The 276911-nt window shown below is 47.2% G+C and overlaps 23 protein-coding genes, 2 long non-coding RNA genes, 1 other non-coding gene and 3 pseudogenes across 36 annotated transcripts; 14 read left to right on the top strand and 15 right to left on the bottom strand.

The window, feature by feature from the left end:
• Positions 1 to 20695: 20695 nt before the first annotated feature.
• Positions 20696 to 23530, bottom strand: LOC117853826 (uncharacterized). Its single transcript, XM_034736112.2, has 3 exons — positions 22526 to 23530; positions 21618 to 21894; positions 20696 to 21071 (listed from the first exon to the last, which is right to left on the bottom strand). The coding sequence occupies exons 1-3, from the start codon at positions 22952 to 22954 to the stop codon at positions 21031 to 21033; spliced, it is 747 nt and encodes a 248-aa protein (XP_034592003.1). The 5' UTR covers positions 22955 to 23530; the 3' UTR covers positions 20696 to 21030.
• Positions 23531 to 29316: 5786 nt separating this feature from the next.
• LOC117852641 (uncharacterized) lies at positions 29317 to 32887 on the top strand. The gene is made up of 3 exons (XR_004639893.2): positions 29317 to 29811; positions 29898 to 31574; positions 31675 to 32887. It is a non-coding gene; the product is annotated as an uncharacterized lncRNA (long non-coding RNA).
• Positions 32888 to 63738: 30851 nt separating this feature from the next.
• On the top strand, positions 63739 to 69313 carry LOC117852841 (peroxisomal acyl-coenzyme A oxidase 1). The gene is made up of 14 exons (XM_034735122.2): positions 63739 to 64106; positions 64887 to 64995; positions 65109 to 65170; positions 65398 to 65607; positions 65755 to 65842; positions 65930 to 66092; positions 66190 to 66388; positions 66988 to 67185; positions 67645 to 67776; positions 67977 to 68097; positions 68232 to 68342; positions 68449 to 68518; positions 68628 to 68811; positions 68903 to 69313. Exons 1-14 carry the CDS (start codon positions 63954 to 63956, stop codon positions 69110 to 69112), a joined length of 2010 nt encoding a protein of 669 aa, XP_034591013.1. The 5' UTR covers positions 63739 to 63953; the 3' UTR covers positions 69113 to 69313.
• A 27479-nt stretch (positions 69314 to 96792) lies between these two features.
• On the bottom strand, positions 96793 to 98286 carry LOC117851419 (uncharacterized). The gene is made up of 2 exons (XM_034733238.2): positions 97792 to 98286; positions 96793 to 97132 (listed from the first exon to the last, which is right to left on the bottom strand). Exons 1-2 carry the CDS (start codon positions 98284 to 98286, stop codon positions 96794 to 96796), a joined length of 834 nt encoding a protein of 277 aa, XP_034589129.2. The 3' UTR covers position 96793.
• Positions 98287 to 99397: 1111 nt separating this feature from the next.
• Positions 99398 to 101338, bottom strand: LOC117853349 (uncharacterized). Its single transcript, XM_072293393.1, has 3 exons — positions 100836 to 101338; positions 100051 to 100435; positions 99398 to 99441 (listed from the first exon to the last, which is right to left on the bottom strand). Exons 1-3 carry the CDS (start codon positions 101304 to 101306, stop codon positions 99398 to 99400), a joined length of 900 nt encoding a protein of 299 aa, XP_072149494.1. The 5' UTR covers positions 101307 to 101338.
• Positions 101339 to 102645: 1307 nt separating this feature from the next.
• On the bottom strand, positions 102646 to 105367 carry LOC117852091 (uncharacterized; annotated as a pseudogene).
• Positions 105368 to 113343: 7976 nt separating this feature from the next.
• LOC117852547 (starch synthase 1, chloroplastic/amyloplastic) lies at positions 113344 to 120484 on the top strand. Its single transcript, XM_034734670.2, has 15 exons — positions 113344 to 113681; positions 114821 to 115176; positions 115714 to 115791; positions 115874 to 115998; positions 116593 to 116674; positions 116762 to 116935; positions 117041 to 117122; positions 117477 to 117568; positions 117675 to 117737; positions 117812 to 117901; positions 118407 to 118531; positions 118628 to 118736; positions 118816 to 118868; positions 119008 to 119047; positions 119821 to 120484. Exons 1-15 carry the CDS (start codon positions 113381 to 113383, stop codon positions 119977 to 119979), a joined length of 1929 nt encoding a protein of 642 aa, XP_034590561.1. The 5' UTR covers positions 113344 to 113380; the 3' UTR covers positions 119980 to 120484.
• Positions 120485 to 120625: 141 nt separating this feature from the next.
• Positions 120626 to 123184, top strand: LOC117852548 (uncharacterized). Its single transcript, XM_034734671.2, has 2 exons — positions 120626 to 121755; positions 121836 to 123184. The coding sequence occupies exons 1-2, from the start codon at positions 121344 to 121346 to the stop codon at positions 122960 to 122962; spliced, it is 1539 nt and encodes a 512-aa protein (XP_034590562.1). The 5' UTR covers positions 120626 to 121343; the 3' UTR covers positions 122963 to 123184.
• Positions 123185 to 128669: 5485 nt separating this feature from the next.
• LOC117853350 (ethylene-responsive transcription factor CRF6) lies at positions 128670 to 129973 on the bottom strand. The gene has a single exon (XM_034735736.2). It carries the CDS (start codon positions 129582 to 129584, stop codon positions 128670 to 128672), a length of 915 nt encoding a protein of 304 aa, XP_034591627.1. The 5' UTR covers positions 129585 to 129973.
• Positions 129974 to 133419: 3446 nt separating this feature from the next.
• On the top strand, positions 133420 to 138105 carry LOC117852876 (uncharacterized). Of its 3 annotated transcripts, XR_004639964.2 has the most exons (7): positions 133420 to 133808; positions 134632 to 134681; positions 135406 to 135564; positions 136688 to 136804; positions 137144 to 137233; positions 137378 to 137477; positions 137651 to 137892. XR_004639964.2 is itself a non-coding variant. In XM_034735163.2 (5 exons), the coding sequence occupies exons 1-5, from the start codon at positions 133568 to 133570 to the stop codon at positions 137783 to 137785; spliced, it is 702 nt and encodes a 233-aa protein (XP_034591054.1). In that variant the 5' UTR covers positions 133431 to 133567; the 3' UTR covers positions 137786 to 138105. The 3 variants fall into 3 exon arrangements, 1 of the variants encoding a protein (XP_034591054.1); XR_004639963.2 differs by lacking the exon at positions 137378 to 137477 and having other exon boundaries at positions 137651 to 137789; XM_034735163.2 differs by lacking the exons at positions 137144 to 137233; positions 137378 to 137477 and having other exon boundaries at positions 133431 to 133808; positions 137651 to 138105.
• Positions 138106 to 138500: 395 nt separating this feature from the next.
• On the top strand, positions 138501 to 140829 carry LOC117852875 (GDSL esterase/lipase At4g01130). Its single transcript, XM_034735162.2, has 5 exons — positions 138501 to 139078; positions 139162 to 139374; positions 139761 to 139912; positions 140016 to 140286; positions 140407 to 140829. The coding sequence occupies exons 1-5, from the start codon at positions 138835 to 138837 to the stop codon at positions 140652 to 140654; spliced, it is 1128 nt and encodes a 375-aa protein (XP_034591053.1). The 5' UTR covers positions 138501 to 138834; the 3' UTR covers positions 140655 to 140829.
• A 588-nt stretch (positions 140830 to 141417) lies between these two features.
• On the bottom strand, positions 141418 to 142120 carry LOC117852877 (histone H3.2). Its single transcript, XM_034735164.2, has one exon. The coding sequence runs from the start codon at positions 141999 to 142001 to the stop codon at positions 141591 to 141593; it is 411 nt and encodes a 136-aa protein (XP_034591055.1). The 5' UTR covers positions 142002 to 142120; the 3' UTR covers positions 141418 to 141590.
• A 3545-nt stretch (positions 142121 to 145665) lies between these two features.
• LOC117852238 (villin-5) lies at positions 145666 to 155151 on the top strand. Its single transcript, XM_034734244.2, has 23 exons — positions 145666 to 145881; positions 146869 to 146985; positions 147586 to 147685; positions 148735 to 148803; positions 148895 to 149137; positions 149221 to 149398; positions 149471 to 149603; positions 149699 to 149861; positions 150203 to 150353; positions 150453 to 150553; positions 150898 to 151053; positions 151368 to 151436; positions 151520 to 151588; positions 151681 to 151815; positions 151907 to 152035; positions 152554 to 152701; positions 152822 to 152832; positions 152913 to 153053; positions 153149 to 153274; positions 153406 to 153471; positions 153888 to 154203; positions 154294 to 154502; positions 154578 to 155151. The coding sequence occupies exons 2-23, from the start codon at positions 146930 to 146932 to the stop codon at positions 154689 to 154691; spliced, it is 2883 nt and encodes a 960-aa protein (XP_034590135.1). The 5' UTR covers positions 145666 to 145881; positions 146869 to 146929; the 3' UTR covers positions 154692 to 155151.
• Positions 155152 to 156019: 868 nt separating this feature from the next.
• On the top strand, positions 156020 to 156819 carry LOC117852239 (histone H3.2). The gene has a single exon (XM_034734245.2). The coding sequence runs from the start codon at positions 156244 to 156246 to the stop codon at positions 156652 to 156654; it is 411 nt and encodes a 136-aa protein (XP_034590136.1). The 5' UTR covers positions 156020 to 156243; the 3' UTR covers positions 156655 to 156819.
• An 11822-nt stretch (positions 156820 to 168641) lies between these two features.
• LOC117851791 (uncharacterized) lies at positions 168642 to 171713 on the top strand. The gene is made up of 2 exons (XR_004639647.2): positions 168642 to 169719; positions 171050 to 171713. It is a non-coding gene; the product is annotated as an uncharacterized lncRNA (long non-coding RNA).
• Positions 171714 to 176008: 4295 nt separating this feature from the next.
• LOC117852051 (ABC transporter C family member 10) lies at positions 176009 to 185690 on the top strand. 7 transcript variants are annotated; one of them, XM_034733981.2, is made up of 14 exons: positions 176009 to 176355; positions 177219 to 177291; positions 177413 to 179454; positions 179793 to 180113; positions 180193 to 180279; positions 180560 to 181156; positions 181247 to 181411; positions 181551 to 181845; positions 182389 to 182603; positions 182704 to 183009; positions 183330 to 183393; positions 184584 to 184823; positions 185191 to 185301; positions 185417 to 185690. In XM_034733981.2, the coding sequence occupies exons 2-13, from the start codon at positions 177276 to 177278 to the stop codon at positions 185298 to 185300; spliced, it is 4458 nt and encodes a 1485-aa protein (XP_034589872.1). In that variant the 5' UTR covers positions 176009 to 176355; positions 177219 to 177275; the 3' UTR covers position 185301; positions 185417 to 185690. The 7 variants fall into 7 exon arrangements, with proteins under 7 accessions (XP_034589872.1, XP_034589866.1, XP_034589867.1 ...); XM_034733975.2 differs by having other exon boundaries at positions 176010 to 176738; positions 185394 to 185690; XM_034733976.2 differs by having other exon boundaries at positions 176010 to 176738; positions 177222 to 177291; positions 185394 to 185690.
• Positions 185691 to 185866: 176 nt separating this feature from the next.
• Positions 185867 to 187842, bottom strand: LOC117852061 (uncharacterized). The gene has a single exon (XM_034733993.2). The coding sequence runs from the start codon at positions 187033 to 187035 to the stop codon at positions 186070 to 186072; it is 966 nt and encodes a 321-aa protein (XP_034589884.1). The 5' UTR covers positions 187036 to 187842; the 3' UTR covers positions 185867 to 186069.
• A 215-nt stretch (positions 187843 to 188057) lies between these two features.
• LOC117852064 (uncharacterized) lies at positions 188058 to 190233 on the bottom strand. Of its 2 annotated transcripts, XR_004639729.2 has the most exons (4): positions 189987 to 190233; positions 188745 to 188877; positions 188478 to 188632; positions 188058 to 188302 (listed from the first exon to the last, which is right to left on the bottom strand). XR_004639729.2 is itself a non-coding variant. In XM_034733996.2 (3 exons), exons 1-3 carry the CDS (start codon positions 190163 to 190165, stop codon positions 188576 to 188578), a joined length of 369 nt encoding a protein of 122 aa, XP_034589887.1. In that variant the 5' UTR covers positions 190166 to 190233; the 3' UTR covers positions 188058 to 188575. The 2 variants fall into 2 exon arrangements, 1 of the variants encoding a protein (XP_034589887.1); XM_034733996.2 differs by having other exon boundaries at positions 188058 to 188632.
• A 140-nt stretch (positions 190234 to 190373) lies between these two features.
• On the top strand, positions 190374 to 193856 carry LOC117852062 (uncharacterized). Its single transcript, XM_034733994.2, has 9 exons — positions 190374 to 190584; positions 190679 to 190744; positions 190832 to 190937; positions 191933 to 191975; positions 192104 to 192176; positions 192395 to 192482; positions 193126 to 193182; positions 193278 to 193356; positions 193461 to 193856. The coding sequence occupies exons 1-9, from the start codon at positions 190511 to 190513 to the stop codon at positions 193472 to 193474; spliced, it is 600 nt and encodes a 199-aa protein (XP_034589885.1). The 5' UTR covers positions 190374 to 190510; the 3' UTR covers positions 193475 to 193856.
• Positions 193857 to 194006: 150 nt separating this feature from the next.
• On the top strand, positions 194007 to 195272 carry LOC117853351 (BTB/POZ and MATH domain-containing protein 1). Its single transcript, XM_034735738.2, has one exon. The coding sequence runs from the start codon at positions 194079 to 194081 to the stop codon at positions 195228 to 195230; it is 1152 nt and encodes a 383-aa protein (XP_034591629.1). The 5' UTR covers positions 194007 to 194078; the 3' UTR covers positions 195231 to 195272.
• A 7735-nt stretch (positions 195273 to 203007) lies between these two features.
• On the top strand, positions 203008 to 206927 carry LOC117852052 (disease resistance protein Pik-2-like; annotated as a pseudogene).
• Positions 206928 to 207502: 575 nt separating this feature from the next.
• LOC117854329 (small nucleolar RNA U3) lies at positions 207503 to 207719 on the bottom strand. The gene has a single exon (XR_004640258.1). It is a non-coding gene; the product is annotated as a small nucleolar RNA U3 (small nucleolar RNA).
• Positions 207720 to 213700: 5981 nt separating this feature from the next.
• On the bottom strand, positions 213701 to 215495 carry LOC117853352 (BTB/POZ and MATH domain-containing protein 2-like). Its single transcript, XM_034735739.1, has 3 exons — positions 215031 to 215495; positions 214712 to 214726; positions 213701 to 213799 (listed from the first exon to the last, which is right to left on the bottom strand). Exons 1-3 carry the CDS (start codon positions 215493 to 215495, stop codon positions 213701 to 213703), a joined length of 579 nt encoding a protein of 192 aa, XP_034591630.1.
• Positions 215496 to 217630: 2135 nt separating this feature from the next.
• Positions 217631 to 223714, bottom strand: LOC117852056 (protein-tyrosine sulfotransferase). The gene is made up of 12 exons (XM_034733987.2): positions 223232 to 223714; positions 222851 to 223025; positions 222695 to 222766; positions 221989 to 222277; positions 221483 to 221623; positions 220312 to 220416; positions 219896 to 220043; positions 219306 to 219358; positions 219154 to 219222; positions 218952 to 219071; positions 218489 to 218620; positions 217631 to 218069 (listed from the first exon to the last, which is right to left on the bottom strand). Exons 1-12 carry the CDS (start codon positions 223296 to 223298, stop codon positions 217929 to 217931), a joined length of 1512 nt encoding a protein of 503 aa, XP_034589878.1. The 5' UTR covers positions 223299 to 223714; the 3' UTR covers positions 217631 to 217928.
• Positions 223715 to 225633: 1919 nt separating this feature from the next.
• LOC117852060 (uncharacterized) lies at positions 225634 to 228881 on the bottom strand. The gene is made up of 3 exons (XM_034733992.2): positions 227970 to 228881; positions 226797 to 226922; positions 225634 to 226574 (listed from the first exon to the last, which is right to left on the bottom strand). Exons 1-3 carry the CDS (start codon positions 228284 to 228286, stop codon positions 225935 to 225937), a joined length of 1083 nt encoding a protein of 360 aa, XP_034589883.1. The 5' UTR covers positions 228287 to 228881; the 3' UTR covers positions 225634 to 225934.
• A 2078-nt stretch (positions 228882 to 230959) lies between these two features.
• LOC117852057 (DNA-damage-repair/toleration protein 111) lies at positions 230960 to 234022 on the bottom strand. The gene is made up of 2 exons (XM_034733988.2): positions 233019 to 234022; positions 230960 to 231480 (listed from the first exon to the last, which is right to left on the bottom strand). The coding sequence occupies exons 1-2, from the start codon at positions 233883 to 233885 to the stop codon at positions 231181 to 231183; spliced, it is 1167 nt and encodes a 388-aa protein (XP_034589879.1). The 5' UTR covers positions 233886 to 234022; the 3' UTR covers positions 230960 to 231180.
• A 1216-nt stretch (positions 234023 to 235238) lies between these two features.
• LOC117852053 (long chain acyl-CoA synthetase 4) lies at positions 235239 to 243244 on the bottom strand. Of its 2 annotated transcripts, XM_034733983.2 has the most exons (19): positions 242990 to 243199; positions 242657 to 242720; positions 242126 to 242215; positions 241303 to 241359; positions 241166 to 241214; positions 241004 to 241080; positions 240096 to 240135; positions 239921 to 240015; positions 238760 to 238927; positions 238557 to 238667; positions 238397 to 238484; positions 237701 to 237767; positions 237389 to 237464; positions 237161 to 237278; positions 236806 to 237051; positions 236557 to 236696; positions 235840 to 236022; positions 235618 to 235737; positions 235239 to 235480 (listed from the first exon to the last, which is right to left on the bottom strand). In XM_034733983.2, exons 1-19 carry the CDS (start codon positions 243112 to 243114, stop codon positions 235445 to 235447), a joined length of 1950 nt encoding a protein of 649 aa, XP_034589874.1. In that variant the 5' UTR covers positions 243115 to 243199; the 3' UTR covers positions 235239 to 235444. The 2 variants fall into 2 exon arrangements, with proteins under 2 accessions (XP_034589874.1, XP_072149162.1); XM_072293061.1 differs by lacking the exon at positions 242657 to 242720 and having other exon boundaries at positions 242990 to 243244.
• Positions 243245 to 257282: 14038 nt separating this feature from the next.
• On the top strand, positions 257283 to 265614 carry LOC140222540 (uncharacterized; annotated as a pseudogene).
• Positions 265615 to 270526: 4912 nt separating this feature from the next.
• On the bottom strand, positions 270527 to 272151 carry LOC117852063 (protein VERNALIZATION 3). Its single transcript, XM_034733995.2, has 4 exons — positions 271818 to 272151; positions 271575 to 271636; positions 271375 to 271415; positions 270527 to 271084 (listed from the first exon to the last, which is right to left on the bottom strand). Exons 1-4 carry the CDS (start codon positions 272019 to 272021, stop codon positions 270855 to 270857), a joined length of 537 nt encoding a protein of 178 aa, XP_034589886.1. The 5' UTR covers positions 272022 to 272151; the 3' UTR covers positions 270527 to 270854.
• Positions 272152 to 276911: the final 4760 nt, after the last annotated feature.

Genomic DNA, 276911 nt, shown 5'->3' on the forward strand with positions numbered 1-276911 from the left:
AAAGCATTTTTCTCATTTAAAAACAATCAGGTCCTAAGCGTTCTAACAGTAATTATCATCCAAACAGAGCAAAACATATTTAGAGATAATTATTGGACAATCAAAGAATATTCATAGCAATCAAGGGATGGCTATCCAACCGTGTTTCCGCAGTAAAACAATATGCAATTTTATAAAACAGTCCAATAGGTTGTGTTTGAAAAACTAGGATAAATATGCATCAAAGGATGAGATTAGACTTGCCGTCCTCGAAGTCGGCTGGGAGTTCTTGCTCGCGATGCTGGTCTTCGGGCTCCGGCTCATGGTACTGGTCATCAAGCTCCTCTTCGGGCACTCTGCGATCTACGGCACACACAATCGGGCACACAATAAATAAAAGAAAAATAAAGTTTTACCTATTGAGCTCAAAGAGAGGAAGCAAACTAAAATAGAAAGGAAGGAGTATTTTCATGGAATTGATAGATGACTCGGCGGGAACATAATAGAGGATGACGTGGTCGAATTTGGGGTTTATTGGAGGAGGTTTGGCGCATGAAATGACAAGGCAAAGGTGTTTTTAGGGGCTAAACAGGGGATCAGGGACTTTTTTGCGAGAAACTTGAGAGTCGGGGGGGGGGGGGGGTGTTCCGGCGTAAAAGGGAATGAGAGGTGGGAGGGCCTTTGTGGAAAAAGGGAAAAATGCAGGGTTTAAATTGAAAAGGGGCAAATCCCCTTCTTCCTCCTCAGAACAGAGACAGAGAGGAAGAGGGAGGGGGGTGATGGCCGACGGCGGGCGGGGGCTCGCCAGCAGTAGGGTAGGGAGAGGAGAGTGAGGGTGCTCTATTTGGCCCCTCACCTTGGGCGGCGGCGGGCGGCGCACGGGAGCCGACTTGGGCGACGGCATTCTAGTGCGAGGAGAATGGCGGCGGGCGATGGCGAGGCTCGGGGGCATCAGCCCCTTTTATAGGCTAGGGGAAAGGAGGGGCGACGGCCAGCGGTGGTGGGGAACGTCGTGGAGGCAAGCGGTGTGCAGGGCAGCGATCGGTGGATGGCGCGCGGTGGGGGGGGCGGGCAGGTACGGCACCAGCATGTGTTGTGCTGCGCGCTTGGTGTGGCAGGAGGTTGGGCTCGACGTTGTGCAGCGTGGGAGTGGAGGCCGGGGCATGTGGTTGTGAGCGTTGGTGCACTGGCGTGCAATGCAAGTGCGTGAGGGGGAAGGGCATGCGGGTACGGCGGTAGGGCACACGGCGTGGGGGTGCAGGGCGAGCGCGTGAGTGGGAAGGACCTGCGGGTGCAGCGGCAGGGCACGTGGCGTGGGGGTGCAGGGCGAGCGCGCAAGGGGGAGGCCCGGGGTGACGTGCGTGGCAGGACGCCGATGGAGGCAGGCGTGCGCGGGGGGGAGGCAAGGCGTGTGACCGGTAAAAGGAGGACAGAAAAGAAAGGAGGGAGGGTGGAAGAAGGAAGAGAGAGAGAGAGAGAGAGAGAGAGAGAGAGAGAGAGAGCGAATGGGAAGAAAAGGAAAAGAAGAAGAAAAAGGAGATGAAGTAGAAATGAAAGGATTGAGGTAAAAGGATAGAATTAAATTGGAGGAGAAGTTAACGAGATAGTGGAAATTGCGAGAGCGGTCGTGGCACGAGTACGGCGGTCTTCCAACCGGCATGTGGCGTGACTTGCAGAGAGGAAAAGAGAAAGAATGGACGGCGGAGATTGCAGAAGCGGTCGGCCAGCAACGTGGAGCGATGCGCGGGTGAAAAGAAGGAAAAAGGACAGTGGTCGGCCTTGGGCGCCGGGATGGCGGAATTACTAGGAAGACAGGATTTGGGAGCTCAAACGGTGAAAAGATTTTTAAAAATAATTTTTAACAAGTGATTTAACTTGGTGAATTTTTCCGGGATGTTACAAACCTACCCCACTTAAATTGAATCTCATCCTTGAGATTCGGCTGAGTTCTGAAGAGATGGGGAAACTCTTTCTTAGAGTACCTTCTCGTTCCCATGGATTACATCATCTATTTCTTTAGACTTAAGTACTACTTGGTCCGCTGGAAACTCTACCCCACTTAATTTGATGCTTGCTCGGGAACAACCTAGTAACACCGAATGTCAGCTCCAGGTGTTCGGGTTAACAGGGGTAACTTTAGTAGTACTGTAGGTATATTATTCCTTTCTACAAAACTTGATGATATGAATGAATGTGATGCTCCAGAATCAAAAGGTATTGTTGCCAAGACTAAGCTGACTAGAACTCACCAAGTACTACGTCTTGAGCTTCTCGAGCCTCTTGCACGCTGGTGTGGTTAACGCGTGCTCATCCAAATGACTGCTGGGGCAGCTTCATCTGCTGGTTGTTATTGTTGCTTGGGTTGCTGTTGCTGCGGACTGGGACATGGTTGGCTCCTGACAAAGCCAGCCTTGGTCCATTCACAGAGTTGGAAAGGTTCAGGCTACTGGCTTGTTGGTATATGAACAGTTGGTGACGAAATGCCCTGTCTCACGGCAGCTGAAACATGCCCTGTATTGCCAATGACTTGGCTCACATTACTCTGCGGAGCCTTGATGTTATTCTAGCTCCTGAAAGGGGTGTTGGGATGGTGAGAACTAGAGGCTTGAGTCTAAGTCCTATATTGCATGGGGACTTGGGGCTTATGTCCTATAAAGCTAAAACTTCTCAGCTTCTGGACTCGGTCTTGTTGATGAGCCTTGTTCTCCATGAACTTGCACCTTGTTATCCTTTCTTTCCTCTACCTTGGCTCTCTCAGTCGGAATGTCCTTGTTCATCAAGGTGTTGAAGTCTGGGAAGGTGTTGGGTTTCAGTAGGGTCTTAATTCTGCATTTAGGCCCTTCATGAACATATCTTGCTTCCTTTCATCCTTATCCACCTCTTCCAAGCCATCACAGGCTAATTCCATGAACTGATAGGTGTACTCCTCCACAGACTTGCTGCCTTGGCATGGTTCACGGAACTCATCCGCCTTGTGCTTCATGGTGGCCGCTGGAATGTGATAGCAGTGGAACTCTATCACAAACTCCTCCCAGGTGATAGTGGATGCATCCTGGGTGGCTGTGCAGTAGTTCTCCCACCAAGCTAGAGCAATCCCAGTGAGCTGATGGGCAGCCAAGAGAACCTTATCCCTACCCTCACAACCAAACGGCTCTAGCTTCCTTTGGATAACCCACAGCCAGTCATCTATGTCCAAAGGGTTAATGGACTCACCAAAGGCGGGTGGCTTGATCTGGAGGAAGTCTATCAGCTTCTCATTCATGCTTTGCTCGCGGGGTCTCTAGCGGGTGATGGCATTGGCCAAGGCTTTCAACAGAAGGGTCTAGTTATTCATCACTTGCACCAGATCAATAACAGGCGGAGGCGGTGGCAGCTGTGCCCCCACTTGGCTTTCTGCTCTACCTTCAGACTGGCTCACCTCCTACTCCTCTTGGTGCACTGCAGGGGGTGGTCCTTGCCTTTCTGGCTATCTTTCTGCACTGGGGTAACATGGGCCTGGCTTGGGGAGGTCCTAGAGGCAAGCTTGGGAGGCATCTGTAAATTGAGCAGGATTTCATGAGACTTGGATTTGGGTTTAAAGTGATGTTTAAGTTAATTAATTCGTATTTTTGAAAAGACAGAATCCACCTCCTGCTGACAAGCACAGAGACTAACAGCACAACAAGCACAAACGATTTTATTTGCCAGGGGGGTTACAACACTTGGGATAGGGCCAAAACACGTACTACACGACCGATACAATGACACAATTGGGGTACAAATCTAACTTCTGGCTAGGGTGACTTCACTTCTTGGGAGTACAACTCTTAGCAGGGTACTCTACTCGCGGGGCGAGTCTTCATCCTGAACGGAGTGGTCTCCTGGCGGGATAAGGAGTGCTAGCACTTCATCCTTCAGCGTCCTTTCCACGGGAGGGGGCTTCGCTGCTTCTCCATCAGCGATTTTAGAGCCTCTCTTGGAAGGCCCTAACGGCGATGGTGCCAGTGGAGCAATGGGGTTCTTTCTCTTGCTGAGCCCTTGGGTAACGGGAATCCCATCCAGGATTGGAGCCTCCTCATCCTCCAGAGCAAGCATCCTTCTCCTAGCACGTCCCACAAGATGGGCCTCCTTCAACTCCTAGGAGTGATGATCCTGAGCTTGCTTAAGGGCCTCAATGGCGGCAGCCTCACTATTTTGGACGGCCGCAGCTCGTGCCTCGGATGCTGCCAACTTCACCTGGAGTCTCTTCACCATAGCTTTTGCATCCTCAGCTCTATGAATCTACTACTTCAGCTTGGCAACCTGCTCGTCGTAGAGCTCGTTCAGGATGAGAAGATAGGCAACCATGTGGAGCACGATGGGGTCATCCTCGCGCTGTCTACGTCCTTCCAAAGTCCTCATCTGGGCAAGCCAAACCGGGCGGTTCTTCTTGACCAGCGGGTAGAACCTCATCGGTGTGCGGCTAATGTGCCAAACAAAGATCTGGCATATGTAGCGAAGGGCCTTCCGGCCTGCCACTTGGTATGTGTCCTTATGCTGGAAGTCGGTGGCAGTCACAATCCATGGTAGGATCTCGGGGTAGCGACTGCTCGTTCCAACGTAGATGATCATCTCACACCGAAGGGTCCCGCGGTCCTCATACTCCCTGCTGGTGTACTCCGAACGCTCATAAATGTCGAGGCGGTCCATGCAGGCAAATAACAACCTGGAAAATCTAGGCTCCTCCAGGCAATGGCTATTGATCCATCCTTCTTCGACCATCTGCAAAGGGTCTGGGTGTAAAATATTTTTGCAATAGACCAGGGGAAGTAAGAAATTTTGTAAATCACATATTTTGGTCAAAAAGGCTTTTTTGATCCTAAGGGTCACGTCTTATAGCCAACCTAGCTCTGATACCATCTGAAGCGTCCCTACATAAGCAGAGACTAAATATAATACAAATATCAATCCCATAAGGCTGATAATACATTTATTCAACAAATTGTTCATAAACCGTACAGCTCCCAAGGGAGTGGGCGCGAAAGCCACACCAAAATGATAAATAAATAAACAATGGTAATGAGCCAAGCTACAGTCTAGATGAACTCTGGGCTGCACAAGGTACTAAGTGACAGCGGAAGCATCCTGCAAAGGCCAACACCACAGGCAGCGTTGGTGCGGAAGCGACCTCCTACTCAAAATACTCGACGACGAAGTTCGAGTCTTCCTCTGAAGCAACAAAACAAGGGTGAGTACAAAAATACTCAACAAGTCCAACCCCATCCACGAAGAGGGATACAATCAAGAATATGCACAGGATATATCAAGGATAAGGCTAAGGTTTATTTGCAATAAAGCTAGATTTTCAACACATGCAAGGGTTCATTTTCAAAAGAGTTTTTGCAAAATATTTCTTTAGTAACCGAATAATTAAGTGGGTTGATCCTACACAAAGGATTCAAGTTTTAATGCTACCGGACTTCCCGACTGTCGGACAGTTCCAAAATCCAACACACACCATGAAAATCATCCATCTCTCAAACACTAGTTATGTGCCAAACTATAACTTGTCTAATACCGTGGATACGGCTATTCGAATAGGTTTTAACTATATAGAGGTGTACACTTTACCCACAAGTAGGGTACCACAGCACGATCACCTTAGTGTCGGTGCAGATCTTATCAAAGCCATTACCCACCTTAGCTAAGACCGACTAGACAACACGGAACCAACCAAGGGGTTAATGACCTACCAACGAGGTCTTAATCGGGACCTAAGTCACAAAGATGTTACTCCTCGATGGTCTCCCGTTGCTCACAAGCTCTCCTGATGGCTAACAGACTAGATAGTGGGATTTATGCTAAGCCGTTGCCGCATACAGCGGTTGAGTGGTTGCACGATAAATTGGGTTAGGCAAGATGACACATCAACTCGGTCCTTAACCATGACAAGATGGATATCTCCCAACCCGCTTAACCACAAAGGTATGAGCCCAACTTGGCATTTCACACAAGAAACACCCATCCATCTCATCTAAGTATTTTCTTTCCTTTTATTTCCCGAAAACCCATTTTTCTCGTTTAAAAACACTCACACCTTTATTCTTTGATAAAAACACATTGTAGTCATGATTGAAGTGTAATAAATTGAGTTGGAAGGTCCTAAGTGTTCTAGCAGTAATTATCATCCAAACAGAGCAAATCATATTTAGAGATAATTATAGGATAATCAAGGAATATTCGTAGCAATCAAGGGGTGGCTATCCAACTGTGTTTTAGTAGTAACATAATATGCAATTTTATAAAACAGGCCAATAGGTTGTGTTTGAAAAATTGGGATAAATTTGCATCAAAGGATGAGATTGGACTTGCCGTCCTCGAAGTCGGCCGGGAGTTCTTGCTCCCAGTGCTGGTCTTCGGGCTTCGGCTCGAGGTACTGGTTGTCAAGCTCATCTTTGGGCACTCTGTGATCTACGGCACATACAATCGGGCACATAATAAATAAAAGAAAATTAAAATTTTACCCGTTGAGATCGAAGAGAGGAAGTGAACTAAAAATAGAAAGGAAGGAGTATTTTCTTGGAATTGATAGATGACTCAGCGGGAATATAATAGAGGATGATGTGGTCAAATTTGGGGTTTATTGGAGGAGGTTTGGCCCATGAAATGACGAGGCAAAGGTGTTTTTAGGGGCTAAACAGGGGACCAGGCACTTATTTGCGAGAAACTTGAGAGTGGGGGGTTTCTAGCATAAAAGGGAATGAGAGGTAGGAGGGCCTTTGTGGAAAAAGGGAAAAGTGGAGGGTTGAAATCAAAAGGTGGAAAATCCCCTTCTTCCTCCTCAGAACAGATACAGAGAGGAAGAGGAAGGGGGGTGGCGAGTGGGAGCTTGCCGGTGGCGGAGCAAGGCAGTGGGGGGAGGGAGAGGAGAGTGAAGGGGCTCCATTTTGCCTCTCACCTTGGGCGGCAGTGGGCGGCGCACGGGAGGCAGCTCGGGCGGTGGTGTTCTGGAACTTGGAGACTGGCGGCGGGTGATGGCGAGGGAGGCAGTGGGAGTGATGGCGAGGCTCAGGGGCGTCGGCCCCTTTTATAGGCCGGGGGAAAGGAGGGGGTGATGGCCAGTGGTGGTGGGAGATGCCGGGGAGGTGAGCAACGCGCGATGGGGGGTGCCGGGCAGGCGCGGCGAGCAGGGCGCAGCGTCGGCATGTGGTGTGTTGCGCGCTTGGGGTGGCAGGGGGCTGGGCGCGGCGCTGTGCGGCGCGGGAGTGGAGGCCGGGGCGTGTGGTGGCGAGCCCAGGCGTACTGGCACGCGATGCGAGCGCGTGAGGGCGCGGGGCGAGCACGCGAGAGGGGCCTGGGGTGACGTGCAGGGTGCCGTGGAGGCAGGCGTGTGTGGGGGGAGGAGGGAAAAGAAAGGAGGGAGGGAGAAAGAAGGAAGAGAGAGAGAGAGAGAGAGAATGGGAAGAAAAGGAAAAGAAGAAGAAAAGGGAGATGAGGTAGAAAGGAAAGGATTGGGGTAAAAAGATAGAATTAAATTGGAGGAGAAGTTATAATAAGATAGCGGAAATTGCAGGAGCGGTCGCGACACGATTACGACGGTCTTCCGACCGCCACATGGCATGACTCGTAGAGAGGAAAAGAGAAAGAATGGATGGCGGAGATTGCCAAAGCGGTCGGCCGGCAACGTGGCGTGACACGCGGGTGAAAGGAAGGAAAAAGGATGGTGGTCGGCTTTGGACGCTAGGACGGCGGAATTGCCGGGAAGACGAGATTTGGGAGCTCAAATGGTGAAAAGATTTTTAAAAATGATTTTTAGCGAGTGACTTAACTTGGTGAATTTTTTCAGGATGTTACACCCTCGCTCCCTCTCTCTCTTTGGTGCGGGGCTCAAGTGCTGTCCGGCCGGGGCTCCGAGGCTCAGGCGGACAGCGGTGGGGGCTCCAACGCTAGGGCGGATAGTGGTGGGGTGCAGCCAGGGTTTCGGCGCTCTAGCCGACGGCGGCTGGGTGCGGCCGGGGCTCTGGTTGGCGGATTTATTTTTTATTTTTTAGTACCCCTTTAGTATCGGGTATTTGTCCCAGTACTAAAGGTCCCCTCTTTAGTACGGAAATAGCAATACTAGTTGCACAACCGATACTAAAAGGAGGTTTGGATCCGGTACTCAAGGCACATTCCCTAGCAGTGGACGTCATCCACCTCCGCGCCGGTAGTGTCAGTGTTTTATACCCGACAACCTACCGAGGGTATCTCAAGGTAGTAGATTGGTTGGTGGGGGATCGCCGGACCTAGAACTCGAAGGTAAATGCAAGGATACAAGATATGGATTTATACAGGTTCGAGCCGCCAGAGTAGCATAATACCCTACATCCTGTTTTGGGTGTTGTATATTATGTCCTACGCTTGGGTGTTGTTTAGCCTGATTGTTGGCTATTGATGATGGTTCTGAGCTCCTGATCTAGGTACCCCTACCCTCCTTTATATACTCAGGGAGGCGGGATTACTAGTCGATTACAAGATAGGAGTCCTAGTACGATTACATGCTATGAGTCCTAGTAGGAGTTCGTCTTCTTCCTTTCTTGCGGGTACTGGAGATCTATCCCCGATAGATAGCAAAAGTAGCACGAGTTGTGCAGCAATGGGGTTGTTCGTTGTTCCCTGATGGGGTCCACGTGCGCGGCTGCGGCAGAGCCCCATGCACAGTGAGTCAGTGACATGTGCCTCCGCATCGAGGAGGATGGGAGCGGGGTCTCCCACAACTCTCCCTGCACCCGTGCCCTGTGAACGTGGGGTGGTGCACCGCCTTGAGCGCCGCGGCGCCGGCGCCGTGTAGGGCAAGTACCTCGCCATTCTCAAACAACGACGTGCCGCCAGGCCATTGCGGCCGCCGCGCTGTCCGGTGTACATACAAGGCCTGGCCGGCACCCAGGGCGGGGCGATGTCATCCACTGATCCACTCATATGGCAGGCCACTGGAACGCCGCAATGTTAAATCTGCACGCACATGTGCTGACCTGCGTTTTTTTCTTTTTTTCTTTTCAATTTTTTTCTATACCTAGTAAATATTATATATACGTATAAGTTATGCGTATAAATTTTTTAACAACATTCTCTCAAAAATTATAACAAATGTTACGCATATAAGTTATGCATATCATGAAAGTTGCATTACGAAATTTATCACCTAAATTGTTGTGAGGAAAAAGTTATACATTCAAATTGTGCATATAGGTTACAACTTTCTAAAAAATAAAAATTGAAGATTGTACACATAAGTTATGCATGCTATTGAGTTGTGCTATAAAATTATCTCATAAAAAATTATATTATGGAGTTATGCATCGAAATTATGAATTTTTTTTAAAAGAAAGTCGCAGGAAGAGAGTGGGCTGTCGGGAATCGATGGGCAGCAGGTCTCCTGGCGCGCGCGCGCTAATTAGGATGGCCCCTGGGACACCGCATCTCCGTCATCGAACAACCGAAGCACAACGGTGCATTGGGTGGTCGAGGAGGTTCCCCCGAGATCGTAGCCGCTCGTCCTTCCAAATCCAGTTTCGGTGAACTTGCCATTCCTTCTCCTTGAAAATAGTTGTCCTCACCATACCGGAATACCGGATCACTAGGTGAGAACTCTGCAGTTGCTGGTTCTCGGTTTTTCCGATCCGATCAGGTTCTAATATCTATGATTCGAGGACTCCTTTGTTTAGTTTTTTTTTTTTTTGTTGAAGATCGTCTTCCACCATTGACGCAACAGATAGGCTCTATTGCAAAAGACAAGGAGCAGAAGCGGAGAAAAAGTAAAGTGGCTATGAGTTTCAACAAAGAATGTTGGGAGCGAGAATGTTGGCAGCTTGAGGGCCAGAGCCAGATGGATGCATTGGAGCGTATGCTGCTTGAAGAAGGAATGCGGACTTCTTGTCGTGTCGAGCATAAGCTCACCTGTCTTGGGTAACTAATACATGTGGTTTCATCCAATTTTTCCCATGTGTGGTATTTCTTTTCTTTCACGAACTTCGACTTCGTAAGGAATTTATGTATGCGTTGGCACATTTGGGATCAGAGTCTTGCTAGCTTACAGCGTATCACCTTGGCTCACGATGTTCTGGATGTTTTATTATTGCAAAATGAGACAATTAGTTTCTTCTTTTCTGAAAAAAGATGGTAGTGAATGCAAAATGCTGCCTGACAGCACGCATGCGGCTAAGGAACAAGAGCTCCGTACATTGTTTGCCCATTCTAGTCTAATATCTCTTTGGATCGCAGACATGATTTACCTCATGTGTAGTATTTGCCTCTAGGGCCTACTGATTACTGACCCAGGTAAAGCCAGTTTCTTCAGAAATGATGGATATCGGAATGTACAAGTGCAACTACTCTGATCTGAACTGACGAATCAGCAGCCTCCACACATGAGAAATACCGGATCACGATGTGAGAACTCTGCAGTTTCTGGTTCGCGAATTTTCCGATCCGATCAGGTTCTAAGAGCATCTCAAAAAATGCTCAAAATATATTCCTAAAACTCGATTTTAGGAACTAATAGAAAAAACCTTGTTCCAACCGGTGCTCAATTTTTTAGCGCGTCCAATCCTAACGTCAACCTGAGCCTCACTCCCAATCCTCGGAACGCGTGAAAAAAAAAGATAACACGAGAGAGAGAAAAGTATCGTTCCTTTTCTTGAGTGAGAAAAAAAAATGCCATCCATTTTTCCCCGAACTACATGGGCAACGCCCATAGGAAAAGTACAATCATTTTTTTTCACCCACAGATTTGTCCGTAAGGCAGAACTTAAAGATGTTTGGCAGCACTCCACCTCAGAAAAAACAGCTCCACTTCACCAACTCTACAAAATTTCCTACCAAACACGTCCAGCTCCACAAACTCCAACTCCAGAAAAAACATGGAGCTAGGGGTCATATCCACGTTTTTCCTAGCGTACCTCGGGGCTGCTTCAAAAACATCAGTTTCAGACTTCCTCGTGGGGTTATGGGTACCCACCTTTAGCACTCGTTACACAACCTATCGGTTCATTTCTAATTTTTCCTTTCCGCTCATTGTCTCTGTTTCCTCCCTCTGGCCACACCCTCACCCATTGGCGACGCACACCACCCTCAGCCGCCTCAGCCACCCTCGCCGCCCTCAGCCGTGGTCTCGCTCATCGGACCTCGCCGCCCCCAACCACTAGGGCCGCCGGGGCCATGCGCCTCCCCCACCTGCTGGAGTCGTGCTGCCCCCGCCGCTGGAGCACGACGCCATTGTGGCACCTGCTGGACAGCGCGTTGGTGTTGCCTGCGAGGCAGCCTCGCCCCCTGGCTGGCCAACCCAAGGAGAGGGAGAGGGAGCCCCTCGCGCGCCATGGCCACCCGCGGGTCCAAGCTGGGCGGCGGCGGCCAATGCTCCGAGAGGGGGCGAAGGTCCGCGCGGGGGCGGGGGCGCTCCGGGCAGCAGCGGGGTCGAAGTTGCGGGTGCGAGCGGCAAAGCCCGAGCGACACCGGCGGAGCTCCATGGTCGTCGATTAGAGTGGTGACCGGCCAGTGGGAAGAGCGACATCGTTGATTCACCGGCACCATCCTCCCATGGTGCACGGAGGAGCTCAACCATGGGGATTGGGCGCTCGATCCCACCTCCCCCGTGGTGGATCCTGCAGTAGATCAGGTCAGCGAGTGCTCCCTCACCCCTACCCTCCTCCACTCCGACGAGGCCCGGCTCCTCCCTCGTAGCAGCACCGGTCAGCGGCACCCCTCGCGCGCCATGGCCGCCCGCGGGTCCAGGCTGCACTGCTGCCAGTGACCTGGTGTAATACCTGCCATTTTTAGTCATCAAAGTAACTCTAAAGAAATAGAAGCAAATCATGAAGAAAAGGAGAAGAAATTGGCTAAAAATCAAATTCGGGTCAAATTTGACCGAAATTTGAATTTTGAATTTGAAATTCAGGAAAATTCAGCAAAAATGTGGAATGGAAGTGTGAAGGTGATTAGAACTTGAAGATCAAGCTTTAGGACAAGATCTGGTCCCAAATGCTTCAAGGAAATTTAAAGAAAGAAATTGAAAACCGAAGTCACTGTTCACCGTCCGACAATAGGAAGTTCAGAAAAACAGCAGCAGAGTCCATTTTGGAAATTAAATTCCGACTAACTTTCCAAATAGGTGGACCAAGAAAACTACATAATGATGAAGTGTGTACTTTGGACAATTAGATTCAGGTGTTGTTGATCGAGAATAGTAGAGGGAGCCATTTCAAATGGAGGCCTAAAGTTAGCATCTTGTCACGGTAAACTTCACCACTGAATTTAACTAAGTCTGAAACAGCAATATATGGCCAAGTTTGGAGCCGATTTCAGAGAGATGTGGAGTAAAAAGGTGTACATGTTTATGGGCAAAATGGAACCCTTGGATGTTGTAGAACGCAAATGGAGAGAAGTTGGTCTGGAAGAAAAGGATTTGGATCACTAAATTTATTTACGAAGTAGGGTAAATGACCCTGTCAGGTGACTGACGAACTGAATGTCGAGTTTCAGAGAAATTCAGACAAATGAAAGAAAGGATTCAAAATTTGACTATACTAGGATGATTATCTCAGGTCAGAGCAAAAATAAAACTTGGAGAGTCCAAGTTTATCTACAACATTGCTTAAAGGACCGTGGAGCCGTCGGATTGCAAATCGACCGTGAAAAGGCTTTGAAGTTTCTGATGAAAGAAGAAAGGGAGGACGGGTGACAGGGTCGAGCTTGACGTGTCGCCGCCGACGCTCTCGGTCGCCCGCCAGCGCGGCAGCTACGCCACCTCCTTGCCACGCGAGTCCCTAGCTAGACCACGGTGTCGCCCATGCGCGCGGTAAAACGTTCATATATCTACCGCTCCCGCGCCGCCCCTTTTACCGCCGCTCTTTTTCACCGCCGCCGCTCCTTCTGTCCAAGCCGCCGCCGCCGGGTAAAATTCTCCCACCACACCACAGCTTCCGTCGATTCCTCTCGCCCACTCCTCCACAGACACCCCAGCTACACCCCAGTCGAGTCGTTGTCCACATCCTTGCCGGAATACCCTACGCCGCCGTTGTTTCTGTTCGCCGTCGCCGCACCTCCTGCTCACGGTGAGCACCTCTTTGCGCTTGCTCTCTTTCTTCTTGGGTAGTCGTAGGCGGGTCCTTGGGATGCTAGGAAGCCGTAGAGGGAGTCGTCGGGGTAAGCTAAGCCGTTGTCGCGCTTCGCCACGACCGGCCGTAGGCGCCGCCGCCCGCCGCCGTGGAGGGAGTAGCTCCGGCCATCTCCCGGGGAGTTGTCGCCGCGCCTAGGTGTGCTATGGCATGGGGATGCTTCCCCGGCCTAGCCCCGTCGCTGGTGGGGCGCCGGCCGGCGAGCCGCGCCGCCCCCTGTTGCACTCGGGATTTTGGCGGGAGGAAGAAGAAGACGCTGGAGCCGGGCCCACGCGTCAGTGGGGAGAAGGGGAGAAGAGGAGGCAGGCCGGTCGGGCGCGGGCGTCAGTTGGGCCAGCGTTCCGGAGGCCCAAGAAGCTGGGGCGGTCATGTGATGACCGGTCCCTAATCTTCCTAGTCAATCGTATCCTAGCCCTTGATCACAGTCATCTGTCTTGTTTTCCCGCGCCTGAGTGCTCAGCCTTCCGCCCGGTCCCGACCCCTGAGACCCAACCCCTCCCCGCTTCGCTTCGATCCCGACCCCGGCAACCCGGTTCACCGTCAGATCCTTATAAGTCCTTCCCAAATGCCGTCTATCCGACCAGTGGACCCTTGAGATCTTTTCCCCAGATCTTCCACGACCAGCGCACTCGAGTTGCATGCCCGCTTCAGAGTCTCCCCACCGCGTGGCTCATCTTCTCCGACGCCCGCCGCTCAGTTTTGTCTCTGGCTCGCGACCGAGTGGATTCTCGCGCCCCCTTCCCCAATGGCGGCGGAAGCCCCTCTGCAACCTTTCTGCAGCGCCTTGCCTCCCGCGCCCATCATCACACCGCCAGATCCCGGCCGCAGAGCCCGATGTCGCCCGTCTTTTCCGTCACTTCGATCTCAGTCACGCCGCCTGGTCTCCGCTACACAACGATTCCTCCATCGCCAACCCCGACCACGGCAGCGACAGCTCCTTTCCCCGCCCTGTCAGAAGCCGCCCGACAATCTGTTGCTCCGCGCTCGCCCGCACGTCCGCGGCTGCCTGTCTTCTCACCTGTGCGCCCTTGATTCTAGCGCCGTTAAACCGGTCGCTTCTATCAAATCTTCCGCATGACGACGCCCGCCTCCGCCAAATCTCAACCACCGGCATACCCGTTCCTGCGCCGCCCTGACGGTAGAACCCAATGACCGCTGGCGTCATCCCCGAGTCCTGCACCACCGCCCTCGTCGCTCAATCGCCGCCCCGGCAGAGCACTCCATTGCTTCTCCCTGGCCTTCGCGCCGCTCCCCTTCTCTCTCTCCCGCGTCACTTCCCTTTCCCGTTCCAGCAGCTATAAAAAGGAATGCACAAGCCCGCCGGAGTTTCCCTCCGCCATTGTTGCCTTCAGCCATTCTCTCGCCCCCTGCTCAAGCTCCTAGCACCACCCCCTAAAGCTCTTGAGGAACTCTCCCCTCAGCTTCCCTCAGTTTTCCCCCAAGTCACCCAGCCGCTTGCTCCTCCGTGCTGCGTAAAAGCTTACTTGTGATCCGCAAGAAGCATCGCCGCCGCCGGAGCACTACCAGTCTTAGCCGTTGTTCAAAACTTTAGCCCCTCCGTCCAATTCTGCCTCTTCCCGACCCAAAGCTTTCCTTTCAGGAAGAAGGTAAGCTGCCGACCCCAGTCCGCTTCGCTCGACCCCTCTTATCCGCCCGACCCCGGTTCCGTCTCGCCCGACCCTATCTGTTCCGTCGACCCTTATTCGCCTCGCCCGAGGGCTCGGCTGTGATCTTTTTCTTCAACCCGAGGATGTATGTGTAAAACTTCGGAACCCTTCAGCGCTTGCGTCGGAGGATCCCTAGTATGCCACATCCTCTAGTTCAAGGATCAGATCATAAGTTTCTCTCCGACCCCTACCTCTTGACCTTCACCAGCTCTCTTAAACCTCCCCACCCTCCTGCTCCTTGCCGCAAGTTTCTGGGCTCAGGCGAGCAAGTGTTGCTGCTGAAATAACCGTCTATGCTAACTCTTGCATTGCATTCGTGTAGAGCTGCACCTTGCCGACGGCTTCTACGAGCTGCACCCGGCGCCAGAAGACGAAGCTGTAGCTGAGCTCTTGCCCGCTGAAGCCGAAGTCGCCCCCGAAGTCGAGCAGTTTCCTTCCTCTTTGCTCGAAGGCAAGCCCCGGTTGCATGAAAACCCAGCGTGTTTTACCAGACTTGCGCATGCCTTCTGTAACATGCTTGTGCATTTACGTATAGGAGTTGTTTGAAACCCTAGATGCATGACTTAGTTATCCCCCTGATCTGAGCACTAGCTGTTGGACCGAGTAGTTGCCTTGCTTAACTAGGAGACGGTAAAAGCCGAGTGATTTCCTGTCACTCGCGAGTTGTAGGAGTTGCATGTCTACCTTTCTGTTACAACTATAAGGACGATGGACGGGGCAGGGTTTTGGTAACTCTTTGGTGGACGGATGGTCGCCCCGTCTGTCTATGAAAAACTTGCTAAGGCCCGACAGTGGTGGTGTTCGTGATCAAGTGTTTGAAAGTACTAGCCTCATACTTAGTATGGGATGAGGAAGCCTAGTACCGGATTGAACCTAGACGTGAGCGGTCGCCCCATTGTTCTTGGAACGGAGTTTCCCCTACTAGACGTCGCACGTGGTGGCATGCGTGGCCACAGAACGGCAAAGGCCGGGTCTGTGGAACCCTGCACCAAAGGAAATGGGCCCGACACGGGTTAGGGGATTGATGGGGAAGGCCGACACAGGAAGCGACCTCCGGGTGCGTGGATGTCGTGAGGTTAGGTTCGCCATGCATGGTTAAAGAACTCGAATCGATTCGTCTACCTCTCACAGTTTTGAGATTGCTTGATCGCTATGTCACCCTGAGTAAAAGAGAAATCTGATGATGACATGTTTTGTTGATATACATACCTTGTTTGGCTCTATGTTTGCTTAGAATAGGTTGCAAAACCTAGACTGGTTAAAGAACTTAAAAATTGAGCTAAAACTTGAAAATAGGGTTTTACTTAGTGCTTTTGGCAAGCAAACCCCTCAGCCAGAAAGCCCCGCATGTCTAGAAGTGTTGAGTGGTTTTACTCCTATCGGTTAAGTCTTGTTGAGCTTAGTAGCTCAGCCTTGTTGTGGCTCCTATTTTTCAGGTGAAGCTGCTGCTCCCGACCCCTCTCTTGCTGGCGCTTGGCCGCCCCAGCTCCCGCGGGGCTAGACGGTCGAGTGGGATCCCTCCTTGGACGGTGAGGAGAGGGATCAGTGATGTCCCGGCTGGCCTCCCCAGGACATCCGACCCCGACGATTGCTTCCGCTAGTGTTTATCTTCTGTTGTTTTCCGAAATCTTGTAAAACTCTGATGTTTCTTTTTCGCAACTAAATCCAGTAGTAAATTTGTTAACTTGGTGGACTTGTTGTACTCTCTGGAACCGCTCACCTTCGTGTGGGTCTGCTAAGTCGGTCCTGTTCAAAGTGGTTAAATCGGAGGAAAATCCGACGGCACTTCGTGTTTACTCGACTTAGGCATGAGCGTCGCATATCAGGCGGCTAAATCATGTTTAACACAGTAGATCCGAAGTGGATCCGCCACAGGTCGGCCGTTGGAGAAAGAGGCCGGAGGCCCAGAGATCGAGCAGGCCGGCGTTGCGGGAGAAAGAGAAAAAGAAAGATGGGCTGTCGGGCCGTCGCCGGTTGGAAAAAAGAAAAAGAAAAGAAGAATCGGCCCAGAGAGCCCGTTAGAGGAGGGGTAGGCCGGCGGGTAGGATGAATAGGAGTAAGGGTGGGTCCGCGCCACGGCCCCAGCGCAAGAGAGAGGGGGTAGAGTAGGGTCGCGTGAGAAAAGTTGCCGGGGGTGTTTTTCGGGAAAAATTAGATTTCCTTTATAGAATAATTAGTTTAAATCCGAATCTCACCATTTAAATCACAGAAATTTCTAGGAGTGTCCAAAATTAGTGAAACCAATTTTGTTAGGCTTGTTTTATTTTCCTTTATGCATTAAAATTTTTATACCCTAGAAAAATAATAAAAATTTGAGTATTTATTTAATGCCTTTCTTTTAAGGTATTTAAATAAATACTTAATCTTTATTAAATGCATAAAATATGGAATAACATTTTCATAATTACAAATTATTATTAATTCATAGGAAATTAGGTTTTAAAGCTAGAAAATAATTATAACATTTTCTAAAAATAAAAGAAAAGGCCTTAAGTAAGGATAATTAAGGAAATAAAAATTGTGGGCTAATCTTTTCGGGTTTTTGTGTGTTGGCGTGCAACTTTATCATGATAAATTGTATAGTCCTTGTTGGCTTGCAACTTTATCATGAAGGAAAGTTGTATAGTCTTTTATTCAAAAAGTTGCATTCCTAACTCTGCATGTGTTGTGTTATAGACACCGAAGCACCAGAAGGAGATTTCTTGGAATATTTAGAAGGATCTCCGGAATTTGAGGAAGTCTTTGAATTGGTCCCCTGCGAGGCAAATCCTTCGGACAGTGCTAACTTTTTTAGCGAACAAGGCAAGCCCCGGTGCATTATCCCTATTATTTTAGAGTCAATATTTCATGTGTCCAATTATTGGTTATTTGCTATATGTATGCACTAAGTCTAGGAGTTGTTTGAAACCCATTCTTATGCATTATCATACCTTGTTTTAAGGACATCTTTGCCACTTGTTCAAACCTTTAGTAGATAACCCAAATCTAGAATTGCTTAGTTGCTTTAATGCTTGGTTTACCAACCTTAAGGTGAAAATTTTGAGTCATGCATGTTAACTATGGAAAGATGACTTGGAAATTAAGAAGCAGACAGAAGCTAAGGATATAGTTCTGTCTGCTAGATTAATCTGGTTAAGGCCCGATTTGTTATCTTAACCTTTGATCAAGTGAAAACAATTGATCACTTACTGGGTATGGGACCAGTAAAGCCTAGTAGGTTAGTAAACTCTCTGATCGGGAATACTTCGTACCCGCGCTTGACGTGCTGGAGATTGGCAGGGACGTAGCCTGAAACTCACATGGTGATCGGGCCAGACGTGGGGTCCCATGTGGGGGTGCATCCCTGGGTCCGGGTAGTCTTATTCCCAATCATTGGTTTTGCTAATCGAAAAGTCGTTACGTACGACCTGGACAGTCGTATATAGCTGGTGATCAGGGTACTCTCCTGCAGGATGTAATATGATCCGGATCGCCGCAATTCTCGGTTATGAATGCACTTGATCACTGTTGAGCATTGTAGCATAAATTCATGAATGTCATATCTTTCTGATAATGTTTGGTGTATGACTTAATACCTTGTTGTTCGCAATTAATCTTTTATCATCACCTAGAATAGTTAGGTAACGACTTAACCCAAATAAAAGATAAAACTAAGGTCTCACTTGTAGTAAGCTTTTTGGCAAAAATGTATCAGCCAAGTACACCGAAAAAGCTATCATGTACTTCCAAGAAAAACTATTATATTGGTTAGTCGGGTAAGACTTGCTGAGTACCCCGTACTCAGGGTTATCCCTTGTGGCTATTTTCAGAAGCACCGCAGGAGTCCACCGAAGAAGAAGCCCCGAAATCCTAGGGTATTGTTACGAGTCTCACAATACCCTTAGAAGAAGTGTTATAATGCTCATCTCCACCAAACCGTTTATGTTTAAATCCTAGAACTCTGTCTAACACTGCACTATTAAATTTGCTTCAAACTACGTCTTGTATTAACTCGTACCTCAGATATGTATGTAAAAATATAATATTTGTTGATGCTATCCCATCGCGGATACAATCCTGATGTATGGCTATGAGACACGACGTGGATCCTTCGAGGAGTCCTAGGGACACTCGACGGACGATCGGACTTATACTGTTTTAAGTACGTTTCGGATAATTGCTGCGTCGGCAGCAATTAGGCGCATTTAAACCAGTTTAAGTTGGACGGTTCCGCCACACCTGGACACACCGCAGGGGCTCCTGGCTGCACCGCCGTTGCGCCCCATGCCACGTCGCTGCTGGCGGGGATGACGCGCTGCCCATGGTGCAGAACGGAAAAGAGAGGAGAAAGGAAGAGGCGAAGAGAAAAGAGATGACAATGACATGTGAGCTATTCACAAAGGGTAAAATATACTTTTACAACAAGTCCTTATACTTTTGGAGCTCAAGCACTGCAATCAGCCAAACACGTACGTCAGCTCTATGCTTTCATAGAGTTGATGGAGTGGAGCTGCAAAAAGATGGAGTTGTGAAGTGGAGCTGTTTTTTCTAGAGTAGAGTGTTGCCAAATACTTCCTTAATTTTTTTGATCTAGTTTTTTGGGAGGTTGGGTGATGAGTTTTTTTCTTCCCAATAATTTTTGGCAAGGTCCAAAACCAGTTGTTTTGAACTTTTGAGGCACTCCTAATATCTATGATTTCAGGACTTTTTTTTTGAAGATCGTCTTCCACCACTGACGCAACAGATAGTCTATTGCCAAAGAGAAGTAGCAGAAGCGGAGATAAAGTGTGCGGGCAGGGGCATGCCCCCAGTGGAATTTACACTATGGTAATTTAAATTCGAGCAATTTTTAAAAAAATGATATTACTGTTGGCCCCTCCAGAAATTTAAAAATCGAATTCCTGGCACGATTAACACACAGCTCAGGTTTCATGGTTGCCACGATTAACCAAGTATTGCACAGCAGAGGGACACACGTGGAATCATTAAACGGGATTGATTGTTTTCAATCAGTTCCAGAACAGACTTATCAGTTTTGGAATTAAAAAAATGCTCAGCTTTTAACTTTGTGTTCGAGGGCCCCGGGGAGAGTCGTGTAGAGGAGAGTCAGTCGTGCAGACATAACTGGTGGCCATCTCCTCCAGCGGGCCTTAATGACCTGGCGTCAGCCCAACAGATAATGGGCTCTCCGAGACACCAATCCAACACACACGAATCCATTCGAATTTCAAACCGCGCCAAGTATCCGCCCGTCGTGGTGGACACGGAAGAAGTACGGAACAGGCCCGGATACGACTACGACAAGGCCGGCTAGAGAACGAGAGAGAGAAGTCACTGACCCTTTCGGGGCATCCGTTTTGGACAAGGTCATGAACGAGGCCGTAACAGGCCAAAACACAAACATGCGCGGCGGTGGCCCAGCCCAGTCTATTTGAATTCGAACCATGCGCGGCGGCCCCGCCGCGACAGTCTTGACAGTGAACCAGGAAAACACAGCGTACGCACCGCTGCAACCACGCCCGCAGCGTCGAGTGCCGCATCGACCTCAAGGTCAGCATCGCCGAGGCGATGTGCCAGGTCTGCGTCTGCGAGGATAGCTACTTCACCAGGCCACACGCGCTCTCCCCGAACCCGTCGTGGATCGACGCTTGCAACGAACTGCAGGGCAAACGAACAGTCTCTCTGATGTATTGTGTCATACGAAGTGGTGATCGCAGAGATGATCCCCTTCCATCTGGCATGACAACGCTTTCAGTTTTTGCATGGGGAAGTGATCCTGTAACGCTACATGATACGTTGATGAAGCTCTACACAGTGAGCTTCAAGCCTTCAATCACATAAATGATATAACCATGATGTTCAGTTTACGACTGAAAGACAAGTTCAGTACAAAATGGGCAGTATATCCGATGCACTCACCAAGCAAAACAATACAACCGTGATTTGCAAAACAAACAGCAATGTGCCAATGTGTATTCGTGTTATCAAGCAACAGAGTTGAAGATGGTGACTACAATCAATGTTACTGCGCAGCAAAGCTGTTCAAGCATTCTTTCCACACAATGCTTTGACAAGTTTGTAAACGTTTGTGGTCAGCGGACCGCATCTACCCTACTAGTAGTGCCAAAAACAGGAGCTGCTGAGTTCTCTGAAGCTATCCTAACGAAAGGACAGCTGATTCGCTTATCATGGTATCCGAACAGCGACTGTGTTGATCATGAAGAGATGAACTGTGGTGTTGTTGTCAGAAGTCTTGCTCCTTGTCAGAAGTCTTGCCCTGGTATAGTGGTATTCCTCTATGGTGCATCAACATCTGGGTGCTGCAACTCCAAATGTTCTGAATTCGCAGGGGAACAAACAGTGATGCAGTTAGGCACTAGGCAGCATGCATTGGTGTTGCAACAGTTCGAAATAAAACATTCAGTAACAAGATCAGCATTTTGGCTGACAAGTGAAACAAAGTACTGAAATTTCTGACAGTTAATTAAATTATTGGCACAACCAGCTATTTTTCTCAACTGATGTAATATGTTGATCAAATCATTTCTGTATGAATTTTCTCAAACACAAGCCGAACCCAAATACCTAAGAAGATGATACTACATCTAATGCAGCAACTACACATAAACAAAACTACAAAAGGTCTCTGAACATCTGAGTGAACCTACAGAAGACAAACAACTACATAGTGTTGTCATCAGACCAACACTATGATCTGTCACAGCAAATTTCGAAGTACAGAACTGCATTGAGCATATGAGCAACGGTACATAGTATTCGAGCTAGTGTATCCACTCACCAGTACAACCAACTGAACACCTCCCGTGAGAATAGATACAGTAAAGTGATAAACAGAGTACTGGAGAAACTGAAAAGGTCTCACCTGGCGCATCAGTGACGAAGACAACGATGTCCATGGGCTCTTCACTGATAGGCAAATCTATCACCAGAGGTGTCAACCGCCCGTGGAAGCCAGCCCTCACACACAGCGTGATGTTGTTGAAGTTCGCACCCAGAATGACTCCCAAGGCGCCCACCAAGTCCACCACGGACCGGCCATTGAGCCGGAACGTCCTCCAGGGCAGGTTGAAGATCCCAAAATTGTTCGCCCGGACATACCGAATAATGCGCCGCAACACCACCGGATGCTCAACACCGTTCTGTTGCAATGGAACACTTGTGTTTAGGAAACAAAAACAAGCAAACAATACTGGTAAGTGGTAACTGAATGAAGAAATCTGAATTCATGTAGCAATGTTCAGACCTAGATATCCAGTTATCATCTGGCAAGAAATGACCAAAGACCGACACCTACGACGAACAGCTCAAATTATCTGCCATCCGAAAGGATTCCAATGGTGATGCAGCAGGCTCCAGATGATCACAGGAACTAACTAGCTAGCAGCTTCAACAAAAGAGTAAAAACTGACACGAACAGATGCAAACGATTTCATGACGGAGAAGTTTCAGTAGTTCTCGCAAATTGACTACAAAATCAAGGAATATGTAGATTCCCCCCAAATCAACGCGAGGAGTTCCAACAGAGCGAAACAACTAGTATTATTAGCACAAAATGTACCAAGAATTGCAACAACGTTGAGAGCCCAAATCCAATATTACAGGCATAATTCAGAACTAACGGCATCATTGACTCAATAACACGGAGAAGAATCAAATCAAGGTTCAGTAATTCCTGCAGACGGACTCACAAACGCGCAGAGCCTATAGATTTTAAGAACCCTGCTCAGCCCGTGGAGTTCGAATGAAGAAGAGGGGACGGGGCGAGCTCACCGGAATTTCTTCGGGAAGGTTTGGCGGCAGCGGTCTCGGGGGGATGGCCTCTACAATCCAAGGCGGCAATCCGACGTGGGGGTGGACGGGGTGACGTAGTTCGACGCCACCGTTCCCGTCGCTCGCCGGGAAGACCCGCCACATGATGTCCACCTGTATCGGTGTGTCGTAAACGCGCTGGAAGACGCCGAAGTGCTGGTCCTCCAGCGAGGGATGGGGCAGGACAGCGAGGTACCGGCCGTAGGCGGCGCTGTGGAGGAGGACGTAGGAGACCCCGACGTGCTCGAGGCGGTGCACCGCCCACGCCGTGTTCAGCGAGGCGCGGTGCGGGCTCAGGGAGACGCTCCACCCGTCCTCGTCGGCGTGGAGGTACGTGCCGTGCACGCGGCTCAGCAGCCGCACGTGAGCCCGGTCGGGGAAGAGCTCCATCGCCGCGCCGCGCAGCTGGTGCTGGTGCTGCCGGGGCGGAGGCGGACGGTGGCGTGGGAGCGGCGCTGCTGCGAGGGGGACGGTGGCGAGGGGGGGAGGAGGGAGCAGAGGCAGGTGTTCGTTGCGAGGCGGTTACGTTTGGGCGCCGAGCCCGAGGCAGGGAAATTTCAAGGGCGACGGGGGCGCTCAGCTGGAATTGCAAGCGCAGCCACGCAGGTCGGTTCCGCCGGCTGTGGGCCAGCGCACCAGCCGCGGTCATGTGGGCCAGTGCCCGAGGGCCCAGGTACGATGCCGCCGCCGGGGAGGGCGTCGATCCCGCGAACGCCGCAGGGACCATGCGGGCGTCGCAGGAAGCCTCTGGTTCAGTCCTTGTGAACATTCCGTCGAACAAGTGGTGTTCAGCTGTCCTGCATCGTAGAGAACTAGTTAATTGATGAGGATCATGAATCCGCAGATCATCTGCATGAAAGAAACAATCGAATTTGGACGCAAATTGGACAGAATGAATCGGCTGAAAGAGATAGCGGGGGAGGAGTGAGCTAGCCGATTCTACAGTTCAAATAACTTGCTGCCTGCCTGCCCTGCAACCGAATGTCCGTATGAATGTATGCCAGCGCTGCAGGCTGCGGCGAGTAACAACTGACAAGTGGGGCCATGAATGGTTTTTTTTTTTGTGACATGGGGCCATGAATGGTTAAGGGCGATTTTTTAGCCCATTTAAAAAGTAATCACCTAAAATTGTTATAAAATTGAATTGGAAATTGGGATTCCTACAGAACTAAAAGGAGTTCCGGAGCGGCTCGCTGACCGGCAGTGGAGGTGGAAGAGGCGGTGTGGAGCGAAGAGTCGGAGACGGCAAAGGCACGGTACAGAACCAGGTGGTAGGAGATCCCCTAACCGGCTTCTGGATTGGATCGAGAGGGCAGCCTAGGCATGCTTAGAAAGAGTTGCTTGCTGTAGAGGAAGGTGTGGTGTTGTGGCGGCAAGGTACATATTGTTGAGCTGAACGACGCCAACCCACGGGTTCAGGTTGGCATGCGTCTAGGGAACTAGAGTTGCAGAGTCGATATAGATGATAGGCATGCGTCTAGGGAGCTAGAGTTGCAGAGTCGATATAGATGATGAACTCAACAGGTACGTCTGCTCAAACATTGTGTCGTGGAGCATGTCATGAGGAAGGTGCTTGAAGAACGAGACATGGAGTTGGTAAGAGCAGTATATGCCTAAGCTCAAGGGATGGACTCTAGGACCGCGCACAGCTAGTAGCGCAACATGCTCTAGGCGGACATGACGAGCAGGCTGCAGTCCAGAGGGGGAGGGGGAACGAGCAGTGCTAGTGATTAGGATCGACGGCGCTTGCCTTTTGAGTTCGGCACTAACAAATAATCTTAGTGGCCAACGGTGCAGTTTTCGTGGTGTCGGAATCAACTGAGTTTTTTTTTACTATATATTGGCAAACAGATGTGTGATGAATTTTTTTCTCACTAGCCACCCGTACAGTTGTGCATCTGCGTCACACCTTCATTTAGCTCTCCTCTCTTCTCTTTCTTCTAGGACGAGCTCGAGCTCTCCCTCGTCCATGGAGCCGAACTGACCAATTCTTGCACTGGGAAAGACCGTCGGCGGCATCCTTGAGGGGAATGGGATGGCCTCGACCATCACGTGAACCAACAACCAACGTGCTCTGGTTGTTGTGGTCATCGACGGTGACGTCGGTGTTCCAGAAGCAGTATGTGCCATTAGCTACTAGGAAAAACCCCCTCTAGATACGTTGTAGTAGTAACGTAGTCTAAAAGCGTCTCTACGTCGACACATAAAGATGTGTTTTGACACGATTTTGAAAACGTTTCGGACTGTTACGATATTAGACATGCTTATAGTGTTAGGTCCTGTTTGTTTCCACCCTCCTAAAAATTTAGCTCCTAAAAAGTGACTAAAATGTGACTAAAGAGCCAAACACTCCTCCTAAAAAGTGACTAAAAAGTTTTAGGAGGCTCAAAACTTTTAGTCCCCTCACCCCCTCCTAAAACCTCTTAAAACCAGTGCTAGACTCCCACTACCCCTTCTTTATTGCCTCTACCCCCGCACCCTCCTCCTGACCGCACCCTTCCCGACCCCACCGCCGCTCCCTCCCTCCTCCACGCTGGCACCCGCGGCCTCTCACTGGCGGCCGTGCCATCCCCCGCTAGATCCGCCGTCCCCGCTCCCTTGCGCCACCACACGGGCCAGCCGGGCGCTCCCCCGCCGGATCCCCGCCACCACCGGATCCGGGCGAGGGAGGACCAGGAGGGGGGTGGCGGTGCCGGGGAAGAAGAGGAGGGGAGGGTCGCAGTAGCCGGGATTGGAGGGGAGGGGGCAGCACTAGCAAGAGGAGGGGAGGGGGCGGCGGCCGGGGAAGAAGAGGAGGGGAGGGGCGCGGCGGCCTTGATTGGAGGGTAGAGGGCGGCGCTGGGGAAGAAGAGGAGGGGAGGGGGCGGTGGATGGGGAAAGGAGAGAGGGGAGGGGTGCCGGCAGGAGGAGAGGAGGGGGCAGCACCGGAGGAAGGAGGGCGCCGGCCGCCGCCGCCGAGGGCAGCGAGAGGGTTCGGGCGGGTGCATGTGTGCAGGGAAGCAGGAGGAGGGGAGGGGAGCAAGGGCATGGGGAGGGCAGTATAGTCATTTTGCCACAACATTTATTGCTTTTAGTCAGTTTTAGGAGGTGGAACCAAACATGCTTTAGACCATGGACTAAAAACTGACTAAAACTTTTTAGGAGCTACCAACAACAAATGATAGCTTTACGGTGTACTGGCTGACTCACATTTTGCAGAAACAACTTACTATAACTAAAATCTTAGTTTTATCTTTAATTTCCGAATGAGTTTGTTACCTGATCAGTCTAGATGATGAAAAATATTTTAGCAACCAGATGGAACTAAGTCATACAACATATTTATTCCAAAGCAACGGTTCCCTTCTCTTTATTACACTACGATGTTTTAGGAGGTGGAACCAAACATGCTTTAGACCATCGACTAAAAACTGACTAAAACTTTTTAGGAGCTAAAATTTTAGGAGGTGGGAAAAAACATGGCCTTATTAGTCGTATAAAGATATTTTTTAACACGCTATTAAAGTCGTCTCAAAATAACATGGAGTTAGACACGCTTTAAAGCATTATTATCCCCTAGACACGTTATAAAGCGTATCAAACAATTGTATATAGCTGGGTAAAGATGTTTTCTAACTTTGATTAGAAAAACGTATCGAATTGATACAAAGCTTAACATGCTTTCAACCGTGAATAGCATGTAGACAAGTCATAAAGCGTATCAAATAACCATCAATAGGCACGTAAAGATAAATTTTGATGCGAAATAGAAAATGACACACTTATTCGAAACAAGAGAACCTAATACTCTTAATCATCGAAGGATGAAGAAACAATATATTTGAATTGGTAAAAAAATTATAACAACCATATAACCTAATATTTATAACGTTGGCAAGATAAAACACTCTATTTTAATTGGTATTGCAGCTAAAAAACATATGGCAAGATAAAACACTCTATTTTAATTGGTATTGCAGCTAAAAAATATATTAAAATTAGTTTGTACAACAAAATTTAAAAAAAGAAAAAAAATGGTGCCTCCAAGGAATCGAACCATGGCCTTGCAATTTTAGAGACCTACAGCCATACCATTCAACTAGCAAAGTAAGTTTATCAGGAACTCTAATAAAATTATACTTGACTGTACATGACCCTCCCAATATCCATCCGGACACCCACAGGTTGGTTAGGCAAGTCTTTTAAGTCCAAGATCTAAAAGTGGAAGTATGGCACACTGTGGTGAGAGTTATCCCACATGATAATTTTGACATGGGTGTTGAATTGTTTTGCAGATAGCTTTGAAATAAATAATATTGGAATTTGCTAAGTTTATTAGTAACATTTAATTGAGTTTATCCTGTAGAATAAATTTGTGTTTGGGATTAATTCACAAATTGAAGGACTGGAACGGGCGACCAGAGGGGGTGAATGAGAGCCTTTAAAAATTCTCTCCAAGAATAAAGCCTATGTCCCGATTGCCGCCCTAAAACACACCTCGCATCTAATCGTCAAGATGACATAAGTCAACCTGTGACAAGCTCACGCTAGGAAAGATTAGAAAAGTCTTAAAGCGTAGCAGAAGCAAAGCACAACGTGACTCGAAAAAGCTTGCACACGAGATTAAAGCAAAACTAGCACTAACCACTAACTTAACTACACATACAAGGATAAACTATTAATTCACAGAGCTAAGTATGATTTGCAAGTGAGGGATCGATTAATTAACAAAGCTAAGTATGATTTGCAAGTGAGAGATCTGATTAATATGCTAAAGCAAGTATCAGTGATTAACGAACTAATTGTATGGATTAAACAGACTGACAAAAAACTCACAGTGCTATCTGGTTCCTGCTCACTTGCTGGCCTGGACTTCCAGATCACGTGCTGGCCTGGCGTACCACGTGTGGGCCGTGCACGGTCTGGTGCTTGTGCTGGCCTTCACGCACGGCCGTATGATCTGCTGGGCTCGCTCGGCAGTGCTTAGCCCACTCGCTGTTGCTGGCCCCATTGCCCGTGCGCCTGCCTGGCCTGCTCGGCCTACCACGCGTGCTCGGCCAGCTGGGAGCTGAGCCGCGCGTGCTCGGCCTGCCAGGCCTGCTGCGCTCGCTCGGTTGGCCCGTGCGCCTCGCCCGTCGCCTGAAGCTTCTCCCCTGCGCACGAACAGAAACAGTGAAAGGAAGAACACGAAGAACAAGAACAAAACTTCAACTCTAAAATCCCTCCTCAAAACTCAATGAATCGAGACCAAACTTGAGACATATAAGCAATGCACCAAGAGCTAATAGGTCCATGAAGAAGACCTTAAAATGTTCAAATATTTATCACGGATTTTGAAGAAAATCGAGATCCTACCAAGAACATGAGTTTTTTGGGAAAACTTCAAATCTAAGTCAAATTTGTGAGGGATTTGAAGAGGATCACATGAAACATGCGCACAAGGGTTCTAGCAATAATTTCCCCTACAAACCTCACGGGATTTGAGCTCAAAGTCGAAGAACGAAAATTCCGACAAACATGTGTATCGTTTTTAATATTTATTTTTATTTCGGATACTTTCTGATACGTATCCAACGCATATCCATGCCGTATCACACTTACCATTGAGCTACTTGTGGTTTTGTTTCTCTTTCTTATACTTAACTCTTTTATACACAGTTTTTTTTCAAGGTCCAACTTCTCCTAACCGTTCATCTACAAAACGACAATCCAGATTGATCTCAACTAGCATAAAAAAGGATCCTAGCCAATAGCAATCTGAAACCCTAACTCCTCTCCCTTCCCCTCCACCTCTCTCTTCCTTCGTAGCTCAGATCCGCACAGCCCCTATTGCCTCACCCAGCCGCCACCCCTCAACCCAGTCACGCTCGCCCACTCATAGATGTCGCTGCCTAGGCTCACCGTGGAGCATGACCTGGCCACCGCACCCTCTCCCTCCGCGCACCACCGTAGCCAGGAGAACGCCACCGTGAAGGTCCGGTGTCCGCAAGCGGCAAGAGCGGCGATTGCCGACAAGGGAGTGATAGGCGGGGCCACGACAGTGCTTCCTCATGGCCTCCCCCAAACCAACAGCGCCTTCCTCTCCGGAGAACCGCCGCCACCCTCCTCACCTCAACTTGTAGCAACGACGGGCGCGGTCGGATCCATGGGTTCCTCCACCATTCCGCCACGGCAGCCTGGGCGTGGTGGCCTTCTCCATCGAGGTACCATTCCATTTCGGCGCCGGCGGCCACCGCCAGATCCACGGGTGCTAGATCAAGTGTGTTCAAATTTTACTAAACTACGCATGAGTTATGAGCTTTTGAGTGAAATATGAACCAATTTGAACTTACACAAGTATAGGAATTAAAAAATATCTAAAAATTTCTATGTGTAGAGGAGTATAAGATGTACATCTACATAAAGTTTCATTCAAAAATTCAATTCCTTTGGAGATTTACAAGAAAGTGAGGAGGATGTTGAAGTGTGACTATTAATGAGTTGATAAGAAAGTGAAGAGGATGTTGAAGTGTGATTATTAATGAGTTGATAGATCATTGCAAAATTGAACTACACCATCATAAATGAAAATGCATCCACGGGATAGAGCACATTTTTTTGAGATTATGGAAAAAAGAATCAACGCATTTGGATTACAGATGTGAAATTTCTACAAGTTTAAAATTGAAAATATGAATCAAAATAAAAAAAGATCCTAGACCAAGAACAACTTTCCTAACGCCAACAGGTAAGGTCTACCTAGCATTAGATCGACGACAGATAGAGCCAGCTTTATGTGTAATATATGTAGCCGCATCCATCCGCCGCTCTCTGCCTCTCTCCCATTCCTTAAAAAAATATCCTAGCCGCCGCTCTCTTCTTCCTCTCTCCCCTGTCGTCGGCCGCCGCCCATCCCTCAGCTGGCCGCGCCCCAACCCTAGCCGCCGTCGCCGCACTCCTCTTCCTCTCTCCGCTGGCGTCATGCGGTTCGGCAGCCGGCGCCCAGCTCCTCATCCTCCATCGCGCACCGCGCCGCCCCAGCTCCTCGTCCTGCCCCCATCGTCTCTCTCTCTCTCTCCGGGTCCCCTACCGCCACCCCCCTCCTCTCCAACGGCTGGGCGCTGCCCCTGGATCCCGCAACTCCCTCGTCGTGGAATGGGCGCAGCTTCGCCAGCTAGCGCATCCTGGGCATGACGCAGGCGGGCGGACCAAAAGCGGCGTTGCATCTTCTTCCCTATGCTCCAACTCCCCTTCGACCAATCTCACGGCAGTTTGAGGCCACAACAACGGTGAGGCTTAAGCACCCCATTCCGATCTCATGACTATTGAAACATTATCTATTGTTGGAACTCCATCACGCCGCCACTAATTTCAGGTCAGACGCCGACAATTCTAGGAGATTGGACGTTGGGGACGGCAAGATCTGAGCCGCGATGGCCGGATCCGGGCTCTCTCCCTTCTCTCCTCCCCCTGTCGTTTGCGCTTATTCAAACATCAGCGCTGAGAGCTCCTCTCCAACATCTGTGCCTAATGTTCAGAGTTTGATGCCTAGGATCTTCATGTGAAGTAGATATATGTCCAGTTGCGCAAGCACATAAAGAATCCACTAATATAATTTGATAATTATGCTAGAGAATGAAAGATGAATCGGTTTGTCCTGGTTACTCTTTATTTTTAGGTTTTCTCCTTACCTTGTCTCCTTAATATGACAACATGTAATTACTCTTGCCCATCTTAAGTGAGAAAGCAGAGCACCTGTTCCTAGAAGACGATAATATGTCTGTGACTATCCCTAGGTGGTTCAAAATTGACACTGCCATAAAGAGTGCCATAAAGAGTGCAAAGTAAACTCGGTACCTATATGTGTAGCAGGATAACACTGTATCTTCAATTTGATTTAAGATGTCCTTGTCATTCTGATATCTCCAATTTGGTACTTTTTATCATTTAAATGATTGCCCTTCAGTTCCTTTGCCTTCCAGATTTGAAAGGACATTGCTTAATGACCCCTTCCCAAGCGTACATTTAATTATATGCATATTTCTTATGACTCCATTGCTATTTCTATTAGATTGTGAGTATATAGGGAGCAAATATTTGTAACTAGCATGACATAATATAATTTCACCTCTTCTTTTTCTTGTGCTGAATATTACTGGTTTTTAGTTATAAGTTGTCAATTTTTTTAGAAAACTTATTGTGCATAGACAGACTTGATATAGATGCCATCACAAGTAATACTGCTTACAGACATAGATGTCTTTGATTTTGAGCGAATTGGTGAGCCAAAAGTTCAGTGTCTAAAAACATGTGCATTTAAGATGAGGTAGATTAATTTCTTCATGTCGAACCAACATATTATTTTGCCTACAATCAAGAAAGACTGAAAGAGAATCTGTTTGATTAAATGCCTCAATGCTCGACAACTATTTACTTGTACCTGCTTGTGTCTATTTAATATGCATGTGACATTGCTTGTCGGATCCAATATTGCATAGAATGAAATGCCACATGCTGCTTTTTTCATGCATTTAAATATCCATTAGATCCCTTCTAGAGTATTGCTTATTAAGTCAACTTACTGCTCGAGTAACTTGCATAGCAGGTCTTTTTACATTATTCTGACTAAATATTTGGTGCCAGAACATTTTGTCTACTCGTCTTATGCTAGGTATCTTTTTCTTTCAATCTTTGATTACCAATTACTTGTCACATAGCTTGAGCTTTCCCTGAGCTAAACTATATGCATTTGGTGAAATATCCTTGTTGCTTAGATTCTGACAGAACTCATGTGCGATTGATTGTTTGTGACCTACTTCTTTCACTGATACAATGACCGTGAGAAGGAAATTTATTGTTACTCTATAGCTTTGCATTGCTATGACTAGATGTGTTGTGATCTGAATCCTGAAGTGAGCATACCTGATGTGGTGGTTGGAACTGGATGGTTGCTAACTGATTACTTTTGGGAAAATTTGGGTTCCAGGAATAGCCATCATGATCAAGGGAGTGAGCGTCCGCAACAAATCATAAGATCATTCATCCTCTCCAGGTACTTAGTCAAGTTCTCGCATCTGCTCCTTTAAATCAGATATTTTTATTTTGATATGCTTGTGTCAAGCTCTGAACTCAGGTCATTCATCTGCATGCAGGCTGGAGGTTGTTGCATCCAATCTGAATGACAGAATTGTGAGGTGCAGTGGAGTACAAGTCCCAGCTGTACCTTGAGCTGACTTGCTACCACTACCAGTTCCGTTAGTATTTGCCCTTAGACTATCTGGACCATACATTCTTGAGCTTTAAGTTATGCTAGCTTCATTTAGTAATCACCTTTTATGATCACAATAGAGATGAATCACTACCACATGATTTATTAATTCTGTTGCCTTAGAATAGTGATGATTTGCTTTATTCTCTCAAAAACAGTGATTTCCCTTTAAGTTTGACCATTTTCCCATTCCTCTTGTGACCTCTGTTTTGCAAGACATAATTAGTTGGTTTAGAAATTATCTCCTGGAAATTGCAATAATTACTTTCTTAAAGTTAGTGTTAGTATGATTCAGCCAGTTCAATATTGGAGAGAGATTTGCTGGAGGAGTATATTTACCAAACATATTGTATAACTATGTCATAGAGTATTTTAGTTAGAATAGTGTTATCATTTTGTATCAGCTCACAATCATGAAGCTGGTAGTAGTTAGTGCTAGTCGTGCGCTATGACCTCAAGGAGATCGCCTTCCCGTCGTCGCTGCCCGATCCTCCACACATCAAGAAGAGGCCTAAGCTCACATGGCACGACCACTGGTGCATCCTCAAGGAGGTCACTCGGCTGTACGGTGTGTCCTGGGTCAGGGACATCAGCCCCGACCTCAGGCCAAACGACTACAAGAAGGCAGCAGAAAACGATGAGGAGCCATCCAATGGCAAGCCCAGCTCTGACAATGGCAAGAAAGGGAAGAGCAGCGAGCCCAGTGTGCTGGAGGACCTTGCGGTGGTGGTAAGGGGTGGTGTAGAGACTCTGAAGCCTACGCTAAGGCGGATTTACATGACCCGCGCCGCGACGTACACGGACGCCATGAAGAATTTTGTGGAAACGTATCAGGAGGGACTCAAGGACCAGCTGCAGGAGAAGGCTGCTGATGGGGAGGCTGGTCGTCAGCAACCGCAGCAGGGTGATGAGGCGATGCTGAAACCGCCGCCGCCGCCATCTTCATCATGATATCATCATCGGCTTTATTTCAGCAGATGATCAATGCCATCACAAGTTTTTGCTTGCAGCACATCCTTGAATTTGTTGTGCAATCCACCGGTCATGATACATGCTGAAATAACTATTTATCACTTGAGCAAGGATCTCAAAAATCAGATGACTTGTATTCATGCAATCTGATTCTACAAACCTAGGTGATGCGAACTAGCACACACTTGTGAGTGAGCTCTGGCTTTGCTGTTGCTACCAATATGTGACGCCGATTGCCACTGTTCATTTCTGTTTGCTGATTGAAATGCGTATGGTTGTGAAGTTTGTCTTTTACTTTGCTCCCTTACGTCTGACGGGTATTTGATATTAAGCGTGTCTACTATAAAACGTGTCTATGTATCCGTACACGCGTAATAAAAATGTATTTACGATATTATTTCTACATTTGTTAACATGCAATTTGGTGTTACTATGAAACGTGTCATCCGCCATGTCACGTTCCACGTCATCCGTCACGTCATGTGCCATGTCACCTGTCACATTCTACTAAATCATCTCTATACTAATTACTGTGCAATAAGTCGTCGTTATAAAAAGCGTCTATATTAGTAGGCATGTTACATACGTATCTATAAATTGTATCTATATTTATTACCACGAAATGAAGCGTTACTATACTACGTAACTACACCACTAGAGACATTTTATATATATGTCTGCAAAATTGTATCAATATTTTTAGAAATGCATCTAATGTGTTTATAAAATGTCTCTTTCTTTCATAGCAACGCTTAAAGGATTCGTCTCTACAAGGTCTGACACGGTACATACGAAGACGCGTCTAACATGCTTTATGAAAGTGTGCCTACAATGACATATAGACGAAATAAAGCGTGTCTAATTCTAAAACTGGCGTAGCTACAGGGGGGTTTTCTAGTAGTGGCGCGGAGCAGGCGGTTGGAGAAGTGGTACAGTGTAGGAGGACGCATGCCTCCATCTCCGCCTGCTGCGTTTACGGCCGTCTGCATGACGGCGTCCAGGTCCAGCTCGTCATAGTTGCGCTGGACCGTGCGTACCTCCACGCAGGCGCTGCAAGTGCGCGCCCCTGGTGACGGCGCGCTCTGCGGAGGAGGACGTAGGTGGTCTCGTCGTGCTAGACCCGGTGGCACATGCGACGCCGCGCGTTCAGCGACGAGGGCGCACGTGGCCAGGCGTAGGGAGACCCCGACCCAGTCCTCGCGTGATCGCATCGGCTCCGCGGCCGCACGTGCACCTCGTTGGCGGTGGTTGCGAGGAACCTCCAAGTTATACCCATTTAATGAGGTTATCATCCTTTGATCAACTTAACTAAATAAGCATAACTCCGGTCATCCTTGAGATGTGTCATGAGCATTGCCTAGGATTTATACATACCTCACAAGCACAACAAATAACCATCATCCATATAGCAATCCATACATAGTTCATCACATTACATAAAGAGGTTCAAGTTCACATACATAACAAGTTCATAAAATTTGCAGTGGAAAGTTCTATCATTGCTCTCATATGATACAACACAAAATAAGAAGTTCACACTATATGTCGATAGTGCCCTTCCTAAACCTTGGCCATCTACTTCCTTCCCGCACCTCCATCCACGGGTAAGAAATAACTAAAGGTGGCCTCCGGTTGCAGTTCACATGCAACAACTTAATGGTGGCACCGTAAGTAGCAGGTCTTATCCAAATATAGGTATATACTTGCCCGACCCTCAAGGAAAATGCATTTCATTAAGTAGCAAGGAATGGTATTGGTAATTAAATTTGCATAAAAAGTATCTACATTTGATCAAGTTATAATAAGCAAAAGACATGGCATTCTATGATCACTAAGTCAAGCATCAAGTAATTGCAATAAGTAAATGTGATCATGATTATGAGCTCAATCTTCAATGAACTCCATTCGGTAACTCTACTATGACAGCGGGGTATCAAGAGCTTGCTCAATGACCAAGAGCGCGGCTATTACAATAGATTATAACCCTGCAGGGGTGTACAACTTTTCCCACACAAGACGCATGACCAACGACCACACCCTCGGGCGAGGATAAGTGTTAATTCATGCCCCCGACCGTTCACATACCACTCCCGACTATGAACGAACGGTCAGAAGTGTATAGGTGCACCGAACACGGCCTATCACACCTCATCCCAACCGCGCTGAATCCGATCAAGGCAAGGTGCGACTTATGCTACTTGGCTTGCCATTTCCATATTAAGCATGTGGTTTGTATGAAATAGTGCTCAAGAACTCGGCAACAAAGTCATAGTCCTTAATTAACTCAAACAAGTCTAAGTCAAGTGAGCTCCAATCTCAACATGACCATACTATTCTTGCTCAAGTCCGTTTCATGATTCAAAGTTGCTCAATTTGAATCCATTCATAACTAACCACGTATTATTTAACAAGAATCCTATAACTCACGAGTGGTGGTGACCTTGTGAAGTGTCCCCACATAAGTAGAGACTAAATGTGATACAAATATCAGTCCCAGGAGGCTGATGACACATTTATTCAACAGATGGTTCAAAACCCGTACAACTCCCGAAGGAGCGGGTGGGCAAGCCACACCCAAAGGAGAACTAAACCAACAACGATACAGATCCAAGTTGTAGTCTAGTCGGACCCCAGGCTGCAATTGAAACTAAGCGACAGCGGAAGCATTCTGAAAAGGCCAACACCATAGGCAGCGTTGGGTGCGGAAGTGACCTCCTACTCGAAGTCCTCGGCGATGAAGTCCAGGTCTTCCTCTGAAGCAACAAAACAAGGGTGAGTACAAAAGTACTCAACAAGTCCAACCCCAACCATGGAGGGGGAAAATAATCAAGAATATGCACAGGATATAACAAGGATATGGATAAGGTTTATTTGCATTAAAGCTAGATTTTCAACACATGAAAGGGTTCATTTTCAAAGAGTTTTTACAAACATTTCTTTTTGCATCCGAATCATTAAGTGGGGTTGATCCTACACAAAGGATCCAAGTCTTAATGCTACCGAACTCCCCGTCCGCAGTAGCTCATGGCACAACTGTCGGACACTTCCGAAATTTAACACACGCCATGAAAATCATCCAACTCCAAGTACTAGTTATATGACCAAGCCGTAACTCGTCCAATGCCATGGACACGGCTACCCGGATAGGTTTTAACTCTGCAGAGGTTGTACACTTTTCCCACAAGTAGGGTACCGCAACACGGTCACCTTAGTGTCGGTGCAGATCCTATCAAAGCCATTATCCACCTTAGCTGAGACTGACTAGTCAACACGGAAGCAACCAAGGGGTTAACGACCCACCAACGAGGTCTTAACAGGGACCTAAGTCACAAAGACCTTACTCCTTCTCCATGGTCTCCCGTTGCTCACCAACTTACCTGATGACTAACAAACTAGCTAGTGGGATTTATGCTAAGCCGTTGCCGTATACAACGGTCGAGTAGTTGCACGATGGTTGGGTTAGGTAAGATGACACATCAACTCGATCCTTAACCATGACAAGATGGATATCCCCCAACCTTGCTAAACCACCAAGGTACGAGCCCAACTTATTGGCATTTCACACAAGAAACACCCATCCATCTCATCTAAGCATTTCTTTCCTTTATTTCCGAAAACCTGTTTTCTCTTTTAAAAACACTCACACATTTATTCTTTAACAACACACATTATAACCATGATTGAATTGAGTAACAAGGTCCTAAACATTCTAGCAGTAATTATCATCCAAACAGAGCAAGTCATGTTTAGAGATAATTATAGGACAATCAAGGAATAATCATAACAATCAAGGGGTGGCTATCCAACCATATTTTAGCAGTAAAACAATATGCAATTTATAAAACAGGCTAATAGGTTTCATTTGAAAAATTAGGATAAATATGCATCAAAGGGTGAGATTGGACTTGCCGTCCTCAAAGCCTTCCGGGAGTTTCTGCTCGCGGTGCTGGTCTTCAGGCTCGAGCTCGCGGTCAAACTTCTCCTCGTGCTCCTCCTCGGGTACTCCGCGATCTATGGCACACACAATCGAGCACACAATAAATAAAAGAAAATTAAAGTTTTACCCGTTGAGCTTCGAACAGGGAATGCGAACGGAAAATAGGAGGAATGAGTATTTTTATGAAATTTGGAGATGCCTCGGTGGAAGTATATTGGAGGATGTCGTGGTCGAATTTGGGATTAATTGGAGGAAGTTTGGCACATGAAATGACGAGTTAACAGAGTGTTAGGGGCTTAAAACAAGGTTTAGGACTAAACTGCGAGAACCAAGGACCTATTCGTGAATACTTCTAGAAGGTGGAAGGGCATATCCGCAAGATGTCTTTGAGAGAGGTGGGAGGGCTGATTTGTGAATATGGAAAAGGAGGGGGTTAGATCGAAATTAGAGGGCTTTCTTCTTCCTTGAACCGTGATAGGGAGATGGGAGAGGAGGGGGAAAACGGTGGGGGGCCGGGCGGCCTAGCTCGCCAGCGGCGAGGCCAGGCGGCGGGGGAGATGGAGGAGGGTGTGGAGGATCCATTTTGGCCCTCACCTTTGGTAGATGGTGATGGGAGAGGGGATGCCAGTAGTGGACAGGGAGGCGGCGGCGGTGCTCCTGGCGGTGGTGCGCAGGGGCGGTGGAGCAGGGAGCGGCGAGCCGGGAGGCGAGGGTGAGGTGGTGGCGAGGGACGGCCGGGCCTTGGCCCTTTTGTAGGCGGCGGGAGGGGCTTGACGACCGGCAAGCCTTCAATGGTGGCCGGGAATCTTGGCCGGTGGTGTGCCGGAGCGGAGCTCCGCGTGGAGGACGTGGCGGGGCCGGCTCGGTCGGTGAGGAGCACAGGGCGACGACCAGCGTGGGGAGGCGCGCAGGGGAAGGGAGCGGCGTGTGGCGGTCGGCGCGTGGTGTGAGGCGAGCGGGTGCTCGCGGGGCCGAGATGGCGTGCAGCAGGGGGCGGCCAGGCGAGCGGCGTGGGGCTGGGCAGGCCATCGGGCGCGGGGTAAGCGGCCAGGTGCGGGTGGGCCAGGCGAGTGGCGCCAGGCACCAAAGGAAGCGCGCGCCAGGAAGGGAGGGAAGAGAGAAGGAGAAATGAGGAAGGAGGAAGAAGGAACAAGGAAGAAAGAGAAGGAAGAAAATGAAGAAAAAGAAAAGAGGAAAAAGGAGAAGGGGAAAAGGAAAAAGGGGAGAGAGGGGGAGTCGGCAAAAAACGCAGAAAATGGTCGGGCACGCGCGACAGATTTTGACGGGCACGCGGCAAAAACTTGCGGAGGGAGAAAAAGATGACTGTGGCGTTGGGTGCCGAGACAGCAAGGTTGCCGGGAAGGAAAAGATTTTCGGGAGCTCAACGGTCGAAAGATTTTGAAAACAAATCTTTAGCAGGTGATTTGAGTTAGTAGATTTTACGGATATTACACCTTGCCACCTCTTGACTTCTACCGGAGCTAAGCATGGATAAGCAATTAATTTCGTGACACCTATACAAGCATACTTGCCTAGAAGGAGTTGTTCTAGATCAAGGATGGATAATGCATCTGTTGGCGCTAAAAACCGGTCAACCGAATCCCAGCGACCGACACACGACCCGGGAGAATCTGCTTAGCTCCTGTTCGGGTGAATGCCCTGGTGCGGTTCGCGCGGCGTGCCAGCCAATCTGACCTGTTGATTGGCAAGGAAAAACACGTGTCAGGTTCAGAAACTACGATCGGCTAAGTTTCCGATCGAGAGAGTTTATCGGCGAATCGGCCGAATTACTGTGATAATGAAATCGGCTATAAGACAGCCCGATCCCTATAGCCTTGTAGACAGAAAATTGCTAAAATAATCGGTACAAAGCTTGTGATAACAACACTAGGAACAGATTTAATCGGCAACAGATGAATCTAACGATAGAAAATAAAGAAAAACCGATACTACCGATTCCTAGCTGGATAACTGGTGATAAAAGCTAGAAAAACAGGTAAAAACCTATGAATCTAGCAAATATCGATAACTGATGAATAAATCTAAACGAAACAACAGCGATGCGCCGGAAGTTAAAGCTTAGATATTACTCGATAAACGGAACTTACAGAATCGGCCGGAGATCAAGATGATGCAGCCCTGCCAATCCGCACGAACTCGTAAGAAGAAAAAGTAATAGCGAAATCGCCTGCTCGAAAGTAAGTACGAAGAAAAAGTAGCTTGTTGTATTGATTGGTTGATAATTACAGATTTACAAAGATAGCTATTTATAGCCCCGTACAGATATCTTCCTAACCGACTAGAATTCTATCTCTAATTCAAACAGAAAATGAATATCTACAAGCACAATTCGTGCCAGATTAGTTACCCTACGCTTCGTGGGCTGACCTCCACCTTATCCTTCCATCCCTTTCCAAGCCCATACAGGCCCAATTAGTCCATCCCCCTAATCGGCCGATTCCTCATCGGCAAAAGTTTACCGATTGGGAATCTGGTGCATTCATCCAGAAGCAAGACAAAAGTCACCAGCCGATTCCGCACTATAGCACCATTTGGCCGATTCCCAACTGTATTTCTCCGATTTCTTTTCTTCTTGGCGCCGATTCTACTGGTGACGAAATCTGGCGTCAACAGCATCAAGTAGGAGCTAAGCAACTTATACATAAATATTAGCACATGCGCATACAAGATACATATACATCATTGATCCAAAATAGGGTTAAAAAAAATGCTTAGGTGCCTGCCTTGGGGTTCAAAGGGAGAGTCGTCGGTGACGGGCCCCGGCTCGAGCGCACCCTCCTCTTGCTCCGGCATTTCGGTCTCTACATGAATGCAATGATACTTGATAAATAAATATGTCATGGATGATTACAAATGATATGAGAATGACATGTTTAATCATGATTTAACATTGCTATGATATCATATAAATATCATATAATTGTTTAGTTATATCATGTATAAGTAGGTGTTACTAGTGCAAAAGTATAGTTGCTAGAATGTGAGGGGCGGACCGTCCTCAGTATAGAATATTTGAGTGGCAGACCGTCCGCAGTACAAAATTCAGCCGATTCAAGTTTTGTGCAAAGGCTCTGGTGGGTCAGTTTTTGAAGGGCAGACCGTCCGCCGTACAAAAGTACAGAGGGACATGTTTTTGCATAGTTTCTGGTGGTTTTATGGTGGATGGCAGACCATTTGCTAGAGTCGATTGGACCATCCGTGCCTCCGCCGTGGCACACCGGCGAGCTCGCCGGCGGCGGCTCCGTTCACGGTTTTGGATGGGGTTTGTTTCTGTGGGTTCCTGGGGTGTGTAGAGTTTGTTCCAAGTGGTGGATTTGACATGCATCAAGGTTTAGAAGCTCTAGGCCAACAATGGTTCTTTGCTATAAAGGAAATCAAGAACTCAAATCCTAGAGCAATGGAGGTGGATTGAGTATGGAGATGGCTCACCGATGATGAGCACGATTTCGGTGAGGGACCGTAGGTTGGCATAGGGTGGCATTGGGGAAGCTTGAGCTCATCCTTGACTTAAAGCTAGAAGGAGGTCTTGGGGATGGGGGAAGAAGAGCTTGCGGAAGCTTCAAGCTCCGAGCCCAAGGGAGAAGATGAAGTCGAGGTGGTGCTGCTTGCCGGCATCGAACTCCGGCGGTCCTCCGGCAAAGCTCCGGTGAGGTGGATGGGCTTCAATGCTGGGGAAACCTTGGGGGCTCCTCTATGGCTTGGGGTGGAAGAGAGAGAGTTGTTTTGGGGGAATGAGAGGGAGGAAGAGGGCTGCAAGGAGCTCCAATCGGGCTTGGGACGCGGGCTGACGTGTGGGGTCCACGGGAGCGACGTGGCGTAAAAGTTCTGCGCACGTGACACACACCACGGTGTGCTGGCAGACCGTCCATGGTTGACGTGGCAAAGGAGTTGACTGAGTCGTGCTTGACCGAGGTCAACATGATGATGTGTATTGCGGACCGTCCGCCCGTGGTCCCCCACAGGCGGACTGTCCGCAGTAAAAAAGCATCAAGTTTTATTTATTTGCAACTTAATTTAATGCTTAATGATGCTCATGATGACATGCTTAACTTAAATGAGATTAAGGCCATTACAGTGGTGGTGCAGTGGCGGACGGCCTGCGGCAGTGCGAGGTGAGGTCGTACTGCAACAGGTGTCTAGGAAGAACATGGATACGTGGATAGGCAATGTCGTCGTTCGACTCGCTACACGCGAGACACGCATCGTGATTGAATCAGCGGTCAAACTCTCAAAAGTTGCTGGCACTTAATAGCAGAGGACTTCTATCAGCTATGTGAGGGATTCTATGAAGGAACCATTTGCACTAAGAGTATCAACGCCTCATTTATCACCCTCATTCCAAAAAAAGATTGCCCTTTGTTTGTTGGGGATTTCAGATCAATTTCCCTGCTCAACTCCACTATTAAGCTTCTGACAAAGCTCCTAGAAGATAGGCTACAAAAGTTAATTCTAAGACTAATTCATAGAAACCAATATGGTTTTATAAAATCCAGATCAATTCAAGACTGCCTAGCATGGGCATTTGAGTTCTTCCATATCTGTAAGTACTCTAGGAGCGAATTGGTGGTCATTAAGCTGGATTTTGAGAAGACCTTTGACAGAATTGAGCACAGAGCAATCTTGGATATTCTCAGACAAAGGCTTCGGAGCAAAATGGATTAGCTGGATAGCCAACATTCTTAACTCTGGCACGTCATCTGTGTTACTAAATGGGGTCCCTGGGAAGGTCTTTCACTGCAGGAGGGGGGTAAGGCAGGGTGATCCGCTGTTGCGCCTCCTTTTTGTGCTAGCAGCTGATCTCCTTCAGATAATCTTGAATGATGCCACGAGGCAAGGGCATTTAAACTTACTTATCCCTGAAAGAGCTAGGACAAACTTCCCAATTGTGCAGTATGTGGATGATACTTTACTTGTCATGGAGGCAAACCCTGCACAACTTGATCACCTTAAACTCCTCCTAAACCAGTTTGTGGAGTCCACAGGCCTCAAGGTGAATTATGCCAAATCAGCAATGGTCCCCCTTAATATTTCAGAGGACAAAATAAAAGAGCTATCTTTCCTGTTCCAATGTCAGGTTGGATCCCTACCTTTTACTTACTTGGGTTTGCCTCTTGGCACGACAAAACCACAAATTGCTGAATTCATGCCTCTGATTAAGAAAGTGGAAATGAAGATGAGAGGTATCTTCAACCTTTTATCTCAGGGGGGAAACTTGAGCTAGTTAATTCTATCCTCTCTGCCTCATCAATTTTCCATATGGCAACTCTACAATTACACAAAGGTGTCATCGCACAATTGGACAAATACAGGAAACATTGCCTATGAAGAGGGCAAGACCTAAACTCCAAAAAATCATCAAAAGCGGCTTGGCCAATGGTGTGTCTACCCAAACAGCAAGGAGACTTAGGAGTGATCAACTTGAACACACAGAATGAAGCACTTCTCCTCAAATTTCTGCATAAATTCTTCAACAAAGCAGACATTCCATGGGTTAACCTAGTTTGGGACAATTACTATGCCAATGAAAAATTGCCAGGACAACAGAATAAAGGCTCCTTTTGGTGGAGGGATATAGTTGAATTGCTGGATAAATTCAAGGGCTTAGCCTCCGCAGTGGTTGGTGATGACTCCTCTATGCTGTTATGGACAGACAATTGGAATGCTCATCTACTTTCTCAAGATTTCCCACATTTGTTTTCCATGCTTGTTGGGGGGAAATATTAATGACCTCTCGAAGCCCATGGAAACAACAATCATAAAGGCCCAGGCCCACCTAAGGTAACAAAGACTGCCGTCGGCCCAACATGGGAGGCGAGAGCCACGCTCCGCCTCGCTCGACCCCGTGTCCCGGGGTCGGGCGCCCCCCGACCCCTTGAAGACCAAGCTCCACCTCGCCCGACCCGCGGGCCTGGGGTTGGGAGCGCCCGACCCCCCACCGCAAGTTTCCACCTCGCCTGACTCAGGGCACAGGGGGTCGGGCTCACCTGGGCCCCCCAGACAAGTACCTGCCTCGGGCGCGGATCTCATGGGTCCCCTTGTCGATCTCGCCATAAATGCGCCACAGTTCTATCAGGAAGGATATCCGCGTCCCCGACGCAACCCGCCACAAGTACCAATGCGCGGCTGCACAGTACAAGCTACAGTGGCTGCGACCTCCTCCGATTTGCTACAGGGCACTCATGGCCTGCGCCGCCCGAAGCAAGCCTCGCCCTGCGTGTCCGGCGGTAGGGACGCGACGTTCGCCTTCTGCGGACCGTCAGCAAGATGGCGGGATTCGTCGCCTCCCCCAACGGACATAGGTACCACGACAAAATACCATCATCGCGCCTGGCGGCGAGAGCCACCGAGGAGACCATCGACGGGACGCGACGACGGCTGCCCTCCTCCAGCAAATGCGCCGGCAGGGGCCAAAAGCCGGCGAGGACGCCGGTGGTCTGGGGACTTGGTCCCACCCCTTATGTTGTATTTTACCTAGCTACGTTTATCTTTTTTACTTCTCCACACACCCCGTCTTGCCTGTAACCTCGGTGGCGTCCTTGCGCTATAAAAGGAGAACCAGGGGCCTGAGACAGGGGGGACTCGACACACAACTCAAAGCACAACAGACGCTCCCAAGCCAATAGGACACACTCATACCCACCTAGAGCATCAATATTCATCCAAGAGACCTGGGATCCGCTCCCTCTCTCGCATTTCTGTAACCCCTACTACAGAACCCCGCGTGGCCAACACGAGCAGCTCCCGATACTGGACATAGGGTATTCCTTTACCCGAACCAGTCTAAACCCCGTGTCTCCCACGCCACCATCCGAATCCTTACGCGCATAAAATAAATTTACTAGTCTTAGTCTTGATCCGCTAATCTTGACAATGACAGTAGGCGCGCCAGGTAGGGGACCTTTGCGCGTACAACACCGGTTTCAGATGGCCAGCCACGATGCCAGCTTCACTCCGGGCTCCCTGATCCGCTTTGGGAGTCTGGACTTCCTCACCACCGGGGAAGGGATCGAGTTGATCCCTCTCCTCGTCTTGCCCGCTCCTCCCACCATCTTCGGCTCCACCGCCGGGATAGCGGCGAGCGGCCGGGCGTGCGCCGAAAGGCCTCCCTCGGAGGAGCGACTCTTCGAGCTGCGCAATGCCACGACGACCTACGATCGTCTCTTGGCGCGGTCCATGACCGTGTCGCCCGCGAGCAACGAGCTAGTGGGCGTGGCGAGGACAACTTCCGACGCCGGCTCCAACGACGGGAGCCACCACCCCTCGCGTGAGTGCTTCATGGTCGACATGCACTCCGAGGGGTCCAATGATGACGGCACCGAAGGCAGGCAGAGGACTCCCCCACCGCGCGCCGCGGCCATGACCGGAGCCCTCGCCGGGGTCCCGGTGCGACCCCGACAGCCGGAGGCGCGCGCGACGCCCCGCCAGGAGGTCGAGCGCCCCCGCAACGAAGGCGGGGCACACAACGGGCGCGCGACGTCCAGTAGTGCATCTGCACGAACGAAGAGCGCTGTCACCTCTTCGCTCGCGCTAGCCAGAACATCGCCGCTGCGGCGGCCCTACTCCGACGGCTCCCCAAGCCGGCGACACTCGAGGAGCGTCAGGCGCGCCAAGAGGTGCGCAACCTGCTCGAGTGCGCCGCCATCTAGCAGGCGGAAAGCTCCGCCGTCCCGGCGACGCGGACAAAATGCCAGCAGAGCAGCGCCCACCGTACCCCTGGAGAGGCGGGGGGAGTCTGTTCATCAACCTCCTCCTAGGGAGAACCAGGCCGCGCCCGCTCGACGGACACCGCCACCCGCAGGAGGCGGGGCTCAGTCCGTTCACCGGCGTGTCGGCCCCATTCGCGACACCCGCGACACCCTGGACGCGCGGACAGGGAGGAGGGGGCTGATCGTGGCTACCACATCCACCACGGCGGCCGCTACAACAACGGAGAAGACCGCAGCCCGAGCCCCGACCTGGCGGGGCCCCAGGCCTTCTCCGCGCGCATCCTGAACACGCCGTTTCCGCCGCGCTTCAGGCAACCAGCAAATGTGGCCAAATACTCGGGAGGGGGGGGGGGGGGGGGACGAACCCCGGGCTATGGCTCAGCGACTACCGGCTTGCATGCTAGGCCGGTGGGGCGGACGATGACCTGTTCATCATCCGCAACCTACCACTCTTTCTGGCCGACTCAGCGTGAGGCTGGCTCGAACATATCCCTTCGTGTCGGATCCGCAGCTGGAACGACCTGAAGGACATATTCGTGGGAAACTTTCAGGGCACGTACATGCGCCCTGGCAATTCCTGGGACCTCCGGAGCTGCCGCCAGGGGTCAGACGAGTCCCTTCGGGACTACATCCGGCGCTTCTCCCGGAAGCGCACCGAGCTCTCCAACGTCGCGGATGCCGACGTCATAGGGGCTTTTCTAGCAGGAACCTCCTACCGGCCCATCGTCCAGGAGCTGGGGCGTCGAGGTCTGCAGACCACGAAGGAGCTCCTCGACATCGCCACCTGCTTCGCCTCAAGCGAAGAGGCTGTCGGAGCGATATTCGACCGCTCCAAGGGAAAAGCGAAGCGGGAGGAGGACGCCGACGAGGGAACCTCCAACCGTCACCAAAAGAAGAAGAACAAGCAGCGGTGCGAGCCACCCCTCGTGGCCGCTGTTGAGCGCAAACGGGGACAGTCGCCTTCGGAGGGCACCCCTGGCTTCTTCGACATGCTCCTCGAGGGACCGTGCTCGAACCACGAGTTCCCCGTGAAGCACGCCTACAAAGACTGCAACCTCATGAAGAGGTACTTTGTAGGCAACCCGGTGAAGGGCGACCGAAGATGGAAGCTCGACGAGGAGAAGAAGGACGACAAAGAGAAGGAAGACGGCTTCCCCAAGGTGGATGGCTGCTTCATGATCTTCGGCGGCCTAGCAGCTTACGACTCCAAGCGCCGTCAGAAGCTGGAGCGCCGCGAGGTCTATGCGGCTGAGCCTGCCACACCAGCCTTCCTCGACAGGTCGGGATCCTCCATCACCTTCAACTGGTTCGACCACCCGGGGCGCGTCCTGCAGCCAGGACGCTACCCCCTCGTCGTCGACCCCATCATCGGCACGACGCGCCTCACCAAGGTGCTCATGGACGGAGGTAGCGGCCTCAACATCCTCTACGCCGAGACCCTCAACGCCATAGGGATCGATTGCTCCCACCTCCACCCCGGCAAGAAACCATTCCACGGCGTCGTACCGGGGAAACAGGCAATGCCTCTCGGGCAGATCGACTTGCCCGTCACTTTCGGGACCCCTTCCAACTACAGGAAGGAAGTTCTCACCTTCGAGGTGGTAGGTTTCCATGGAACCTACCACGCCATCTTGGGGCGGCCGTGCAACACCAAGTTCATGGCCATCCCCAACTACACCTACCTCAAGCTCAAGCTGCCGGGGCCCAACGGGGTCATCATCGTCGGCACGTCTTTCCAGAAGGTGTACGAGTGTGACGTAGAATGCTGCGAGTACGCCGCGGCCATTACCTCTACGGCAGATTTGGCGGTCCAGCTCACGGAGGGTGCTGAGGACCAGCCCGACTCCAAGCAGTCGGCCATCTCCTTCGAGGCCACCGGAGGCGTCAAGGAGGTCCTCCTCGACCCCATAGCTCCGATGGCCGGACCGTGCGGATTGGCACTACCCTATCTCCCAAATAAGAAAGCGCGCTCATCGACTTCCTCCGCGCGAACAGCGACGTTTTCGTGTGGAAACCCTCGGACATGCCCGACATTCCGAGGGAAGTCGCCGAGCACTCCCTGAACATCAAGGCCGGCTCCAAGCCAGTAAAGCAAGGTCTGCGCCGCTTCGACAAGGAGAGGCGCAAGGCCATCGGCGAGGAGCTCCAGAAGCTTTTGGCGGCCGGATTCATCAAGGAAGTGCACCACCCGGAGTGGCTAGCCAACCCCATTCTTGTACAAAAAAAGAATGGGAAATGAAGGATGTGTGTTGACTACACTGGTCTCAACAAAGCGTGGCCAAAGGATCCGTTTCCTTTGCCGCGCATAGATCAGATAGTCGACTCAACCGCCGGGTGCGAAACCCTTAGCTTCCTTGACGCGTATTCCGGCTACCATCAGATCACGATGAAAGAGTCCGACCAGCTTGCTACCTCTTTCATCACCCCTTTTGGCCCCTATTGCTACGTTAAGATGCCATTCGGCCTCAAAAATGCGGGGGCTACGTTCCAGCGATGCATGCTTAAGTGCTTCGGGGACCTCATCGGGTGAAGCGTTGAGGCTTACATCGACGACATCGTAGTCAAATCCAAAAAGGGCGACTAGCTCATCCCCGACCTCAAACTAGCCTTCGAAAGGCTAAGGGACAAGCACATTAAGCTCAATCCCGAAAAGTGCGTTTTCGGGGTTCCAAGGGGCATGCTGCTAGGTTTTATCGTCTCCATACGCGGCATCAAAGCCAACCCGGAGAAGATAGCGTCCATCAGCGACATGGGGCCAATCCGAAATATAAAAGGAGTCCAGCGCGTCACGGGATGTTTGGCGGCCTTGAGCCGCTTCATCTCACGCCTCGGCGAACGGGGGCTCCCTCTCTACCGACTCCTGAAGAAGACTGACCGTTTCGAGTGGACCGCCGAGGCCCAGGAGGCAATTGACCGGCTCAAGGATCTCCTGACGAAGGCCCCGATCCTAGTCCCGCCGACCGACAGCAAGCCCCTCCTGCTTTACATCGCAGCGACCACCCAGGTGGTTAGCGCGACTCTGGTGGTGGAGCGAGAAGAGGAGGGACACGCCCTCAAGGTGCAGCACCCGGTGTACTTCGTTAGCGAAGTCTTGTCCGAGTCCAAGGTGCGCTACCCACAGATCCAGAAGCTCATCTACGTCATCCTCATCACGAAGAGGAAGCTGCGCCACTACTTCACCTCCCACCCGGTAACGGTTGTTTCATCGTTCCCTCTCGGCGAAGTGATCCGAAACCAGGACGCCACGGGAAGGATCGCGAAGTGGGCGCTTGAACTCATGGACCAGGGCATCACCTATGCCTCCCGCACTGCCATCAAGTCCTAGGTACTCGCCGATTTTGTAGCAGAGTGGACGGAGATCCAGACACCATCCGCGCCGGAGAAGCAGGAGTACTGGACGATGTACTTCGACGGATCGTTGATGAGGGCCCGCGCCGGAGCGGGCCTAGTATTCGTCTCTCCTCTAGGAGTGCGCATGAGGTACATGATCTGCCTCCACTTTCCTGCGTCTAATAATGTTGCCGAGTACGAGGCCCTCCTCAACGGACTTCGCATCGCCATCGAGCTAGGCATCCGGCGGCTGGACGTCCGTGGTGACTCTCAGCTAGTCATTGAACAAGTCATGAAGGAGTAGAGCTGCCACGACCCCAAGATGGCAGCCTACTGCAACAAAGTTTGCAAGCTTGAAGACAAGTTCACCGGACTAGAGCTCAACCACGTTGCTAGGTGTTTCAACGAGGCAGCCGACGAGCTGGCAAAGGCAGCGTCCGGCCGCAAGCCCGTACCCGACGGTGTCTTTGTCAGCGACCAGTTCAAGCCCTCAATCCATTCCCAAGAACCGGGGAAGTTCAGCAACGCGCCACCTGCCCTAGACTCGGGCCCCGACCCGGGAGAGGTCGGCAACGCGCCACCTGGCAGGGTCGGCGATGCTTCGCCTGCCTTAGACTCGGAGGCTGACCCCTCCGACCCCGTGGTCATGGAGATCGATGCAGACTCAGCGATGGGGCTTGACCCCCCGCCCGACTGGAGAGCCCCGTACCTCGACTATCTAGTCCACGACACGCTCCCGGCGAACAAAACGGAGGCGCGCAGGATCGCGCGCCGCGCAAAATCCTTCGTCATCATCGACCAGGAGTTCCACAAAAGAAGCCACACCAGCATCCTCCAGCGCTGCATCCCGATCGAGCAGGGAAAGGCACTGATTCAGGGATTTAGGACATTCACGTCGGAGCCTGCGGCCATCACGTCGCGCCAAGAACCCTCGTTGGAAACGCTTTCCGGCAGAGTTTCTACTGGCCGACAGCGGTCGCCGATTCCACCCACGAGGTCCGCACCTGCAAAGGATGCCAATTCTTCGCGCGCCAGACCCATCTGCCCGCGTAGGCGCTCCAGACCATCCCCATCACGTGGCCATTCACGGTCTGGAGGCTGGACCTCGTCGCGCCCTTCAAGAAAGCGCCTGGGGGCTTCACCTACCTGCTTGTCACTGTCAACAAGTTCTCCAAGTGGATCGAGGCACGACCAGTCGCCCAAATCAAATCCAAACAGGCGGTACAGTTCTTCACCGACATCATCCATCGCTTCGGGATCCCCAACTCCATCATCGCGGACAAATGCAGTTCACCGGGAAGAAATTTCTCCAGTTCTGCGACGACCACCACATCCGAGTGGACTGGTCGGCCGTGGCACATCCCCGCACGAATGGGCAGGTTGAACGAGCCAACGGCATGATACTCCAGGGTCTCAAGCCATGAATCTTTGACCGCCTCAAAAAGTTCGGCGACCGGTGGGTCACGGAGCTCCCCGCAGTCCTTTGGAGTCTAAGGACAACCCCTAGTCGGGCGACTGGCTTCACCCTATTCTTCATAGTCTACGGGTCTGAGGCAATCCTGCCCACCGACCTGGAGTATGGGTCGCCGGGGGTCAAGGCGTATGATGAACAAGGAAACCAGGCATCGCTCAAAGACGCACAAGATCAGCTCGATGAAGCACGCGATGTGGCCCTGCTGCACTCGGCCAAGTACCAGCAGGCCTTACGACGCTACCACAGCCATAAGGTGCAAGGCCGAGCCTTCAACATCGGCGACTTGGTGCTCCGCCTCGTCCAGGACAACAGGGGTCGGCACAAGCTGACCCCTCCGTGGGAAGGACCCTTCATCGTCGCGCAGGTGCTGCGGCTAGGCACGTACAAGCTGGCGACCCCCGACGGACAGATCTTCAACAACGCCTGGAACATAGAACAGCTAAGACGCTTCTACCCCTAGCTTTCGTTTCCAAGTTCTATACATAGACACTTCTGTAAATTAAAAATCTTACGGAAAAAAGAATTTTGACTTGGTTTCATTCAAGTTTTGCTTCGAACTCAGGGATATCCGACCCTGGCTCTGCCTCAGGACCGCATATCCCTCGGGGGCTATCAGGGGTTCCGATCCAAGCCACTTGACACCCTCTCAAAACGCTTTCTCCTTCCGAGCTGACCCTCTTTCTGAACTTTCAGGCATGAAAAGGAGAGAGTGCACGGACAGTGTTTAAGCAAGACTGATCGGACTGCGAAAAAACCTACGCCCCAGTGGCTACAGCACCTTTGCCCATCAATGCTTACTGACACACACGACAACGTGCTCTAAACTTTCCAAGTCCAAAAAACAAGAAAGAGGATCAAAAACTTTTTCACGACAATTTATAGAAAAGGCCACTATGGCCATCACAAAACAAGTCCGACACTAATGTATTTACATCTGGGGCGCCAGCCCGATACAGCTAACTCGTCCGGGGATCTTCGGGTGGAACAGCTTCGTCCTCCAGAAGCTTCGCCAAGGCCTCCGTCGGGTTGAGCACCGACGCATCGATCTCGTCCAGTTCGGCCTCGGAGTAGCCGGCGGCGTACCCCCCACTCATCCCGGCGAAGTTGATGCCGGAGTAATGGGAGCCGAAGACCCCAAAGGCTCGCCTCACGCCAGTGCGGAGTGCTTCCGGGGCGATCTCGCGGGTCCAGCGGTACGTCCCGAGGACATGAGTCACCAGCGAGCTCATCCCCTCCCCCTGGACCACGCTGAGGCCATCGCAGATGACGCGGACCGCATCCCCCAAGGTGTCATGCTCAGCGCGCTCCGCGTCAAGCACCTCCCTCAGCCGGGCAAGTTTGTCTGCAAGGATCATCCAGAAAGACCCGCCAAATCAAAAACCACCGCAACACCACAAAGACAAAGAAACGAAAAGAGTCTTACCCTCGGATTGGGCCTTGAGCTGGCGCTCCTGATCAAGCCCCTGAGCCACGGAGGCCTGAAGCTCCCGCGCTTGCACTTGGTGCTTACTGACCTCTACCCCAAGGTCAGCCGCCACCTTCTCGGCCTCCTCCTTCCGGGCCGTCTCAGCGTCCCGGATGCGCTCGACGATCTTCTGAAGGGCTTCATGCTCTCCCTTCAGCGTCATGGTGGGCCTTTTCAGCCACGGCCTGGAACTCCTCGTAGTCGCAGCGAGCCCTCTCGGCGATGACCTGGAGCTTGGCATCCGCCCACCGTGCTTCCTCCCACGCCGACTGCTCGCGCCTCCGCAGATCGTCGATGACCTGCTGGGCAGCGGCAACCTGCGCGGTCAACTCCCTGGTCCGCTGCCTCTCCAAGTTGAAGCGCTCCCAGAGCCCCCGCTCGAGCCGGAGGAAATCGGATTTTCCCTGGCTACACTCTTGGAGGGCCTGCAATACGATACACCGTCAGGGACAGACTAATGGGAAGAAAGTAACCAACGAAGAAAACATCATACCCGGCCACCGGGGACAATGACGCAGTCCAGCTCCCCCAATGCCAAAGCTAGGGCAGCGCAGACATTAGCGAGTTCGCCTTGCAGCGCCTGCCACTTGCCCCACTCCACGGCGTCATCCAGCGTGAAGAGGGGCCTCTGCGGGTCGTCGCAAGACGTCCATCGCAAGATGGACCCGTTCCATGCCTTGGGAACGGGATTAGCTGAGACAAGGGTAGAGGCCACTTCGGCCGCCCCCGACGCTGCCGTCCCGGACGCTGCCGTCGGGGTAGCCAACGCAGCCCCGGAAGGCGTCGGCCTCACCGACAGTCCCGGCGCATGCGCCCCCGCCCCCGTCAAGGCCGTTGTGGCCGCCGCCGATGCCAACGCGCGTCGCGACCCGTCCGTCGGTGCCACCGCCTCCGTCGCGGGTGCCGGAGCAAGTGCTCCCGTGGCCGCCACGCCCTTCGTTGCAGCCACCAAGGCAGGCGTCCCCGCCCTTGTTGTGGCCTCCCGAGCATGCACCTCCGCCTCCACCGGCGCTGCCCCCTCTGCCGCGGCTCCCCGGGCGAAAGTCTCCATCTCCGTCCCTGCCGCCTCCTTCGTCGCAGCGGCCGGGACGGGTGTCCCCGCCTCCTCCACTGCCACCGCCCCCATCGAGGGGGTGGACTCCCTCTCCTCCGTTGCCACCGCCATCCCTGTCACGGCCGCTAAGGCAACCGCCTCCGTCTCAGCCACCGCCGTCAGAGCCACACGCTCCCCCTCCGCCTCGTCGTCATCGAGGTCGATCACCTCCCCGGCCTGAGGGGCCCCAGGAGCAATGCCCTGCACAGTGGGGTCGGCCGAAGAGGTAGAGGGCGGAGCGGGGGTCAGACCTTGCCTCGTGCCCAGCGACGGTGCCACTCCACCGGTTGCCACAGCAGGAACCACCTCCACGGTAGGACCCGCGATCTCACCGGTGACACCGCCGCTCGCCGCTGGTGGGGTCGCGGTTCGCCCCGCAGAGGTGGACGTTACCCGTAGCGCCTTCTTCGGTGCCAGCGACGGGACGAGGCCTCGAGGGGCGGCACTGCGAAACAACAAACGACATCAGTGAAAACAAACCCAATGCCCGGAAAGAAACGAGACTCGCGAGGAAATTCCACTCACACTCCCCCAGCGCAAGGACGGCGCTTACGCTTCGCCTCCGAGCCGGACGCCGACCCCGGGGCATCCAGCAACGGCCGCTTGCCGTCGCTCCTCGGCTCCTGGGCCGTAGGTGGAGGGACGGGGGTCGGCTTCGTCGACGCGTGGGGGGCGCTCCGCGCCGACCCCTGGGGCGCGGCCCCAGAGCTTTGCGGGACCAGGTCCCGGGCAGGCGGCCTGCCTGCTTCGCCCCCCATGGCCATTTGGGAGCGCGGCTCCCGGATAACAAGCGCGCCCGACCGGGGGACATGATAAACTCCTCCTCGTCGTCGTCATCCTCCTACTCTTCCTCCTCATCGTCGTCGTCGTCATTTGACACAACCTGTCCTCGCCGCCGCCGCTAGAACTCCTTGGCGGCCTTCTTCTTCCTATTCGCCGTCTCCTTGTCCTTGCGCCGCTTCTGCTTCTCGGCAAGGAGACGGTTCTGCCACCGCCACTCAGCGTCCTCCGGCACCAGCGGACGCAAGTCGACAACACGGGTCATGTTGCCCTGCAGACACAAAAGGCCCCGCGTCGGAACAGCAGACCAAGAAACGCAGGGAAAAGAAATAGGTGCACGAAATCCTTACCAGATCGACAGAATTCTCGTCCGGGCGCATTGGAGGGTGGCCAGGCACCGGTAATCGGCGTCCTTGTCCTCCAGCACCTCCCGGACCCGCTGCCGGATCTCGGAGGCAGCGAGCGCACCCGTCGCGAGGACAGTACCCTCAGTCGGCGCACCGGGAACCATCTCGGCGAGCGAGCGGACCCGGAGCATCAGCGGCGCCACCCTCCGGGTGTGGTACACCCTGATGACTCCGGCTCTGGTGAGTCCCCTCCCCTTCAGGTGCTCGATGGCCTGCAGCAAGCCGGTGATCCGCTTCTTCTCCTTCACCGGGCCGTACGACCACACCTCCGGTGCCACTCCAATGATGCGGCCGGTGAACTCCGGCAGGGGGGAGTTGGAGTAGTTCTTCACGTAGAACCACTGCTGGTGCCACCCCTTGTGGGATGCTGCGGTCTTCATCGCCATATACTCCTTGGCGTGAGTATGACGGAGGTGGATTCTGGCGTACCCTATCAGCACCAGGGTCGACCGCTGCTGGTTTCCTCTCTTCTCGGCCTTCAGGTACAGGCTGACGTGAAGAAGTACTTCCACAGCGAGAAGTTGGGCTCAATGCCCAGGAACCCCTCGCACAGCAGGGTGAACACCGCGATGTGCTGGATCCTGTTGGGGTTGAGGTGCTGCAGCTCAAGCCCGTAGTAGTGCAAGAGCCCGCGGAAGAAGAGGCTCGGTGGAGTCGCGAACCCCCTCTCGTGGAAGTGGGCGAAGGACACGACATAGCCGGCGGGCGGACTCGGCACCTCCTCCATCTCGGGGAACCGCCATTCCTCCCTCTCCATCCTCCCACACAGGAGGCCCTTTCTCGTGAGGCCGTCGGTGTGCGAGGTGCCGAAGTTGGAATGCGCCCAGGATCCCATCGCCGGAGAAAGAAGAGCTTGACGGGGGACGGGGAGAAAGGGCGCAGGAAAGTTAAGGGCGCGTGAGGAGGTGAAAAAGCTTGGAGGCAGATAGCGGGCGGAACCGGCGAGGCGAAATCCTCGTTTTATAGGGAAGGCGCATGGGAAGCAGAACGGACGCCCCCATCGCAATAAATGCGGCGTCAAGTACGCCCCGTCACGCTCGCCCTTTTTCGAAAACCGTGCACACGACCTGCAGCGGAAACATCCCCTCTTTCCTCGATTCGCGGGTCGGCGCCCTCCACCACTTCATCTCCCGGAGGACACGCGCACGACATCCTCCACGTCCGGCCCAAGGCACAGCACCCTCCACGTCCGGCCCAAGGCACAACCTCCTCCACGTCCAGCCCAAGGCGCGACCTCCTTCACGTTCGGCCCAAGGCCCACCAAAAGGTAAAAAAGGGATACAGGGCTGAAAATGCCCCTACGGCCCATTACGATCCAGGGGTTCGAAGGCTGGCCCGCCATGGGTTCGACAACCGCCCTAGGATACCACCGAGCGAGGGGTGAGAGGAGACGGGTCCGCTAGCGGCCATCACCCGGGCATCTCAACCTCACATTCGAGTCCGGACCGGCATCAGAGTTCATGGTTTTTCCCCGAGGAAAGGCAATGAGCCCCCGGATCCGACCGAACGGATTCGGGAACTGTATGAACTGGCCGACCGGATCCTGGGGTACGCCACCAGCTTGGCCCAAGCCGGACCCCCCCCCAAATGGGGACTGGGACCCCACTCGAATCAACCCGTTAGTAGCTCAATGAGCACCACGGTTCGTCCAGCGAGGATAGCGTGGCACGGCTCGCCCCCTCTGTCTCAGCGAACGGACGCTTGAGGGGTAACGAACAAAAGTCGACCTAGCCTCCCGACCGGTCCCATGCAACGCGTGGGGGCTCGGGGGCCAGCCTCGCAACCAAAGACCACGCGGGTGGTCTCGACTTAAGGCTCTCAAACAGAAGAACATGACAGGAAATCCTCCCGCGCTGAGTCGCTCACAGGATGCTTCGCCTGATCAACCCCCTCGGCCAAGTCGTGCAAACAACACCTCCTGTCCCTGATCGACTGCGAGGATCCCCTACGGACGACGACAACAGCCTCTGGAGGAGCATCCCCGCTCCACCACAGGCTCGGGGGCTACTGTTGGAGGGAAATATTAACAACCTCTCGAAGCCCATGGTGTTGGGATACGAGGTAGGCTACGCTAGCGTAAATCAAAATTTCTACCGCGTAAAACTAGGAAGAACTGCCGTATAAGGATCACGGGATTACCACTCGACGCACTACTGGTGCGGAAGATGTAGATATGCGTCGATGCAGTGAAGACGATCACGTAGTCGTACGTAGTCGATCAACGTAGTCGTACGTAGTCGATCACGTCCAGCAGCTCCTAAGCAGCTCGTCCACGTGCAGCAAGATCGCCTCCGGTACCGCGGCTCGTCGTCGGCTCGTCGTGGCTCGTCGGCGGCTCGTCCAAGTGCTGCAGGCGCAACACCTCCAAGGTATCCACACGTGCAGGGAGGAAGCGTCGCAAGCCGGACTGCTAGATCCGCGAGTTGCAACAGGCGAGGGCGTGGGAGGCGCGGCAGGTGTGTTTCGCCCAAAAGGTGTGAACCCTAGGGCGCCCCCACCCCTCTATTTATAGAGGTTCCTGACGGGCCTCTGGATCCGAGGCCCATTAGTACTTCTAAACCTAATCCAACTCGGATCAGATCCGAATTGGGCTTCCAGCCCCTTAAGTGTGTGACCCTATGGGTTCGGATACGCATAGACATGGCCCGAGTACTCCTACTCGGCCCAATAGTCGGTAGCGGCCTCTAGCAAGATATGCCAACTCCTATACGCACATGAAGATCATATCAGACGAACCATCACAACATAATATACATGCTATTCCCTTTGCCTCACGATATTTGGTCTAGCTTCAAGCCGACCGCTCTTTCTCGATCCTGTGATTCGGAATCCCTTTGTAGGTTAACTCTTAACCGTACGTAGCATGGCCATGCATTTTCGGATCCGATGACTCGAGGGGCCCAGAGATATCACTCTCAATCAGAGAGGGGCAAATCCCATCTTGATTGACCATGTCTCATAACATGCTTCTTGACAAACCCGAAAGCTACCTTTATAACTACCTTGTTACGGCGTAGCGTTTGATAGCCCCTAAGTAGGTCGATCCACATCTAGAATACATGCGACAATCTCAAGTCTAAGGACAAAGCGTATATGTTGTTTAAAGAGAGAACTACTTCTCATGCTGGGTCAGTCCTAGCACATGTCTCCACATGTGTCCACATTATTAGTTCAACATCTCCATGTCCATGACTTGTGAAACATAGTCATCAACTAATACATGTGCTAGTCTAATATTCATGTGTGTCCTCACATGAACTCCGACTAGGGACAACTTTAGAATAACCATACAAGTAAAGAGTTTCACATACAATTCACATAATTGCAAATCAATTCAAGTAGCCTTTAATGGATATTCAATGAACACAATATACAAATCATGGATACAAATGGAATATCATCATCTCTATGATTGCCTCTAGGGCATACCTCCAACACATGGAAACAACAATCATAAAGGCCCAGGCCCACCTAAGGTAACAAAGACTGCCGTCGGCCCAACATGGGAGGCGAGAGCCACGCTCCGCCTCGCCCGACCCCGTGTCCCGGGGTCGGGCGCCCCCCGACCCCTTGAAGACCAAGCTCCGCCTCGCCCAACCCGCGGGCCTGGGGTCGGGTGTGCCCGACCTCCCACCGCAAGTTTCCGCCTCGCCCGACTCAGGGCACAGGGGGTCGGGCTCACCCGAGCCCCCTAGACAAGTATCCGCCTTGGGCGCGGATCTCGTGGGTCCCGCTGTCGATCTCGCCATAAATGCACCACAGTTCTGTCAGGAAGGATATCTGAGTCCCCGACACAACCCGCCACAAGTACCAATGCGCGGCCGCACAGTACAAGCTACAGTGGCTGCGACCTCCTCCGATTCGCTACAGGGCACTCATGGCCTGCGCCGCCTAGACCAAGCCTCGCCTGTTCTCGTGCCCCGCGCATCCAGTAGTAGGGACACGACGTCCGCCTTCCGCGGACCGTCAGCAAGATGGCGGGATTCATCGCCTCCCCCAACGGACACAGGTGCCACGACGAAACACCATCATCGCGCCTGGCGACGACAGCCGCCGAGGAGACCATCAACGGGACGCGACGGCAGCCGCCCTCCTCCGGCAGACGCGCCGGCAGGGGCCGAAGGCCGGCGAGGACGCCGGTGGTCTGGGGACTTGGTCCCACCCCTTATGTTGTATTTTACCTAGCTACGTTTATCTTTTTTACTTCTCCACACACCCTGTCTCGCCTGTAACCTCGGTGGCCTCCTTGCGCTATAAAAGGAGAACTAGGGGCCTGAGACGGGGGGACTCGACACACAACTCAGAGCACAACAGACGCTCCCAAGCTAACAGGACACGCTCATACCCACCTAGAGCATCAGTATTCATCCAAGAGACCTGGGATCCGCTCCCTCTCTCGCATTCCTATAACCCCTACTACAGAACCTCGCGTGGGCAACACGAGCAGCTCCCGATACTGGACGTAGGGTATTCCTTTGCCCGAACCAGTCTAAACCCCGTGTCTCCCATGCCACCATCCGAAGCCTTACGCGCATAAAAGAAATTTACTAGTCTTAGTCTTGATCCGCTAATCTTGACAACGACAATACTCAAAACAAGCTGATCACGTTTAAAGAGGTCAAGGATAGTACAACTCTCTTACAAATCTTTTATTTACCGCTATCTGAAGAGGCACATCAGCAACTCCTGGTCATGCAGAATATTGTTAATAGCACAGGGATTCAGGATGACGGAGACTCCTGGACATACATATGGGGGTCTCCCCTTTTCTCGGTCTCAAAGTCATATAAAGCTCTCACAGGTTCCAGACATATACATCCAATTTACAAATGGCTTTGGGCATCCAAATGTCTAAAGAAACATAAGGTTTTCTTCTGGCTTTTACTCATAGACACGTTGAGCACCAAGGATGTCTTTGGCAGAAAGACTATGATCCTGGATTCATATACCTGTGAGCACTGTATTTTACAGAAGAGAGAGATAATGGCCCACCTCTTCTTAAGATGCAATTTTGCTAAAGCATGCTGAGCCTCCATTGGAATCGTCGTCAGCACGGCCGACAGCCACTAAGTATCCTAAAATTCCATCAGGAGAAGGCTCACCGTCCCTTTCTTTATGGAAATCATCATACTCATGACTCGGGCTATTTGGGCAATAAGAAATGATTGGATCTTTGATCCCTCGGTGAGCTCATGCTGCAGATTCTTCAGAGAGGAATTCAAGACGGCTGCCCTTCTTCGAGCGAAGGAAACCAACAAAAATTCTATGCTTCAATGGCCTCAAGTTGTGTAACTTTTAATTCCAGCTAACTCGGCTGGACAACGTCTATCTTTTTCTTTTCCGTGCTTCTTCTTTTTTGACTTTGTAACCTGTTTGTCACTTCTTTCTAATAAATCATAGTAGGGACTCCACCCCTCCTGTTTACCTTAAAAAAAAAGGAACCGTGTCACCCGGTCGTCGACTTTGGAGGTCGGCCGCCTGAGTGATGGCGTTGGGGTCTTGGGGAGGACCTCATCCTTGGTGATCATGATATTCCCCGTGAACCCCCGCACGCGGAACGGGGTACCGTCCTCGATCGACGCTCGTGGAGGCGGCATCCTCACGACGGACTGAGGGGGAATCAGAGCGCCAGCGAGAAGGCCGACATGCCGTGAAACGTGACGCGGCGCGCGGAAGCCGGCGTCGGTGGCCGCGCGCTGCATGAACCCGTGAGGAAGAAGTCGGAGACGAGCTCGGGTGGCGGCACGGGGAAGGGAGGCCACAGGTACCCCACGCACGAAGGTCTCCCGGAGCAGCGTCATGGGGCGGAGGAACGCCGGGAAGAGCGAGCGCGCGAGGGGAGCGCTTGGTGGCATGCAACTCTGGGTGCGCGGGGAAGCGGGAGCGTTACGATGCCAACGATGTGTGCCGTGACGTTGAGGACACCGTCATGGCCACGTGGCGATGAATCGGCGGCGTCGGAGGTGGATATGCAAATGTATCACAGAGAGATGCAGATGCGGAATAGATTTAAATGTCCAATCAAGCATCGTCGCTACGGCAGGGGACTCCCTGTCACCCATGCTTTTTATCCTGGATCCTCTACAGCTTATCCTTGACAGGGCAACACAACAGGGCCTCCTCACTCCAATTGGTGCTAACCCTATCCGCATGCGAACGAGCCTCTACGCGGATGATGCGGCGTTGCTCATCCAGCCAACCATCCAAGATGTCACCAATGTGCAACAGATTCTCGCAGCTTTCGGGACAGCCACGGGTTTGAACACGAATATGCAGAAATCCGAACTATATATGATCCAGACACAGGAAGTGGACACAGCAACAATGGCAGCAATCTTCCAAGGAACTGTTGGGCAATTGCCGGCAAAATATTTGGGTATGCCGCTACACATTGGACGGATAAGAAGGGCTGATGAACAAGCCTTGGTTGATAAGATTGGTGCCCGACTGCCTGGATGGAAAGGTTGACTCCTGAATCGCGCGGGTAGATTGACACTAGTAAACTCGGTTCTCACCTCAATACCGGTGTATCACATGACCTCCTTTCCCCTTTCCAAATGGGCAATGGGTGATCAAGAGGATTGACCGCATTCGGAGGAATTTCTTGTGGAAAGGGAGTGAGTATCCAAGACGGGGGAACTGTCCGGTCAACTGGATCAGAGCGTGCCGGGCCAAACACTTGGGCGGCTTGGGAATCAGGGACTTGGCGCGTTTCAACAGGGCGCTCTGACTGTGCTGGCCGTGGCTAAAATGGACTGAACCTACCAAACCTTGGCTACCATGTCCATCAAGCTCACTGAGGCTGAACATGCCCTTTTCAAGTTATGCACTGCTATCACGGTGGGCAATGGAGAGAAAACAAGCTTCTAGAAAGACCGTTGGCTGAATGGCATGGCATCGCAAGACATTGCACCTGAATGCTTCAGGCTTGCTTGACGTAAGAACCAAACCGTGGCAACTGCATTACCTACTCGGAGATGGATGAGAGGGCTGCGCAGAATTTCTTCAAAAGAAGGGCTACGACAGTTCGTCGAGCTATGGACGCAGCTGTCGCAAGTGCAGCTTACGCAGGAGGTTGACACAATAGTCTAGCGCTTCAATACTGACGACCGGTACACCGTGCAATCGGCTTACAACGTTCAGTTCATAGGGCTACCACTGATGAGCGCTGGGGCAGCATATGGAAAGCAAAGGTGGAAAACAAATGCCGGTTCTTCGTATGGCTCCTCCTGCAGTTCAAGTTGCCCATTGCAAATCGTATCATCAAGCGGGGTGGGTAGGCAAATCCAATATGCCCCCTCCGCCGCACAATAGCTGAGCCGCATCTCCACATGATTGCAAACTGCACATATGTGAAGGCAGTATGGTAGAGGATAGCTCAATGGTTCGGTTTCCAGTTACCAACACAAAACGCAGGCAACATGCGCAGGTGGTGGCGCTCCATAATCCAAGCTGATGCAGCAAACAAAGAAAAACACCTCCAGGTGGTCATCTATACAGTGTGGCACATATGGAAAGAGAGATGCCGGCAGGTTTTTTCACAACAAAGCTGTCAACTTTGATCAGCTGGCTGGGACAATCAGGCAGGACATCGTAGCATACAGGGAAGCCAACAGGCTGGTGGAGTAGTTCATCTAAACTCAGACGCCTCAGGGTGAGGCTGTTGTAATTTGTTTGTACATCTTATGCACCATAACTGACAACCTCATCCGTCTTCCAGGAATGTAAATACACCTGCTTCTCTTCTATAATGAAAAGGTAGAGCACCTACCATATTTGCTCAAAAAAGAATAGATTTAACTACGTGAGAGCTCAGGATTGCCTGATGCCTCTTTTTCATTCAAGGGTTTCTCTGAATTTGGGATGGTGTGAATCGCTGAAGAGAAGGTTAATACAGACTTGAGTTCTTGTCGCAGTGGCAGACTGGCAGTTTCTTATCAGCTTATTGTTTGTTGCCACGATTAACCAAGTGCTGTAGTTCCACAGAGCAAAACGACACGGATCCCAAATTTCGTATGATATACTAGCTAGTTTATTGTTTTTGGATCAGTGAAAAATGACGTCGAAACTTTGGAACTAGCTAGCTAGTAGTATCATACAAAATCAGTACTAGCAGAATGAACTTTTACTCGCTGCTCAAATTTGCTGTGGACAGCGCAAATCTTGCTCAAATGTTCACAGGACGGTCCGGCCCGTCAACCTGGGCCCTTAAGGCCTTAATTGGCGCCAGCGGTTTGTAGAGTGGGCTGAGCCGAAAAGGTTGAGGAGAATATTTTTTTGTTGGTCAGGCGAGTTGGGTTGGGCCTCCGGGCTCCAGGCACCGACCGGGCCGCGCATCCGTATGCCTGCGCGCGCGCACGTGCTGCCTGCCGTCCTCGGTCGGCGTACCGACCATGGAATGAAAACGTGCCAAAATACCGTTCGATTGCGACATGTCACAACTCACAAATCAATATGTACAGGTCTTTACAGGATTACAGTTGAACTGGCGGTCTTTCAAAAAAAAGAAAACAGTTGAACTGGCAAAAAAAAACTTTGAGGATGTGTCACGTCGAATATTCGAAGATTAATTAGAAGGACTAAATATGAGTTAATTATAAAACTAATTATACAGATGGAGGTTAAACAGCGAGATGAATCTATTAAACCTAATTAATTCATCATTAACAAATGTTTATTGTAGCAGCACATTGTCAAATCATGAACTAATTAGGCTTAATAGATTCGTCTCGCCGTTTAGCCTCCATCTATGCCATGAGTTTTGTAAATAGTCTATGTTTAATATCTAATTAGTATGTAAATATTCGATGTGATAGGGATTAAAGTTTAGCTCGGAATCAAAATTTTAGCATCTTCAAGAAATGTAATAAATAAATTTGCACTCATTCGTCCTTTGACGGTTGTATTACCAGGGATTTTATTTATTATGTGGAAAGGGTTGCAAGATCGATGGTAGTGAATTCAACATTATTCTGCCTGCCGGCCTGCCCCAAGTTCCAATCCATCATTTGGCGCTTAGGTTCCTTTTGGTTCATTCGATACTAATTAGAATATTAAATATAGACTACTTACAAAACCCACTACACATATAGAGGCTAAACGGCGAGACGAATCTATTAAGCCTAATTAGTCCATGATTTGATAATGTGCTGCTACAGTAAACATTTGCTAATGATTGATTAATTAGGCTTAATAGATTCGTTTCGCCGTTTAGCCTCCATTTATGCAATTGGTTTTATAATTAACTCATATTTAATCTTCCTAATTAACCTTTGAATATTTGATATGATACGGACTAAACTTTAGCTCGAGGAACCAAATGTCAAGTTAGTATCTGTTTCGGATCGTAGCCACGTTTTCTTTTTCTATTTCAAACATTTTGTTAATCAAGTTTGGTAATCTGAAGTGCCTGTTTAATTCTAGCCAGATCCTTTCGCGCTATGGCGACTGGGTAAGTGAGCTAAAAAAATATTCAACTCGATAACTCATTTCAAAGATCGAAGCGAATTGAGCCAATTATGTGAACGAGCTGAACTGGCTCGTGAGCCTCAAACTTTTATACCAGCACCATCCGAAACCTGTACCTTTGAGTTTGAGCTATGGCACGCTACCCAACTACTTGAAAAAGGCTTGACAACAAGCTGTCGGACGGAGAGAAGATGTGGACGGAGAGCATAGGGCGTGCATATCATGAAGCGAATGCAAAACGCACATGCTCGATGCATGTAAAAATAGTGCTCCACCGAATTGCAGATAAGTGGTATTACGTGCACCGATATGATTGGTAGAACATAATATATTTAAAACACATAGCAAAAATAAATTTATTGTTAAACTACTTTTAGCTAGGTATAAGTCTATTTGTACCATAAAATTTAAATGTCCAAATTTGTCCCTAAAACTTTAGGCAACTTTAAAAATGTCACTTATTTGTTGACTGTAGCCTGTAGCCTTAGGTGTAGCATATCAACGTGTGTCGGTGTTTTATACCCAGCAATCTACCAAGGGGTATCCCGATGTAGTAGATTGGTTGGTGGGGATCACCGGACCTGAAACTCGAAGGTAAAAGCGATGACACAAGACACGGATTTATACAGGTTTAGGTCGCTAGAGTATTACTCTACGTTGGGTGTTGTATATTGCACCCTGCGCTTGGATGTTGTTTAGTGTTAAGGATTTGGTTCTCTGTTGTGGTTGTATGAGATCTTTGTCTACCGATCTAGGGATTCCTGCCCTTCTTTATACTCTAATGGGGTGGGATTACTAGTCGGTTATAAGGTAGTAGTCCTGATAAGATTACATGGTATGAGTCGAATAGAGAAATTCTAGTAGGAGTCCGTGTTCTTTCTTCCTTCCATGTGGTTATTGGATCTATCCCGACACTTAGCTAATTATTTACCGCAATAAAAAAAGTAAAATCATTTAACCGGTTTTCTCTCTTTCTTTTTAACATTTAAAATTTGGTAAAAAAAACAACCTGACTACTTCTACAATGTTTGGTACCGTGCTATGCGTGTAACTATATTGTTACAGTGATGATTGTACATATACGGGTCAAATACACACCGGTAAAGTTGAGAAGTCAAATACGCACGTGGGTAAGAAGTGGGAAAAATTTTTGGGAAAAAGAGGAACAGAGCGGGAGGCAGGGAAGCAAAAAAATCCTATGGGCCAACTACCAGATCTGTGACAGACAAGACGCACACGGCACAATTGAATGAACTAAATAAATTAAATAAAAATAAATAAAATGGTGTGAAACCAACCCAACAGAAGATGCAGCTGCAGTAGCCTTCCTCTTCCTACTCCAATTCCTATTCCTCTTCCACATTGCAATTCTCGCACGCCTATCTTTATATCCGTCACCCGGATTCCCGAACCAAATCAAAGCAAAGCAAAAGCGACGAGGACGGAGTTGTAGTTGTAGTCGCCGAGTTGCTCCTCCTCCCTCCCTCCACGCACCGCGGCGAAGTCAGAGATGGCCATGGACGCGGCGGCGGAGGCGGACCACCTCGCCGCCGAGAGGGCCGCGGCGCGCTTCGACGTCGAGGAGATGAAGGTCGCGTGGGCCGGGTCGCGGCACGCCGTCGATGTCGCCGACCGCATGGCCCGCCTCGTCGCGTCCGACCCTGTAAGCGGCTGCTTCCTCGATCTTCTTCTTCTTCCCCGATCCCCAATTCCAACTCCTTCGCATAGATCAGAATCGGACGCGCCTCCCCTCACCTTTGCCGTAGCTTGCTTGCTGCATCTGCTTAGCTCTTCACTTGGTCCCGACAGAGATTTCCAACCCCCAACTTTTTAGCTTCATTCACGAGTTGACTTCCATAGAATCCAACCTTTTCCGTTACCCCGAATCAATTCCAGCTCTCCCTTGCTTCCTAAAGCAACATGAGCATCTGATTTCCTATTCTCTCTGTGCCAACGGGGAAAACAAACACACAAACGGATTTCGCATGCCACGGTTTACTAGCGCTCAATTCAGCTTTGGACGCTTCACCTCACCCGCTTTTCCTTATTTTATTAGGATTTATGAATATTCTTAGCTCCACTGCTGACTACCAATGTTTCAGTGTTTCGTATGTTTGCCTTGGTCACCTCACGATGCCGACTCGGACCATAAACTTATTGTCTTCAACAATAACGTGTTGGCTTATTCTAAGCATACATGATTGCTTTCTGGTTTGAAACTGGATATTAGGCTCCATGTGTTTTGGTCAAAAAGGCAACAGTAAGATAGTAACAGTCATGCTATAGGCTAAAAGAGAACCAAACAAACACCCAGCCTTTGGTTCTCTAATTTCTGTGCTCAAGACAAATATTGCATCAAGATATATGTTTCTTCAGATTACAATTATTAAATTCCCTTCCGGACAAGTTTTCACTTACATTTGCACCTGCTTAATACATATAGGTCTTCCGCAAGGATAACAGGACCATGATCTCCAGGAAGGACTTGTTCAAGGACACGCTAAGAAAAGCTGCCCATGCGTGGAAGCGTATTGTGGAGCTACGTCTTACAGGTCCCAAATCAACCCATGGATTCCAATACCAACCAAAGATCTATCGAACCATTGTTCTACATACAACAGTCCTAACTGATGTTCTACTGCCTTCTTTTGTTGTGGATTGACAGAGGAGGAAGCAGGTCTACTGAGGCAATATGTCGATCAGCCTGGTTATGTTGATCTGCACTGGGTACGTCTATCAATTCTTTATTATATCAAAATACGTTCTGATGTTCTAGTGTTTTCTGGAGTAAGTGCTACTCTATCCTCAGCATATTGTTCTTGGTTTCTGTAAAAATCAGGGCCTTTCCTTTAATAAGAAACAAAAATAACATTCATGCTATCGGATAACAGATAATTGCTTTGTGCAAGATTTATCTATATTGTTTAACTTACAAAAACGATGCCATCTTGCAGGGCATGTTTGTTCCTGCTATAAAAGGGCAAGGAACTGAGGAGCAGCAGAAGAAGTGGTTACCACTGGCTTACAAGTTCCAAATAATTGGGTGCTATGCTCAGACTGAACTTGGTCACGGCTCAAACGTTCAGGGCCTTGAAACAACTGCTACATTTGATCCAAAGACCGATGAATTTGTCATCCACAGTCCAACTCTGACCTCCAGCAAAGTAAGTTTTTTTTAATAATCTGCTGCCATATTGATTTATTTAAAAGATTTATCATTTTAATTTTCCTTTTTTAAATGTTATTTTAGCTATTTATATCTTCTTAAGACCTTGTTCCACAATTCGTTACATGTTTCTCCATGTTGGCAGTGGTGGCCTGGTGGCTTGGGGAAAGCTTCCACTCATGCCGTGGTGTACGCTCGGTTGATAACTGAAGGAAAGGACTACGGCATACATGGTAGAGTGTTTTGCTTTTTGCTTTTTGGTTACCATTAAACGCTCTCTTTCTTTGGGACTTATGCTGTTATGCATGTCCGTGTTCCAGGTTTCATTGTTCAACTGCGAAGCTTAGAGGATCACTCACCGCTTCCTGGTGTTACCCTTGGTGATATTGGTGGAAAATTTGGTAGTGGTGCATATAACAGTATGGACAACGGTGTCCTTCGATTTCACCATGTGCGCATCCCAAGGGATCAAATGTTGATGAGGTTTATTCATTGGGTTATTATATTTCCATCTGGCACTATATTGATTCTTGTTTTTCCTGCCCTAACCCTCTTCAAACTTATTACCTTTTCTTTCTAGGCTTTCACAAGTTACAAGGGAGGGGAAATATGTCCATTCAGATGTGCCAAAGCAGCTGCTTTATGGGACAATGGTTTTTGTTCGTCAATCAATTGTTGCAGATGCTTCTAAGGCTTTGTCCCGTGCTGTTTGCATTGCTGTACGATACAGCGCCGTTCGAAAGCAGTTTGGCTCTCAAGATGGTGGCCCTGAGACTCAAGTATGTTAATACTGAGCCTTTTGTATTGTTATTTATTCATTTTTATTTTTAATATCTGAAGAAACACTAAAATAACGTGCTACTCTGCTCAACTAGAGATTAAACTTACAGTATGGAAAATGAATAATAAATGAGACATCTATGCACCAGGCAGGCATCAAAGACAATTAGATGCCAAGATCTGGCTGGTTGTAATAATTTGCTGACTGTTGACACTTGACACCATGTGGTTATAGTTCTGCTCATATTCACCTAAAATACCACTTACAATGTCGTAAGAATAAGCAGCTCAGTTGATGCTGGTTGATTTTCACTTTTATTTCGCAAGTTCACGGATAAACTATCCATAGGCCCTCTTAAGGTTTCCAAAGTTGTGTCGAGTCTGTAGCTGGATATTACGTGCTGCTGATTCTTCATGGAATAACATTTCTTTGAAGCGTTCATGATACATTTATTGTCATTTACATATTTGTGAATGGCTGTATGACTACCATTTGTGAATCAACTTCCCAGTGTTACTACCTATGCTTTAACCATTGATACTTTCTGCATCTTTGGCTACTGACGACAGGTGACTCATGTATTCAAACTGGTTACAGGTTCTTAATTACAGGACTCAACAAAGCAGACTCTTTCCATTGCTGGCTTCAGCATATGCATTTAGATTCGTTGGTGATTGGCTCAAGTGGCTGTACACGGATGTCACTCAGAAACTGGAAGCTAAAGACTACTCAACACTGCAAGAAGCTCATGCCTGTACTGCTGGTTTGAAGGCTGTGACAACATCTGCAACAGCTGTACGTATAGTTAATTAATTTCAGTGATGCTTTTAGCTGTCCATTTTTTAATAGTTTACTGGTTGCACTGGATGGGGTATATTCATTTACCCTCTTTGGCATTAGTGTACGTTTAGTTTGAAGCGGAGCGGAGTTGACTTAATAATGATTATTCCAAAGTAGTATAAAGCAGGTTGTAAAAGTCTTTGCACTACCAAATGAGCAAATGTTGCCTTCGTCACTTCATCATTATTATGTTTTTGTAGTTCATAAGCTGGGACCACGTGTTACCCAGAATGTCACTTGATATGAATTATCCGTCAATTTACCTGTTTTCCTGAAGCTCCACTCTATTTCTCAACATACTAAATTCTGGTCTGAAGTTTGAACCATATGCAAGTTTAATGGTCTAGTCAGTATGTATAACAAAGGACTTCAGACAATTCATTGTTGTTGTGGTAACTCCTCTCTGTTATGCAGGATGCAATTGAAGAATGCAGAAAGCTCTGTGGTGGACATGGTTACTTGAACAGCAGTGGGCTTCCTGAATTGTTTGCCGTCTATGTTCCTGCTTGCACTTATGAAGGAGACAATGTTGTTCTGCTTTTGCAGGTTTGTATAGTTCATAATCAACAATCATACTTTTGGCTACTGTTATTGGTTGAGTATGTGTGGCATGACATTGTATTCCATGGAAGTTGTTTTTTCCTTTTCCTTTTCCTTTTCCTTTTCCTTTTCCTCTACTCCAATACTCCATTTTGGTCAATGTTATAGTAATAGGCAGCCTTTGATGGTATTTTTTTTCCCTGCAGGTTGCAAGGATTCTAATGAAGACTGTATCTCAATTGACCTCTGGAAAACAACCTGTTGGTACAATGGCTTACATGGGCAAAGTACAATATCTCATGCAATGCAAATGCGCTGTCAACACAGGTACTCATTTAGGCTGGTGCATTACATTATCTCACAGTCAATTACATTTGATATTTGTTCCAGGCCTCCTGAGGATAGTGCCTGCATTGATTATGGTAAATTGGTAATAGCTCATGTTTGATGATTCTCAACAGCTGAAGATTGGCTTAACCCTGCTGCCATACAAGAGGCATTTGAAGCTAGAGCTCTCAGGATGGCGGTAAACTGCGCCCAGAACATAGGCCAAGCAACAAGCCAAGAAGAAGGTAGTATTTACATCAGCCAATATCACATTCTTCTTTTTCACTGAATTGTACTTGCTAAGTTCCCTTTATGAATCAACTGTACTAATGATGATGGTGTGCCTTGCAGGTTTCTATGAGCGGTCCCCAGATTTGCTTGAGGCTGCCGCGGCTCACATCCAGTTGATCATTGTAACCAAGTGAGTATTAATTCTTCAACCTTGATTATGAAGTGTGCGCCATTCCTTCCATGGACTATTAAAAGAAGTGATGATTCATTGTTTACTCTTCTTTCTTGTGTGGTGCTAGGTTCATCGAGAAGGTACAGCAGGACATTCCTGGACATGGAGTGAAGGAACAGCTCCAGAACCTCTGCAATGTTTATGCCCTTTACATTCTTCACAAGCACCTGGGCGACTTCCTGGCAACTGGGTGCATCACACCCAAGCAGGGAGCGCTGGCAAACGAGCAGCTGGGCAAGCTTTACGCACAGGTATGCTGGTCTCTGTTTCCTCTGCTAGCAGCGTTATGATGATGATGAAGTGTAACTGTGTGAACTGCTGCTGGATGGTGATCTGCAACAGGTGCGCCCGAATGCCGTTGCGCTGGTGGATGCGTTCAACTACACGGATCACTACCTGGGATCGGTGCTGGGGCGGTACGACGGGAATGTGTACCCGGCACTGTACGAGGAGGCGTGGAAGGACCCTCTGAACGAGACGGTGGTGCCGGACGGGTACCACGAGTACCTCCGCCCCTTGCTCAAGCAGCAGCTCAGGCTCTCCAGGCTCTGATCTGATCAGCCACCTCCAGGAATCCACCTTCTGAATGGATGAATGAATGGGTGAAATAAGCTATTCTATTCTTGTCAAAGCCGAGAAAGAGGCATATATATATAAATATACACGTATTCATTAAGTACGGATCGTATCAGAGGTACATTTAATTAATAAAGAGCGGCGGGAGGTAGAGCATATCTACTCCTTTGCTATGTATTTTATGCGGTGCAAGTAGTAGAATGGATAGTACAAGTATTCAATTAATGGTGAGTTGAAGTTCCATTTATTTGCTAATAAAAGTATATCAGGAAACGGTGACTTGTTGAAGTTACTACTTTGGCCCGTTCTTTCGGAAACTGCAGACAGTAGGCGCAGTAGGATTTATGACATTTTGCGTTGTTGCTCAAGCCTTTCTACTGCAAGGAGGCTGCTGATTCGTCAGTTCAGATCAGAGTAGCTGCACTTGTACATTCCGATATCCATCATTTCTGAAGAAACTAGCTTTACCTGGGTCAGTTACCAGTAGGCCCTGGAGGCACTTCCTTTCTAAATTGGACCCTTGATTGATCACCGTAGATCCGAGCTAGCTTAGTAGCCACCCCCTACTTAACGAATCCTCGTAGCATGGAAGGATCTTGTGACAACTAATTAAATAGGTGCTTCAGATCATCAAACTTGCTTAACATGTGAAGAGAATTGTGAGGTAAATCATGTCTGCGATCCAAAGAGATATTAGACTAGAATGGCCAAACAATGTACGTGAGTTCTTGTTCCTTGGCCGCATGCGCGCTGTGAGGCCGCATTTTGCATTCACTACCATCTTTTTTTTAGAAAAGAAGAAAATAACTGTCTCAATAAAACATCCAGAACACTGGTGCCGAGCCAAGGTCATACCTGTAAGCTAGGAAGACTCTGATCCTAAATGGGCCAACGCATACATAAATTCCTTACAAAGTCGAAGTTCGTGAAAGAAAACAGTGGTCCTCAAACTTATCACGTGTGTCGTCTCGATCCCTGAACTTGCAAAATGCAGATTTAACCTTCTAAACTTAGCTTCGGGTGTCATTCAAGTCCCTAAACTCACAAATTACATATCTAGCCTAGCTCCTAAACTTAGCTTCGGGTGTCATCTCAATCCCAAAACTTGAAAACATGAACTGCAGGCCATGGACTTAGCTTCGGCAGAGGCATGTATGACAGGATCGGGTGAAAGCATGAAGCTATGAACCGAAGAATCGATTTCGGCAACTTAGATTTTTTTCACCATGCTTTTCAGATCTAAGGCAAAACTCATGTTCTCATCCTGTTGATTGGCTACACAACGATCAACAGGTTAAGCTGCCAAGTGTGAACATTTCTGTATGGACAGAAGGAGATAAGATGGGCTAAGTTTGTTTGGTCATTCATGGCAAGAACTTGTACGTGCGTATCATACATTTGGATTCATCCTAGCAATCAGTATACACACAATTACACGAGCACCTTTCACTGGCCATATATACAAGTTAAATATGTATCAATATATTCTGAAAATGCATAATTACGAGTTTGGGATTGAGATGATACCCGAAATTAAGTTTAGGAGGCTAAATCTGCAATTTGCGAGTTTAGGGACTGGAATGCCACAGAAGCTAAGTTTAGAGGGTTAAATCTGCATTTTGCAACTTCGAGGATCGGGATGACATATTGTGATAAGTTTGAGAACCGCCGATGGACTTTACTCAAACAAATACTACACAAAATGGAATGAGAAAAATTGGATGAAACCACATGTATTAGTTACCCAAGACAGGTAAGCTTATGCTCGACACGACATGTAGTCTGCTTCGTCAAGCAGCATACGCTCAAATGCATCCATCTGGCCCTCAAGCTGCCAACATTCTTTGTTGAAACTTATAGCCACTTTACGAAGTCATTTGGTACTTGCGAGCACGGCGTCCATGAACCAGAGCTCACAATCAGTTCCTGTCAATCTGGTAAGCTCCATTTCCTTCAGGTGAGCTGGGAGATCTTGTTCAACATCCAATGGTCTGGGTGACCGGCGACCGCATTCCACACCTAATTCTTGATCTCTAGATCATCGTGCTGCAGTACAGATGTATTTTTTAGATTAAGGATAAAATCCAGCCTCTTCTACATCCACAGGGTGGATATATACCACCAAAAGTTACAAAGAGTTCTTAAACTCTAGTCATCAACAATGAGGAGCTTAAAAACACAAGGGAAAAAACTCTAAGACAAAGAAAATAATTAGAAGACTAAGCTTCATTCTTCTTCTTCGTCCATACTCCGACCTTGCGTTGTCTTTATACATCGCCAATCCATCACATCTTTCGTTTGCTTAGAAACTTGATGCCGGACTTGAAATACTTATCTCGTATAACAGACTTCATCTTAGGTAATGAATGTATGGCCAAAGGACTTCCAAGGCGACACCGCCAAGAAGGACACGACGTCGAAAACGCCGTTGCCGCCCATCCGGCAAGCCAGAGTAATAAAGTTTTCACCTAGAAGATCACTGATCTTGCAGAGAGCATCACAACACCGTCGCCGCCCATCCGGCGAGCCGGAGTAAGTTTTCACCTAGAAGACCACTGACCTTATAGAAAGCATCACAACAAACGCCTCCACGGAAGGAAACGACGCCCAACGACGCTGTCGTTGCTGACACCAACACAACAATCAGGTAAAGCTTTCGCCCGTAGCTCCTACACGACCACATCATCACCCCAACCGGGCAACTCCGCGTAGTGGAGCCAACACCACCATGAGCCATTGAAGACGCAAAGGCTGCCGACCACAAGCCAACTGAGCGCCGGCCTCAGGAAAGGACCCGACCGCCAAGGCGGAGACCCGTCGCAAAACTACGAGCCCAAGCACGAGGGCCAACATAGGCCGAAGAACCGCTCGGAGAAGGGCAAGGAAGTGCTGCTGCCGCAGGCTGAAGCCGACCAGCAACCATGGCACCCAAATTCGGCCAACACTACCATCCCCACCGCCGGTAGACTGCCGCCACCCTCCATAACGCCAAAGATCACATGCGGATAGATCCGCTCGCGAGGACGCTAGAGACGGCCGAGGTGGAGCCGGATCCACCGCGTCATCCCGGATAGTTTTTCGAGAGATTTGCACCCTTCCAACCAGGACTAATACTTAGTTTTCTACTAGTGGTCGGGCACCAAGCCGAGGACGCGGAGGAGCACGTCGTCGTCGAGGTCGCTGATCAGGTCGAAGCCGTCGCCGGATGGGGTTAGCATTGCTCGTTTCGCGTCGCGCGCGTCCTCCGCCTGGGAATCCATGAGCTGGCTTCTACGACGAACGGCCTTTGGCAGGCGGCTAGGGTTCGTGACTTCTCTCGTTGACTCGTTCTCTGGCCGGCTTTCTCGTAGTCGTATCCGGGCCTGCTCCGTACATCCTGTCTTCCGTGTCCACCACGGCCCACGGGCGGACACTTGGCGCCATTTGAAATTCGAATAGATTGGACGTGCCGTGTGTGTGTTGGATTAGTGTCCGCCTGCCCTTGATTTGAAATTCGTTGACTCCTACTCGCGCTCCTCGCATTTGATTTGGGCGGAGCATGATTTTTGGTACCTATTGATTCCATACATGTTACTTAGACTATCTCAACCCGGTGACTAGGATGGTTTCTATGACATTAAATAATATGTCATGTAAGCAAAATGATAATGTGGTAATAGAATTAAAGATGAGAGAGAAGGAAACCAGATCTCACCCAAGAAACAGCTCTACATAAGAACCAAGAGAGAAGAAGAGGGGGATTGGAAGAGAAGAGAGAAAAGAGGTGGTTGGAGAAGGAATTTATTTTGAAGAAACATGCATTAGGGTCATAATTTCTATACCTAGTGTATACATGACATGGTAGGTATGAAAACTACATGGTGGTGTTTGGTTGGGATTGGCCTTAGAACACCAAATCATCATGTATGTTTCATTTCTCCGTAGATTCTCTATAAGAATTGCTCGATCTGATTATTGCATTCTTGCCATAGTCTGAAACTCTGAATTTACTGAAGCTGTACTACTTGATTCACGGCACATTTTGTGCCAAGATTACAGCTCTGTCTCTCTGAAGTCTGAAGTCCTAATTCTGCAGCATCACCGTTGGAATTCTTTCTCATCGATCTGTATTCCTATTCGTTCATTCAGTTACCATTGCAACAGAAAAAATCTAGGAGGATACGGTATAATCGGCCTGTTCCGCCGGCGTGGCGAACCCAGCGTTGAGCCGCTGCAGGCGATCCGGTACGTGCGCATGAACGATCACGGCCACTTCAACCAGCACGGCTGGGCCACGTTCCAGTTGTACGGCAGGTCCTTGTACCTCCTGATTAGCGGGGTGGTGTACCATCTGGACGAACCCGTCTTCAACGGCGACGAAGGGAACTTCGGCATCACGCTGTGCGTTCGGGCCGGCATCTATGGTCGGCGGACGCCTCTGGTCATCGACCTGCCTCGTTCCGAGGAGCCCATGGACATCTTTGTCCTCACCACCGGGTCACCGGGTGACAACTTTGCAGTTTTTCTCAGTAATCTGTTCAGCACCTGTTACCTGTTTCTCTATTCATGAAAGGTGTTCAGTTGACCATGCTAGTGAGATCAGACATCAGAGTTGGTACGCCGGTCGTATACTAACGACAGTTCTGTGGTTCTGAATTTCCTGAGAGAAAAAATACGGGCGCCCCAATTTTTTGAGCAGGTCAAAAGGTCACCCGCTCCTGCAAAAGGAGCGTGCTACTGTAGTTTCCGACCTAGCATTTGCAGGCGCGGGTGCAGGAGCGGGTTACGGGGCGAGCCACCCTTGCAAATGATGCATATTTTCACGGGCCGGTGATGGAGTGACCTACCACTAAAAATGATCATTTTCAGGGTGGGTCACCCACCACCTATCCTTGAAATGGGAACCGTTTGTAGATGCGGGTGATAACATCACCCATGTCACACCCTGAAATTTTTAGATTTCAGAATGTGATCAAAAGAATAATTAAACAATAATTTTCTCATAACTTTAATTTTTTCCAACATTTATTTTCTTTACATGAAATTTAGTATAGGAAAATAATTGATTGTTTTTTGAATTAAATAAAATGTTTCTGTGTGTGTTGCATTCATGCCGATGCAATTTGGTACTTCATGAGTACAAAAATTTCAAAAATGCATTTAGACGACCAGGTTTTCCTGAGAATTTTCCAGATTTTTCTGACAATTATTCTCATTTTTCCAAAGCTAACTCTATTTATTAGAAGGCTCTAGATTCTTTTTCACAAGCTCTAAGTATTTTATTTGGATTCTTCGTGTCCCAATCTATCTCTAAGAAGTTTCCTAAAATTTTTGGAATTTTCAGGGTATTTCCGTGATTTAATTGATTTATCTAGATTTTTCTAGATTTATCTTTACATGGGCAATGTTTCTGAAAATAAAAAAGGAAAACTTCTCCATCCTATTGGGCCGAGCCCTGGGCCGATCCTACTCCGGCCCAGCCGCAAGCCCGCTCGGCGCACCTGGGCATAGCAGCTGCCGCAAGCTGCTAGCGTCCGAGGCCGAGCGCATCGCGGCGCCGCCACCCTCGGCGTGCGCACCACGCGAGGGCTCGTCCCGCAGCCCTATAAAGGGTGATGCTCCTCCCCTGCATGCTCTACTGCTGCTCCCGTCGCCCACCGCCCTTCCTCACATGAGCAGCACCATCGCCGCCCGAGTCGGAGTAGAGCCGAGCGCCGCCGGAGCTCGCTCGGTGTATTCGCCACCTCCTTCGCCTACCGGACGAAGTCGGTGACTCCAGGAGCTTTGGGACGTTGCCCTGTGCACCCGCCGCCGTTCACCATCCTCATGTCGTCACTGAAGAAGCTCGTCCACTTGAAGACCGGAGCCGCCGCCATTCCCCATCCGCCTCCGGTCAAATTCCGGTCGAAGCACCGCATCCCGCCCATCGGTGAGCACCCCTACAAGCTCCCCTCTACCTCCTCTACCCCTGCGCCACCTCGCTTGAGTCCCTAGCTGACGGAGCACCAGCAAGCCGAGGTTCCAGAGCTCCATTCGCCATGGCCTCAAGCTTTTGCGATTTGGCCCCTGGAAGATCATGTAATCTTTAATAGTCTTCCTGTGTCTTGACCAATCCTTAGAAAACCCCCTACCTCTTTGGGATCCTTGCAACCAAGTCCAACCTGAGCACCTTAACAATCAAACCTTGCCCTTTTCAGCCTTTTGCAAGCACTATTTCTAGTGTCTTGTAAAACATCTCAGCTAGCCCTCCAGATCTTTGCTTAATCACGATTCGACCCCTCCAACTTGTTTAGCTCATAGATTCCACATTTTAGCTCCGTTTATCCTTGTTCTTATTTTGTTAGATTCATATCAACTTAAACGACGTGATTAGAAGAAATTTTAATCATGTTCCCAATTTTGTAATTTATTTAAAACATTAATATGATTAATTGCTTATGCACTTGTTTTCTAATTAAAAGCTATTTAGATCTTCACCTCGCTTTCATAATTAAATGTTAATTTGATTAATACCTATTGAACTAGTTTTTATTAATAAAATCTAATTAAGTGCTAAACCATGAAACTCAATTTGATTAATGATTATTTAATTTGTTTATAAATAAAAGCTACATAGGTTATATCTTGAGTTTTCATAATTAAATATTAATTTGACTAATATGAATATAAATGTATTTTAATTATATTTGGTTAGTTCAACCCGAATCATAAAGCTATGCGCTTAGATGTTCCCATATATGCTATTTTTCCAAATTAAATGTTCAAAATGGTATAAACAATATATGAACATTTGTAACTAAAATCTGACTAAGCTTTACTTCGTATTTTCAAGATATAAATATAATATGAGTTAGTTATAACATAAGATATTTCTCTGAAATATCATCCACATTGATTTCTACATTTAAAATGTAAGAAGCACATAGTTCTTTTCTTTTATGAACTCAAATCTTTCGATAGTGTATCTTCTCAACCAAAGCTTCATTTTAGTCGGTCTTACTGTGTTAATCTTCTAATCGTAAGCTATAGTTTAGCAAAGTTGTGTTGCATGTTTCATTTTTTTGAAAATAAATATGGTATTAATTTCGATTAATACTTAAACTTAGTTTTTTCTAATTAAAAGCTAATTAGGTTTATACATTAGTTTTCTTTAAGCAAGTGTTAATATGATTAATATCAATGTGAATGAGTTTCATAATTATAACTTATTTTAGTTCAATGTGACATATAAAGTTATCGATTAGATGTTATTACATATAGTTTATTTTCCAAAGTTAAATGTTTAAATGGCATAATTTGTACATGAATATTTATAAATAAAAGTTGACTAGGTTTTACATCATCTTTTCATATACAAATATAATTTGAATTAACTCTAACTTAGGGTATTTTCTAAAAGTATCCTTTACATGTGTTTTCTAATTAAAAATAATTGTAGCATATAGCTCTTGTCCTTCCCTTTACAACCAAAGTTTCCTCGATATATGTGTGTTTTCAATGATACCATTGTTGTTAGTGTTTCATGTGCTTTTGTGATCCTATAATCGAGTCTTATCCTTTCGTATGCTCTTTTAAAACTTTTCTCTTTGATTGGTGTATTGTTATTAGTTGTGTTTGTTTGCTTTGTATGTTTGTGCCAGTGATTGCTTCGAGTAGAGTGCTGTTTGAAAGCTTTAAAGATTAAGAGTTTCAAGAGAGCAAGAGCTGAAGAGTAGCAAGAGTAACTTTTCATTGGAGAAAGACAAGTGTCCCTAACCATCCTTCTATCTATGCTTATTGTACAAGAATACCATGTATTAATTGGAGCATGGAGCGACCACCCAGGAAAATAGTGCAACCACAAGGATCATATGGCTGTGGTCTTGGCTAATTAATTAGAGACTCTAGTTTGGGGTAATCTTATCGAAAGGGAAAGAGGGGAGGTGTTGATGGGGTATAACCCGGCCCTTAGTCTGATCTACTCTATGGTAGCTTCGCAGTCTTGAGAGAGGTTTATGCTCTGGTTCGACTTGAAACCGTAGCGGGTTACCACTTATTAGGGAATCTTTGTAAAGGCCTCGTAGCATCCCTATGCAGTCACACCTCGTTAGTGTGATGAGTGCCTGATCAACACAACATGGTTGGGTCTAAAGTTCTTTTGAACTTTTACGCAACTTGTGGTAAAAGTGTACAACCTCTGCAGCAGAGTGTAAAACTGATATATCATCTGTGCTCATGGTCAAGAACGGCCTGAACCCTCACATGATTAATAAACTTGAAGATGGACCTAAATCATTATTATGGGTTATTTCCTGTGGTCTTGCTGAGTACCGACCATAAGTGTACTCACCCTTGCTTACTACTGCTCAGAAGAGGAAGGTGTGTGAAGTTTTCTGAAGATGATGCTGAGTTCTACGTGTACGCAACCTCCAGTCAATTGCCTGTGAAGTTTGGAGCCTTCGTTTCTGGATTAAGCTATATATCTCTGATAGCCTATATGTATGAAACTAAATCCTGGCATACATATAGGTAGCACTTGGTTTCGTTTTAAAACCTGGTGTGACAACCCGCTCCCGAAAATGATTTCTAAGGGTGGGTGATGGTATGGCCCGCCCTTAGAAATGGTTCTGTGCAAATAAATTTATAATTTTTTTTATATGATCTCGGATGAAGATAAACTTTATATCAAAATTGTAGAGCTTGACGAGACCTAAAATTTTATAGTTGATAACTTTTTATTTGAGATTGTTTAATACTCCAAAAATTCATTATAATTTCTCTGTTATATGTATGAGTATATGTGAATGTATGAGTATATGTGAACGTGTGAGTATATGTGTGCCTATATGTGAATGTATGAGTATATGTGCATATATGAGTAAATAAATTGTAGATGAATTTGTAAATTTTTCATATGACCTTTGATGAAGACAAACTTTATATTAAAATTGTAGAGGTCGACGAGACCTAAAACTCTGTAGTTGACGCGCGCACACAACAAGGATGTACCCCCTAAAAAGACATCTTTCGTGTATGATTGATGTAGTGTGATCATGAGATATTTAACCATGAGGAAACATCAAATTCGCGGTATGGTTGTTGATGTGCTTGTACAAATCAAGGAACAGGTTATCACAAGGTTTGCCTATTATGAACAGTGTCCTCCTTGATTTCAAAAGAAAAGGACAAACTACACTTTTAAAAGTATCTACTGTCTACTTAGACATTGTGTTCAGCATAATGCTCAACTCATTTCTCAAAAGAAACAGTGTGTTGTCGAAGTTTTCTCAAAGGGTTATCATCATACAATGAAATAGAAAAGCAAAGTTCAGAACACAATGTAACATTTAATGTACAACAGCCAGGTGCAGAGTAAATAGCAACATCTAGTTATCAACCAACAGAGATGAAGAGGGCAATTGCAACCACTTTTACTATGCAAAATCATCCAAGCATTATTTTCACATAATGCTTCCAGCAATCTTAAGTTCTGAAACTAAAAGGCCAATGCAAAAACATTGTCGTCAGCAGAACACATCAACCCTACTTGTTGAAATATACAATACATACTTGGAAGCTTCTAGAATATTGTTGAGGTTACAAGACACTAACTTTGCCATGCATGAGAATAAAATCATGGTATAGTAGGAAGAGTGTAGAAGTTTGATATTTAGGTAGCCATGCTTCATGGTGAAGTGTGGAACATTCTAGAATAGAAATATTTGTATGATAGGATAAGGATGAGGAAAACTCTAGAATTGTGGAAGAGTGTAGAATATGGACACATGACAACAATACATGAGCCAAGTAGGAGGTCATTTGGAGATGGCATAGGTAGCCACCATGATAAGTGACATGCCTTAGAATGGCATGAGTAGAGTGTGTAGAGTAGCCACCACATAAGAGTAAGAGTCCTCGTGTTATATCAAGTTGAGTTGTGAATAAAGGGTTGAGTTCCCAAAGAGAGTTGGTCTCCTATGTTGGTGTCAGTGCAAAGGTCTTCTCGAAGTAGTGTAGGTATAGAGTCCACAGAAGAAGTGGTATCGCAGTGCTTTGGTGCCACTTCTAAAAAGTCGGTGTCAAGGTCAGGGCGTCGATTTCTCAACACTACTAGGGACTTGCTGAGTTTTCTAAAGCTATCACAACAAAAAGAAGTACAACTGATTCTAGACTCATTGTATCCGAAGCAGCAACACTTTTGATTCTGAAGAGATGCATTGTGATGTTATTGTTAGAAGTCTTGCTCCGGTATTCCTCTAGTGCACCAACATCTGGGTACACTTACGCCTGGGCAGCTTTATTCGCAAGGGAACAAGGAAAATCAGTGAAATAGTTAGGCATCATGTATAGATGATTCAATTATATTGTTGAGTCATTTCCGAAGAAGACATCAAGTTACAAGATCAACATTTTGGTTGACAAGTGAAAAAAAATCAAATTCTAGAGTCTAGGCAACGAATCAAATTAGCTACACAATTTTTTGAATGGATAAAGTAATAAAAAGAATCCAATTATTTCCATATCCTAACTATTTTAGAACCAATTAGAAGCAGTAGAAAAAATTTATTTGTATCAATCTACTTTTGCTTATCTGTAGCTTGTTTCAGATTAGCTAGTAATTAAATAGAGTCTACAATTTTCTCAAACACATTTAGCAACCAAAAACTATATATGTGCAGAAGAGAGTGACTTTCCTACATGCAGCAACTGCATATACCAAGCCCAAAAAAACTGACAAATCCTAATTGTGATATGTCAAAAAATCACAAGCTATGATGAATCGCTCCAATTGTCCCTAAATCTATCATCATACAAAACGTCAACGGTGATGTTGCAGAACCCCATGATCAAGAATTGCTCCCACAAATTAAACAAGACCAACAATTTGAAAACTCAATAACACTGCCTAGAGAATTCTACTTCTGAGCAGAAAATTACTCCAATCATGTACATCAAATTAATAGGCAAAATCTAGTAAACTATCAGCTTCAGTAACAAAGGAGGAAAATTTGACATGAACAGATGCAACAACTACATGATGGAGAACTAATCATCATGCTAGTTTCAGTAGGTCGGTTGCAGAGTGACAGTTGTACACCACCAAGTGGGGCCGAGTCTTCCCAACTGGCACGTGCGAGCACGCGCTTGGCAAGGAAGTCATCGTCGTGCTCGTGCGGCCATCGCCCCATTCGTTTGTTGGTTTGAATTCTGAATCTGCATACTCTTGTAATGGCTCTATGTGGAACAATGGGGAATTCTTTCTAACTGTCAGATTCAGTCTCTCAAATCGTTACTACAAACTCTTACTATAAGGAGGTTGCTGATTCTTTGCAACGATGGTAGTGTCTAGAGCGCAAAATGGAAGCCTGAATTCGAATACATAAGCAAAAACGTTCCCCCCTAAAAATTGTCAAACAAATTGGTGTCTAATGGTGTGATCATGAGATATGTTCAAAATCAGTTTGCTGTTGTTCTGCATGACTGTAGTTGTGCTTGTACTATCTACTAGACCTTTTTCAGCATAATGTTCAACTCATTTCCAGACACTCCACTGAGAAAAGGTGAGTTGGTGAAATTCTGTGCAGAGCATCCTTACCCAAATAATATAGCAATGATTTTCAGTTCATGACGAAAAGCTAAGCACTAAAAACTTTGATCGTAACTATTTGATGTATAGAGAGCCCGGTGCTGTGTAGACAGCTATACCAATTTATCACCCAATAGAAATGGAGATGGTAAGTACAATCGCTGTTGATTTTCACATAAAGCTTTTAGTATTTTTCAGGTTTTGAAACTTAAAATGGCCATTCAAAACGTTTCTAGTCAGCAGAATACATTAGCCCTAACAGTATAAAAAAAGGAGGACATGCTGAGATTTCTGAAGCTATCAACAAAAAGAAGTACAGCCGATTCTCATGTCATTGTATCTGAAGGAGTGGTACTTTTGATTTCAGAATAGATGAAGATGAACTGTGATGTTGTTGTCAGAAGTCTGCTCTTGTATTTCTTACTGTGCATCAACAATTCAACATCTGGGTACACTAGCTCCTCAGCAGCATCGCGCCACCGTTGGATGCAGAGCTTTGTTGGAAGTTGAAAGACGAGCTAGCTGGGAACGTTGTTTCCAATGTGTATTGTTTTTTTCCTAGTACTGGAATATTAATGTATTGTTGTGTTTGCATCGGGTACCTGCAACCGCAAGGCGAAAAATCCTGTGAACTGTCATCCCTTCTCCAGTACTGGGTTAGTTAGTTCAACAGCATATATCTGCAACTCCAGTGGCTTCAGTTTTCTGCTTTGTGCTTAATTTTAGCCATTTATCAGTTTGCTACCCGCTTTTGCAGATACTTAAGTAGTTGATAAAAATGAAGCGGCTTGATCATGACAACGACTATTGCAGATTCGAACCTTCCATTGATACTGAGAAATGAGAGTGCACTCTGAATTGCAGGTTCATCTTTGGGAAGAGCTTGGGATTTCTTGCAATGGAAGGGCATGCACTAGCACTACCTGAATGTACTGGCCTTATGTTGATCAGAGATTTGCTAAGTTTCTATGAAGTGCACTTGGAAGATTCATACGGTAAGCTGAATGTTGCCAATTAATGTAGCATTCCGATTTTCTTTAGATCCATTCAGATTTGCTGAACCTGAGCGCGGGTCGCCATGGTAGCTGCCCAGCTGGTCTAGGATATAATGTAGAATGTTTTGATACTTTGCTTTCCTCTAGCTCGAAGAATTTCCATGGACCTAAACCTGATCTCGTCCAAGGACTGTCGCTGTGCTCTGAATCTCATTGGAACAAACAGACTGATCAAAATTGAACTAGTACTTCAATATGTGTGCTACAAGCATTCTTATTACAGTCACTCCTCAAGTATTAAGGGGGCATCTATTAAAGTAAGAATGAGAGGCCATGTCAGCCCAACTGAAGGCAATCAAGCAATATACAGTCTCATCCAAAGCATCTGTATGTATGCAGCTAAGGGTGTACAAGAGGATCAGAGTCTATGGTATTCTATGGAATAGCAGGCTCATCAAAAGCAAGGTGTATATCTGCATATAGAGCCCGGATGAGGAAGGATCTGAATGAAAGTAGAATCACAGTTGGCAAGCAGACTAAATCGCAAGTCGTGCAGATGAACATATAAATGTCTGAAATCTGAATGCAAGCACTTGCTGTCCGATGGATCTACCAACGCGTTGCTCTTGTTGGTGTAGTGCAAATGGTCATCTGTACATGCCACTGCAGATAAAAGTGAACAGATTCGCAGCTGGCCCTCGTTAACGCAGCGGGGCTGGGCACGTCCGCCTGCGCTTTGAACACTTCCATCATCTCCACCACGCACTCCTCGTCACCCACCCGGCCGGGACCGGGAGACACCCTGCGGCTGTGCCGCCGGACCGCCGCGGCCGTCGCTCCGGGCCTCCCGGCAGCCTTGTCGAAGAGCGCCTCCCACCCGTGCTATCAAGCTCCGTTGCCGTCGTCGCACTGCTCGAGCGTCCCGCGCCACGCGCACGCGCCGGTGGCGCGCCACGCGGCGCGGCATGGCCCGGTTAAGCTGGCAGGGACTCTCTGGCGACGCCGCAGCACGCCCTACCGCTCGGGATGGTGCTGGAACGTGTAGGTCCGGTCGCTGGGAACGTAGAACGGGAACCGGCGCTCCCGGGCGATGCCGTGAGCTGCGCGGCGACGACGAACGCCGGACTCGGGGGTGGACGGTATTTCATTTACCGTCCACCTCTTGGCCTTTCTTGGCCGTTGGATCAGCCACGTGCGGCCGAGATTGGTGTGAATAGTTGCGGCCAGCGACAAGTTTGGACGGTCATTCGCATGCTGGGGGGCTGCGGACCTGCGGTTGACCTGGAGTCCTGGACGACGCCCTGCAGCGGAGCTTCATCCGGTGAGCCATGGCGCCGCCTTGGAACAGGAACGCACCGCCGCTGGCTGCATCCTCTTTGGCAATGCCGGATCCTTCGCGTCTGTGCGAATCGTCGGCTCGTCGCCATGATCGCGTGTACAGAAGACGCGGTTCGGTTCGGCTCGTCGCCATGAGCACGCGCACAGTGACCACGCGAGCAGCGCCACCGAGCACGGCGGCCAGCGGCCGTCGAACGAACCGCGGGGTGGCGACGGCGTCGAGTTGGAACACGCGGCGCACCATCTCGCCGGGCCCCTCAATGGATTCCTATGTTTGCCGACGCCCGTACGGTAAGCAAGATGCATAGATGGAGACGTCAGCAGCCATATCCAAGGACGACAGCGGGGAAGAGACTGCTTCAGGAGGAGAAAGAGGCGGGAGCTGCGCTCGAAAGGCCATCTCAAAGTTGAAGTCGTCCTGGTAACCCGCGCGCGGCGGCGAGGTGCGGCGGGAGAACGGAGAACAGGGAGAGCGCGGCGGTGCCGAAGCGGGAGCCCTCGGCGGCGAGGCGAACTGTGCGGTCGCCGGCTGCCGAGTTTCGTTGGAAACACCGGCTCCTACGCAGTTCATCGCCATTATCATGCGCACGTTGTCTTGAACGCCTCCATCGCGCACGTTGTCTTGAGCGTCCCCCGCGCACGCACACGCCTGCGCCGGTGGCGCGCCACGCCGGGCGGCATGGCCCCGTTAAGCGGATAGGACTCCCCGGCGACGCCACCGGCACGCCGTACCGGACCGGCGAGTGCGGGAACGGCGTGTAGGTCCGGTCGTCGGGCACGCGGAGAGGGAACCGGCGCTCCCGGGCGCCTCCGTGAGCCGAGTGCCGGACTTGGGGGTGGACGGTAAATGAAATACCGTCCACCCCCTTGGCCTCTCGTGGCCGTCAGATCAGACTCGTGCGGCCGAGTTTCAGGCAGCGACAAAGTTTGGACGGTCCTCGCGTGCTGGCCACCGTTGACCTGGGCGACGCGCTGCGCGGAGCTTCATCCAGCGAGCCCTTGCGCCGCCCAGCCAGGAATGCACCGCCGCCCGGCTGCAGAGCGTCGTTGGCAATGCTGCGCGTCCACGCGGTTGGTCTCCATGATAGCGCAGCTTGACGGCGCCGGTTCGCCGCCATGAGCACGCGCACATTGCCCGCCACGAGCAGCGCCACCGAGCACGGGCTGCCAATTGTGGCGCGGTTGGCGCCGGAGCTTGCCCCTGGCCGTCGAACGAACCGCGCGGCCCCGACGGTGTCGAGCCGGAACACGCAGGGCCGAGTCATCCAGCTTGCATGTGCGAGCGCGCGCTTGGCAACGAATGCATCTCCGTGCTCGTGCAGCTCTCGGCCCGTTCGTTGCTTTGAATTCTGAAGGAGGTTGCTGATCGGCGAAATCAAGTTCAGACTTAAGAGTAGTTCAGTAAGCAACAAATCTGTCATTTCTGAAGAATCGTTTCAGAATTATCAAAATTAGAGTAGTTCATTAAAGAGCACGTCCATCATTTCTGAAGAAATTACTTTCGACCTTGTTCAGTTATTGGTTCGGCTGTGAATTGTGAGGATGCTGAAAGCCTGAAACTAAGGAGGCATCCAATCCAAGTCATTCAGAACAAGGACTCACCCTAAGGCTGCAACGCTTCTAGAATGCCTTCCCAAATCACAGCGAATCCGGCGAAATTTGGTCATTTGGGGTTGCTACTCTGACGAAGTGTACAAGTTTTTATCGTTCTGCCAGAATTGCAGAGCGAAAGGGAGTAAGGAACAAGCTTTCCATTACGCTTTTTTGAACAAACCCAAAACCCTTGCAGTCCCTCATGTATTTTCGTTTGTTTAGAGCTAAATTTCTACTTTATCACCAAGTTTATACTAGCTCCGCGCCAATGTTCTACTGGTTCATACTTAGTGTCTTATTACCTTATCAGTGCTCCCTCTGTTTTTATTTTTATACGTGCATCATATTGGCTCCTGATACACCAATACAGCAATGCCATTAGCTACCAATTTGCTTGACTGTAGTTGTGCCTGGACACGTATGTACCGTCTACTAGACCTTTTTCAGCATAATGTTATACTCGTTTTCAGACAGTATGCCGAGAAAAGGTGAGTTGTGAAATCCTGTGCAGAGCGTCATCACCCAAATGATATAGCAGTGACTTTCAGTTCATGACTAAAATCTAAGCTCAGAAAACTGACTGTAACCACTTGATGTATCAGGAGCCAGGTGCATAGTAAGAGTTGTTGAGGGACCCAAGAGATGAAAATGGCAAGTTGGTAACTACAACCACTGTTGATTTTTCACATAATGCTATCAGTAATCAGTAATTTTCAGGTTTTGAAACTTAAAAGGACCAAAACACTTTCTTTCTTTTTTTTTTTGCGAAAGGACCAAAACACTTTCAGTCAGCAGAATGCATCAACATTCAACCTTGATAGTACCAAAAACAGAAGGACCTGCTGAGATTTCTGAAGCTATCAACAAAAGAAGTACAGTTGATTCTCATCTCATTGTATCCGAAGGAGCCGATACATTTGATTTCTGAAGAGATGGACTGTGATGTCCTTCTCAGAAGTCTTGCGCTCGTATTCCTCTACAGTGCACCAACATTTGGGTACACTAAGGCCTCAGCAGCTGAATTTGCAAGGGAACAAGTGAAACATTAGGCTCTAGGCAGCATGTATTGGTGATGCAATTGTGGAGGCCACTCAAAACAAGACATTAAAAAAACATTCCTGGACAGTGATTCAAAGCAGTGGTACAATTTTCTGAACCGATGAGTTAACAGATGAATCCAGTTACTTCTATATTCTGACTATTTTTAGAATCTATGGAAACACTGATATGCAAGAAAAAATTGTAAATACAACCAAAACATGAAACTATTTCTATCATTCTACCTCTGCTTATCTATAGCTCTTGTTTTAGATCAGTCCAAACCAGCCAAAGTACAGGTGCCGCGACTCAACAACTATATAAATTGAAAACTATAATTTGAGTGAAGCGAAACATGTGGCAACCCAAAAACCCATGCAGAGGATACTGGATGTAGCAAGTAGCCAACAATATATATTCAAAGCTACATAAAATCTCTGAACATTTGAGCCAAATTACAAAGTGGACAAGTTACAGTTTCTACTGCCATCAGTACATACCACTATGAACTTCTGAACATCTGACATGCAGCAAAAATCCAACAAGTTCACTGAAAATTCCCAACTACAAAACTATTCCCTGTTCTGAGCATATGAGTTAACACTACATGTACTCAATTTAGTATACGTGCTCTTTTCATGGGAAGAGCAACAGATAACAAGTGCTGCACAGAGTACTGAAAGAATACAGCAAAGTTCTCACCTGCTGACTCGGTGGCGAGGACGACGATGTCCATGGTCTGCTCGTTGGCAGGCAGGTCGGTGACCAGAGGGGTCCGCCGCCCCTGGGAGCCGGCCCACACGCACAGCGTGATGCTGTGGGGGTTCTCTTCAGCCAGTTCGTTCGCTAAATCTCCCCTCAGGTGGGACACGGACCGGCCATCGAACCAGAACATTCTCCAGACAAGGTTGTTGACGTGCCCCTGATCGTCTGCCCGCACGTACTGTATTATCCGCCGAAACACCGGTTGATGCACGACGCGCCGCCGGCGGACCGGACCACCGATGGCTACCGGTAGAGGCTGTTGCAATGGAGCAGGCAACTCTGAATACAAGTTTCGATGATGGGAACAAAATGTTCATACTTAGAGACTTGGAATTCGAACGATAACAAGAACTCAGCAGCTCCCCAAAGCGAACGAAATGCAGAGGAACCCACTGCTCCCTGGGAACGCAGCCTACACAGTACTAGAACATCTGAACGAAAGAAGCAGTAATGTTGGTCCAATTCCAAAATGTCCCAAGAATTTCAGCAAGATTCGGTAACCAACAGCCTCGTTAACATGGAGAAGAACCCAATCATCAAGTTTGAAGTAGTTCTGGACAAGGAAAATCGCAGACTCGATTGATTCCATGAACCCTGCTCCGCCCAGATTATCGATTCGTGGAGTTCAATGCAGAAGGGAACGGATGGCTCACCGGAATCACAGGTGGAAGTTCCGGCGGGTCCTCTCGCGGGGGAATGGCCTCGACCACCCAACTCATCATCGTTCTCTGGTTGTTGAAGTTGCGCCACCCGCCGAACGTGCAGTGGCGCATGAGGACGTCGCCGGACCCGTCCTCCGCCCAGACGACCTCAAACAGGACGTCTTCCTGCCCCGGGGCGTCGTAGACGCGCTGGACGGCGCGGCAGGCGCGGCGGGCGCTGTCCTGGCCCTCTTGCGCGTCGTCGTCGCGCACGAGGGCGAGGTAGCGGCCGTAGGCGGCGCCGTGGAGGAGGACGTAGCTGGTGCCGCCGCGCGCGAGGCGGTGCACCGCCCACGCCTGGTTCAGCGACGCCCGGCGCAGGCGCAGGGTGACCCCGACCCCGTCCTCCTCGGCGTGGAGGTACGTGCCGTGCGCGCGGCTCCGCAGCCGCACGTGCGCCTCGTCCGGGAAGAGCTCCATCGCCGGCGCTGGTTATTCTGCTGCAGGCGGCGGCGACGGTGGACGGCGGCGAGGGCGTGGGCGCTGTGGCGTGGGGAAGGGGAGGGGGAGGAGTTCGTTGGGGCGGTTACGTTTGGGCACGGAGGCGAGGCGAGCGCGGGGCGGGGAATTTCAAGGCGACGGGAAATTGGGAAGCCGCAAGCGCAGGTCGGGTTGCTGAACATGCCACCTGTCCACTGGCAGGTGGGGCCAGTCAAGGGCCTCGCGATAGGAGTCAGCCAGCCTCACTGGCCTGTGGGGTCACAGAAACTCTAGACGATCTGTGTCATTCTCCCGGTTCTGCAGGCACGCAAGATCATTATCGCTCTGCCGAACTGCAGAGCAAAAGGGAGCGACATTTGATCGATAAGAACACAAGCCATTAGATTTGAGTTGGGACTGTTCCACTGTTCCCCATTAGAATAGATGACTTGCCCAAAAATAAACTCACATTTCAAATGATGAATTCAGACCATATTCAGCATAAACTATTTGTTTTAAATGACAAATGAGCCAAATAGCTCTGGTGAAACAGGAGCTACGCGTGGCAAGTTGCTCCCACTATGATGCCATGGATGCTTGAGCAGTTAAGCTTGTACGGGTATTTGTTTGGAGAGAGAAAATGCACAGATTTTCTCTAGCTACGTGGGAAAAGAAACACAGGAGTGCTGGTGTACTAAGTACACAAAACAAAGATAAGGAAACACATATTTTTATTCATATTTAGCAAAAATATAAATATAGGTTCCCTCTTACATATGTGCGTCCCATTACCTGGAGTTGAGCATATCTGAAAGCTCCTGGTTAATTACCTCCGCAAGTCTGCGGAGCACCTCCGATTCTGCTGGTGCGATCGTCGTCTTCGGTCTTCGCTTCACGTTCTTTAGCCTGTGGTGTTGGTGTAGATGCAGGCATCCGCATCATCCACGGTCTCGTCGGTGTTCATGAGCCGGGTAGCGCAGCCGGAACATCAGCTTCGCCGCCCGTACCATCCGGCCTAGTCGGTCGCGAACGGCGGTGGTGTAGTCGTAGTAGTAGGGTTGAGGATGCATGGTCGGTGTAGCTGGGCCCGAGTCAGACGTCGTGGCAGCTTGGTCGTCGAAGTAGTCTTCAAGTCAAGATGGACGGTCTCTGTGAACTGGAAGAGAATCGTGTGGGCACAAGCTGGGCACTTGGACGATGCTCCACTCGTGAAGGTCTTCAAATCAAGATACTGGAGTGCTTGCTTGTCTACCAGCAGCTTGTACGTGCACACAAGTACACATTCAACTGAGATAGACGCACGTCCAGAACTGAGCCGGCCCAATCATCACGTGCAGTTTCGTCCCCGGCCGCCGTCGACTCGTCTTGGGCAGTTGGGCTTCGAATAGACGTCGATGCCTCCGCGGACCTCCGTTGCCTCCTTGCGAGCTGCATCTTCTTCATGGGTTTGCCGTTGACGTCATTATCGTCGGGAGTGCCATCTTGCTGTGTCCCGGGCATCGCCTCCGGCAGCCTGGTGACGTCGCCGTCGGCAGCCCCAGGGTGTCATCGTGGTGTCGGCGCCGTTCTCGCGTCCCGGCAGCCCCGTGTTGTCATCGCCGTCGTCGGCAGCGCCGTCTTGTCATCACCATCAGCAGCCTTGTGGCGTCGTCATTGTGTTGGCGCTGTTCTCGTCGTCCCGGCAGCCCTCGTGGTGTCGTCGGCAGCAGTAGCGCCATCCTGTCACCCCCGGCATCGCGGCGGCATCTTGTCGTCCCTGGCGCAGCGTCGTCGCCGTACGTCTTGATGCATGGGAGCTTCATGGGGCCGCCGCCATCGCCTTGACGTGTGGCAGCCTCGTGGTACCGCCGCCGTCATCTTGGTGCATGGCAGCCCCGTGGCGCCGCCGTCGTCGTTTGGCGCGGCTTCATGCTCCTCCACCACTTCAGGCCTGGCGGGGACACGAACGGGCAGCAGCCTGCACCGTCGACGATGTACAGGGCCTCCATGACTCCCTTCGCGCTTGCTTGAGGTGCTCGCCGGCCTCCAGTCGACTCCAGTGCGGTCGTCGGACTTGACGGCGACGGTGGAGAGAGCTTGCCGGTTCCGGTCGTGGGCGTCGCTCGGCTGGTGCAGGCCTTGGTCTTGTGGGCGCTGCATGGATCAGAGCTCCAGCTCGTGGTTACTTCCTCCGGCGGCGCCTCCTCCATGCTCCACGTACGGAGCAACGGACGACGACTGGGGCAGAACGACCGTCCATGCATTCGATCTGTGAAAGAGAGATAGGGAGAGTAGAAAGTCAACCTACACCCGCGAAGATGAACAGAGGGGCCATGGACTCCTTGCTTGCGCTTGCCGGCCTCGACTTCAGTCTGGCGCGGTCGCCGGCCCTGGCAGCATTCGTCCCTATGATCCGATACTAATGTGAGCATTAGTACCGAATCTAATAGCTAGTTCCCCAATAGTGCCCTTTAGCATCAAAGTACGTAGACTAAATTCTTAACGATATATTAGTTCTAATTGTGTAGATCCATTGATTTAATATAATAATCTTTACTAATGATACAGATTATGCACATGAAGGAAGAACTCCTCAAGAACAACTCGGTGGATTTCTTTTGAACTAGGTAGTAAATCTAGCGGGAGAGTTCCTTAATGATGGATCAAATCTGCAACACCGTCCAGACTCGAGTTCAGAATAGTTGATCCAAATGTTGAATTTCAAGCGTTGATGCAATGTAATATTATTCATAAATGTGTATGCACAAGATTTCTATATATGTATAATATTATCTCAAATGTAATATTATAAATCAAATATAACTTTATATAAATTAGCGTATTAGAACTAAGTATACGGAAATAAATATGAAATACTAATATAGAATAAAAAATAGAAAAGAAAAAATAAACTGGTACTAAACCCGGTTATACCGAAATAGCAATATAGGTTACACAACCAAACTAAAAGAGGGTTTGGACACGATACCGAAGACGCATTCTAGGTTGCCGCCGGTCTGGTGCGGATGCCGGACGGGTCGAATGGCAGACGCACTCCTCGGCTCCTTCCTCCGGCGGCCCTCCCTGGGGAAACAAGCTCTAGCTAGCTCTTCAGTTCCTTCCTCTGGCGGCGCCTTGCATTGATGGATGGGCGTCAATGGAAGCTTGACGGCCGGGCGGCCGGGGCGTCTCTATGACTGCTCCCTGATTCCCTCTTCTGGCGGCTCTTCCTCCGGGAAAAAGATCAGCCCCTGGGTCAGAGGTGCGAGGGCCTTTATATAGGCCGGAGCTAGGGTACTGGGCTGCGTGAGGTTATCAGCTAGCGCCGCCTCCGACTCTTGATTTGCGCGGGAATATCTCCAGGTCGTTTTTGCTCGCCGGACAAGATGCGTGACCTCTATCCAGAGTTTGAACCTGATAATTATCCGCGAGCCGCATCGGTGACTAGATCATATATAGTCTCCCTGTGACGTGGACCTAATCAGGTAGAGTCCCATCGTACAGAGGCAGGAGACATACGACCAGGATCTTGTTCGTCTAGAACCTTCTCGGCCGTTCCGGCTACCTCGTAGATACGTTTATCCGTTGGCAAAACCTGTGGAGACATACCTGCATGCACTAGTTGCCAGGCTCGAGATCACGTACTAGGCCCATGCAACTATTTAGCTTCTTTTCTTTTTGGATTGAGTATTCCCTTGCCTGGCCGCTTCTTAATTACGCGCATGTCATGGAGCATGCGCCTCTTGATTTATTCACATATATACTGAGACGCCATCATCTACACTGGCTGTCTCATGGACTTGTGCTGCTTGTTGTTGAATCATGTTCAGTTCCATTTGCCTAAAACTAGAATGAACCTGCACTCATACTTTCAATTACTATAGCTAGCTCATGATCATGCAAGTGCATGAAACACCCATGCCACTTGCTAGCTTCTATTTCTTTGTTTCTTCAATAGCACGAACGCATTGCCTATATGAGCTCGTGCAAATATTCCAGGTACAGTTTATTTGAAAGACTTTGTACAAAATCTCATCAAACAGTATTCTCAGCAGAGGTGGGGCGTTTAGAAACAAGCGTGTGTGCGGGCGTTGTCGGATTATTAGCAGAGTTCAGGTACCCTGACAGCCGAGAACAGTTTACATAGTGCAAAGTACAACTAACACAGGTGAACACTTTACTTCTCTCAGCGTGATATTCCTTTCATTCGCTGGATATATGAAAAGGGATTCACTTGAGGAAGCTCTGCGCAGAGCTCAGAACTCAAATGGTGAAACCATTGAATTTTAGATCACGGCTAAAAGCTAAGGTTGGAAACGTTGATTAATATTTGATATATATATCAGGACCAACTTCTTTAACAAATGGGAGTTTTATTCCATCATGCAAATGAAAAAACCTTGCCTCCACATCCAGGGAGCAAGACACAGAGTAAACTAACAACATTTATTCTTGTTATCACCTGACAAAGACGAAGATGGTAGTTACAACCAATGAAACAGAGCAAAATCGTTCAAGCATTATTTCCACATAATGCTTTCACCCATTTCTAAGTTCTGAAACTGAAAGGCCAACTCAAACCGCTTCACAAGTCATCAGAACACATCAAACCAAAACACAAGAGAAGTTCCTGAGCTTTCTGAAAGCTTTCAGAACACAATAAGTGCAGCCAATTCTCATCCCATTGTATCCGAAGCAGCGGCACATGATTTCTGAAGAGATCAATTGTTATGTCCTTGTCAGGAGCCTCACTCTCATATTCCTCTACTGTGCATCAACACTTGGGTGCTGCAAATGTAAAGCCGCTGAATTTCAAGGGAACAAGTAAAAATCAGTTATACAGTTATTGGTGCTGCAAGTGTTGCAACAGTTAAGATATTCAGATCAGCATATTTGTTAACAAGTGGCAAGTGCCACAACTGAATTTTCTGAACCGGACAGTTAAGACATTCAGTAGCAAGATAGTCGATCAGCATATACGAATCTAATAATTCTTGTATTCGCAGAAAAAGACTGAAACCCCACTACTGTAAATAACAACAAAACCTGAAATCATTTCCATCAGTCTGCCTCTCCTTTTTTATAGCTTACTTCAGATTAGTCCTAACTAAACAGAGTACACCTTCTTTTCTCAAACACATGTCAACGCACCACCCACATGCAGCCACTGTATATAAAAAACCAAAAAATTAGGAGGTCTGAACATCTGAGCTACAATATACAGTAGGCAAACATCTGTGAACAAAATTGAATTTCTGCTACCGCCAGAATTGATTGGTCACAACATACAACAATACGAGCCTAAGGGAGTCCAAGGGGCCAGTTCATAATTTGTTCCTCTCTTTCTTCTCCTTGTCTCCTTGAGCGTCCAAGGGACCAGTTCAGAATTCGCTCTAGACTTCCTCCTCTCGGCTGTTGGCATCTCAGACCCGCACGGCAGGAGAAATAAATTCACATACATAGATAAAGCCCTTACAAATCAAAGGTTGTAGATTTTCCAATAACAGAGCAAACTAAAATAAATGAAATAGAAAAAAATGAAATAAAACAAGACAAACTAAATAAAACCACAGTTATGAGTTCCACCACACAATACTCCTGAAGTCCTGATATGGAGAACACCTTAACGTCCTCGAAAACAATATCATGACATCAATGCATACAGTCTCCAAAAGTTTCTTGCTCGACATTTTGTTTCAATAAAAAGTTTCTTGAAGTTGTATTCCACATCACATTTTACATGCCCATGAATGGCATGTTAGCATAAGTGCTTCGCGGTGGGAAGTCAACATTCCTTCATCAAGTAGCATACGCTCAAATGCATCCATCTTGCCCAGATGTTGCCCACATTGTGGGTTAAAGCTTATAGCCACTTTACAAAGTCCTGCGGCACTTGCGAGCATGGCTTTCATGAACCACAGTTCACAGTCAGTTCCTGTCAATCCAGTAAGCTCTACTTCCTGTACGTGAGCCATGGAGATCTCATGCATGGGATGTCCAATAGTCTGGATGATAACATTCGAGACCAAATAGTGCACCGGGATTATGGTCCTGCCATTCAGATATATGTAGGTTTAGCACAACAGATTGAAGATAGGAACCATCTTCTTCAAGTAAAGGAAGCCAATAGGATTGACAGGTTTAGACCCCGGCCGTGCTCACCAGGCTGAGGAAGGAGGGTAAATGCATGCTGAGGCGTCTAAGATTGTTGAATCGTGTGAGGAGGCTTGCCACGCCAACTCCAAAGTCATGCCGCTCAAGCATAAAAGAAACGTTAACGATCAAAGATGTGATGTGAGGGAGGTGTGGTACCCTACTTTTTATCAAGTCCACGTACGTACTCTTCGGATACCTTAAAAGGGTAAAAAAACAGGCAATGAACTAGTAGATAACTTAATGGTAGAGTAAAAAGCAGGCAATGAAGTACTAGTAGATTACTTAATGTAAGTTAAAGACTAGTAAGAAATCCAGCAAACATATGCAAATCTAAGAAAGAAAGCATATGAGATAAAGTACGATATTTGAAGGGGTAGATTATTGTTGCATATCACTTGAAGAATAATGGTCATAAAGTTGACAATTCCATGAAAAAAATATTTAATGTAAGTTAAACTCATCTCATATTGATGTCGAAGAAAAAACAACTCATCCATGTTTAACTCACATATGATATTAAATTTAATGTAGTTGAGAGTTTTTTAATTGAATGTAGTACCACCCGCCATTCCTCATGCATGCTACAAAACTCAAAGTTGGTGATTTGTGAGATATGATCCAAAGGACGTACCTTTCGACCGTCAAGAGTTATGTGAAGGCATGTGACTGAGGAACAGTGCTTGAGGAGGAGCATGCCAGCATCATTCTCGGCCTCGCCATCAGGTGGGTCAGGTGGAAGATGTGACCATAGACATAGCTTGAGGTTTCGCACACACGGTAAGTCTCCATCGACCTCAAGCGACCTAAGTGTGCATCCCAGTGGAATGAATAATGCAAGTTCTTCCAACCTCAGAGCCGAGACCCTAAGCACCTTATGATGGCAGCTGTCTATGTGTAAGACCTTGAGGTGAGGAGTCCTCAGTTGTAGTGACATCACATTGACGTGCTCTACCCACAGCTCCGAGAGCACGTCAGCTTCGAGCCGAATCTCTTCATTGAAATCAAGCCAAAGCTTGCTCATGCGCAGCTTTTCCAGATGCGGGCAACTCACCGACGACACGAGGCGGCCTAGGAGGTGAACACCTCCTTTTACGATCTTGATCCCTTCGAGTGAAAGATCCGTTAGTGATGCGAGTTTCATGGTGTTGGGAAGCCGAAGGCTTTTGCCGCCTAATGCCAAACGCATGGTTTCCAGCTTTACAGGGCTATGAAGCTCATCAAGAACCACCATATGTTCAAAAAAGATCTGGAGACAAGTCCAGCATGAAAAACTTCACCCCGTGCTGAAAAGCATACCGGATCCACCCTTTGCACAGCATCGATGGACGCCTGCATCCGCTCTTCCCTGTTGCGCGCAGGGCCCGAGGTGTACGAGATCGACAATGCCTCGATGGCGCAATCGGATCGCGATGGGCAAGGACGCCGTTGACGAAGGAGACGAACTCCTCCAAGGCGGCGCGTCGTTCGGCGCCTCTAGCAGCCCTGGACCCCGGCCGAGAGGCGAAGCGAAGCGCAGGGACGCGCATCCAGAGGCGGAGCCACCGCCTCGAGAGAGCGGCCGTGCGCACCGCGTCCCTCGCGTCGGGCACCAGGCCGAGGACGCGGAGGAGCACGTCGTCGTCGAGGCCGCTGATCATCAGGTCGACGTCACCGGCGGATAGGGATAGCCTTGCTTGTTTCGCGTCGCGTGCGCCCTCCTTTGCCGTGGAATCCATGCGCGAGTTTTCCGGTGCCCCTGGCAGCCTGGCTCTGCTGGCGCGGCTAGGGTTCGTGTCCGTAAAATGCAGGGATTATTAGTTTTTTTTGAGAGAGAGAGAGAGATTAGTTTTTCTTTTGAAGATGGAGGTTCCCGTTCTCTGACCGCTTCGGATCGTATCGGGGCATTCCAAAGGCGATGCCACCTGTGCGCCGGCTTCAGCCAGCGCTACAGCCACTGTCATATGGGCCCACGGTCCAGTCCCAACTCGTCTCTACCGGCGGCAACGGCAAACACTTTTCAGCCTTTCAGGACTTCAGGTCGTCTGCTGTTGCCAAATGCCCAACACACTGACGTCCGACCCAAGGACAATTCACCGTGTTCTCATTTCCAGACAATATATTGAGAAACAGAGCGTCGTCACACGAATGGTGTAACTCTGACATTCGGTTCATGACTGAAAAGCTAAAAGCAGAAAACACTGACTGTAACATTTGGTGTTTCAGGATTCAGGAGCAAGGTGAACAACCAGCAGAGATGGAAGGTGCGAACCACAACCACTGTTACTATCCAAATCGTTCAAGCACACGATGCTTTCAGCAATTTTGAAGTTCTGAAACACCTAGGCCAATTCAAGCACTGCATCCAGTCAGCATAAGGCAACAAACCTACTACCAAAAACAGAAGGCTTGTTGAGTTTTCTGAACCTATTGTAACCAAAGAAGTACAGCCATTTCTCATCTCATTCTAACAGAAGCAGCAACACATTCGGTTTTCTGAAGATATGAACTGTGATGTTGTTGTCAGAAGTCTCGCTTTCGTATTCCTCTACATTGCATCAACATTTGGGTGCTGCAACGCCGAAGCTGCTGAATTCACAAGATGACAAGGAAAAAACATACAGTTAGGCACTAGCAGCATATGCATTGTGTTGCAATTGTTGCAACAGTTAAAAAATAAGACATTCGGCAACAAGATCAACACACTGGTTGGCAAGTGACAAACACAGCTGGATTCAAGGGAAACAAGGAAAAACAGTGATACTGATACAGTTCAGTGACAAGATCAACAGGTTGACAAGTAAAAAAAAGTCTGAAGTTTCTGGACAAATTATTGGCACAACTTATTTTTCCGAATTGGTGTGATAATATATGAAATATGAATTTCCTCAAACACAAGTCGAACACAAAACGTAAGAAGATGATACTGCATTCTGCAGTTGCATATTCAGAAGTTCAGTACATAGTAGGTAAGTTCAGCTTCTGTCAATATCAGTATGACACTACGATCTATTGAGCGTCTGACATGCAGGAACAGATTTATTGATCTCTCATGGGAAATTCCAAACTACAGAACAGCCGTTAGCATATGACCATTGGTACACCGTATTAAAGTTACTCTGTTCTCATCATATGATCAACTGAACACCTTTCATGAAAAGGGAAACAGATAACAGGTGTTGCAAAGGCTACTGAAGAAAACTGCAAAGTCCTTACCTGATGACCCGTTGGTGAAGACGACGACCTCCATGGTCCGCTCGTCGGCAGGCAGGTCTATGACCAGAGGAGTCAACCGCCCCTGCGAGCCGGCCCGCACGCACAGCGTGATGCTGCGGAACTGTAAGCGCAGTTGGTTCGCCAGGTCGCCCGTCAGGTGGAACAAGGACCGGCCGGAGAACCCGTACGTTCTCCTGGAGAGCGGGTCGACCTTTCCTTGGCTATCCGCCTTCATGTATACGATTGTTCGCCACAACACCACTCCACGGGGAAGCTGTTTGCAATGGAACGCTGGTGTTCAGGAACCAAAACAAGCACACAACACTGATAACTGGATGAACAAATCTAAACTCGTGATGCAATGAGAACAGAATGTTCAGAGTTTCAGAACAAGAAGTCAAGAACTGCATTGGGCACTCCATGCTTTCAGAAGACCACGGGCGAATGCAGATTCACTAATGGCAGACATAAATTCATTAACCAATCGTAGTAGTTGTTAAGCCTACATTGTTAGGGGCATTTTGCAAGAAGATGGCAAGTTTGGGATATCTGGTACGAAAAGAGAAGGCCAAAAGGCATAGTCTGATGACTCTGATCAAGAGCTGCTACCTAAATGCAGAGGACCAAGGATTCAAGAACCTAAAACCACAGCGGCCAGCAGAACTCAAACCATGACTTTTGACAGAAAGTAGAAGTGATCCTGGCACAAAATGTACCAAGAATTGCATCAACATCATGCAGAATTCAGTAACTGACAGCTTCAGTAACAACGGAGGAACACGATTCATCAAGTCTCATTAGTTCGCGTCTTCGTGCAAATTGACTAGAAAATTCGCAGAATCGACCGATTCCAAGAAGGCAAGAAGCCAAGAACCATTCGCCGCGCGCCCAAATCAACAGAAGATTTCCAAGGAAAGTGGACGGCGAGCTCACCTCGGTTGGGCCTTGAAGGGCCGGCGGCGCCTGTCTCAGGGGGATGGCCTCGACCACCCACTGCATCACCGTGCCCGCGTTGTCGATGTCGACGTAGACGGGGGAGGGCAAGGCGGGGTTCCAGGGGGCGGCGCGGAGGAGGCGGTTCGAGACGTGGAGCATGAGGACGTCGGCGGCGGCGTCCGCCACCCTGACGGCCTCCCAGAGGACGTCGACCTGCTCCGGCGCGTCGTAGGCGCCCTGGACGGCGGCGTGGCCGGCGTAGACCAGCGACACCCGCTGGGGCGAGAGCGCGAGGTACCGGCCGTAGGCGGCGCTGTGGAGGAGGACGTAGTCGTCGCCGCCGCGCCGGACCCGGTGCACCCGCCACGCCGTGTTCAGGGAGGCGCGGCGCGGGCTCAGGGAGACGCCGACCCCGTCCTCGTCGGCGTGGAGGTACGCGCCGTGCATGCGGTTCCGCAGCCGCACGTGCGCCCCGTCGGGGAGGAACTCCATCGCCGGCGCTGGTGATGGTGCTGCTGATGTGCCCGGCCGGGGCGGAGGCGGAGGGCGGCGGGGGAGCGGGTTTCTTCGTTTCTTGGCGCTGTTGCGAGGGAGGAGTGGAGAGGGGCAGAGCAGGAGTTCGTTCGTTGGGACGGTTACGTTTCGGCGCCGAGGCGGGGCGGGGAATTTCAAGGCGATGGCCTCTGGAGGAAGGCTCGCACGCGAAGGTCGGTTGCTGGTTGCACCTGGTGTGGTGGGGCCACCGCTGCAGCCACTGGCTTGTGGGGCCATGAACGGTTGAGCTCCTACCTGTCAGGGGTCAAGTTCGAGTCCGAGGAGAACACAAGCAGGTTACAGCAGTGCTCACATTGCTCCGTTCTCATGTCCGATCTCTTTGCTGCTGCAAACTTGTTGCAATTCTTGCGGCGTACAGTACGCCTCATTGAATTCGTGGCCTGTGGTGCTTCGATTCTTCCTGCTGATCCACTGCATGTGCAGGTTTAGTTGTGCTTGTAAATTGTATCTTTGGGCAGCAAATTGTAGTTGTGCTTGTAAAAGCAAGGAGCAAGTTATCATTTGGTCGCCTGATATCAACAGTGTACTTGTTCATCTCAAAAGACAGCACAGATTACAAGTTCTAAAAATGTGCTCTATCTGTCTACTAAACGTTTTTTTCAGCATCATGTTCCACTCATTTCCTGACAGTAAATCGAGAAACGGTCGTAGAGCTGCGACTTTCAGTTCATAAAACACTCACTGTACCATTTGATGTCTCAGGACCAAGGTGCAGAGTAAACACCAATATGTATCAGTATTATCACCAAACAGAAAGGTAGCAACTACAACCAATGTACTGTGCAAAATTGTTCAAGCATTGTTTCCATGTAATGCTTTCAGCAGTTTTCAATTTCTGAAACTGAAAGACCAGTTCAAGCACTTCCGATCAGGAAGCAGGACGCACCGAACCTACTACCAAAACCAGGAGTTCATGAGTTTTCCGGAGCAATCGGGACAAAGAAGCACATCCAATTCTCTTCTCACCGTATCCGGAGCAACGATACATTCGATTTCTGAAGAAGATGAACCTTGATGCTGTTGTCAGAAGTCATGCTCTCGTATTCCTCTACGCATCAACATCTGGATACACCAACTCCTGACCCTGAGCAGCTGAATTCACAATGGAACAAGGAAAAACAGTGACACAGTTAGGACTTAGGCACTAGGCAACATGCATTGTGTTGCAAACTGTTGCAACAGCTCAAAACAAGCAATTGAGTAACAGGATCAACAAATTGGTTGACAAGTTATAAACAGTTAAACTTCTGGGCAGTGAATCAAATTATTGGCATAACTTATTTTTCTGAACTGACATGGTACTATGTGAATTCTCTTAAACACAAGTCGAACCCAAAAACCCAAGTACATCATACTTCCTGAAACAACTGCGTACTCAAAACTTATAATCTAAAAAAAACATATTCAAAGCTACAGAGGTCTCTGAACATCTGAACTACAGCCACAGTAAGGAGTTACAGATTCAGTTGTCATCACTACAACACTTGATCTATTGGTCATGTAACTTGCGGGAACAATTTTATCGACTTGCTGCAGCAAATACCAAACTTGCATATAAGCAATAGTACACAGTATTGAAGCTAGTTATCTACCATGTTCTCGTCAGTACGATTAACTGAACACCTTTCATGATTAGAGAAACAGAACAGGTACTGCAGTGCACGCTGCACAGGCTACTGAAGAAAACTGCAAGGCTCTCACCTGATGACCACGCGGTGAGGACGACGATGTCCATGGTCTGCTCGTTGGCAGGCAGGTCGATGACGAGAGGGGTCAGCCGCCCCTGGGAGCCGGCCCGCACGCACAGCCTGATGCCGAAGAACCTCTCGCGCAGAAGGATCGACAGGACGCCCGTCAGCTGGAACACGGACCTGCCGTAGAAAATGAACCATCTCCTGGCGAGCGGGCGCGGGTCGAAGTTCCCGTCGTCGTCCGCCCGCACGTACGAGATCGTCCGCCACAGCACCATTGGACGGGAAAGCTGTTGCCATGGAAATCCAAACAAGAAGACAACACTGGTAAGCGGTGGTAACTGAATGAACAAGTCTGAATTCACGTTGCTGCGATAATAGATAGCAAATGCAGATTAACGATTGACAGACATAAATTCGTCAAAGCGATCATGAATGTTGAGACTAATCTGAGCAAGTAAATTTCCAATCTGATCAAGGACTGCTCCCTTAACGTGAACCCAATGCAGATTCAAATTTCCAACAACCCAGTACGAAGAATTAGAACTTTTGAGCGGAAGTACTCCAATCAGGCAATCACCGACATCGACATGAGGAGCAGAATTCAGTAACAAAGGAGGAAAAAACAGCTAGAACGGAAGCTACAATTGCTCCCCAGGAGAATCAAATCATCAAGTTTCAGTGGTTTCCACAAATCGGCTGAAAAATTCGAAGACGCAATTGATTCTAGGAACCCTACTCCGATCGGACCAAATGAATGCGAGGAGTTCAAAGGAGGGGGAACAGAGAGCTAACCGGAACTGGAGCTGGAAGGATTGGCGGCCTCTGTCTCGCGGGGATGGCCTCGACCACCCAATGCGTTTGCCGGCTGTCGTGGCTGTCCACGGTGACGCCGAGGAACGACGTGTCGTCCCTGCCGTGGCGCAAGAGGACGTCGTCGCCCCCGTCCCCCGCCCTGACGGCCACCCAGAGGACGTCGTCCTGCTCCGGGGAGTCGTAGACGCGCAGGACGGGGCTGCGGGCGCTGCGGCCCTGCCCCCGCGGCGCGGGCGGGGCCCAGAGGGCGAGGTATCGGCCGTAGGCATTGCTGCGGAGGAGCACGTAGGCGGCGCCGCCGCGCTCGACGCGGTGCGCCGCCCACGCCGCGCTCAGCGACGCGCGCCGCGGGCTCGGGGAGACGCCCACCCCGTCCGCGTCGGCGTGGAGGAACGTGCCGTGCACCCGGCTCCGCAGCCGCACGTGCGCCCCGTCGGGGAAGTGCTCCATCGCAGCGAGGCTGGTGGTGCTGCTGCTGTCGCGGCGGCGGAGGCTGACGGTGGCGGTGGCGCGTGGGAGCGGCGATGTTGCAGGGGGGAGGAGAGAGCAGAGCAGGTGTTCGTTGCGACGGTTACGGTTTCGTCAAGGCGGGGCATTTCAAGTTTTCAACGTGATGGGCTCTGGTGGTGGATTCCCAGGCCAGGCCGGATGCTGCACATGCCACCTGGCAACCAACAGGCAACAGGTGGGGCCACCGGGCCAGAGGGCCGGGATTATCAGTCAGCCACCGCTGCAGCCACTGGCTTGTGGGGCCATGAAGGGTGGAGTTCCTGCCGGTCACGATCAAGTTCACTCGTTCCCTTTGTCCTGTGAGCTCCAGTCAGACGACTCGTCTCTCCGGCTGCTAACTCGTTATGGCTAGGTCTTGGGGCTAGAATTTGGACCTTTAGGGTTGGGAGGGCATCTATAGCCGGCGGATTTAAAGGGATGGCTGAGGATAGTTGTCGGACTGATGGTGGGGGTGGGGTGGTGAAGGAAGGCGGTTAGGAAAGGTAGGTGGTGGAGGAGGCTCGCCGAAGTGGTTATGTGAAGGCGGAGCTAGCAGGCGGCGGTGGCAGGTGCGAGCGGTGCAGCAGGGGGGCGAAGCATCGCTGGATGCCAGAAGTGGCTACTGGTGAGGGTGTGGTAGGGCTAACGGCGCCGTGGGCGGGCGGGGGCTACATTCGGTGGGGTCGCACGACAACACAAAGCAGCAGCGAGGCGGGTGCGGGTCACGAGAAGACAAGGGAAGGACTAGCATTTATGTGTGTGGGCCAGGCTCTTCGCGTATTCCTAACGCGAGAGGCCTTTGCCTTTTATTAATTTCGACGAGGATGTAAAATTCTTTCTCCATCAGTTCATAGGCACAGTCTCATATCCATTTATTTTTATTGTACTTTTTTTTGGCAAACCCAATCCTTAAAGTTTTTCCCCAATGTAAGGCAAGTGCAGGAGTCTAGTAGGACCACCACCAGAGAAATGGATTGTCATTGTCAACCAAAACCTGACATAGTGACATGCCATTTCAACTAGGGCTGGAAGAAAACCCAGCTGACCTGAACGGACACACTAGGCCCAGATCATTGAGTTGCCTCCATACCAACCTCTTCCTTTGCTGCCATGTGGTTGCTGTCATGGGCTTCTTGTCTTCCAATCACCCACCAGCTTCGCCAGAAGCCCCAGAGCAGCAGATTTGAGATCTTTTCCTCAAAAATACAAAAAAAAAAAAGCAGATCGGGGGTCTTGTACCACAATTAGCTGAACCTGAAACCCATCTGCGCAGAATATCAACCCCCAAACCATGAGAACGGGGATCGTAACATCATTACACATACATACATACACTACTGCAAGTCAAGAAACAAAACTGAATTCAGTTCTTACTGAATCTGAGAGGAAGCATCAGCGCACATAATCGCATCACAGAAACGCAGCGCATATGGTATCAACATCAAATGAACAAATATCTATCAACCTCTGGCAAACAATGACCGAACGACCGTTTGCAAAACATCTGTGAACAAAATTGAATTTCTGCTACCGCCAGACTTGATTGGCCACAACACACAACAATGCGAACCTAAGGGCGTCCAAGGGGCCAAGTTCATAATTCCCTCTTCTCTTCTTCTCCCTGAGCGTCCAATGGACCAGTTCAGAGTTCCCTCTAGTCTTCTTCCTCCTCTCGGCTGTTGGGAGAGGCCGGCCCCATGCGGCAAGTGAATGGCATCTCAGGGCTTATAGACCCGCACGGCAAGAGTCGTTGTTCTATCCTGTCCTTGTCGTTTCCGCAAACAAATTTACGACCCATGGGGTGCAAAATGTCCAAGTGACCACGACAGAATGCACAACTCCTCCTGTACTTGCCAAGAGGCTCTTCTGTAACCATGCAAGCATGTTAGCACATCAATTGAATCATACTGACTAGCTAACCAAAAAAAAGAAATAAATTCACACACATAGATACATACGGATGATGGTGCAAGCTTCAACGATGGGAATTAGGACTGAAAATGGCAGGCCCAAGCAGACAGAGCTGCTGCTGGATGGCTTCTCAGCTTCTGGGACTGGAAATGGCAGGTATGAGCAGACGGAGCTGCTGCTGGGTGGGTTCTCAGCTCCTGGGACTGGAAATGGCAGGCCTGAGCAGACAGAGCTGCTGCCAGGTGGCTTGTAATGCACCTCGGCAAAGAAGCGCTTGATCTTTTTGCTCTTGCGGCAGCGAGCCCAGAAGTTGACGTGGAACCACAACTGGCCCTTGAAGCGCACGCTGGCTCCCATCAGAGGCTTCACAGCATCAAACCCTTCACGCTGCAGGCAGAGATCGATTATATATGCCATGTCATGCAGCTCAGGGCAGGAATTAATTGTGATGAAATTGATAAAGACTAATTGAATTACTACTCAAATGAAGAGAACTGGACGTACTGGGTGTTTGGCATTGTAATGGTGGAGAGCATAGCAGGCATGGCGGATGATGGAGGCGTCTCGCTCACTTCATCCAATGTAATGTGAGAAATTTGATTCGAGCTGCGACTCTCAAAGGCAACTTTTTGTTGACTGTAAATCGATCTACCTATGCTCTGTGCAAGTGGTTATTGTGTAATCAAACTTAACTGCAGCCTTCAACATACTATAGCACAAGATCATTAAGTTAAATACTGCTTTCTTCTAGGTCTAGTAGTGATCTGGGACTTTGTTGCTTCCATCTGATTCCTAAAGCTCCAAAGCAAGGAACGTCGTAAAGGAAAGTATATGTATTATTCCCATTTCTTAACAGCCCACTCGCATGTACCAAGTAATCGAATATACTTTCAATTCTAAGTTCAATTGGACTTGTATAACTTAGCTCATATTCTGAACTTTCAATACTGCATTCTAAAAGCATCTGACGCTTGTTTGAGGCAGGCGGGACATACTCTTCTGAGATCAGGGAATGTACAAATGGGAGAGAATTCTTCTTCCACCGCTTCAGGATGCGCTCTGCTCGCGCAAGTGGCTCTGCAATCGTAGCTGCTCCTCGCGGGAGAGCTCTGGGAGCAGGTCCTCCAACGCTGGTGATGTCCACGGCTCCAATCCAAACGCCCAATCTCCTGCCAAACCCATCATTGATTTGGCAATACGCCCAGGGTGAAGGTGATCTATAGAAGGAATTTTTCATTACATTTTTGCAAAGGAATTTCAAAACAATTCGCTGCGGTGCATATTAGCGCTGAGCCGATGACGTTAGGTAACAAATCGAGTTCGATGAGTGCAGATCAGGTATTAATGCATAAACAACCACTGACAGTATCTAAATAGATAAACTGAACAAACAAACGCAGTTGAGAAAATTCAATCATGTACGTTTGAAATTTGCATCCGACTGTGCAGTGAAAACCACATCAATTATCACTAAAATCTCGCATGCATCCATCGCACAACAGATTAGGAACAATTTATTGAAGTGTCGCAAAAAAAAGGGAACAATTTATTGAAAAGGGCACCGAGATGGCAGCAAATGCATCACGAAGGGAGGGTTACCCAGCTTGTGGAAGTCGGGCCGCTGTTGTGGCAGCAGAATACCGAAGCCAGGAAGTAGGCGATCCGACGTTGAGGCCGGCGAGAATGCGGCGGCCCGGCGTCTGCGTGGGCGGAGGAGGGCGGGCAGAAGGGTCTACGCTGGCGGAGCGGGCATCCAGACCGTCTGGGTGCCGAACCCTAGGGCGAGCCGAGGCGGATGCGGGAGGCGGCGTGCGTCCTGCGTCGCGTCGGGGGACGGGGACCCGAGAGAGACGGCCGGGAGTTGTGGAGGTCAGAGGCTCAGAGCATGTCATGGACCTCCCTCAGGGGAAGAAGAAACAGAGCAGAGGGCTGGAAGTCCAAGAAGACGCTTTCGGCGAAGGAACACGGAGAACCCAGTGGAGGGGCAAGCAGGCCGGCCCAGAGGGTTCGGCGGCCCAACACCACCAACCAAGTTGTGGGGGGGTGTTTGTGAAAACTACTTAGATCGTTATTTTCATAAAGAACCCTAATTTAGATCGAGACTATCAATCGCGATCCAATATTTTGCAAATAAACCCTTTTAATCCTTCGTTTTTTCTGAGAAAATCCTTAGCCAGGATCCCGTGGCCCCGACGCCGAGTCGCCATGCCCGCCGCGGCTTCCGTCCAGTGCTCCGTAGGCGGCGCCCTGGAGCAGGACGTAGGCACTCCTGTGGCGCGCGACTCGCTGGACAGTGGACACCCTCCACGCGGCATTCCGCGACGCGCGGGCGCGGTGGCGCAGGGAGACGCCGGCCCCTTCCTCGTCGGCGTGGAGGTACCCGCCGGCCACGCCGCTCCGCAGCCGCATGTGGGCCGTCTCTCCTGGGCTGGGCTCGCGAGCGCAGGTCGGTTGCTGGCAGGTGGGGTCGATGTGGGCCCGGATGCGTGAAGACCAGTCAACGCTCTAGCCAGTGACATGTGGGGCCGTGGATGGTGGTGTCCGACTGGGCACTATCGAGTTCGAGCCGGACACGAACACGAAGCGATCATATAACCCCAGCCTGGGCACTTCTCGGCAGCACATTCATTTGTGAAAGCGAAATCTTGGGAGAAGAAGATGGCTAGGCAGCGCAATGCAGCCCGCGCCGTCCTCCTCTCCGACGAGTCGTCTCGCGTCCTGCTGCGAGCTCAGGGCTTCCGGGACGCGGGGTCCATCGGGGCGACGAGCCCGGCGCCGCCGCCCGAGGTGACTGCGGCGCCGAGGAAGGCGCGGAGGAAGCTCGGCACGGCCTTCCGCTGCCCGGTCTGCAAGCGCGCCGAGAGCGTGGAGTGCCGGATCGACCCCAAGCGCAAGGTCGCCGAGGCCTCGTGCTGCGGCTGCGAGGCGAGCTACTCCACCGCCGCCGACGCGCTGACCGAGCCCATCGACGTCTACTGCGAGTGGGTCGACGAGCGCAGCCGTCGCGCCAGCGGGGGCGGCGGCGTCCGCAGGGACTACGACGGCGATGTCATGATGGCTGATGCGTGAGATACTCGTCAGAGAGTACGTCCTGCTGCGGAGTCGCTTCTCGAGCACGAGATCCGTCGGTTTGGTCAGACACCGCGACGGCGGCGGCGGCGGCGGCGAGGGGAAGGTAGCCGAGCTTGACACGGCCCCTCCACCTGACCCTTCAGCAGTCTCGACTCTCGAGTGCTGCATCGATCTCAACTCTCAAGCTGTCCACAACGACTGGATCCATGCGTACCGTGCCACCGTCGGCATCCGCCCGCCGCCGCTTGTGACCGTGTCGTATTTAGTTAGTTTCAGGTCATATCAACTTCTGTAATTTAACGTGTAAAAGTATCCAGGTTATTTTCAGAGAATATGCAACTATATACTCTCCAGCTGGTTGAATCTTGCACGATTTATTTGCTTTGAAGTTCTTCCAGTTTGATAATCGAGCCACCAAACATGCAGATGCAGTTGTCGTCTGACAATGAGTGCAATCTTACAGAAAATTTGACACGGTAAATTGTACAAAAACATGATATATTGTAAAACATACTGGTGAGACTCTGCCATCAGCAGCAAGGTTATAGGGCACTTCGTCAGGCTCTGTACTGACGGCTGACGCTCCCACAAGTGCATTGCTGCACAACTGACCATGAAATATGATAACTCAAACCTAGAAAAACCGAAGAGTGACAGCTACCAGCTACTGATAAACTAAGGTCAACCATCAGAAACCAAAACAACGGTTGTACTAACTAATAGAAGAATGATTACAAATATAAACCGTTCCCAGAGTCGCTTCACTTGCGAATGATAGCTTTAGCAGCCACTGCACCAGCCAGCGATATTGAACTAACAACGTTGCATTGCCAAAGCGAAAAAATATACAGTAAAACGGCATTCTTCATGAATAATTATGCTGGTGGACTCGTATCCAGTACAGTAAAACCGCAGCCGGACTAACAATGCATACAAATTTCTCCCCGAATGGCCGAATGTGAACGACTAACACCTAACACAAACAGCTAGATATGGTGAAAGTCTAAGCTTGATGAATTACGGAGACCACACTACGCCCTGAGTTTAAAAGTTCTTCTGACGTTTGCCGCAGTGCGATCAGGTATTATGATGACGCACAAGGCAGATGGCCTCTGCCCAATATGCTTACCATCTTCGCTTCCAATGAACATTAATCATACCTGTGGGTTGCTTGCTTGGTCTTTGCAATGCACAGCCATGCTCTCAAATTTATGACTAGCGATGAATAGGCATATACTCTCATATTGCCTCTCATATATGCGAGCACAAAGTACTTACGGGGAGTCCATACTGCATTACAACATGATGAGCATTTTTGGCTCTGACCTGGACAAAGCCAAGAGCCCAAAATTGCCTTGGTGTTGAGTGAAGTGATATGGAATATATGTAATAAAGGGAAATGTGGAAGTCATCCCTTTCTTGGAACATTGCACGTCTTTTTGTTAAAAAAAAGAACATTGCACATCTCTCAGGAAAGCTATCCTGGACAATTGCATGAACATAGTAACATAAGGTTCTTCACTTCTTCTACTTTAGTTGAACTAATGGTACTCCATCAGGCACACGAAATCAGCTTTGCGATAGTAGCACCAGTTAGCAAGGTACTAAATGCAAGCATTGTGGATAGAAATCTTGTCTATCTACTAGATTCAGTTTCAATTACAAAAAATAATCGGTTACTGAATTTTCTTTTAAGTTATACTCCAAATTCCAAGAATCTGCAACCTCATGGTATTACCAAAAAAAATTAGAAGTTAAGTACTTATCACGACAAGCACATTCAGGAAGATATTGGGATAATTGGATAAAGACAAGCCTTAAAACATACAAACGCCTGCATACAGAATGTTGACGTACAGTCGTACAACAAATATTTTGAACCGGCCACTAAAAAAACGTATTTTGAACTGGTAGTAACAGAGTTACACGACCAAATACTTAATTTCGAACTGAGACTGCTAGAGCTAAGCACTACAAATCATTAGTGTTGGCTTTTTCATGTTGAATTTCTTGCTGAACATGACAGATTTGAATAAATTGGGAAAAGAACATGATGAAAGCAATATTCCTTGTCCAAAGTCCAAACAGAGAAACTTGAGCTAAGTATAGTACTGACACTCTGCACGTGCTGATAGCATCATATTCACCAAAAACAAGCGGAGCAGTAAAGACTGCATGCCATATGCTTCGAAACAATGTCGTACCTCTCGAAGTTGCCCATGAAAGGTCTAACAATCTTTTTAAAGCCATTGCACATCATGCTGTAACGATTCCCCAAGCTTGCAAGCTGTTGTGCTTGCAGCGACTCACCAACAATTTCAATATCATCTTCATCCACCACTTAAGCTGACCATCTAGGTAAGATGTACCATTCAGGCACCTCACAAACAACAAGCGTATCAAACACTTTCATTACGTGGCAACACAGCACACTATCTCTCTGGAATTTACAGCAAGTGCAGCTATACACACCCTCCGACTTGTTCGCGGTGACTCTGAATGTTCTAGTGCCGTACAACGGCTCTCCAACTTGTCTGCGGTGACCCTGAATATTCTAGTGCCGTACAGCGGCTCTCCAACTTATCTGCGGTGACCCTAAATGTTCTAGTGCTGTTGTAACGGCTCTCGACAACATTTGTATGGAACCACATATATCAAATTATCCCCCTTGACGCGAATAATGTAGTAGCTGGAGCTCATATTGGAACACATTGAACAACTTCCTCGTGTAAACCTCCTTCATTTGGCGCTCCAAAGGGTGACCCGTCAAGTAGTGGGGGACTTTTGTGACCATATTTGCCTCTTGCAAATCCCGCTTGCCAAAAATCCTCTGCTGGATCTTCCTGTACTGCTGAACAAAGTTGTAAATTGAGTTCTTTGGGTTCACATAGCGCTTCAGGACAGCATTGAAGCCTTCACTTTGCGCTGTGGTCTGGAGGAAAGGGAAAAAGTACTGCATGAAATAAGTCGGGACCCAGCTATGCCTCATGTCATACAGACGCTTGAATCTCTCATCATCATTCAAGCCATGTTTATCTAAAAACACTTGCCACTTGCCCTCAAATTCGTTTGGCGAGAAGCTATTATCAAGACAATCCTTAAAGTCATGAGATAATTCTTACTTGCCATTCAAAAAAGAACACATGGTCTTCCTAGCATTCTCCATGATGTGGTACCTACAATTCCTATGGATTGATATGGTGAAAACTTCAGCAATAGCAGCTTTCATTGCAAGATCCTGGTCAGTTATGATGGTCACAGGATCTTTCCCACCCATCACTTTCTTAAACAACCATATAAAGCCATTAGTCTTCTCATTTCTCAAGAACCCGCAACCCACTATATAGTTAAACCATTCCTATCAATCCTTGAAAGTTTGTTTAACAAAAAATAAATTAGAGTTGACAACAACCAAAACTAAAGTTGCATGTATTTTCCAAGCAGCAACATTTTTTTCAAAAGAAGCACTTATGCATAACCATAATATCATTTTGTATATATTTGAAGCAACAACTTATAATTAGTTACACAACAAGTCAGTAATGGCATATCTTTTTTTAACATCAGCAACTTAAATTTGGTTCAGTCACATAGAAAGCCAGCGGTACAATTTTAGAGCTAAGCAGATTTGGGGACAGGGGGAGGGGGGTATTTTTTACCTATGAAAGGTGCATTGTATACATTTGTCAAATATGTTGTGTCAAAAGATATGCAATTGCCGCAGAGCTTATACACCTTCCTTGCTGCACCATCCACCCAAAATAAATTCTCAACCCTATCCTTGTCATCAAGAGTGTAATTGTAATAGAAGTCAGGATATTCCTTCTTCAACTCCTCGAAGTAATCAAGTGTGGCCTTCATATCTTTGCCTTTGTTTTCATCACGGTACTCAACACGCAGATTTTAGGTGTCACCCTCTGTGTATGGGCAATGCGCAATGCTACCGTACAACTCGCCCATTATCTGATAAGCTTGTGTAGTTCTAATGTTGCAGTCATGGAGTAGGTTGATGAAATCCTTCTCCTCACCTGGTATGTCTATGTGGGAATTAAGGTATTTTGTGAGCAAGAATTTTCTCACACGGACATGATTGTGTTCTTTTTCAAAGTGAACAACCTCCCACTAATTTTGAGATGTCCTCCTCATAATCATGCGAGCAGGACAACGCGTCCTATCAACATAATCTCCACGTCTTTCCCTCACTATCGTTTTCTCAGTAATAGGGCCATCAACAACAACTTTTTCCTTTTTGTTAACCTCAGATCCTTGTCACACAAATATGAATTTTGTTTTGTTCCCGCTCCTTTTCGACTCACGGGATGTGTCAGTCCTAATGGAGAATCTAGTATGCCTAGCGTAGGAATTGTAATAATCCCTAGCAGCATCTGAACTGTTGAAGGTCATGCCAACGAAGGGCTCTTGTGGAGTAGATAGAACCTCAACACCATCCTCAACATCAACTCCAAAAGTGGATATAGCACCTGTAGGTACTGTTATCCCACCAGACTCAACTTGCAGCGCCTCGGAAAAAAGCTGTTGTTGCTACTGAACATCAAAGTTGTTGCTATTGCCGTTCAGCATCCCAGTTGCTATTGTTGCTGCTGAGCACCCAAGTTGCTGCTGGGCATAGGTGGATTCATAATCTGCAGCATTGCGGCATCTGGAGTACGTACAGGTTTAAGCAACAGGGCTTCAGGCACCTCAGCAATCTCATCTTGCCCAATAACACCCGCATCTAGAATGTCAATAATAATAGGAAGTGGCTCAGCATTCAGATAAAAAAGACCCTTAAAAGGCATCTTCAAACTGCAAAACAAAAAACACAAACAAAAGGTTCAAATAGCCATGTTGGTGCTAGCATCGGGGATTATAACACACATTAAAGTAACAAAAACATAAGTTGATATCTAACAGAACACTAACAAAGCACAAAGCATAAGTTGCCACACCAAACATAGATGTTTCCATATAAATTGCCATATCAACCAAAAAATATCGACAGAATCTACAAAATCACACAGAATTGCAACTGTTGAAGCTAAATTTGCAGCAAAGCACGATGGAATCGTGCAGTGTTTTCACCAGAAAGATGCAAATTCACATAACCTCTAAAATCCGTCATGATTTTTTCTGCATATGCAAAATCGCAACATCGAGGTGAATTGCAGCAAGCAAGGACGGATTTACCTCAATACGGACCAGTTGGAGGGATTCGCCTTCTTCTCCAATAGGGATTCGTCCTTCCTTTCCACGGTTTTTGGGACGGGGGCGTAGGTGCAAATTAGACGGCGGTGGGAAGGAACTACAACGGAGCTGCAGATTTGGGAAGGGCACGGGAAACGGCGGCGTAGCCGTAGATGGATAGTTGTCTCTCCCCCGAAAATCGCGCCTCCAAGACACCTTCCCCGCTGATGCCGCCGTCCTTTCATGTTTTTTCTTTTTTGGTGGAAAGGCAAGGAAAGGAAAGAGGAGGAGCGACAGGGAAGGCAACTGGCGGGGTCGCGCGCTGCCCGGGTTAGCTCGATCCGAAGAAGATAGTTGACACGACACCGATCCGTGCGTAGCGTTGCGCCATGGCGAGAGACCTAGCGGCCGTGGACAATCTCCTAGCCACGACCAGCCGCTCCATCGCGTGGATCAAGGAGCTATCGGCTGGGACGAGGGAGATTCGCGGCGAGCTGGAGCGGATCGCCACCGTGGACGGCGACCGCTCGCCGATCACCTTTGCCGAGTTCATGGATGCGCTCAACGAGGTGCGCCGGATCGAGCACACCGTGATCCGCCCCGGGGTGGACATCGTCGAGCGAGACCTTGACAGCGTGCGAAGGTACCTGGCGGAGCACGGTGGAGCAGTCGTCGTCGGACATGCGGCGGTGGTTAATGCGCTGGCGAATCGACTCGAGCGCAGCTGCTTGTAAACTGTATCACTTTTATATGTGTTTAACTTGTCCGCTTAAATTCAGAATTAGAGTATATGAGCTGCTTTTAAATTAAAAATCTAGGGCAAAAATACTTGGCATATCTTGCTAATTGAAATCACTCGACTCTTGCAACTGGGCTGAGCAAGGCCTTGGCGGCCCAAGCCACTTTACACGCGCATTGCGGTCCAGCAGCCCAGTGGGCGGAGATCATAGAATTTCAGATGGGGCACTCCTTCCGTTTTCGTCTGCAAAGATTTATTCCGTTTTGTCAGAATAAAACGTTTTGGCCAACAAATACTCTCATTCAATTAAGCAAAATGATGAGGTACGTACAAGGCAAAAGCTGGCTATGTAGCTCTAAATAAAGAAATAGCATCAGTTCACTGTTACGTGAACGTGACTACGTGAGCCATTTGAACCCCTAACGCTGCTGCTAGGGTGCCGAAATGAGACAAGCAGCACTGATGACAACACACCTGCAAGAAGCCCACAAGACACTCAGATCGAAAACGCCCACCACAATTCACGCCCCTCTCGCCACGAAACCTCTGCATGTAGGCCCAAGCGAAGGACAGGAAAAGCACATGCAGCGTCTTCCCAAAGACACGAAGGCGTTCACGTCTCCGAGCGCGACACCCCCGGTCACGAGCAACCGGTGAAATGGTGTCCGTGAATCAACCAGTACCAGTCAGCCGCCGCAGATTCTTCCCCACGCCACGCAGCCAGGGGCCACTGAAAGCGCTTCGACCCCGTCCGTCCGTCCGTCCGTCCGCTGCACGGCGCTGCGTTTCCCGTGCACGCCCGCCCGTTCCGGTGTGTGTGGCTGGCAGCGTGGCGGCACCCCACCTCACCTCGGCGATCCCCCCACCCCGGATCCGTTTTTGCTGTGTGCTTCAAAACCAAAAACCCCTCCTCGCCTCCCATCCCTCTGCCACCCGCGAAGCGCGCCCCAGGCGGCACCGCACCGCGCACTCCACTCCACCCCACCCCACCACCGCGCGAGAAGAGAAGAGAAGAGAAGAGAAGAGACGACACGAGACGCGTCCTCCCCCCCCCCCCCCCCCCCCCCCCCCCTCCCCCCCCCCCCCCCCCCCCCCGCACCCGCAGCCTCCTGCCGCTCTCGGCGCTGCAATGGCGACGCCGGCCGTGGGCGCCGCGTGCCTCCTCCTCGCGCGGGCCGCCGGGCCGGGGCCCAGGCGGGGTAGCGGCGGCGGCGGCGACCAGGCGCGCCCGCGGCGGCTCCAGCGGGCGGTGCGCCGGCGCTGCGTCGCGGAGCTGAGCAGGGAGGGGCCCGCGCCGCGCCCGATGCCGCCGCAGTTTGCGCCCCCGCACGTGCCAGGCTTCCTCGCGCCGCCGCGGGACCCCGAGCCCGCGTCGACGCCGCCGCCCGTGCCCGAGGACGACCTCGGGGACCTCGATCTCGACCTCGAAGGTAAGAGTGTTCAGATGGCTGCTGATCGGTTCGTTCGTGCAGCACGAAATGGTCTGGGGAGTTGGGTAGACTTTTGAAGGGTGAATTTGTGTTGAATTGATCCTTTGTTAGTATTAATCGAATATATGTGATTAATATTATCATGAAAAAAAAATCGGAACCCGGATACTTGGCGGCGTCTGTATTGGATCATGAGACGATGGGGTTCAGGGTGGCGTGTCGATACCTCGGTATGATGCAGGGCACAACAGAGGTTTCGAGGGCCGTGCACGTGGTTGGATCTGAGCAGATAGATACGGAGTATTTACTAGTAGGAAGAGGTGTAGGGTATGGGGCTAACTCACACATATGTGATATGTCCTTGGAAGTAGGGCAAAATTGTCTAGTCTGTCTCTTCCGTGGCTTGGTGGTGCCTGGTGGGCAATTGTAAACCTGCGTTGCAAGTGGTTGTACTCCACGGAATATGCTAACAGAACCTTGTGGTATCATATCAGTTTGCCTGAAGCTGACTTCACTGAATCAACAACCCTCAAGGAAAGATGAAAATAGGGAGTGAGCGTCATTTAGTGAAACACTGAGACTGAAGAATGGAATGTCCGGATTTTAGCCAGTTGATAGAAACTAGAAAGAACTTTCAGCAGAGAGGTGTCATGGAATGACAGTATCTATATGTTTAGTTGCAAAATTAAAAAAACGCACTTGGAATTTATCTTAGGATCCTTAGATTATTGATATCTTGTCAGTTACCATATTCTAGAAGGGACATATGCACCTTTCACTGGTCTGCTAGTTCCAATTTGGTACGAATCTATTCTTTTGGGTACTTGCGGGATATTTATTCATATGCTGTTGGCCCACCTTGCTCTCTTCCTTGGACCACGACTCTTTTTTTGTTTTCGTGTATGTATTAAACAACACTCTTTGACCATACTATCGAATTATTTAGGAAACCAGTGAGCATCTGGCAACCTTGATTTGTCATTTAGCTGAGAACAGAATGTTGGCAGCACCATTATTATTCACTCCTAGACTTGCATGATGGATCAAGAAACCATCTTCTTGTTTTTATTTGACATCCTGCTAATATTTTTCCTCTGCTCTGGTGTTAACAAATATACAATCCTTTATTTCACATACAGGGATTGCTGAAGATTCCATCAATGACACAGTAGTTGTGGCAAGTGAGGAAGACTTAACGATCATGGTTGGAAAGGAGCAAGCTCGAGCTAAAATAACACATAGCATTGTCTTTGTAACTGGTGAAGCTTCTCCTTATGCGAAATCAGGGGGTCTAGGAGATGTTTGTGGTTCACTACCAGTTGCTCTTGCTGCTCGTGGTCATCGTGTGATGGTTGTAATGCCAAGATATTTAAATGGTACCTCTGATAAAAATTATGCAAATGCATTTTACACTGAGAAGCACATTCGGATTCCATGCTTTGGCGGTACTCATGAAGTAACCTTTTTCCATGAGTATAGAGACTCTGTTGATTGGGTAAGTATTCAATCACCGTATTGTTTCTGATGAAAATTAATAACTTGCTACCTTTGTCTGTTAGACTGCTGACTTTAAGTCTTGTGAGTTTCTTGACATATACATCTTCTGATGTTACTTGTGTATTTAATGTTATTCATCACATAGTCTTCAGCATCATGGACAACATGCAGTATTTTCCAGATTAAGACGAGGAGGGTTCCACAATGCTTGATATGATGTGTCCATGAAACTAGTACACTTGTGCCCCTGGTCCTAGGGTCTTATGCATCCATGGTCTTGCATTTGTGTTGGCAAAAATGATACTGACTAAAAAGATGACCACTAGATGATAAGGATTAACAATTAATGACATGCTCAAAGTAGCAGTAAACTTTCAAAAGGTTGCTTTGGTGGGTTTCTTGATATCGCTTTTTGCAGGAGCGTCTGGTTTTAATACATGTTTTTCTTCTTATTGTTATTGCAATTGGTGATTGAAGAATTCTTTTATGTTTTGGGGCTTTTTTTTTTATTCAATCTAATTTTGTCATTTGTTAGGTGTTCGTTGACCACCCCTCCTATCACAGACCTGGAAATATATATGGAGATAAGTTTGGTGCTTATGGTGATAACCAGGTAAGAAGCTTGTTAGATTAAGCTCCTATTTGAACTGTTTAAGTTCTATCACAAAATTGATCAAGTGATTTATATCTTGCAGTTCAGATACACACTCCTTTGCTATGCTGCATGTGAGGCTCCTTTGGTCCTTGAATTGGGAGGATATATTTATGGACAGAATTGCATGTTTGTTGTGAACGATTGGCATGCCAGCCTTGTGCCAGTGTATGTTCTGAATCTACTCATCTTAATCCTGCAAGCCTACACCTTTATTCATTGTCCTCAGAGCTCATGCCATATTACAATAACATTCATCGAATTTTTTTCCCTGCTTATCAGTTCTGTGTAACATTTTTAGGATTAACTAATAATTTAGTGCAGCAAGAAAATTTTGTTAAGATAGTTAAGTTTTGTAGTCAACTTATTCTGGTAATGCTAGTTCTTAGCCTATCAGTTGCAAATACTCTGAGTCATCCCTTTTACTTCGAAACAGGAGGGCATGGTTTGGACAGCAGTGGCATGTCGCTGCACATGATATCTGTGAAATGACAATCATTTAATTTCAAGAGATTGATTTATGTGGTAAAATGTAAAACCTGATCTTTTGTGGGACCAATAAAGACTTACACAACACTAAGCATACACAATAAGCAGAAGAGTTTAGTAGTCTTGCTCTTGCATCATACTGTTGTCATACAAGTTTTCAGATGATACTTATTTCTTTTGACGCGTTTTGCATGGTTTTCCGTTAGCTTCAATGCTAAATTAGCTTCCATTATGTAATCAGTTTAGTCCTAACCTTGATGTTGTTTATTTCAGCCTTCTTGCTGCAAAATATAGACCATATGGTGTTTATAAAGACTCCCGCAGCATTCTAGTAATACATAATTTAGCACATCAGGTTTGAGCCTACCAGTTTCCATTGTCTATATACAGGTTGGTGATACAGTTACTCAGCACTGTGTTTTTTTTCTTTCCATTTTGGTAGGGTGTGGAGCCTGCAAGTACATATCCTGACCTGGGGTTGCCACCTGAATGGTATGGAGCTCTTGAGTGGGTATTCCCTGAATGGGCAAGGAGGCATGCCCTTGACAAGGGTGAGGCGGTTAATTTTTTGAAAGGTGCAGTTGTGACAGCAGATCGAATCGTGACTGTCAGTAAGGTGATATTACATATAACAACTTTATGTAAATAGCTTTTACAAGATGTTCTTCCTTCAATCTGGGTGTTGCATGTCTTCCACTTTTCATTTATGTTTCATTTCCAGGGTTATTCGTGGGAGGTCACTACTGCTGAAGGTGGACAAGGCCTCGATGAGCTGTTAAGTTCCAGGAAAAGTGTATTGAACGGTAATGATATTCATGTACTTATTTTTTTCGACTGTTTTGTGGAAACAACCGAGTGGGATGATAAGAGTTACTCCCTCCAATCACAAATAAGTAACTTATCTGGGGTTGTCTTAAGTCAATCATTCCAAAGTTTAGTTACAAAATACTTTCTGTGTGTTGAATTCAAATATCTGAAAATGGTATGAGTTGAATTATCTTGAAATGTAGTTCCATAAAAGTATGCTCTTTCTATGATTTGTAAATATTATTTAACAAAAATTATTAGTTAAATCTGTGTTTTGGAAATCATTTTTGTTTTCAAATGTCACCTATTTGTGACTGGAGGGAGTAATTCAATATAAATCTATTGTGCAGGAATTGTAAATGGAATTGACATTAATGATTGGAACCCTGCCACAGACAAACATATCCCTTGTCATTATTCTGCTGATGACCTCTCTGGAAAGGTACGCTGATAGTTGGTATAACTGCCTCCTATGTTTAATCTCTGCCTCCCATTTCTCAAATTTCTCTCACTCACTAATCCTTTGTAGCATGTCATTGTTGCTTTAGGCCAAATGTAAAGCTGAATTGCAGAAGGAGCTGGGTTTACCTATAAGGCCTGATGTTCCTCTGGTTAGATTCCAATGCTTCAGACATCAATTTTTTTAAAAAAAAGTATAGTGGATTGACTTTAGCTTGATTTACAGATTGGCTTCATTGGAAGATTGGATTATCAGAAAGGAATTGATCTCATTAAACTTATCATGCCAGATCTCATGCGGGAAGACATTCAATTTGTAAGTGCTGATTCTTTTCTGTGACTGTAAGCTCGAAACTGAGTCAAAAACATTCAATTTGTGATGATCTTTTTTTTAATAATATCCTTGTGCGGATTTGCTTTCTCTATTCCAGTCCTCTCTTTTCAACTTTGATATTTATGATAGCTCACAAATGGCGCTAATAAGTTCTTGCATAAGAATTTTTTTAAAAGGAGGGGCTATGGGCCTCTATGACCTTCAACATGTTTCTTCCTGGAAGACTAAATAACATTTTGCACACATGCATGTGTCCACGCTTCAAGAAACAGAATTTATCTAACAATATCTCAGCCGTAGCTGTGGGTTGTGGAAACTAGAACCATGTCCATATTCTTCTCGCGAATTCTTTGCTTATTTTTTTTACTTTGAACTGAAGGCTGATGAAGAATAGGGGTTGAGGTGGTTTAGAAGTTTTGAGTTGCCCTCTTTGTGCCCACAACTAGAGTTGACCAATGAAAAAATATTCTTATCTTATTTAATGTAGGCCATGCTTGGTTCTGGTGACCCAGAGCTTGAAGACTGGATGAGATCTACAGAGTCGAACTTCAGGGATAAATTTCGTGGATGGGTTGGATTTAGTGTTCCGGTTTCCCACCGAATAACTGCAGGGTATACAAACAACCCATTGCCAAAGAACTCACTTGTCATCTTGTAAATACAAACACATTTTATATTATAGATACTGATATCTCCCTTTTTGTACAGCTGCGATATATTGTTAATGCCGTCCAGATTTGAACCTTGTGGTCTCAATCAGCTATATGCTATGCAGTATGGTACAGTTCCTGTTGTTCATGCAACTGGGGGGCTTAGAGTAAGACAGTTATCCTTTAATAATGGCTTGTAATATCAGTACCAAGGCAGAATGTTTATTCACCTTCTTTTTTGAACAGGACACCGTGGAGAACTTCAACCCTTTTGGTGATAACGGGGAGCAAGGTACAGGGTAAGAACCTCTCCATTTTAGAGTATTTGCATGTTTTTTCCATTCTTGTCTGGAATCAATTGAATGCTTGCAATGGTTTCTGTAGCTTGCTCCTTTCATCTATGAACTGATCAAGTTTCACTGCGTATATATTTTACAGGTGGGCGTTCGCACCCCTAACAACAGAAAACATGCTGTGGGTGAGTTCCCGTTAAACTCGAATCCTTGAATTCTGTTAGTATCTTGGCTATAGAATGGCCTGACTCCTTGTACCTTAATGGCCCTTTTTGTGTGCCAAACATTGTTGAACTCAGTTGTGTTAACACCATCCAACTAGCTGATTCTGCTAATGACAATGTGTAACTGGATTTACGGGAAAAGTTGCTTGATTCTGGCCTCTTGTTAGTATATGAGAATTGGTACTTACTGGGAAATGAAACCCTGAAAAATATAGTTCATACAAATAAAATATGAATGCAGCAGCTACCCCCTCACCCTGGTTCAACACTGCTAATTTGTGCCAGGTGCATGATGTGCATTACATGTTTGATACATGTTTCTGATGAGCAAATAGAGCTTTAATTTTGTTTTCTTTTTGTTCAATACTTCAATACAAGTGATCTGTAAAGATTTTGATTAAAACTTCAACTCATTCACATTTCACTTCAATCAATGATGTTACTACTCTGTCCAGAATGTTATGCATGTACTAATTAATTTCTTTGACCTTGACTAATATGTTATAGAACCTAGCCTGGAAACTATCAGTTACCAAAGCTGCAAGTTTCTTCTAAAACAATTGAGATTAGTGTAGAGAGTTTATGCACCCCTGGTTTCAGGATTCATTTGTTTACTGTTTTATTAAAATGCAGTGCTTATATTATCTCAATCCAACAATAGTAAAACAAACCACTGTCGTAATGGGGCAAAGCATTTCATAATTCTGATTTTGACGCTTTAATGCGCTTTGCAGACATTGCGAACTGCAATTTCGACATATCGGGAACACAAATCTTCCTGGGAGGGACTCATGAAGCGGGGCATGTCTAAAGACTTCACATGGGACCATGCCGCGGAGCAATATGAACAAATCTTCCAGTGGGCCTTCATCGATCAACCTTATGTCCGGTAAAAAAAAAAGGGAAGCACAAGTGGCATCTCTTGAAGATCTTCGGTCCATCATTCTTCCATGAGTCGAAGGATGAGTGAAAAACCCTGTACATACACGGAACTGTGGAAGCAAACCGGCTATACCCGCCACTGTTCAGGTCAGCCTTATGGCCCCTGCTGCTGTGGCTGGTTTGTCTCAAAGGACGTGATGCAGTGCCAAGTCCAGATGAATGACAGTTTCGAAGAATAAGGAGGATGCTGGAAGCGGTCCCGCGCAGGCAGCCTCGCAATGGTACATATGCAATCAACTGGATTCTGCTTCCGTTATACCATTCGCTGTTTCCTTAAGATTGTTGCTCATGACATGTTGTCCTTTGCTCCCGTAAGGGTTCATCACTTTTGACCCTTTAGAGAACCATGCCTCGTACGTTTTTCTTGATGAACTGCCTGACGGAGGGCCTTGTTGTGCGCGTTCTCTGCCATTTTACTAAAGATGATCACTGCTAACGGCACATCTTCAGTGTCAAGTGTGTCCGTACGTCGAAAGCGTAGCTGTGAATGTGATGGTATCAAAGAATATCGTAAAGCTCAAGCCGCTCGTCTGGTGTGCCTTGTATCCGCGGGCATCGGCTTGCATGTTTCAGGAGCTTTATCCTTGGCGTGGCGTGACCACACACTGTCCGCTTGGTCAGTAACCTTCCAAACAAGGGCATTGGAGCCTTCGGGGCACCATGCCTAGAGCCTGGCGGGGAAACTTGCAGGGCCTCCATTCCGGACCCGACATCAGTTTGGGATCGATCCTTGATCGTCGTGTCTGTCCAACTTGGATTCCTAAACAACCAGTTATTAAATTGTTGGATTTGTTTCACATGAGTTAAATGTTTAATTTAACATTTTAACTGAGCCTGACCAGGAAGAAACGCGCACTCTGAAACTTCACCTCACTGTGTCAGTTTGAACTCTGAAGTTTTTGACTGCCCAAAACTACCGCTTTTCCCTTTGCGAAGATAAGGTCAATCTCAGCCATTTCTCACTCTCTAGCCTCATATCTAGGATCAAGATGGGACATGCAGCGTTGATGCATAAACTTTTTTTTTCCTCACACACGGTGGGGCCGTAGGGACGCTGAACGGACGTGTTCAGGGGCAGATCCCACACTGCTGAATCCTTATTCCTCCATGTCACGTAAGCTGCTTGCCTGCCTCTGATCACGCCAAGCAAGGGATTACTGGCGAACTCAGAAACATTAGCATTGTCCTCACGGCCCTTTCAATCAAGGCCTATAAAACCACCCCACCGCGCCATGTCACCCAAACCACCGATCACCCTTCAGTTCACCACCACCACCACCACCTGGAAGGCAGGAAGCCAGGAACCAAAGCGAAAATGAGCAAAGACGCCAACTTGGTCGAAGACGCCAACTTGGTCGCCGACGCCGCATCACCAGCACCAGAGCTCGGGCATGAGAAGCCCGAGCGCGAGGAGCCGCCCCGCGCACCCGCGCGCGCGGCCGCTGCGCCGCCGCCGCTGCCGTACCAGGAGATGCTGAGGTCGACGGCGTACGAGCGGATGCGCGCGGAGCACCCCGAGGAGTTCGCGCCGGTCAGCGTCTTCTTCACGCACGACCCGCGGAGCGCCATCGACCGCCGCAAGGGCTTCCGCGTCAAGGCCGCGCTCGTCTACGAGGCCGTCACGGGCCACCACTCCGACGACCACACGCGCGCCAACAGCCTGCTCCTCGCCCTCGCCAATGAATGCCATTCCAGAATAATCCAGGTACCGACCGGCGATGCAGCAGGTACTCCATCATTCGCCCAGCTCCCGGCGCCCACCATTACCTTCTTTCAGTGTTCACTCATATCTCTGCCTCTTTCTCAGCCACAGCCGGAGGAGCAGGAGATGCTTCACCCGGGGATGCTCTTCGGACTCCGAGACCTGATAACCAAGAAACCGACGACAAGGGAAAAAGCAACAACGCACCAGCGGCGGAGCTCACCGACGAGGGCTGGGACGAGAGGCAGAAGCGCGTCGTGGACGGGATCTTCCTCGTCGTCGGCTTCCTGCCGAAGCTCAACGAGGCGATCGCCAAGAGCGGCGGCGACCGCGACGGCGTAGACGAGACCTTCAAGTCGCAGCACATGCACGACATCGTCACGGACGTGGTCAAGCTCGAGAACCAGCTCCCGTTGCGGGACCTGCTCGACGTGGCCGGCGTCGTCGAGGCCGCGGTCAGGGAGACGGTCGCCGGCGCCGGCGAGTACAAGCTGCCCTACGCCATGGACAGCTTCGGCGACGTGGTCCGCGACTTCTGCTGGTACTACTCGCCCTTCTCCTCCTCGAGGAAGGCCGCGGCGAGCCCGTTCAAGAGCGTGGCCGCCGACGACGCCATGGCGGCGCGCACGCTCCTGGACTGCCTGCACATGAGCGTGGTGAAGCCGCCGCCGCCGCCGCAGGGGGCGGGCGCGAGCGGCGGCGGCGCCACCGGCCGGCCGTCCCGCATGCCCACGGCGCGGGAGCTCCGGCGGTCGGGGGTCCGGATCCAGGCCTCCGAGACCGGCCGCGCCGAGGTCGAGTTCGCGCAGCCGGCGGTGCGGCTGCCGGCGCTGGTGTACGACTTCAAGCTGGCCACGGTGGCCCGGAACCTCCTTGCGCGGGAGTACGACGAGCAGAGCAAGCCGGTGACGCGCTACTTCCAGATGATGAACGAGCTCGTGGAGGACGCCGCCGACGTCCGGATCCTCCGCGGCGCCGGCGTGGTCCGCGGCGGGTCCGGCGGCGGCGCGCAGCCGCAGGAGGTGCTCAGGCTGGTCAAGGGCATCGACAGGCACGCCACGTACCCGTCCGTGTACATGGCCATGGACCGGGAGATCGAGAAGGTGAGGAAGTACCACGACCAGAGGATGGCGAGCTTCTTCGTCCGCAACCGCCCCGGCGTCATCTGGGCATCGTCGGTCGCCGCCATCTCGGTGGTCGCCATCGTCGCCGCGAGGAGGAATCGGGGGTGAGCCGGAGAAGACGAGCGAATCAGTATATACGCAGCAAAAAAAAAAACAGTGCTGTCACGTATACGTACGTACATTGTACATAGATATTGTCACTTGATGTGTTGTAAGGTGTATCATGGTTCATATACAAATACACCGATTAGCGGAATACGACTACTGTCTACTGATATAAGGCAATAATAAAGTCGAACGCGTGTGCTAGCAAGAATAGTAGCAAGCAAATTGAACATTGGGCTTCGTCAAATTGCTAATCTTTGACGTGAGTTTCGCCGAGTTGTTGCCACTCTTTTCGTTTCATACAGCGCTTATTAGCCACTTTGGACGATTATACCCCGACCACCTGTGTCAAGGCAATCATATTCTTCAAGCTCTCTTCTTTGCCATCGACCATCGTCAGCCGACCATCGATCTCCAACATCCTTCCCTCTCGGCCTGTCAACTCTTTCCATCATAATCCCTGTTGTCTTCCTTCCTACTTGTTTCCATTTTAATATAAAGTGAACTAATAATTAGCTTATTTTATACGTCATTATCGGATTTAGTGATCGGCAGTCCACCAGGGATTACCCAAGTGGTAGATTTGTAGGTAGGGGAGATCGTAAGACTAAGAACTCGAAGGTAACATAGAGACGCAAGGTTTTAGATAGGTTTGGGCTTCCGGAGAGTAATACCCTACGTCCTGTGTTCTGGTGGATTGTATTACTGGTATGGGACGTGAAGAGTTGATGTTCGTTGGGTTGAGGTAAGTTACCCTCGAGGGGTGTCCCTGGCCGCCTTATATTGGCTGACGACCTAGGGATAGGATCTAATCCTAGTCGGTTGTTACGTGGAAAGCAATCTGAGTCGAACTACAACAAGTATACCGTGATATCCGAGCAGAATCCGTTCATCCGGCCTTCGGACTTGTGCTCCACGTATCTTCATGCCTTGGTCCGCACGGCGTGGTCGGGCGGGCCCACCTGTCAGGGCCGACCAGTATCCTAATCGGTGGGGACCCGTGGGTACCCTTATCCCTCAAGCCCCCGAGCAATGTGGAGTCGAACAGGAGCCTGGTAGATGCACAATGAAGCTTGTAATGCACTCAGCTGAAGTTACGGTGTCATCATAGTGACAAAGAGGCTGCGCAGTGCTCAAAAAAGAAGAAAAATTGAAGCTTCCACAGGCGTATGACAAAATGCGCATGTCTATGCGACTGCCGAGCTCTGGGATGTCTAGCATCCTGTAGATCGAAGGGAAGCACATGGAGGGTGTCGCAAGACGCACTCCATGTGAAGTAGCCTCCGAGCATTGAAGCGATTAAAGTAATCGGTCCAATGGTCAAGAATCTGATGTATGGTTTCTGTCGTAAAACGGATCCAAATATAACTCCCAGCCCCCGAGCGTGAGGGCTGGTGGAGCTGCAGAGGCACGTCGACCTGAAATAGGTGCCCAACCCCCAAGCACGAGGACTGGCGGAGACGCGGAGGCACGCTGACTTGAAGTAGGCGTCGAGCCCTTGAGCGCGAGGACTAGCGGAGCCGCGGAGGCACGCCGACCTGAAACAGGAGCCCAGCCCCTGAGCGCAAGGACTGGCAAAGCCAAAAAGGCACGCCAACCAAAGTAAGGCGCCCAGCCCCCGAGCTTAGGAGCCGACTGAGTCGCGAAAGTACGCGGAGTTGCCTCCCGCCCGAGCCAAAGAGGTCGGCTGGGCATCGGGAGGCATGCTGAGTCGTCTATGGCACCTAGCCCCCGAGCTTGGGAGCCGGCCGAGCCACGGAAGCATGCCGAGTCGCCTACCGCCCCGAGCCAAAAAGGTCGGCTGGGCAACGGGAGGCACGCTGAGTTGTTTGTGGCACCCAGCCCTCGAGCCTGGGAGCCGAACAAGTCACAGAAGCACTTCAAGTCACCTCCCGCACCCAGCCCTCGAGCCTGGGAGGTCGGCCGGGTAGCAGGAAGCACGCCGAGTCGTTTTTTAGCTGTAAAAGTAGAATGCAATTATTATGTAGCATACTCTATAACATTTAGTAATTGAATAACTCAGAGTTTTATTCGACGTATAAATAAATCTTTGCACGTCCTGCTCTTGTAGGCCATGTAATTTCCTCGAGTAATTAGCCTGTTATGTTTAAGCACCTAGCCTTGCTTAGCCAGCAGTCTGCTGAGAGCAGATCTCGAGCTTGTAGACGGGGCATCACAAGATGAGTCGAGGTTTCACGGATTAAAGCGTGTGCTATCCAAGTACTTTAGCAATGTGCTGTCCAAGTACTTTAGCAACCGTTAAGAGAGACGAACAAGCCGCAAAGCGGTCGGAACTATGCGGAAAAGCAAAGAGCGTGCATTGGGCACTCATAGGGTGCAACCCCCGACTGCCCATGTAGTGGACGGACCAAGTTTTATAAGCAGTCAGAGGTGCGATCAGAGTGGTCAACGAAAGTCATGAAGACATATGAGAATTGAGGCACGTGGAGATATACGAAAGCCGTAAAATAATATATGACTTAGCTTGGTTCATGGTCGAGTCGAAGAATGCACCAAGTCGGCTGAAGGCCTTGATGAAGAGACCGTTGTGGAGTGCGCCAAGAATGTCACAACGCTTTTGAAGACGCACTTCCTCCGGCTGGCCGTGGGGCGCGTCGGAACGGGCGTTGCCGAGGACTTTGATGCTGATAACCTCATGGAGCTGGCTGAGCAATATCAACAAGCTGCGGAGGACGTACTTAAGGAACTAGACCTGTAATGAAAAAACTATAAAATGTATCAATATGTGCCGTGGGGCAAGAAAATTTGTTGATTAACTTATATAAAGACAAAACCCCTTCCCTCCGTTGGTATGTTTTACAGGACACCGTATGGCCTAGGTGTTGGATGTTCACCATAGTTCGAAAACTGGGTGGGTTCGGGTGGCTCTTCAGATTGGATCTGGAATGACTACACAAGTTTTTCAAAAAGCACGGCAGCCAAGTTCTTGAGGCCAAAAGGGGCGCTGGGAAGGCCCGACACCAACCTTCTGAGGCGTAGTGCCGCCTAGGAGAGATTGATGCACTCAGCAATTGTGTTGCTGATGCGATCTAGCCCCACGATTAGATCGGAGGGCGTGGGTAGGCTAATTGTTGCGGGGATGCGCGGGACCCTCTCTGAGAGAGAGAGAGAGATATCACCGACCTACTGGGCAAGCGGCGTGATGATCCTCGGGTGGAGACCTTGCTCCATCGATGCAAATCCAACGGATGCCGAGCTGGCGATGGGTGCCGAGTCGACGACGGAGGTGGCGGAGTTGGATTCTACCGGCATGCTCTCGAAGCGGGGCTGGATCAGATCGGTGAGGAAGTCCTTCATGCACTCGGGGAAGATGACGCCGGGACAAGATGCCATCGAACTCGCTGGGGAGGATCTCACAATCATCCCTACCTGGCACGCCAACTATCGGATTTAGTGACCGGCAGTCCACCAGGGGGTTACTTAGATGGTAGATTTGTAGCCGGGGAGATCGCAAGATAAAAACTCGGATGGTAACATAGAGATGCAAGGTTTTAGACAGGTTCAAGCCTCCGGAGAGTAATACCCTACGTACTGTGTTTCGGTGGATTGTATTGCTGGTATGGGACGCGAAGAGTTGATGTTCATTGGGTTGAGGTAAGTTACCCTCGGGGGTGTCCCTGGCCGCCTTATATAGGCTAATGATCTAGGGTTACAAGTTGGATAGGATCTAATCCTAGTCGATTATTATATGGAAAGCAATCTGAGTCGGACTACAACAAGTATCCCATGATATCCGGGCAGAATCCGTTCGCCTGGCCTCCGGACTTGTGCTCCACGTATCTCCATACCTTGGCCCGCACGGCGTGGTCGGGCGGGACCACCTGTCAGGGCTGACCAGTATCCTGGTCGGTGGGGATCCATGGGTACCCTTATCCCTCAGTGTATTATGTTTAAAAATGAAGGGTAGTAGAAGCTCTACCATAGGTTGAATCAAGTAGTTTGAAAAATGACATGTATGGGAGTAGGGACAACATGAAAAATGTCCTTAAGTGAAATCCGCAACTAGGATGGCAATTTGATTAAGCATATAATAAAGAATAGAAGAAATATTTAAAAGCTGCTAATATAGGACAGCCGTGCAAATGATACCTGATAGCCATATTGAATGGCTATTTCAAGGCATTTTCCAAAAAGCTAAGTGCCTAGGCATGCTTGAAACTCCGCCACTTCTGTCACTATGCAATTTAAATTGCATTTATTAGCTTTAATGGAAGCAAAATTAGTTCACACACAAGTATGGCATGAAGATGACAAGAAAACGACAAAACAAAAACTTTTAAATAAAAATATTCTAGAAATTTTTTTTAGAAAAAGAAAAGGGCTTTCTAAAAACTTTTGGACAAAAAATTCTCTAAACCAAAAAAAGGAACATTTCATGAAAACTTTTTATAAAAGACATGTTCCAATGGAAAGACAATTCCATTGAAACATTTTTTTTGAAAGAAAATCTTTTTAAATGAAGTTTTAAAGAAAAAATAGAGAGGAGAAAACAAAGGAACAGCGAGATCCGCCCAATGATATTTACCTTTGCCTTACGAATCTAGCCGTCGGCGAGTGAAACTCGTCACGCCTTGCACCATAGCTCCACCTGCTCACATGGGTCCAAGGTCCAGCTAAACCTGTGTTGGGAAATGAATCGACGTGGAGAAGATGACAATACAGGTGCCGTTGCACGCTTGTGGAGACATTGATAGACAAATTAGTGGAAGCAAAGGGGAAACGCATGAAAGTAAAGTTAATTGGTCCATCCGGCGCATGTGTAGGCTGAGGAACTGGTGGTGCGTGGATTACATGGCCATGCAAGCGGCTCGTGAGCAGTGGCGTCGTGCGTTACCGATCATGCTAGTACATCGCATGATTCATATGATCATATCATGTTACATATATCCAATTTTGTAACATGATTGCATTATAATGAATTTATATAAATGTCCTTATCGTAACTGTAGCATATATATAACAATTGCACGAGCTTAACAATCCGGTACGTTGCATTCTCATAATTCAGATCAAGATCCAGTGAAAAGGCATATCAAATCTATCGCCCGCAATCAGCAAATTACTTGGAGAGTTGCTTGTGAATTGCAAAACTGCCAACATAATCCACAGGCTTGAGCTTTGGGAGTTGGCAGTACTGAAACTGAGGTACTGTTTCAGTATCTCAGTCGGCCAGATTGAGATTGCCTAGAATTGGAGCCTGCTTCAGTATGTGGCCGGTCAAGCTACCTTGAGAGTCGGCCATGCAGATGCTAGCAGCAAGCCAGCAAGTCATGTCCAATAAAAGACTAGATAACTAGTCCAAGCTCCAACCCCAACTGACCCGGAAGTGAATCACCGCCAGAATAGGAGCCAATTCTTCGTCAGCGACGAGCTAACCGCGAGCGTTTTCGGAAGCAACAACTTGATGCAGATAGATTTGAAGGAGTTCAAACACAAGAACACACGAACTGGTTACAACTTACAATATATTTTCTCAATCAGAACACATGAACACACTGAAGCTGCTGTCTAATGCAACATGAACACACTGAATACATGTACGCAATCACTACTCAACACACTGAACGAATGAGAGGAGATGTTGACGCGAGCATTTTAGAATGGAGAAAAAGAATAGGCATCTGGCTCCATACATACAAGGCAAATGACAAAACTTTCCGGCGGCCGCCGGGGGAGGCTAGCTGATCACTCAGACGGCGGGGAGCGGCTCGGCGGCGAAGAAGTCGTCGCCGATGTCGCTGAAGCCGCAGCCGTCCTCGCCCGGCCACATCGGGAGGTCGCCGAGGTGGCCGTCGTCGGGGAGGTGGTCGAGCCGCGGCGCGGCGATGTCGTCGAACAGGACGCCTAGGGCCGGGTCGTCGAACGGGGTGATGATGCCGGGGAACACGCCCTCCTCGAGCTCCGGGAGGATCGCGTCGGCGGAGAAGGGGGAGGCGTCTTTCTTGGCGGTGGAATCGGTGGCGTCCGTGGGCTTTAGCGCCAGCGGGGCCACCGCGTCGTCCGTCGTCTCGCCCGGCATTGCGGGGAGCACGGAGACCGGTGAGCCCACCAGCTGAGACTCGTCGCTGGACTCCTCGGCGGAGGAGAGGTCGGCCACTACGGCGGGAATGGCCTGGGGCGGCGGCACCACACGGACGGGTTTCGGCGGCGCTGCGGGGAAGTTGGTCGTCGCCGATGGCCCGCGGAGGCGGCGGGCCTCGCTGTCGTACATCCTCGCGGCCTCCTCGGCCGTGTCGAAGGTGCCCAGCCACACCCGCGCGTTCTTGTGCGGGTCGCGGATCTCCGCCGCGTACTTCCCCCACGGCCGCCTCCGCACGCCCCTGTAGCTTGGCTCCGCCGCGCGCGCCGCCGCCGGAACGCCCGGCAGTTTCCTCTTTCCACCACCGCCGGGAGCAACTCTACCGGCGGGCGCGGGAGCCGATGACGTTATGGCCCGACGCTGCTCCATGCGGATCTCCTTCACAAACTTGCGCACTCCTCGCGGCGTGGCGACGCCGGCGCCGGCCTCGGCCTCGTCGCCGGAGGAGTCCGTGGCGTCACGGTCGTCGCAGAAGATGCGAACCACTTTGCGGATCGCTGCCGCCTTGTGGGCTGCTTCCACCATTGCTCGCACTGACTTGTGGAAAACGAAGCGGGGGAGGGAGAGGAGATGACTCGGGGTGGAGGAGACGAGGAGGCTCGATCGTTGGCCCGTGAGAAATATAGGGGGTTGTTAAGAAAAGGAAAGAGAGAGGGAAGAGATCTCTTCCACAAACTTTAGGATCCACGGTTTAATTTGGCAAGCAGCCCAATCATTAAGGATTTGCTTGGCTAGGTTATCTCTTCATTAATACATTGCCATTTATTCCGAGATATTTTTCTAGTCGCAAAAATCTTCCCTCCGTTGGTTTTTTAGCGCGTTTTCAAATACAAATTCGGGAAGAAACTCGTGTAAATCATAAATTTAGTCAATACGAGGTCCACATGTAAGAGCTGTGTTGCGTAAAAAATATATGTCCGTTCACTTTGAAGATTTAGAAAATAATTACGAGGATCAAGGATCAAGCTGTAGTAGGCCAACAGTGTAACTGCTGGTGCAAATGACATCTGGGACCAGAAGGATCCGCGTACTGGAGATGGCATGAATGATTGGCAGCTCATCATTTTTGTCTACTTATTAATTTTCTTCCAAATTTGGAAACACTTTGGTAATGAACCGCTCTGTATGAATTTGACGTTCAGATTTGAAGGTTTCAGAAAATAATAACATGCCAATAACAAGTGTTGAGAAATTGTGGCGTGTATTGAAATATTATTTTAGAACGTTGGAAAAAATTAGAGCCCAATATGGTTTATGGCAAATTGTTTCAAAGGATTTTTAAGAAACTAGCAAATAAGAAATTAAGCCGATGACAAAACTTGAGGTCAAATTTTCAATATCTCCAGTTGAAAATTTAAGTTCAATATTATTAAGTTCGAAAGCTTAGTATTTGATCATGTAAACTGAATTTCATCAACTTGAAAACTTTCATAGGAAATTAAGTTGATGAAATTCATTTTTTCCTATACGGTTGAAAGTATTCGTATTATATCCTCTATTTCATAGAAAAATTTAACAATGTAACTTTGCACGATGACCAATCAAATATTATTTTTGTATGACTACATGTCTTCTAAATCGTCACATATTTATGTACATATGGTGCCAGGTTTTATTTCCTATTTGGACGAATTCAGATCTATTTGTAACACCTCACCATTTTGATATTGTTTTTTAAAAATACGAACAGAATGATGTTGAGTTACCCCATACACGACAATCCGTCCCACCGATAACGGCAATCTATGCCAGTTAACTGTGGACCTGATATGTGTTTTGCATATCATGGACCCACATCTGCGCATGCGTATACAAACTAGTGACGTTACGAGTAACAGATGAAGAGCATGTTTGGTCTGCATCCAGCTCACAGCATGTTTGGTCTGCATCCAGCTGAGCTTTACCAACACATGGGTGCACACACGATTTGGCAAAGCTTTCCGTTGCCCCGGTCCCACCCCGCGTGTGGGCATGAAAAACAATAGTCGTGGATGAGCCATTTTTTCGTGCTGAACTAAACGACGGCCCAAGCTACATGGGCACGCCAACTTTCAGCAAGGCGCCGAACCAAACAAGCCCCGAAGAACTTTATAGCTGTAAATTACTTATGTTAAGATTATTGGCAGCTCACCATAACCCAGTAACTCAATCTTAGTACTTATTTAGTTTTCTCGTACTATACCTATATACTAGTGTTTGCTAGTCAAATCTAGTGCATATGCTGTGCGTTACATACATTATTTTTCATATTTGTTTTACCATGGCAAAATCATGTGCATATCATGATGAACAACATTTTTCTGAACACCCAACATGAGGAACAACACGAATCCCTGGCATTCATGCTAAAAATTTTGTAGTCGAAGCAGGGTCTCGGACCTTCAAGTACCATTTTATTCTCCAAGCATGAATTTTGGGCGAAAGCAAATTATAAGCCTTTCTAAGTAAAAAGAAGCAAATTGTAAATTGCATCAAATACAACCGGAGGGTTTTGCAAAAAAAAAACATTCGTAAGAACTAAAACGGCCAAAAGTGTGGCAATGAGGAATCGGCATTCAGTAGAGGTGAAGACAGAACAGGGGGGGTGTACTAACCAATTAGTGACATACGGTGTCTATTCAGATAACCACAAAATTTCAGAATGATTGGCCGTCCAAGAGAGAATGAACAGACCCAACCCAAGCGTGTCCACTCTTGTCCATTGCCGAGACGATCGAAAGGAGCCATCACACAGCAAGGGATGTTTGGTGAGATGCACTAGCTGCTCATTTTCTTTCTTGTGCTCGGAAAGACGACAAACGTTTGCTTTTTGCGTCGCCACAAAAAAAAAATCAGGAGGATGCTTGTAGAGCTTTGCTGTCATGTACAGCCGTTGGTACATTATATAGTTTAGATTAGAAGTGACGTGGCCAGCCACGTTTGGATCTTCTCTGTCGTTCATATTCCCAAAGGCTTGTCGGGCACGGTACGTTGACGTTCGAACTCGGCAGGGCAAAGATGAAATGGTTCGGTCAGATTGTTCAGAACTCGAGAGATTAGCAACTGCACTAGCACCAAGTTCTTTGATCCGACTTTGTCACTGATCCTGCGGCACTAACAAAAAGTTAACAGCGCTTAAGTACGTCCAAACTCAAAAATCCAAATCGCAGCCTTTTTGTCACCACAGGATTTTTAAACCTGCCGCTGCTGGTGATGATCAACTCGGGTCAATTTCTATGGTGATCTATGTGATCCGACTGAGTAAAACCCGAGCCAATCCCCAGGCGCTCGCGCACGCACGTCCGACGCGCCCCCGGACAGCGGAAAAACCAAGCGCGGCGGGCACCAGGGCCGGAGCCAAGCCAGCGTCGTCGTCGCTCGTCGGCACCAGCCGACGCCGAACCGCAACGCAAAGGCAAGGGGATCCTGGAGATGCCGAGCCCGCGCGGGTGCGGGGGGCGGTAGCGGACGAACGCGAGCCGGCCGGCGGGCGGGCGCAAGCCCCGGCAGCAGGAGCTAGCGGCCATCGCAACGGACAAAGGCCAGAGGCGTGGGTGTGGGGAACGGAAAGGCGGGCGCTGTTGTGACGCGACGGCCGTGTGGGTGCACCGGAGGGAACGGACGAGGCTTTGACTGACCTGGCCCCTCTCCCCCTCCGGCCAGTGGGCCGCTAGTTTAAGGAAAGACGGCGCCGGATCTTTTTCTAAATCGGTGGATCGGTGGACGTGACTGGTACTGGCACTGTTATCTCCAGGATAACAGAAGCCAATGAATGTTGTGTGTGCGTGGTTGATTATTCCCGAACATGGAACCTGGAGGAGGGTTGCCAAGTTTGTTTCTGTATACGACCGCACGAGCGAGCCACCGCCGCAAAACGGGCAGAGGAGCCCAGGCCGCGGCGAACCGTCCCTGATTTTTTTCCCACCCGAATCACCGCTTCTCTCTCTCTCTCTCCACCGCCGGAAGCGGGCTACGGCCGGTACCCGTGATCCGCTCATCATCCATCGTCGTCGTCCGCAAGCCACGCGGATCGCGCGCGGATTGGCGACCTCCGCGCTAATTTGGTGACCCCGCCCGATCCGTCGTCTGCACATCATAAAAAGCCCTAAAAAAAAGCCCGCACGTAGAAGCCCACCCATCCTAGATGACCCGGCCTGGCTGGCAGCGGACCGGCACGTGCGGCGGCCCAAACAATAGCTGGATTCCGTCTTGTATGCACAATCGTCAAAAAAGGCCCCGCACACACCTTCAAAAGAAAAAACCCGCACGTCGAAGCCCATCTGAGAGGACCCGGCGGTGGCCTGCTGGGCAGCCGGACCAGCACGTGCGGCCCAATAACTGGATTGCTTGCTGCGTCGCCAAACCGAGAGCCTCACCTCCTTCGCAAACACCGCGTCGTCTCCTCTCCTCCGAGTTTTCCAACCAGACCGCGTGATCCGACTCTCCGACCCCGCTCGCTCTCGCCGGAGCGCCTCCACACCCTCCAGCGCGACCAGTCCGTCCCCACCGACCGCGCTACGCGGCGCCCGATGGAGTACGACTTCCGGGGCCGGCCGGGCTCGGGATCCTACGGGGCGCCTCCGGGGGCCGCCGCGCCCGGCGGCGGCTCGTCGCTCTACCCGCGCGTCGGCCAGCCGACCCACGGCGGGGGCGGGGGCGGGTCCGCCACCGCGTCGCCGCGGGCCGCGCCGTACCACCATGGGCCCGGGGCGGGCTCCGGGTCCTCGGCTCCCATCGTGACGCCGCTGGCTCCAACCTCCACCTCCTCGAGTAATTCTCCCCGTTTCCCACTTTATGCACGTATCCGATTGACTCCACGGTTGGTTCGAATTGGTCCCGGAGCGGAGAGCTGCGCGCTATGTGCTCGATCGAATGCACCATGCTGAATTGTCTGTCGGGCTGAATTGGATGGCTTTTGGGGGCTGTTAGGTCAGCAGATCTCTTGTTGGTTTGGGTTCTGATTGTAGGGATCACGATGTGGGAACTGATAAAATCTAACCCTGAAACTTGACAACTGTAGCACTTGGCTTTGTCCATCTAGTAACTATCTCCGAGTTGGATTACTCCCGAGGGAATGCTGGGAAGTTGAATACCAGCAAATTCGAATGATATGAGCCAAATTGAATTTCACTTTAAATTTTTCTTGTGACAAAGCTTGATGGCTGCTGCTAGTGCAACTTAGCTGGATACTAAGACATGAATCGGTTATAACCATGGTTCTATAAGTACTTATAGGTGTTTGCATGTGCTGGATTAGTATACGTGTTTGCATATGCTTTTGTCTTCAGATGCCAAATGCTCATGAAATGTTTCAGTAATTTTGAGATAATGGGATTGTGTATACGTTCGTTCCCTGTCTTCTTATCAACATAATTGAAGTTGATAAGATGCTAAACTTGCCTAGGCTCATGGATGTATTCTATTTTTTGTAATTACCGGACGCAACAAAGTAGTTGGTAATTTTGGTAATTGTGTTTCTGTGTTTTAATGTTTCCATCTTGCAAAATATGAATGAACTGCTTACTAGCGTTCCCTGTTTGCTTGTTCTCAATAACAGTTTGTTTTCTAATAATATCGTGTTCTTATTGTGCAGAAGTGGGCATACAAGTTGCGATAAAGCCTGAATTCCGCATTACCCCTCCTGTGAGTAATTTAATTTCTTAGCGAACTACATTTCTTTTGTTTTCTCAAGTGAACTCCAGTGAGATTGAATGTTTGCCTAGCTGTTAGACAAATGTTGGTATGTTGTTAATTCATATGTAAATATGGAAGTTACGGCAAGATGGCTGGGAATTTACGGCAATCGAATGGTTGATCTGTTGTGGGTCACCTGTCCAGTGACCATCTGAGCACCATTAACAAATCTTACTTGTTTATCTATTTCTTGATGAACAATAACCCTTCTGCCAGCCCACTGTAGATAGCAAGTGCAGCTTATTCCTTGATGAGTGAACAGCTAGAATGGAAGTATGTTTAAACAATACAATGAACTAATATTTGTGCTAAATTCTGTTTTTGCTAGAAAAATTACTGGTGGCTTCTGTTAATTTTGTGCAGCCATATATATCTGCTGGTTATAATCTCGGTGTTATATTTTGTAGCCAACTAAGTTGAAATGTATCAGGATGCAATTCATACTATATGTGGGCTCCATCTATGTGTCATACTGTATGTGGGTCTATCTAGTGTTTTATTTTTCTGTTCCTAGAACTGCACTCTACCATTCTTCAAGATTCCATTCACATTGTATGGTTATTGAGCAAACCCTATTTGTTGCATGGCATCAAGTGTTGTGCTATTCAAGTTTTCCTCAATTCACATGTTGATTTTGGAATTCATGATCTTCTAATTAGTGTCATCTTTTCAGCCTCAATTGCCACCACAGATGGTCGAAATTCCTCGCAGCACCTTCAACTTTGATTTTGAGTATGAGAGAAGGATTCTTGCTGAGGCAGAGAAGGAGAACCCCAACTGGAGTAAGTTTGTGGTAGAAAGACAGGCCCCACCACCGCCTGTGCCACAGCAGGTTAGAGAGCTCCTTCTACTTCTGTCTTTCATATATGATATATCAAAAATCCTTACATGGTTACTGTTGGATAAAGTTTCATCTGGTCCCTAGCAGAAAAAGGGTCTTAAGTTGTTTATAGACTTGTTTTTGTTTATTTCCTTATGTAACTAATGCCCCCTAGTAGTTACTAAACTTTGCCCTTCCACCATTCCTCCACTTTGTTCATGTTGTTGATAGACTGGTTTGTTGTATGGCGTTAATTCAAAAAACTAGAAGTGCTTATTAACTTGCTCATTGAAGCAACAATAAATTGATACTAAAAATCAGTAAATCACGTATCTGAAGATTCAACCTGGTCTGCCTGAACATTCAACAATAAATCAAGTGGAATGAGGAGCCACGAGATTTAGGCACAGTTTATAAGAAGCTGCATTACTTTGACTCTGTTCTTTTGTTTTCTGGTCCTGTTCTGCCTGACACCCTGTATTGATGCAAAAAAAAAAAGTGCGCCTGCAGATTACATTTTTCTCAAAGTCTGTTGTTAACCCCACAATTTTAGATCAGAAAGTAAATATCACTTACAACCAAATTTGACTATTGTGGTGATAACTGATACCAGTTCTTTGCCAATTTGTTTGGTTTAATCAGGAAAAAAACCAGTGCACATATGCTCTGATTTGTTCATAATCGAGCATTATACTTTAAGTTGTTCAAAACGCAGAACATACTGTTTGGTGATGTAGCTGTCCTTGACCTTTAATGGGCATATAATATAGTTAATGTATTTGGTTATCTCAGGGTACCCTTCATTTTTTGTTAATCCATTTTAGCGCATTTTCATTTGTCCATGCTCATATGTGTCCAAGCTTTCCTTCAACAATAACATATCTGCAACAAGAACATAGTTATAATATCCAACTTTTCAGTTGACTAAGTGAACTCCTATGGTCCTATGCTAGTACAGCCATTTGATGAAATTTCTGTTCTTGGAGAGTAACTTAGTGAAATTTGATATTACAATCTTGTAACTTCATTCTAGCTTCCTCACCTCACTATCATATTATGGGTAGTGCATGCCAATCAGATGTTGAAAATAAATTCTATTGATTGAATAACTGGCATTCTCATTTTCCTTTTGCAGGCTAGACCAGCATCCTCAGGGTCAGGGGATCCAGTTGTGGACAAGTATGTCTCCATGGGGCTTGGGCGTGAAGCTGTCTCATTTGCCGTGTTGAATTATGGAGATAATCCTGCAAAGGCATGCTCCTTTTCTTCCTGTTGTATTTTTTATTAATACTATTTTAGCACCATTAATCATGAAAATATGGCTCTCTGATAGCTAAAGTCTCTTTAATGACAATAACTATATACACCTTATCTCTATTCGAATTTGCAGGTAATTAAATCCACCTTTTCATGTTTCATGTGCTAATTCTTTTCTCCCAAGTGTCCGCTATTTTTTTTTAATTGGATGTTTCCAGAGATAAACCACTGAAATATTATCGTGAGCAGATTTGCAATCAGCTTTATTTTTCTAGTCTGTTGGGGGTTTATGTTGCTTACTCGTTTTTCATGATCATCAATTGCCATTCACCAGTATTGGTCACACCAATTGCCATTCACTAGGAAGTGAGTCTAGCTCAACTGGTTAGGGTGGGAGGTGTGGTCGTGCATCCTAACTACTCAGGTTCGAGTCCCCTCTTGCTCGAATTTGGGTGCATATTTTCTTCTTCTTAATGAAAAACCGCCTAGGTCCTCCTAGGTTGGATCTCGTTTAATTATAATGTTCTTATAGAACTTAATATGGTGAGTATGTTTTTGACATGTACAGATGTACCTCAGTTCAGCTGGGATAATTTCAGTTTGGCAATTGAGCAAATTTAAACTGCAAAAAATAATATACAGTGAACATACAAGCTGTTTTTTTAAAGGTAGGTACGAGAAACAAAATAAGTTGACATGTAAAAATAGTTTAAGCTGAGATATTCCCCGGGTAGTCAGTTTGCATTATGTATGCTATTCATCTAACGTGCAATTTTCTATTTCTGCTGTGGCATGTCCATCAAATTGGACAAGTATTCACCTCTTTCTACCTTGTATCCAGGTGAAGGAGTTTGTGAAATCGTACAACATCCTCCACGAGATGGGCTTCACATCACCAAACGTCCCCGAGCTGCTGGCGATCCACGACAACGACCCTGACAAAGTCATCCAGCGCCTCCTCTCCTCGCCGTCCTGATCCCAGAGCAAGACGCGCGCCCGGACAGTTGCGTATGTATACCACATCCGTGTACAGCCCTGCCCTACGCTGGCAACCATCTTATGCATGTCAAATGTTTATGGAGATACGCGTGGTTCTACTCCAATCTACGTGTTAGCTGCCGCTAGTTTTGTGAACCGAGTAACATGGTTTGTATGTTGTATCCCGTTACCCGTTTGGTGTTTTTCTCTTTTTGCACCGCTTGTTTCACCACTGAGTCTCTTTCGCAGCGTACATGTAGTGCAACAGGATGTTTGCTGACCGATGATCCTGGTTGATAAACGGCATGAACTTTGCTCCGTGACCGCGAGTTTGTCCATTTTATTGAGTAGATCGTTTTTCAGCTTCTTCCTGCACTCGGTGACGAGCCAGCGACCGAACTCTTCTTAGGTTCGCTGTCCCAGACGGATTCTGACTGCGGAGGATTACGATTGGTTACGCTCGGGCGGTATCCACCCGTCCTCTGTGACGGCTGTGTGACGTGCAGACACGATTCCAACGGACTGCTAGTGAAGGATCAGTTGCGAGCTGCAGTGCTCTGGCTTCCGGATGGACGCATCTGACACCTGTTCGATCAGCACAAAGAAACTTTTCAAACACCCCCGCACCCCCCCCCCCCCCCCACCCCCCCACCCCACACACACACAAAAAAAAAAAGTTGCGTGAAGATACAGCGGCGTCTGAATATGGCCGAGAAGTCCTAAAACAATTTGTCGGTCGCTGGGCTCCACTACAGAGGACAGACCGGTGCAAGTGTGCGGCTGCTACTGCTAACGTCTGCTAGGAACGGCATGGACAGCAAGCATGAGCAGCCTACATGTTAGTATACCAGTGTCTCTAATGACAGCACTACTGCTTTGTCAAAGCCAGGTCGAAAATTATTTTTTTCTCACGAGAAAGAAGAACCGAAAAGATGGCAAATTTCCAGCTCAAAGCCACAACTCTCCTTTTTCCAATATAAACGTTTCGACGTTTGCGCTGCGCCTTCTCCACTCGACAGTTCCGACACACCGCACCGTTCTGCCACCATGGGGACTGCGCGGCTGCTGCTCCTCCTCGCGGCGGCGGCGCTGTGCTGCGCCTCCGCCTCCCCGGCGGCGAAGGGCGGGAGCTGCAGCAAGTTCCCCGCCCTGTTCAACTTCGGCGACTCCAACTCCGACACGGGCGGCTTCTGGGCCGCGTTCCCGGCGCAGCGGGGCCCGTTCGGTATGACCTACTTCGGCAAGCCGGCCGGCCGCGCCTCCGACGGCCGCCTCGCCATCGACTTCATAGGCACGCACGCGTTGTTACATGTTCTTGTCACCTCTTCGCTGACAGATTCTGAGGAGACAACGGTGTTCTTCTTTGATCGACAGCGCAGGCCATGGGGCTGCCGCTGCTCAGCCCCTACCTGCAGTCCATCGGCTCGGACTTCCGGCGCGGCGCCAACTTCGCTACGCTGGCGTCGACGGCGCTGCTGCCCAACACGTCGGTGTTCGTCGCTGGAATCAGCCCCTTCTCCCTCGCTATCCAGCTCAACCAGATGAAGGAGCTCAGGGACAGAGCCATCAGCTCCGACGGCAACAATGGTATGGCAAAACGCTCAAGCACTCTCCTGTCACTTTCAATCAAGTAGCCGAAAATTACAGAAAACAAGCTCTGAACTTTCTGACGGAAAGGGACAGAAGAGAAACGGATAGCCAGAGGCTCAGATCTGTGCATGTGTCGGCAGGAGCTAGATAGGATATAGGACATGATTTTTGCATGACAACTCTGATCTTTTTCACCACCCCCCCCCCCCCCCCCCCCCATATGTGATTGTGATCTGTAACTGTAGAGATAGCACCACTGGCATGGTATATTGGTATGGCAGTGTTAAATTTGATGATTTCGTTCGCTGAACAGCGAGTACTTATATTACAGCCTAGACAGTTACATGCCTTTCTGAAGGAGTCAGTTGTTGAATGCTTTGTAGGCCAACTCCCTCCTCTTGATATCTTTGGACATGCTCTTTATACAATAGACATCGGCCAAAATGATTTCACCTCAAACCTAGGATCCCTCGGCGTCGAAACGGTCAAGCAAAGTCTCCCTTCAGTTGTCAACCAAATCTCGTGGACAATACAGGTAAGTAGTAGAAAAGGTAATTAGCTTAAAATGAAGTGATCAGAAGAATTGGGGAGTAAGTTATCTTAATGGCGCCTTTGACCTACTCAATTTGTTTTTTCAGGATCTGTATAACATCGGAGCCCGCAACTTCATGGTGTTCAACATGGCGCCCATCGGATGTTACCCGGCATTCCTCACAGAGCTTCCACATAGCAGCAATGACTTGGACGAATTTGGATGCATGACAACATACAATAGTGGAGTAGTCTACTACAATGAACTACTGAACAACAGTTTGGCTGAGGTCAGGAAGAAGCTGCATGATGCATCTATTGTGTATGTCGACAAGCATACTGTAACACTCGAGCTGTTCAGGCATCCTGATGCTCATGGTAAGCTGTCTGAAATATTTTGCAGCATCTGATCAGGAACATGAGTCAGTTTTTTTCATTGCCAAATTTGGTTCATATCCATATCCAGCAATGCACCTAACAATCTTATCATTATTTCAGGGCTGGAGTATGGGACTAAGGCTTGCTGCGGATACGGCGGTGGAGCTTACAACTTTAACCAAAATGTTTACTGTGGCAACAGCAAGACAGTGAACGGCCAAACTGTAACCGCAACAGCTTGTGGAGATCCGCAGAACTACGTGAGCTGGGATGGAATACATGCCACTGAAGCAGCAAACAAGATCATAGCTTCTGCAGTAATTAGTGGCTCCTATTCGTATCCACCCTCAAAGCTCTGCAGCCCATAGACTGATCACATAATCATTCAGTTGAACTCAGCTATTGCTGAAACAATACTATCAAAGAATATGTTTTAGCTAAAGATGATGAAGATAGTACTAGTACAGAGATGTCTTGGCTGGCAAATAAGGAGATCAGACTCCAAATTTTAAATAAAGAGTAAAAACTCGTTTCAGTTCTTAATAGGACCACTGCAGGTTATACTTTTAGATTAGTGTACACTGCAAAGTTCAGAATTCAGAGCACAGAATCACTAAATGGCAAATTTTGCAATTCCTGCAAACAAACCCCCAACTTTCTGATTTGTAAGAACCACTTGATCCGGTTGCTCAACGTACGCATCCACTTATTCAAAATTAGCAATGGCCTCAGAATTAAACTGAAGGTCCATTCAAACTGCAAGCACAAACCAACCGCAATCCTGCATAAAGGTTTTGACACCAACAAATGGCAAAACTAAAGGGTATTGCAGTCCATAACTTACACTAAGAATAAGCTGTGCCATGCCATTGTTTCCCTCATACTAGATCACTACAGGTTGTACAATTTTCAGATCCCAGCATCAGACCTAACTGCAAACGATGTTTGTAAATAAATTAAATATTCACCAATCTGTTCCAAATTGGAACGGCCACATCAAAATCTCAGCCGTATCCAAACAGTCAATCTAAGCAACAAGCACAAACAAGTCACAATCCATCACATGGGTCATTTCAAGAACAGATTCAGAGAGCCTAACAAAGAAACCTGTACTAGCAATTCAGCAGAGCATCACAAACTTCCACTGCATTTCTGTCGATTTGACAACTGGTAGTCATAAATTCATAATTCATCGATAGCACCAGCACATTGCAGGAACCCAATAACAACGCAACGCCTAGAAGAACACGACGACAGCAGCCTAAACACCTAGTAGCAGCAACCAAGCGCGGGAAGCGAAACGCCTAGGCGCGCTCCCCGCGGATGCGGCGCGCGAGCTGGATGTCCTTGGGCATGATGGTGACGCGCTTGGCGTGGATGGCGCAGAGGTTGGTGTCCTCGAAGAGCCCCACGAGGTAGGCCTCCGCGGCCTCCTGCAGCGCGGCGACGGCCGAGGACTGGAACCGGAGGTCGGTCTTGAAGTCCTGCGCGATCTCCCGCACCAGCCGCTGGAAGGGGAGCTTCCGGATCAGCAGCTCCGTGCTCTTCTGGTACTTGCGGATCTCACGGAGCGCGACGGTGCCCGGGCGGAAGCGGTGGGGCTTCTTCACGCCGCCCGTCGCCGGGGCCGACTTCCGCGCCGCCTTCGTCGCCAGCTGCTTCCGCGGCGCCTTGCCGCCGGTGGACTTGCGCGCCGTCTGCTTCGTGCGGGCCATCGCCGAGGGGATTGGGATGGGTCCGGTGGGGAGCTGGGGAATCGGAGGCGGAGAGGTTGGGCGGGCGTTTGAAATGGAGACGGGAGATTTGCTTCTGCGGCGGGGAATTGGGGGCGAGACGGGGAGGTATAAATAGGAGGCGGGTCGATTTGGCGCTCGGAGCGCGGAAATTTTTCGTTTGGAATTTGGCTGGGCGCGGGGGGAGGTGGGGTGGGCAACGTCGGATCGCGTTGGAATGGAGGGTGCCGATTCGATTTTGCGGGTGTCACGCGGATCGCGATCCGTGGGTGGTGAGCGGCAGCCATTGGCACGCCGCCATCTGGCAGGTCCTTTGTGTTGGGAATTGGAGGTTACTCGCGGCTATGCTACGGCCACTAGCGAAGCAGCTACTTTGAGAGGCTACTGCAACTGCAACTGCAAAACAGAAGTAGTGCAATTTTGAGGCTATGAACATTCCATGACTGCATGGCATTGCTTACTTTCAAGTTACCTGCGGCTAGGGATGCCATCGGCATCACGGTCATCGTCGTCATCCTGGGTGTGAATTAACAGTCAAGCAGAAGCAAGCAGGGAGGAACAAAGAGCAAACAAGCAAGCAAGATCGGGAACTGTGGCTGCCATCACCATCAGCCACGAGCTAGTGTGCGCTAGCAAGCTAAAATGGAGCTTGGAGACGCAGGACTAGAAGGGGAGGAAAAAGAACACGGATAAAACAAGAAAAGTTAAGGAGAAAAAGAGCTTTGTCCTTGGCCTGAAGATCAAAAGAAAACAAATCACCAAGCGGCGTTGGCAAGCTAAACTAGAAGAAACTCAAGACGAACAAAAGCACCAAGCTCTACGGATCGCCAACGCCAAGTATAACAACCGGAGCATGCATGTCTACTCTTGCAACCACATCAAAGAACTAGTTGCTGATCGCAGGTTGATGCCACCACCAAGCAATGCAGCTTGCCGAGCCTGCCGCGTCCCGCGGACAAAGGAGACCTCACAGTCACACGCAGCTTGTCATCGTGAATGGGAGATTAAGGGCATGTTTGGTTGGAGTCCTGAACAACTCGCCTGACAAAAAATGCTGCCTGGAAGTAGCATGCAAACTTGTTAGTTTTTGCATGGATAGGCAAATTTTGAGATGAGTTGTTTGGTTGGAAGCCTGAGCCTTAGAAATTAAATAGCCATTCATTCTTCATTTAGGCAGTGTATTAAAACAAACAACTTAAAAAGGAATTCGTGAAATAATCTGCCATCGATGCGGCTTTACACATTAATACTGATTCTTTTCTTTTGGTCATGTCCGTTTAAGCAATGTCCGCTCAAAGAAAAACAACAGAAACAAAAAGAAGAGAAAGAAACAAGGAATAAAGGAGTACTGCCAAATCTAGAAAAAAAACAAAAGAAAGCAAAGGATAACCATTGGCTAAATCCATATCCTTGGAAATCACCGATGCTTGTTCGGCAGCCAACAGAAGTGATAGCGGTGGCAGCTTAACAATCGTAATTGGTGGCTCCAGGCCCAGGCAAGGAAGCCAGGCGCTCGGAATCGGTCGCCTGGGCGCAACCGAGTTGCCTGTGCCAGGCAGGTTCTCAGGATCCCAACCAAACATACCACAGGCAACCTCCAGGCAGTTTATTGCTCAGGCAAAATCATCTCAGGGTCTCAACCAAACAAGCCCTAAGAGCGAGGACCGTGGTCTGCAAATTTCTATTGAAAATTTTGAATTCTATCAAATTTTAAGAAAAATAGCACAACCCCCACCCCTAAAAAAACGCCACCCCCGAGTATATCTTGGCTCCATCCGAGGTGCTCCGGGGGAGGAAGGTAACGAAAAGCTACATGAATGGAAAATGAGGAGATCCAAGAGAAGAGATCGATCATAGTCTCACAGCCCGGTATATGATGAGTTGATGTAGATAGGGAAGAACGAGTTGAAAAATTGTAGGCTTGTAGGAGGAAGGGCTAATTAGTGTTCAATTAAAAGTTTGTTTTTAATAGTTTAAACATGTCAATTCAAAAAAGGATAACATGACATTAGCATATCAGAGCCATCATCGAGTTGTAGCCTATGTCGTGTCTTGCCTCCGTGATCAAGCAGCTCCATTGCCAACATGGTTTGGCTACCTTTGTTCTAATCTATCATGTCTTACAAAAGATCTTAATGAACTTGTAATTTTTCAGAATTCAAACTTCATTAGCGACACTTTAGATTCGAGTTAAAATTTAATTACTTCGTTGAATTTCACATTTTACGCATTTGAGAAGTGATCCTTTTCCATGTGTGAAGCCAAAGATCGTAATTTCCATGCAACTTGAAATGTACAAACCATAATTACTATCAGCGGGCCAAAATCACATCATCTATCCAACATGAAGCCAAATATTTATAAATTTTGGCTGATATCAAAAGAAATGAAATTTGGACTGAACGAGCAACTTGAGCGAGTGAGCGTAACTTAGCACAATGCTCGTATTGATAACTATTAATGGTAAATGAAATACCCATCGATATTAATGCATACTAATATCTTCGTCAATCTCGAGATCGATCGGCCTAATCTCTGAGAGATTTTATAGGGATAGGTCCGGGTGGGTATTTTTATTGAGTATGTATTATGTTCGAAAAACAGTGTTTGGAAGATCGAATCGCATCTATATGTATGGTGATTTAAATTGAGCTTGTGATTCAAAGAGCCAACCTCCAAAGGCCCTAGTACATTTTCAAACTACCTATAACTTAATATCAATTCTTTTCCTTAAAAGATCTACATAGGCTTTATTTCAGCTGTTTTCATGTTTAGCTGGAGATTCCCGCTGAAAGACAGAGCATCAAATATGTGGCCGTAGTAGGACCCGGGGCGAAAAAGATTTGCCAGCCCATAATCCCACACTAGAGTACACATGATAGGTTGTCTTATGGTCCCCAATGCAACTGTCTTAGTGATGACTGATGAATGAATGAGCAAATGATGAAGGAATCACACACACATTGCCCTACAAACTTTCCTGATGGAACTAAGTACAATCACAACGCCTTTATCCCTTCAATTATGCCTCGCTCTGATCCCAAATGAACCTGCTTAGAGCACTAATCAGCCGCTTGACGTAGCACATGACACATTTGACAACGACTTAAGTACTGCTCCCTCGTATCAGTCTGGAGGTCAAAAAGTTTTAATGAGGAGACACACATGACACTGCCCCAAAAATGCTCCTCAGGCCAAAATGCCCAGCACATAAAAATGATAAAAAATATCTCAAAAATTATGTGCAGTAGTCTAAGTCAATACCCTTGGATAAATAATTTTTTTAATCTTGGGCTGGCACAACTGCGCCTCCAGGTTTTGACTCCACGTCATGGCGTACGTGGCATGAGAACAGCAGTATCAGGGTTGCATTTATATTTTGTGACATTTTTTATGAAATAAAAAAAGAATAAAAAAGAGACGATGTTGTTTAGTGGCACGCACGCTTCAGTCCATCATTTGCCACCCCAGCTGGCCTGTAGCATTCTTCTAGCTCCTATTTCCGCATAGAACCCTCAGTTACCAATATTTTATATAATAAGGCACCATGTTTTATGTTTAAGCCCTTTTTTTTCAATCAAAAAGAAAAAAAGAGATAAAGAAGACACTCCATCCTTAGAAAAAGAAAAAAAAGAGTTGCATCCCTGCCAGTCTGCCACACTGAATTTTTTTTTTCCGCAGAAGAAGAACGGCCCCGAGTCTCCGTTCCTTCTTCTTTCCTCCGCTGCTTTCCTTTTCCTTTCTCCGCTCCATACGGCTGTCGGGCCTCCCTTTCCCAGCGGCGAGTCGGCGACGACAGGGCGAGCGGCCACCCTCGGGCAGGTCTTCGTCGGGCGCTTCGCCGCCGACGAGCATCGGACAGGTATGCACGCCTATTTCCTTCCCTTCCTGCTGTGCGGAATCGAACACCCAAAGCCCCTGATGTACGCTCTGTGTGTTCGGAATTTCGGATCTGACCGTGTGTTTTACCTGCTGAACTTCGATTTTTCGCAACAATTATCGAGCGTACATCAGGTACATGTGTACGCCGCTGCTTGCCGCTTGGTTGATCCAGATTTGCGCCTTGACGATGCAGAGCTGCTCGCTCACTTTAGCTTGTCCCGAAGTAGATTGGGGAAGATATTTACTTGTTTGCAATGCTTAGCGTACTGTTTTAGCAGTTAAAACAGCTCAGCTGCGAAATGCGAGCTGATGGGATAGGACTCTGGAGAAGGAACGGTTGCTGTGTTGGGTCCTGGGCCTTCTGGCAGATTAGTCATGCAGTCACTCAGCGACTAGCGCTGCATGCGAGCCTCGTAGGCCACATATTGGTACATTGATGTGCATTTCTTGATATGGTAATACATAGCATACTGCATTTTATCCGCAGTCTATGTGTTATCTGTTATAAGTAGTCACCAAGGATATGATTTCAGAGTATGCCTATTCACGGTAGCATTCATTCTATCATCTGAAGTGATTCTTCTATATGCAAACGTATAGCTGAAATAGAGCTGTAGCACAGAATTGTTAATCGTAGTTTTGCTCCTAAGTTCACCTCCGACCTTTCCTGCATGAAAAATTGAAAATATAAATTCTCGTTAGGGAAATATGTTGGTATGCCTATTTTGTTATTGGTTGCAGTTAAGATGATCATCTGATGGTGTGCCCATTTTGTTTCTTTCATATCAGTAGTAATTATATCATTTAAAGTGATACTTACTTGTAAAACCTTGATGCTCAGATGGAATTGTTACGTGTAAGTGTTATTCCACATCAGCCAAACTGTCTAATTTAGTTTTCTCAGAATGGGAGATCTTTTGTTTGTTTATTTGCTTACTATCCATGCCCTTTGATTTCTTGTTTGCAGCATCCTTTTAGATCTCCTTTGAAAGAAGAATTAGGCAAGGGCTGTTTGAAAAAAATTGAAGATGTCAGTTTCTATGAAGGACCTGGACCCAGCTTTCCGTGGCTCTGGACAAAAAGAGTATCCTTTCGAGCTTCCGTTTATTTCATTCTGTCATTATGAAATTTCATTTTTTTTGCTTTTTTTTTATCTTAATGTTGGTCCAATATCTAATCTCTTTCCTGGGGTATTGGCTAGTGATTTTGGCCGATGACGTGCGGTGTTTTGCGGGTATCGTACAAGAATATTAAGCACTGATACACTCAGTTTTGACGTGGTGATTACCATTTTTATATCACAAACGGGACCTGTAGAGGAGAAAAATGTGGTGCCTGTTTGACATAGACTTATGTAATTACTAATTTGTAATGCTATTGTGTAGATAAATGAACTTTCCTGGGATATGCCTACTTGACAAGTTCTATAAATCTAACACACAGTAGAAATCGGTGCTCATTGCCAGGACTATGCATTTTTTATAACTAAATGGCAACCAATAATCTATTTGTAAAGGTTGAGCAACTTAAGCAATTTACAGTAAAGGATGAGATCATAATAGCTAAAGTTTGTCAAGGTTAAGCTCATCAAATATTTAGGGAGCATGCACTTATTAGTCTACAACTCCATTATGCTTTTGGTCTTGGTCCATGAATGGCCACTGTTATCCTTAATACCTTGCAGCGGCTTGGAAATATGGCGTGTCGAGGATTTCAAGCCCGTTCCTGTCCCTGCATCTTCATTTGGGAAGTTTTTCATGGGCGATTCTTACATTATCTTGAAGGTACCAAAGTGCACGATCTTTAGGTGCATTACTTCCTCCCCTCTAATATTTTCCTGTTATCAGTTTGCTTTCCTTCTATGCCCAATCATGACTTTTTTACTGGTCATGCACTTACTTTATGTATTGCTAGAATTCACATTTGTTCTCCAATCGTTATTTGTTTAGGAATCTGCCAAACATCTTGGCGGATGAACCCTTGTGTTTGTTGACTTTACAGTGCTAGGTTCATTTTTTTTAAATAATTGCTTTATCTCTTCTGGTGTTGCAGCCTTAAATCTCATCATATCCATAATAGAACTTATAATAGCTTGTGGATTTGATTGGCTTGAATGTTTTTCACAGTTGTTTCTATGGGATAAAGGTACTTTTGAAGATATAAATATTGGATGACAATTGCTGTAGAATTCTGATATTATGCACTGAGTGTTTTTGTAGAACCAATCATGTAAAACATTCTGTGGACTACAGATGAAAATGGCTGATAGAAGAATTGCATATAGACTAACAAAAGTTAACAGTACCATGGAGGTCCAGCTGAAGTACTCCTGTATTATTCAACCATTTTACATGCAAACCACTATTTTTTTAAAAATAAGTTATACTTTAGATGGAATTTAATTTTACTTGGCTTTAATTTTTTTTGACAGAGATTACATGCAGCAAGCATGTTATTGTAAAACTTCAGTTTACACTGAAGTTGAAGAATTTTCTTAATAGACATGATAGATACATATAAAAGAAGGTTTGGTTAAGTAAACTCCAGTTCACAAAACTGGGTTTATTGAGCTTACGGGCAATAAATAGTTAATTTTTTTGTAAAAAGATTATTAAGTTGGTATGGTTCCATGCTACTCTAAATTCTGTAACCCTAACTTTTTTTGGTAGCACATCACATGATTCATAAAACATAATCAACATTTAGGCTCTTTTCTTGCTGTATGCATTTGGTAGCACTGTTTTTTCTGTGACTTTGTATGCTTGGGGATTCAGATGGATTATGGGGTCAAGGATGCAAGCATTCTTTTTTCACATGTTTTCCCTTCTTACAGACAACAGCCTTGAAAAATGGTTCCCTTCGCCATGATATCCATTACTGGATTGGTAAAGATACTAGTCAGGTATATTTCTCATATCATTTGGTGATACTGTTTTGAATTTTTTTAATAATTATTTTGGAAAGGTTATTGAATCCAATTTTATCCATGGTAGGACGAAGCTGGAACTGCTGCAATTTTAACAGTAGAGCTTGATGCTGCTCTTGGCGGACGTGCTGTTCAGTACCGAGAAATACAAGGCAATGAAACAGAGAAATTCCTATCCTATTTTAGACCATGCATCATGCCACAGCCAGGAGGAGTGGCATCTGGATTCAAGCATGTTGAGGTCAACGCCCAGGATCATGAGACCCGCTTATATGTCTGCCAAGGAAAGCATGTTGTTCACGTTAAAGAGGCAAGTTATCTGTGTGGCTGTCTTCTTTATTCAAACATAGCTATTCTTGTCTTAATTAATAAGACTTGCCACTCTACAACCAGGTTCCTTTTGCTCGATCGTCCCTTAATCATGATGACATATTTATTCTGGATACGAAGTCCAAAATTTTCCAGTTCAATGGCTCAAACTCATCCATCCAAGAGCGAGCAAAAGCTCTTGAGGTTGTACAGTACATCAAAGATACATTTCACGAGGGGAAGTGTGAAATTGCATCTGTTGGTGAGCATTTATTCACCTCTTGTGGTATTGGGAATTAAAGTATCTAGATATGACTGTTTGCATTTTTCTTAGAGGATGGTAGAATGATGGCTGATGCGGAAGCTGGTGAATTCTGGGGTTTTTTCGGTGGCTTTGCCCCTCTTCCAAGGAGGGCACCTGCAGAAGGCAATGAGAAACACGAGGAAACTGCCTTCAAATTGCTATGGTAGTTGACTGAGGTTTTATTCCATATATGGAAGCTCCTGCTGTTTGATTGCCAACTAAACAAATCATTTAGTTTATAAAGTGTTTACTTTTCAGTTTTGACCAAGGAAAACCGGAGCCTGTCAACTACGAATCCTTGGCACATGAATTACTTGAGACAAACAAGTGTTACTTCTTAGACTGTGGTGCTGAATTGTATGTTTGGATGGGCAGAACTACATCGCTGCAGGAGAGAAAGGGTGCTAGTGAAGCTGCTGAGGTAATATTTGTTCAGCTAGTTCGTTATGTTGTTTCATTGTATGCTTACAAACATCAGGTTCAGGTTACACTATTTGAAAATGCCGAGGAGTCATGCTGACACTTCCTGATGCGCTCGTTGATTTTTTTAACATGGCATAGGGTTCCTTCAGTTTATTAAACTGCTTATTAGATCTATGATTCCTCTATCCTTTAGAGGCTTGGTTACTTATTCATGCTGATAAGAAATATTTGAAGAGATGTTACATTGTTTTATCTTTCTGACATATATTAAAAATGAATTGTGTGTTGAATTATATGTTCTTTTATGTTCACTATTTATTTGCTTAATTGCCTGTGTAGAAATTGCTCTCTGATTCAAACCGAACAAAAACACATATCATCAAAGTGATCGAAGGATTTGAGACTGTTACATTCAAATCAAAATTTAAAGAGTGGCCGCAGACACCTGATTTGAAGTTGTCATCTGAGGATGGAAGAGGCAAAGTTGCAGGTTATTATTTACAAATTTACCAGCTTCAGTTTTCATCTTTTTTAATTTATGAAATGTTTTCCACCCTTCACAATTTGATCAACTATGTTCTTTATGAAGCTCTTCTCAAACGCCAGGGCTTAAATGTTAAAGGTTTGATGAAAGCTGCTCCTGCAAAAGAAGAACCTCAGTCCTATATTGATTGCACTGGCAACCTGCAGGTATTTCTGCACTTTTTATATGAGCTTCATCTTTTGTATCTCATCATTTTTGGGTTTTACCGTTCTCAATGTTGGATTTGCAAACATTCTCGTAGTAGTTGTCTTCCATTTTTATGCTTAAAAACAATTGTGGGCCAGCATTGTTGCAAATAATGGTTTGGAAAGCACATGCAAGCCAGCTAGCTAGGAATTCACTTTGAGAACGGAAGTTGGTGCATACCTCAATACACAAGGCTAAATGGTCAATGCGTTCTTATGCTGCATATGATCCACTTCATTTTTATCTTCCATATGCATATTAATAGTCTTCTGACTTATGCTTTTTCCCCCTCTATATTTGATAGGTGTGGCGTGTAAATGATAAGGACAAGGCACTTCTCTCATCTTCTGACCAATCCAAATTTTACACTGGTGATTGCCACATATTTCAGTATACATATCCTGGAGATGATAAGGAGGAATGCCTTATTGGAACTTGGTTTGGGAAAAAGAGTGTTGAGGTAATAGAGTTTGGAGAAAATCAATTTTGGCTGCGAATTTTTTAAAGTCAGCTGATGCTTGTATCAATATCTCTTGACTTTCTAGCCCATAGTTGCTTGGTTTTAGTTGAAGTTCATCATAAGAACTCAAAAGGTTTGAAGTACCAGCTGACAGCTATTTCATGTTCTTGCTTTGCGAACTAAAATAAAAGGTTATCTATGTTGTTTGTGCATAGTAGTGAGATTCTGAATAACCTTATGCTCGTTGATTATGTAGTGTTCAGTTATACTTGTTAAATCCACTTCAATATTAAAGGATCTCAATTCTTATCCAGGAGGATAGAGTAACGGCAGTTTCACTTGCAAGCAAGATGGTTGAATCCACCAAGTTTCAGGCTGTCCAGGTAACTCAGCATTTTTTTTTGGGAATTTTAAACTTGATAAGAACCCTTGTGTCATCTCTAATGTATCTTTGCTTTTCATTCAGGCGCGCCTGTATGAGGGGAAAGAACCGATCCAATTCTTTGTGATATTTCAAAGCTTGCAAGTGTTTAAGGTTTACATGCATTAAATGGCCTTCAGTTGTATTGGTATTACTAGTTTGGGTTTCACACAGCAGTAGTTTTACCATCCCAATTTCCATTGTAGGGTGGTCTTAGCTCTGGATACAAGAAATTTATTGCTGAAAATGGTATTGATGATAGTTATTCTGAAGAGGGGCTTGCGCTCTTCCGAGTTCAAGGTTCAGGACCAGAAAACATGCAAGCAATTCAAGTTGAACCTGTAAGTAACAGTGCATTTTTATAAGGTATATATGACCGCAGTTAATATTATAACATCTTCCTTACCAGTCATATACTATCTCCATTCTTAGGTGGCCTCATCATTGAATTCATCCTACTGTTACATTCTACATGATGGAAACACTGTGTTCACTTGGGCTGGAAATCTGACCACTGCATTGGATCAAGAGTTAATGGAGAGGCAGCTTGATGTTATTAAGGTGTGGAACTATCATCCTTTTGAGCTATTTAATAAATCTGATTGTAGAGGTGTAACTATTCAACCTTTCTAACTTTTTGTGTAAATTTAATCATATTTTTGATTACTTACATTTGATCGTTGATCTTGATTCTGCACAAAATTTGTGCTGTGAAATCTGAGCCTGTTACGTGTCTTATTTGTCCTTAGTCAAATTAAAGAAGTTGTCATGGTTTTAAATTGGCTGGGTTAAATATTAATATGGGACGTGGACTAATTCAGTAAAATGTAATTGGCATCAGTAGTCAGTCAAATCCCAGCTCCACTGGGAAATATTAGGAACTGATAGCTGTGTTGGTTTCTGGGCACTTTTCTTGTATTCCATCAGGAATATTCAGGAAGACATAAGCTGAAATTCCATTGCTCATACTCACAAGTCATTATGAGAAATTTTTTATTGAGTACTTGGGTAGCTTTGTTATAGTTTATTATGCCTTTTTTGGCTTAAGTTTTTCTTCCATGCCTTTCTACATTGTACAGCCAAATACGCAGTCAAGGTCGCAAAAGGAAGGGTCAGAAACAGACCAATTTTGGAGCTTACTGGGAGGCAAATCCGAGTATTCAAGCCAAAAAATGGTGCGAGAACTTGAAAGTGATCCCCATCTTTTCTCATGCATACTGTTGAAAGGTAATCAAGAATGTAGATTCATATTTTCCTTAGGAAGTTATCCACGTTAGTGGTTTAAATACATACTGATCTCTTTCTGTTGTTCTCTTTATTGTGCCTAACCTGTTGGGGTCCATAAAGGCAATCTGAAGGTTAGCACAGTAAAACTGGAATTTAGCCATACAATTCCTGTTTTTACATTTAAAATTTATATTTGAAATCTATTGCGCAGGTCAAGGAAATACACCACTTTACTCAAGATGATCTAATGACAGAAGATGTTTTCATTCTGGACTGTCACACGAGCATATTTGTTTGGGTTGGTCAACAGGTGGATGTTAAAGTGAGGTTACAAGCTCTGGATGTTGGGGAGGTAATAATTTTTATCTCTATGCAGCAGCTTTAGAAGCCATATAATTTTTTCTTCTCTCATTATCATTCTCACCTATTGCTTGACGTCTTTACCAGAAATTTGTTGTGCTGGATTCCCTTATGGAAAAGCTTTCCCGTGAAACACCAATTTTCACTGTTACGGAAGGGAGTGAACCTCCCTTTTTCACTAGGTTCTTCACCTGGGACTCAGCGAAATCCCTGGTAAGTAGATTAGGCATATGTTTGACCTCTGCAATTGTTTATTCTTGAATATATGAGCAGTTTGTGGTCTATACAGTAAGAGAACAGCATGACCAATCCCTTGTTTAGTATTTAATCTCTTTTGTTTTTAGATGCATGGCAATTCATACCAGAGGAAGCTTGCCATAGTAAAAGGTGGAGGTGCTCCAGCATTGGATGTAAGATGCCCGAAACCTAATAATTTCATATTAGTTCTCCATTCTAATATGTCTGTTAACTGCATTTCTTGCAAACATTTCTCTACAACACAACAGTATTTCTTTTTCTTGTGTGATATCCTGTTCTTCATGTTCTTTGATGCACATGCCTGTGTTTCTTTAGTTGTGTATGAAAGTTTTACCGTCCATTGTTGCTTCTCATGTTAATCAACACCAAACTATTTGATCAGAATAGCCTGTCATTTCTTTGGCCATGTATGTTTTACAATGCGACATATATTTCTGCAGTGCCAACCCTTTTTGCATGTTTGCAGCTTCCCTTGTTTCCCGGTAGCTATATGACTGATCCGTATTATTGCTGAACCCTTATATTTACATAAATGATAGAACTCGTGCTGATTCTCATGCGTTATCAGAAACCGAAACGACGAACACCCGTGTATTCAGGAAGGAGTACTGCACAAGATAAATCTCAGCGCTCCAGAAGCATGTCCTTTAGCCCTGAGCGTGTCCGTGTTAGGGGAAGGTCTCCAGCATTCACTGCATTGGCTGCTAACTTTGAAAGTTCAAGCAACAGAAATCTTTCCACTCCTCCACCAGTAGTTAAGAAACTTTACCCGAAATCTCTTACGCCTGATTCGTCAAATACTTCTTCCAAGTCATCTCCAATTGCGGCTCTGGCTGGTTCTTTGGATCGCCCTACTCAAAGCCCCACACCAGAATCTGTGAAAGGTATGTGGTATAACTACTCAAAAATTCTGCTTGAAGATAGAAAAATAAAATAAACGTTGCTTGTTCTCTGAAAATTCTGTGCAATTTAAGATGGCTCTGAGTCAGAGAGGGCAAAACAAGAGGAAGATGCTAAAGATGGCGCTGCTACCATGACCAGTAGAGTTGAATCTCTGACCATAAATGAAGATGTAAAAGAAAATGAGCCAGAAGATGACGAGGGCCTTCCAATATACCCATATGATTGTCTGAAGACCACAGCTGCTGATCCTGTTACTGAAATTGATGTCACGAGGAGAGAGGTGATTGTCTGACCTCACAATATTCTCTTGTTCTCAAAAGAAGGTAACGATCGCATTATTTTTAATTTGATGCAGACATACTTATCTTCGGCTGAATTCAAAGAGAAGTTTGGGATGACAAAAGAGGCATTCAGCAAGCTTCCAAAGTGGAAGCAGAACAGGCTAAAGATCGCTCTTCAACTTTTTTAGCCTGGTTGTCAAAGCTTCAAATAGCTCATTTAATCGGCGGGTCAAATAGCCGTTTGGTGAAAGGAATTCTGTTCTATGCCTCAATAGCCTTTCGCCACTGTCATAGTTTGCAGAATGCAATCACCATCCGCAACGACACATCAGTTTTCACATTGTCCTGGATCGGTCCCTTTTTCCTAGCTTGAGTTTGTTTTGCTAGGCTTCTTCTATTCCTTAAATTCATAGTTGTGGTTTTACTTTTTTTTTTCCTTCTGTCAAGTGCCCTCCATTGATTCAAGGGTCACACAGGTTTGATTCCGAGGCTTGCATTTTTTGTTTCAACTCTGTCTTCCTGTGTTCTTTTTCGGTTTTGAGATGAGTTGCAGTTTGAGGGAGCAAGAAGTGTGTACAGCAGAGTGCCGGCACTGTAAAATGACAACACCGTTACCTTTGATCAATAGAATTGATTTTCGTGTGTAAATTATATTATATTATATTTTATAGAGCATGCTGGATATCTCAGACATATACTTAATGGAAGTTCCTTATATTTTGCTCTGTGGTGACCTAGTGCTAACATGCTCCAGCTGTTTCTGGGTCATTTTGTCAGAACTCGATATTTTTGGGTGATTTGGATCGACCACCACTTAGTCAAAAAACAAGTTGCAAAAACTATATAGTGCTATTTTAACGGGCAAAACTTGCACAATAGGCTTTTGATGAAAACATAACCTTAGGAACTTTGCTGCAAAGCATGTTTATCTGTCGACACGATAACCGCAATCAAAATAAACTCGTATTCCTCGAACGGAACTTTGCTGGAAAGCACGTTTATGTGTCGACACGATAAGCACAATCAGAGTAGCTCTTTTTTCTCTAATACGCAGGAGAGTTATGCATCCAAGATCTGAGCTATCAACAGGAAAGATGAAACAGTTTGAACACCTGGTGCGAGCACACGTGCTCATCCAACAACTGAGCTTACACGAAGTTGAAGTGTGGAACAACCTAGCTTCCAAAGTGAACTCAGTGGCAACATGTTGCGAGATGCGAGGGCAGCATGGGTTCACTGGAACCGATTCTATCTTTTGGTCACGAAAAAGACAGCGAATTTCCGTGTAAAAAGGACGACCAGAGAAGAAAAATGCGCCTTGTTCTAAAAAAACGAAAGAAAAATGCGCCTGGGCTGTACGTGCAGTTCCACCAACAAAGTGAGCCCAATGCCGGCCCACGAATTACCAACCCGAAGCGAGAGCACACGAACAGCACGGGGCTACGGGAGCACACGGATCGCGGTCCGTGGCAATCCTACAGAAGGCATCTCCACCGTCCAATCCAACCAAATCCAACGGCTTCAGTAAACCCAGTTCCTCCCCCGTCCCCCAGGAGCAATCCCACCAAATTTTCGCCCAAAATCCCCGAAAATTTCAAGACCCCGCGCGGCCGCGCGCCAAATCTCCAAATCCCACCGCTACTTAAATCCACCGAAACCCCCCCGCCGGATCCTCACACCACCACACCAAATCCCCAGATCACCGTCGCCTCCGGCCTCTTCCACCCCAATCACCCGGCGATGGCCCGCACGAAGCAGACGGCGCGCAAGTCCACCGGCGGGAAGGCCCCGCGGAAGCAGCTGGCGACGAAGGCGGCGCGGAAGTCGGCCCCGGCGACGGGCGGCGTGAAGAAGCCCCACCGCTTCCGCCCGGGCACCGTCGCGCTCCGTGAGATCCGCAAGTACCAGAAGAGCACGGAGCTGCTGATCCGGAAGCTCCCCTTCCAGCGGCTGGTGCGGGAGATCGCGCAGGACTTCAAGACCGATCTCCGGTTCCAGTCCTCGGCCGTCGCCGCGCTGCAGGAGGCCGCGGAGGCCTACCTCGTGGGGCTCTTCGAGGACACCAACCTCTGCGCCATCCACGCCAAGCGCGTCACCATCATGCCCAAGGACATCCAGCTCGCGCGCCGCATCCGCGGGGAGCGCGCCTAGGCGCCGGATCTTCGATGAGATTATCTAGTCGCTAGCTAGTACTAGTTGTGGAAGGAACGGTGTAGTTTGTCAGTGGGAAGAATGATGTAATTTGCATCCAGTGCCTGTCGACTGCTGTTATAATCTCTGGTTGCTATGAATGGAAATCGTCCATGTTTCATGCTAGATTTCTGTTCATCGTTATCATTCTTCTGATTTGGGTGTTTGTTTTGTTTGGTTCGATAGATTTCAGGTACCTGTTTATTTTCTCATTCCATTGCTGGGACATGGTTTGCATGGAGGATCGTACGTCCATCATGATTTTTGTGCTTTTTTTTTTGAAAGCATGATTTTTGTGCTCTTGAGTCTTGACAGTGTGGTGCTCTTGATTCTGGATCTGGCGTGCGCAGACTCGTCCCATAAACGAGCGCTCTTGAAGTGGGCTTACGAATATTTGTTCTTGGGCTTTATGTTCGTGTTCTACTCTTATTGGGCCCGATAGAGATATGGGTCATTTTTGCAAGACGGCCCACTATACTGATGACGATAAGTCCCCAAGACCCCAACTCATCACGCAGTCCATTTTGACCAGTAAAAAAGGGGAATGACTACTCAAACATTCCAGTGTTTTTTGTTGGTGCGCCAGTCAATTTTTTTAGGCGATTCAGAACGTGCCACGTAGTAGTGTTAGGGGCCTAGGAAACGGTTGGTGGTGATAGCAAAAGCAGTCGAAAAATGATGTGCCGGTCTAGAACAAAAATTGACTGTAAAAAAGAAGCTGCAACAATCGAAAAACACGGAAGACAACAGCTGATACAGGTACAGACACGTAGGAGTATTGCAAAACCCGAAGGGGCACCGTCTTGCGGGCACGGAAAACAAAAAAGAAAAGAAAACTCTACTTTCGTGTTTCGTTTTTGTTTTGTATTTAGGTTAGGATAATATGGTTAACCCGCGACACCATCTCCATTGCCTCCGTCTCCGTCGGTGACAAGTGAGCAATGGTGTCATCTCTGAAATGCAAAGATCATCCAACGCGATGGCGTTCCTGACGTCGTCATTGGCGATCATAGTCCTGCTGATTGCTGATGAACGAGGCGTTCTACGGGCCTATTGGTTTGATGCCAAAATTTTGGCATGCCAAAGTTTCGGCAAGCCAAAAGTTGAGAAAAAAAACTTGCCAACATTTTGGTAGGATGAATGGGAGACATGGTAGCCAAATAGTGGCTAAAATATTGGCATGCCAATATTTTGGCATCAAACCAATCAAGCCTTCGGAGTCCAAGCTGGTGGCGATGGAGATCATCGTCGTCCTCGACCTGGTGGGGCTCATGGGAGCTTATTACCTGTTACCTGGCCGGCTGCACGCGCTCGGTGCTCATGTCCGTATACACCTTCGGGTTCGCCGCGGTCGTGGCCGTCTTCGTCTACACGGCGCCGTTCGTGCCCAAGCTGCGGGGCCTCGCCGCCGCCGTCCCGTGGGCGGCGCGCGGTGGTGGCACGCCGGCACAGCCCGTGCAGTGTACCATATCCTTGACGACGATGAGGCAGGGCGCACCGGCCGCCGGACGACGTAGGAACGGAGCAATCAGTGACCGCGTGAGTGGGATGTTCATTAACTTCCTTGTAAGATCCGTCGAGCAAATTGTATGGATTCCTCGGAGACCAGCCAATTCCGTATTACGGTTTTTGAGAGCTGGATTCCATCTTGGGGGCATGCCAGATTCCATGATGCTAGAGTAGGTTGCATCGACAACTCGACATGTACTACCCTTCCACGGTTGATCAACCAGCTTCATCAACTGTACGAGAACACTTCTCAGTTGCACACAGTGTGCAAAGCTGCACGGCACGAGCGGGCTGCAAGCACTGTAGCTAGCATAATCACCAATCCCAAACAATCATCACAGGTAGCTCGACTGCTCCAGCTGATCACGCTTGCCTGATCCGACCAACCAAACAAACAACCATGCCCAAGCAGGAGGAAACCTCGCCTCCGTCTCCGGACGTCGGGGAGGTCGTGGATGGCGCGCCACCGGCCGGCGGCTCCGCGCTTGCTAACAAACTGCCTCGGGACGAGGTCGACGACGACGCCGCCGACGGAGAAGTGGTTCGATGAGATGCGAGGCTGGATCATGACGCTCGCCGTGCTGGTCGCCTCGGTCACCTACAGTGCTGGGCTCAACCCGCCTGGCGGCTTCTGGGAGAACAGCGGCATAGGCCACGAGGCCGGCGCCCCCGTGCTCCAATCCATTAACCCCATCCGGTAACTATTAATTAACCAACCAAATGGATTCGAAACTAGTGGTTTGCGTTAATAATCTTCGGTAATCCTTGCGCGAAATGTTAACTAATTAGCTAGTGTTTGCAGGTACAACGTGTTCTTCTACTCCAACACGACGGCGTTCCTGACGTTGTCGGCGATCATCATCCTGCTAATGAACAGGTCCTTCTACGCCTCCAAGGCCAAGGTGGTGGCGCTGGAGATCATCGTCGTGCTCGACATGGTCGGGCTCATGGCCGCCTACTGGGCGGGCAGCACGCGCGTGGGCCATACGGACCTGTACACCTTGTGCTTATAGATGGTCAAATGGGTGGTCCGGCCCAGCCTAGCCCGAGCACGGTTTGACTCGGCCCATTTAGACCCGGCACGGTGCGGCCCAGATAATAACGATGCTGTGCCGTCCCATGGGTCGAAGCAATAGCCCAGACCCGGCACTAAGGGCAATTAGCTGTGCCGAGCTGGTCCGGTGGCTCGTCGGGCCATGAAGGCATATCGTGCCCATTCTAACCCAACTCAGCTAAAAAATCCTTCATCAAATTAAATTTTCGAAGGCAAAATTTTAGAGGTATTATACATACAAATATATATATATATATATATATTCAGAGGTAATACACATACAAACATATACAAATTACAACTAAATGTGTTTAAACGTGTCTAAGCGTACCTAAACATGCCACGTGCCTCCATCGTGCTCAAGCGGGCCGGCCGTTAATTGTGCCAAGCCGGGCTGACGCAGCAGCCAGGCCTGGCACTAAGGACGGGCTGGACCAGCCCGGGCACGGCTAAGATTGTGCTGGGCTGGGCTGGTACCGGGCCAAATTTTCGGGCCTCGTGTCTTACGGCCGTCTATACGCGTGCTCACCGCGACCGTGCTCCTCGTCGTCTACCTCGTCTACGCGGTGCAGCTCCTGCCCAAGCTACGGCGCCTCGTCGCCGACGTGCTGCGCCGCCGCCAGGACGCGGCCCCGGATGGCAGTAGGCGGCCCGAGCTGAACCACGTCGACCACGAGTCACGGGCGCCCCTGCTGGATGACGTCGGCCGGTCCATGTCGTCGGAGCTGCGCCGACGAGATAGCCGGCGGTTGGCACGAATAGCAGAAACAGAGCAGCCATCTATGGCATCTCCTTAGTTTACTTCTGGCTGCTGCCAGCTACTACTAGTTGTTGATATGATGCTCGTTTTGCTTTGGCTTCGTGTTCTAAAATTGTATGAATTTTACTACTAGTTGATGTACGATCCTTGCTCTGTCGTCTTCGTTTCTTCGACTCCGCTGGCGACTGAGCGACGGTGTCTTCCTGAAAAGATCCTCCTGATTGGTCCCTGGGCTGGCTTTTCGTTTGGACGCATCAGGCAGGGGAATATTTCCCGCACAACATCTGGTCGGGGAGATTCTAAAACGAAATGATTTCTCTTCTTTCCGCACGAGTCATGAGGAAAATACAGGATCTGCTGCTAACTAAAGTGCTAATCCTTCTACAAAGGCAGCTGGCAGGGTTTTTGTCCCGGTCGGTCCTGATCGATCTAATCAGGTTTGTCATAGATCTTCATTAGCTGGTCAGTAGGGTATGCAACTATAAAGCCGTGATGTGTGCAGATGATTCCAAAGCAGAGTTTGGTCGTGGTTGTTCGATAGCTTTGGATGACATGGAGACTTGTCGAGCATCTCCAGCGGTCCTACTTTGTCTGATCCCCGGCCGCGTCCCCACGTCGTGCTTTCGGCCGGCGAGCATCATGCCCGGCCGGCGGGCGACGGCGACCGCTTGATGGGGGGCAACACGTACGCCGACCCCGGCATGGCCGTGGCGAGTAACCAGCCGCTCGCCGCTCGCCGACGACCGAGTGCTTGGCCATGCATCCGCGTGGCCAGGTCCCGGCCGCTGTTCTTCTCGCCGTGTGCGTCCGGCCGGCCTTGTTCGCGTATCATCCCATTAAACAACGGCGTACGACCGGGGGGCCGCCGGTAGACGAGGGCGATAGCGACTGTGGAGATCACTGTCCGGTAGACGTACCGCCTCGCGTCAACTATAATAAAAGCTACTGTATCTCGGTCGCTGTCCCCGTCCGGCGTCAGGCGTCGGCGTCGCTGCCTACACTTCCAAGAGCAATGATTAATGGGTTGATGGCTTCACTCACCGCATGGCCATGGGCGTCAAAAATGTTACGATCGATTGCTTCAAGCCTTCAACGTTGAATCTTCTTCCAAACGGAAAAAGAGGAGGAGGAGGAAAGTTTAGACGTTGGATCGTCGTGGGCACTCGGCAGGGATGGAATTGAGCCGTCGCCGACGATCACTCAGGCGGCAGGCCGGCCGGCAGCTAACGACGACGACGTCGCGCGAGCATGAAGATGGATGACTCCGACGTGGAGCATGTGGTGCCACTGCCAACGTGTCGCCTTTCCGTCTGTCCCTTCTTCCGCTAGCTTTATGCCGAGGGACACGGTCCCCGGTGCAATCGCCTAGGCACGCCGGTAGTGTTCACACGCCGATCTGTGTTGTTGTCTGGCATCGGCAATACGGCTTTTACAGTGACGCTTCTCTTTGGCCTCTGGATGCGTTTCTGCTTGGATTCATGCATGGGATCTATGCCCCCAACCGGTTTCCCGGATAAAGTAGTTCCGAATCTGACCCCCTGCGAGCCGACGCCCGTTGCTGTAACGCCTACTGGAAAACAGTACGCGCCCCCATGCACGATTCGCAGGAAGCAAAAAGGACATACCTCTGCTGCTAATCGCGTGGTTGCAGCAGGTTCTTCCGACGATCCGCATCCAATCAGGTTATCGTAGACTTGCTTCTGAGGATGCGGATTGTCTTAGGGGGTGTTTGATTCCACCTTGCTAAACTTTAGTTGCTAACAGCTTTTAGCTGCTAAACTGCCAAACACCCTTGCTAAAACTTGCTAAAGTTTAGCACTTTAGCAAGTTTTTAGTTGCTAAAACTTGCTAAAAGGTGGGCTGGACAACCTATACCTTTCATTTATTGCTTGTCTCCCCCCTCCTGCGCACCTTTAATAAGGGTAGATAGGTCCTTTTACAGCCCATTAAATAACTTTTAGCAAGAGTATCCAAACAGCTTTGCTAAAGTTTAGCAACTAAAGTTTAGCAACTTTTAGCAACTAAAGTTTAGCAAGAGGAACCAAACAGGCCCTTAGTCTTTTTTTAAGATTAGTGGCACTAACTTTTAGTAGTTGGTAAGCGCTATGAACCGCCGCTTTGTCGATTTTAAAGTTTATACAATCCAAACTCGTATACGTACCCAAAGTGCCTTCATCAAAGGACGAAGCATCCACGACAACTTCTTATACGTCCAGAACCTAGCACGCCGCTCCCACAGACGTAAGCAACCGACCTTGCTTATGAAGCTTGACATATCCAAGGCTTTCGACTCGGTACGCTGGGACTACCTCCTTACCATGATGCAACACAGAGGCTTCCCACCAAAATGGAGAGACTGGATCGCGGCAATCCTCACTACGTCAACATCACGAGTCTCCCTTAATGGATTTCCGCTGGACCACATACAACATGGGAGAGGATTCCGCCAGGGCGACCCCCTATCGCCGCTCCTCTTCATCCTTGCAATTGACCCATTAGAGTACCTGCTATCGGCTGCCACGGAGACGAAACTGCTTCAAAAACTCAACAACCGTGCAACAGTTATGAGAACATCCATGTACGCTGATGACGCCGTGATCTTTGTCAAACCTTCCACACGGGACATCACAAACTTGAAGACTCTCCTCCAAAAGTTCGGAGAAGCGACGGGGCTCAAAACGAACATCCAAAAAACGAGTGTCACACCGATCAGCTGCTCAAATGACACCTTCCAGGAGCTACTCAGTGACCTTTCGGTTGCAAGGAGGAACTTCCCGATAAAATACCTTGGCCTCCCACTAACGGTCGAACGCCTACGTCGCATTGACTTCCAGCCTCTGATCGACAAGGTGGCGAGCAAGCTCTCAAAATGGAAGGGCAGAAATCTCACGCAAGCTGGCAGACTATGTCTCACCAAATCTGTTCTATCCTCACAACCCATCTACACGCTGACGGCCCTTAGAACGCCTAAGGAGGTACTAGAGGACATCGATAAAATCAGAAAACGCTTCCTATGGGCAGGGGACAAAGAACTTACTGGAGGCAAATGCAAAATCAACTGGACGCGGACAACTCTTCCGAAAAAACACGGCGGCGTCGGAATCCTTGACCTTCACAAGTTCGCAAGAGCGCTTCGACTGAGATGGCTATGGCATGCATGGGCTTCCCCGGATAAGAAGTGGGTTGGAACAGATACACCCTGTGACGACAAAGATAGACTCCTTTTTGCGGCATGTACGACGATCACACTCGGCAATGGAGCCAACACACGCTTCTGGCTAGATGCATGGGTCGCAGGGAGACGCCCAAAGGACATCGCTCCACATCTCTACGCGAAAACCAAAAGGAAAAAGAAAACAGTACGGGAGGCTTTCCACCATAGCAGTTGGATTAGAGACTTACAGCACAGAACAGGCTTCACAACCTCACTTCTCCGCGAATTCGTCACATTATGGCCCCTAATCCAGAGATACCAACTAAATCCGGACCAGGAGGACGCAATTACATGGAAATTCACCAATAGCGGTCAATACACCTCAGCTTCAGCATACAGGGCCCAACTACTAGGTAGCATCAAAACGCCAGATCTGGCAACAGTGTGGCAAGCTTGGGCACCGGCAAAATGCAAAATTTTCGCCTGGCTCATCCTCCAAAATAGGGTTTGGACTTCGGACAGATTAGCACAGCGGGGCTGGGACTATACTCCCACTTGCACCCTATGCCGCTGCACGATGGAGACGGCGCATCACCTACTAGCTGAATGCAGATACACAAAACAGGTTTGGAAACTCATAGGCCAATGGCTATCACAAGGTAACCTGCAACCGGAGCAATGGAATCACAGTACAAGGGCCATTGACTGGTGGCTTGGCATCACATCAACACCAGGGACCCCACGCAAAGCGTATAGAAGCCTAACCCTGCTGATCATGTGGGAGCTATGGATTGAGCGAAACTCACGCATCTTCCGCCACAAGGGCTCATCGACAACGCAACTAATGGCAAAGATAAAGTCCTCAGCTAATATGTGGATCACAGCGGGAGCGAGAGACCTAGCGGCCCTGCTACCGTAATCACAACACTACGACTCCATGCGCCGTTTTTTGTTTTCCCCCTTCCTTTCCTTTCTTTTCTTTCTTTTAATCACTTGACCGCTCCGACGGTTGTTTCTCCTCTATATCAATGAAATAGGCACACTCTCGTGCCCTTTCCGTTCAAAAAAAAAACTCGTATACGTACTAAGCAGGAACGTTGTGTACGTGTATTCGAGTATGTATGTAGGTAGTAATATGCTAGGAGTAGGGATACGCGCGTGCGTTGTGTACATGTATGGTGTGGTTCGGAAAATAAGCAGGAACGTCGTCACCGGCAGGATGCCGATTTTCCTGCCGGAAGCAGAATCCAACATCCGTGTTTGCGCGATCCAACCATCCAACAATAATAAGACTGTTAATGGTAGGGAGATGGAGTGGGCAGAAGATTAATTGAACTCTCCTAATCTATATGGGACCACTGGGGCAGGGCCCAGTATAATTAAAGGACTTTCATAATGTTCGAACAGACTCTGATGCTGATCCACCTACGTAGCTGACACCGCATCATATGATGGAGCCACATCAAGGCTCTTGTCTTTCATTCAATATCTGTGCTTTTTACACAAGCATTGTATATTCCTCACGTACCTTCGTGTATATTTTTGGGCATTGCGGGTATTCGGTAGTTTTTTCTTTGAAAACAACAAGATATATATATATATATATATATATATATATATATATATATATATATATATATATATATATATATATATATATTGTCGGCATCAAGCCGCATCTTGGCCCCTCTCTTACACTATCTGCCCCTCCTTTATGAAAGGTTGTTAACTGTCGCGGCCAACTAATTGGAGAGGATCCTTCTGTCCTGTAGCATCGAATAGAGTACTCTGAGATGGAGCAAATTATTGTTGGCTCTTAACTAGTGTACTGTATGCCCCCGTCTGCAGAAACTGCATGAAATTACTTCGTCTGCCAATTTCTTGTGGAATCGTGTTGCTTCCTAATACCCCCTAGGTCTATAGCGACACGTTTGAAAAATCTATTGGAAATAATCGTCAAAAGTACCATAGATTTACAGCGAATTTCTTGTGGAATCGTGTTGCTTCCTAATACCCCCTAGGTCTATAGCGACACGTTTGAAAAATCTATTGGAAATAATCGTCAAAAGTACCATAGATTTACAGCGAATTTCTTGTGGAATCGTGTTGCTTCCTAATACCCCCTAGGTCTATAGCGACACGTTTGAAAAATCTATTGGAAATAATCGTCAAAAGTACCATAGATTTACAGCGAATTTCTTGTGGAATCGTGTTGCTTCCTAATACCCCCTAGGTCTATAGCGACACGTTTGAAAAATCTATTGGAAATAATCGTCAAAAGTACCATAGATTTACAGCGAATTTCTTGTGGAATCGTGTTGCTTCCTAATACCCCCTAGGTCTATAGCGACACGTTTGAAAAATCTATTGGAAATAATCGTCAAAAGTACCATAGATTTACAGCGGCGTGGTGGTATAGCTAGTTTCATTCAAGAAGTATTTCCCAAAAAATATGTAATCACCTGATTATTGCTCATTCAAAGAGTCAAAGCTCAACTAGCCTTAGCTTCAAGAAAATATAGAGAAAAAAATGAAAATAAACATTCCAACATCTACAACATCAACTTAGGTTGTAATTTGCCATGGACCTAAGCAATTAGGATCAGCGCCGCCCGACCGCAACCTACCGCCACTGCCGGTCGACCAAACCCCAAGAGTCTCCTTCTAAGTCTGGTGGCCACGTACCAACCACAAGAACCCTAAGTCCCTAACCCCCATCTCGTTCTCTCCTCCTCCTCCTAACGCAATATGCTCATGGAGGAGAGAAAGAATTATTTTCTTTGAACGGTATAATAATAAAGAGCATTGCTATCTCCTATGTGCTCATGCAGGTAACAACGGACTCTGATCGTTAATGTCTAAAAGCAAGATGCCTCCCGTACTTATCTTTCTCGACCCCTTAATATATTTTGGTTTGCAACGTACGGGTACTTGGGTTGTTTGTAGTGAGTGATGAACAAACCCTCAGCAGTAACGATCCCATGTGGCACGTGACCCGGCTGCATTTATCTATCCGTCCTTAATTCTGTACTAGGCATCCTCAGAGTACTCTCCTTCTGAACTTGTCTAGTGGCCCTGTACCACTTCTGAACTTGTCTGTCGGAGGTAAAAAAGGAAAAACGGGGGGTAAGCTCACGTGCGCTGTGGGGTCCGCGGCCGAGCGCGTGGAACTCGCGCGCGCGGCGTGGCCGCGTGGGGTTCCTTTCATTTCACCCCCGCGCACGGTGAAACGACGAGATGCGGCGGCGGCGACCCGACGGCAGCGGCGACGAGTGCTCGGTCACCACCGGCGACGTGGGTAGCTGCCGTCGCCGCCGCCGTCCTTGTTGCCCGTATCGTATCCGTAAATTGATTAATGTAAAAACGGATGGCGCCCTGCAGACGCTGGGAGTATGCTAGATTGCTAGCTCATCTCGATCTATCATCAGCTCGAGTAATATTGTTTGGCGTCAGCCTCTTCGTCCTCGTCAGGCTAGGGAAAGTGGTTTATGGTTGGGACGGCGACGGCGTCGGTTGGGACACCGGGAAAACGACGACGACTGTCAGTGACGATGGCCAAGGAGAGGAGCGGCGGACGGAGGAGAAACCTGGCACGGCAGTAGTAGAGAAGTGATTTTGTCCTGGTAAATTTTTGGATCCGGGACTAAAGACCTTTAGTCCTTGTCAAAAATGAGGTACCAAAAAATACTGATGGGAGAGGGTTTTAGTCCCGGTTGTAAAGATGTGGCACTGACGCCTTCCTTTTGTCCTGATTGGTAAATTCTAACCGGGATAAAAAATCCCCTGTCCCGGTTGGAATTACCAACCGGGATAAAAGATTTAGTCCTGGTTGGAATTTGCAATCGGGATAAAAGGGGGTGGGGATCTTTTGTCCTGGTTGGAATTACCAACCGGGACAAAAGGTCCCTTCCCACCCGCCACGCTCCCCCTCCCCCTTCCTTATCTTTCTCTCCTCCTCCTCTCCCATTCTTCCAGGCACCTTATCATCTTCCTTCTCTTTCTCTCCTCCTCTTCCTCTCCTTATCCTCTACCTTCTCTATCTCTCCTCCTCCTCTCCCAGGCGCTTCCAGGCGAGGGGCCTCCGGCACGGGGTGCGGGCAAGCGGGCTTCGGCACGGGCGCCGCCGCCCCTCCCCTTCCCTTTTTGCTCGCCCCTCACTGGCAGTGAGGAGCGGCAGCGGGCCGAGGGCGGATGGGCCAGCGGCGCGGAGCGGGTCGGGCGTGGGTGGAGGCGGAGGCCGGTGCGGGCGAGCGGCGGGCGGGCGGCGCGAGTGGCCGGTTGGCGGGTGGGCGGTCGGCCGGCAGGCGTGGGCCTTTTTTTATTTTTTTCAAAACTTTTTAGTCACGGTTGGTAACACCAACCAGGAATAAAGGGAGTCTTTAGTCCCGGATGAATAACTCAGGACTAAAGGACCCCCTTTTATCTTGAAAAATTAATCCCGATTGAGCATTGGAGAGATATGGTACTTACCAACCGGACTAATGCTCACTTTTCCACCAGTGCCGCCACCTGTCTGAGTTGGAGTATGGACAGGGGACCGGGCCATCCAACACATCACATCTCTAAAATGAAATTGCGCCCAGACCCAGACCAGCCTCCCTTGCTACCCTCTATAGGTTAGCATTATAGAAGCGTTTTCATCTATCTATACTACAAAGAGAATCGAAATTGAAGTCAATTTCCGCCTAGAGTTGTACCTCCTACCTCCCATAGAGGGTCCATCTGTCAGGATAAAATGCACCCAATGTGACGACAAGGAGGGGGGAGACCGATTTCGTCGTCCCCCACATTGAAAACGGTCCCTGGCGGGTGGCCGCGGGCTTTTTTTTTTTAACACCGCGCCGCTGGTCCCATATGGCAGTCAAACAGTGCGGATCCTGACCCACTACCCGCCCAACATTCCCGCCTTGTAATTTCCCTTTTCCTTTCACGTTGTAATGAACCAGCACGTCTCCCTCCTATGTTTCTATTTGTGCACTTTGTCATATGGAAACACGACGTCAATCAGAGCAACTCCAAGAGACTGCTAATCTTACCCCCAATACCTTTTTTAGGAAAAAAGAGAGAAAAAATGAACTCCAACAATCCACCTAAACCTTCCCCAATTTTTTAGCGACGCTAAAAAACAGCCTGCCACCGTGTATATTTTAGCGTTGGCGTTCCTCCCCCAATCCTGATTCCCGCACGCCCGCGCGTCCCTTCCGATGGGCCCAATATGATGACGTGGCCTGTGTTTGAAATATTGGGGGCTATTTATTAGCGATCTGCTGTGGACTGATATGTTTTTGGGGGAATTTTTTTTAGGAGAATCCCCAATACATAGTTTTGGGGAAGAATTTTTTAGGATACTCTTGGAGTTGCTCTCAGCCAGTCAAACATCCCTTCCGTCAATCACGTGGTAATCACCCACTTGAAATCAATTCTCACCGAGAATCAGCCACCCGTACCTATGAGAGGGCCCACTTCGCAGGTAAAGAAGGTTGTAGATAGAAGAGAGATAGATGAAAACCGACTATTCTAAAATGTTTCTGCCAATTTTTTCACCGCGCCTAAAGCACTTACCCACCGGCTATACCCCATCGCGCGCCTTCCTTGATTATCGTAGTTTCCTTCTCCACGTAACCCACCAATCGGTCACATCGTGGCCCCTCACGTGATTGCGCAATTACCGCGGCGTTCGTGCAATCCATCGTTGCCTTCCTTTCCTGATTCTTTCCTAAACGAAAGTTTTGCAATCAATCGTTGCCTGATCCTTTCCTTGCTTGCATGACGTGATAATTGCCATGCATGACGTGATAATTGCCATGCATCATTGCTGTGATTAAGCTCTGGTGCTGCTGCAGGCCCAGCAATCCTTTTTAGCCGTCCCAACGCTGCCCTCTGCCTTTTTGTCCATGGGATCGTCTTCCCTTGCCGCTTGTGCCACGGGCTGCCTCGCCGATAGCCAGCCGTCGCCGTGCCGCCAGCCCCAGTCGATAGCATGGTTGCATGTTGGGAAAAGAGAGACGGCGGGCCGTTGCATCGACGAGTTCGCCTTATTCTGGTGTGATTTAGCTAGGCCGCTGCGACGCCATATGCCCTCTACGAAGCACATCTGGTTCTCTCTACATCGTTGCTCTGGTGGATTTGATCGTCTTCATTGTCGCGCCCGGGTGGAGGAGATCGTAATCGGCATCGTTGGCATGACGACGACGTCTGTCTAACCCTAGCAATTGCACAGGAACGACGAGGAGCAAGCGGCCGAGGCGTTCGCCGTGCCCATCTGTAGACAGGTAATCCCACATCCGTTGCCCATCCATCCATCCATCCATCCATCCATCTCTTTGCACGCTGCCTTGTCTGCTTGTATTGCATGGACTCCCTGACGATGCCCGCAGGGAATAATCTGCCCGGCTACTGACGCTGCACGCAGGGATCAGGATGAGAGCGTTCTCGTCACTTTGGCAAGTTATTAGGAGATCGGCGTCTACGAAGGGAACCACCTGAAGCGGCACATCGAGGGCGAGAACAACATCTACTATAGGTGCACATCCGAAGATGTTTTTCTTGGTAAGTAAACACATCATGTCTTGCCCTTTGCTGCCTTTATATGTATCTATTTCGTTGGCTGCGTTTCTTTCATCGTAAATGGCTTAAATTTGTGGTCTAAACAGTAGAGACGCATGCATATGTATTTGGTAGTCATGAATGTTCCGATGGATGATTTATGTTGTACACTTATATTTCGGCCATCTCGAATAATGCATGCTGGTAGTACTAACTTTCCCTAGCTATCTCAAATAATTATGCCTATTTCGGCTCTCCTATTGTGGTTGTCGATGCAGCTTCCATCTGCTTGAGCTTCGCTATGACCATTAACAAAGCACAGGTCAAACAATATCAAACGTAGATATCTACCTTCCCAAGCCTGTTTTTTCTCATGGGCAACTATATGTGTCGCTATTTAAAGGTGTTTCTTGTGAGATAACATGGGTTCTTCTGAAAAAACAAAGATATGCATCCCATTAGAAAGGGAACAAAGAATACTGTCTACATGGATCGTAAGTTTTATAGATTATAATTTATATTATTATGAGATATATGTAAAGATGCGTTGATATCTATATTATCATATATTATCATGAGGTTTCTTGTAACCCTATATATTGTTCCTGCAACTTCAATATGCTTCAAGATTGTGAAGCACAACAGCTTCTGGTACATGAAGAGTCTTGGAAATGTTAGAGACAATTTAGATTGGATATATCTCTGTAGACGGTTTCTACGCGTGTCAGGGTACATGTTGTATATGAGAGCAAATATTTGTGTTATATTTACTAGCGAAGTTGGAAATGAGCTTCTGCTTAATCATTATTGCTCGACGGCAAGGTTCTGGATGTTTGAAAAGTTCATATATTTCTATCCTATGCTGATCCTCCTCCCGTGTGTCTGTTTACTCTTGTTCAGGTAGGATAGCATGATTTCTAAAATACTAGAATCGTGTGACATTTAATTTCTCACCAAAAACAAATCTTGTCCAGCTACCAAATTGCACCATGACAATTAGGAATTGTCTTTGTATTTCTTTCCTTATACTCCAGCACTGGTGTTTGATTTGCTTCATGCATGTTTATCTTGGTTAATATTCCCAAACAAAATATACTGAGTTGCCAATTAGGAATGGTATTTGTATCCTTTTCCTTGTACCCGGCATATATTTCGTCAAATTTTGAAAGGCTCTAATATTTCCTTTTGGTATTAATAACAATTATTTGTCATGTACACATGCTTGTGGCACGTGCACTTCCACTAATTTTTTATCAATTAATTACGAAACATTTACTTCTTCGTATAGACAATTTTTCTTCTCTCAACCAAAACATTATTTGTTTCCTCGTAGGACAATCTTTTGCTCCAAAATGGAACGTTTCTTCCACCATGCAAGGTGCAATAAAGTTTCCTTGAGACTGGACCATCGATCCGTTCGTCGAATCTCATCGTGAAGGTGTGCCCGCGAATCGCTCCTGGTACGGTCTAACCGACCAGCGTGGCCCAGTCCAGTGACCACTGCACATCCACCCCGAGCCACAGGCAGGCCGCGCCATGCATGCACATTACTCCGGTTGACCAAGGGACAAAAGCTTTGTTCGCAAGAAGGCACGAGGCCAACGCAGAGTCATTATTGCCACTGGATGTCCATGCATGGCCACGCACTTTGTGTGAGGCGGCAGTACACGTACGTGTCGCAGCGAGCCCGTAGCGTACGAAGGTCAAGGCTGCCGTGACGACACTGTATACGTTACTACTAAAAATATCATTCGTCCTCGATCTGAGTACTGGTTAGTTCCGGATTCAAAATTATAGTACCGGATCGTAACATCACCCGGTCCTAGAAGGTACCTTTAGTATCGGGTGGTGTTATGACTCGGTACTAAAAGTTTTAGGAGTATAGTACTGGGTCATAGCACCACTCGGGTCATTTTTAGTACCGGGTGGTGAAATAACCCGGTATTAAAGGTCTTTCACGGGTTTACTTCAAAAGAAGGAAAGTATATCTACATCCATCACATGTGTTGTGTAGGTGGAGTGGTAAGGAAGGATCGCATGAGACCGGAAAGTATATCTACATCCATCACATGTGTTGTCCTAAATTACTATTTATTTTGATTTTTCTAAGTACATAATTTTTAATATACGTCTGATATATACTTATATCTAGATACATAGCAAAAGTAATATATCTAGAGTATCCAAACCGAATTGTAATTTAGGATGGAGAAAGTAGATATAGCGAGACATTTGCATCAGACGACGCTCGGTGGACGTGGTGACGATCCAGTGCTGGCGTCTAGCAGGAGTACATACGCATGCTAGCTCGATCTCGATCTACTACCAGCTGTCCAGCTCTTTGTTATTTTTTTTTTGAAACGCCAGCTCTTTGTTATTATCCTGTTTGACATCGCCGTCTTCGTCCTCGATCTCGTCAGGCTAGGAAAAGTGGGTGATGGTTGGGACGTCGACACCGGGAAGACGACGATGATCGACGGCGGCCGGTGACGATGGACGAGGAGAGGAGCGGTGGAGAAATTAAACTTGGCACCGCCACCACCTGCCGGAGTTGGAGTATGGACAGGCCGGCATCGATCGATCTATTTGGTCAGACAGGCAGGCAACACAGAATCGTGCAAAGATCCAGACAAATCTCCGATCCCTCTCCTCTGATCGAGGCTGTTGCATATACTACTCATATAGTATAATTGACAGTACTATCTACTACAGTATCATATATTCATATGCATGCACGACCAAATCACGCCCGGCTCACCGGGGAAATGTTCAATGGGATTTGGCTGGGAATACTACAGATCTCTGTAGGTCACTATTATAGAAGTGCTTAATTTAGACGTAGACACCCGGGTATAATTTTTTACTTGTTAATAATTATGAAATGTTTTCTTCTCTTCTTCTCAAGAGTTTGTTAGTTTCCTCCTTCTTCTACCAACCAAAACATTTATTTCGTGATAAAGTAGGACACAAACTTTCTTCCTTCTTCTACCAACCAAAACATTTATTTCGTGATAAGTAGGACACTATTTTTTCCCCCTCCAAGGTGGAACATTTGTTCCACCATATATAGACCCTATTTGGGAATCAAGTGCTAAAGTTTAGCACCCTCAAATGGAGGGCTAAAGTTTAGCATCTTGACATGTTTGGATAGAGTGCTAAACTTTAGCACCTTTGGTGGCAAAAGACAACATTACCTCCTCATTTCCCTCCTCCCTGGGCGTGCACCGCCCTCCAGCACATTTCCATCAGCAAAATCGCCAATTCTATTCCAGTGAAACAACCAAACCAAGTGCCATAACTTTGAAACTCCAATCCCAAGCTCCAATAGAATTCCCGCAATCGATTCATCTGTCATTCCCGCAATCGACGATGGGTATATCGAGGTCGAGGAGCAAGCCGAAGGACCTGCGGCGCACGAGCTTGAAGGCGTGGAGGAGGATGCCGATGCCGACGCGGACGCCATAGGAAAGAAGGAAGCTCTGGCTCCAATCCCTTGGCGCACCGGCCCAGCGCCCTCCATCGGGTGCCACAGCGGCGGCGGTCATGGCCGTGGTGGGAGCGGACGCGGCAGGCAGCTGCCCACGCCAATGGGATTTCCTCCGCCCAACCTTCCCTCCTGCCACCACCGCCACCGCCTCCCTCCCTGCTCCTCCCTCGCGCCTCCTCCCGATCCGCGTGCCGCCTCCCATGCTGACGACACGGAGCCCGACCTTGACAAGGCCTGCTGCTTCCGCAGTCGGAGGAGATCCATGGCCGGGCGGAGGCGGCGGGGCCGGGCGGAGGAGGATGGCGGCGGGGAGGAGAGAGAGGGGGGCAACAGTGGGAAATTATGGACAGTGAACCTAGCACTCCTTGAAGGTGCTAAAGAAAATGAGGATGCTAAACTTTAGCAAACATTCTTTAGCATCCCTGTTTAGGAACCTACGTGAGTATTCCGAACACCCCCGTAGTGCAACAATTTGTTCTCTGAGACTGGACCATCTGCTTGTCGTGATCGTGTAACCGAGAGCGTGGCCCACGGCATCCGGGCCACGCACACCCTGAGCCAGGCAGGCCGCGCCACCATGCACATTATGACCTGCCACCAGTTGCCGCCATCCACGTACTCCGATTGACCAAGGGACAAAAAAAGCTTTGTTCGCAGGCGTCCAAGCCCCGAGCGGCGAGGAACACCGCACGCTCATTACTGCAACTGGGATGTCCATGCCCAGTTATAGTTTGCCCACTGTGAGGCGGCAACGTGCGTGTCGTGTCGCAGCGAGCCTGTAGCGTACGAAGGTCAAGGCTGCCACGACGACGAACGCCCAGTTGCCATCCTGACGACGTACTATCACTACCGGAAATAGGAAGGTTGCCGAGTGCCTGAGGCACTCGGCAAAGAGTTCGCCGAGTGTAACACTCGGCGAACGGTACTCGGCGAACTTTCCTACGGCAAATGGTGGAGTTGCCGAGTGTCGAATATCGAGCACTCGGCAAATGATTTGCCGAGTGTCAAAAAGCACTCGGCAAACATTTTTGGAAAAAAAAAAAAAACAGAAACAGCCGCCGGCCACGGCCACGGCCACCATGCCGCCACCGGCCACCACGCCCGCTGCCGCCCGCCACCACGCCCGCTGCCGCCCGCCGCCACGCCCGCTGCCGCCTGCCACCACGCGCCAGATCCGGAGGGGAGAGAGGTGGGGGCCGCCGGATCCGCGCCGGAGGGGAAGAAGGGGCGCGGATCCGGCCGGAGGGGAGGGAGCCGGGGAAGGAGAGGCCGGATCCGGAGGGGAAGAAGGGGGCGGCGGCGGGCGGGGCGGGGGGCGCCGGGCGGCGGGGCCGGGCGTCGGGCGGCGGGGCAGGGGGCGCCGGGCGCCGAGGGGAGAGAGGAAGAGGTGAGGGAGTAGTGGCGGAGGAGATCGAGGGGGCCGGGTGCGGTGCGGGGATAAGGCCTTGCGGTTGGGAAAAAAAAGGGGTCGCTGAGTGTCCTAGGGTGACACTCGGTGAACGGTTGTTTGCCGAGTGTCTAACCTAGGACACTCGGCAAAGATATTTTTAAAAAAATTAAAAAATATCTAACAGTTTTAAAAAATTGTCAAAAATTTAAATGAAATAATATATGTTCTCTATTGACTATACAAAAAGTTTTGTAGTCAAATCAAAACTCGACCGTCATTTTGACTCCAAATCTTATGCAATCCTTCTCAACGTTACTGTTCTTCTTCTGAAATGCTTCGGTTTGTAAACATCGTACGTGACGAAATGTGCAAAACATTCTCAATTTTTTTCCACAGCCTCCACCTATGATATCATCACATCATGACAAATCTCATGATTTTCAGACTTTGCTTGTTTTTTTTATAATTTAAAAATACCACTGCCACACGTTCGTGGTCGTGTTTCCTGAACAAGATGTTCGAAATTTCTTGTCATTTCATGGGTCAAGTCTCAAATTGGGCTGAATAACATGAATATCAATTTTCTACTCATTTTGTTCCATAATTTGAATCGCTTGCAATTCAAATTTGACTTATACCAAAAATTTCCTTGAAATGCAATTAATTAAATAAATATAGCAAATAAATCCAAAAATATACCAAATTTTAACATGGAGTACCACATGTTGTATGTGGGGAGTAGAAAAAATTTCATGGTGAAAAGAGGAAAAAAAATTATTTTTTTGTCGAGTGTCAAAAAAAATACTCGGCAAACCCCCCTATTTGCCGAGTGTTTTTTTTGACACTCGGCAAATCTCCCTCTTTGCCGAGTGTTTTTTTTGACACTCGGCAAAGAGGGGGCTTTGCCGAGTGTTTTTTATTTGACACTCGGCAAAGCCCCGATTTGCCGAGTGTTTTTGGCTTGGCACTCGGCAAAGAGCTTGTTTGCCGAGTGCTCGTAAAAAAACACTCAGCAAAAAAAATACACTCGGCAATTTTTAGCTTCCCGTAGTGTATACGTGACACGCGCGCCGATCGGCATGGGCAAGCGACCGACCGACCCAATCGCAGTCGCAGTACGTAGCCGGCTTCGTTTCCGGGCGGCCTGGACCGTACTACGCTAGCCAGCAAACCTAACCCCGCGAGGGCCAGCCGAAAAGCACGTGCTGCGCGTGCGCGGCCGACCGCTACCAGCTACCGGAACACTGCACGCCCGGCCAGAACCCCGCAGCGATTGCCGATTGGACGGACGGCGAGAGCCGAGGGTGGGGGGCAAGGGATCGGAAGCGATGCGGGGCACGGCACGTCGCCGTCGGCATAGGCATAGGCATCGGCCGCGCGCATAAAGCGACGAGCCCCCACACCCCCGCCCCGCCTCCATCGCGGCGGGCGACGTGAGCGGTGACGGGGGGCACCGTAACCCGGCAGGCATTGAGGCATCGCACGACACCATCACCAACCAGAACCAGCCCACTGCACACCACAAGCGCGCGCTCCGTCCTACTCCTTCGTCCCTCCTAGTATAAACTAGCCGCCGATCTCTCCACTCCAGTGAGATACTCCATGTGATAGAGAAGAGAGAGAACCAAACAATAATCCCCTCTCGAGGACGAGGCGAGACCGGCGAGGCGGCGGCTTGGCTCGGCTCCCGCGGCGTCACTCCAATACAATATTGCGCACGAGGAAGAGCACGAGGTGGGCGACGAGCAGGGGTCGCGCAAGAGTAAGCGCGGGTTATGGGGACTCGTGACTGGTTTCTCTACGCGATATAAATGTCGTTGATGGGAAGGTTCAGGATTTGAGGGGGATTTTTGTTTTCCTTTTCTTCTTCTTGCCGACCCGATCGTTGATCTCGGTCGCTGGCTAGCTGCTTCGTTTGGATCCCGTCCTCGAGCAGCGGGGCGCGGTGGCTCTCCGGCTCTGGGCTCCCGCCGGTGAGAAGAAGCGGGGACGGACGGACGGAGTCCCACACCATCGTTTCTGGTGGGCTGCCGCGTTTCGTGGGGGTTTTGGGTTGGGGTTTTTTCCTCCGCGCCAGAGGTGCTACTGCTCGCCATAGCCCGTCTGATCTTTCTCTTTTTCCCTTGCGAGGCAGATCGATCGCAGGTAAGGTAGCCGATGATCACTGGTGCCTGCATGTATTTGTTTTTTTTTCTTTTTGTTGCTGCTGCTGTTTTTCTGAAAGTTAGCTTTTGTTGCTGTGCTAATGGATTGCGAAGAACACCGCAGTTGTGGATTTATTAGTACCCTGGAGTTGCTTTCGCTTGCACTGTGACCTTCGGCATGTGTCCATTGCGTTCTGTCTTGCGTGCTGCCCATGTATTTCTTTTTTTCTTCTTTTCCTTTTGCTGTTTTTTGAACGAACTTCTTTTCCTTTTGTTGTGCTAACGGGTTCTGAAGAACACCGCAGTCGTGGGTTTAGTGACTTCGAATCGCGGTCGCGTTTCCTGTGTGTGATCTTCGAATCGCGGTCGCTTGTGTTCTCTGTCTTGAGTGCCACCAAGTTTGTGCAACTGATAGCATGAATTTTAGATACTTTTATCTGTTGTTTCCCCTGACTGGAACACCTGTTCATCATGATCGCAGCAGGGCGTGAAGGGGTCCTGACACGCGCGACGGCGTAACAGGGATTGCACTGCACACATGGGTTCCCGAACAAGTTTGTCCTCTTTCTCGCCTTTCTCTCCTTGCATGATTACACGATGATCATTGTGCCGGTAGCTGATTACGGACTCTTTAAAATTGTTATTCTAATGGGTTTCTTTGAAATTGCCCGTCAGGTACTTGGATGGTGGACTTGTGCGGGAGCCCGATTTGCTCCAAGCAGGCTGCTGCGGCCTCCTGCGCATGGAAGGAACTATTCGACTCCTCCACTTGCATGAACCATATTCTGGTGATTGGCATTGCAGCACTGATCGCTGTCGTGGTTGCAATCCAGCTGCTCGTCAAGATTCCGAGGAGCAGAGCGCCTGCGCGGCAGCTTTTCGCCCGCAGCTCGCCGCTGCAGCTGGCTGGCGTGGTGTTCAATGGCTGCTTGGGTCTGGTTTATCTCGGCCTTGGATTTTGGATGTTGGGGAGGAACTTCAGTCAGGATGCCTCTGTGTACCTGCTGCACTGGTGGTTGGTGGCCTTATTGCAGGGATTCAGTTTGATCCTTATCAGCATCGCTTTCAGCATCAGAGCAAGGTTCCTTGGAGTGACGTCTGTTCGGATTTGGTCAGTTCTACTGACCATATATGCTGCATTTGTTTGCTGCTCCTCGGTTATTAACATGGTTGCACATAAGGCTGTCGCAATGAAGGGTTGTTTAGATGTTCTATTCGTACCAGGGGCACTACTACTCCTTGTCTATGGAATTTGGCACATCAGGGAAGATGGTAATGGTAATGGAGGAACTGGAAGTGCTTTATATAAGCCCCTGAACGCAGAGGCTGCTGATGATGCAGATGATTCAGAGAGTCATGTCACACCTTTCGCTAAAGCTGGGTTTTTCAGCGTTATGACGTTTTGGTGGTTAAATCCTTTAATGAAGATGGGTTATGAGAAGCCCCTTGAGGAGAAAGACATGCCACTTTTAGGTGCCTCAGATCGAGCATATAACCAGTACTTGATGTTTCTGGAGAAGCTGAACAAGAAGAAGCAGTTGCAGCCACATGGCACTCCCTCAGTCTTTTGGACTATCATTTCTTGCCACAGAAGTGGGATCGTAGTCTCAGGTTTGTTTGCATTGCTTAAGGTGCTCGCAATATCCTCAGGTCCAGTGCTTCTGAAAGCATTCATCAATGTTTCACTTGGAAAAGGCTCCTTTAAATATGAAGGTTATGTGTTGGCTGCTACAATGTTCATTTGCAAATGTTGCGAATCTTTGTCACAACGGCAGTGGTATTTCCGTACTCGGAGGTTAGGACTCCAAGTGAGATCATTCCTATCAGCTGCTATCTATAAGAAACAACAGAAGCTATCAAACTCAGCGAAAATGAAGCATTCTTCTGGAGAGATCATGAACTATGTCACCGTAGACGCCTACCGGATTGGGGAATTCCCATACTGGTTCCATCAGACATGGTCAACAAGTGTCCAACTTTGCATTGCTCTTGTAATTCTGTATAATGCAGTTGGTCTTGCTATGATCGCATCGCTGGTTGTCATCATCATCACTGTACTTTGCAATGCTCCACTGGCCAAGCTGCAACACAAATTTCAGAGTAAACTTATGGAAGCACAAGACGCGAGACTGAAGGCAATGACAGAGTCCTTAATTCATATGAAGGTCTTGAAACTTTATGCATGGGAAGCTCATTTCAAGAAGGTCATTGAAGGATTAAGAGAGGTTGAATACAAGTGGCTGTCAGCATTCCAGCTTAGGAGAGCATACAACAGTTTCCTGTTCTGGTCATCACCTGTTTTGGTTTCAGCTGCAACATTCCTGGCATGCTATCTGTTGAAAATTCCTCTTGATGCTAGCAACGTCTTCACCTTTGTAGCAACTCTCCGCCTGGTTCAAGATCCAATTAGGCAGATACCAGATGTTATTGGGGTTGTGATACAAGCTAAAGTTGCTTTCACTAGGATAACAAAGTTTCTTGATGCACCTGAGCTGAATGGACAAGTTAGGAAGAAATACTGTGCGGGCACTGAGTTTCCAATAGTGATAAACTCCTGCAGTTTCTCGTGGGATGACAACCCATCAAAACCAACTCTAAAGAATCTAAATTTGGTAGTCAAAGCTGGAGAGAAGGTTGCAATCTGTGGTGAGGTAGGATCAGGAAAGTCAACACTTCTGGCTGCAGTTCTCGGAGAGGTCCCGAAAACTGAAGGCACGGTATGCTTTTCTGTTACCTTCATATTTATGAAATAGAAAATACTAGATTTTTTTTTTAATTTTTTACTGTATGATATAGTTTGCTTCCTCCAAGAAAAGGGAACTTCCATTGAGTTCCTTTTTGTTAAAGTGCCAACATATGTTATTTTATCAGAGTGCACTTCAGATTTCAGAACCTTAGTTGCTAATTTCTTTGTCAAAATACATCACATGACAACAGAATCATAAGTTTGGCATGGTTGTTACAATTATTTTTCTCAATAATAGTGCCAACATATGCTAATTTATTCTTTTTTCCTAGGAACTTATTCAAATTAGTTACTTGTCATATATTTCAGATTCAAGTTTGTGGAAAAATTGCATATGTTTCTCAGAACGCCTGGATCCAAACAGGAACTGTGCAAGACAATATTCTCTTTGGATCTTCAATGGACAAGCAAAAATACCAAGAAACGCTTGAGAGGTGCTCTTTAGTAAAGGACCTTGAAATGTTGCCATATGGAGACCGTACTCAAATTGGGGAGAGAGGGGTAAATCTTAGTGGTGGCCAGAAGCAACGTGTTCAGCTTGCTCGTGCGTTATACCAAAATGCAGACATCTATCTTCTTGATGATCCTTTCAGTGCTGTTGACGCCCACACAGCAACAAGTCTGTTTAATGTAAGGACCACAAAGTAATTGTGAATTGCAATATACTATTTGACTGTAGACTGTTTTAAAATGTTGACCTTTTCTATAGGAATATGTCATGGGAGCTCTATCAGACAAGACTGTTCTTTTGGTGACTCACCAAGTTGATTTTCTACCTGTGTTTGATTCCATTCTGGTATGCTTTCACATGTGATCCTAATCACTCTGAGTGCATGTGCATTTTGCAGCAAGCAAGTTTTCATACCTAAGATGATTTTAGTGGTTCAGCTTTCAAGCTAATAACTGAACAATAAGAAATGTCAGCATTAAGCATGATGAGTTGAATTTCAGAACCAAACTTAAAGGAAAAAAAAGTATGCCAAGATATTCAGTCCTGCCACTAGACCATGATTTATATTTATTTTAGCAACTGTTTTTGTTTGTTGATGTCATCTAAAACTAGTGTTTTTTGGCAGTTAATGTCAGATGGTGAAATTATTCGATCTGCATCTTATGAAGATCTTTTAGCATATTGTCAAGAATTTCAGAACCTTGTAAATGCCCACAAAGATACTATTGGTGGCTCAGATCTTAACAAAGTAACCCCCAACAGAGCAAAGGAAATATCAATCAAGGAGACAAATGATTCTCATGGAAGCAGATATAGAGAGACTTTGAAGCAATCACCAGCAGATCAACTGATCAAGACAGAAGAAAGGGACATTGGTGATACAGGTCTCAAGCCTTATATCATATACCTGTGTCAGAGCAAAGGCTACTTATATGCCTCTCTTTGTGTTATTTCCCACTTGGTTTTCATAGCTGGACAAATATCACAGAATTCATGGATGGCAGCTAATGTCCAGAGTACTGGTATTAGTACACTGAAGTTGATTTCTGTTTACATCGCTATTGGAGTTTGTACGATGTTCTTCTTGCTATCTAGATCATTAGCGATGGTTTCTCTTGGGGTTCAGACATCAAGATCCTTATTTTCACAGTTACTCAACTCATTATTCCGTGCACCAATGTCCTTTTTTGATTCTACCCCTTTAGGAAGGGTACTTAGTAGGGTAAGTATCCTGAAATGAATTGGAAAGACAAGTTCTATTTACATTTGGAAATTTTCTATTCATTGATTAACTTGCTATTTTGCTATGCAGGTTTCTTCAGATTTGAGTATTGTTGACCTTGATGTTCCATTCGCCTTCATGTTTAGCATTAGTGCCAGCTTAAATGCATATAGCAATCTGGGAGTATTGGCTGTTGTTACCTGGCAAGTTTTGTTCATCTCAGTGCCAATGATAGTTTTGGCAATCAGGTTGCAGGTAAATTTGTTTGATTTGGTTGGCTACAATTTCACAGTTATTTCATATACCAGTTATGCGATTTGCTGCTATTTTCATCCAAGGGGTTTAACTATTCACAATCGCAATTGACTGAAATATCTTATTTTTTGTCATGCAGAGGTACTATTTAGCGTCAGCTAAGGAATTGATGAGGATCAATGGCACTACCAAATCTGCCCTGGCTAATCACTTGGGCGAATCGGTTGCAGGGGCTATAACTATAAGGGCCTTTGAGGAGGAGGATCGTTTCTTCCAAAAAAATTTGGAGCTTGTAGACAAGAATGCTGGTCCATACTTCTATAACTTCGCAGCAACTGAATGGCTGATTCAACGTCTGGAGACAATGAGTGCTGCAGTTCTTTCCTTTTCTGCCTTTGTCATGGCTCTTCTTCCTCCGGGAACTTTTAGCCCTGGTGAGCAACTATCACTGCACAGGCAAAGTGTTAAAATAACAGCAAGCTGAAACTTTCATTCTTGTATTTGATCCGCAACAAATTGTTAGATGCACTTTTTTTTCCTTGTGTATGTGTTACAAAAACAGCATGCTTAACCTTTCGTTCTTGGATTTGCACTGCAACAAATTGTTAGATGCGTCACAAATTTTTTTCTTCGATAAGTCTCAATAGCGTCTTGAAATAAAGCCATGAAGTATCAAGATCTTTCTATCTATACTTGAGAATGCTGAATCATGAGTTCATGACTAATATAAGATTTTTTCAAGCCTGCTAGGCAGGCCATATTTAGTGAATAATGCAGAACCTTTCTCAAGGTACCATCCCCCCCCCCCCCCTCCCCCACCACCACCACCCAAATTTGGGCCTAAGAAGTGCAAAATGACAGCCAAGACGAATTATGAATCAGAAAATACAAAACTATAGCCATTTGTATTATTCATGTTATGAAGATTGCGGTATTGCAACCAGAAACACTAATTATTCCAATTCGTACTTGTGCAGGCTTTGTAGGAATGGCATTGTCATATGGCCTGTCCTTAAATATGTCCTTTGTTTTCTCCATCCAAAATCAGTGCCAGCTTGCAAATCAAATCATCTCTGTGGAAAGGGTGAACCAGTACATGGACATACCAAGTGAAGCGGCAGAGAGTATTGAAGAAAATCGGCCATCACCAGACTGGCCCCAAGCTGGCAGGGTGGAGCTTAGAGATTTGAAGGTAACAGAAAGATAAATATTTATATGTATGCCTCATATGGTGAAGCGTTTTGTGAGTTATAGGCACCAGCAAATTAACATGAATTATTTTCATTCGACAGATTAGGTATAGACAAGATGCTCCTCTTGTACTACATGGAATCACTTGCACATTCGAAGGTGGGGATAAGATTGGCATAGTTGGTCGAACAGGAAGTGGCAAGACAACTTTAATTGGTGCATTGTTTCGTCTAGTCGAGCCAGCTGGAGGGAAAATAATAATAGACTCTGTAGACATCACAAAAATAGGGTTACATGATCTGCGTTCTCGTTTGGGAATCATTCCACAAGACCCAACACTTTTTCATGGTACCATAAGATATAACCTAGATCCACTTGGGCAGTTCTCAGACCAACAAATATGGGAGGTAACATGTTATTTTCTTGACCGGTTATATATTTTTCTCTCAGCCTACTAACTGTTCAGATAAGTTACAGTGACAAAAAATTACTTTGATGGAACCATAAGTAATGTTGAAATAGTGAGGTCACTTCTTCTATTGTTGTCCTAGACAATTTAGTTCAGTTACTGTGAGATAATGGTCAACAATCCTGAAATTTCAAAAATATTATCAAAATGGAGTGAATAAAATAATTTATGGCATGTGTACATCTTCTGATGACATCTGTACATCTTCATCAAACTTCAAAAGGATCACTAAAGTGGTTAGTTGCTACTCTGATACAGGTTCTTGACAAATGTCAGCTGCTTGAAGCTGTCCAGGAGAAGGAACAGGGATTGGATTCACTTGGTAGGAGATCTTGTTTCCTCTGTAATTCTGTTGGCACAGTATATTTGACTTCTACCCAAAAAAAAGGGTTTTCCATTTGCACCTTACACACAATAGTTGGCACAGTAGAATTCCACTCAAACACATTTCTACAGACACACCATATAAATTGTGCAATGGCACAGTTAAAGATAAAATGATCTGTTCTCTAATTGTCCACAAAGTTTACACTCTATCTCTCCTGGCCAATTTCTCTTAGCCAATTGTTCTGCTGATTGTATTCTGTCATTGCAAACCTGCCATAGACTTTTATCTTCAAAGGGAGTTTAGCTCTCCACATATTCACTATCCAATTATTGGTGATTCCAGTGTAAGTCATTTCATAATACAAAGAAGATGATTTAACTCGCCAGATTTTTCCAAAGCCCATCTCACTGTGTCTGGTTCATCTGACAGAGAAACATTTGCCACCATAGTCAGTAGTTCTTCCCACTCTATCATCTCTCTGTCTCCAAAGTTTCTCCGGAAGGTCAAATTGATATCACCTTGTTCAAGCACCTCAAAAACCGACCAATTTTGTTGATTGCAGATTTCAAAAATTTCTGAAAAGACAATTTTCAGGGGGCAGTCACCTAACCAGACATCCAGCCAAAATCTGGTTTTCTTACCATCCCTCACCACATATATCTGCCCTCTATTACAGTAGTCTTGTGATTCCTGTAAGCCTTTCCAAAACTGGGAACAATTCCTTTTATGACAGCTAAAAAACCTTTCTCATTAAGATATTTATTTCGCAAGAGATTACAACAAATGCTGTTATCTCCTCTTTCAACCTTGAAAATCCATTTTGAGAGCAGACATTTATTCATCACTCTAGTATTTGTGAATCCCAAACCCCCAACTCTTTTGGGTGTAGCAATCCTTTCCCAACTTGTCATATGGTATTTTCTTTTCAGATTGGGACCATGCCAGAAAAAAATTAGCTCTAGCAGAGTCCATTTTGTGATGAATCGCCTCCTGTAGCAGGTCCTCCTGTAGTTAGGTATTGAACTTAAGCTCGACTCTATCAGGATCATCTTCCCTCCAGATGACAAACTTACGCTCTGCCATGTTGGTAAAATAGTTGGCAAAGTTTTTAGGGATGGTGTCTTTTTTTTTGTAGCATCTGCAATTATCTTAGGCGCTGTACTGACAGACATCTTGCTGTATAGTTGTCGAAGATGGGTCGAACTGGAGCATGGGCCAAAGGCAGCTCTTCTGTTTGGGACGCGCACTTTTGAGAAGATGCCGTATATTAGTTCTCGATGAGGCCACAGCTTCTATAGACAATGCAACTGATGCTATACTTCAGAAAACAATCAGGACAGAGTTCAAGGATTGCACTGTTATCACGGTCGCACATCGCATACCAACCGTTATGGACTGCTCCATGGTACTTGCAATGAGTGACGGTATGTTTCTTTCTCACTAGTTTAGTAGAGATACAGTGATCCCCTTATATACTTGTCTACTGAATGAGGACAGTATGGCTGAAACCAAGTATATTGTTGGTAATTGGTATAAGTGACAAAACCTTTTCTCTTCACTAATTTAGCCCTTTCTGCATCAGTTCCCTACCAAGTTTTCCAACAGTGAACAATAAATCTGAAGCTCGGAACTGAAATATCCTTTTTTAAAAAATGTTTTTTAGAAGCAGAAAATTGACTTTCTATTCTTTTCTTTTCATTTTTTTTCACTATGAAGAGGTCTTTCTCAAGACAGTATTACAATACAGCATATACTTCATAGTTCATACTAAGGAGTTTAATTTTCTCCCAGGGAAAGTAGTGGAGTATGAAAGACCTATGAAGCTCATGGAAACAGAAGGATCTCTCTTCCGCGAGCTTGTGAAAGAATACTGGTCATACACATCGAATGGAAATATTTAGAGTAAGTTATGATTATGCAATTATGTATGTTTACTCCCTGCAGTCTCTAGAAAGAGATACAAAATTTGTGCTCACATCCCATATGTTATCCAGTTTCTGCCTGAAATTTTGAGCAGCGTGCGGGCAACTTGTTTCCATGGTGGTTGCTGGGTCCTGAACAGAGCTTGTTTTTCCCTGCAATAGTAAGCTAATAAATGCTGATGGGAGGCACTTGGAATCTGCAGCCATGGTTTGGTATACTTCAAACTTTAAGATGTATCTTCGATTTCTAATAAATCACGGTGTATATAAAATTTTTGCAACAAAGTCTTCTCAGCTCCCTCGTGCTCGGTTTTTGTTCGTTCTGTGACTGGAGCCATATGCATGGTATTTCTATGGTGGTGGTGGCAATTCTTTTCTTGTTGAGTATGCATCCTTGTTGAGAACCATCTTGGTTTAAAAATAAACAACTATTCCCACGGCACTGGACTATTTTTTTTCTTAATATAATGACACACGATTCTCCTTATGTTCTGGAGAAATTGTTATGAACTAACATAAGATGGAATGAATGAAGTGTTGCAGTGTACTGAAGAATCTCTATTTTACTGCAAACCTCCATGGCTCCATTTCAGTCGTAATGGAAGTTGGGAAAAGTATATTGTACTATACAAGTATCTCATGCTGTAAGCTGATGAAAAACACACCTAAACACGAAGCAGAACGTTACAAAAACCTCGCACACGAGCTGGCGCCGGCCGGTGCAACTCGGAGAGGTGCTCAGGGACGCCTACCGCCACGACGGGCTCTCCTCCACCTCCGGCTGCGTCCTCATCACCTTCGCGGACGGCATCCTGCTCCCGCACACCGTCATCCTCCCGAGCTCCTCCCCGGCCATCGCCCGCCGCTCCATCTCCTCCCTCCGCCGCCTCCTGCTCCAGCTCACCGCGCCGGCCACGGAGAGCGCCAAGCCACTGGCTCCCACCACGCCGCCGGCGCCGACCCCCACCGTCCACGCCCACCATCTCGCCCTCACGATCGAGGCTGAGGCTTGCGGCGGCGTCTCGGCCACCCGCACCGCTATGCCAAAGTTGCCCGTGCCGGTCACCGCGCACGCCGTGCCCGACGCCATGGCGTGCGTGGCAGCGACCTCCCCGCCGGCCGCGAACGTCACGCACCGTGCGGCGGTGGCGTTGAACCCCTTCCCCGCCGCCGACGACGATGACAGGTTCTTGAACTCGACGCGCACCGGCGCGCCGAGCGCCCGGAGCGAGACCCGGGCGCCGTCGGGCCCCGCGGACGCGTCGAACGCGAGGAGGCCGGCCACGGGCGCCGCCAGCGCGTAACCGGGCGGCGCGGCGAACGCGGACGTCACGTTGCTCCCGCCGACGAAGCGCACGAAGACGATCACAACGCGGCGCGCGAACGGGGCCGGGAGGACCCGCGGCGGGATGGTGAACCCGACCCCGGACGGGCCGGCACCGGTGGTGGCGTTGACGCCGTCGGCCCAGAGCGCGTTGCTGCGCACGCGGAGCGCCGAGGCCTCGACGCCCACGCCGGCGAGGCTCGACGGGAGGGTCACGTCCACGAGCTGGCTCGCGCCGCCGCCGTGGAGCAGCTCGAGCGCGCGGTCCCGGACGGCGGCCTCTACGGCCGACATGTTCGCGGCGCGGCTCTGGGCCGCCGCGCGGGTACGCAAGAAGAACGCGGCGAGGACGACGGCGTGCACGAGCGGCGACAAGGACGCCATGGCCATTGGCGCGCCCCTCGTCTTCCTCGATGGCTAGCTCCGCGGCGGCGTGTGACGACGGCGGCGGCAGAATGCCGCCATCCCGACGGCGAGGAATCGAATGGTGGTGGTTTGGAGAGGAGAGGAGAGGAGAGGAGGTGGCCAAGCCGGGCAGAGAGGGAATTGAGCTTGCTTTATTTAGAAGGCCATCGGTGTCAATGGCCCTGGACGATTAGTGTCAATGCACGCAGTCCGGTTTGGTTTCACCTGAACTCCTCATGCTCACTGAACGAGAGCTGGTGCTTATCCTCACCAGAAACAGAGGCAGACGCTTTGATCAAGCTAGCCTTTCCCTCCGGCAACTGCCGAGGACAAGTGGCCAAACCATCCGACGATTCCGGTAGCAGGCGCACAACTCCCGCTGTGGCGTTGTCTTCAAGTTCAGGGAGCTCATCTGACGACAAGACAACCACGCATTCCATTCTTTTTTTTTCCATAGAGGAGCAGTTGATGATGCTACTGCTCTAGGCTGTGGGCTCCTCCAACTTTGCGATCAGTGTATCATTCGCAGCAGCCTAGCAGCTGCAGCAGAAGCAGAATGATTGGGAGGCTGGCAGCTTTGTTATATGAGATGACGGCCATGGACCAAGGTAAAAGGTGATTGGCATTTGCAGGGCGGCGCCCCGTTGACAATGGGGTGCGAGTGGGAGCAGGTTGGCTGCTCGATGCCGATGCCTTGGAGCCCTGGATCTCGTGATGGTTTCTCTGCTTGGACGGAGGTTGGGGTCAGCTGTAATCCCCGGTGCGCGTTCCCCGCAAATACTTGTGCCTTTCTGGCCGGGTTTTCTGGTGACATGAGAAGCGTGCCATGCTCGTACAGCCATGATGCTCTCGAGACCAAGAACAGAAGAGCAGTCGCATGGATTATGCACGCGCTGGGGCAAGCGTAATGCGTTTTATCTGCAGGACCATAGTTTCCATTCTGGCAACCTCAAGTGAAGAGGCCACCCAAGATGACTGAAGTGAAGAAAGAACAGACCAGTGCAGTAGATTGCAAGTTTAATCGGATACAGAAAGGATGTTGTAGTGAAAAGCAATTGTTCAGCGTACAACTGCCAAAGCAGTAAGTGCTTATATCAGATTTTCAATTACATGATATCCAAAGGCGATACATTGCACTGATGAGCAGGGATACTACTGTTGAATTAGATACATTGCCAGATCGACCCATCCAAGTTCACGACCAAGCAAAACCACCGGAGATACTACTTTTGATGGACTTAGCTGCAAATAACTGACCGTCATGAACTGTTAGGTGCATTCAGTTTGAGAAAATGTGCAGCACAGCCAGCAATACAAGGCAGAGACTGAAACATATGCTCTGTTCCCGTACGCTATCTACACATGATTTTGCTAACAAAGGAGCCCTGGCACTTCAGAAAACATTCAGGTCCAGTCAGTTAACTTACGTCGAAAGATCTTTTGTCGGGAGCAAATGAACGCGCAAGTCAGTCATTTGCGAGTGATTAGAGGGGCTTTTTGTTACTTTCATTGTGGCATGAGTTCTTCAAGCTGGCTCGTAAAGGCCTAGCATGTGCCCATCGATGCATCGTAAGGCTGCAACCTGTGTACAAACAAATAGGAATTCCAAGGAAATATAATGCCATAAGATGTTTCCAAAGGAATCATGAGAACAACCACCATACGTCGGAATTATGAGCGTAGAGGCATAATACCTTTCCATGGATCTCATATTTGATCGGTCCATCCAACTCAGCTCCCAGTGCCATTAATTTTGAAACTGTACTGTTAATGTCTGGTACAGTGAATGATAGCATTGAAGAATAGACTCTCTGCGACGCAAGATTGCTGCAAATATGTTCGAAACATTAGACAATTACAATTTCATACACTAGTCAACCATGCTATAATGTCTAAAGAACATGCATTTTGCAATTGCAAATTTTTCTTTCCTAACATATAAGGTGTTTGCTTATCTTATATTCATGTGATGATGAAATTTTAAGTCCACAAGAAAAACTGATAAAAGCTTCAAGGAGAAAAATGATTCAATAATTAACCATTTGTTTTCATACAATATCTGAGTACCATAACTGTTCTTGATCCAGCAACACTGCAAGAAGCTATGGAAATGTAATGAAGTGTATTTTCAAGCAATATTTTGGAATATAGGGTTATCACTCAGCTTGGTCATTGTTTTCTCAAGAACTAACAAGCTCGCAGATCCAATACCCCTTCCATAAACTACAGAGCTATTTTGTTTTGGGAGTTGCAAAGTGTGCAGAACTTATTGGACTCACGCACACATCCAATGGTCAGTCCAAGGGTCTAAACAAGCACATCAACAAAAGATCCTTTTACTAAAAAAAAGGCTCAACCTGCAAAGCCAACTAGTAAGCTGTAAAGTGCAAATCATTGCCCAGAAATGAAGGATCCATTGACATTTGTCCTGCACTCCTGCACACTAAATCGATACCAATTTACCGCTTTTCAAGGGGGGACAAGCGTGCAACAGAACAATCACTTAGTGCTCACTCCATCTAACCTGTGCCAAGCTAATCTGCTAGGTGCCGAAGGAAAAGAAGGAATTTTGAACCCCAGTTTGTATGCACAGGATGAGAATTTGAGGACAAAGCACTTCCTGTTCTCGGAGAAAAAAAAAGTTCACAGCTGGATCAGATGAAAATCGACTGCATTTCTACTTAAACCAACTAGGCCCAGCATCTCACACTGTGCAATATCACATGCCACCATCGACGTTTACAGTATCTGACCAAAACCGAGTGATCCACACACGCATTTCATCGAACACATAAACCTCATAGCTCGTAGCACCACCACGGCGGAACGCCGCTGGAGGATCGCCCCCCTCCGCCGCATTCCGTCAATCAACTCCCAACACCGAACTATTACGAACAACAGAACACGACGGAAAGAGCGCAGAGCGGTAATCGAACCTGTCGTTGGTGTGCATGAGCGCGAGCTTGAGCGGCCCCGACTGGAGCTCGGCCCAGCGGAGCGTGCAGACGTTGACGCTGAAATCGAGCCCCTCCGCGTAGAACCGCGCCGCCCGCGGCACGTCCCGGTGCATCTGCAGCACCCACCGGAGCGTCGCCGTCGCGGCCCCCGCCGCCATCCTCCGCCTCCTCCTCTCTCCCTTGCCGACGAGAGTACGAGACGACGCGCACGGCGCACAACACTCTCAGTCAGATCCAACCAGCTTCCCATAAACGGCCCAAGAGAACATCTCATTGGGCTGGACCGAGCAGAAAAGGCCCAACAAGATGCTGGAGCCCAATAAGAGCGTCTATGACAACTAGGCCCACCATCAGAAGCCTTTCTTCCTCTCAGAGGCGCAAAGCCGCAAGCCCGCAAACCCTTTCTCGCTCGCCGTCTTCGAGAGGCATCAGAGGGAGCCGCCGCCGCCGCCGTCGCCGCCGCCGAGAGCGAGGTACCCGCGGTTGTTAGGGTTTGGGTCTCGATGGGGAGGTCAAAGAGCAAGGGGCCCAAGTTCGCGGCGGTGAAGAAGATCATCAGCAAGAAGACCATCAACAAGTAAGGCAGCCGCAACCATCTCCCCCCCTCCGCATCCGCTCCCCTGCAGTTCAGTTCTCGCCACCCAAAACCCTAATTTCTCTGTGTGTGTTAGGTACAAGCAGGATGTGCTGAACCACAATAAGAAGGACGCCGAGAAGGAGAAGCTCGGCCGGAATGTGTGAGTAGCTGTCTGCGATGTGATCTTGGGTCTCAGTTTCGTATGCTTGTTTGGATTGGTTATGCCGTTTTGGTATATGGTGCGCAGGCCGCAAGTTTCGTCGGCTCTGTTCTTCAGCTACAACACTGCGCTGGGGCCGCCTTATCGGGTGATTGTGGACACCAACTTCATCAACTTTTCCATCCAGAACAAGGTTTGCTGTTGAATTAGCTTGTGTTTTTTTTTGTTAATTGGTTCCGTGTGACCAACATAATCTTGCTGGCTGCTTCATTTGGTCGGCAAACAGTTTGAACATTTTTAAGTTACATAAATGTAAGTTGGATTTCAGTTGCTTGTTGAAAAAATTAGCTTATCTGTATGCTAGGTTGTCACAAGAACAGTTGTTGGCAATTTCACTTGCTTATAGCATTTAGAACTCTTAACTTCCTAAGGCTTTGTTGTTTTACATCATTAGAAGTTTAAATCCATACAACGTTCTCCAAGCAGAAGTTGGATTTTAGGTGCTTGTCCAAAAATTTAGCTGATCTCTATGCTAGGTTGTCACTAAAACAGGGTTTGCAATATCACTTGGTTATAGCATTTAGAACACTATAATCCACATGTATATGTATGAAGGAGCAACACTAACATGGATATATTTATACGAAGATACTGAAACATTTATTGACCGCAAAAGCAAATGTAGTTGGTGGAGCTTTATGGAGGTCAGGTTGGGTCCTTACCCCCTAAACCATGGAAAACTCCACTATGATGTATATATTTTTATTATGTATGAATGATCATCTGTCTCCTTCAACAAAGGATTTTTTTCAATATGTAATTAGCATGCCCCACTCTCAATTTTTTGTGAAGCTCTGCGACTTGCCACAGAGCAAATAGTTAGGCTGGCTGTCAATTTAGGGTTTAATTTAAAGGGTGACCTGTAACCTGTTTTAGCAACACGAACAATGACTTTCATCCCTGAGGCTGGGTCACTTGGAATCATGTTGTAACTGTTACTTGTGACAATCACCACATGTCTTCCCATATTATATGTCTTTGCTATGGTCTATGGAATACGGATATTCCTTATGAGCCCGGGTGGAATCCATTAATTTGGGGTTGTGTTTAGCACACATGACAAAGAAGCTAACTGCCAGAGCATAAACAATAATCTGTTTGGCTAAATCTTTTATTTTCCCTGTGCAGCTGGATTTGGAGAAAGGAATGATGGACTGCCTTTATGCAAAATGTAAGCATGTCACTCTGTTATCTTGCATTCGCATCATCTTTCTAGCAACTTGAGGTATCCATGTATCCCTTTAACATCTTATTGACTGCATATGCCTTTGGTAACAAATTCTGTGTCTTGTTATGAAGGCACCCCGTGTATCACTGACTGTGTTATGGCTGAGCTTGAAAAGCTGGGACAGAAGTATCGCGTGGCCTTGAGGTGTGCTCAATTATGTTGCCATACTGTGCTGTTTAATGCACTTTTTTGGCATTATCTGCTCCATTGCCATAGAAAGGGTTTAATCTAGTTTTTTCATTGTATCCATACTCTTTGTCTTCCACTCACACAAAAATGTTTATTGCATTTTCCTGTGATTATATTTGGTACTTTCAGTTTATTTTCATCTGTTTGTATAACCTACTTTACCTTTTTTACAGAATTGCCAAGGACCCTAGGTTCCAAAGATTAGCATGCACACACAAGGGGACTTATGCTGATGACTGCATTGTGGATAGGGTTACTCAGGTAAAAGTCGACCTTCTTAAATCATTGTTTTATTTTGTTGGAGTTTGAGGAATTCCAAGGAGTACCCTGTTAAGTTCTAACATTTATAGGAGATTTGGTGGATAACTCTTGTTAGGTGCTTTGCGACTTTTTCTACATTATCATTTCCTGTATAATCTCCATATTTACTTTGCTGAGATATTTTATATGCTTAATATGGAGTGTGGACATTGGGTAGAGAAGTGAAGTAATGTTGTATGTACTTGTAATGTACCTTACTAATTCTCTGAACTCTTTTCAGAGAAATGTACGAGTTATTAAAATATAGGTTGTGTCCTTCTAAAATTGCAAACTTCTGAAAGCATAACTTTTCCTTTTGGCTAATATTTACATTTTAGCCAACATTTGAAAGAGGCAGCTGATTATAGTTATTTAAGTTGAAGATTATACCATATCTGTTCCGAAGTTGAACAATAAGGGCACTTGTTTCTTTAGATCCCCCTTGAACTTCTTCTATTCTAAAATATCATGTATACATGTGGCATCTAAATTACAGAGTACATTGGATTATATAATTAATCTTCACAATAGCTCCCTTGTTCGTTTTCGTTTATGTCTCAAGCATTCGATTCAGTTGTTCTAAACCATACGTTTTATATGACAGCACAAATGCTACATTGTTGCTACATGTGATAGAGATTTGAAAAGGAGGATAAGGAAGGTATGTTTAGTGTTTACTGCATGCAGCTCAGGATCCTGATATGACAGAAGCTTTGCACGTACCCTTATAACACGTGCATTTTCTCAATTTTGCAGGTTCCTGGTGTTCCAATCATGTATATTACACAACACAGGTACTCGATAGAACGGCTTCCTGAAGCTACCATTGGTGGAGGTATGCATTATGTTCCTTGGGTAGATAATTTGTGTCTTCCTTTTGTTTTCTCCTTGGTTTGTACCATAACTACTTAAGCTTGCAATATTCTGATCCTTTTGCAGCGCCAAGAATCTGATGAGCACAAACATAAGAAGATGGCGAACTTCACTGTCGCACTCATGCTTGCCCATGTTGTCACAGTTTTTGCCTGGAGCTGCCGCTTGGACCAAGTCATGGACAAGAATGCCGGTGTGCCATGTTGAGCCAGCTGTAACAACTTACAAAATTTTGTACCGGCCCATGATGTTACTATTTGCTGTCGAAATGTAATAGTTTCTGTTTACAATCTTGACCAGAGTAATTTGCTGGAGGTTCAGTTTCCACCGTTGGTTTGGCAGCCCAGCTGTATTTGTTTGTGCTGTAGGCTGTAGCTTTCTACATGTTCAATCTGAGCTCAACATATGATCTGATTCTTCAGAACTAACCTGTTTGGAAAGAATAGCGTACATCGTTTGGAAGTTTGATCTCGTAAGTGCTATTGGTGCAGTTCAGCCAAAATCGTGTCAGGAACGAAAAGGACTCCGGGTCCGTGTCAGTCCCTTATCACGCAGCCGACTACATCAAGTAGTTGTAACAATCTCAAAACGAGTTACCCAAGAACCTAACCACCTTGCCAATACAAAACACACCCGTGTCCTCCCTCGTCTCCTCGTCGCCGTCGCACAAACTGCACAGCAACCATGGCAGCAGCATCCCGGCCGACCAGCAGGCCAAGAACCCGGACGGCGTCGACGAGCGCCCTGGAGACGGCGCGAGGCACGCACGCCTTCAAGATCGCCGGCTACAGCCTCCACCGTGGCCTCGGCGTCGGCAAGTTCGTCCGCTCCGCCACCTTCGCCGTCGGCGGCCACGACTGGTCCATCTGCTTCTACCCCGACGGGTGGGACTCGTCAGAGGATCACGCGGACTGGGTGGCGGTCTTCCTCGAGCTCATGAGCACCAAGGACGCCAACGCCGTGGTGCGGGCGAGCTTCGACTTCAGGCTGGTCGATCAGGCCACCGGGCGCTCCACGGTTCTCGTCAACCAGGTGACGCCCTTGTCGTTCACCTCCAAAGCCGCCGCCGTCGGCGCGCCCTGTATCCAGAAGAGGAAGAACCTGGAGGCGTCGACGTTCCTGCGCGACGATTGCCTCGTGATCGAGTGCGATCTCACCGTCATCGTCAACGAACCACGGGTCGTGGAGGAAGAGGCCGCCGCCGTTAGCCGCCCTCAGGTGCCGCCGCCGGACCTGTCGGAGAACCTTGGCAGACTGCTGGAGGAGAAGCGAGGATCGGACGTGGCCTTCAAGGTTGGAGACGAGGTGTTTCCCGTCCACAAGATCATACTCGCGGCGCGGTCGCCGGTCTTCAACGCGGAGCTCTTCGGGCCGATGGCGGCGGCGGCGGAGAAGGACACGGCTGCCGGCGGGCAGCTATGCATAGCCGTCGAGGAGATGCACCCTGATGTGTTCAGGGCGTTGCTCCACTTCGTGTACACGGACACGATGCCTGGCATGGGAGAGTTTGACGACGCCGATGACGACAGCAAGGAAATGACTAAGCATTTGCTTGTGGCTGCGGACAGGTACGCCATGGAGAGGTTGAAGCTGATGTGCGAGGACGTCCTCTGCCAGAGCCTCCACGTCGATAACGTGGCTGCCATGCTGGCTTTGGCCGATCAGCACCAATGCAGGGCTCTCGGAGACGCTTGCGCTGAGTTCATCGCCTCGTCGAACGGGATAGGTAACGTGGTGGCAAGCCAGGGGTACGCGCACCTCAAAAGAGTATGCCCGGCTGTGCTGGTAGATATGCTGGAGAGAGTTGCCAAGTGCTTGCAAAGCTACATGAGGTGAACATGCATGTCTCTTGCCCTTATTTAGTTTCTGGAGAAGGATCTTGTAAAAGCTTGCGCACTATAGCATTTATAGTGACCTAACTTTTTTCAGAAATATATACGCTAGGTTCATGAACTGTAATGTAGACCTGGATGGTTCAGATGTGCAGAAGCTCTGAATGTTCATTCCTTGACGAAATGATGCATGAGAGAAGGCATTGCATGTGATTAAAAATCACCGTGAATTAAAAATTCACGTTAATTTCGTTCAAAAAAAATCACGTCAATGTTTCTGAGAGGATCTTCCATGGCATTTGTGCACTGCTGAATGCGAGTTTCCCATCAGAAGCACGACCATCGGAGAACACTGAACTTTTTTTATTTTTTTATTTTTTATTTTAGCATTTTGCAAAAATATATAGTCGGATGAAAAAATTGCAAAACTAGTCTACTATCGCCGGCTGGGCCGGCGGTAAGGCGCTTCCGCCGGCCCAGGTGGCGGTTGGGCCGGCGGGAGACCTGTTACAGTACACCCCTCCGCATTATACTTTTAAAAAATCATAACTAATTTATATCAACTCGGATGGAGATAAACTTTATATGAAAATTGTAGATCTCGATGAGATCTACAACTTTGTAGTTAAAACTTTTTTCATTTGATGTCATATTGGTGCTCAAATAATCAACACAAGTTTCAGATCTAAAAATTTAGATCTCGATTGTTAAAACTTTTTTCATTTGATGTCATATTGGTGCTCAAATAATCGACACAAGTTTCAGATCCAAAAATCGTTGAGATCTACAATTTTCATATAAAGTTTATCTCCATCCAAATTGATATGAATTAGTTATAATTTTTTGAAAGTATGGTGCGGAGGGGTGTACCGTTTACCAGCCGGCGGTAAAGCTTTTCCACCGACCCAACCGCCGCCTGGGCCGGCGACAGTAGACTAGTTTTGCAATTTTTTCATCCGACTATATATTTTTGCAAAATGCTAAAATAAAAAATAAAAAAAATTCGGAGAACACTTCTCAGTCAGGTTTCAGCGCACAATCCGATAGAGCTGCGTTCGCGGGCCGATATTGCTTGCAATTAGGGTTGGATCGAATTCCAATTAGGGTTTGGTTACCTAGCGGCCCAATTTTGGATAAGTGGCCCACGGTTGCTCTTGCTTGCTATGCGGCCCATTTAGTGAGCTCCCTCGCTCACTCTCACATGCGTGTGGATGTGAGCCCAAAAAATTCGCCGCCTTCGGCCAGGCTAGCCAGCCAGATGCTGACCGCGACTCCGCGAGCAGGCGCGCGGCCTCATTACCGCGCGAGCAGCGGCGCCGTGCCGACGTGCCGTTAACGGCATGCCGGCGACTGCTTGCCGCCGGGGGCGCCACATCCTTGCCGCTCGAGTGCGTCTTGTGCGCAGGCGTCGGAGGGCGAGTACGTTTCGGAATTCGGACGGTGCCTTAGCTGGGCAACCGTCTTCAGGGCCCCGTGCTCCAGGAAACCAGGTGTTTGATGAAATGCCTCACCGAGTGCATGGCGTGGATGCAGGCTGCTCTCGAGGGTTTTCCGTGCACTGGTGCACGATGAGTATATTACAGGGCTGGCGACTAGAAGCTGGGAGTGGATGGTTTGGTGTGCATTTGTGATCATGGCATCGCTGGCAGTGCCCATGACGCATTGGTGCTGTTGGGTCGGGTTGGCTTCGCGTCCGACGACCTTACCCCCCCTGAGTTGCGCTAGAGTTGCTTGATGAAATGCGTAGCAACTCACGAATCAGGTACTGGTGGTCTTTCATATCAACTACTCCGAAATGTTTGTTTAACCGAACGGAATGATGTCAGCTTCACGAATGGTTCAAATGTTGAATTTGTTTTGTTCTCTTGGAAGTTCAATGCAAGACTGGACCTCATCTGAAGTTCAAGCAAGAAATTGCCCCTTTATTTCGTAATAGTTTTGACTTTTGTGGTCCCAATATCAAGGTAGCTACTACCGGGAACAGTAACTTTGCCGAGTGCCCCAGGCACTCGGCGAAGGGCCAAATACACTCGGCAAAGAGTTTGCCGAGTGTAACTCTACTCGGCAAAGTTTTCCTCGGCAAACAGTGGGTTTGCCGAGTGTCGACCATCGGGCACTCGGCAAAACCTTTGCCGAGTGCCACAAAACACTCGGGAAAATATAACACTCGGCACAAAGGCGATAACGGTCAACGACGGTAACAGCTACTTTGCCGAGTGTCAAACGGCAGACACTCGGCGAACCCTTAAATTTTGCCGAGTGTATTTATACGTTGCACTCGGTGAAGGTACACAGTTTGCTGAGTGTATTTCAGATGACACTCGGCAAACAGGATATCTTTGCCGAGTGTATTTTATGCGGCACTCGGCAAAGAGGCCCCACTCGCCAGATTTCTTTCAGCCGTTTGCCGAGTGTTTCCTAGTGGCACTCGGCAAAGTTGCATATTTTGCCGAGTGCCTTCCTCTTGGCACTCGGCAAACGGGCCAATCCTGCAAAAATTTTATGACGCCTTTGCCGAGTGTTTTGGCAATGCACTCGGCAAAGACGTCGATGCAACAGAAAATGGCCTCTTTGCCGAGTGTTAACACTCGGCAAAGTGCCCGAGCTCCTCCTACAAAACAAAAATGTTACGTATAAAAGACCCCTCTCAAAAAAACAACCAGAGAAGCACATGCATATAAATTACACCACAGGCATATAAATTGCACCACAAGCATCACAAGCACACAAATAACATTCACAAGTTCTCGTCGAAACAGGTAATTCACAAGTTTTACCACAGCTAACACCTCTAGTTCACAAGTCACTGAGGAGGATGAGGTGGATGAGGAGGCTGAGGAGTATGTGCAGGTGGCCACTGCCCCCAAGAAGATTCTGCATTGGACGCCGCCGGTTGATTCTGCACAAAGTTATAGAGATTGCATTAGTCACTTTTCTAGTGTAAGTCTGTAGTGCCTATAGTTTCTAGTTTAACTCTAGATTGATTGTAAGGTTGAGAGTGACTCACAGGAGTAGCTGCAGGAGGTGGTGGAGGTGGCGGGAATAGGTTCGGTGGCATAGGTGGTGGAGTCTGACCTAAACTGTGAAAGACACTCTGCATGTATTGGAACATCTGCTCCGTCCTCTGCCTTTCTAGCTGCCGATCCGCCTCGATCCTCGCCTCTAGTTCCTCCCAGCGCTTCCGTTCTACCTCCACCTGGGCCTACAATATTTCATCCCAATGTCTTATTGCCAATGCCAAGATATGTACAAAATGAATGAAAAATTAAAGAAACAGGAATAACCTGCAGAGCCTGCATCTGTAACTGTGCAGCGGTAGGCCGTGCCCGTATCGCGGGGCTCGAGTCCGTGCTCCTTGCTCGGATCTGGGAGAGGGTGGGAGTACTGGCAATGTCGATCACGCTATCTCCAATCCAGTACCTGCCATGCTTCTTCCCTCCTCCCACCCTCATCACAATTTCAGGATCAATATCCTGAGAGCTCGGATCGAACTCTGGCCCATGAACCTCCCTCGCCATTGCTGTGTACTCGGTGACGCGGTTGTGGATGCTGGGATGGCTATATGCCTCGGGCGGGTCCTCCGGGTTGAAGTCGATGTCTGCCGAGGCCTTGCCCTTTTTGGACATAACCCATGCCTTGAACCGGGAGCACTCCTGGCCTTCATGTGATGACATCTGCGGCAAAAATACAAAAGGATTACAAAATATGCAGTATTATGTGCATTATGTGTGAGAATAAAGAAATGAATTCACGTACCCATTTTTCCTTGTATTCATCAAGGCTCAGGCTGCCTTGATGGTGTGGTGCATATGGCATCTGCAGACGCCGCTCCCGGCAAGCAATGTGGTTCTCCAACCACCCGGGCTGCAACCACACGTCCACCATTTGTTCCCAGCACCGGGTAAAGGATCGGCATCACCACGGAGGCACCTACATCATCAAGTGTGTGACATATAACAAAAGAAGTAAAGCGTAATTAATCTCAGAAATACTAAATATTAACTTTCTGTACGTACCATCATGAATTCTTCCTTGGTCAGGTTCATTGTCCTGGCCTCTTCTTTTTTGACCCTCATCCTTCTATATTCAGCATAGAAGTCGATGATGGCCTGAACCCGCGCCTCGTAGTGCATGTCCTTAACGAGCTTCTTGGCGGCTTGTTCAATGACAGAGGCCGCCCTAGCCTCGAATCCCTCCTGGCATCTATAAAAGTCCTGCGTATAGACACATTGCAAACAAGTATTTTTTCAAGAATGTCTAGCGAAACTTGTGTATTAAGCAATCTAGTGCTTCGAATACTTACCCACAGCTCGGCCTTCACCCGCTCCGCCTTGTTCGCAAATTGCCTGTGGTCACGATCACCGACGTCGGCAGCGGCGACGTAGTGGTCCCACGTGTAGGCTGGCTCCTCCTGTCCGGCGAAGACCACTAGACCGGGGAAGTGTAGCCTACACAAAAGACCGATGATGCCGTTGACCTTACGGTTGTGGGCACCCCCACTGAGCTTAGTCCAACTCCTGCACAAGTGAGTAATATACATTATTAGTTTCTATTGTAAATTTCAACATATCAAAAGTACTGAGAATATGTAAAGGAACTTACTTTGCCCTAGTGGGTTGAATCAGTGGGCGTAAATGAAGAGGGATCGGTCGCCTCGGGAGGGACGAGGGACCTCGCAACCAGATCTTGGACTGCGAATCCCCTGCCTCCTCCCCTGCCTCCCTCTCCTGCTCCTGCTCATGCTCCTGCTCCTGCTCCTGCTGTACCTCCGCCTCGTCACTAGAGGTGTGCGCGGAAGGTACCTCCTCCGACGACGACGTCACTAGCGGCGGGCCGCCGGACAGGGTGCGCCGGGGCCGGGGCCGGGGCGGGGCCGGCCGGTGGGGCGGTCCGCGGGGAAGGGGGCGCCGGGGCCGGGGCCGCCGGGGCTGGGGCGGGGGCGGCCGGTGGGCCGGGGCACCGGGCAGGGGGCGCCGGGCGCCGAGGTCGGGGGCGGGGTCGCCGGGCCGGGGCGTCGGGGCGCCGGGGGCGGGGGCGGGGTCGCCGGGGCCCGGGCGGCAGCGGCGGGCGTCGGCGCACCGGGGCCCGGGCGGCGGCGGCGGGCGGCTGGGGGCGCGGGGAGTCGGGGCGGCGGGGCGCCGGGGCCGGGGGCGAGGGCACCGGGGCGAGCGCGGCCGGCGGCGGCGGGCAGTGGGTGGCGGCGGCGGGCGAGAGAGGAGCGTCGTTTCGTTTTTGGGATAGATCAGGCCGGGCCGCGCGCGGCGGTCGGCTGAAAACGTAGGTCCGGCGCTTTGCCGAGTGCCCGCGATCTGGCACTCGGCAAAGTAACATTCATTTTTTTAAAAATCCGGTGCTTTGCCGAGTGCCTTGGATCTGGCACTCGGCAAAGTAAATATTCATTTTTTTAAACCTGTTGGCGCACGAAATTCGACCTGCCAGGTACATTGCCGAGTGCCTGCGATCTGGCACTCGGCAAACCTGCTTTCTTTGCTGAGTGCCAGATCCAAGGCACTCGGCAATGCCACGCTTTTCTTTTTTAAAAGAGGAGGAGAATACTGCCAGGTGGGCCCGTGTACCCCTTTTTGCCGAGTGTCTGTGGAAAACACTCGGTAAGGTAGCTTTTGCCGAGTGTTTTTTTATACACTCGGCAAAATAGACTAATATTTCATGTACCTTCTTCGACAACCTGTTTTACAGATCTTTTTCTAATATACTTGGGCAAAATCGTGTGAACATCACTCAAACAATGGTTAAATTATTTTTCTACAGATAATGTTCTATTATTTCATGCAGTTATAGCGCAAATTGCATTTATATCTACTAAAAATCTATAATTGCATTTAATCAATAAAAAATAGTAAACGCATCCGAAAAATTTCCAAATTTTGACACGAACCAATCCGTGTTGTATGTTGCCTATACAAAAAGATTTGAAGCCAAACCTTAACTCAAGTGTCACTTGGACTATAAATCTTATTGTGTCCTCTCTAACTTCTATGAATCCTTCCAGGAGATGAGTCAGCTTCTAAGCATCCTATGTCAGAAATTGGGCGAAACCTTCTCAATTTTTTACCACAGCCTCCACACATAATATCATGACATCTTGCAAATCTTGTGATTTTCAGATTTCGTTTTCTTTTTTTAGAATTTAACAACCATTCAACCACACGTTCGTGGTCGTGTTTTTTAAAAACAATGTTGAAAATTTGTTTTCATTTCCTGGTTGAGAACTCAATCCGGACTCCATAATATGGATATAATTTTTCCACTGATTATAAACCATCATTTCATGTACCTGCAGTTAAAATCTGACATGAATAAAAAAATTCCTATTAATGCAATCATTTCATTAAAAATAGTAAACAGACCACAAAATATACCAACTTTTATTATGGATTACAAAATCTCCTACATGGGGAGTAGAAAAAGTGGGGAGGTCGGGGGACGAAATTTTTTTTTTTCGCCGAGTGCCAAATTTTTACACTCGGCGAAGTGATATGTTTGCCGAGTGTCCAGGGTGAGGCACTCGGCGAAGTGACACGTTTGCCGAGTGTCTTGTGTTGGCACTCGGCGACCTTCTGGATTTGCCGAGTGTGGGAGGGTGGCACTCGGCGAAGGGCCTCTTTGCCGAGTGTCGGAGTCCAACACTCGGCAAAGGACTAACGGCCGCCCCAGTCCGGTGACGGACAGCGCACGTGCGATGCACGCGCCGTTGATTTACCGAGTGTCGGACTTTTGCCGAGTGTCACTGAGAGGTTTCCCGAGTGTCGAATTTACGGCACTCGGCAAACGACCTTATTGCCGAGTGTAATATGTTTGCCGAGTGTCGCGTTTAATACACTCGGCAAAAAGGTTGTTTGCCGAGTGCTCGAAGGAAAGCACTCGGCAAAATTTTTACACTCGGCGAAGTAGCTACTCGTTTAGGGTTTATACTGAATCATATGATTAGTGTGGTTCGGTACTGTTTGTCTTCCATCTAACTAAATAACATTAGATCTTAGGTAACAACAGAGGTGCCTTGTTGTCTCCACGTATGATATGAGGTAAGCATTCTTATCTATGGTATTCTCTATTAGTTATTTATTGTGTAGTTGCTTGGTTTTTCTCCTAGTATGTTACTAATATTGGTGCATGACATTACCTATGTTGTCCGTGCTGTTAAAACGAGAATCATACCTAATCTGATACCCTGATTGGGACAGATTTAGTAGTGTGGAGAGCAATTCACTCAGGCAGTTGGTGGCTATCCTAATTGTCTGGAGCTTGAACATTTTACCGACCCATGTCAGGTTATTCATTGTCAACCTATGCATTATTGCCAATTCCATACCTTTTTTTTTCAGTCCCGTTTTCTTGGTCTTGCTTATTGGGTACGACACTTTCATGTTACTTTTAAATCATATTGTATATGAGTTTATAGCGTATATTTTTTTATACGCCTCCATAACTGTGTCTATTTAATACCAATATGTTTTTCTACATTTCTTGTTGCATTGCGATATTGCCAATTACTTACTTGGAGTTGCTTAGAGGGTGAGTTTGTCTGTATGTGTTTCTTTTTGAGTCACTCTATTTAACTAATTTATTTGAGTGTCCATTGCCACTTACCTTTCAGCATTTCATTTAGATTATAGTTGACCAAAGCATTAACCAATAATCACTTTTGCTTATTCGTAAGATGTTTATATGTTTAGCTCAGGAGATTATGATAAATAAAGTTGAACATAACTCAAATTTCCATGACATAATGTGTTGGGATTCTGTTGTCCATTAGCCACGAACTGAAATCTCCGTGTCATGTCATTGCCTTGTCATCACTAACTGGCCATCAGTTTCATTTCCTTTCAGCAATTTACTATTCTGGATTCTAGGCAAAGTCTATGGCCTATAGGAACCGGAAATAGCTGGAAACTATGGTCCAGAATACCCTTATGTTGCTACATATTAGAGGTTTGCAAACCTGAACCTTATATATACATGTAGCCTAAGCACCTAACTCCAACTGCAGAAGCATCTGCATTCCGATTCATTGTAGAAAGACATGGAAGGTGCTATTTTCAGCTTGACTGAGGGCGCGGTTAGGAGTCTTCTATGCAAGCTGGGCTGCCTTCTCTCCCATGAAAGTTGGTTGCTACAGGGCATCCGTGGAGAGATGCAATACATCAAGGATGAGCTCGAGAGCATGAATGCCTTCCTCCGCACCCTCGCCATGTCAGAGGGCCCTGACGGCCAAGTGAGAATCTGGATGAAGCAAGTGAGAGAGATTGCCTATGATGCTGAGGACTGCATTGATGAGTTCATCCATCATCTAGGTGAGCCATCAGGAATGGGCTTCCTTTGACAATTAATCAGTATGCTCAGCACACTAGTCTGCCGCCGCCGCATTGCCATCCAGCTACAAGAACTGAAGGCCCGTGCCCGGGATGTTGGTGAACGGTGATCACGTTATGATGTGGTGCTTCCAAGGACCGTACATAGAGGAGGTATCCCACAACTCACAAAGCATGCATCTCTTCACCTTGATCCACAGCTGCATGCTCTCTTTACAGAAAAGGCTGAGATGGTAGGCATTGATGAACCGAGGGATGCACTTGTAAGCTGGCTGATGGAAAATGATACCCAGCTTTGCATGCTAGCCATCGTTGGATTTGGTGGCCTCGGCAAGACCACGTTAGCAAGGATGGGGTGTGAGAGTCCTATGGTGAAAGGCGCTGATTTTCATTGCTGTCCATTGTTCATTGTGTCTCAGACCTTCAACATCAGGACTCTGTTTCAGCACATGATAAGAGAGCTGATCCAGCGACAACACAAGGCAATGGCAATAGCGCGAGGCAAGCATGGCCATTTCACAGATGAAAACTTGGAGAGAACCGACAAGCGGGAGGTTGCAGTACTGGCTGAGAAGCTCAGGCGATATTTACAAGACAAAAGGTACTCCGGCTGTTTTTTGTTATATTTCTCCCCCTAGTAGTGATCTGTCATACATTTTCTGTTGCGTTAAAGAATCAACTGATTGGTGTATTCTTCTGAAAAGTTGAACACAAATAAATGAATAATGGCGTACCTTTTGAGGGTAAACTTACTCTAATTTTCTATAATGAAAATGTTGTTGAGCAATGACCTATGCATTGATTCCTATGCTCTTACATATATATACTTGTACCTGGTTTGATTTGGAAAGTCAACTGCGGCGGTGCCACCTTGTTCCTCTGTTGCCTGTTGCTGATATCACTTTTTAATTGCAGACTGGCTGATATCACTTTCAGCTAGCTGTTAACTGTAGCTAAAGTGTACAAAGATGTGATGTAAAATCATGTATTATCTGGCAAAAAATGATTATAGTTTTTAAATATTTTCAATTAGGGTGTGTAAGATCATTAGTTTCTCCCCCTTATCATTCTTTAAATCAAGTCTCAGCTACATATAATAGTTTGGAATATTGGATTCAGATGTGAACCATGGAATATCTGGCTACTACTTATCTACCTTGTTCTAGATAGCGGACCTTCCAACTCATAAGCAATTAAAAGGAGCATATTGAACTTACACATCATTTGTCCATCACGTCTATATCTGATTTTCATGGTTCACATCTGAATCCAATATTCCAAACTATTATATGTAGCATGCAGCTCAATAATAATTTTTTTTTGTTAGGCAAAAAAAATTAATTTCAACTTTGTTGAATATTCCTAGCTTGTCAAGTTCTGTTAACATCCTATTCTTTGTCTTACAGGTACATTATTGCCCTTGATGACATATGGACCATATCAGCGTGGGAGAGCATCAAATGTGCACTGCCTTACAATAAGATGGGTAGCAGGGTGATAATAACAACTAGGAATGAAGATGTGGCCAAAATATGCTGTTCTCACCCCCATGATTGGATTTACAAAATCCCACGATTATCAGATGCTACATCACGGGAATTATTCTACAAGAGGATCTTTGGCTCAGCAGATAAATTACCAAATGATGAGTTGGAGGAAGTATCAAACTGCATTTTGAAGAAATGTGGAGGCCTGCCTTTAGCAATATTGAGCATCGGTAGCCTCCTTGCAAGCAAGACAAATACAACCAAGCAGGAGTGGCAGAAGGTTTGTGACAACTTGGGCTCTGAACTTGAAACCAATCATACTCTGGAAGGTGCAAAGCAAGTTTTGACCCTGAGCTATGATGATCTACCGTACCATCTGAGGGCCTGCTTATTGTATCTAAGATTTTCCCTGAAAATTATGTGATAAAGAGGGGGCCTTTGGTGAGAAGGTGGATAGCTGAAGGTTTTGTTAGCCAAAGACATGGTTTAAGCATGGAGCAGATCGCAGAAAGTTACTTTGAAGAGTTTGTAGCCAGAAGCCTTGTACAGCCCGTGAGAATTGATTGGAATGGAAAGGTGAGGACCTGCAGAGTTCATGATATAATGCTAGAAGTCATCGTCTCTAAGTCACTTGAGGAGAATTTTGCATCGTTCTTATGTGAGGGAAGCACATTGGTTTCCCATGACAAAATTCGTCAGCTCTCCATCCACAGTACTCACAAATTGATGCAAAAAACAAGAGCAAGTGTATCTCATGTTCGCTCTTTCACAATGTCAGCTTCTGTTGAGGAAGTCCCATTCTTCTTTCCACAGCTAAGGCTGCTGAGGGTACTTGACATGCAAGGCTGCAGTTACTTGGATATGAACGTTCTGGAGTGTATCTGCAATGTTTTTCAGCTGAAGTATCTAAGCCTCAGAAAGACCAATATCAGCAAGTTGCCACCAAAACTGGGAAATCTGAAACACTTGGAGGCGCTGGACATTAGAGCAACACTTGTCAAGAAACTACCAGGTGCAAACAAGCTCAGTTGTATAAAGCACATGTTAGTTGGGCACAAGATGCACCTTACAAGGACAGCTAGCGTGAAGTACTTGAAGCCTTGCTCGGGTTTAGAGATTGCTCCTTTGGTGATCAAGAACATGGCAGTTCTGCAATCGCTTTCCCATATAGTGGTCAAGGAGCAGTCTTTGGTACTGCGGGAGATCAGTATGCTGCAAAAGCTAAGGAAACTTAATGTTCTCTTCCGCAATGTGGAAGTGAATTGGAAGGCATTCGTCAATTCTTTGGGGAAGCTGGCGAGCTCTCTTCGCTCGCTCTCCATTCACATTCTAGATGAAAAGGAGCATAGCTCACCACTGGACATTCTAGCTTCTGTAGACTCACCTCCTCTACTCATCTCTAATTTTGGCCTCACGGGCAAGCTGAAGAATCTACCTCCTTGGATATCGTCGCTTCAAAGTGTGTCCAGGCTTACTCTTCGAAACACTGGACTACATGCCGAGGCCATCAAAGTTCTCGCAGACCTTCCAAATCTGCTCTGCCTCAAGTTCTATCACAAGTCATATACTGATGACTGCATAATATTTCCCCACGGTAAATATGCAAAACTCAGCATTTTAGTTATTAATGATCTGGAGAACATTAACAAGGTGCGGTTTGAGGAAGGTGCAGCTCCCAATCTTGAGAGACTGACATTGTCATTCCTGCGAGAACCTAAGGATGGGATCTTCGGTCTCAATAATCTCAAGAAGCTGAAGGAGATGGAGTTCTTTGGTAAAATCATACCATCCGTGGTGAATAAAGTGGTGGCATGCGTGAAGACACATCCTAACCCTCCAAGAGTTATCGGTGACGAATGGAATAGAGTAACTGAATACGCTTAACTACTTAACACTAAGCAACATTTATCAAAGGTTTGTGAGTGTTCTAGTAGCAGATACAACTACGTAAAGCTAATGCGCAGTTCAGTCCATTGTATTTAAGTGCTATGAATTACTTTGCACCACCGCTAGTGCACCTTTCTGGCAAGTGAAAACTTGAGAGCAGCTTAAGTTACTCAAGTGAACCCTGGACTAATCTGTTTCATCCTGAAATTCTGATTGAGCGTTAAACCCATGTGTCTCATAGTCTCCGATGTATGTGAATGTGACCTAAACCTTTCTGTGAACTAATTCATATGTTGATCGCTTAATTAAGGTTGGTGATTGCTTTATTAGTCTGTTGCTGAAGCATCATAGTTCCACTCACGGTTCGGAAGTGTCAGAATGCTGGTCAGGACGCACAGATGATACAACTGAGAGCTCCATGGCAAATTTTTTTCATGTAAATTGGTGATTCAATGTTCACCGTAGAAACCTGCGTCATCCTGAGGGCGGAGAATTGTGTGAGAAGCAAAAGAGAGAAAAATCCTGAGGCCGGAGAATTGTGCGAAGCAAGAGAGAGAGAGAGAGAAAAAAAGAGCCTGTCAGACAATCTGTAGGCCACCTCAGCCAGGCTTGCCTGACCGAGAACGATCCTCTACAGCCGCAGATCAGGATCAAGCCCGACCCTGGCCGTTAATCACGCTCTGACCCACAGATCATGTGTCATCAACCAAGCTTAAGTGCTTGCCTCCTTATTAGTCAAGGATGCAGCGGTACGATCCTATAGAACAGATCCTGTTCAAGTAAGGTCGTGCCGCACTTGGCGAGGCTTGCGTTTATAAGCTGGTTGACAGTTCCCCATGCTTCCGAGGTGGGACTTTGTTAACCTACTACCTGCCCAGGTTTCGTCCGGGTTCAGCCCAGAGCGGCGGAAGGAAGCGAAGCACTCTGTCCTGCTGGGCTGCATCCTACAGGACTTCCTCTGTTCTGGGCTCTTGGCCCACCGCGTAGCACCGACCGAACGATGGACTCGCCAGCGCGTCGGCTACCGGCCGACGAGGCATCGCCGCCGGGACCCGGCGACGACGACGTCGCCGCCTTTCCGGGGTGTGCGTCAGTGCGTGTTCGCGGACAAGCAGGCTGGCGGCGCACGTTCCACGCCCCACACCGGCTCTAGTTCCTCCTGCCGCTGCTGCGCGGCGTTTGACAGCGCCACCAGAGCGAGCTGCCTATCCAGGAAGCGGCGGCGAGACTTCCGGCGTCCTCGAGCAGACAGAACCGTCGCGGTGGGCCTCCGCCGCTGCGCCACGCTCGCGCGATCCACACGAACTGGGTGGGCCTCAGACCACCGCCCTGCGGCCCATCAAGAACGCGAGCGAGTCCGATGGCTGCTCTGCTGAATCTAGGCCACAGGTGCTCGATCTGACGGCTCCCACGGACCCAGGGGGTGGACGGTATTTGAAATACCGTCCACCCCCAGCCTGGACATAGGCGCCGCCGCCTCTGCTTCACTCCACGGCTCGCCGGAGCACGGCCGGGCGCCGCTCGCTGGATCTTAGTGCTCCACGCGTACGTTATCTGCCGTGAGATCGCGGTGCCGCTGCACAGACAGCCCGATCGCCCGCCTCCACCAGACCACGACGTCGACCAAGACGGCCGCGTCGTCGCGGTCGCTTGCAGACACTGCCCGGCTCAAGGGCGGCGCTAGCGCGCGCGGCCCGTTCCGCCTTCCGCGGGTCGAGCTAGGACGGCGGCTCGACCAGTTTGGGGCTGTCGGCCGGGGGCGACGGCGCCACCAGCTGGCTGAGGGAGCGCGGTGGCCGGGGGTGCCGCGGGCATGCGCTGCTGCTAGCCGAGCAGAGCGATCGTCACCGCCGAGCCCTGCTGCCGCCGCGCCGTCGCACGTTCCATGTGTCCCCCAACCCGGGCAGCCTCCCGTCCACCCCGGACATGGGCAGGCCCATGGGCACGCAGCTCCTCGGCTCGCCAAAGCGCCCCCGCGTTCCCGGTGCTGCACGTCTGCACTGCTGCTCGCGCGACCGAAAAATTTCGGAGCTCTCTGTGGTAGTCGAAGACTCAAAGAGGGTTCAATCAGCGTGCTTGGATCCGTCGAGTCCACGGCCGGGGCTCGCATCGGCTGGCATGACCCCTGCTTGAGCCGCGCCCGGCGCCGGCTCACAGATGCGATTGTGCCTTCCGCGAGGTCGAGCGGCGACGACACCAACCGTTTTCCGCCGCTGCGCCAAGCTCGTGTCGGCGAACAAGTCACACCAGCAGAGCCGTCGCCGTGGACCTCCGCCGCTGCGCCATCCTCGGGCGATCCGCGACCTGGGCTAGCCCTGCGGCTCCCAATCGAGAAAACGAACAGGTCCGGTCGCTGCTCTACCGAATCTGGGCCACAGGCGTGCGATCGGACGGCTTCCAGGGACCCAGGGGATGGACGGTATGTGAAATACCGTCCACCCCCAGCCCGGACGTGGGCACCGCGCGCGCCGCCTCTGCTGCGCTCCACAGCTTGCCGGAGCAAACCGGCCGCGTTCCAGGCTCTAGCTGCTCACCGGATCGTAGTGCGGCACGCCGCGTTATCCATCGTGAGATCACGGAGCACCTGTCCAGCTCGGCCGCCTCCACGACGTCGTCGACGACGAAAGCTTCGTAGCTCTCTTCGATGCCGCTTGTACTTGGTCGGAGCCTCGGAGGGACGAAGGCGGACACTGTCCTGCTCGAAGGCGGCGCTGGCGCGCGGGTGTTGTTCCGCGGGCCTAGTCCGGCGGTGGTTCGACCAAGTTCCGGCGTCAACACCACGGGACGATGGAAACCAGCCCGGTGCGACGCCTGCTGGGCGATGGCCTCGTCGCGCCGGCTGCCGGTGCCGGCCGCATGTCGCTGACGCGTTCACGCCCCACAACCACAGGAACGAGTATGTGCAGCTGCAGACTGTCCAACAGCATCACCAGGGTGAGGCGGTCTCGAAGGAAGCGGCGGCGAGACTGCCAGCGTCTTCAAGCGGAGCAGTCGTCGCCGTTGAGCTCCGCCGCCGCCGCGCCGTGCACGCGCCGGCGCCGAGCGGCGGCTCAAGCCGGGCCTTCACCAGCCTGGAACGTGGTGGCGCTTTGGCGAACCGAGGAGCTGCGTGGCCATGGTTCTGGCCTCTGGGGGTGGACGGTATTTGAAATACCGTCCACCCTCTGGGTCCCTGGGGCCGTCCGATCGAACACCTGTGGCTCGGATTCGGCAGAATAGCGATCGGACTAGTTCGTTTTGTCGGTTGGGAGCCGCAGCCCGCAGGGCCGGTGGTCTGAGGCCCAGGTCGTGTGGAACGCGCGAGCACGGCGCGGCGGCGGCGGAGGCCGACGGCGACGGCCGCTCTGCGCCTCTGCTCGAGGACGCTGGCACTCTCGCAGCTGCTTCCTTCGAGAGCAGCTCACTCTGGTGACGCTATGGGACGGGCATGAAGCTGGAGATACTCACGCCAGTTGTCAGCGACGCGGCCCCATCGGTGCTGCGACGTCGACGGCGTCGTGAACGCCGCCCGGGGCATCTGTGGCTATGGCTGAGACAGCAGGCGGCGCCCCGGCCCCAAGGAAACAAAAGCTAGACAAAGATCTAGAGAGAAAGAGATTAAGGAGGGAGATAGGAACACTAGGTACTTCCAGACTGTAGCTAACCAAAGGAGGAAAACAATGATTCAGGCTATGGAAGGCCCCGAGGGGACTGCCACTAGCACTGCAGAAATACAAAAAATTGCGACCGACTACTATAAAAATCTTTTTAAACATGAGGAGAGGGCAGACAGGTGTGAACGAAAATTTCTTTGAGGAGGAGACCAAGGTAACAGACCAAGAAAATCAGGTGCTGGAGGCACCTTTTACTGAAGAAGAAATTAAAAAAGCAGTCTTTGAGTCGTACTCTGATGGGCCTCCAGGGCCGGATGGTCTGTCTTTTATGTTCTATCAACAATTCTGGGGAGCCCTGAAACACGATCTGCTGGATCTTTTTGATGACTTTTACCGTGGTAATCTAGATATTTTCCGAATTAAGTTTGCGGCTATCACTTTGATTCCGAAAGAAAATGATGCTTGTACTGTGGATAAATTTAGCCCTATTAGTCTGCTGAACTGCAGCTACAAAATCTTCACTAAGGTGCTCACTAACAGGATTAATTCGGTAGCGGGTAGACTGATCAGTAGTAATCAAACGGCTTTTATCAAAGGGGGATATATCTTGGAGAGTGTTGTCACTGCTCAGAAATTATACATAGTGTGCACCAAAAAGGGCAGTCTGGTGTAGTTCTGAAACTAGACTATGAAAAGGCTTATGACAAAGTGAACTAGGAATTCCTCATGGACATTCTGAACAAAAGAGGTTTCGGGGGAAGATGGTTACTTTGGATTAGGAAAATCCTTCACAATGGCTCTGTTGGAGTCCAAATAAATAATGCAGAAGGAAATTATTTTGAAACAGGAAAAGGGCTCAGGCAGGGAGACCCTCTCTCTCCCATCCTTTTCAATTTAGTTGTAGATGTTCTAACCAAAATGATGAAAAAAAGCTACTGATCATGGTATGATCAGAGGTTTGGGAGTGGAGTTTATTCCTCGTGGGGTGATTAGTTTACAATATGCGGACGACACAATTCTTTTCTTAGAAAATAATCAGGAAAAAGCAACCTTAAGTGGATCCTCACCTGCTTCGAGCTTATGTCGGGTATGAGGATTAGTTATAACAAAACTGAAATTATTCCTATGAATATGGAAGACCAAGAATTAGAGAGCTTTAGGAGGCTCTTCGGCTGCCCCCCCCCCCCCCTCGGGGGGGGGGGGGGGGGGGGGGGGTTCCAATAAAATATTTAGGGATCCCTTTGCATTACGAGAAGCTTAGAAGAGAGGATTTGCAATCTCTAGTAGATAAAATTGTCAAAAGGATTGCGGGCTAGAGGGGGAAGCTCCTGTCCTATGCTGGGAGACTAGTCTTAATCAAAACTTGCCTAGCTAGTATCCCGGTGTACCTTATGTCCTTCTTTAAATTCCCCAAATGGGCCCTGGATATTATTAATTCCCACATGGCAAACTGTCCCTGGAATGACTACGAGGGTCACGGCAAAATACACCTGGCCAATTGGCAAATGGTCAGTATGAGAAAAGAGGATGGGGGGCTGGGGGTCCCTGACCTGAAAAACCTTAACCTGTCCCTGTTGGGGTTATGGGTAAAAAGGTTCATAATGGGGGAGGATAAAATCTGGCACAGCATCATAAAACAGAAGTATGTTAGGAATGCAACAAGTATCTTTTGTCTCCCACACTCTCAAACATCTACTTTTTTGGAAGGGTGTAATATGGGTAGCAAAAGCGCTAAAATTTGGATATAGATGGAAGGTGGGTGATGGGACCAAAATACGTTTTTGGGAGGATACCTGGTTTGGAACTGCACCTTTGGCGGTGCAATTCTGGGACCTCTTCTGTATTTGCAACCAGATAGGTGTGACGCTGGCTGAGGTTTAGGATGTGTCGGTGTTTAGACTCGGCAACTTACCGAGGAGGATACCTGAGGTAGTGTTTTGGTTGGTAGGCTCGTCGAGATCAGAAACTCGAAGGTAAACGCAGACACATGATTTAGATAGTTTTAGGTCGCTGAATAGCGTAATACCCTATATCCTGTGTGTTGGTTAGATTGAATTGCTTTGAAGGGGGTCCCTGCCTCACCTACCTCACCTTATATAGTCGAGGGCAGGGTTACAGGTCGGTTGATTTACAAGAATACTAGTCGGATACGACTAAAGGAGTTCTACTCTTGTTACAGCGAGTACTTTTCTAATTCTCGACTAATTCCTGCCTTTCCATATAGACTACACCTCCCAGCGCTATGATCTCCATGTCAGATGCGTCTCGGTGTACAGCACCATATTTGAGAATGTTCAAACCTTCTGGTGAATCCATAGATGTATGTACAACAGGATGGAGTAAATATAAAATTGAACTTTAGAAGAAACTTCTCTGAATACCTAATGCATAGATGGTACGAGATGGAGATCGTTACCGGGGTAAGATACAATGAGGAGGGGGATGCTTTGGTCTGGATATAACGGTAAAGGAGTCTACTCCTCCCAATCCCTCTATTCAGTGATCAGTTTCAGGGGCGTTAGGCCTGTCTATGTCCCATCAGTATGGAAGGTGCATACTCCACCTAGAGTTCAGGTCTTTCTTTGGATTCTGTCAAACAATAAATTGATGACAGTTGATAATCTTCTGAAAAGAAACATATCTAAGCCTTTGAAATGCCAATTCTATGACGAGAACGAAACCGTTCAGCATCTGTTCTTTGACTGTATAGTTGCCAAAAAGATTTGGGAGTATGTTAACTCTTTTGCTAATATCTGGATTAGAAATTACACAGACATGGCTAGCAAATGGCTGTATGGTAAAAAATATGACATGATCAATAGCATCTCTGCAGGAGTTTGCTGGGGTGTTTGGCTAACGCGTAATAATATGATCTTTCGTAGACAGATATGGGTGGACATAAAAACAGTGGTGCGAAGGATGTGGAAATGTATGACGACTTGGAAGCCAATGTTCAAGGGGAGTCTGCTGGAAACTATAAACCAATGGTGCAACTCTTTGGAGGAAGTCCTCAAAACCCCCTTGGCAATCGAGGCTCCCTGAAGAAATTCAAGCTGGGCGCAGCTTGGCGGAACATGTGACCCTGCAAAGACTGGGGCGAGGAAAAGATCACGTCGCTGAACGCCTAGAGAGGACCAACATGAAGACGGGATCAAGAGAATAGTTATTCTTCTCACTCTATTCAGACTTCTGTACTGCAGACTTCTCTATGTTTCTGTGCGGGCTGTGCTCTGCCTGGTGCTGTAGCTTGCTAGGTAGGACGCTTCCCTGGCTTCTCTTTCAAAAAAGAGCATGTAAACGCCTAAAACAAAAACAGCTTGTATGCCTTGTTTTCTATAAAACGGGGCAGGGCGAGGTGCCTGTCTTTTCTAAAAAGGTTGGCAGCCACCTCTTACCTGTCATTTTCTGGAAACTACCTCCTCTGCCTGTCAAACACAATCAGGCATTCAGCCACTGCCTGTCCTGCCTGAAACCCAAATGGCCAAATTCATCGACTTAGATCTGTCTATAGAACTCTGATTACGAGCATATCTTGTACTGTGCTTTAATGAATATGTGATTATACCCTACTTGAACAATTTGCATATAGTTCAAGTTATGCAGCCAGCAAATAGTAACCAGATTACAGATGCTAATGTAGTTGTCAGCATTTCCTGATCAACAAGATTGCAGAAATGAATGGTTAGCATGAAGTCTGCAAGTGCCAGGCAGTGCACCCGAGGTTGCTCGAGCTGGCTCACATGGCATCTTCGCATCAAATCGGATCACCCAAATTCTATTTCTATGCATTCAGAACTCTGAAGAAGAGTCAAGCGTACTGCAGCTAGGGGTGGTAATGGATCATGATCCTCGTGTCTCCTTTACAATTCAACTCAGTCATATCCGTTTTTAGCTCAGAATCATATATTATTATGATCCGACCCTTATTGAGCTCCAATCCTTAAATTTGCTAGGCTAAATTAGAGAGCCCTTTACCACCCCTAACTGCAGCACATCTGACAATAACAAAGATACTCTTCCGATACACATCAAAATATTCAAAACTAAGACCTCAGACCTCACGCATTTGAAGTTTTGATCAACTAAACAAGTTTGAAGTTACTTTATCCTAGCTTTGCACTGCCAAGTTTTTTCCCCAAATGCGCAATTTCTTCCTCAAAAGTAAATGATGATGACTCAAACCATTACCTGACTAGAAAACATCTGGTAACAAAATCATGAACAATTTAAATAAAAAATATGGCACAAATGGGGGCGACTGAAGCAAAACGGTATTCTCTTAAAAAAAGTAAATAATCGTTACCTTGTTAAAAAGTACCATGTTTACAAACATATTCGGTAATACACGACAGTCTTATCTCACGGTCAGGCAACTAAGCATCCACTTACTCACGTTGCCCAACATATTTAATAAGACAGCAGGATCTGCTCTCCTGAGATGCGTACGCTCTTGGCTTGCCACATCATTATCCGTTCTGTTCAGCGAGGAGGTCAATCCAACACAAACCTTCATGAGGTTATGGCAGTGATGCATGTCAGCCAGAGCTTGTGAAGTAGCCACGTCCTCAACACTAACGCTCTTGCAAAGGATGTCTTCGCAAATCAATTTCAGGCGTTCCATGGCATACCTATCTGCAGCCTCGAGCAAGTGCCTAACCATCTCCTTTATGTCGCTAGCATCGAATTCCTCCAGAGAAGGCATCGAATCCGTGTAGATGAAGCAAAGCACTGCTCTGAAGACATCGGGTTGCATGTCCTCTATAGTGAAGTACTGCTTCATGTCCTTGGCCACTGGCCCGTAGAACTCGGCTTCGAAGACCGGTGACCTCATCGCAAGCACAATCTTATGGGCTGGGAAGAGCTCATCTCTCACTTTGAAAGTGGCATCCGCTCCTTTCTTCCCCTCGATTAGTTTCCCAAGATTATCCAACAGGTCGGAAGGCGGCACTTTCACCTCGAATTCAGGCTCCATACGTGGCTCTTTGATCATAAGGACGTTGCACTGGATGATGAGAGTGTCGTCTCGTAGGTACGACAATGCCTCGATCTCGCTCGACTTCTTGATGCTGAAGGTGCCCCGGGAACATGATTTACTCACGTCAAGATGAATCATTTTAAAACTTTACTGGAGACATATGACATGCATACTCTTATAACACATCATAGTACAATGATTTACACGATATATTATATAACTGGACTTATTGCATACTAAAAAGTCTACTACCTATTTGACACATCGATGAACACTCTAATATCAAAATGCAATAGGTAAACAAGTAAATGGAAGTGAGCCCATGATATATCGAAGTAGTCAAGAGAGTATGCTGAGACAAGAGCATCGATTGTGTCCAAGAAGATGTGATAAAACAATCATTCTTTTCTCGAGCCAAGAAGTAGGAGATGGTCTATAGCTTGAAACTAGAGAAGGGTGAAACAAAGTTGACATATTTTCATGGTTTTGTAGTAATACATTCTCTACAACTCACATCTCACTAATCTTCGGCAATCATGTGTAGGCACTCACATCTCCTTAATCTTCAGCAGTCGTTGACCTACCGCCTCAGAAATTTAAATGACATCCATATCAAATTTCATAAAATAAAAACCTTAATAACTTTTTGAGAAATTGAGTGCGATGGTCGACTTAGCAGACACAAAATTTTTACATATGGGTGTATAAACATCCTAGCATTTATATTTTGTTTCTAAATTTGTATCATTCTAATATTTTACTTTCCAAAATAAAATATTAACTTAAGGAAGACATTTCATATTCCTTACTAAGCATTCAAACATGAAAAGTGCTATTGTTGAATGGCTAATAGTTCTAGCAATAAATAGATCGAGAGCACGAGTTATTAATTTTTGTATAAGTAGTACGTTTAATCATATTACTCTGTATTTTTTTCCAAAGAAAAATATTGGAGAATTGTCAATAAGTCATCAAAGTCTTTTTTATTTTCTTTGTGAATGGTCTTAACAAAAAATGGCTGTACCATGAGAAAAGTGGAGAGCTTATATTCTAATTCAAATATGGAACATGGATCCTAGAAATGCAATGTTGTTCCTTATACTGAAACAATTGTGCTCTTATATGAAGCCTAAATAATAATTAGTCTATGTTGTAGATAAATATCTTTTTTTGTCTAGAAGCATATTTAAAAGCATTAAGTTTTATATAATTTTCAATACTTGGAACCACCTCTCAGTGTAGTGTAGATATATCGTATTAATTCATCCATAGGGATTCAAATTGAATGTTGCCTATATTTTCCTTGCTTTACAGTACCTTCAAAATACAGTTATGAAATTGATGTGCAAACCTCTGGGGAGAAGCGGTGTGAAGATCAACACCGGCGCTACTTTTGATGCTAGTAGTAGGGCTGCAAGCCCTAATGGTGTTTTTCGGATCAGCTTGTTAATTACGATATCATGCAACTCTTGTTCATCTCTCTTCCTAAATTAATTAGGTGGAATATAATTCCATTGTAGTTCATTTTACTAAGTTTTTAGGTCGATCTAATGAAGCAAAATATTTATAAATCGCATTCCTAGCTAGCGCCTAGCAGTAATAAAATGGGCTGGGGGTTTCGTGCAAAAGGTTATGTCATTATGTGGGTGATGTCCTCTCGTTGGATCCTTATCAAAAGCTCAATTCTGTACTGTAGTGCTCTGACTGCTGCAGCAAAGACCGCAGCGCACGTGCCTTGGATGTGTAATGTGTTCGATGCAGAGTCACTGGCTTCTAGTTCTCTGCAGGGAGTTCTGGCTGCAGCGGAGTCTGTAATGGGCAAAATCACAAGGAAACTGATGCAATCGGGGATGCTATCAGGGCGAAGCAAGCGGTCGAGAGCAAGGCCTATGCCATTTGCGAGATCAAGCACCTGCAGTTAGCTCTAAACTTTAGCGAGCGGAAGATCACTGTCCTAGTACTATGGTGTCGTATGTACTTGCTGCACACGGATGACTAATGGTCCAGCACGGATGGCTAATGGATGTTTCTTGCCAGTTAAAAAAAATATAGTTATGAACTTCCAAATTACCCGACAGGTTGGAATCAATTTTGAGAAAATGGACTTTAATAAACTGGAGTTCACCAATATGTACCACGTAATAACCCAAGATGCATCCAATCGGCCGTTGGATAATCCTTGGAGCCTTTTTTTTCCCCCCTTCAAGTGATAGGGCTACAAGGTAAATTTACAGTTGATTTCGCATCTACGGCTGTGGACCTGACAAGTCATCCAATCAACGAGGCATGTTAAACAGTTAACACCGATGGGAGTATATACGACGAATCTGTGGATGCTAACGTCTTTGCCCGAAAGAATGCCAAGGGTAACGTCTAGGGGCATCATCAGACTGTACATCAAAAATCTAGAGACTGCCTCATGAATCATTGTTAAACCTTAAGTTTTGACGTTCTTCTTCTCGTCGTTACAGCAAATGAGACTAAAGCTATGATCACTGTGACCCCTAGGCCAAGCATGACCACCATCCAAGGAGAGCAAACCCCGTCGCTGCATATGATGTCTGTCCAGCCCTGAAAGAGAGATAAGCCAAGGCACATGAGGCTTGCTAATCTTAGCACAGCTATAGCAGAAGTATGTACGGAGTGATTCTTTACTTCCACAGTTCTACTGTGAACTTTAAAATTTTATACTCTACAGTAACATTTGAAGTGTTCATGTTATACCAAAACCAATTGTGTAGCTAACATAATCAAGTACTTGATTATTGTTGAAATGAATCTAACTACCTTATTTGCCAGAGCTATCTAGATACTATTGCAATTCTTTTAACAAAACCACATGAAACAGTTAACACACATAGCCACAGTACACACTCTGGACCTCACAATGGTCTAACCACGAATCACTGAGGTTCTGGATTCTGACAGGAAAGCTTGTCAAATTAAAACGAACCACATAACGAAGAATTGCTCTTTGAATTTAAACATACCATGGATTGTTGTGCTTTTAGCATCAGATGTTCCTGGGTAAAAATTTTCTTAGCATGATCATAAAGTTCCATGTCAAGGCTGTTCAAAGAGATAATTTGCTTCACAATTGTCTCTGGTACCAGCTTCCGTGCCTGCAAACAGAACTTCATATGTCATTGCTGAGACATTCTAATATGAAAGCACCCATATAAGCTAGAAACACAAGCACAAACTCCCAACTATTATTGGAAATTAGTGTTATGACAGAAAGATAAGCACATGCATGACTCTTAAGTTTTGACCACATCAGCCTTAGAATTTGTATCCAACTTCCTTTCTCTTGGCATCAATATGTACTTTATATCGATAGAGACAAAGGAATCAGACATTCACATAAGGTCAAATTTTGTATCACTAGCAAAACAGAAAATGATCAAGAATAATCTTCAATGTGCATAACCTTCACTTTCCTTTGGTTCTTACCTCTTTTGAAAAGTTTGCTTCCTCAACTTTCTTTAGGGATATTTTACGACGGTTAGATTGAGACTTCCGCAGTTTAGCAATGCAAGTTTCATAAGCTTCCATCAGTTTACCAACAGTCATCTGGAATCAGCAATAAATTAACATTGTCATCAAAAGATAATAATAGAAAACTCCACAAATAATCGAGCAGGTAGTGTATTACATTTCCTTTTCCTTGTTCATCGTCGGTGGAGTTCAGGGCTTCATTAGTTTGCCAACCATGGGTGCTATTCTATCAAGAAAATAGAAATATGAGATGGAGTGCAACTGTACAGATTTTACCATCTAATCATGCAAAACTAACCGCCCTCATACCAGATGTTTGTTTGTTTCTTCATCCTCTGGCTCCACCATGGATGAGTGAGAGTCTGTGAGATTAGATCATCGTTTATCATCTTTGCATTGGCAAAAGTGTATAAAAAATATGGAGAACCATATACACTGAACAAACATAAGATTTCTTTATGTAGTTATTTTTTTCAAGACACCTTTTTCCAGGCATGTCACTTTCCCGCCCTAATGTTATTAATGTGAAGCAAATCATGCACAAAACAACAGTTTGCCACTTCAGCTACACCAGCCACCTGCTTATGCATTTAGTAGTCGATCAGCAGATTCATTATAGTTTGAACTTTGCTGAAAGTTATGCTGGTTCAGATTAATTGATCTTCACATGAGGGATGCGCATACTGTGCCTCTGTATTGCAGTATGATTCTATGCTTGGGATTCGAGAATTTCAGCTATTGGTAATCTGTTAGGGAATGTTTGAACCAAAAAGGTCATACTATCAGTTTCAATAAATGATAAAGCTGAGGATTTGTTGACCTTTGGTCTAAAGTAACATAAATACAACTACTGAAGATAAAATTATAAGTTAGAAACACCAGATCGTAACGTCTATTACCATTTTCACTGGGTAGATCTTCCTTCAGATCTAAGTTCAATGTCCCAGATTGTGAAAGCACCTGTGCTCCTACCATATGAGCAAACAACCTCGCAGATTCTTCATGATCCTCTGTGAGTCCTACATACAGCATTTGGTCCAGCCTATTCTGCAATTGAAAATGATGGCATTACTTTTGGGAGGGAAGTATATAATGAAATTCCAGACCGGCCTTTGTATAGCAAATGCTACATTTGTTTTAGTAAACGTTATTGGCATAATACATTTATCTACTACTTAAATTCCTTCCGTGTGACAGTATAGTCAATGCAGCGGAGTTTTGCATGTCAGAGAAAGCAATATTGTATCATGTGCTTTGGCCATTGGAATGCACACCGAAAACAGTCTTTCACGACATTCATCTCTTTGGTTTATACCTTAGCAACTTCAAGCACAATACGACCAAGATCTGGATGCTGTCTGACACAATGTCGAACCTCGTGTGCTCCATCAAAGTATGAATTGTTTGTTAGCCCAGTAATCTGCCAAGATAACATGAGTAAACAGAAACAAATTAGAAACCATATCATTGAAGCTGGCTAGGAAAATCATCTGCTGGCAGATGTTTACCACAGCTTCTTCCTGTGAAAGAATATATAACACAAACACGCATGGGAAACAACACAGTACTGAGTGCAGACTTGCAACAGATTTACTCCACAAACAAACTGATCAGTTTTGGCAAGACAGTGTGTACTAGGAAACTGATATGGAAAATGCACTATTATTTCTGGTCAATCTTTCCACAATGGTTTTCTCCCAAGGGCTCTTGTCGAGTTCCTGATGTTTTGCAGGAACATGGACATGCATATAAAAGAATTGACATCGTGATGCAGTAGAGGTTTAACTGTGGTGGATATATCATATACAGTATATAACTCTGTGCTGGTAAGAATGAAGTATGTTTGACGCTCTGTGGGTAAAAGGAAAAAAAGGATAACTTTTCCTTGGTCTGATCAGTATCTATCACTGTCATCTGAGTTCTGAGTAACAAAAGGAATCTTCGTGCGATGCAGTGGCCTTTTACAAATTTTGGGCAATTATCCCCAGCTTTTGTTGAAGGCAATAGTTGTCACCAAAACTTGATCGCTGGTGATCTGCCTGAGATACCCCCAGACTAGACAACCGGCCCTCATGCAATAATTGGCTTTTCAAGTCGGAACATATTTGCAGTAATAAAGTTCTTAAAAGTATGCAGCCTTCTGTTTCCTATTGCCCAGCTGCATCGCATGACCTATGCAGATAGTTCATGTAGGGAATGATCACGTATTCATGAAAAATAGTAGCAAGATATGCACTTCATCACAGATCTACACATGTAAATGCATCATCTTCAGAAAATAATTAAAATATACAAAATTGACAAAGTGGGTGGGAATCTCAAATCACCACTACAGCAAATGTAATTTGTTACCATGGAGAAAGTAATCCTCAGAGAGGCCAGATAAAACGGATGGAGGACAACTTACAGTTTTCAATACACAGAGTAAGCCATGCAGGTATAGTACAACAGAAGTTGATTTACATGTAAGGGACAAGTCATCATACCTGAAAGGTAGCGCCATTATGAATGATTTCATGGGCAACTGGATCATTGATGTACTGGTGTAACGGCATAACCATATCCTCCACATCATATGCATTAACCTTCTTGCTACTATGCACTTTGTCAATCCCCCTGGCATCTCTCTGGAAAATTACAGTATATGTTGATCTCATTGAAGGAATATTATAATACAGGCAATGGAAGAATCATGATATGAGTCCATTGATTTCAAAACAATATGCCTAAAAACATCAGATGTAAGCGTTGCTACTATTGAAGCTTAAGGGTTCACACTTTAAATGCTACTGACAAAACTAGGATGTTGAATCGCTAACCTGGAACACCAATATCCAGATGCTTCCTACCAATTTAAGGAATTTTTCAGTGGATCAACTGATTTATCTATATTACCACTGGTCATGATACCACCAGATACAGAACTCTATCCACTATGATAGCACTATGTACAAATCTAAGCAAAATGTTGAATTGAAGTGAATAACCATACCCTGGCAAACAGATCTTCTCTCATCCATGGAACCAAGTACTTCCAAGGCCAGATGTCCAAAGTACTTACAGCACGAGACTTTGTTAACACACGGGTAGTCATTAACTTTGCAGAAGTTAGGTTCGGGTGCACAAGGAATCTAGCTGCAACTTCAACTGAGAACTCATATGTGCTAAATACACGATCAACTGGATTTCTCAGTATTGTTACAACGGAAGTTCTCTCCCTTGGCAGCTTGGAAGTTAAGCTATAGTCATCATGACTGACAACCAGCTTGCAGTCAGGATGGCTGATAAGAAGACATAAATGCCATTAGTAATTGTAAGTGAATTAACTAGAGAAAAAATCTTAGAACTGAACTCAGGACAAATACTGGTTGACAGTTAATTCCTACAAACAATTGCAATTGACTTTTCCGTTATCTAAAAAAAGAAATAGAAGATAATTTTCCTAGAGAGTATTTCCAGAGTGCTTTTTCCGTAAAGGAAATTGAATTAACCTATTGAAAACGCAGGGCAGATGGCACCCAACATTCAAAGAAGGCACTCATTTCCTTTAATGAATCAGACAGTTCACCAGAACATTAGTTCGGTTCAGAACTCAGAAGAAGTGGTCATGACTCATGAAACAAGTACTTTTTTTTTATCGAATTGCCCAATCGACAAGTTGATGCAGTTGAGCAAAGTAGAGAACTAACTTTCCTCACCTTGGGTCAAACCGCAGTTTATCGTAAGACCGCGGGCATTCCTGCGCGTTTGTGTACAGCTTCTTCAGGAAGCTGCCAAAAACTTGAAGCGTCAGCGGGATACACCTTAAGCAAGATAACGGCGAACCTAACAGTCCCCGAGTCCAGCGAACGTACCAGTGGAAGTAGGTGCGGCCTCCGGTCCGAGGAATGTGGAGGAAGAAGAGCAAATCCTTGAGGCTCATCTTGTCCCCATCCTTGTCGCGCCCCGTAGAGGAATACGCCCAGCCCCTGACGACCCCCTCGCAGTGCCTGTACCCGTCGTCGGAGCTGACGAGTGGAAGCAGCGCCACTGCATCACCGGAGCGAGAGGTTATGTCATCACCGGAGCGAGAGGTTAAGTCCCCAAGCAAGTGTGTTTCCCAATTCCCAGCTGAACGAGCCGCACGGCGCACGCCGAGACGATCCAAGCGAACGAAATCGTCCAACCGGTATAGCGAGCGCACGCGCAGAGCAGAATTCAGACGCGCAAGCGAGAGCCGGGATGGGAGTGCGCACCTGAGGCGACGGCGAGGAGCGCGAGCGCGCGGGCGGCCGCGCCCAATCCGAGCGCCGCCCGCGCCATCAATCCGTTAGGGAGCAGCGCCCCGCGCCCAGATCCAGCGGGCGAGAGCGCTGCGGTTGGGAACGAGGACGAGAGGAGGACGCGGGGGCGGGCACGGCACGAGACCGCAGCGGCGATCGAAGAGGAGAGGGAGAGAGGGAGGACGGAGGCGGGCGTTAAAAGCGGGGTGGGAGAGAGGAAACGGAAAGGATCGCGAGAGGGCGGCGGGCGGTGGCGGCGGGGAGCTCAGCTCAGCGGGGCCAGACGGACAGGAGAGGAGAGTCCTCCTGCTCGGCACCGGCGCGGGCGGCCCGGCACCCGCCGGTTTTCTCTCGGTCCCCGTGCGCCCCGCCCACTCTGCTCTCCCTCTCCCCCCACCTCGCGCGCCGCGGCTCGGGCCGTGGGCGTCGTGTTGTTTATTCCGGTCGCACGCGCAGCGGCGCTGCGCTAGTGCCGGTCGCTCTCGGGGCCGGGGCGTAAATAGTGGGCAGCGGCGGCCGGCGGGTGGGAAAGCGCGCAGCGGGAACGGCCAGTTTTCTCTCACCCACTTGCCGGCTCGGGCCTGCCCCCTGCTGCCGGCCTCCTCCGAGATTCGCATGCGCAGCCCATCCAGCGGTGGATCTCGCCGTGCCGGCGGTTTTCCTCCCCGTTTCGTGTAACGATTGGTTGATGCGCGTGTCATCTCTCTCTGCTACCCGTGGTGAAACCTGAAAGCAACCTTGTCAAGACTGTCCCCAGGCAATCTTGCCATCGAGTTTCTGAATGCACGGAACGTACCTGAAAGCAACAGGTTCGGCACGCCTAACCCGTGCGGCCTACAAGCACAACGTCAGCTCTGCTGCACCATCTTTTTTCTCTTGCCAACAGTCAGCTGCTCAGCTCTACTACTCTACAAGATCCGTACTCAGCTCCCCAAGATTTCTTTCTGTTCATATTCATTATAACAAGTGTTGCTTGACAAAACAGCTCTGCAACCTGATGAGGATAGGATAAAGATAAACCACCTGGGTCAGAGTCAGTATGCGGCCGGTGCCTCACCCTGCGAATGAATGTGCTTATGATAGATAATCCGGGCTCTAGATTGATGAGCCGGAATCCTGCTGCAACCGCAACTCGTGGTGGGCGGCCTTTGCCTCTTTGCCGCATGTGTTGGTTGGTGCCGGAAGTGAGTGGGCGCTTTGTGGAAGCAGAGCTGCCGGATTCAGGCGCCCGCTGCCTGCCTAGTGCCGTTCGGTGGACGGAGGATCCCATGGGTCGGATGGTTACCCACCAATCGGGGGTTCCTGTCCTGCAACTTTTTTCGTGGCGTTCTCTCTGTTCCTGCTGCTGCGTTGGAGAAAGATCACGAAACTGGTGCGCCTCCATTTTCTCATGCAACCTTTTTACACATTTCTTTCTCGAGAAAGGCAAGTTTTTTTTGTTGTTCAAGTATCGGTCGGTTTGCTGATGGAGGAGGTCAGGAGGAGGAAGTGGATGGGCTGGATTTGTGTTTACAGTTTGTGTTTCAGAAGTCCGCATGATCATTCTGAATTTGTGATGCCATCATTCAGAATTGGTTAATGCTCACTTAAAGTTATTATGGAATTGGGAAGAGTAGTTTATTAGTGTGGTTTTTCAGCAATACATGTATCTAGGAGTAGTGTTTTAGCAGATTTTTGTTTTCAGATCCCATTTCTTCTGCAGTCTATAAAACATGCTCCCAAGAATTATGAGCAGGAACAAAGAAACGTACCAGGAAAACGGCCAGCCCGTCTGCCACTGCCACGGCACAACACAATGGTTATATGCTGTCCCATCCTGAAAAGCTAGATCCTTATTGCCCGTCTAGTCAGCCTACATGTCTTTGTTCGTTCTGCTACTCATCAGCGTTTCTGAACCATTCTCCGTTCTCGTCGCCATCATCAGTCACCTGGTAGGAGAGGGATGATTCTGACGACCGGCCATTTGGCTGGCGACATCGCCATTACCCAGCGGTCAAAGCCATTTTTATTTAACAGATAATTGACTAGTAGAATCCTCTTTCAGCAACTCTAAATTATTAGCCCCTAAAGTGTGCATGTCTTGTTTGGAATAACCCAAACAAGAATTTCTCCCTACTAATATAGTACTATTTTAATAGTATGTATTTTTAAAAAGATTCTTGGGTTTCAAATAGACCCTGCCGCTCCATCACAAAAACGAAGTTATTCTAGTTTTATCTAAGTCAAACTTCTCAAAGTTGAACTCAATTTATATAAAAAATATACATCAAATAAGTATCATTAGATTTATCATGAGATTTATTTTCCTACTGTTTGGTGTCATTAATGTTGATACTCTTTTTTATAGATTTGGTAAAAATGTAAGTTAGTTTGACTTAAAACAAAACTAGAATGATTTTCTTTTCTGGACAGAGGAATAGATCAAAGATTTACAGACAAAGTTCACTAATCCTTTTACATTAATGATCAAGCAAAACTGAAGGGCCAAGTGCTGAGAACACTGAAGTAAGGTACGGATGGTAGTTGCTACTACCTGTCGTGTGTCGTGTTAACTACTGCCGCGAAAGCAAGAAATAAACCCAAGCAAAATCCTCAAGAGGAAGCGAGACGTGTCCTACGAGCCGTCTCTTTCGAATCCTGATCAGTTCACTATCCATGGCTCCATGCTTCGATCTCCTACTGGAACGGGCCATGGGACGGCCCGCCAAATGGCGCGAACGGCAGGTGCGGGTCGAGCCCGGCGTGGTGGTAGAGCGACGAGTAGTCACACCCCGTCGCCCGGGAGACGACCTCGCCGAGCTCCGACGGCTCCGCGCCCCCGCGCACGCGCGGCCCAGGACCCGCCTCGTAGTCGTAGACGTCGTAGCTCCCGGCCACCGCGGGGCAGTGATGCGGCGGCGCGGAGAAGTAGCTCGACCCGGGCGCAGAGAAGGCCGCCGCCGCCGCCGCCGCCGCCTCGCCGAAAGGCACGGAGGGGAAGGAGAAGGGCGCGGCGGGCGCGGAGGCGGGGCCGTGGTCGTAGTAGTCGCGGTCTTGGTGGAGCGCGCCGGGCCCCGTCTCCACCTTCAGGGCGTCCTTGAAGCCCATGAGTAGCTGCATGCTCGGGTCGCCCTGCTCGTGACACGACGGCGGCGGCGACTGGCTCCCGCCGCCGCCGCCGTGCGCGGTCGCCACGGCGACGTGGCGCTGCTTCTGGTGGCAGGTGTGCTCGCCCTGGTACGTGACGTCGAAGACGCAGAGGTCAGCGTCCGAGCGCTGCACCTGCTTCGTCGCCGGGCACCCCTGCGCCGTGCGGTACGTGCACCGGTAGTAACCCCTGCACAAAAGGACATGTCAGCGTGAGACACTTACAATCTACACAGAGCTTCCCAATTCAAAACTTTCGCCATGAAAACTGAGCTGTTTATTTCCTATGAAATTTCGCACGAAATTTGTGAGATTCATATGCTATATATACAAACTTCATGCACTGTAGTAACTTATAAACATGTATGAAATTTATGTACATTTTCGATGTTGATGTTTGAGGGGCGTTTACCTGGGAAACTTGGCGCCAAGGATGTCCTTCTGGCCGTACTTCCTCCAGCTGAAGCCGTCGTCAGGTGTGGCCTCCAAGTTTGCGTCTGGCACTCGGAATTTCGCGGTCCACCTCGGCAGGCCTTTCCTGTATTGTTCATGACCAAGAAAATGAGGGGTCAGAGTCAGATGTTCAGAATTTTTTTTTTGCGTTGACTTGCAAGTGCCGACATTTGGCTGAGTGTGTATGCCTATGATCACAAAAATGCCAATCTTTTTGACCGAACAACCATCACCTATGAGTCAAAGAAGAATGCTACCGATCAACAGAGGTATAAGGCAGTTCTTCCTGATATTTTTTCAGGTTTACTGTATGTACCCATCCTTAAGCATCTTTACTGTGTTTTCTTTTTAACTTGATGAAGCCTCTTGTGGAAATGATATCTGAATACGGGTTTCACGCAAATCTGAACTAGATAGCAATTGACAGCTACGCCTACATGTATCTTTTTTTGTGACTGCCTTATGATACGTCATACGTGTGCCTCATCGCTAGACTACTACTAGCTGCCAATACCTAAGATATGTGCGCATCTAAAAGGTGAAGAATGAATGAATAATATTTGTTTGGTCGCCAAAAAACCTCGGGTGGATGTTAGGTGAAAATTAAAATGGCGCAATTGTTGAAAACTGTGCGTATTTATAAAAAGAATTATGTAAAGGCCAAGAATATATGAAATTGTTCTGATCTAGGTGAGGCCATGTTCTATATGTAGGTAAAAATTCGAAGTTCAAAGTAGACCAAGTTTAAAAGATATGAAAAAGAAAAAAAAAATAAGGAGCAGTTGCGCTAAAAATTAAGGAGCAACTAGCTATTGTTCCTGAAATTTGTTTTTTTTTTCTTCTATATATTGTAAACAAACATAGTGTAGAGATGGACGCTCACATACATGCAGGTATCAATCGAATTTGAACTTGCATATTTGCATGAACTTAGAACACGGTCATACCTAGAGTTGTACAAAGTTTCAAAATTTTGCGGAGTTTCTAAGAATGTTTCCAACTTTTGTGCCACTTTCAGTTTTCACCATAGATGCAACCACCAAACCAGTGCGAAGTGTGTGGCAATGGCACCTCCTTTGGCGGCACGTACGCGTCGTGCTGTAGCATTTTTTGAGTTCAAAAGTGAACGCACCTTCTCTTGTTGCCGATGACTTGGCGCTCCTGCGGCTCCACCGCGGCCGTCGCGCCCGAGCTCTCGTCCACCGACCGCGGCGAGTCGGAGCGGTCGGTGCCACGCGACGAACCCCCCGACGCGGCCTCGACGGCCTTGGCGACGGCCACCGCCTTCCCGAGCGTGCACTGGAGCCGCCGCGCCGCGCCCCGGTAGTGCTCCGCCCGCGACCGCGGGTCGTCGGCGAGCTCCCCGAGCTGCCGTGCCTGCTCCTCGCCGTCGGCGAGGATCGTCAGCAGCAACTGGATTCCCCCTTCTCCTCCCGCGCCGTCTTGCATGGCTCTTACACCGGTTCAAGTACCAAAGCTGCAGGATCGAGCTCGCAGCCTCGATCCGAGAACAGCCACTGATCCGATCGCCACTCAGCGACCTCTCGTGTTCTTGGATGATGAGATGGCTAATCTATCAACAATTCAGCACCAAGGATGAACCGTCGGAGGCAGAGAAGAACAGCTCGGATGCGACGCGTCGCGGCGGTGATGGCCGATTTGAAGAGCGGGGCTGGCAGGGAGGAGCAACGGAAGGATCATGACAAGTTCAGCGAAACAGAGGAGAAACGCAACAGCCGGCCAAGATGACAATATGAACAGGTGGTCATTTTTATCCGCTTCACTCAGAAACAGCCACCTTCTTGCATCCAACAATGGCGACAACGACGATCACGCAAGCTACCTTGCAGGGTGTGGGTAGGTAAGAGACCAACGGAGAAGACGATCGAAACGAAACGAAAGGAAGCAATGCTCGTTTCAGAGAAAGGATAGTAGTTATAGGCGTGGCTGAGACTATAAGGCCATGAGTCCAAGCTGGTTCTAACGCTTCTGGTCTTCTAGATGTTGGTAAGAGGGGGCACGTTTGAGTGTTTGACCGGGGGAAACCGAGTGAAATTCCGGCCAATTTTTTTCTTTCTGATTTGGGTGCTCGTCCGTCCATTGACCAGTCTTTGGTCAGACTCGTTATCGTACTGGGGGAGCTGGGGCGAAATTGCTACGTCCACCTCCACTACTAAGGCAAGGGAAAGGGGAATGCCACAGCCGAAAATATTTGGCATCTTTTTTAGTGGGCAGGAAATTCGGGGCGCGGTGACCTCCTTTAATCCTCTTTGCCTGGTAAACTCTTGTAATTTACTTTTTTTTGGAACCAAATCTTGTACTCCTAATTGACTTGTTTATGTTTACTTTAGGTACATCAGTATAAAAGCTTGATTTGTGAGTTTAGACTTTAGAAGTTGATGAGTTTTGTTGCTAGTTTGCTTTGAATCGTGTGGCTTCCATATAGGCGATTTTAGCGGAAGAGCAGCTGGGAAAGTTTTTACCATGATGGTGCAAAAGAGAAGAATACAAAATGATGCCACCTTCTTTGTTGGAGCCTGGGGGGAAATTCATTGCATCAGAGTAGATGCCTAGTCAAAGTGCGAAAACGAACTGCAAGAGAGAGTAACCATTCTGATGGTATCACCTCCACTAAAGCCAACTTTTTGAGAGAACTTCCGAAGCTTAAAAGCCCGGAGCAAGAGCTCACCAAGATAGCCCTGAGATCATTCAGCTGAAGGGCTGAAACGCGACACCAATGCAAGATAGTCCAATGATTTCAGACCATGCACGCATATACCAATCAAAATACGATGAAGATTTCAGACCATACACATACCAATCAAAAAGAAAGAAGTAAAGAAATTTCATACACCAAGGCACATGCATGCACACACATACTTCACTTTGGTGCTCCTGAACTACAACTAGTATGCCTGTTCTCACTGAGACAGGGACACATACTTGTGTGTGGTGTGTGTTGGCACTCACCTCACCGAGGATTGCTTTTGGAAAGTTCGGTAGACTTAGGAATATTCAAAACCAAGCAGGGCCGATGCCAGATTGTGTGCTGACCGTTCAACCCTGCGATGCTACTGGTCCAGAGAATCCAAAAGGATTCTGCAGCAGGAGAGAGAGAGAGAGAGAGAGAATGGAATGGTGTTGGCACTTGGCAGGGAGGGGAGGGGAGGTCAACGGAGAAGATTGGAAGAACTGGCGTCGAATCTTCAAACCTGTTTCCGCGTACGTGGACTGGCAGTAAGAGCGGGTGACAGTGACGCAAGTGTCATGTCGTGTGCTGACGATTTGGGGGGGGGGGGGGGGGGGGGGGGGCGCGAGCTGACCTGACCGGAGGAAAAGAGGCAGGCCAGCCGCAGAGGGAACAGTTTTGTCAGCTTTCACCAGTCAGAAAACGTTGTTCTGGTAGTGCCGAATGAGATTCCAACATTCCCAGGAAACTTTTGTGCAAAAATGCAAACAGCGATGGATCGATCAAACGAAGATGTCGGCATGTCGCTTCCTCTTTTCAACTGTGTGTTGCACTCGTATGAGTATGACTTGCTTCCATGCAGAACTTGTGGAATGATTCAACTTTTGTGCGATAACAGGTGGGAATTTTTACGAGGAAAAATCCAGTTTTCGTGCCTTGCTGACACACAGAGCCTCAAGAGCCGACTGCCGACTTGGCAGGAGATGATGGCTCTTGTACAGCGATTGGTTGATGATGGCTGCTCCCTGAACAACAAGTGGAACAAGGCAAGAGCGTACAGGAAACGGCACATTCCAACAAATGCATGACGGGTCATTTCGGCGCGCATACAATTCTCCCATAGATGTCAATGACTAAAGAGGCACCAAAATCCAACTCTTTTGTTCATGTGAATGTAAGCACTTTCCAAACATTGCATCAAAGTCATGTTTTTGAAGTTGAAAGGAAAACATCTTGATACAACAGCAACAGCATGAGTTGCAAGAGGTTACCAGCGATTATTTCAGAACATCTGACGCGTCTATAATTACGCCTTCACCGGCACATCTAATGACAAAGCTTCAGCTACGTTAATTAACGGTGTTATGAGGCAGTAGCACGCAGCACGAGATTTCTGCATTTCAAGGAGGATCAAAACCATGACAACTGCACTGTAAAGCACGAGAAAGATGTCAAAAAGTTCATGTACAAACACACGGATAGTTCAGTAGCAGATGACAAAACACAAAAAACGTCACAGCTTGTATCAAAAATAGTTCGAATACACCTCTGCACTAGCTACTACAACTGCCCTCCCTATACGCTCCATTTGCCTCCAGGAAAAATAAGAACTACTGCTCAGCTCTGATCTGATACCACGTCAAAATTTCTTTCTTTAGTCGAAAAACCCTGGCACTTCCCCTGGCATAGGAGCAAGTTCGTTCCTTCCAAACCTTTCCTCGTCAAAGAAGGATGACTGCACCAACCGCCCGCCAAAGAACCGCCCTTGCAGATCGATCAGAGCCTTTGTTGCTTCTTCTGCCCGCTCAAACTGTATGAATATCCTTACAGCCTCCTCAGCTGGGAAGTCTGCCTGTGTGATCTCAAATATTAGTACGCGAGTCACTGTCCCATACTTGGCACACTCAGATGCCACCTCATCTTCCAACTCGTCATCAACCTCACCAGGACCAACCTGCACATGTTACGCACTCATGCATAAGAATGGTTTACATTTTGGCTAAGCAATGATCTATCCTCCTTGCTGAACAATTCAATGCTTCTAAAGTAAGTGGAAATGAATAAAAATTCAGACTTTAACAAATCATCACACAACTGCAGTCACCAAAAATGCCTCATACAGATTTTAAGCAGTGTCAGGATACAAGAACTCACAAAATTCAACAAGATAACTTCATGAGTATTTTGTCAGACTGTTTTTAGGGTCACACCAAGATAGAAATCTCTCAATCATGTACTCCTTCAGACAAAAATTGTAAGGCACGTAATGTTTTGTTCGGACAAGACTTTGACTAATCATTACTCTACTAACATGTCATTTCTGTGGTACAAAATCTTAATCATAAGTAAGAACTTTTGAAAACGAATCTAACAACACCATTTTATATCACAAAAATTATATGATAACATAGTAATTGTTGGTAAAAGGCTTGTCCTAACGAAATAAAATACACCTTATATTTTTCAACAAAGGGAGTACAATCAAATATTTATTATCTTATTAATCAATTTTCTTAACATGATCTTGAGTGAGTACTGTGTGTAAAAGCTGGGTAATGAAGTCATTCCAGAACTAGCTTCAATCATGTAAATCAGGTTTCATGACCATTGCCAAATCCAAATATCAGATTAGAGTATTTTGCAGTGCTATAGTCAAAATCCTACATAAAAGTCTAGAACTCATTATATGCTAGACTTTCTTCCTGTGGGGTCCTCAAATTATGTCTGAAAGTTTTAAATAAGTTGAACTAAAACCCCAAAAATGCACGAAATCATTTAATGTAAAAAAGAAGCTTGGGAAACCATGTAGACAAAAATCAAATATAAGCTTGAGTACATTACATGCTACTCCTGGTTGCATTTATAAGCTAAGGGACCAAGGAAGTCATGTAGTTCAAACTATTTTAACTATCTCTTTTTTCAAATCGAGTTCTGAACTGCAAACTTACCGATTTACAATACCGACACATTCAACTATTGCCGAGGATAAGGTAACGGCTAATGATATACTAGAGCATAGTGCCGTAGTAAACTATGGCACTACAGGCAGACAGTAGTAGAGGACTAGAGGTGATATATAAAATTACAGAACAAGTGAATTCATTTTTAGACCAGTTAACAATCTGCAACTCATCAATCAATCCAAATTTTTACGGAGGATTACCTATGCATCATGCTAGTTAAAAATTCATACAAAACTGAAAGCATGTAGTTCAAGCTATTTTCTACTATTTTGTTTTAAAAGAGTTCTGAACTTCAAACTGGACAAATTCAATTATTGCTGAGGTTAGGGCTAATGATTATACAAGAGCATTGTAAACTATGGCACCACAGGCAGGCGGATAAGAGCAGCAGACAATTAATCAGCACACAATCTGCAACTCATCAACTGGTCCAAATCCTTTGATGCGTCATGCTGGTCGAGTTTCATTCAAAACGAACAAAATGTAGCATATGATCAATTGATGCAGAACTCTTGGAAAAGGTATTTACCATGTTGCGAAGCAGCAAAACTCGTGTTGGTGGCCCATCAAAGCTGACAGATTTCGGCTTCTTTTCTGGTGGCCTGGAACTGCTCTCATCAACAATAACCCCTCCCCTTCTATCTGTCTTCTTGGCCACTAGAGGTGCGGTGATCCCCTGCTCTTGCTTACCAAGCCCCTGACCTTCCTTCCACCCCATCTTGGCCATCATCCTCTGGGCAGCAGTCATCTGCCCACCGGCACCCACGCCCAACCCAGCGGAGGATGAGCTTCCAATGGCAAACCCGTCCCCGTGCGGCGGGGACGAGGGTGTCCTCTGCGCAGCAGCAGCTCCGCCGCCGCCGCTCATCGCCGCCCTCCGCTTCCAGGCCTCCTCGCCGGATATGTTGAGGGAGGACGCCCTGGACTGGTAGTCCCTCTCCTCGCGCTCCCGGGCCTCCCTCTCCCGCTGCTCGCGCTCCCTCTCCCGCTCCTGCTCCTCGCGGCGGCGGCGCTCGAGCTCCTTGCTCAGCTCGGCCTCCTTGGCCCGCCGGAGCTTGTCCTTGCGGTAGTCCTCGTAGTCGTTGGGCCTGGCGGGGTCGTACTCCTCCACCACGGACTGGACGGCGACGAACGCCGGCTGGAAGGACGCGGCGGGGGCGAGGGCGGGCTCGGCGGCCACGACGGCGGGAGCCGCGGAGGCGGGGGCGGCCTTGGGCGGGCGCAGGTGCTGGTTGCGGAGGAGCGACGGGGGCGGGGCGAAGGTGGTGGACGGCTTGCGGAGGGTGGGCGGCGCCATCTTGGTGGCGCTGGACCAGACGGAGGCCGTGGAGGCCTTGTCGTCGTCGCCGGCCGACGAAGACGGCGGCGGGAGGTCGCCGTACAGGCCGCCCAGCATCTCGCCCCTACCTAGGGTTTGGCTGCTTCGGTGGGGGCGACGGGAGTCGGAGATGCGATTTGGGGAAGAAGACGAGGGGCCTCGATTCGATTAGCGGAAGGAGTTGGGGGGTTCTCTGCTATGGTTCAGTTCTTGCGGGGGAAAACCGACGGTAACGCACGGGAAAACCTTAACCATGTCAGTTCCATATTTTTTTGATGGGAATGGGAGCGAAAGCCGGACAGCCGGAAGCGGGATGAACGGATATACGAAAACGAATAAGGCCCTCTTTGGCACGGCTTATTTCGGCTTTGGCTTCACCTATTTCACGCAAATCGAGACACTGTAGCGTGAAGCCGTTTTGTAAGCCGGGACTAAAATGAACTAGAAGCCGGGTGAAGCCAGTTTTTTTGGCTCACCGGCTTTGGCTTCACCGGTGAAGCCGTTTTGGGATGAGCCGTGCCAAAGGGGGCCTAAATATGGACGAAAATACAACGGAAACAGGTGGAAACTGGGATCATGCACCGGGACGATACGTTCCAAACCGGTTCGCTAGTTGCGTGGTTTTGAAGTGCTACTGTGCTACCGCTACTTCAAAATTAATTTGCTATTTGCTAATCTACTAATGCTAATGCTACTGCTATTTGCATAGAATTACGGATAACAGCTAAGTAGCTAACTGCAAGTGCTAGTAGCAGAACCATAACTTGTGTACATATCTAAAATAGATGTGTTGTTGCTGCCTTTGACAAATGCACCGGCTTGGCCTGTTGGGCTCATGGACTAGATTGAGAGGTTGAGGAGGGGTTGGGGACTTAATTTATTGGCCTATCCCGTATAAGGTAAAAACGGGTTGAATACGGGATCATCCTGGTTGGAAACGGAATTCCGCAAATACGGGTGGGATACACCCTCAACCATATTCCATCCCGTTTTTAGATACTCCCGCATGTTTTTCGTCATGTTACCGGACCTTACCCTCCCATTTTCATATAACTCAAAATACGGGATAAATAGAAAAATGGGCAGACGGAACCGCTTTCATCCCTGCCTGCTGCAAAACGTGCGCCATTGCCTACGGCTCGGATTCGCAGGAAGCCATCCAGACCTCTTAAGGAGTCCCGCTCGGCCTTGCTCGCGCGACGGCCGAGCATTGGATTGCAAGGGTAATTCACAGTTCATACGGAGATTCAGCCAGCTAAAAACTGAATTTCTGAATCCATGGACCAAGGAACCAAAGGTATGACCATCAAACGAGGGTCATGGCATGGAACCAAGGATAACGACATTTTAACTTGGAAACAAGCACTGTGCCGGCGAGTAAAGATCACCGTAAACTGTGTCAAAATGTAAAAGCGATCGACGCTCATCAAAGAATCGAAGTCATTCAATCAAAATATTAAACTGTAACCATTTCAAACATATGAAATGTATGGTCTTATAATGTTTACATGTACACAAGCACGTCACACGGGTGTGATTCCATACAAAGAGCAGTACCTATAGTATTGACAACTGAAAAAGCATGAAGGAAAATTGGTGGATCACATTAACGACATTTGCTCAGCAATGTCGCCACCTTACTTCGAGCCCTTGTAGAGCGCATCAATCTCCCCCTGAGAAACATGAACCAAAATAATTAGCCTGTGGAGATTTGTCTTACTTTCCGAACAAGAAGGTTATGAATAAAGAAACAAGAAACAAGAAGGTAAATCTAAATTTGGGGAGTGGAACGGTTAGATATGGATCTAACCTGGTAGTACTTGAGCATCTGTGGTCGTTTCTTCTTGTATGTTGGGGTGATGAGGTCACGCTCGATATCAAACGGTAAAGGATCGAGATGTATAGCTTTTATCAACTCAAAGCCTCTCAGCTGGCAAGGCAAAGATTACACAGAAATCGTTTAAATTACTATTTGCATAGTAGGAATCTAGATGCATCAAACAATAGTACTAATGTAATTAGGGTACTTTACCTTCTTTTCCTTCCCGATCTTTATGAGTTCTGAGAGAATATGGTCTTTGGCTCTAGGATTTTTGCATAGTTCAGCAAAACTTCCAGTAATACCGTTTTGTTCAGCCCAATGCTCAAGCACTTGTTGGTTCGGATTGACAACGGCAACAAGAAAAGATTCAAAACTATTCCCGTATACCCATATCTGAAATAGATTAATAGAATCGTAAAAAAGTGGGGCATATGGTAAAATGGATACAAGAAATACAGAAGCATAAATTACTCCTTGGATGTCTATCAAATGGTTGGAAGCAAAACGACATGGGAGACAGGCACACAAGAGAATTATTTTCCCTCTTCACAGTTTTAGAACTCCACATTTGACATGGATGCCACAACAAACTACTGTTGTAGGACTGTATTTCAGTATAATTTCTTTTTTAGATACACATTATAGAACAATAACCAGAAATAGCAAATATTTATAATGACCAGAAACTTATTTAAAATCATTATGTGCATCAGCAATTATTTGCCTAATAATGAGCTTAGTTCCAACCAAACAACGCCGTTTAGTAGTTTCCCAACAATGTCCTAATCAGATGACCTTGACAAATATTTCAGCAAGTGCCAAAAACATACAGAGCAAATCAAGATGTAAACTTCATCTCTTCATCATGTAAGAGGAAAAAAAATAAGGTGGTGCCTTTTTAAGAGATTAAGGGAGTAAGTTATTTACCGAATCTATCTCTTGAAGAACACCATACACATTCTCTAGATTTTCCACAGCAACGTACTCTCCCTGAGAAAGCTTGAATATATTCTTCTTTCTATCAATGACTTTCAAGGACCCATCTGGTTGCCACTCACCAACGTCTCCTGCATAACAAATGATGTGTTACTTAGAAACATTATCTAAACTTTTTGATATCCAGCTGCGTAAGAATGTTAACTGACACATCATGTTGAATTTATGGAAATAACTAACCTGTGTGAAACCATCCATCAATCATGACTTCCTGTGTAAGGTCCTCTCTTTTATAGTATCCAGAGAACAGAACACTTCCCCTTATGCATATCTCTCCACGTGGATTGCTGGACAGAGCATCATAACCCATCTCTGGAACTGACTCGAGGCGCACATCTATATGTTGGATAGGTGGACCAACAGTCCCAAGCATGGGGTATTCATTTGGTATTGAAACTATAGAGCCCGCACAAGTTTCCGTCAGTCCTAAACATCAAAACGTGCACAGTATTATCTGAAAGCATCAATTGGTACTATGCAAACATTTATCTCATCAGGTGCTTAACTACTCAGTAAAGAAACTGAAAATGCATACCATAGCCTTGAATAACATAAGCACATGTCACTACCCTCAAAAATTCTTCCACCGGTACAGCCAAAGGGGCACCACCAGACACAATAACTCTTAATTTTCCACCAAGCCTTTCTTTCACCTTAAAGATAAGAATTGAGTTAGAACAACAATGTACTGTCAAAGCTGTTGATATTTCCAGTTACATCTGATGAGTTACCAAAAAGTTGCTATCAAATTACCAACTTGTACCTTGCTGAAAACTAATTTATCAAAGAATGGAGCCGCTTTCTCATGTTTAATTCCTTTCCTCATGCTGTCCAGTTTCCTGATGATATGCTAATTTCTAGTAACTCATAAATTGTATCATGCATGTAACAAAGTTTACTGAATGCACTTATGCACAGGCATGACAAAGGTTAAAATTAGAAAAACAATAAAACCATAAAGGATGTGAAAGGACATAAGAAGAACACCATAAGAAATTAAGTGTCCATTCAGCAATCTTTGAGTACTCCTTGCGGAAAGAAATAGCAGTGTCAGTATTAACTATTGCGAACTTACATCTTGTAAGCAATGTTGAATAAAGTTTTCTTCAGTATACCACCAGAGGAAATCTTGGCTGTAAGACCTACATAAACATAATAAATGCATCAAAAGTTAGTTAATTCAACAGGAGGGAGCAAGCACAGGAATAAATTACATGTGACCTTCCACTGAGGTTGTTCTATATGCATGATCTCTATTTCTTAGGACTTCAATAGTTGGATGATTGATGCTTGTAAGACATTTTTCCTATATGAGAAGTTTAGAAGTTTTTGTATCTTTTGCAGTGCTATCAGTTTTTAAAAATAGAAATACAATTGTGACAGATATTTCAAGTATGATATCCATAACAGCTGCAACTATCTCTGCTACAAGTAAACTCATTATCAACCTAAAATGGAATACTGCAACCTATTTTGGAGTTTATGGCTATTATGAATCAACTGATGCATGAATTTTATGAATGGCTTTGGACATGATGAAATCATAAGAAACACTGTAGTATAAACATGTTGACATCACATACTGTTAGACCCACATATATCAGGGTATTGAATTGAATCAATTAGAGAGAGATTTCATTGCCATAAAAAATATTATCATCCAGTTTTACTTCATAGGCAATATATATGATCAACTAGAACCCATTCAGTTATTTGACAAAAAAATGAATAGCTAAACATTCATGTGCTAACACATGATATCTGGACTTACCTGAATAAATCCTGTCAAGTACACGTGGAACAGCACAGAATACTGTTGGTTTTAGTGCTGCAATATCATCAACCAATAGTTTGACATCCTACAGATGCATAACACGGATATCAATATGCATTTTTCCTAAAAGTCAACAAGGAGTACTCAGGAATCATACCCCACGCCAAAATCCAATTTTCGATCCATGGAAAATGAACACTTCTTCAAACATCCTATCAAAGACATGAGCTAGTGGCAGATATGACAAATAAACATCATCTTGATCGAACTGCAATAAGAGAGTGAGAGCAACGAACATGAATTCTATGCATGTAGACACCAGCAATTCTTTCACAAAGAAGATTTGCAGTTAGTACTTACAACTTCACCAACATACTGAATTACAGAATCAGGGCCCACAACGTTTACAAGAAGGCTTTCATTTGATAACATAACTCCTTTAGGGTCTCCTGTTGTGCCGCTTGTGTACATTATGGTACAGATGTCCGATCTCTTCTTTTCAGGCAGATCAACTTGATGAGAGCCACCCTATAAACGTGCAAGGAGTCAAGAGTTTGTTCATTATATGATATGTCTGTAGAGCGAGATGTAACTTGAAAAATATATATGGCATGTACTTTAACTTGTTATCGTTTATTCTTGAACTTGTCAACACAAAGCACTAAGCACTTGCACAAACTTTACCTTTTTTCGTAGTACAACATAACAGTAAAATTATTGACACTACACAAACTTCTATTATATAGTATGTAAAACCAGTAAGATAAAATTAGTGTGGGACTTTGCAATAAGGATTAAGTAACTAATAGGGAGTTCTAGGTAAAAATAAAAGCATAAATATGTATATGCTACTAGGTGAAAGATATGATGTATCTACACAAATTTGAAAAATGTTTGCTACTATTACCATAGCACGTGCTAATTTTTGCTCTTGGCATGTAGTTCATTTTTTGGCTGATATGTTGAGTTTCCACTCTCCATTTGGGATGTGGTTCTTCACATCAATTGTTTGCACATTCCTTTAGTACATACGAAATTAATCATCCATGAAGGACTATTTTTTTGGTCCAATTACTTAAAGGTAATATCAACTTATTTCAATAGAAAAAATGTGTCCTGAGGCACTTATTAAGTGGTTATTTGGAACAAGAGTTTATAGATCAGCTTAAATAAAACGTGTTTTCCTTGGTTCTAGGAAAATCGGTTTTGATTTGTTAGTTAGTTAGGATCCTGCTTAATGAGTACTTTGTTTGGCAGAGGGTGTGTTCTACATTTCGAGCATCTAGTTTTCCATAAAACAACTCAGAATCGTTTTTTTTCACAAAACTTGTTGCGGAAAACCAGCTATTCTTGTCCAGATTTTATCCTCAGGACCTCACATAAACAAAGTTTTTGAAGGTTAGTGAAAAAGTGATATAGTGGGAACCAGCTTTTGTAAAACAAAATATCCAAACAACCCCTGAGGTTCTACTGGAACACGTCAGTAATCTACAAAGCAGACTGAAGAAGCCCAATGCTTACCGTGATCAGGAATTCCTCCCAAGAGAAAATGGACAGGCCATGGTTTTTAGCTTCCTCTTTATGGTCATTTGTGACTCCTCCAAAGCTTATGATCGCTGGCAAGTAAAAAAAATCACATGAGTCCCACATTGATTAACCATCTAACCAATCAACATCGTGTTATGGAGGAACTTACTTTTCAGATACTTTGAAGTGGCATGGCAAGTTTTCAGGAGCTGCCATCATTGTAAGAATTAACAAAAACTGTCACATACTTAGTATAAAGCAACTGCGGAGCTAGTCCAGAGAACAATAGTACCACACTGCGATAATCACTACACTACATGCACATTTCCTCGAAACAAATTTCGCGAATCCATGCTTCGATCAGAACGGGGCAAAAGTAAAACCAACACATGTAAATCAGATTTCACCACGCCGCTTCAGCTTGTCTATCAGGAGTCGGAGGATGCGCGGCAGGCCGTCCCGGGGACCACAGTTAGGGCAGACCCTGCCGCGTCTGCCGTCTTCACCTTCCTCGCGCGCAGGGCAGGCCCCCTGCGGCACCATCGCGGCGGCGGGGGAGCCGATGCAAGGGGCGGCGCGGCAAACAGGCTGAAGGCGCACGTGGTGGCGGCGGGTTGGGTGGGCTCACGGCGGCGCCACCCGGCCCTAAGCGCGGCCTGATCGGCATAAGGCTAAAGCTTTGGTTGGGCCATCTCATTTCGGCCCAACCAAGCCGAGCCATATAGCCTGGATCGTTTTTGGCGAGCCCATGTCATCATGTTCTTCCAAAATTAGGTTTCACTCAGCTAAACATTGTTTCTTCTAAAAAAAAGATAAAATTGTTTCCTTCTCGAAGAAAAAAAAATACCAATCAAAATAAAATATTCTAAAAATGTAAATAAAATATTTTTAATATAAACTAAAAACCTAATTTTGTCCTCTCTTTGAGGGAACTGGTAAAATGCTAAGGCTTGGTCCCAAGCTGGACAATTTTTCCCATCTAGTTTGAAGATGCTTCCAGCAGGTGTTATATTCGAAATGAAACGCAGGCATTGATTTCTGAATAAAGGGATCAATGGCGGTGCAAAGCTGCCCTACCTCTGCGATCTTCTTCTCCTCCACAAAAACGATCTGGATTTCGGCATGGCATATGATAAACTCTACCGCCCCAGCACCTACACAACACGGAGAGCAACTAATGACTTTGTCGTCTACTTAATCTGCCTTACAAGAACGCTGATAAGCAGTGAGCATATTTACCGAGAGAATCGTAGAGCGGTACGCAGCAAACTCCCAGCGCATTGCAAGCCTGCATGTCGAGTTAAAAAAAAAATCTGCTCTATTTAGTCGCCGCGGTGAAAAAAGAAAAAGACTAAAAGACTGCATGTAATTAGTACCTCCATGCTGATGATCCATTCGGGGCAGTTTGCGCCGTAAATGCCGCAACATGCACCCTGGAATTGGTAAAGCCTCTTCAGATGATATGTTGCATTTGGCGTGATCAAATTTGGATTCTAGTATAATTTGAAAGGATCATGGAACGATCGACTAGTATAATATAATCTGATTTGACAGTTGCAATATGATATCTCCGGCCGAACAGGCTGGGGATGGCATCGATCGATATGCCAGCTTAGCTTATTTAACTGCTTGTACACAAGTGACGACAGATAAATCTCGGTCAACTCCTGAATGGCAACGACTAATGATCAGGATTAACTAGTTGTTCGAACGTTAAGAGTGGACTTTCTTGCCTGCGGAACAAGTAAGCACACAAGTGAAAGCTAGACCCACCCCACGAATGCGCCTCCGTCATCCTGATTGAGATTAAACTGTAACTCTGTAAACTCCGGTGTGATTTGTGTTCATTATTTCGTCGTGATCTCGTAAGGCAGGAGTGGTTTTGTTTATGAGCTATGCCATGTGTGTCTCCGAGCTCGGACAACAGTGCGAGGCTAGCTTATCAGCTGAGAGCCATCCAACGCAGATCTCTGAACCCAACCCATCCCATTCCATGTTCTGCCTGCAGAATTGATGGTGAGACAGCACTACTTCAACGCCCAACAACATCGAATCGAACAGCTTGGATATTGGATTATTGGCAGCTCATCAGCGGTCATGCGTCCAACTAACCAGATGCATCCGTGCTGCTGTGTGTGCAAGTAGTTGCGGGGATTATCATTAATAGATGAAAACATGCAGTGTGTTATGTTAAGTTACCTGCTTGATTCCGGACTTGCTGATGGAGGCAGCGAGCTTCATCACGACATCGTAGACCTCCTTGTATGTCACCCAGGTGTACTCACCTGCCTGCAGTTTCAGAAAACCATCAAGTAATCGTAGGGTCAATAAACATTAAACAAGCCCACCATCTCATTTTTTTTAAAAAAAATACATTTTCACACTAAACTATTCATATTATATTTGTTTACTTTCTTGGTATTATTGGCATTACATCAGATATACGAGTCTAAATACGAGGGAATTAAAATTACGCACGCTCTTGACTTGTTCTACGCCATGACATGTACGGAACTACAGCATCGGCCTGTCTGTCCGTTTAGACGACTTTCGATGATGCTCCGATCGAGTAGTAACTTTCAACCTTCCAGTCGAATAATACTGGTCGTACTAGCAAGATAGATATCAGGCTTATCCTTCTAGAAACGCGAAGCAATGGCCAGAAAGAGATGTGAAACGGAAAACCGCCTCGTGCTAATAAGCTTCATTGATTCTTAGTTTCTTAATTACCTTGCCGTCGACCACTCTCCGGCGACCCAGCATCGGGTTGTCGGGGTACTTCTCCACGGCCGTCCTGCATGCCAAGCCAGAGCAATCCGATCAAGCAATGAAACGCGGTCGCCGGAGCAAACTATCCATGGCCGCGCGCGCCGCCGTTTGGCATGATCGGAAAACAAAACGATCCGCGCCACGATCGAAGCATTAGTCCTTCTCACGCGCGGCCGGCCGGATCGGTCGCCGTGGATTATTCCGACGTAAAATTGATTTCCCGGCCGCCGAGAGCTGAGGGAGATTGGCAAGGAGGGTAGAGAGAGCGGCGGCAAGAGTTGGACGATGACTCACCGGAAGATGTCCCAGCAGCTGTGGAGCCCCGGCGGCGGCTGCATGAGGCCGTCCTTGGCCCGCGCGTTCCGGTACGCCGGGCCGGCGGTCGCCGTCGCCGGCTCCACCTCCACTAGGTGCTTCATCTTCTCCGACGACGAGGGAGAGAACGAACCAGAGAGAGAAGTAGAGAGGTGGAGGGAGGCTGATGAATGATGATACCTTTGCTACCTGATACAGTTTTGAGCCGGGAGATATCATATAGCCAGAGGAGGAGATGCCCCTACCGTTTGTGCTGACCGTTGACTTCCCTCCCTCCCTCCCACGACTCACATGGGCTCCCACAGCGTGCACGGCTATTATTCATGTACTGTTCAAATCACATCGGCCAAACATTGGGTTGTACTTGAAATACTTGAATAGTTATGGATCACGGTGTGTGAATAATTAAAATTCTTGTGACAAGCGAATTCCCACCATGTTAATCTTTTAGGTTAAATTAGTTGGTGCATGCAATCCACTGTGGTCTAAGTTTGAGTCCTAATGAGCATGATTAGATAAAATAATTGGCTCTTATTTTGTATGTTTGATACCTAAGTGAAAGTGAGCATATACGTGCAATTTTTTTCATTTAACTCGATACATGCAACCTAGATCTTTATCATTTTGATGATTCATATTCTTATTCTTAATTATTGCTGGTGAAATTATGGGAGTTAAATAAGGCTCTCCAGTAAACTTATTTTTGGCTCTCTTTTACTTTGTTGGTGAAATTATAAATTCTTAATTATTGTTGGTGAAATTATAAATTCTTAATTATGGGCTTGGGGCGAAAGAAAACGTGCGGGACTCTGTAACAGGACCACCCACAACGTACACTCGTTATCATCCCATAATAACCCAACCAAACAGCCTTTTTGACATTTGACTTTTGGGCATTACCGTGCAGAAGCAGCACAGAGCTTGCTCTGACCGAGAGGCTGTATTTTTTTTCTCTCGACAACACGCTGTTGTTTGTTATCTATGATGTAACACGTAATAGGCTGGCTTGGAGTGCGGACGTTGACCTTGCTGGGCTGCTGATGAACGGATAAACATGCACCTTGGACTTTGGACATGCATATCAAACTCCAAGACTTGCACGGGTACACAACCTGAGTAGTCTTCTGGGGAGAAGATTCAGTTCCTACGTACGTGTACGGATTACAGGACAAGTCAATCAACTCTAAAAATTAAAGAGCTTCCGATGTTTGTTATAAAAGAAACTTTATTGATCTTAGTCAATTACATAGGTGATACAACCATATTAAGACTACATAACTAAGATACACACATCTAATTTCTTTTTTTTTAAAAAAGAAAAATGGCATGACACCAAATACAAGGAAGCGACAATAAAGCAACCAACTGCCAGATACAACCAGTTAAGGTTATATGGATTTTACATAGTATAGCAAGGCAGACATGTAATAAGTAAATTCCTTATGGAGAAACTGAGCTGCCACTACTTTTATTTGCAATAGTTTTTGTGAATTAGACAAAGTAAAAAGGCATTCCTACGTGAACTTGCTGGACTGTAGCCCTGGCAGTACCAACAGCCGGTAAATAAGATTCACACAGAAGTTGTGCAAATATGTAGAACAATGATAAAAGAAACACAGCTATTTACCGCATTCAACTGGGCTCATTTTACCTTGCAAAATTTACATTCTTACTGTACATGATAAACAAATACACGATACATTAATTTGGGTACATACATACTCGCTGAGCTGCACACGCAAGGTACAGATAATTGGGCAATAAAAGAAATTATATAACACCCCGTCCTCCAAAGCCGCACCGCCCATCCCTTCCGAGGGGCGGGCACGCGTACACATGGCACCCTACTTACACTTTTGTCCTCGCTTCGTGTAAAAGGATTAACCCGAAGGTGCTATGGCTGGTTGACAAAGGCTTATAAGTTGCCTCCACCCTTGCTCAACTAGTAAGGTGGTACTAAACATGCGCACCTGCGTTCATGGGCCACACTGGGCCAACCAAATTGGACCGGGTGTCACATTCACCCCCCTCAAAGAACCCGACATCCTCGTTGATACCGTACGTCCAGTGTCGGTGCCATATGCCATGCCGTGTGTCCCATCCAGAGCCCACACGAGCCATGCGCCATATGCCCGCACACTGACTTGTACGCGCAACCGCGAGGGTCGGTCCAACTCACCCACACATGGACAAATGTCCAGGATCGTTCCCTCTTAGCGCACGACCATACGTCCAGTGCCGGTACCATATACCATGTCGTGTGTCCCATCCAGAGCCCACACGCACCATGCGCCATATGCCCGCACACTGATCCGTACACACAACTGCGAGGGTCGGCTCTGATACCATTTGTAACACCCCGTCCTCCAAAGCCACACCGCCCAGCCCTTCTGAGGGGCGGGCACGCCTACACATAGCACCCTACTTACACTTTCATCCTCGCTTCGTGTAAAAGGGTTAACCCCAAGGTGATATGGCTAGTTGACAAAGGCTTATAAATTAGCTCCACCCTTACTCAACTAACAAGGTAGTACTAAACATGTGCACCTGCGCTCATGGGCCACACTAGGCCAACCAAATTGGGCCGGGTGTCACATTTAAAAGAAACTATTAGGAATATGAATGAGCTCTTTTATAGGGAAGAAATGATGTGGTTGCAACGATCAAGGATTTCTTGGCTAAAGGAAGGGGACAAGAACACTAGGTTTTTCCATTAGCGGGCAGCATGGCGTGCTAGGAGGAACAAAATTAGAAAACTGAAAAGTGTTGAAGGAGATTGGATTAATGATCAGGTACATATGAAAGGTATGGTTAATCAATATTTTGAAGCGCTATACACAAAGGACCCTCGTGCGAATCCATAGGGGGTGTCTAATTTGTTTGATAGATGTGTTACTGATGCTATGAATTCTGCTCTGTGCAAACCTTTTGATGAGGAGGAAATAGGGAATGCCCTCTTTCAGATTGGCCCCCTGAAAGCACAAGGTCCGGATGGTTTTCCGGCAAGATTTTTTCAGATGTGTTACTGGTTTTGATAGATGTGTTACTGATACTATGAATTCTGCTCTGTGTAAACCTTTTGATGAGGAGGAAATAGGGAATGCCCTCTTTCAGATTGGCCCCCTGAAAGCACAAGGTCCGGATGGTTTTCCGGCAAGATTTTTTCAGATGTGTTACTGGTTTTGATAGATGTGTTACTGATGCTATGAATTCTGCTCTGTGCAAACCTTTTGATGAGGAGGAAATAGGGAATGCCCTCTTTCAGATTGGCCCCCTGAAAGCACAAGGTCCGGATGATTTTCTGGCAAGGTTTTTTCAGAGAAATGGGGGGCTTCTTAAGGAGGATATTATTAATTGATATTATTAATTCAGTCAAAGTATTTTTTAGTGAAGTGAGAATGCCGGAGGGGGTGAATGACACTGCGATTGTGTTAATCCCTAAGTGTCAATACCCTGAGACTCTGAAAGATTATAGGACCATTAGTTTATGCAATGTTGTCTACAAAGTTGTGTCCAAATGTCTAGTGAATAGACTGCGACCCTTGCTAGATGGGATCATTTTAGAGAATCAGAGTGCTTTTATACCCGGGAGATTGATCACTGATAATGCTTTAATTGCCTTCGAATGTATTCATGCCATTCAGCAAGATGATGCAAACATAAGTGAGTTTGTGCATATAAATTGGATTTGGCCAAAGCGTATGACCGTGTGGATTGGAGCTATCTAGAACATGTTCTTCTGAAGCTGGGCTTTCATCGAAAATGGGTACAGTGGATAATGGAGTGTGTCATGATTGCACGTTACCGAGTTCGGTTCAATGGTGTCCGTCTGGACACCATCCAGCCCACACGTGGATTACGTCAAGGTGATCCTCTCTCGCCTTACTTATTTCTATTTGTTGCTGATGGACTATTGAAAGTTTTGCAGAAAGAAAGTAGAGATGGCCATGTGCATGGTCTGAAAGTATGTAGACGGGCTCCAGAAGTCATCATTTACTGTTTGCAGATGACAGTCTCTTATTTTTTCGTGCTGGCCAAGATCAGGCAGAAAGAATAAAGGGAGCTCTAACAAAATATTGTCAGGTGACGGGTCAACTAATAAATTTTGATAAGTGCTCCATCCTGTTTAATATGCATCAGGAGGAAAATGTGGTCCAAACTGTCAAAAGCATACTGAATGTCCACAAGATCGCCTTCGAGGCTAAATATTTGAGCCTGCCAACGCCTCAAGGAAGAATAAAGGCGGACAGGTTTCAATCCATCACGAAAAGGTTGATACAAAAGTGTAATGCATGTGATGAACGCAATCTATCTACGGCAGGAAAAGAGACCCTTATTAAATCTATGGCAGAAGCTATACCTGTATATGTTATGAGTGTGTTTCGATTGCCAGTGTCTTTACATGATGCTTTGACACAGGGTATTAGAAGATTCTGGTGGGGGAAGATGACTGGAAAGAGGAAGGACAAATTTACCAAGTGAAAAGGTGAGGGAGGTTTAGGCTTTTGGGATTTGAAGCTCTTTAATCAATCACTTTTCGCAAGACAGGCTTGGAGATTGATTGAGCGATAGGAGAGTTTGTGTGCTAGAGTCTTGAAGTCGAAGTATTTCCCTAAGGCCCCATTTCAATCCTTGGAATTAAATTCCATTCTAATAATCATAATTTAGACATAAATTAATTAAGCTAATATAGTTGTACGTGGAATATATTTGTATATTATTGTTGGTCATATGGGAGAGATACTTATGCACTGCACTTCTGCTATAGGGAAATGAGTCGAAGAGCGTGCTATAAGTTGCACATTAGAAACATAGCATGAGGATCTATAGAATCAATTTCCATGTCCCACCCCATGAATTTAAGATAGGCTTATATCTAAACTTTGAAAAGTTGTGGAATGCCACATTCCAAGATAAATAGCCTACTCCATTAAATAGATTCCAATTCCTTCAAAATGAAGGGATCCAAACGGGGCCTAATGAAAATCTGCTAGATACGGCCTTCCCAATTAACCAATTGCCGACCTGGAAGGCAATAGTACACGGATTAGAGATGTTAAAGAAGGGAGTTATATGGAAGATTGGTTCTGGAGAGAAAGTCCGCATTTGGGGTGATCCATGGCTGACGCATGGCTGGTCTTTTAGACCAGCAGGGAAGAGAAGGCCATGATGGCTAAAGTGGGTTTCCCAGCTCATAAATGTAGACCAAATGGAATGGCGGGAAGAGGTGATCCATGATTACTTTAGACCATATGATGTGCAGCATGTCCAGGATACCAGATTACCAACAAGTCCTATTGAAGATTTCATTTCGTGGCACTATGAAAAGTCTGGCATCTTCTCTGTCTAAAGTGCTTATAGGCTTGCAAGAGACCTGCAGGACGAGGAGAGGGGAGTGCAGCAGGGCACATCAAGGAACCAGATGGGTAGGCCAATATGGAAAGAGTATTGGAAAATTCTGATATCGCACAAAGCACTGCTCTTTGGTTGGAAGGTTATGAAAAATGGTTTGGCAACACATGACAATAAGCAGCGACAATCCATAGTAGTGGCAAGCCAATGTGAAGTGTGTGGTGTTGAAGAGGAGTCGGCAATGCATGCTTTGGTCAAATGTGATCACGTGAAGGCACTACGGAATGAGAAAGGTTTGGATGTTGCCGGATAAGGAACAGGTCCTGAGGTTATCGCCGGGTAACCTGTTAGACCAGATCAATAAGTTGGGGATGGATGAAGGAGCAAAGCTCCTCCTGCTGCTTTGGAGGACCTGACAGGTGAGGAATAATATCACACATGAATTTGAGAAGCTATCGATTGAAGGCTCGGTTAGGTTCCTTCAAAAGTATTGGATGGAACTTTGTAGCATCCGACAACAGCAGGACTGCTTTGATTCAAAAGGTAAGAATATGATTTGTGAATCTCTGTGTACAGGGAGCAGCAAAAAGAAGACAAAGAAGGCAGCTCATTGGGAATCACCAGAGCAAGGGTGGCTGAAGATTAATGTCGATGGAGCCTTTGATTGTAATACAGAGAATGGTGGGATTGGAATCATTATCAGAGATAACATTGGAACAGTCCATCTCACTGCATGGAAAAGTATTCCAAAGGGAAGGGATGCAGAGGAATTGGAAGCAATGGCAGCTAAGGAAGGCCTGATGCTGGCTGCGGAATGGTGTGACCAGAAGGCGATACTTGAGTCTGATTGTAGTACTGTGGCTGGAATGCTGGCGAAAAGGGATGGCGGGCATTCCAACCTTAGGTTTATCCTTGAGGAGGCCATGGCAGCTGGAGGAAGGTTACCAGCATGGAAGATAGTCCATACGAGAAGAGAGTGTAATAGTGCTGCACATGAGCTCGCACAGTTGGCAAAGCGTACAAAGCACTCCGCAGTGTGGCGTTTCACAGCTCCTATGTGTGTTGAGGAAATTATTGCTCGTGATTGTAATTTAACTTTGGAGTAATAATCTTCTTCTAAAACAAGAGTACATACATACAAACCAAAGTGAGATCCCATTGTTGAAGCACTAAGTAGTTAGTAAGTAACGTGTGAAGATTGAAACCGTTGGATCACATGGATACCAAAAAATCGGCAAGTGGATGTGTAAAAAAAAAAGAAAATTGGCAAGCGTGCGTGCATAGCTAATGTTTGCGATAACATAAAAGGAAAGACACATTGGAGCTCCAAAAAAACACATTTCACACGAAGCAATATTGAAATATGATGTGGTAAAACCCAAAATGCTATTTCATTAAAAAAATGATCAACACATCATTGTCACTCTCTCACATGCCTTCTCGTTGAACCGTGCCTTGATCTGCATCTCCTCACATGACCCTGCAACGAAAAGAAAAGATACAGTGATGAGCAGTGTTGCGTCCAAACACAAAGGAAATTCAACAAGCATAGTGTCACGCCCTTACCCTGAGCAGTCGAAGTCGGGCTTGGTCGGGACGAAGCCGATCGGGACCTTACACCAGGCGAGGAGCCCAGCGGCGTGGCCGGGGTCCATCCTGCCGCCGCCGCCGGCCTTCAGCTCCAACAAGAGGCAGGCGCAGAGCGCGTCCCGCTGCGCTGCCGTGCCACGCATGTCCCAGATGTTGCCGAGGCCCGTGCAGCAGTTGGGCGTCACCGCCGGCTCATCACCCACCACGTACGGCACGCACTCGCTGAAGGCCTGCTGTGCAAGACGCCAGCTCATCACCCACCACGTACGACACGCACTCGCTGAAGGCCTGTTGTGCCGTCTTGCAGGCATCGTGGTCCCGCGTCGCGGCGGCGGCGGCCATGAACGCCGAAACATACCAGGTTGGCATCATTGGCAGTTGCGTTGCAAATTTAGGACCAGTTTGGTGGAGCTCCCATCAGCTTCGGCTCCTCCACTGACGCGTTACTATAGCATCAGAGGAGCTGGAGCCGGAGGAGCCACAAAACTGGCTCCACCGGCTCCTTCTTGATCTGTGGGAGGGAGGGAGAAGAGAGAGAAAAATGGTTTGCGTGAACAGTGTTGCTACAGTGCATGAACAGTGAAATATTAGTGGGAGGTGGAACCAGTTTGTAGCCGCACCAAACTGGCCGTTGCAACAATGGCTCTTCTCGACAAGGTGCGACGTGACACGTGAGCTGAGGCATGGATACTCCATTTATAGTGAGAGGGGGCAGCACGGTTTACACGTATGGAAAATGGAATGTTTCGTGGATATGGACGTGACTCAGACTCACCAACTCTATTTTACAGTCCTTTGAGTTCTTTCCTATAGTTGGGTATTGGAAATCATTTGTTTCCTAGCAGTAATATGGGATGGCAGGAAGAAATGTCTAGAGAAAATTAATAGCATAATTCAAATTAATATGTCTATTACTATTATCTTAGCAACTGATAAGTAGATTCTACATCTAGTCTCAAAGCCAGGAAATAACTATTCCATTAGTCATAGAAAAAGAGAGACATTTTTATTCTTTTTACTCAGTAGACCTGGATTACTACGGTGTACATTTGTTTTATTTCTACTCAGATGTAGTAGTAGATAGATTTTCCCCACCAACAAGATTATTTGCTTTTTTTTTGAAAGAGACAGGGTAAAATTATTACATTTTTATGATAGTTGAAAAAAGAACATATATATGTTCCTTTACTTTAGTGGACCTAGTAGATTATAAGAGTAAATTGCACCCACCATACACCAACTTGTATGTTTATATCAATTTAGTCTAACAAGTAGCAAAGCGTGCAAATGGATGCACAAACTTGTCGCAAATGGATGCACAAACTTGTCTAATGCGTGCATATACAGTCACACATACTCCACGTATACATATTTTGCCACCATGGCAGGTGACATGGACTGTTTTATACATATAACCCCTATCTTTACCCCCTCTCTCATCTAAGTCTTTGCCATGTCTGTAGCTATTGGTTATTTGATATCGGTGAAATAAGTTTGTTCACCGATCTGTTCACTCATGTCAAAAGAAATTGGTCCATTTTGAATTAAGTTTTGGTGCTGTTTCATTCATATGCAAAACTAATCAGAAATCACTGGTATCATTAACAAAGCAAAAAAAGCCTGGCTTTGTTTGCTTTGCACGAGGAAATGGAAACGCCTCAAAGAGTAGATGACTGATGACACGCAAGGCTTCACGCCGGAGATTATTGCCCTCATTGTTGCTTCCCAATTCCCATGCACGCAGCCCCGTTCGTTGTCTGCTCCGGCTATGCGAGAGCGTTTTACTCGCTGCTCTGCTTCTTGGCGCCACCGCGATTGGCAGGATCCTCGACATCTCTGCTGAAGATCTACATGTTGACGACGGTGGTGGCAGAAGTGGCCGAGCTGCTAATTAGCACATGACTGGAGGAGTTGTGGCATGATGAGTGAGGAAGCAAGAAAGAAAGGAATCCTGTCACGTGTGATGGCAACGGTCAGCGTCAAGGGAACGGAGTCCCCCGAGGAGACGCTTACAAGTAGGACCCGCTAGCAGAAAGGGGCCCAGATAAGGAGATGAGCTTAGAAATCCGAGGGCCCAAAAAGACAAGAAAAATATTGCGCCCGCACGGTGGGACCCACAAGGGCCCATGCGGCGGGAGCAGGATGCCCCCGGGAGAGCTCGCTTCGAGGCGAAGCAAGCGGTGGCGTATCCGGGCATGAGAGGGCACGACAGTCGAGGTAGGCTATCAGCGGGCGCCCCGTCTCTATAAAAACACCATCATTACGGTTGATGGGATACACGCCTAGACACCTCGGGGACCTGACGGCCTCACCCGTCCCATCCAACAGGCGGCCGCCCTCGTGTCAAAAGTGCTCGCCTGGTTCCCGGCTGCCCTCTGCCAAAGGGGCGGGCCTACACCACGGTCTTGGAAGCGGCGAAGGCCTCTCGGGAAGGATTCCGAGAGCCAGATTCAACACCCCCTTCCCCAGGACGGTGGGGTCGGACTGAGAGGAACAAGAATTACTAGGATAAAATGGTAAAAGATGGAGATTGACGTGCGAAGGACCTGGTCAGGAACCACGAAGCCGTGCGCATCAAGGCGAGGGGTGTCAGGGCAAATGGATGACGTGTCAGGAGAACTGTAGCAAGGAGGGCGGCCATTAGGCCGCAGCATTCACACACAAGATGGAGGAAAGGATTGGGGCGCAAGGCTTGCCCCGATCGATCATCCCATAGGCCTGGCCTATAAAGGCCGGCTCTTGTACTAAGAAAAGCAAGCAATTTTAAGCAACACAACATGCAGGACATAGGTATTACGCTTCCGAGCGGCTTGAACCTGTCTAAAACCTCTTTGAGTGCAATTACCCACAAACTCCCCTCACTGTCTCTCAAATCTCTTCACACGAACTAACCCTAGGCCGGATCTCTAAAAGTGGGTCCCATCGAATCCCCGCTCTTGCCTCTCGGTGCTTGACCGCCATACCTGTCAACAACATCCATGCCGATCAAGGCACAACTAGAAGAAGTACGCGAAGCCCGGCGGTGGTGATTATGATCGGGCGTTGTCGGTATAGATAATCCTTGATTGTTCTGGTCGATAGGGCAGCGTCGTATCCTTGGTGTGAGGAAATGAGAGAAGTATAAAAGGCAAACAAAATGGCCGTCGACAACCTTTGTTGGAAGCAACTGGATCCGATCCACCTCCACATCTATATCTATACCTAATATTAAAGTGCGGTTGTTTCTTCCAACCGTCATGGTTGTTTTGCAAAAAAATCCCTCAACTTTTTTGTAATCAACCCGTAGTCCTTGGAATATGTGTTGACAATTTTACAAAAAAGTCCCTCCGTGTTCTATCCACCCTCCCTATCCGTGCGCTCCTCCTCTGGTCCGCCGCCGGCCCTCCCTTCGTGTGCTATCCACTCATGCGCTCCTCCTCCAGTCCGCCGCCGGACCTCTGGCCATCCACCGGCCGCCACCTCCGCATCCAGCCCCCTCGCCATCCTCCGGCCGCCCGCGCCACCACCCGCCACGGTGCCCTCGTCCTCCAGTCCCTTTCCCTAAACTTGCCGTCCGCCGGCGCTGGCCCCCTCGCCATCCACCGACCACCACCTCCGCATGTGTGCTGCGTGCTGCCATGGGAGGTTGCGCGTGGGGGAGAAGAGAGGTCACCCCTCCAGGCTACAGGGATCGGCATCTTTCCCCGACTCCTCGTGGATCCGATCCTCCTCCTCCACATCGGCCTTCCCCTCCTGCTGGCAGGTCAAGGCGCAGCCACGCCGGGGCACCCCTCCTCCGCGCGGGCGAATAGGGCGGCGAGGAGACCGCCACAACATGCTCCCTCACGATGAACTTTTCTTTCCTCGGATTCGCGGCTCCCTCCGAGATCCAGTCCTCCACACGTGCACACATCGAGCTTCCTCTCCTGCTAGGTCTCCACACCGCCGCCTCCTGCCCCCTTGCTCATCGGGGCACTCTGCTCTCTCGCTCAATCCCTGCGTCCGCTCAGCGGACGGATCCACGAGGCTTGATGATGGGAGATGACAAGGCTCAAAAAGCAGCAGGTAAACATGTTCTCCATCAATCTACTAGCTTTCGTGTAGTTATTTATCGTTTTCCTAATGAACTGTGTTGCGCTCGCATGGTGTGGACATGCGTCCGTACTGATTGATATCTTTATGGGGGATGCATCCAGGTTGAAATTGATTTCTTCTCTTTCATGTTAGACTTTCTAATGTAGGAATTGTACTTCGGCATATGCAATGGTCTTAGTAGAGAGTAATTGGGTCCCTGTTTGTTTCATGTGCATAGGGATGCTTGTGTTTGCAAGCTGCAGTTTGACCCAAAGTAAGGGCATGTTTGACTTTAGGGTGTTAAAGTTTAACACCCGTCACATCGGATGTTTAGATGCTAATTAGGAGTATTAAACATAGGCTAATTACAAAACTAATTGCACATATGGAGTGTAATTCGCGAGACGAATCTATTAAGCCTAATTAGTCCATTTTTTGACAACGTGGTGCTACAGTAACCATTTGCTAATGATGGATTAATTAGACTTAGTAGATTCATCTCGCGAATTAGCACAGGGTTCTGCAGTTAGTTTTATAATTAGCTCATATTTAGTTCTCCTAATTAGCATCCGAACATCCAATGTGACACTGTTAAAGTTTAGCACCTCGTATCCAAACACCCCCTAAATAGAATAAAAAGAAAAGTTTCAACTGTGGTTAATACTCTCACCATTTTTGCAGGCGTACCTCAAATACCACTAGATGCCTCAACTTGGGATCCTACAAGGATACAACAATCTTGGATTTGCTGCAGAAGATGAGTACTGCACTCCATCTGTTTTTGAGTCTGTTACTCAGCAAGCACCTATGGTGTTCGTGTTGATATTGGTATATTTGATTGGGAGATGGACATGTGTTCACCTTGTGAGTGCGTCCATTTCACGAGACTGAGAGCGACCTCGGGAATCGATCCGGCACCGCGATTGGGCCATGCTCCCCTGATTCCTCATCAGACCGGCATGCAAGTCCGATCCTAGACGGCACTGGATTCAGCGCGACACTCCACATGCTCCGACGCTCGTATATATGCCCCCCCCCCCACATATGCTGGGGACGAGCGAGACCGTACCGCAGGGTGGCTGGCCGGTCGGCAGGTAGGCGAAGTTCTCTGCCGCCGCCGCATCTCGATATGTTTAGCCAAGTGAAGCTGGTGCCTGCGGCCTGCCTGCCGGCTGAGGTCGGTGGAATGGGCTGAAGGGTGGCCGCAGCCGGACAATAAGAAATTTTTTGTGATATTATTGGAAGGAAAGAACAAAAGACAACTGCATGGAAAAAATATGAAACAATGGTAGTACTGTTGGTGGCCGCCATAGGGCATCCTAGCTTCTACGGTGCGGGTGAGAAAGAACCGACATTAGCCACACACGAGTAAACCACCAACAAAACGCCACGGCAGGCCGCGAGGGAACAAGAAAACAGCACGAAGGACGATAAAAAAGCCCTCTTCGGAGCACCACATCAGCACAACCAGAAACTAAAAAGATAACTATACTAAAGCGATTCAATATGCTGCGTCGTAGCCGGTTGTTCATAGATTTATCCGTGCGTAACACAATGTCGTCCATAAAAGTATATGCGATAGTGGCAAGTTTTTAGGGAAAAAAATCTGACACTTGAGGTATGCAACTTTTCTTCTCGAGTCCAACAAGTTTCCAGCAAGCTTCGATAGGGTTCTAGGGTTTTCTTTGGTGGGGTTTCGACTAGAGAGTGATGAACTTAGAGGGAAGTGTGCCAACATGTTGGTCCAATGGTGGTGGCGTTGGTGCCATGACAGGTGTTAAAGCAGGGTCGCAGAGGCAACACGATTGTTTGTTGAGCAACAACACCGTATGAAGTGATCATGATGAAAATAACGGTGGGGTGGTGACAACAAGATCCTACTGTAGTACAACGAGTGGAGGTGAAGATAGTGGAAGGCACAAACGCAATCATGGTCGGACGGAGAAGAAGAGGCGTTGGGTGAGAGGTTGAATGAAGATTGAGGTACATTGGATGGCCATCAAATTAGAGGGTTATACCTCATAGACATCGGGTTTTATTTTTTCTATATTGTATATTCTCTCCGTTCCAAAAAGAGGATAAATACATAACTAGAAATGCACTCTTTTCGGGATGAAAGGAGTACAGGCTACCGTATCGACCACTGCAACACGGATCACTTGCGAATCTTGTTGTGCTCATGTACTTCAGCATGCAAGCGTGAAACTAAGAATAGGTTGGATCTCATAAGGATTATAGAAATCAGCTAAAAAAATCTCCATGAGATCCGAACAGCCAAAGGTAATAATCCAAGCAAAGAACCGCTGCCATCGCATACCCGTCCACACCAGCCGCCCGAGAACCCACTGCTTGTGATGGGGCTGGGTTTAATTTGGGTCCGTCAGCTCAGGCTCATATATGTTCCACATCGAACGCATATGCGGGCCGTTACAAAAACCGGCCTAGGAAAGAAACGGAAGGGGCACCTCCTGAGTCTGCTGGTCCGGCAGGCCGCGGCAAATTTGTGGTGGCAACCAGCGGCTATGGCCTATGGGCCGTCGAGTAGGCCCGAGATCGATCGAGATGGATGTTGTTTTGTAGACATGCATGTAGGCCCGAGATCGAGAGAGATGGATGTTGTTTTGTAGCCATGTATTACGCCGGGCCGGCCTTTCTGTTCTCTTTCGCAGTTCGTGAAAAGATCGACGACGCTAGCTTTGGGTGATCTGCTCTTTTCACGCCGGGGGTATACCTGAGGGCTGTGTTTTATGTGTAAATTAGCCAACGACAAGCTTCTACCATTTCGATCGGCGTGGCCGTTCTTATTACGTCCACTCCATCCTGAATCTACTGTTCACCTTCAAACTTGTCCGACAAAGAGTATTTCTCAGATCATCCAATAAATTTCCTCGTAATACTTTCTCGCTCAGTTAACGAATCGATCATTTACTCACACCATTGATGTCCGAGCCAGACTCTCTAAGGGCACGTACAACGGATGTCTGGGAGCCGACTGGGAGCTGGCATATTTGCCAAAAGCCCCTCGTCCGAGCCAAGGGAAGGGCGCGCCGTCGTCTCGCGAGATGACGGCGCGGGCTCGTGCTCCAACACCCAGCGACGACCTCCACGCCCATTGTATGATCGATCCGCGCACCTCCGGATCGGGTGCAAAAATCAACCCGCACGCTTATCTCAAGCAAGCAGCAACGCTGCTCCAACCGATTCCCCTCCGGCTCCCCTCCCTCCGCACGGGATGCCGACGGGAGGCGAGGCCGGATAGCTGGGCCGCCGCCGCGCCATGCTTCCTCCATCTCCGGAGGCGGGAGCTACGGAGGCGGGGCTCTCGGCCCTCCTGGCCGCACGCGGTGTGCGGGATTTCGCCTTCCAACACGTGCCCGCGAACTACTACGACCGTCCCCTTGAGGAGCGCCGCGGCCTCCTCCGCGCCGACTCGGTCGCTCAGCTATGCAAGAGCATCGTCATAGTACGAGGTGTTCCCTTTCCATTTCCTTGAGGGCATTTCATCGAGCACTTAGCCTGCCTAATTGCGTTAGGTTCGCTACAGTTACGATGATATGGCGTTTTGTCGAGCGATTGGTGCGGTCATGCTGTTGGTCGATTTAGGCAAGCTGCATTAGGTTGTTAGTAGCATGTGGAATATGAAGGAAATGGTGTCCAGATTAATTGCTTCTGGATTGTTAAATGACATACGAATTGTATTGTAGGATGGAAAAATGCTGGTAATATTCAGATTTTTTAGACGACTACTACTAGATTACACTCAATATGACTGCTGCTATCTTCTATTGTATGTTCATACTAGATTACAGTTAATAAGACTGTTGCTATCTTCTGTTGCTCGTAATGTTCTGTACCATTCTATGATTGTACTAATATGTTGGGTGAGTGCTGTTGCAGTTGACTTGTTACAGGAAGAACTGCTCTAGTTTTGTGTTTTTGAAATCCTACAGTTCTAATAGCTGTACAAAGGATAGGATAATTTACCGATGATATAGCCTTGTTTCTATGAACAATGAAATACTCTTTGAGGGCTACAACTAACAATGACATGTAACGATTTACTTCCTAAGCATAGAAGTGTAGAACTACAGTTTATGGCCATGCCTCAAAATCCGACAATAATCTTTCTTGATGATGAATATGTCCTTCGTTTATTAGGTGAACACCCAAGCCACTGCAGATGTTGTTGACTGCAGCAATCCAAAAAATTCAAAATACTATGTTGTTGTTGTTCAGGTAAGCTTTAAGATACCAGAATACCATTCTGAATTTATGACCTTGTATTTATCTTGAGAAAATGAATATCCAGAAGAAGTTTCAGGTAGCAGTGGAGAAGAGATGGCCGGAGAAGCTTAAGGTAGTGGTAGCGAAGAGATGGCAGGCTTCATTCAGAATTCGGACATCCCTTCTCAATCTGCTGCGGAGCCTGAACAAGCAGAGGACATGCCTTGCAGCAAGATGTTCAGTAGACTCTGAGGGTGATCATGCTGATGGCAAGGAGGATCAGGAAGCCCATCAGGGTGATCAGCAAGATGTGTTGGAAAAAAATAATAGAGGATGGAGGATTGCATTGCTCTGTTAGGCCACAGTGAACCCAACATATTGCTCTGTGAAATCTGTAACGTTAGGTGTGAACCTGTGCTTGAGGCGAACATGAGTAATCTATTAAGTCTTTATGACTAATATATTGAATCTTTATTATATTATCATATTATATATTGCAAAGATCAATTATTATAAATATATATTATATTTATGCTTCTATGTCAAATTCATGTGTCCATAATATGAGGCAGCATGCATTGCATTGAATGAACAAGCAAAATGACATACATAGATCATATTTATACCTAATCCCCTTGATTTGAATGAATTAAATAACTTGCAGATAACTTAAAAGTCAAATTATTGTACAAACTGTCAGTTTCACTGTCTATATGTGACTTACAGACGGCAGCCGTCTAAACCGTTGTGCATGCCCTAAATAAGGAAGGCTAATAGATCCAACAATTACCGCAAACGTGCATGCATAATTAATTCTACTTGATAATCCATCTGATTAAGAAGAGTTATTAGGAGTATTTTGGACTTTTAGCATTGCTACTATCTTGTCTAAAATTTTCTAAACAAACAGTCTTTATGGGACACAATATTAGTTATGACAAATAACCATCTTACTCCTAATTACTCACATTAGTCGTTATTAAAAGTCGCATTGTCTGTTTAAATTTTCTAGATGTTGAATGAATATATGTGCATTGGAACTAGAAAAACAACATCAATTATCCATTTGATTGGTTATACATGCTTCTCCATATACTCTTGTTTTATTTGTGTGAGTGTTGTTTTAATTAAATGAGTTCCACTAGAAGCTAAAAGTACACTCTTTATGGGACAAAACTCGAATGCTAAAAAGTATACTTATTTTGGGACGGTCCATCCGTCCCAAAATATGTATTCGTTTATAAAGTTTTGGACACATTAGTAGTTATGAGAAGTGACCATGCTACCCTTAATTACTCATATTAGTGCAGTCTATTTGATTTTTGGATCTTCAATAAATGCACGTACATTAGAACTAGAGAAAAAACATCAATTGATAATTTTATTGGCTCTATGCACTTCTCAATACACATTTTTTTTATTGGTGTGAGTGTTGCTTTAATTAGATGTCTCTAACTAGTTGCTAAATGAACACTTTTTATGGGATAAAATCCCATAAATTTGAAAGGTAAACGGACACTTATTTTTTTAAAAGGAATTCCATTAACTCAGAGAGGCCATGTCCTCAAGCCCATTGGGCAAACCATCCCAGCGAAGGACAGTAACCCGAGGACACTTACATCCAAGCGCCGCTATAGCGTGCGCGACCCTATTACATTCTCTAGGGCAATACATAACCACGAAATTAAGGAAATTCAGCCTAATCAAGTTTTTAATTTCGTATACAATTCCTCCAGTAGGAGCCAGCCCGAAAGAATTCGATTCCAGTGCAAGCTTGACCATCGTCGAATCAGTTTCCAGGATGACTCTCGTCGCATACCTTGGTTCACGGTCTCTGTGATCCCTTGCTGGCACGCAAGCATCTCTGCATGGAAGGCGTCCATCAGGTACAGGCAGCTGCCGGCTCCCGCATGAATAATTGCCGCATGTTCATCACGTATGACAAACCCCCATCCGCCATTACCATTGTTAGGAGTGAATGCGCCGTCTGTATTTATCTTCAGAGTTTCAGGTCCTGGCCGTCGCCAAACCTGTTTGCAGCGTATAGCCTGCTTCTGTTTTTCATTTACCAGCCCCTAAACTCTGCTGTCAGCTTGTTAATAATATAGGCCAGGTCATCTACCTACCTTCTTTGTTCTCCTTCTCTAACTCGGTTTCTCTCCTTTCACCATTGCCAAAGTAGCACTACTACCATTATCTGGGCATCATCCTTCATTGCCAGTACAGTTTGTAAAACCTCCTGGGGCGATTGCTTTGCTTCTAGTTCTATTCTGTAGCTCTCAAGGCTCAGTGCTTGCCACACCTGCTTGACATATTTGCTATTGAAAAATAGGTGGCCTCCATCCTCATTCAGTCTATTGCACACCACACACTTCGTATCGAGCTTCATCCCTGTAATTCCATTCTCAGGGCCAGACTACTGTGTGCAAAACGCCACAGGAAGTGCCTGACTTTCCCTGGGCAATTTATCCTCCACAAGCCCTTCCACTGCTCCTCATCAAAAGCTTGCCCGGTTGTCGACGAACCTGTTCCTTGTCTGCTTGATCTCTGGTCATGGGCACGCTGCATCTTGTATGTTGACCGTACCGAGAAGTTTCCTCTATTGTCATAGTGCCATGCAACAACATCTTCCAGATCAACATGGACTGGAATTGACAGTAGCAGCTTCGCATCTTCTTCAAAAAAAAAATTCTGGAATATAAGTCTGAATCCCACTGCTCTGTTACGGGATCAATCAGCTCATCTACTTTAGTTAGTAGGCTTCACCTTCGAGGTGTAATGGCCCTTCTCGTCCAGTCCCTTGGCAACCAGGTATCAGGCCAAATATTGATGTCTTTTCCATTTCCCACCCTCCAGATAATCCCATTTCTCAACACAAATACCTTGCATTATCCTTCTCCAAGTGTATGGCATTCCCCTGCGACTTCTTGCTTGCAATACATTCCCCTCAGGGTAATATTTCGCTCTTAACACCTGAGAGCATAGTGATGTTTGGTTTTGCGCCAGTCTCAACGCTTGCTTGGCCAGCATTGCTCAGTATTTCGCTCTTAACGGACACTTATTTTAGGATGGAGGGAGTACATAATAATAGGTCGGTGGTAAATTACTCCATCCGATCCTGGCGGAGAGAGAGGGAGGGATGAGGGAGAGATGTGTTAGTTTGATCTTCACCCCAACTCGGTTCAACGACCGAGTCGAACCCTATCTCGCGCCCTGATCGGGGGCACACAACCAATCCATGGTTGCGGACCCCCGTCGTGCAGCGCATATAAAAGGAGAGAGGTGGGGGCTGATAGCACGAACACCCAAGTTCGCTGCCGTGCCCACTCGCCCACCTAACAAACCCTAGAACCCGATCTAATCTAGGCACGGTAGCGACGGGAAGCACCGCCGCCACCCACACTGCCGCCGCCGCCGTTCATGCCCCCGCCGTCTCCAACTCAGTCCATGGCGAGTTCATCCGATAAGCCCGATGGTCGGTATCTCACTCCTTCTCTCTCCCTCTCCCTCTCGGGTTAGTTCTCTATTAGTTACAAAACATTGTTGTTTAGCCTGAGCTTTAAGTCTTTACCCGACTAGATGAACGGCTAATGATCACTATTAGGTTATTTAAGTTAAGCACTAAGTCAATTAGATCTAACATTTGGTACCAGCCGTGATTAGCAGTTATCTAGATTGGAGTTAGTGTTTAACTCTTGATTCCGTTTTCCCCTCCCATTGTTGCACACACACCGAAGAAATTAGAAGGAGGGGATTTTCAATTTCGAGTTAAAACCAAAAGTAAGAATTTTTTTTAGAACCTTTTTCTTCTAAAGCAGCGGCCACCGGATCCACCGACGACCGTCGGTGGCGCTCCACCGCAGGACAGAAAACACTACGGCTTGCCATATCTTGACTAACGGCCGTGGTACCGAAACCCTAAGAAGGGGAAGATCCAGAGAAGTAAAGGAATTGGTGACTTACCTTTAGTCCATCCCTCGCTGGATCCACTCCGGAAGAAGCCACTAGAGGCCGCGCGCACACCAACGACCTTCGGGTTGCCACGCCGCTGCCTTGGCCGCTCCGCTCGGCGCCGCCGCAGCGCGCGCGGGTGCCTAGGGCACCGCCACTAGGCCGCTCGATGGCGGCACGCTCACCCTAGGGTGGGTGCGCGCGTTGGCGAGGGGACCAGCGGCGGCGCGCCACCTCTCTTCAGCCGCCGCTCCTCTATTTCACTCGGTGCGGCGTTGAGGAAGGGAAGGGGAAAGAACAGAATGAGTTAGGGTTTGGGGAGCCAGCCACGCTGCGCCTTTTGATCCTCCGAGATCAACGCGTGGCCGTCGGATCAAATTGAATGGCACAGATCGTCTGGGCCAACTTTTGGCCCTGGCGGGCGCGAACTTTGCTGGCTCAGGCCCAAGTTGTGGCTTGGGAGAGCCATGTGGGCGAGCGCAAGTATAGGATCTAGGATACCGACTAGAGGGGGGTGAATAGGCGGTTTCAACTAAAATCACAACACTAAAGAAATTTAATTAGTAACACAAGATGAAAACTATTTCTAGCTACTTTAAAACTATGTGAGCGTTTGTAACCTAAGATGACAAGGAATAATTCAATCTCTAAGAATGTAATTGCTCAAAGTAAATTGCAATAATGAAATTGAGCAAGGAAAGAACTGAACACAAGAGACGAATTTTTCCCATGGTATCGATGACTTGCCGGTCACCCCTAATCCATGTTGAGGTGGATTCAATGCTTCAACTGCTCCTCTATCAAGACGTCACTTGATGTTTGAGCCAGCTTGAATCAAAGAAGCTCTCCAAACCTCGATTCCACTAGTGTTGCTCTTCACCGCTTCGGCGAGGTGAGCACAAACCCCTCACAAGAATAGCCGAGGCTCCCTCACAATCTTCCTTGAAGGGCTCAACGGCTCCACATTCTCCAAGCCTTCTAGAAGGCAGCAACCTCCAAGAGTAATAAGCCAATAACACTTGCTTGAAGACTCCCTAGTGCCACAAAACTCAAACTCTTGATGCAATGCACTAGGATGCTCTCAATCTCACAAGAATGCAATCTCTAAGCAAAGTGAGTAAGTGAGAGGTGGAAGAAGGCTTAAGGATGTCACAAATGCTTTCCAAAGTGCCAAGAGAGCTCACCCATGCTCGGGGGTGAAGTATATATAGGCCCTCTTCCAAAAGCTAGCCGTTAGGTTCAAAACTCGTGAAAACAGGGGCCGGACCGTCTACCTCACAGGGGCCGGACCGTCTGCCGTTCAAGTCCAACGGCTACTTCAGTATTTAATGCGTGTCAGACTGTACCGTTACAGGGGACCGGACCGTCCGCCTCACAAAAACAGCCTCTAACCCTGAAAACACGTCTCTGTCTAAGTTAGGTTGACTGTCCACCCATATAGGGCTGGACCGTCCACCTTTATGCAGTCAGCACTCTTTAGAATATGTTTTTTTTTCTCATTTCTTTCACTTTCTCAAACTATGTTAATCCATATGCATGCAATGCAATTGTTTGAGCAAAGTGGCACTATAGAACCGTCAAGTAAATGAAATTGACCCCTCTTAATAGTACGGCTATCTAGCCTATTAATCCGGTCAATTTACATCCACTAAGCACCTCTTGACCGATAAAATAGAAAACCCTATTGTATACCTTTGCCTTGAGCTTTCCAACGTACAAACCATCCAAGTTATCACCATAGCGTCCTTCGATGATCACTTCAACTCCGAGACTAACCTATACTCATATTCTCAAAGAAATTGTTAGTCCACTAAGGCCGTCATTAATTACCAAAACACAAGTTTGGGGCCTAGATGCTTTCAACAAGTAGCAGGCCGTGCTGTTTCATCTGGTGGGCCGGCAAGAACAAAGCGTTTTGGCCCAGAGAGTTGCAGGAAAAGATTAGACCAAGGCGCACACGCTAGCTGCGCCGTGTTGCGACGGCGCTCGCTGAGCCGCAATACGTCTCTCGGGCCGGAAGAACAGAAGAGTTTGAGCTTTTTACTTTTTCTTTTTCTAGCGATTTTTTCATTTTTCCTAGAAATTGAATTAGTGGCTCAAATAAAATTAGTTTTAAGGAGTTGTTCTTGTGGGTAAAATTCACAAATTAAGTTTAAGCTTCCACTGTATTAAGTTTAAGTTAAGTTGAATTTTTTTTGGCTTTATTTTGCCAATTTATGCATTAAGATGAAGTTTTTTAGTCTATTTCTCTAATTAAATTGGAACCAACGGGAAAATTTAATTAGAAAATAAGTAATTTTTCTGAGTATGATAATTTTATCTACTGACCAACGTTGTTGATAAAATTATTGTACTAATAAGTTTTGTTTTATCATTGTTGATTCTATTTCTGTCCAACGATGATATGGAATTAATAATGAGAAGTTTTATGTTTTAATTTGACCAACGTTGAATTAACTCAAATTTTTATGAATTTTATTTTCAGGCAATGCTTTGAGTTACGTCTCGTCCATAGAGCCCCTCAATGGAGGGAATTACGGCTCATGGCGAGAGAAGATTGAGATAGCGCTTGCGTTGTCGGATATTGATCTAGCACTGACTGATCCTTGTCCCATAGCTCCTGAGGACCCCGTGAGGGCCGAGAATGAGAGCAAAGATGATTTCAACACTCGGGTGCGTGATCATGCACCAATTAGAATGCAGTACGACCTTGATCGTGCGAAGTGGGACTAGTCAAACAGAAAGTGCATGATGGTGATTAAGAGCTCCATTTTGGAGGCAATAAGGGGAGCAATCCCAGAGTATACCACCGCCAGGGAGTACCTAAGAAAGGTGGAGAGTCAGTTTATTGGCTCTTCAAAGGCTTATGCAAGCACTTTTATTAAGAGGCTTGTTACTATGAAGTATACTGGTGGTGGAATAAGGGAGCACATATTGAGAATGAGCAACATGGCTTCCAAGCTTAAGCTATGGACATGGAGCTCAAATATGAGTTCATAGTCCATTTGATCTTTGCCTCCCTACCCAAGGAGTTTGAGGATTTTGCTGTTAATTACAACTCACATCTAGAAAAGTGGGGCATTGAGAAGATGATTGCCATGTGTGTGCAAGAAGAGGAAAGATTTAAGGGCTCACATGGTGATTCTATCAATTACCTGAACCAAAATAAGAAGAGGAATTATCAAAACAATAATTCTAAGCCACAAGGGAAATCCCAGTGGAACAATACCTCTTCTTCTAAGGTACATGGAAAGGCTCCACTGAATGATCACCATAAAAAATCAAACCATGAAGAGGTGGTGGACAAGGACACTTGCAAGTGGTGCAAGAAGAAAGGAGACTACCAGAAGGATTTTGTAGAATTCCTAAAGTTTCTATATAAGAGAGGGCTTCCATACGAGGAGGATCCTACAAAGAGGAGAAAGAAGCATTAAAGTAGCAACTGACGTCGAAGCTGAAGTCAAAGCCATTGGAGAACTCCCATTAGAATTAACAAATGGTTTTGTACTTCATCTAAGAGATGTTCTTTATGTACCCTCTTTGCGTAGAAATTTAATAAGTGTATCGTGCTTGGACGATGATGGTTTTGCTTGTCATTTCAGTGATGGACAATGTAAAATCAAGTTTAATAATCAGATTGTTGGTCTTGCCTTCACACAAGACGAGCTTTATTTGTTATCACTTTATGAGAATGTGAATGTTGTAAGCGCTGAGAATGTGAATGTCTCCTCATCTATGAATGTAACAAGTAAGCAGAAAAGAATTGATGATGTATCTTCGAAATTATGGCACTGTCGTTTAGGCCATATTTCGAGGGGGAGAATTGAATGGTTAATTAAGGAATCAATTCTTCCGCCTTTAGAATTTTTAGATTTATAGCAATGCATCGATTGCATTAAGGGAAAGTTTGTTAAGAAAATTAAGAAAGACGCCAAACGAAACATAGGAATTTTAGAAATATTTCACACAGATATCTGTGGTCCGTTTCATGTGACATCTGTGGATGGTTATGATTTTTTTATAATATTTACAGATTATTATTCATGTTATGGTTATATTTATCAATTAAGGAATGTTCAGAAGCGTTGGATAAATTCAAGATATTTAAGGTTGAAGTAGAAAATCAGCATAGTTTAAAGATTAAGGTAGTAAGATCCGACCGTGGGGGGGAGTACTACGGTCGACATACCCCATATGGCCAAGTTCCTGGACCTTTCGCAAGGTTTCTACAGGAAAATGACATAGTTGCCCAGTACTCTACACCGGGCGAGCCTCAGCAGAATGGAGTAGCTGAAAGACGTAATCATACCTTAATGGATATGGAGAGAAGTATGATAAGTTACTCCACTTTACCGATTAGTTTGTGGATGGAGATGTTAAAATCCTCTATTCATATTCTTAATCGAGTTCCCAGTAAGTCGGTGTCTAAAACACTGTATGAGTTGTGGACTGGACAAGAGCCATCACTTAATTATTTGCGTGTGTGGGGCTGTCCAGCTGAGGCTAAAGTGTTTAATCCAAATATTGGGAAATTATATCCTAAGACAGACAGTTGCCATTTCATTGGCTACCCAGATAAGTCAAAAGGTTATCATTTCTACTGTCCTGGCAGACATACTAAGTTTGTAGAAATGAGACATGTTGTATTTTTGGAGGATGAGATGATCAGGGGGAGAACGGTTCCTCGAGAAATTAGCCTTAAGGAGAAGCGGGTACATGTACCCACTCCGATGATTCACGAACCTTTTTTCTCGATACCTGTTGTTGCTGCATCGACAGTGCAGGACACTGTAGTTACAACACCTGTTGTTAGTTCTCTCACAGCAACAACAAATGAGTATGAGGAACCTATCCTTCAGGATCCTATAGAACCAATTGTCACACATGAGGAAGAGCTGCAACAGCCCCAAATGGAGGATGTGCCAAATGTTGAGGCCCCGAGAAGGTCTCAAAAAGAGTTAGAAAGCCAGCTATTCCCGATGACTATGAAGTCTATGTCAGTGAAGAAGTTCAAATGCAGGGAGATCTCACCTCATTTGAAGAAGCCATGAGAAGCTCTCACTCATCAAAATGGCTTGAAGCCATGGAAGATGAAATGAGATTTATGAGTAGCAATAAAGTTTGAAATTTAGAAGAAATTCCTAAAGAAGCCAAGACAGTAGGCTGTATATGGGTCTACAAAATAAAATGTGACTCCAAAGGGAATGTCGAAAGATATAAACACGACTTGTAGCAAAAGGCTTCACGTAAAGAGAAGGAATAGATTATAATGAGACATTTTCTCCAGTCTCATGTAAGGATTCTTTTAGAATTATAATAGCTTTAGTGGCGCACTATGATTTAGAATTACATCAGATGGATGTAAACAAGGCTTTTCTCAACGGAGATTTGGAAGAAAATATTTACATGGCACAACCCAAAGATTTTGTTGTGGAAGAAAAATAATGTATGGGATGTCGCCTGAAGAAATCCATTTATGGATTATAACAAGCCTCCAGACAATGGTACTTGAAGTTTGATGAGACAATAAGAAAGTTTGGGTTCAATGAGAATAAGGAGGACAATTGCGTTTATGCAAAGTTTAAGAGTGGAAAATTCATTTTCCTCATCCTGTATGTGGATGACATCCCACTTGCTAGTAGTGATGTTAGTCTGCTATTGGAGACGAAGAAGTTCTTGTCCTCGAACTTTGATATGAAAGATCTCGGTGAAGCTTCATTCGTTTTAGGAATTGAAATTCACCGAGATAAAAGAAAGGAGTTTTTAGAATTATTGCAGAAGGCATACTTAGAAAAGATTCTAAAGAAGTATAGTATGCATGCGAGTAAACCTACGCCTGCTCCCATAGTCAAGGGCGATAGATTTGGGAAATTTCAGTGTCCTAGGAATCAATATGAGATCGATCAAATGAAAACGGTTCCATATGCTTCAGCTGTCGGAAGCTTAATGTATGCTCAAGTATGTACATGCTCAGACTTAGCTTTTGTTACCTGGATACTTAGCAGATATCAGGATAATCCAGGAATAGATCACTAGAGAATGGTAAAGAAGGCATTGCATTGTACGCAAGGCACGAAAGGCCTCATGTTAACGTATAGAAGAACTGATTCCCTTGAAATAGAAGGGTACTCAGATTCAGATTTTGTGGGAGATGTAGACGATAGAAAGTCCACATCGGGTTATATATTCACTCTCGCAGGTGGAGCTATATCATGGAAAAGGTCCAAGCAAACCGTCATAGCATCGTCCATGATGTATGCCGAGTTTGTAGCTTGTTATGAGGACATGGGGTAGGCAAACTGGCTGAAGAAATTTGTACCCAGGTTGAGAGTGGTAGACAGCATTCAAAGATCACTCAAGATGTACTGTGACAGTGAGCCAACAATATTCTATGCTCACAACAATAAGTCAAGTGGTGCTGCCAAACACATTGATATCAAGTTTTATGTTGTGAAAGAGAAAATCCAGGATGGTACCATAAGTCTACAGCATATAAGAACAAAAGAAATGCTCGCGGATCCGCTCATGAAAGACTTACCGCCCAATGTGTTCAGAGAACACTTAGCCGGCATGGGTTTACGAGAAAGCCTATGATCCCTAGATACTAAGGGCCTAGAATAAGAATCTGTTTCAAAATAGAAAGGTGTGTTGTAGCTGTTGAATCTGATAGTACGTAACTGACTATTATGATGAAACATGCTCTATACACTGATCTGTGATGAAATGGGTGCTAAGTTAAGTTTAAGACTAAGTTTAAGTATGAGGTGAGATTAAGGGGGAGAATGTTAGTTTGATCTCCATCCTGACTCGGTCCAACAACCGAGTCGGACCCTATCTCGCGCCCTGATCGGGGGCGCACAACCAATCCATGGTTGCGGGCCCCCGTCGTGCAGCGCATATAAAAGGAGAGGTGGGGGCCGGGGGCACGAACGCCCAAGTTCGCTTCCGTGCCCACTCGCCCACCTAACAAAACCTAGAACCCGATCTAATCTAGGCGTTGTAGCGATGGGAAGCACCGCCGCCACCCACACTGCCGCCGCCGCAGTCTCCAACTCAGTCCATGGTGAGCTCATCCAGTAAGCCCGATGATCGGTATCTCACTCCTTCTCTCTCCCTCTCCCTCTCGGGTGAGTTCTCTGTTAGTTACAAAACATTAAAACATTATTGTTTAGCCTGAGCTTTAAGTCTTTACCCGACTAGATGAACTACTAATGATCACTGTTAAGTTATTTAAGTTAAGCACTAAGTCAATTAGATCTAACAAGATGGTTTCCGTTCTATGGAAATGATAAAAGTCTAGTTTAATCTCAAACATTTATAATTGATTCACTTTAAATAAAATTATATGAAACTAGTACCACCTTTTTCCTCAAAATGTAACTTATGTGCTGGTGCTCGTTTTGAAAGATAATTGGATTGTTCTTGTTCCTAGTGTTTATTGCTTGTAGCCACGCATGCTATTTGTTTAAATTTTCATTTGCACTCTACTTTACGTTGACCGCATGATTAGTTGATTACATGATGTTTGAGCCATTGCCTTGTTTGGAACCTGTTACCTAATCATGGATATAAAGTAAAGTGCTACCCATGCATATATATGTAGGAACGTGAAATACAAGTAGGAAAGGTGAATTCTGAAAGCTGCCGACGAATATTGCGCACATCCATCGGCAAAGCCTCCTCCTGATGAGAAGATGTTCTTGCAATGGCATCAGGTGTGTCAGGTGAATCTTCAACTATTTGTAAAAGGGAAACAAAGGCTGGTGCACCGCCCACAAGTTTCACATAACGAGAACGCGAGAATGTATTCACTTTCATTTACCAACTTTTTGTGCCCCTTCCTTGGATCATCCATATCCTCCAACTTTACAAGATACGCGCGCCGGCCGGCCCGTCAAGCAATTTGCATTGTCCCAATGCAAACCTAGGTTGGTTTACTGATAATTGTGGATGTGATCGATGCATATGCCTCTGAGAGTGCAGGGAAAGAGGTGATGTGCTACGAGAACATGCCCTCGGTTGACCATGGGATCCACCGCTTTTGTGTTCGTGCTCTTCCAGCAGCTGGGCCGGCAGACGGTGTACGCCCCGGCGGGCGGCGGCCGGCCGCCGCCGGAATTTCAACACCATGGACTTCGCCGGCCTCTACAAGACTACAACCTCGTCTACCTTATAACTGCCAGCGTGAGGATCGGACGATGTGGATTACTGATTCTACAGGGAAACTAATGCTGAAGAAGAAGAGCCGATGCGTTCTTCTGCGTGCTGGCAGGTGTTAGTGCGCTTGCACGATCGAAAACTGAAGGGAACCTGTCCATATATGCACATAGAATTATAGATTCAAAATATACCAACTAACACTTGCTCATTAGTCATTTCTCCACTGACGACTTATTACATCAAGTAATGCATACATGCAATACCTTAATTATTGCAGTCTCTGTTTGTCTCCCATGTCACCATTCACATGCTAACTTAATTTGTCTCCCATGCATATGATAAATAGACACTTAAGGAGTGGCTAGTGTGTCGTACTGCTAGCCGTTTATTACACACACCATAATGCTAAGCTAGGCTTTGTCGTCCTCGGCTGCTGCTAGCTAGTTCACACCATTAATTGCTAGACAGAATCATGTGTCTTGATTAGCTGAGAGCTTGCATTGGTTGTCAATAATTAGGGGTACATCCTCCTGCCGCCGGAGCCGGCCTCGCGCTGGCAGTTGAAGTAGACGGCGGCGACGGGCGGGCCGAGGTTGTAGAGCTCGGCGAAGTCCCTGGTGTTGAAGTTCTGGCGCCACCCGGGGGCGTACACCGTCTGCCGGCCCAGCTGCTGGAACAGCACGAACACGAAGCGGTGGATCCCCATGGTCGGCCGAGGGTTCTCGTAGCACATCACCTCTTGCCCTGCGCTCATCATCACCAGAGCCATGCACAATCGTTATCAGTACTACATGTACATGTGTAATAATGTTTTGAACAAATTAATTAACCTTAATTATGTGTGTGCAATTTATCTCCCTCTATGTAGCCGATCGACAAATGTAAATAATGCCTGTGCAGATACGTGTTGTGTGATTGTGTCGTGTCGGTTTGATTTTCTCTCTCTTCTTCTTTTTTCCCGTAGTAAAAAGCTAAGCTTGTCTGGTGGACAGAGGGTAGCAGAGACAGATTAAGACAGGGAGCTGATGGCTCACCAAACGCTGCCCCGGTAGATCCTGGAATATCAGTGACCAGCCTGCAGCATGAGAAGACAAGAGAGTGGATCAATCCGTATGCCATCATCATTATCATGACAAGATGTACATGCACTAGCTCTAAGCCTCTATACAATGGTCTAGCATATACACTACAGAGTCTGAGAGAAGAATAATCATCTGAATAAAGTTTTCCTTACCAGTGCAAATACTCCCTCAGGTTGGGGTCACTTGGGCTAGGAGCATCCGGATCAACCATCACCTATAAATCAAGGAGCAACACAAAAATTAATTAAGTCATATACGAAGTCATTTTGTTTCTTTTTCATTCAGCTAGGCACGTACGAAATTAATCACTAGTAATAAGATATACATAGAAGTAATTAATGGTTAATAATGGTTATGTGTATGCTGCGACGAGGACGACGACTTCCAAGACGTACGAGGGTGTAGAATGTCCTCATGTCGGGCCCGCCGACGTCGACCCTGGGCTGGTGCGAGACCATGGACGGCTTGAGCTCGCAGCCGTTGGCGATGGTCCTGGCGCCGAAGCTGACCCTGAGGTTGGTGGTCCGGGTGAAGGGGTCCAGCACGTCGCCCACAACCCTACCAACGACCAACGGGTCCCTGTCCCTGCCGCCGGCCATCTCGTCGCAACTTGCTCGCACGAACAGGGGTGTTTTTGTACTTGGCTGAGACCTGCAGCAGCAGCAAGAGAGCTTCTTCTACCTGTAGCCTTGCTTGGCCTACTGGTTTGGTGTTGTTGGTTATTTCCATGCTGGTGTCCTGGCCACTTTATATAGGACTCCGTCAAGCTCAGATCGACTTGGTTGATCGATCGATGAGCTCACTGTGCTCTGTGCTTGTGCATGCCGTACGGCATCTGGGTGTTCTGAACAATTAATAGAATCTGGCATCCCTTTCTATCTCCATGTGGACGTGACGCGCTCGGCCGTCGGGCATCGCGTCGCTTTTGACCCACATGCCAAAGCAGTGGCCAGCTCTCTCCTGTTGGAGATCCATCATCGCAAGTACACGCGCCAGCATCGTCAGTGCTGCTGCTATTGCATGCGTGACCATATGCATAGCACATCTCTCAATCCATCATCTCTTGCTAAGCTCCATCTTCTCTCCATCAGTACTTTGTTGCGTCTCGGACTCGATTGATCGAAGAATGAATGTCTGCCAATTACGACGTGGTAATTTAATGGTGGCGACACACGCATAATGCATGTTTTTCACCTTGTTATAGCTTACATGCTCAGCCTGATTTGCTCAGGCAGGATAGGGTCTCCTTTGCCGCCATTTTGTACGCCCGATCTTATTCATCGCAGGGCCTTGCTGTCGATCTGTGGCGTAAAGCTTCCGTTTATGTGCATGGTGACGATGCAAAAGGCGAACAAGATCTGAACTTTGGATAGTCACAGGACGAGAGAGAGGGTGAGGAACATTTTTTGGTGGCGAGGGGCCTCAGCTTGCATTGTGTGTGGTCAGAAAGGATGAAGAAGAAGCGCGGCATGCGATGTCAGATCAGTTGCCATATTGGGAAAGCGTACAGACGACGCACGCCCATAATAGGTTAAAAGGCTTCTGATCGTTATCCCCTAGAGAATATGGATGGCGCGATCAACACCAAGGGCGACGAACTTTGCTTGCCGGCTTAATCAGAGAGCATCGGCCGGTAATGCATGCGCGGTAATGTGGTGTCAGTAGCTAAACCTACGACATTATTGACAAGATGCTTCATTCCTCTCTTTTGATCTGATTGCTTTTGTCTCCCCAAGTTTGACCAAGTTTACAATGAAGAGTATCAATATTTATAATATTAAATAGGTATGCTATGAAAATATATTTCACAACGAATCTGATGAAACTTGCCAGACATCAAAAGGATTGATATATTTTTATATAAACTTGGTCGAATATAGGATGGTTTGACTTAGGACAGAACTAAAGGACACTTTTGGCGGGACAGAGGGAGTATAAGGTAATGAGTTTGTGGGGATTATGTTCATTGGCAATTTTCCAAAACTGTTGGGAATGCTGGAAATCATACTAACAAAACTTTTGGTAACTCCGCTAAAAATACTAATGGGTAATAATACTGTTGGCCACATGTAAAAGAACTATTAGGAAAGATAGAATTTTTGGTGGTGTCTGACTTTTTGTATTTGTTTTCTTTTATCCTTGATGAATTTTTGAGAAAAATATATGAAGAACTAGTGCTACCAGAAAATGTTTAGATCCAGTACACACATACAGACTACACACATACAGACGGACCCTTGGCAAGGCCAGGTCGCCGAGACTTGCAAGAAAGGGAAATAAAGCTTATGGATTGTGTCCTACTCCCTCCTTTTATCTTTATAAGACGTGATATGACATGGCACGGTCTTCCAAATTATATTATATTTTTTAATTATAAATTTATAATCATTGGAGAGTACATTTAATTACAAATCCAATGCAACCATTTCAAGTTTACATCATAAAAAAATTATTGGTTAAATTATTAGTCAAAGATAGCAAAGTTTGAATCTTGATATGCACGTGCGCCTTATAAAGATAAACGGAGGGAGTACTTCCCTTGCTTCATTTATGATGAGAGGGATGGGAGCAATTTCATCAGGATGAAACTGCTGCTTACCATTTCCAACACATCGAAAACCATGAAACTCCCATTAAGAGAGTTTGTGTGTTTCATCTCTACATGTTTCATGAATTCCCATTGGTCATTTAAATGCAACATTTAAATGATATGCTAGAGTATAAAACCATAAAATGAAACTTTACATCAACTTAAATATCCTTAGATGATGTGACACTCTTGAAAACTGCACAAGATAATCATCGGTAGCCTTTTATTATTTTTTGCAGAACTTTTTTACTGTGCGTATATGCAGATGAACGCACAGAACACAAGGATCACGATGCAAAACAATTACTACCAGAAAACCGGAAACTCCCGTCGGTTTAGATTTTTCCCGTAGTTATTAAGAAAACTGACAGGAACCAACTACATTTACTGCCTCCTCGGTCTCATTACTTTTGTATGCCCGCATGTATGTGTCTTCTTTTTTTGGGGGGTTAAGGGTATGGCATGGGTTCGGTCCCTAAAACTCTAGAAGGCATTGGTTTAATTTTAGGAAGTTTTTAGGAAAGAAAGAAGGTCAGCTGCTACTTAAAAGAATGTCAGTCATTAGGTTGTCTGCATCAGTCATCGTTTGGGGTGGCCAGTCATTAGGTATAGTGAGCCGGGCTGAATTCCGCTGCGCACTCTAACATCCCTTGCTTTTGTTTGCTGAGACTCCATATCTCTTGATGCTGGTATAATTACACGTGGGAACAAAATTGTGTTTTACTTTTCGTTAACAGTTGGAGTCCCATCTGATCGAGAATGGAGCATCTAATCATCTACATACATTTAGCCGACTTGAAAAGAAAGGCATCATCTATCTTGCTACGGCACAAACACAAAGTCAAGTCATTTTCTCCTGTATTGTCATTTTCCTTTTATCGATGCATGATGCATCTACTTGCTAAGTGGCTAGTGATGCTAAAGTTTCAAGGGAATCAATTTTTACATTTACTTTTCGCCATCTTTTTTTTTACCACCTGGCCTTCTCCTTTCAATTATACAACATCAATGTCACACGCGTCTGCAACTAAAGCTGGGTTCAAAATTTCGTCCGAGCCGGCGATTTTCTATTCTATCGATCACCCCCCCCCCCCCCCCCCTAAGCATGTATACCTGTATTTTTGTTTTTGATTCTAATGAAATTTGTTCAAATTTTGAAGACTTTGGCTGGTTTTTTGTCACTAGTCTTACCGGGCCTCTCTAATCTTTTCTTCAAAAATGGTATAGGCTGAACTCTGAACCAAAGACTCAGCTACTGTGCTAAAGAATTCCGAACAAAAGGTGATCCACCAAGAAGCTGACTTGGGGGTTGTTTATTTCAGTGCTATTAAAAAGTTAGAGAAGTTTAAAAGCAAGCAAACAAGATAATGTCAGGTGTGGCCCAAATCTATACAGCTTAAAGGAATAAATAAAATCGAAGATTACACATATATAGACATACGTGTGAACAATTCAGTTGAGGAATGATATGTATTTTTGACTGAAATATTCCTGATTACTTTCACTTCTTGGTTAACATATGACTTTGCACACGGATGCTACATTTGTTTCAAAATGTTCAACACCGTTGACTTCTGAACACAAGATCATTTGTCTTACTAAAAAATGTAGTGCCACTATGCAAAATATAAGTCATGCTTAAAGTACCTTTAATGATAAAATAAGGCAGCACAAAAATAAATGATGTTACACAGTTTTTTAAAATAAGATAAATGGTCAACATCTTATCTAAAAGTCAATAGTGTCAAACATTTCGAACAGAGAGGCATTAACTACTTTGACTCATTAAATATCTAAAAGAGTAGAACCAAGACATGCCACCATTGAAACACGTCAGCGGTCGTATATGTTGTCTCGTACATTAATTTTTTGTGATGTAGAGAAGAGAGAGGGAGGTAAGAGAAAGAGGTTGTTGTTTTCTTTGCGAAACAACTGTCTCAAAGACTAAATGTTAGGACCATGGACAACTTCATCACCATTGTACAAGTTGTTGCCATGCAACTCATAATATTCTTTTTTTCCTTTGCACAAATTAAGAAATTATCAAGTTACTACGAGACAACTTAGAAAAACATATTGTATAAATTGTTTGTTAAATCATCTTAAGATTACATTAGACTGCCTATGAGATGACACAAATCTACTTGAGCATCGTATTTATCCCCCTCATATCTCACTTTTATTTTGTTTCCTTTAGGATAAAAGGACATGATACGCATGGTCATTCATTGTTCACAGAGGGTACGTGCGTGGATTTCCCAGGAACAAAAGGCATAACCCTTTTCCTCGTGCCTTTCTATGACAACAGGCATGACGGTTTAGAATTCTCCTGCTCCGACCGGCGGGCCCAAGCTGGTATATTTGTCGATGAGCCTCCATGTGTCATGTGTGTGTGTCGCAGCGCGGCGCGTCCACCATGCTGGATCAGCACGGCTACCTTGGCGTGGGAGGATGCATAGCAGTCGTTCTTGTCGCCCAAAAGAACCCTGCCGGTCAAATCATCACACTAATGCTGGATAAACTGAATGCTGCAGGATAAGGCATTTCATCATGAGCTACTTGTTCTAGATGGAATGAATGTACCATACTGCGTGCATCAGCATGCCATGTAAGGCTTCTTGAAGAAAGGTGGTGCACATGCAAAAATTGTTTTTACAAAAGGCTGAAAATAAACTATATACCCTCCTTTTTTACATTTATTCAGGGGGATTTTACGCAAATTAGAATTTGATTATTTTTTTACTGCGTCAATATAGTGTTTGTAGTGTGTTGGTAAGAATTTTAGTACATATGCATACCGTTTTCTTGTTTCATTTGCTTATTTTTGCAATTGCTTCTATGTTCAGAGAAACTGGTTACCGACAGTTACAAGGGTTTACAGTGAATTTGCACCTAAAAT

Source organism: Setaria viridis, chromosome 4 (genome assembly GCF_005286985.2).
Source record: "Setaria viridis chromosome 4, Setaria_viridis_v4.0, whole genome shotgun sequence".
NCBI classification, from domain to species: domain Eukaryota; kingdom Viridiplantae; phylum Streptophyta; class Magnoliopsida; order Poales; family Poaceae; genus Setaria; species Setaria viridis.

Coding starts and splice junctions, on each gene's coding strand:
- LOC117853826 (XM_034736112.2), bottom strand. CDS start 22,954: ATGGAGCTCTTCCCCGACCGGGCTCACGTGCGGCTGCTGAGCCGCGTG. Junction 21,895..22,525: donor ACCTTCCCGAAGAAATTCCG/GTGAGCTCGCCC, acceptor CCATTGCAACAG/AACGGTGTTGAGCATCCGGT. Junction 21,072..21,617: donor CTTCGTCACTGATGCGCCAG/GTGAGACCTTTT, acceptor CTGCGAATTCAG/AACATTTGGAGTTGCAGCAC.
- LOC117852841 (XM_034735122.2), top strand. CDS start 63,954: ATGGCCATGGACGCGGCGGCGGAGGCGGACCACCTCGCCGCCGAGAGG. Junction 68,098..68,231: donor CAAATGCGCTGTCAACACAG/GTACTCATTTAG, acceptor GATTCTCAACAG/CTGAAGATTGGCTTAACCCT. Junction 68,812..68,902: donor TGGGCAAGCTTTACGCACAG/GTATGCTGGTCT, acceptor GATCTGCAACAG/GTGCGCCCGAATGCCGTTGC.
- LOC117851419 (XM_034733238.2), bottom strand. CDS start 98,286: ATGGAGTTCCTCCCCGACGGGGCGCACGTGCGGCTGCGGAACCGCATG. Junction 97,133..97,791: donor CCCTTCAAGGCCCAACCGAG/GTGAGCTCGCCG, acceptor CATTGCAAACAG/CTTCCCCGTGGAGTGGTGTT.
- LOC117853349 (XM_072293393.1), bottom strand. CDS start 101,306: ATGGAGCACTTCCCCGACGGGGCGCACGTGCGGCTGCGGAGCCGGGTG. Junction 100,436..100,835: donor TCCTTCCAGCTCCAGTTCCG/GTTAGCTCTCTG, acceptor GTCAATCGTTAA/TCTGCATTTGCTATCTATTA. Junction 99,442..100,050: donor CCTCACCGCGTGGTCATCAG/GTGAGAGCCTTG, acceptor TTGTGAATTCAG/CTGCTCAGGGTCAGGAGTTG.
- LOC117852547 (XM_034734670.2), top strand. CDS start 113,381: ATGGCGACGCCGGCCGTGGGCGCCGCGTGCCTCCTCCTCGCGCGGGCC. Junction 115,792..115,873: donor GTGCTTATGGTGATAACCAG/GTAAGAAGCTTG, acceptor TATATCTTGCAG/TTCAGATACACACTCCTTTG. Junction 115,999..116,592: donor CATGCCAGCCTTGTGCCAGT/GTATGTTCTGAA, acceptor TGTTTATTTCAG/CCTTCTTGCTGCAAAATATA.
- LOC117852548 (XM_034734671.2), top strand. CDS start 121,344: ATGAGCAAAGACGCCAACTTGGTCGAAGACGCCAACTTGGTCGCCGAC. Junction 121,756..121,835: donor ACCGACCGGCGATGCAGCAG/GTACTCCATCAT, acceptor CCTCTTTCTCAG/CCACAGCCGGAGGAGCAGGA.
- LOC117853350 (XM_034735736.2), bottom strand. CDS start 129,584: ATGGTGGAAGCAGCCCACAAGGCGGCAGCGATCCGCAAAGTGGTTCGC.
- LOC117852876 (XM_034735163.2), top strand. CDS start 133,568: ATGGAGTACGACTTCCGGGGCCGGCCGGGCTCGGGATCCTACGGGGCG. Junction 135,565..136,687: donor CACCGCCTGTGCCACAGCAG/GTTAGAGAGCTC, acceptor TTCCTTTTGCAG/GCTAGACCAGCATCCTCAGG. Junction 136,805..137,650: donor ATGGAGATAATCCTGCAAAG/GCATGCTCCTTT, acceptor CCTTGTATCCAG/GTGAAGGAGTTTGTGAAATC.
- LOC117852875 (XM_034735162.2), top strand. CDS start 138,835: ATGGGGACTGCGCGGCTGCTGCTCCTCCTCGCGGCGGCGGCGCTGTGC. Junction 139,079..139,161: donor CCTCGCCATCGACTTCATAG/GCACGCACGCGT, acceptor TTTGATCGACAG/CGCAGGCCATGGGGCTGCCG. Junction 139,375..139,760: donor CAGCTCCGACGGCAACAATG/GTATGGCAAAAC, acceptor AATGCTTTGTAG/GCCAACTCCCTCCTCTTGAT.
- LOC117852877 (XM_034735164.2), bottom strand. CDS start 142,001: ATGGCCCGCACGAAGCAGACGGCGCGCAAGTCCACCGGCGGCAAGGCG.
- LOC117852238 (XM_034734244.2), top strand. CDS start 146,930: ATGTCAGTTTCTATGAAGGACCTGGACCCAGCTTTCCGTGGCTCTGGA. Junction 148,804..148,894: donor TTGGTAAAGATACTAGTCAG/GTATATTTCTCA, acceptor TATCCATGGTAG/GACGAAGCTGGAACTGCTGC. Junction 151,054..151,367: donor TTGGGAAAAAGAGTGTTGAG/GTAATAGAGTTT, acceptor ATTCTTATCCAG/GAGGATAGAGTAACGGCAGT.
- LOC117852239 (XM_034734245.2), top strand. CDS start 156,244: ATGGCCCGCACGAAGCAGACGGCGCGCAAGTCCACCGGCGGGAAGGCC.
- LOC117852051 (XM_034733981.2), top strand. Junction 179,455..179,792: donor TCCCGAAAACTGAAGGCACG/GTATGCTTTTCT, acceptor CATATATTTCAG/ATTCAAGTTTGTGGAAAAAT. Junction 181,157..181,246: donor TAGGAAGGGTACTTAGTAGG/GTAAGTATCCTG, acceptor TTTGCTATGCAG/GTTTCTTCAGATTTGAGTAT.
- LOC117852061 (XM_034733993.2), bottom strand. CDS start 187,035: ATGGCCATGGCGTCCTTGTCGCCGCTCGTGCACGCCGTCGTCCTCGCC.
- LOC117852064 (XM_034733996.2), bottom strand. CDS start 190,165: ATGGCGGCGGGGGCCGCGACGGCGACGCTCCGGTGGGTGCTGCAGATG. Junction 188,878..189,986: donor CTCATGCACACCAACGACAG/GTTCGATTACCG, acceptor ACATATTTGCAG/CAATCTTGCGTCGCAGAGAG. Junction 188,633..188,744: donor AATATGAGATCCATGGAAAG/GTATTATGCCTC, acceptor GTTTGTACACAG/GTTGCAGCCTTACGATGCAT.
- LOC117852062 (XM_034733994.2), top strand. CDS start 190,511: ATGGGGAGGTCAAAGAGCAAGGGGCCCAAGTTCGCGGCGGTGAAGAAG. Junction 192,177..192,394: donor AAGTATCGCGTGGCCTTGAG/GTGTGCTCAATT, acceptor CCTTTTTTACAG/AATTGCCAAGGACCCTAGGT. Junction 193,183..193,277: donor TGAAAAGGAGGATAAGGAAG/GTATGTTTAGTG, acceptor TCAATTTTGCAG/GTTCCTGGTGTTCCAATCAT.
- LOC117853351 (XM_034735738.2), top strand. CDS start 194,079: ATGGCAGCAGCATCCCGGCCGACCAGCAGGCCAAGAACCCGGACGGCG.
- LOC117853352 (XM_034735739.1), bottom strand. CDS start 215,495: ATGGAGCCTGAATTCGAGGTGAAAGTGCCGCCTTCCGACCTGTTGGAT.
- LOC117852056 (XM_034733987.2), bottom strand. CDS start 223,298: ATGGCGCGGGCGGCGCTCGGATTGGGCGCGGCCGCCCGCGCGCTCGCG. Junction 220,044..220,311: donor TTGTGCTTGAAGTTGCTAAG/GTATAAACCAAA, acceptor TTTCAATTGCAG/AATAGGCTGGACCAAATGCT. Junction 219,072..219,153: donor ATGAACAAGGAAAAGGAAAT/GTAATACACTAC, acceptor TGCTGATTCCAG/ATGACTGTTGGTAAACTGAT.
- LOC117852060 (XM_034733992.2), bottom strand. CDS start 228,286: ATGCAAGACGGCGCGGGAGGAGAAGGGGGAATCCAGTTGCTGCTGACG. Junction 226,923..227,969: donor GTCATCGGCAACAAGAGAAG/GTGCGTTCACTT, acceptor TGAACAATACAG/GAAAGGCCTGCCGAGGTGGA. Junction 226,575..226,796: donor CTTGGCGCCAAGTTTCCCAG/GTAAACGCCCCT, acceptor CCTTTTGTGCAG/GGGTTACTACCGGTGCACGT.
- LOC117852057 (XM_034733988.2), bottom strand. CDS start 233,885: ATGCTGGGCGGCCTGTACGGCGACCTCCCGCCGCCGTCTTCGTCGGCC. Junction 231,481..233,018: donor TTTTGCTGCTTCGCAACATG/GTAAATACCTTT, acceptor TAACATGTGCAG/GTTGGTCCTGGTGAGGTTGA.
- LOC117852053 (XM_072293061.1), bottom strand. CDS start 243,229: ATGATATCTCCCGGCTCAAAACTGTATCAGGTAGCAAAGGTATCATCA. Junction 242,216..242,989: donor AGCTGCTGGGACATCTTCCG/GTGAGTCATCGT, acceptor CTGAAACTGCAG/GCAGGTGAGTACACCTGGGT. Junction 240,136..241,003: donor AGGAGAAGAAGATCGCAGAG/GTAGGGCAGCTT, acceptor CAATGATGGCAG/CTCCTGAAAACTTGCCATGC.
- LOC117852063 (XM_034733995.2), bottom strand. CDS start 272,021: ATGGCCGGCGGCAGGGACAGGGACCCGTTGGTCGTTGGTAGGGTTGTG. Junction 271,637..271,817: donor TGAGGACATTCTACACCCTC/GTACGTCTTGGA, acceptor CTTGATTTATAG/GTGATGGTTGATCCGGATGC. Junction 271,416..271,574: donor CTGAGGGAGTATTTGCACTG/GTAAGGAAAACT, acceptor CTCATGCTGCAG/GCTGGTCACTGATATTCCAG.